Here is a 265,572-nt window from a genome sequence, read left to right as displayed (position 1 = left end):
TCAACCTGACCACCATTGTCCATGTTCCCAAGAGCGCCAAGGTAACCAACCTAAATGACTATCACCCTGTAGCACTCACATCTGTAATTATGAAGTGCTGGTCATGACACACATTACATTTTAGTCATTTAGCAGACGCTCTTATCCAGAGCGACTTACAGTAGTGAGTCAACACCAGCATCCCAGACACCCTAGAGTAGACCCTTTCCAATTCGCATACCAATTGCATTTCACACTGCCCTCTCCCACCTGGACAATAGTTATTTCCCCTATGTAAGAATGCTGTTAATAGACTACATTTCAGCCTTCAACACCATAGTCCCCTCCAAGATAATCACCAAGCTAGGGACCCTGGGACTTAACCCCTCCCTCTGCAACTGGATCTTGGACATCCTAATGGGTTGGCCCCAGATGGTGCGGGTAGGCAACAACACATCTGCCATGCTGGCACTAAACACCTCCCCCTTGCACTGAATCCTGGACTTCCTCACGGGCCGTCCCCAGGTGGTAAGAGTAGGCAACAACACGTCTGCCACGTTGATCCTTAACACTGGGGCCCCTCAGTGGTGTGTACTTAGTCCCCTCCTGTATTCCCTGTTCACCCACAACTGCGTGGCCAAACACGACTCCAACACCATGACACAACAGTGGTAGGCCTGATCATCGACAACGATGAGACGGCCTATAGGGGGAGGTCAGAACTGGCAGTGTGGTGCCAGGACAACAACCTCTCCCTAAATGTGAGCAAGACAAAGGAGCTGATCGTGGACTACAGGAAAAGGCGGGCAGTACAGGCCCCCATTAACATCGACGGGGCTGTAGTGGAGCGGGTCGAGAGTTTCAAGTTCCTTGGTGTCCACATCACCAACAAACTATCATGGTCCAAACATACCAAGACAGTCGTGGAGAGGGCACGACAAAACCTTTTCCCCCTCAGGAGGCTGAAAAGTTTTGCCATGGGCCCTCAGGTCCTCAAAAAGTTCTACAGCTCCACCATCGAGAGCATCTTGGCTGGCTGCATCACCGCTTGGTATGGGAATTGCACCACCCTTGACTGCAAAGCACAACAAAGGGTGGTGCGGACGGCCCCTGCCATCCAGGACCTCTATAGCAGGCGGTGTCAAAGGAAGGCCCGAAAAATTGCCAGACTCCAACCACCCAAGCCATAGACTGTTCACTCTGCTACCGTCCGGCAAATGGTACCGGAGCATCGGCTCAAGGACCAACAGGCTCTGAGACAGCTTCTACCCCCAAGCCATAACTGTTAAATAGCCAAACTGCTAAATAGTCAATTAATGGTACCCGAACTATCTGCACTGACTCTATCTTGCACTGACCCTAAGCTCACTCACTAGACTTTATATACACACCATATACACACTCACTCACACACACTACACAAATCCCTCACATATTCAAATACTACATATGTGCACATACACACACACACACACACACATCCTGACACAACACAAACAAACACACACACACACACACACTTTTACACTCATCATTTGCTGCTGCTACTGTTCTTTATTTTACTCTTATTATTAACTATCTGGATGCCTTGTTACTTTACCCTGCTTTCATGTACATAAGAACCTCGTACCCCTGCACATTGATCTGGTACTGGTACTCCCTGTATATAGCTCCACATTGATCTGGTACTGGTACTCCCTGTATATATCTCCACATTGATCTGGTACTGGTACTCCCTGTATATAGCTCCATTCTTGTGTATTTTATTTTATTCCTCTCGTGTTAGTTACTATTTTATTTTGTATATATCTTTTAAAACTTTGCATTGTTTGTAAGGTTTGTAAGCAAGCATTTCACTGTAAAGTCTACACCAGTTGTATTTGACGCTTGTGGTAAATACAATTAGATATGATCTGTTCAGTGTCCTCAGATGACTTGAAAGTTCCTAAAAAATGTATATATATGTATACTATTCAAAAATGCCATGTTTTTTTACATGCAACTCTGCCTCGTCACTCACAGAGCTATGGCATGGAGACAGCCCTCCACGGAAGACAAATTGGCATTATAAATCATGAGAGCATCAGTGCAAAGAGATGCTCTCATTGATAATGTCTTGCTCAACTGCTAACTGCTATGGAACATGATGCAATGCATCATCACGTGTACCAGTGTCAGCTTCTAGTCAGAGAACATAAGAGAGGCAGGCCTTTCTTAGTACAAACTACTTTGTACAGCTGTACTGTATGCACATTTCAGTATGATTATTACGTCAGATGGACCACATTGCCTACATATTTTGCGGAACAGCATAGAGAAGTAAGAGCTGGTGAGGGATGGAACCATAAGGAGATATAGGGCAGGGCAGGCACAAATAGGAATGAGCTGATCGGAGCGCTCAAAAGTTGTGTTGCATGGGGATGAGGTTATCGAAGGCCAGGGGACTTAGTCATGATTAAAATTCTGAAAGAGTTCATAGGGTGATTCACAAGTTGGTCGCATTCACACTATATCACATGGTGATAATCTTGTAGTGTGAACATTTTATTTTCATTTAAGATTCAACTATATAGGCTCAACAACATTAGCCAACTCACAGACAATATTGTAGTCAATGTTCTACAGAGTTTCTATTTTGAAAGGACCAAAGAGCAACAAGACCAAACTCTGTTAAGTGCTACAGCTAGTGCTGTTCCCTGTGACATAGGGGATGATATCAGATGATCTGATGGTTAAAAATAAGTGGCAAGAGTTGTGTAACAGGGTGTGTAAGGGAAGACACCTGTATAAGATCCAGGAAAAGGTGGGGGCAGAGAGGTCCTCAGGCCGAGAGAGAAGTGAGGAAAGTGTAGTCACAAGGCTGAGACTGGGACGTACAAGGCTAAATAGTACATTGAAAGTGGTGGGGAAACATCTGACTGGGAGGTGTGATCATTGTCAGGAGAAGATGAACACAGTGGAACATGTTCCATTTCAGTGCCAGAAATATGTGAGAAAGGGAGCACATTTTATTAGATTTGTGGAGTAATGGGGTTGAAGAGCCAGGATTAAGTGAACTGCTGGGGAAATCTTCAGGGGATGTAGTATTTAATTATGTATTTTGTTTCCTTAGGGAGATTAGATTATTGGGTAGGATTTAGACCTTCACTGTCTCTGGTTCACACTCCAGTCCAGTTGGTGGCGGTAATGCACCTTAAGTTGGTTGCCAACAGCCGTATAAAATCCACAGACGAAGAAGAAAAAAAAAGAATAAGAAGAGTTTTTCAAATAATCTCAAAGCGGTTCAAGAGCAAAAAACAAACAAGCAATGTACAGTATTATGACAGGTCAACCAAGAGAGGCCATGTCTTTTAATGCTGCATCCTCTGAAGATGGAGAGGGTCAGTTCATGGCTTGAGTGAAGGGAGCTGGTCAGAGGATGGTAGATGATATTGATGGAGTCTGCTGATGATCTTGTAGATATGGGCAAGTCTGGGAACCAGCCTGAGACTTATAACCACTGGGCTTCCACTCTGTGTTGCCTCCACTTGGTTGATGCAGCTCTGGGCACCAAAAAGCTCACCACACAGAGTTCAGAATAGTATCCAGTCGTCCTCACTACAAGCCCTCTGCCTCAGCACTGCTGTATTCATTAAGTTCTCAAAGGATCACGAACTGGCAACAAGGTGAAACAAAAAAAGCTGTTAATGTGTCCCTCTAGGTGCATTTTTTAAAACTAAGACATTTGCTAGCTAGCCAGCCAAAAATATGTATCCTGTCAGTCAACCACAAATCCGTGGCTCAAAACCACCAGATATATGCAATAAAAACTAATTGTTATCAAAATAAATGTTAAAAAGTTGAAAAAACACATTTGTACAATAATTACAGAGCTCTCTGCCTAGGCTTCCTATAGTAGTTAACCATCTGCGTTGAGGGACCAAGCGGTCAGCACTATTGCAGAAAATAAAGTGCATGTGAATAAAGTCCTTCGTGTTATGTAGTGTAATAATTCACAACATCAAAAGGTGATGTGGTGTATGTGATATAGAAACACCACCTACAGCAATTGATTGAAAATCGAGCCACTTTACCTTTAAGGTAAGCGGATGTCTGTTCCCTGTGGTAGAAGAAAGACAGAACAGGAAATATTGTACCTTTTCAAGTACATTGTGACGCATTATATATTTTTTCTTCCGCAGACCAAGGTGTGATTTATTTATAATCTACAGTCTTTCAAATAAACATCACACGAGTAGAAAAATATACCCCCATAACAAATATACTTATAATCAAGATTTGTTCTATCTGTGCCCATAATGTCTTATTTTCGCATCATTTCTACAAATTCATAAGGAACAGTTTAACTCTTTATGTGATTGGGTAGTTGTTTCTGTAACAAGAACCACGTGGTTTCGGTGTAGACTTCTGTCATGGCGGGATACATGAAATGGAAAAATGGACCCCTCTCCAAAATAGTTTTGCTAATTGTGCTTTTGTGTATATTAGGTACACACCAAACCGCAGGTATAGTATATAGCAAGCTAGGAAATTTGAGGCGGGATGGGGAATTGATAGCCAATTTGAAATGAGTGATGCTAACTTTTTGTTTGAGATGAGGCAAGCTATCGAGCTAACGTGCAAATTTAGCAAACGTTTTAACTGGTCCAGCCAGGTGACCTAACGTTATAGCTAGCGAACTAACGTTAGCTATCCTGTCAGTATCCAGATGAGATTAGACCCTTATTATATACAGTCATTGGATTTTATATATCTCATTCTAGCTAGCTAAGTGATTAAAATGGAAAGTTAAACTAGTACCAGAAACTAACGTTAGCTAGCCAGCTGCTGCAACCCTCCGAGTCCACATTCCACAACCTTTACTTGCTTAGCTAATGTTAGCTATAACATACATTTTCGGCTATAACCAAGTCAGCTAACGTTGGCCAAATACTTAAATCGTGGTCTGTTTCTGGTGTCTCACTTACGTTACATAAGCTAGTAGATATGTAGCTACTAGCTAAACCCTGTCATGGAAGCCAATGTCCAGCTTGACTTTAGTTGGCTTGCTAGCAGATTGTGCAAAGCATACAGAAGTTTGCTGGTGAATACAGTCCGTGCCCTCACAACTTGCAATTTTCACAGGAAGTAATATCAACATAATCAATATCAAAGATGGCCAGGAGTCTGAAAGAACAGGGTCGAGTCACTTCTGCTATCTCAACCCAATTGTCCCAGGTTGGAAGGAAACATGGACAAGAATCCAGGTAAGAGAAAAGTAGGCTAGTCCCAAATCTGTTTGGGCTCTTGCCAACTTCATTGTTGTCATGCCAATGAGTGGTAAGGAGTTGGCATGATAGCACAAACAGGCTGGTTCTCAGATTTTACCAGTTAAATGTAGACACATACATTTTTTTTTATATTTAACTTTTCTGAAATATTTTATTAAAGGGATATTTCAAGATTTTGGCAATGAGGCCCTTTATCTACATCCCCAGAGTCAGATGAACTTGAGGATACCATTTATGTCTCTGCTTGCTGTTTGAAGGAAGTTGCTAACTAGCGTCAGCACAATGACGAAGTAGATACCCATAGACTTCCAGTCATTGTACTAACACTAGTTAGTATTGGCTTGTGAAACTGCCTCGAGCTTCCTACGTACTGCAGACAGACATAAATATGGCATCCACGAGTTCATCTGACCCTAGGGAAGTAAATTAAGGGCCTCGCTGTCAAAATTCTGAAGTATCCCTTTAAAATATGCAAATATGGTGATATCTCATTAAATATGTGAATATTTGCATATCGCGCAATTCCATTTTTATGGACACTGGTTGATATTTTGGTTTAATTTTGATTAGACATTCTAGGACCGGACGTGTCCAGAGCACATAGAAAGATGAAAACAAGTATTTATCCACAATCTGTAAAATACTAAAGACAAAAAAAAAAGTTTCCTAAGAAAATGTTATGTAGAATCAAAAATGGACAACATCAATTTTCTCTGGGCGATTCTGGAGAATATACAGTTGAAGTCGGAAGTTTACATACACCTTAGCCAAATACATTTAAACACAGTTTTTGACATTTAGTCCTAGTAAAAATTCCCTGTCTTAGGTCAGGATCACCACTTTATTTTAAGAATGTGAAATGTCAGAATAATAGTAGAGTGATTTATTTCAGGTTTTATTTCTTTCATCACATTCCCAGTGGGTCAGAAGTTTACATACACTCAATTAGTATTTGGTAGCTTTGCCTTTAAATTGTTTAACTTGGGTCAAACGTTTCGGTAGCCTTCCACAAGCTTCCCACAATAAGTTGGGTGAATTTTGTCCCATTCCTCCTGACAGAGCTGGTGTAGCTTAGTCAGGTTTGTAGGCCTCCTTGCTCGCACAAGCTTTTATAGTTCTGCCCACAGATTTTCTATAGGATTGAGGTCAGGGCTTTGTGATGGCCACTCCCAATACCTTGACTTTGTTGTCCTTAAGCCGTTTTGCCACAACTTTGGATGTATGCTTGGGGTCATTGTCCATTTGGAAAACCCATTTGCGACTAAGCTTTAACTTCCTGACTGATGTTGCTTGAGATGTTGCTAAAATATATCCACATCATTTTCCTGCCTCATGATGCCATCTATTTTGTCAAGTGCACCAGTCCCTCCTGCAGCAAAGCACCCCCACAACATGATGCTCCCACCCCCGTGCTTCAAGGTTGGGATGGTGTTTTTCGGCTTGCAAGCCTCCCCCTTTTTCATTATGGCCAAACAGTTTTATTTTTGTTTCATCTGACTAAAGGACATTTCTCCAAAAAGTATGATCTTTGTCCCCATGTGCAGTTGCAAACCATAGTCTGGCTTTTTTATGGCGGTTTTGGAGCAGTGGCTTCTTCCTTGTTGAGCGGTCTTTCAGGTTATGTCGATTATAGGACTAGTTTTACTGTGGATATAGATACTTTTGTACCTGTTTCCTCCAGCATCTTCACAAGGTCCTTTGCTGTTGTTCTGGGATTGATTTGCACTTTTCGCACCAAAGTACGTTCATCTCTAGGAGACAGAACGCGTCTCCTTCCTGAGCGGTATGACGTCTGCGTGGTCCCATAGTGTTTATACTTGCGTACTTTTGTTTGTACAGATGAACGTGGTACCTTCACGCGTTTGTAAATTGCTCCCAAGGATGAACCAGACTTGTGGAGGTCTACAATTTGTTTTCTGAGGTCTTGGCTGATTTCTTTTGATTTTCCTATGATGTCAAGCAAAGAAGCACTGAGTTTGAAGGTAGGCCTTGAAATACATCCACAGGTACACCTCCAATTGACTCAAATTATGTTAATTAGCCTATCAGAAGCTTCTAAAGCCATGACATAATTCTCTGGAATTTTCCAAGCTGTTTAAAGGCACAGTCAATTTAGTGTATGTAAACTTCTGACCCACTGGAATTGTGATACAGTGAATTATAAGTGAAGTAATCTGTCTGTAAACAATTGTTGGAAAAGTGAATTGTGTCATGCACAAAGTAGATGTCCTAACTGACTTGCCAAAACTATAGTTTGTTAACAAGAAATTTGTGGAGTGGTTGAAAAACGAGTTTTAATGACTCCAACCTAAGTGTATGTAAATTTCCGACTTAAACTGTATCTAAGGATAACCACACAAAATGTGGTGAATGCAGATGCTTCTGAAGCTGAGAAAATGAGTTGGCGTGTGGTTAGTCTCACTTTTGGGAAATTTAGTCTGCCAAACCCCTATTTATACCCAATCACCATATCTTCAAATTAAGTTACTAAATATACTCCAGTTTGTAACACTATGAAATGGGCTTTGAAATTGGGTGTAATTTAATGTACTGAGCTTCGAAATTATTGATGTATGTCCATTTTAAAGATATTAAAATTTAATACAAATGTTGACGGTTATGATAAACCAAGGAAAATAAACATTTTCATAAAGTTTACATTTTTGTTTACTTTTTGAAAATACTAATATTAGTGGAAATTTCATTTCAGCCTGTGGTGCCTTGCTTTAACAGAAAATGCCTTTGGGAAGTATTCAGACCCCTTGACTTTTTCCAGATTTTATTACGTTACAGCTGTATTCTAAAATGTATTAAATCTTTATTTTTCCCGTCATCAATCTATTCACAATACCCCATAATGAAGAGCAAAAAACAGGTTCTTAGAAATTTGTGGTAATTTATAAAAAAATGTATAAATGTAATATTACATTTACGTAAGTATTCAGACCCTTTACTCAGCAATTACAGCCTCGCGTCTTCTTGGGTATGACGCTACAAGCTTGGCATACCAGCATTTGAGGAGTTTCTCCTATTCTTCTCTGCAGATCCTTTCAAGCTCTGTCAGGTTGGCTGGACAGCGTTACTGCACAGCTATACTGAGCAAAACAAAAAGGTCATTTTGAAAGACAGGGTCCTGAAAAGATAATTCGTAAAAATGCAAATAACTTCACAGATCTTAATTGTGAAGGGTTTAAACACTGTTTCCCATGCTTTTTTAATGAACCATGAACAACTAATGAACATGTACCTGTGGAACGGTCGTTAAGACACTAACAGCTTACAGACGGTAGGCAATTAAGGTCACAGTTATGAAAACTTAGGACACTAAAGAGGCTTTTCTACTGACTCTGAAAAACACCAAAGGAAAGATGCCCAGGGTCCCTGCTCATCTGCGTGAATGTGCCTTAGGCATGCTGCAAGGAGGCATGAGGACTGCAGATGTGGCCAGGGCAATAAATTGCAATGTCCGTACAGTGAGACAGCACTACAGGGAGACAGGACGGACAGCTGATCGTCCTCGCAGTGGCAGACCGTGTAACAACACCTGCACAGGATCGGTACATCCGAACATCACACCTGCGGGACAGGTACAGGATGGCAACAAAAACTGCCTGAGTTACACCAGGAAAGCATAATCCCTCCATCAGTGCTCAGACTGTCCGCAATAGGCTGAGAGAGGCTGGACTGAGGGCTTGTAGGCCTATTGTAAAGCAGGTCCTCACCAGACATCACCGGTAACAACGTCGCCTATGGGCACAACCCACCATCGCTGGACCAGACAGGACTGGCAAAAAGTGCTCTTCACTGACGAGTCGCGGTTTTGTCTCAGCAGGGGTGATGGTTGGATTTGCGTTTATCGTCGAAGGAATGAGCATTACACCGAGGCCTGTACTCTGGAGCAGGATCGATTTGGAGGTGGAGGGTCCGTCATGGTCTGGGGCGGTGTGTCACAGCATCATCGGACTGAGCTTGTTGTCATTGCAGGCAATCTCAATGCTGTGCGTTACAGGGAAGACATCCTCCTCCCTCATGTGGTACCCTTCCTGCAGGCTCATCCAGACATCCATCCAGCATGACAATGCCGTCAGCCATACTGCTCGTTCTGTGCGTGATTTCCTGCAAGACAGGAATGTCAGTGTTCTGCCATGGCCAGCGAAGAGCCCGGATCGCAATCCCATTGAGCACGTCTGGAACCTGTTGGATCGGAGGGTGAGGGCTAGGACCATTCCCCCCCAGAAATGTCCGGGAACTTGCAGGTGCCTTGGTGGAAGAGTGGGGTAACATCTCACAGCAAGAACTGGCAAATCTGGTGCAGTCCATGAGGAGGAGATGCACTGCAGTACTTAGTATCTGGTGTGGCCACCAGCAGCATTGACTGTCACTTTTGATTTTAACCCCCCCCCCCCTCCTTTGTTCAGGGACACATTATTCCATTTCTGTTAGTCACATGTCTGTGGAACTTGTTCATTTTATGTCTCAGTTGTTGAATCTTGTTATGTTCATACAAATATTTACACATGTTAAGTTAAGTTAACTGAAAGTAAACGCAGTTGACAGTGAGAGCACGGTTCTTTTTTTGCTGAGTTTATTTTCAGGTCTCCAGAGATGTTCGATCAGGTTTATGTCCGGGCTCTGGGAGGGCCACTCCAGGACATTCAGAGACTTGTACCGAAGCCACTCCTGTGTTGTCTTGGCTGTGTGGTTAGGGTAGTTGTCCTGTTGGAAGGTGAACCTTCGCCCCAGTCCGAGGTCCTGAGTGCTCTGGCTCAGGTTTTCATCAAGGATCTCTCTGTACTTTGCTCCGTTCATTTATCACTCGATCCTGACTAGTCTCTCAGTCCTTACTGCTGAAAAACATCCCAACAGCATGATTCTTCCACCGCCATGCTTCACCATAGGGATGGTTCCAGGTTTCCTCCAGACGTGACACTTGGCATTCAGTGTTCCATCTTGGTTTCATCAGACCAGAGAATCTTGTTTCTCATGGTCTGAGAGTCCTTTAGGTGCGTTTTGGCAAACTCCAAGCGGGCTGTCATGTGCCTTTTACTGAGGAGTGGCTTCCGTCTGGCCACTCTACCATAAAGGCCCGATTTGTGGAGTGCTGCAGAGATGGATGTCCTACTGGAAGGTTCTCCCATCTCCACTGAAGAACTCTAGAGCTCTGTCAGTGACCATCGGGTTCTTGTTCATCTCCCTGACTAAGGCCCTTCTCCTTCGATTGCTCAGTTTGGCCGGGTGGCCAGCTCTAGGAAGAGTCTTGGTGGTTCCAAACTTCTTCTATTTAAGAATTATGGAGGCCACTGTCTTCTTGGGGACTTTCAATGCTGAAGACATTTTTGGTACCCTTCCCCAGATCTGTGCATCAACATAATCCTGTCTCAGTACTCTACGGACAATTCCTTCGACCTCATGGCTTGGTTTTTGCTCTGACATGCACTGTCAACTGTGGGACCTTATATAGTCAGGTGTGTGCCTTTCCAAATCATATCCAATCAATTGAATTTACCACAGGTGGACTCCAAACAAGTTGTAGAAACATCTCAAGGATGATCAATGGAAACAGGATGGACCTGAGCTCAATTTCGAGTCTCATAGCAAAGGGTCTAAATACTTACAGTACCAGTCAGAAGTTTGGACACACCTACTCATTCAAGGGTTTTACTATTTTCTACTTTCTCCAATTTTCTACTGAAATAAGACATATGGAATAATTTAGTAACCAAAAAAGTGTTAAACACAGATTTAGATTCTTCAAAGTAGCCACCCTTTGCCTTGATGACAGCTTTGCACACTCTTGGCATTCTCTCAACTAGTTTCACCTGGAATGCTTTCCTAACAGTCTTGAAGGAGTTTCCACATATGCTGAGCACTTGTTGGCTGCTTTTCCTTCACTCTGCGGTCCAACTCATCCCAAACCATCGCAATCGGGTTGAGGTCGGGTGATTGTGGAGGCCAGGTCATCTGATGCAGAACTCCATCACTCTCCTTTTTGGTCAAATAGCCCTTACACAGCCTGGAAGTGTGTTGGGTCATTGTCCTGTATAAAAACAAATGATAGTCCCACTAAGAGCAAACCAGATGGGATGGCGTGTCACTGCAGAATGCTGTGGTAGCCATGGTGGTTAAGTGTGCCTTGAAGTCTAAAGAAATCACTGACAGTGTCACCAGATAAGCACCCCCACCACATCACACCTCCTCCGTGCTTCACGGTGGGAACCACACATGCGGAGGTCATCTGTTCACCTACTCTACGTCTCACAAAGACACTTCGGTTGGAATCAAAAATCTCAAATTTGGACTCAGACCAAATGACAGATTTCCACTGGTCTAATTTCCATTGCTTGTGTTTCTTTGCCCAAGCAAGGCATTTCTTATTATTGGTGTCCTTTAGTAGTGGTTTCTTTGCAACAATTCGACCATGAAGGCCTGATTCACACAGTCTCCTATTTTTTTAGTATTTTCTTTTTACCTTTATTTAACTAATGTTGAGATGTGTCTATTACTTGAACTCTGTGAAACATTTATTTGGGATGCAATTTCTGAGGCTGGTAACTCTAATGAACTTATCCTCTGCAGCAGAGGTAACTCTGGGTCTTCCTTTCCTGTGGCGGTCCTCATCAGTGCCAGTTCCATCATAGTGCTTGATGGCTTTTGCGACTGCGCTTGAAGAAACTTTAAAAGTTCTTGAAATTGTCCAGATTGACTGACCTTCATGTCTTAAAGTAATGGACTGTCGTTTCTCTTTGCTTATTTGAGCTATTCTTGCCATAATATGATTTGGTCTTTTACTGACTTGGTCTTTTACCAAGTAGGGCTATCTTCTGTATACCACCCCTATCTTGTCACAAGACAACTGATTTGCTCAAACACATTAAGAAGGAAGGGAATACCACAACTTTTAACAAGACACACCTTTTAAGTGAAATGCATTCCAGGTTTTTACCTCATGAAGCTGGTTGAGAGAATGCCAAGAGTGTGCAAAACTGGTCATCAAGGCAAAGGGTGGCTACTTTAAAGAATCTGAAATAGAAAATATATTTTGATTTGTTTAACACTTCTTTTGGTTACTACATGATTCCGTATGTGTTATTTCATAGTGTTAATGTCTTCACTATTATTCCACAATGTCGAAAATAGTAAAACATAAGAAATACCCTGGAATGAGTAGGTGTGTCCAAACTTTTGACTGGTACTGTATGTAAATAAGGTATTTCTATTTAAGTTTTAATACATTTAAAAATTATTGAAACCTTTTTTTGCTTTGTCATTTATGGGGTTTTTGTGTGTAGATTGCTGAGGATTTGTTTTAATTTAATCCATTTTAGAATGAGGCTGTAACATGTGGAAAAGGTCAAGGGGTCTGAATACTTTCCAAAATGCACTCTATGTTTTATATTTGTGTGGAGCTAATACTTGTCTTATTGCCGACAGATTCGAGTATGGAGCTCGAAACAGCTGAAGGTGACTGTTGTGGAGGATGAGGAGAAGCTGCAGGAACTAGAACACTTCAGTGTTTGGGGTCTTGTGCAGTACCTAATGCTTGAGCAGACCAATGAAACCACCATCAGCATCAGCCTGTTCAGCCCAAAGACCTGCTTCAAGATCGACCCCATCAACCTTGGAGCACAATACACTGTAATGCCCATACGAAGTAAGTTAAAAGAAAGGTGGGGTATCTTCATAAGTTACATGCCTATTACATATTGATTTCATGTGGAATCTTTGCTGTCTCTGCTTTACTCCTGCAGAATTTGACATTTACATGTTTGTGACATTCCTGGCTGGAGTGCTGTTATTCAACTTTGCAGACTCACTCAGCAGGTAACTAAATGAATTGTGTTCACATTTTACCCTCTATTTTAATGACATGATCCTGATAATCTCGCTATGATTGACATGGCTGCGGGAAGATGTTTAGGGGTGGGGCTGTAGAGAATTTATTCTCCCCGCGTTGCTGAGGACAATTTTTGTCCGCTCATACAGGAGTAATAAAGGCCCAGTGAACACCTTTTTTTTTTTCTTCATAAAATGTGTATTATTATTTATTTCTGATTTATCAGGTGATGCACAACACCCCTACTTCCCGCAGCTAGGATGATTGATGTGTTTTTGTGTTGCTATCTAACAGGAGTCAGGTATTCTATTACTCTGCTGGCATGAGCACAGGTATGATTGCCTCCCTTATCATCCTCATCTTCATCATGGCACGCTTTCTGCCCAAGGTAAGAAGTCAAGTCTTCTATATCAAGGCCTCACCCACTACTAACACATTTTGATTTGAACAAAGCAAAAAGTCGGGGTGTACCCTGATAGTTCATATTTGGGAGACATTTCTGATTTGTATCATGTACGAGAGTCATAAAAATATATGTTTAGATTTCATACCCCATATCTTCATTTTCTTTTCTCAGAAAAGCCCATTTTACATGGTAATAGTTGGTGGCTGGTCCTTTTCCGTTTACATCATCCAGCTTGTGTTCAGGAACCTGCAGATGATTTTGAGAGAGCACTGGCACATGGCTTTCGGTAAGTATCGATTGTAATAAACACAATCGCAACAAACTGTGGGAAGTACCTTGTTTATCGCTCAAACTCTTTGTATCTGGTATAAGTTCACAACCATTGCTCCATGTTTGTAGTAGGAACAGTTGAATTAATTGTTTCTGTGTACTTTAGGCTATGCTGCAGTGGTTGGGTTTATCAGTTTTGCTGTGTGCTATCATCATGGCCCTCTTGTGGAGGAAAGGAGTATAAATATCCTGTCCTGGACACTGCAGTTGTTTGGCCTGCTACTGATCTACAGTGGGATCCAGGTTCAGCAAGTGGCGTTGGCCATCATCGTGGCTGCCTTCTGCTCTAAGAACCTGGAGTATTCCATTTCATTGATCCTTCTTGCTTGGCGGTAGTTGTTTATAACTCTAAAGATTCCTTTATTCGTGTTTATTGGCATTTTTAATAATGTTAGAATTCTCATTGTGCAGCAAAGTCAAGCCAACTCTGTGCTGGAAGCCAGAGCCTCGTCGGCTGCTGACTGAAGAGGAGTTCCAGAAACAGGGGGAGGTGGAGACGCAGCATGCCCTGGAGGAGCTGAGGAAGTACTGCAGTAGTCCAGACTTCAGCAAATGGAAGACCGTCTCTCGACTTGCGTCCCCAAAAAGGTGACAGTCAGTAGCATTGAAATACCTACTGAAATGTATGTACTGCTATCCTGAAAAGCTAGATTTCGGTCCCAGGGTGACTGTTGTCTTTTTAGGTCTACTACTAGTCATGTAACTGTCTCTCCCATTTCTGGTTAAAACTAAACATATGATCAGTATTGTTCAAAAGCTTGATGTTAAAGGCAATGATGTTGTGATCCACAGGTTTGCCGATTTTGTGGAGGGCTCACCTCACCTGATATCGAATGAGGTTTCTGTGCACGCGCAGGAATATGGATCATTCTTTGAGGATGATTTCTTTGACACGGATGAGGAAGATGAGGAGAATATGATGAATGCTTTGAAAAAAGAAGACCTTGGATGGAATGACAGAGACTTGTGAAGGTGAATAGATGTGGTTATTTTCCTGTAGCAAGGTTAATGGAGCATAGTGCTGACTGGTTTTCAGCCCCTACAGCTCTCCTCCAACCATAAGACAGGTGCTCATGAATCGTCATGGAGTTGGTAGGATCTGGCCATTGCTAGGCCTGTGTGATCATGTCTGGCATTCAGGTTGCGGCATACATTATACTGTACACTGAGTGTACAAAACATTAGTAACGCCTTCCTAATATTGAGTTGCTCCCCCTTTTGCCCACAGAACAGCCTCAATTTGTCGGCGCATGGACTCTACTAGGTGTCGAAAGCGTTCCACAATGGTGCTGGCCCATGTTGACTCCAATGCTTCCCACAGTTGGGCTGGATGTCCTTTGGGTGGTGGACCATTCTTGATACACACGAAAACTGTTGAGCTTAAAAAACCCAGCAGCGTTTCAGTTCTTGACACACTCAAACCGGTGCGCCTGGCACCTACTACTACCATACCCCATTCAAAGGAACTTACATTTTTATCTTGCCCATTCACCCTCTGAATGGCATACATACACAATCCATGTTTCAATTGTCTCAAGGCTTAAAAACAAAAAAAGTGACCTGTTTTCTCCCCTTCATCTACACTGACTGAAGTGGATTTAACAAGTGACATCAAGAAGGGACCATAGCTTCACCTGATCAGTCTGTCATGGAAAGAGCAGGTGTTCCCAATGTTTGTATACTCAGTGTAGATTGCTTATGGCAACCTGTTTTGGTTATCGACACAAAGCCAGATTCTGACTAGAGAAATGAGAATGTAGTATTTCTCAAATTAGGACTGAGTCCTGTGTTTGAATTCAGCTAAGAAACCTATTGGTCAGTAAGTGAAGGTTTATGACCACTAAGAATGGGGTATTTTATTTTATTGGAGGAATGTCACAACTTTATCTTGGTCTTAACTGCAAGGTCATTTTTGGACATTTGTTTTCTTTGGTACTATTGTTGATTTTACGTAAAAATTTTTTTTTTGCGTCATCAAACACGTGCCGATGTAAACGGGGAGCAATTCATAGCTGACAAGTTTAAAAATAAATAAAGGTGAACTGACATCTGTTTGGGAAGAAATTCATATTTCGGTATTTAAAGCACGATGTTTACAGCCATTGAGCCTGAATTTATATCATTTAAAAAAATTTAGTGGAATAAAAACAGTAATGTGTAAGTGTACCATTGCAAGTATTAGAACCTTTCTTTGACGGTGTGTGACATGTCTACATTATGTTAGTTCTTAGTTAGTTACTTTCATGTTTTGTTTGGACTGAGATTTATGTATTTATAAATCCCTTTTCACATCAGCAGTTGTCACAAAGTGCTTCTACAGAAACCCAGCCTAAAACCCCAAACAGCAAGCAATACAGATGTAGAAGCACAATGGCTAGGAAAAACTCCCTAGAAAGGCTGGAACCTTGGAAGAAACCTATAGAGGAACTAGGCTCTGCGGCGTGGCCAGTTCTCTTCTGGCTGCACCAGATGCAGGTTATTTAGAGTACATGGCCATTAAAGCCAGATTGTTCTTCAAGATGTTCAAAAGTTCATAGATAACCAGCAGTCAAATAATCACAGTGATTATAGTGCACGTGTCAGATTCATTCCACGGAGGGCCGAGTGTCTGCAGGTCTTTCCTGCTCCCTTGTAACTGATTAGTAAGGAACTCCCCTCACCTGGTTGTCTAGGTCTTAATTGAAAGGAAAAAAACAAAAACCAGCAGACACTTGGCCCTCCATGGAATGATTGTGACACCCATGTTACTTCTGAGGTGCTGACCTTTTGCACCCACTGTAAATGTCAGTTGGCTTTTCAAATCTGAGCATTCAGAGGTCGAGACAGCAGGTGCAGTAGAGAGAGGGTCGAAACAGCAGGTCCTGGACAAGGTAGCATGTCCAGTGAACAGGTCCGGGTTCCATAACCGCAGACAGAATAGCAGAAACTGGATGAGCAGCACGACCAGGTGGACTGGGGGCGGGGACTGCCAGGGGTCATCAGGCCAGTTAGTCCTGAGGCATTGTCCTAGGACTCAGGTCCTCCGGGAGGGGGGAGAGAGAAGAATTAGAGAGAGAGCATACTTAAGATCACACACACAACACCAGATAAGACTGGAGAATTACACCAGATAGGACAGACTATCCTGCTGGCATAAATACTGGGGACGGGGTTCGAGGACACAGGCCCGTCCAAAGTTACCCTCGGACAGCATTTCACAAGCATTGCCTTAAAAATTGATAATACTTTTATACTGTGAGATATTGTACTTTTGTATTCTGGCCTCTATTCTGTGTTGTGGAATTGGCTATGCATAAGCCTTTACAGATTTGGTGGCCAGGTAGTTGTGTACTGTTCATTGTAAATAATCATGTGGATGTCAATAAATTAATGATATTGTAAAATCCCACTTCATATTGAGACATAATTTCCACCAGTGGAAAGCCCACTCACCTGTTACTGTAGAAGGGGAATACTCAGAGGAGCATAAAGCCCTAGAAAGATGGTGGTACTGAATGATGCATTGTCTGTATGAGTTGTACTGAAACTGCTATACATGAACAACAGGGGGTGCAATACACCTTTTATGTGGATATACAGTATTTCACAGTAAGCATACAGGTAACCCAATTTTGCAGTTACAGTAGTCTCTGGTGAGGTGGGTTTCCTCCAACAATAACCTGCCATCAGAGAAGACTTATCTTTTTCCACCCATTTTTATGAGGTTCTCAAGCTACTCGGGGACAGTTACCTAGAATCCCCAAAGTTTTCCTGATGAGCAAGAGCAGAGAATGTTCACAAAATTATTTCCAAACTGAATAATGTATATATATATTTTTTTTTTTTCACATTTTGGAGAAATATCTAGTTTCATGAGTTGTGGTTTCTTAAAACACTGATAGCTGCATATTCCTAGATGATTCTATGTGAAACTTCAAGGGTACTTCTGATATGCTTCAGATAACAACCTCTACTCTGAAATTCAGTTAATAAATGACACAGTCCCCCTGTATTTAACAGAATGCTGTTGATGGGCATAGTTATAAATACTGGCGTTGTAATTTTTGCATGTTGTAATTCAAAGGCATGCATCATAAAATCAGTGGTTGTGGGAAAAAAAAGTGGAAGCAGAACCACTGATGACCTATTTGACCTGATGACCTGTTTTTTGGGTAAACCTGGATATTCATCATCAAGTAATGTGGTTGTAAATGGGGGTATCAACATGTATCCAGGAGGTATGGCTAATTGGTATTATGCTGTATATTTATTTTAACTAGGCAAGACAGTTAAGAACAAATTCTTATTTACAATGACGGCCTACCCTTGCCAAAACCGGACGACGCTGGGCCAATTGTGTGCCGCCCTATGGGACTCCCAATACTCCAAATACAGCCTGGATTCGAACCAGGGACTGTAGTGACTCCTCTTGCACTGAGATGCAGTGCCTTAGACCGCTGCGCCACTCTGGTATTTTCTGGTATTTAGGGACAAACACCCAATGCTTTGACTAACTAAAATGTTCACCTTGACAACCTTCAATAATACCACATTTCAGAATAGATTGTGATCCTGTTAGCTGCAATTCACAAGCCAGGTGGTGCAACACTTTTGCTTTTCACTTCTACCTCTGAAAAGGTCACACAAATGTTGTTTGCATTCCAGACAGTAGGTGCGAGTCAGGCACCCCCATATTCGTTTCTGCAGTCTGACAGCTGATGATGGAGCTACTATATCATTTGCATGTGCTTCCCAGGTAAACAGATTGGCATATTCTACAGCGTAGTCAAATTATTACCCAGGGCACCATTTCCACTACTTCCCCCAGGAGAGCAAACACACCACCTCAGTAGGGAGACACCTCATAACTGAAATGCAAACATGGTCATAGCTCAGGCGGAAATCCCTCTGTTTTATCAGCACATCGCAGGAAATGTAATAGGCCTCATGTAAAGTGTGTGGAGTTCCCCAGATTCCCCACACAGGCAATCTGAGAATTTACATGATGGTCCGACCCCTCACTCCTGCACAATGTTACTATACTCCTGTGTTGCTGTTCCTCACTGCTGAACATTCCCCTTAGGTTTCCCTCATGTCATTCAAAACCCACACCATCCAAGGAATTACAAAAGGAACATTGTGGGATTAGATGAGAACAATCAATGCAATAATTAAACTTGGTCTTGTGTAATTAATCTGCTGCACAGTGCACTTGTGTGTGTGTACAAAATGGTAAGGATTTACCCCAAATTTCCAAACAAACACAGGAAGTATTTAGATGTAGGCTGAAGAATCAAACATGACATTGGAACATTTATTTTTAGGCACTATCACATATTGAGAATGCTCACATGGCAATGTATATCCAAGAGTCTTCACATGGATTGGTCACCAAACTAAATGAAAAGAATGTGGCAGCCAACTGAAAACTTTAAGGCACCACAAACATACTGGTGCCCACCATTCCATTTGTATGGCTGCCACCTTTCTAATCTCTCTAATCACACATTCCAATGTGTAGACAAATGCAAGTAATTATGAAGACTTAGTTTTCAAGGTGACGAAGTTCACATTAAAACTCTTTCTAGAAAAAAATGGCAAATACATGTTATCCAACCAAAGAAAGAAGAATGGTTTGAGGATACATGCACATTGAATGTCAAATAATGAAAATGAATAGTGAAATAAAGCAGAGGCCACTCAGTAACTCTTAATCATATTGCTTGGTGTTCAGTGCATTTTGCATCCTTTGTTTTTGGTCAGAGAGGTAACATGAACTGTGCAATAAAAACAACAATTTCCTTCAAAACAGCTCAAAGTTACCTAACATGTCTTCTTCACTTCCGCCTCTGGACCTTAGAAGTGAACTACACATAAATAAAACATACATCTGATACTATCTCGTTGTGTCAGTACTTATTGATCCCAAAAATGCGTACTCCATGGAACAGGGGCAGCTTTGGAAGGAGGACACTGAGGAGAGAGCCTGTATTGACCAGGAAATGCGTGGCATCGTACTTGGTGTAGAAACTGGCAAGAATATACCTGAATAATTAACAGATGGTTTAGGGTTATTATTCAATGCTGATAACAAGAATGCAATAATTCAATACTTACTCGTCTACGTTAATTTATCATTGCAAGCCATAAGAAAAACTTTAAAAAACGAAATAAAGGTTTTGCTCCAAAGCGGATGGATAATACTAGTATGCACAAATATTCTGTCTTACAGTACAATGGGTGAGATGGTGAGGAATTTGCGTGAGGATGTGAACTGGATGCCGTTGTCCATCTGTTCCCAGTGTGTGAGTAAGCGAGCTTTGCCCTGGTCTGGTGTCTCAAAAGGAGTTCCTTTCACCGTGTGCAGAAACAAGTACATCACCTGTGGTGGACAGATCACACATACACTATATATACAAAAGGATGTGGACTAGAGGTCGACCGATTAATCGGCATGGCCGATTAATTATGGACAATTTCAAGTTTTCATAACAATCGGTAATCCTCTTTTTGGATGCCGATTATGGCCGATTACATTGCGATCCACGAGGAGTCTGTTTGACAGGCTGACCACCTGAGCAGCATCAAAAGGACCTTGTGGCTGCAAGGAGCCAAGGTAAGTTGTTAGCTAGCATTAAACTTATCTTATAAAAAAAACAATAAATCTTAACATAATCACTAATTAACTACACATGGTTGATGATATTACTAGGTTAACTAGCTTGTCCTGCGTTGCATATAATCAAATTGGTGCCTGTTAATTTATAATCGAATCACAGCATAATTCAACTTTGCCAAACAGGTGATGATTTATCAAAAGCGCATTCGCGAAAAAAGAAAAATCGTTACAAATGTACCTAACCATAAACATCAATGCCTTCCTTAAAATCAATACACAGAAGTATATATTTTTTTTTAGCTGCATATTTAGTTAAAAGAAATGCATGATAGCAGACAACATTACCTAGGGGAATTGTGTCACTTCTCTTGCGTTCAGTGTAAGCAGAGTCAGGGTACAGTTTAAGTCGGAAGTTTACATACACCTTAGCCAAATACATTTAAACTCAGTTTTTCACAATTCCTGACATTTAATCCCAGTAAAAATTCCCTGTCTTAGGTCAGTTAGGATCACCACTTCATTTCAAGAATGTGAAATGTCAGAATAGAAGTAGAGAGTGATTTATTTCAGCTTTTATTTCTTTCATCACATTCCCAATGGGTCAGAAGTTAACATACACTCAATTGGTATTTGGTAGCATTGACTTTAAATGGTTTAACTTGGGTCAAACGTTTTGGGTAGCCTTCCACAAGCTTCCCACAATGAGTTGGGTGAATTTTGTCCCATTCCTCCTGACAGAGCTGGTGTAACTGAGTCAGGTTTGTAGGCCTCCTTGCTCACACACGCTTTTTCAGTTCTGCCCACAAATTTTCTATAGGATTGAGGTCAGGGCTTTGGGATGGCCACTCCAATACCTTGACTTTGTTGTCCTTAAGCCATTTTGCAATAACTTTGGAAGTATGCTTGAAGTCATTGTCCATTTGGAAGACCCATTTGCGACCAAGCTTTAACTTCCTGACTGATGTCTTGAGGTGTTGCTTCAATATATCCACATAATTTTCCATCCTCATGATGCCATCTATTTTGTGAAGTGCATCAGTCCCTCCTGCAGCAAAGCACCCCCACAACATGATGCTGCCACCCCTGTGCTTCACGGTTGTGATGGTGTTTTTAGGCTTGCAAGCCTCCCCCTTTTTCCTCCAAACATAAAGATGGTCATTATGGCCAAACAGTTCTATTTTTGTTTCATTAGACCAGAGGACATTTCTCCAAAAAGTACGATCTTTGTCCCCATGTGCAGTTGCAAACTGTAGTCTGGCTTTTTTATGGCGGTTTTGGAGCAGTGGCTTCTTCCTTGCTGAGCGGCCTTTCAGGTTATGTCGATATAGGACTCGTTTTACTGTGGATATAGATACTTTTGTACCTGTTTCCTCCAGCATCTTCACAAGGTCCTTTGCTGTTGTTCTGGGATTGATTTGCACTTTTCGCACCAAAGCATGTTCATCTCTAGGAGACACAACGCGCCTCCTTCCTGAGCAGTATGATGGCTGCGTGGTCCCATGGTGTTTATACTTGCGTACTATTGTTTGTACAGATGAACGTGGTACCTTCAGGCATTTGGAAATTGCTCACAAGGATGAACCAGACTTGTGGAGGTCTACAATTAGTTTTCTGAGGTCTTGGCTGATTTCTTTTGATTTTCCCATAATGTCAAGCAAAGAGGCACTGAGTTTGAAGGTAAGCCTTGAAATACATCCACAAGTACACCTCCAATTGACTCAAATTATGTCAATTAGCCTATCAGAAGCTTCTAAAGCCATGACATTTTCTAGAATTTTCCAAGCTGTTTAAAGGCACAGTCAACTTAGTGTATGTAAACTTCTGACCCACTGGAATTGTGATACAGTGAATTATAAGTGAAATAATCTGTCTGTAAACAATTGTTGGAAAAATTACTTGTGTCATGCACAAAGTAGATGTCCTAACCGACTTGCAAAAACTATAGTTTGTTAACAAGAAATTTATGGAGTGGTTGAAAAATGAGTTTTAATGACTCCAACCTAAGTGTATGTAAACTTCCGACTTCAAATGTATATGTAACAGTTTGGGCTGCCTGGCTCGTTGCTAACTGTGTTTCTTCCTAACAAAGACCGTAATTAATTTGCCAGAATTTTACATAATTATGACACAACATTGAAGGTTGTGCTATGTAACGGAAATATTTAGACTTAGGGTTGCCACCCGTTCGACAAAATACGGAATGGTTACGTATTTCACTGAAAGAATAAACGTTTTGTTTTCAAAATGATTCCGGATTTGACCATATTAATGACCAAAGGCTCGTATTTCTGTGTGTTTATTATAATTAAGTCTATGATTTGATAGAGCAGTCTGACTGAGCCTGTGGTAGGCAGCAGCAGGCTCGTAAGCATTCATTCAAACAGCACTTTACTGCGTTTGCGAGCAGCTCTTAGCAATGCTTGACGCACAGCACTGTTTATGACTTCAAGCCTATCAACTTCCGAGATTAGGCTGGCAATACTAAAGTGCCTATAAGAACATCCAATTGTCAAAGGTATATGAAATACAAATGTTATAGAAAGAAATAGTCGACGCGTCATAATTCCTATAATAATTACAAGCTAAAACTTCTTAACTGAGAATATTGAAGAACTGGGAATATTGAACCACCAGCTTTCATATGTTCTCATGTTCTGAGCAAGGAACTTAAATGTAGCTTTTTTACATGGCACATATTGCACTTTTACTTTCTTCTCCAACACTGTGTTTTTGCATTATTTAAACCAAATTGAACATGTTTCATTATTTATTTGAGACTAAATAGATTTTATTTATGTATTATATTAAGTTAAAATAAAAAGAGTTCATGTTCATTCAGTATTGTTGTAATTGTCATTTTTACAAATATATATAAAAACCGGCCGATTAATCGGTATCGGTGTTGAAAAATCATAATCCGTCGACCTCTACTACAGACACACTTATTAGTCATTACAATGTCATAACACAAGTCCGCATTACTCTACTGTTCCAAATTATGGGGATCCAATAACTTCAATTGCTATATCTATCAAAAAGAGGGGCTAAAATATATTTAAATGAGGCCTACATTTGATTGGAAAAACAAAAAACAAACTATAAATACTTGTTCTGACCAGATTATGGATGACATTTGTGAGGGTCCAGACAAGGGGCACTGTGAGGACGGGGATGCTCAACAGGAAGACGTGCAGCACGGTGACCAGCAGTAGGTATGCCAGCCAGATCCCTCTGCTGTTCATTACCTGCGTGTTGGGGTTCACCTCACTGTGAGCCACACCCACATTCATCCTGAGAGAACAGAGGATGATTACAAATGATGGTCATTGGACATTGAAGCTTGATACAGGAAACATGGAAGCTTAATGCAGGAAAGGAATCTACGGGATCTAGGCCTATGGCTTGGGAAATTCCTATTCATTTCTAGAATTGAAGTTTGACATTAAATGGAAAATTTGAAAGAGCAGATTTTTTTATTGGTATATGAATAACATAAGATCTAGAATTCAATTCTGTGAAAATTGTACTAAACAAAAAGAGAATGAGTACATAATTTGCATATTTCACAGTTCCCTCAATTACTCATTTCACAGATCAATGTGAGAAGATGAGGTAGGCTATGTCAGATATAGAACATTGCTGTCAAGTGGGAAGTAGAAATCTAGTGGCCTAGTTCTTTCCAGTATACCACTAGGTCAGGTAAAGTGACCATCTGTTACTGCATCCTATTATCGTGGGTACCTACCCACGATATCAATATACTGTACATATTTCATGGCTTGTATAAAAAATATATATATTCCAATCCAAGTGTATTTGAGAAATTGAGAATTCTGCCACTGATCCCCACAGCCATGATCCCTCCCTCAGACTGGCTAACTACTACGAAAACTAGCTAATATCTTGTTGTGGATATAGCAAGTGGGTCTAACGTCAACTCATCTGACTGAGTAGCTCATGCCACTTTAGTCCTGATTTGGTGACTACAGTCGGTCATTTAGAAGTCAGCGAGCTCTTTGAGTTAAATGGGCAATCTGCAGTTCCTACATCCATTTTCATACTTACATGTACCCATTGATTTTTGAAAAATATTACTTACAAATACCTTAGTTCAACTGTCGTACCCCATCAGAACCCAAAATATACGCTTGTTTTACTCCAATGTTTGTAAACAAAGTAAACGTAAACAAACACTGTATTGCATAATAAACATGGTTAAAACTACCCTTGCAAAAAAAGTGCAGTAAATGCAGTCAACTGTGGTATTGCAGATACTGTACTGCAGTTATACTGCACTGTACCTACAGTTACACGGCAAAATTACTGCAGTAAAAAAAATACTGTAAATACGTACTTCAGTTATACTGCAAACTTTTTCGTAAGGGTATACTTTTGATATCATGGATGGTCAGTCCTGTCTTTGAATTTGCGAGTGTTTACAATTCTCAAGCCCCATACACCTGCTTTATACCGAAACAGTGGTGGCGAGTTCGCTTTGTTATTGTTTCCACCGCTGATTGCTGCTTTAACTAGCTAGCTAGCTAAACATCTATCTAGCTAGCAAGCTAACTCCACCAGTAAACTGGCTAGCTACTGTAGCTAAATAACAACAAACAGCTGTTTGTGCTGTGAAAACTAAAATTAATCTGCAAAATCTATTTAGATTATGTGAATAGGTGCTAACCCATGACATTTAGCATTTTAGATGAAACTTTCCTTACAATCTAGCTAGAAACTCACCTTTTGTTGTAACCAGGAAATCCCTAAACATGCTCATTCCATTGTTCGTTCAGGATTGGCTGTAATGGTGCATGTCAGTTATTTTCAGAATCGGATCTTACCGCACAACAGCTTCCCAATAATAAAGTTATAACGAGTGAGCGGCAGTGGTGTAAAGTACTCAATAAAAAATAATAAAACATAATACTTAAGTAGTTTTTTGGGGTATCTGTACTTTACTTTACTATATATATTTTTGCCTACTTTTACTTCACTACATTCCCAAAGAAAATAATGTCCTTTTTACTCCATACCTTTTCCCTGACACCCAAAAGTACTCGTTGCAGTTTGACAGGAAAATGGTCCAATTCACATACTTATCAAGAGAACATCAATGGTCATCCCTACTGCCTCTGATATGGTGGACTCACTAAACACAAATGCTTCGTTTGTAAATTATATCTGAGTGTTGGAGTGTGCCCCTGGCTATCCGTCAATTTAAAAAAAACTAGAAAATTGTCCCGTCTGGTTTGCGTAATATAAGGAATTTGAAATGCTTTATACTTTTACTTTGTCTTTTGATACTTAAGTACATTTGAGAAATTCCATTGACTTTTAATACTTACGTTTATTTAAAACCAAATACTTTTAGACTTTTACTCAAGTAGTATTTTACTGGGTGACTTTTACTTGTACTTGAGTCCTTTTCTCTAAAGGTATCTTTACTTTTACTCAAGTATGACAATTCAGTACTTTTTCCACAACTGGTGAGCGGGCAGAAAAAAACAAATATGCATAATGTTTGGGGGGAGAAATAAAATACAAAATAATGCTTTTGCTTATGTATTACCAGTACGTCAGTGTGCTTTTTAATTACATGTCTTCAAAAGAGTTCTGCCCATTCAGTGAAGGAATGAGTCATAAACCAAACTTCCTTGTATACATTAGCTTATGTGCACCGAGTGCAAGTTCCTTTTTTTGGGGAAAGTGAGTACAACATTATTTTTTGACAGTTTGAATTACTGTCAACATTACGTAATCATTATTTGAAGGAATTGTAGTCAGCATTACACGTCTACCCACAATAATAGACATATTGAAGTATGGGGCAACAATAGGAAGCTGTGCACCTCCATAAAGAATAACAGGAATGTTTTAGGAAAGCACAGCTTCCTTCTTAAGTAGCGTAGTGCTTGACTGCAGTTTGAGAAATCCTGTAACAGCCATTAGAGATTCCTTGATGACCTCCCTAGCATAGATTATTAGCTGTTGAATAATATTTATTATTATAGTAGATCAGGGGCAGACTGGGAAAATAATTTGACCCTGGCATTTTATCACCACCAGCCCACGTCACTGCGCTTCCAGTGGGGGTTCAATAGAGATTAACTACATACATCTGTATGTGCACTAACTAATATCATAGGCTAATTAAATTGGGGTTCAACACCTGAGGTGGAAACACAAAACACAGTTGTAGGCTACTACCCATGAGACCTATAGGCCTATTCCCTCACAATGGCCGGTTCACAATTTGCGTGCATGCCGCTCCATATCTCAAAGCCATATAAAATATCATGATTGTAAAATAATTGCAATTGAGCTGAATATCGAAAGTTGATAAATACAAATTATACCTACAGAAAGATTAAACCCTCCACTCTTCGACAGGGCCAAGGGTACGAAGCTTCCTAAGCTGTATTTTTCCCACAATTGCATTTTTAAATGTTATATGATCAGAACAATTTTCTCTCAAGCACATGGGAGGAGAGGAGAGTGCCTCGTTCATCACAGCAGCAGGTCCCAGCAAGGGCACAGGCACAGGGGCAGGGCAGACACTTTCATTACATGAATCCATGAGGATAATAGTTTTTGACCAATTTATAGTTTTAGCCGCCCCAAAAATAAGACATTTTGAGTGAGGTGACAATGTAGAATGTGCTCTTTCTAGGTTTGTAGGCACCCTTTCCGTTTTTTACGATCCATGATCTTGGCTGTCTAACTGATGACAGAGTCTGAGCAGGTCTCTTTGCTAATGCTGCATTTGACTGAATGAGTTTGTATGACCTCAGCTCAGCCTATCAGAAAACCGGCCCGGCCCATCTTGGTAGGGGGGCCGGCCTTTGCCCATTGATCAGCTAAATGCTCATTATATACTGAACAAAAATATAAACGAAACATGTAACAATTTCAAAGACGATCCCACAGGTGAAGAAGACCGATGTGGAGGTCCTGGGCTGGCATATTTACGCGTGGTCTGGGGTTGTGAGGCCGGTTTTACGTATTGCCAAATGCTCTAAAACGACATTGGAGGCAGCTTATTGAAGACAAATGAACATTTAATTATCTGGCAACAGCTCTGGCGGACATTCCTGCAGTCAGCGTGTCAATTGCATGTTCCCTCAAACTTGAGACATCTGTGGCATTGTGACGTGTGACAAAACTTCACATTTTAAAGTGGCCTTTTATTGTCTCCAGCACAAGGTGCACCTGTGTAATGATCATGCCGTTTAATCAGATTATTGATATGCCACACCTGTCAGGTGGATGGATTATCATGGCAAATGATAAATGCTCACTAACAGGGATATGAATAAATGTGTGCACAAAATTTGAGAGAAATACGCTTTTAATGCTTATGGAAAATGTCTGGTATTTTTTCAGCTCTAGAAACATGGTACCAACACTTTACATGTTGCATTTATATTTTTGTTTAGTGTAGATTAGAGCAACAGAGAAATTGCTCAAAAAAACTAACCAAAAACATATTTTTCATTGTTTTATTTTTATCAGCAACAAAAAAATTGGGAGTGTGTGTCAATTTTGACCAGCCCAGCCAACTATAAAAATGGTCCAGCCTATCTGGCATTTTCCAGAATTGAAAGGTGGTCAATCCACCCCTACAGTAGACGTAAGGGCAAAAATAGACACGTTATTGACACAACAAGATATCATAACAAGAGTTAAAAGTTAAAAGTTGTTTATTTTTTTAAGCAATTTAACACGTGGAAAATGATATCCAATAATAAATACATTTTGTTTAAAAAAAATATTACATAACAGATAAATAGGTGTTAACATAAATTAAATAAGTAAAATAAATAAATATGTAAAAAATATGTTAAGTTACTTCACAAATTCATACATTTGATAAATATACTAATATGGATAGATACATATATAAATACATTCCTAAATATAAACAACTGTTCCAAAGTGGAACACAGGCAGATATATAAGTGTGTTAATGAAATGTTTATGAAACATTGTAATAACATACAACACCACAAAAGTTACTTGTCATTTCAGACTATTTTGACCAAATTGATCGTACAATGAATGTAGATGTCCATCTACTACTAAGTTGTCTAATACTGAAACAGATCACAGATGATGAATCAATTGTGGCCTGCTTCAGAGCTATAGATACAATATTTAGGCGAATCCACTATGTGTTTTGCAGGATCACCAGGGGCAAAGACCCGAGCCATGAGGATGGAGAAGGAGAACAGCTTCTCAATATTGTCACGGCACAGTCCTGGCTCTTCCCAGCTCTTCACTTCCTGCCACTTCTCTTCTGAATGAGGATGGGGCTCCTACAAGACAATTAAGAGTAAGGATATGCAGTCCCTCAATTAATAAGTTATTGAAATATGATTCTGTAGATTGAGACATCAGTAGGTTCAGACATCAAATACACTGGACTTACCTTTAATTCTAAAAGGAGTTCTTTCACTACTGTGTTCACCTTCTTTCCAGTTTTTGCACAGTTATTCTTGAACTGACTAATTATCCCAAATACTGTACGGTAGTTCTTCAGAGCAAAAACCATCTTCTTAAGACAAGGCTTAGGTGGATCATGGTAAAAAAGACAAAAGGTGATTAATCATCTCAGTTTTGTACACTTGGTGTTGTGTATTTGTTTCTCAACCAATTAACATTTGTGTCTGACCGGATGATAGAATTGGTTAGTTCTTTAAACATTTTGAAAAAAAATTGCATTTGTATAACCATTGACCACATACGTGTCTTATTGAAGTTGTTGGTCCAAGTTAACTCACTATCAGAATGGAAGTTGTGACTTACCATTGAATCTGCTCTTAGGTTTTTTGGATCACATTTGTCTGTGGCTTCCACCAGCACTCTTGGCCCTTTGACAACTCTTTCCACATTTTTCAAATGACTGAGCTCCTGCAGGACATGATTCAATGTTTCAGAGGCAGATTCAATACAAGTTGCCTACCTGTAGCAGGCACCTATTCATTTCCACTTCTAACGGTCTGACTACCCACTGGGCACAGATATCAGTTCAATGTCTAGTTTTGATTTACATTTGATTGAGCTGTCAACTAAAGTGAATTTAACTTTTTTTTAAATACACAATGTCATTGGATTTCGGTAAAAAAAAAGTTGGGCGGAAAAATGACGAAATGCTCTTAAATGTATTACTTTTGTCAATCCAATAAATTTCCCACGTTGATTCAACGTCATCATACTGATTTTTGGGGTTGAAATAAAGTGGAAACAACGTTATTTGAACCAGTTTTTAACCAATAGGTACCAAATATCCCACAAAAGCATCAAGAATCAGGGTAGTTTAGGCCTACTTTAATTCAGTTTTATCATCACCCTACCATTAGCAATACTGAATACTGATGATAATCCACTTACCTCAGTTAAGAGTCTTTTAGCAAGTTCATTTAGTTTTAAAGAGGCCTCTGTGACTTTATTCCAACTGATTCCAACTGTTTGGTTAACTGGAGCGCCTAATGCAACTGTAAATACCGCAAGAAGGCTAACAACGGTTATGAACGGCAGGTACATGACTCTGATTTCTTCTACGATTGATTACAGTTCTGCAGGTCCGTATTGCATGTGTTTATAAATCGCAGTGTCGGTGACATTGCAGCCGAGTCCCTGCCCATTTATATGCTTACTACAGGCCGGTGAGTCACGCGAGGACTTTCCGGGGGCATCCTTCAGGTGAGTTTTAGCCTATAGTCAATAGAGTTCAAATGTGTAGTTTCGTTTTCGTTTATGTTGACCACGCCATATTGTAAAGAATGTGTTTGCAAAGTATTTGACTATTTTCCAATGACAAATGAACAAATGTTGTCTATTTATTATTACATTTATTGTAGCGTATGTGTTCGCCTGACAGTATGAGTGCAGACAATAAATGCACTTATACCCTATTCAATTTGTAGAGCTTGGGACTTTTATAGAAAATAAGTATGCAAGCTAAAAGTCCTAATTAGCCTAATCGACCAAACGCACGCCTATTCATCAAATGGTTCATAGTGAATACAATTGTTTTGAAGCCTAATTGCTGTTTTATTTATTTAAAAAGGTATTAAACTTGTTATTTAATAGGCCTAGCCCTAGATATTTAAGTTTAAAGTACTCTTGCCTGATGAATATTCCCCCAAAATAAAAGCCCTTTTTTAATAAAAGTATGTTTTATATTTCATAAAATACATTAAGCCAACGACTCTGCATAATGATTCAAACTCTTTCAAACATTTGGACTCAAAATTATACAAGAAGAATGTCAATTGATGACATTTCATTGATGACATTTCATCAATGACTCCTGTTGCCTAGCTCTGTCATCATCATTTCCAGATGGATTTCCTCTTTTGTAATGTATTTTGCAGTTTAGCATCTGTAGAACTACAGCTTCCAAGTGAAATTAGCCAACATTTGTTACATAAAGAACCACTGTGAAATGTACATTAATGGCTTCTAATGTGTGGGGCTGTGAGTAGTGTAAACTTTCCGCTTACTTCTTGAGCCCCTGACAAATTCTCTTCATGAGAAAAATATTTTGTTGACCACTAAAATGGAGGTTAGGCGTACACTGAAAAGTACACAGGCAAATACCGCAATGAATAATGTCATTGTTATGAATAAGTATGAGAACACATCTATTGTTCTTTGTTTAAATTAGAGAACACGTTTTTATTTCACAAGGAAAGATAAAGGGAAGGAAATGTAGAACAGAAATGTATTCAAATTCACTGGTCTGGTGGAGCCAATGCGTGAATATGCATGATCAACACAAAAATGTCTTCAGTTGAGAACAGGCAACTCCCAAAACACAAACACTTGCCATCAGGCCTGTATTAGAATAGTCTATGTTCTGATTCCCACCCAGGTTCAAAACATACATGTCATCAGATCTAGATTAGGCCTAAGCATAGGCTTGACAAAAAAAACTAAAAAACATTCAATTGTGTAGGCCTACTGCACAGGCAAAGAGGTGAGAGTTCATGGATTTACTTTTCACTGTAAAACATTAGACTACCAACACTTTACCTACAACCGATTGCAACATTTTTAACATTGAGAGTTTGGAATAACATCAAGACAAAGCAGCTGGATTATAAGTGGGATGCGCGCTACATCCCGAGGGGTTCGTGCTGATTGGACGGAGATTGTGACAGCCAGTTAAATGGCGTCCCTTGAGAAGGCAAGAACAAGATGTATGTCAGGAGAAGTGCAGTGGACAAGATGTATGTCAGGAGAAGTGCAGTGGACAAGATGTATGTCAGGAGAAGTGCAGTGGACAAGATGTATGTCAGGAGAAGTGCAGTGGACAAGATGTATGTCAGGAGAAGTGCAGTGGACAAGATGTATGTCAGGAGAAGTGCAGTGGACAAGATGTATGTCAGGAGAAGTGCAGTGGACAAGATGTATGTCAGGAGAAGTGCAGTGGACAAGATGTATGTCAGGAGAAGTGCAGTGGAGGGAAAAAGAGAGGCAGAGGAGGTCTAAGAGAGAGAGGGACGAAGACGGTGAGCTTGAGTCAGTTGAAAATGGCGGAAAAAGGGAGATGGTTTGTTAAAGAAGAATGGTAGAAAGTGTAAGCAGAGTGAGCTGAAGACAGGAGGAGAAATAGAAATGAATGAGGGCAAAGTATCGGCGGTGGTAGGTGTGGTGAAGTTCTCGGAGCCCGAGGCTTGCACCAAGGGTTGGGATAAAGATGAGTCTGTGACAGTAGGAGTGAAGTTTTTGGAAAAAGTGTCCCCTTGCCTTTTGGCTGATCCATTTGTGGTTTCAGGGTGGGTGAAAACAGAGTTGGGTACTGTGGAATTGGTGAAGGTAGAAGGCGCTCGGCGTTATACGAATGGGTGAAAGAAATGTGAATTGTTTCACTCTCAAGAAAAGGGCACCATTGAAAGCGTGATTACTGGGGTAGCAGTAAATGTTAAAGTTGACCAACTGAAGGGGAAGATTCCCGGTGTTTGTGATGCTCGTCATTTGGTGCGACGCAGACAGGGTGGCGCGACACAGACAGGGTGGCGAGATGCAGACAGGGTGGCGAGACGCAGACAGGGTGGCGAGACGCAGACAGGGTGGCGAGACGCAGACAGGGTGGCGAGAGTGGTGAAACAGAAGAGTCATTGTCTGTTCTTTTGAGTTTTGATGTTGAGTCTTTGCCCGACAAAGTGATGTTAGGATATATAAGTTATCCTTTACAAACTTTTGTACCGAATTGTTACAGGTGTCAAGCTTATGGGCATGTGGCAGCAGTGTGTAGGATGGAGGTTCCTAGGTGTGAGAAGTGTGCAGAAGGGCATGAGACAAAGGAATGTGTAGCATTGGGGAAAGTAGTGGTATGTGTTAATTGTAGGAGTGCTCATGGGGCTGGTGGTCAGAAATGTTCCGTGTGAGAGAGGCAGGTGGAGGTTTCCAGGGTTAGAGTAGTGCAGAAGTTGTCATGTGCTGAGGCAGTGAAGCAAGTAGAGGAAGATGGGTCAAGGGGCAGGGATCCTGAGAGGAGTAGATCTGTACCAGTACAGAAGGATAGGCCAACAAGTGATCTATGTTTCAGTAAGATTGCATTTTTAGTGTTTATAGCAATGGTTATCAACTGTACTGCAGGGATGGAGTGTAAGTTGCAGAAAATGTAGGCTGTGGTGGCAGCTGCAGAGAAGTATTTGGGTGTGCGAGACTTGAGATCAGAAGAGTTACAGGGTGTTTTAAGTGGTAATGTCCCATCCTTTCAGGTTGTTGGCATGAGGTAGGACTAAATAGATTTAAATAGTGGAGTAGGGTGATATTTATATATTTTTATTTTTTGAATTTTTGTTGATGGTGTAGTGTTAGATGGTAGGGTATTTGTTTATCTATTTTTCAAGCAAAGTATAAAGGAGTTGTACTCCAGTCTAGTAGGTGGCGGTAATGCAACATATTGGACGAAGAATAAGAACATTGAGGGTTGGTTCTGAACTTTGTCGTTTCGTGAATGTAGCGACACTATTTGCTCCGGAAATACTTGGTTGCTCGTTGGTTTTATTGTTACTCTGAATGAAGCAATCATGGACGCAAAGAAATCTACATAACAAAATTAGCAACTGAGAAGCTATTATTTGGGGCACGGTGTACAGTTATACATTTAGTAAATGATTAATGTCTTTGTTTCCATTGATTTTGAACATGGGATTCGTATTAGGAGTTGTGTTATCCAAACTAGCTCATGCTTACTAACGTCGCTAACGTTAGTTAGCTAGCAAACAGTTGCATGAAATCCGCACGTTGGGCCGATACAGCTAACTAGTTTGTCCTCTTTTAATTGCCTTAAAAACAATGAACACTGTACTATTGTAATCCAGTATAGCAATATTGTAATTCTTACCTAGTTTACGAATACAGCAGACCAACAACTATAGCCCTGATGGTTACCTATTATGCTTAGCATGCTGACAGGGCTAGATTAGCTGGGTTGTAATCATTAGTCCAAACAGTTGCAAAACGTGTAACTAAAATAAGTGTTTCTATTGAACAAATTCAGGTAAGTCCCATATACCTAAGCGGTAAATCCTTCCACATTTCATTATGTTTGCTTCCGTTTAAAAAAAGTTTTGCAACAGAATCTGCGGAATGAATACGCCCAGAGGTCACTGGTGTTTATTTATTTTTTATTTAACCTTTATTTAACTCTGCTAGTCAGTTAAGAACAAATTGTTATTTACATTGATGGCCTAATGAGAATGCTACCTAAATATAATTCATAATCTGTAGCTAACTGGCTACTACAGTCAGTCTATAATCCAATTTGCAAGCCTATTTGAACAACATGCACCCATTTTATTTCCAGGACAGATGTCCTCATGATGAACTTTGATAGTCTGGACCCAGGAATGGGTGAATACGCACCCGCCCTCCATGGGAATCTAGAGCCGGGTAGGGAGCCCTCCATGGACCCACGGCTCAATCCGGGTTTGTTGCAAGGTGTGGAGCTTGATCCAGATGGTCTTCCCGTGGCCATACCTGAGTCTGTGCACATGATGGAGGGGATGTTCTCTGAGCTCCACAGCGTGCATGCAGAGGTGGGCGTTCCTGTCACAGCAACTCACTTTGACCTGCAAGAGGAGCTACTCTGGATGGGGAACCACAGGGTAAGAGACAAATTATTATGTGCGAAAATAGGGTCATTCCATGTAATTTCAGCAAGCCATGACACCCACTATCTTAGATGATCTTAGATGGTACCTATGTTAGCATTTTCATGCTTCATATTCAAGTAATCTATAAGTAACAGTAAAAAAAAAATTATACTTGAGAATGATTTGGACATGATGTGTGAAATGCTGATATAGGTACCATTAACTTGTATTGGATGCAAAACAGTTAGCATTTGAAACAGATGACAACAAAACCAAAGCATGGATTGCTGTCAGACCTTGTCTATAGACTGCTTACAGGGTAAGAAAATCTATAATTTTGTAATTTGGGTGAACAATCCCTTTAACATTGAGGGGGGTCCTTAAAAAAACATCAGCTAATAGCAGGAAAAGCACCGTCTGGTGGTCAGAACCTGATAATATCAGTATGTAGGATGGGACATAAACCTAAAAACTTCAATGACATATTTCTCTGAACAGGGGGAAAAAAAACAATCACCAAATTCACTGAGAGTACATTACACAGGATGAAGAAAAATACTCTGAGCTGCAGCTCCGTACTACTTGTCAGACATAGAGACCTGACACTATATACTCTGTTGGGGTGGGATTTCCAGGGGATGTGGGGTGGCCTTTGACCGTTTCTTTGGATTCCTCATGTCTAACTCATTTGGTCCAAATCGGATGTTTGTTACTATATTTACTGAATATTATATGAATCCTATAAATTAAAATGGCCAGTTTGAATGCAATCAATTAGCTTAATTGATCATAGATCAAAATAATATTTCAACAATATAATGTTGCGGGAATACTAATCTTATCTGTTCCACCTTTTTGAGGTGGAATGACCCAATAGGGTATTACTAGTACTTGGATCATGTGTGTCCACAAATGTTTTGTTCACTTAAGTTTCAGTTGGAACTTTTTTTGTAATTTTGCAATATGAGCTATTCGCCACCTTTTTTCCCCAGTGATATTAACTTGTTTCCCCTCTCTCTTTTCCATAGGGACATGCGATGTCCTTCTTTGGTTCGACAATGGGCCGCTACTCATCTTTCCAGGCGCACTCGACTGATGACATTCGTCAGATTCAGAGCATGGAGACAGGGGTTCTGTTTCTCTCTAAGAGTAATCTCAAGTGCCAAACTCGTGGAGGCCTCGTAATGTTCGACTACCCGTGAGTGGCATGCAAATGCTTTTGCACATTGTAGTTTTCTTACTGATTTTAGTTCTTACTGATAACCCATTAATGTTATTATGCGAGCCATGCAGCCATGTTTGCTTAGGTTCAAAGGTGGGTGCTGAAATGACGCTTGCAAAAATGTATCTCTAGAATCAACATTCAGCTGAAGCAAAGTTACAGCTTCAGTTTGGATGTGCATCTTGAATACTGTACAGTATAGTGTAATTGTCTTAATTAATGAATGTGTACATTGCAGAATGGAGGAGGGAGCTGACATGCATAGTCTGCTTATGACAGAAAACAATGCAATGCTCATGGGTGGACTACAGAATTATGTGCTTGAATTTGACCTTAATACTGTGCAGCAGACCCAAAAGGTATTGCATGACATCAGCATGTGAAAATATAACTAGTTGCAATAAATCATTTTGCCTGTATTTTTTGGCCTATAGGCTCTTAAAAATAATTGATGAATAATTGTAAATATTGTGATCTTTCCTTCCAATGCCTAGTTCACAGTCGAGGCTCCAGGGGTAGCTATTATGCGGCAGTCCAATCGTTTCTTATTCTGTGGGAACACATCTGGGAAGGTAAGGACAGCAAGAGAGGCCCAAGGCCACCCATGTTTCTCAGTGTTTGGAAGATGCTACTAGGGCTTTTTACATACTTAACCATTCATATTGCTCATCATCTTGCCTTCCACAAAACCAGGTGTCCCTTTGTGACCTGCGCACTTTCAAGCTAGAACATGAGTTTGATGCCTTCTCCGGTAGCCTGTCAGACTTCGATGTCCATGGCAACCTCCTGGCTGCATGTGGGTTCTCCAGTCGAGGGCTGAACAGACTGGCGTGTGACCGCTTCCTCATGGTGTTTGACCTGCGCATGATGCGCACTGTGACACCACTCCAGGTGCACGTGGACCCCCTCTTCTTGCGCTTCATCCCTACGTACACGTCACGCCTGGCCATCATCTCACAGACAGGTATTGATCAAATGGGGAATGTGTTTGTTATGCAGCCTGCTAGCTGTATTTATCAGACTGCAGAAAATAATTGACCGTCTTTTCCCTCTATCCCCAGGAGAGTGTCAGTTCTGTGAGCCCACTGGACTAGCTAACCTGGCTGACGTTTTCCATGTCAACACCGTGGGCCAGTTGCTCATGAGCTTCGACGTGTCCTCCAGCAAGCAGGCTTTGGCCTTTGGGGACTCTGGGGGAGGTGTGCACCTTTGGTCAGACGCCCCAGAGGTCTCCTACAACAGCTACTCGCGGGAGACAGAGTTTGCTCTGCCCTGTCTGGTGGACTCCTTGCCTCAGCTAGACTGGAGCCATGACCTGTTGCCCTTGTCCCTCATCCCCATGCCTTTGAACAGCTCAGAACCACTACTGTCAGACTGGGTCACCACACAGGCCACTCCCAGCCCTAGGTAGGTAACACATTGTTTTAAGACAAGTCTTCTGTCCTTTTGGGACTTTGATCTGCTGAAGTAGGCTATGGGGTGAATTCACTGCACCTTAAGCTGGGGTAATGCCAGTCTCTTCCCAAAAGTTACTGTAGATGTTTTCTCTTGTGCCAGAAGGATCAATTGTCTTCTCCCCTCCCCCCAAAAGTGTATTTTCTTGCTACCACTGATTGCTGATAACTTCTTTGAGGTAACATTTTCTTGCGACTGTGGTATGTGGTTGTCCCACCAGCTGTCTTTAGATGAATGCACGAACTGTAAGTCACTCTGGATAAGAGCGTCTGCTAAAGGACTAAAATGTAAATGACTAAGTTAAAGTATAAAAATATTTCTCACCTTTTTATCCTCCAGACGAGCACCCCCAGTGGACCCAGAGATCCTGCGCACTATGAACTCTGTAGGGTTCATTGGTTACGCCCCCAATCCTCGCACACGTCCCCGGAACCAGGTACATCAATCATCCACAAATTGTGTACTTTTTTATTTTTTTACATCAGAAGCAATGCGTTTTCATCCATTTTTTTTGTCCAGACAGTGTTATTCAGGAAGAGTTGGATACTGAACTATGCTTGGCTTGTATAGAAATCCTCTCTTGGTGACCCAATGACCTGTGTTTCAGGTTCCTTACAAGATCAAGGAGGTGGAGCTGGACTATGATAACTACAACCAGGGTGTTCCTGAGTCTCTTATTGGTCGAGATGAAGAACCACACCTGTACATGGTGCCCAAGAAATACAGGAAGGTGTGTCTCTTTACTAATTACATTGTTATCTACCTGTAATGGTGGAATGTGTGGTTTAATAGTATGAATATGTGTTATGAGCACAGTTCAATGTGAGTGATGAGGTTAGCTTGTTGTGTTAACGATAAGACCGTACATCTTGGATTGTTTTGTGCCCATCAGGTCACCATCAAATACTCCAAACTTGGCCTCGAGGACTTTGACTTCAAACATTACAACAGGACCCTGTTTGCTGGTCTTGAACCTCACATTCCCAATGCTTACTGCAACTGCATGATTCAGGTGAGAATTGGAAATGAGTGGCGTTAAGTTATATACTGTAAATATACCAAGGTTGATTTATATTTGTTTAAGTTATCGAGCTCATGATTATTTGTACATTATTTGTTCCCATTTACAAATAAAAATTGTTGTAAGATTATTTCAGTGTGTGTTTTCCCTGTGTTTGTTTGATTGGTTAGGTGTTGTATTTCCTGGAGCCAATCCGCTGCCTGGTCCAGAACCACCTGTGTCAGAAGGAGTTCTGTCTGGCGTGTGAGCTGGGCTTCCTCTTCCACATGCTGGACCTGTCACGAGGAGACCCCTGTCAGGTAGCCACCGGTCATAGGAATAGAATGAATAGAAAGGCCTTCTCCATTCAAGTCAATGATGGCATAATGGGTGGACTGGCAGCCATTTTGAGTGTACAGGAAGTAAAAGCAGGAAGTATTCCCTTCAATCTGTGCTGTGATTTGTTAAGTCAACTCAACTGACATAGATGCGGTAAATAAATCAATGGAACGCAGACTGCGGGGGATAGAAGGATGCCGGATTGGGGCACATTCAACAAATCTAATCTAACGAAGTGGTTATTCGTCAAATCCGTCTGATGTGTCTGATGTGCATACATTTAGCTATTTTTGCTGCATTTAGAAGTTGTCCCTTTTTTAGGTTTAGAAGAAGTGACTGCTAAATGCTAACTCCCATTCGTATAAACTGGTAGCATAGCTAGCATACAGAAATCAGTGGTGGTAGTGAAAGTCGTTTTTAACTAATGCAGTTGACTGGTGATGATGACATGAACATGTATTGGGGTTCACATCCATACAGCATTATACTCAGATTTCTTACTCAACAGTGTGAAGTACACATATACACTTATCAAAAATATAAACGCAACATACAACAATTTCAAAGATTTTACTGGGTTACAGTTAAGGATCTGGGTAGGAAAAACTTATCCAAAACTGTACCTTAAAGGAACCTTCTAGATACATTGTTGACCTAGCACTCTGACTTATACACCAAATCTAGCAATCACACTTCTGCCAGACTGACCTGGTTGAGGGTGACAAACTCAGCGTCCAGTCCCACGAGATCTCTGGCCTGGGGCATCTCACTGACCATGAGGGGGATGAACGTGGCGTGGCTCTTCCTCTGCTTCCTCGCCAGTGATGCCTCTGTCAGCAGCACACTGGCCTCGATGGGGTTTTTAACTGGGAAAGACAGACAGAAATCAAGTGTTGGGGTGTTATCAAACATGTAATAACTGCAGTCATACACAGTACCACAAACAACACCCATCTTCACAGAGGAGGTCAAGGTTATGTTGCGTACTGGTTTGGACTGACACCAAGGCAAATATCCTGTACGTATAATGTATACTGAACAAAATTATAAACGCAACTTGCAACAATTTCAAAGATTTTTACCGAGTTACAGTTCATATAAGGAAATCACATACCTTAAAAAAAAAGTAGGGGCGTGGATCAGAAAACCAGTTAGTATCTGGTGTGACCACCATTTGCCTGATGCAGCATGTTACATCTCCTTCGCATAGTGTTGATCAGGCTGTTGAGTGTGGTCTGTGGAATGTTGTCCCGCTCCTCTTCAATGGCTGTGCGATGTTGCTGTACAGTACCAGTCAAAAGTTTGGACACACCTACTCATTCAAGGGTTTTTCTTTATTTTTACTGTTTTCTACATTGTAGAATAATAGTGAAGACATCAAAACTATGAAATAACACACATGGAATCATGTAGTAACCAAAAAGGTGTTTTTTTTCTTTCCTTCATAATGCGTTTGAGCCAATCAGTTGTGTTATGACATGGTGGAGGTGGTATACAGAAGATAGCCCTATTTGGTAAAAGACCAAGTCCGTATTATGGCAAGAACAGCTCAAATAAGCAAAGAGAAACGACAGTCCATCATTACTTTAAGACATCAGTCAATCCAGAAAATGTCAAGAACTTTGAATGTTACTTCAAGTGCAGTCGCAAAAACCATTAAGCGCTATGATGAAACTGGCTCTCATGAGGACCGCCACAGGAATGGAAGACCCAGAGTTACCTCTGCTGCAGAGGATAAGTTCATTAGAATTACCAGCCTCGGAAATTGCATAAATCCAAATAAATGCTTTACAGAGTTCAAGTAACAGACACATCTCAACATCAACTGTTTAGAGGAGACTGCGAGAATAAGGCCTTCATGGTCGAATTGCTGCACAGAAAACGCTACTAAAGGACACCAATAAGAATAAGAGACTTGCTTGGGCCAAGAAACACGAGCAATGGACATTAGACTGGTGGAAATCTGTCCTTTGGTCTGATGAGTCCAAATATTTGATTTTTGGTTCCAACCGCCGTGTCTTTGTGAGACGCAGAGTAGGTGAATGGATGATCTCCGCATGTGTGTTCTGACCGTGAAGCATGGAGGAGGAGGCGTGGGGGTGCTTTTCTGGTGTCACTGTCAGTGATTTATTTATAATTCAAGGCACATTTAACCAGCATGGCTACCACAGCATTCTGCAGCGATATGCCATCCCATCTGGTTTGCGCTTAGTGGGACTATCATTTGTTTTTCTACAGGACAATGACCCGTCACACTTCCAGGCTGTGTAAGGGCTATTTGACCAAGAAGGAGAGTGATGGAGTGCTGCATCATATGACCTGGCCTCCACAATCACCCGACCTCAACCCAATTGAGATGGTTTGGGATGAGTTGGACCGCAGAGTGAAGGAAAAGCAGCCAACAAGTGCTCAGCATATGTGGGAATTCCTTCAAGACTTGGAATAGCATTCCAGGTGAAGCTGGTTGAGAGAATGCCAAGAGTGTGCAAAGCTGTCATCAAGGCAAAGGGTGGCTACACAAAAATCAGACATACCTTATTTACATAAATATTCAGACCCTTTGCTATGAGACTCGAAAATTGAGCTCAGGTTTATCCTGTTTCCATTGCTCATCCTTGAGATGTTTCTACAACTTGATTGGAGTCCCATCTGTGGTAAATTCAATTGATTGGACATGATTTGGAAAGGCACACACCTGTCTATATAACGTCCCACAGTTGACAGGGCGTGTCAGAGAAAAAAAAACCTCACAAGGTCTAAGGAATTGTCCGTAGAGCTCCGAGATCTGGGGAAGGGTACCAAAAATTTTTGTAGCATTGAAGCTACCCAAGAACACAGTGGCCTCCATCATTCTTAATGGAACCACCAAGACTCTTCCTAGAGCTGGCTGCCCGGCCAAACTGAGCAATCGGGGGAGAAGGGCCTTGGTCAGGGAGGTGACCAAGAACCTGATGGTCACTCTGACAGAGCTCTAGAGTTCTTCTGTGGAGATGGGAGAACCTTCCAGTAGGACAACCATCTCTGCAGCACTCCTCCAATCAGGCATTTATGGTAGAATGGCCAGACAGAAATCACTCCTCAGTAAAAGGCACATAAAAGCCCACTTGGAGTTTGCTAAAAGGCACATAAAGACTCTCAGACCATGAGAAACAAGATTCTCTGGTCTGATGAAACCAAGATTGAATTCTTTGGCCTGAATGCCAAGCGTCACGTCTGGAGGAAACCTGGCACCATCCCTACGGTGAAGCATGGTGGTGGCAGCATCATGCTGTGGGGATGTTTTTCAGCGGCAGGGACTGGGAGACTAGTCAGGATCGAGGGAAAGATGAATGGAGCAAAGTACAGAGAGATCCTTGATGAAAACCTGTTCCAGAGCGCTGAGGACCTCAGACTGGGGCGAAGGTTCACCTTTCAACAGGACAACAACTCTAAGCACACAACCAAGACAATGCAGGAGTGGCTTCGGGACAAGTCTCTGAATGTCTTTGAATGGCCCAGCCCGAGCCCGGACTTGAACCTGATTGAACATCTCTGGAGAGACCTGAAAATAGCTGTGCAGCGACGCTCCCCATCCAACCTGACAGAGCTTGAGAGGATCTGCAGAGAAGAATGGGAGAAACTCCCCTAATACAGGTGTGCCAAGCTTGTAGCATCATACCCAAGAAGACTCGAGGCTGTAATCACAGTCAAAGGTGCTTCAACAAAGTACTGAATAAAGGGTCTAAATACTTATGTAAATGTAATATTTAAATTTTTAATACCTGTTTTTTCTTTGTCGTTATGGGCTATTGTGTGTGTATATTTATGACGAAAAAAAACAATTTAATCAATTTTAGAATAAGGCAGTAACGTAACAAAATGTGGAAAAAGTCAAGGGGTCTGAATACTTTCCGAATCCACTGTATAGACACACCATATGTGTTTTAATAAATCAAATCTATGTAGGTTACTGAGCTTGTCAGATGCTTTAAGCAAACTGTAATTCAATAATTAAGACAAATGACTCGAGGGAGCCAGAGATAAAGATAACCTGTTCCCGAACAACCTCCTGCCCCTGGCCTTTACAGATTCTGCCATTCAGCAACCTTTTCAATTTGGTGTGTCAGTTAGGATTTTCATATGCACATTTTCGTGGAACAGTTTCATTTATTTTATAATAAAGTCATCATATCTCAAAATCATTATCATAGAATTTGTATTAATTATATCTAGATGAAAATGATACAAATCTAAAAGTAACTTCTATTGCCATTGCCAACTATGTAAAAATAGCATACATAAAGACAACAACTAATAACATTGCAAGCTGCAGGTAGAAACGGTCCTGATTTTAAAAAGTATTACATTGGCTACACATGGCCTGTCTGACGGAACTTGAAAAATTTGATCAACTATCAACTGGACCCAACCCAAAGCTTGCCCTAACTAAAATATTCTGGACCCTCGAGTTTCCAGTACCAGTGAGCTCCAGACAGACACAGCGGTGGGCTATTTGCGCAAGGGATAAAAAGTAATCAGGTAGGCCTGTTTTTATGATGTTTCCACTGGATCAGAACATGACATTTTTTCCCTTTCAAGTAGAGTGTTTATCGAAAGGGAGAGAGCTGGAAAGATTTTTCAAATGGGCTACATTGGGGAACTATTGTCATTCTCAATGGATTTAAAAACAGACTTTGTTTACTTGCTGTTTGTAAAGAAACAAAAAATGTATTTGAGAAGCTCCACAGCTCATTAGTGGTGATAAGTTAAGATCAGAAATACCATCAGATCTCCAAATGGGCACATTTCTAAGCCTACATTTGCATGCTGGCCAGGTAGCCTAGGCCTACTTCTATGCATAATCAGGTGCACGTCCTTACTCAACATTGACAAGAGTGCTCAAAACAAAACAACTCGTAAATGGAAGGAAATGAACCAAAACGTGTTTCTCACAAGTGTATCCTAGTTTGTACACTATAAATAACGTGTTCACTTCAACAATGAGAACTGTAAAATACTAATAATAATATATTGAATGCATTAACAGAAAATATGGTAACCAAACAAACATTGTAGATTAGTAATTATGTGAATTAACGCTAAATGTACTACCGGTGATACCGGTGTGCTCCTCTAAAAAATTATTGATCAACCAAAAAAATCGACCAGTCAACTAAATGGGGTCAGCCCTAGTGTGATCGGGGGTGTATTCATTACGCCAATTCTGTTAAAACATTTCTTAAACGGAAGCAAATGTAACGAAACAGGGATAAACATACCTGAATTTGTCCAATAGAAACTCTCGTTTGCAACTGTTGGACTACTGACTACGCCCTAGATCAGCTAGATCAGAGAGTGTGCAAAGCGGTGTTGAATGTCTGTCACCTTGATTTACTCTCATTAACTCTCGGCCTGTGTGCACCTTCGTAAACTTTCATTCATTGGCTAGGTTGTAGCAACCTCATGATAGGAATAGGGAAAACTCAAGTATCATGTAGTAGCCTAAACCTATCGATGTTACATTGAGCTGGGTGAATGGAATATGAATGACACTCATCCAATATGCTGTAATAGAAATAAGGCCAAGCTCATAAAAAAATGATCGTCCTCCCTCATCTTAAACTTCACCGACCACCACTGATGTAAAGTGTATGAGTAATATGTATGTAACAAACTATCTGTAAAAAATATATATATAAATGAAAGTGACTTTTGTCCTCTAAAAAAGCGGGTGGGTGGGCCAGTACAACAAATACAAATGTAGTTTCCCCTTACTCTAAAGAGCTTTGGGTGTCTTCTTTAGCTTAAAGACCATGCCTTTGTGCAGAGACGAAAACGGAAACCCCCTTCCCACACACACACACTTTTGCCCTCAGAACAGCCTCAATTCGTCGGGGCATGGACTCTACAAGGTGTCGAAAGTGTTCAACAGGGATGCTGGCCCATGTTGACTCCAATGCTTCTCACAGTTGTGTCAAGTTGGCTTAAAAATCCTTCTTTAACCTGTCTCCTCCCTTTCATCTACATTGATTGAAGTGGATTTTACAAGTGACATCAATAAGGGACCATAGCTTTCACATGGATTCACCTAGCCAGTCTATCATGGAAAGAGCACGTGTCCTTAATGTTTTGTATATTCAGTGTAATTTACCTGTGTAAGTGCCTAAGTGTCAAATACAGTAACAGGGTTGTTTTCATCTTAAATCAGCCATCTAAAAAAAAAAAAAATGGAAATGTCTGAAACTGTACTTTTTACTTGTGGATATTAAACATAAAAATCTAAACTCAAGATGGGCGGCAGGTAGCCTAGCGGTTAAGAGTGTTGGGACTGTATGTGAAAGGTCGCTGGTTTGAATCCCCGAGCCGACTAGGTGAAAAATCAGTCGATATGCCCTTGAGGAAGGCACTAACCCTAATCGCTCCTGTAAGTTGCTCTGGATAAGAGCATCTGCTAATATGTCAATGTAATGTGTAAATCTATTTGTCTACATGCCATTTTAAAAACAATGCAGCTATTGGAGTAAACCTATTCTGGATTAAGACGAGTAACCATGAGGAAGAATAAGACATCTGATTAACACTTCATTTATAACGGTTGGTTTTATTATAGCTAATAAATAACCAAATCATTGACGGATCAATAGATAAAAGAAATCCATGTCTCTTATCTGCCCCTGCAAGCCGGTCAGCATACGCGTCATCACACTCCCTCATCTGATTGGTCGAGTCGGTGGGCCTTCTGACTTTGGCTGTGGTAACAAGTGACGACCTGTAGGGTCAGAGGTTCCAAGCCATTCTATTCATTCTAGCTCTATGCCACCAACAGCCATGACACATGTCACACTCTGTCATATGGTCCATCTGTCAATACAAAATAATAGACCCCTGTAGGAATGTTCTTATGTAGATGTAGTAGAGTTGTAATAAAGAGTTTGATGTAGTTGTATTAGAGGTAATAGAGCACTGTAATGTGTTTTATGTATGCACTGTACTGACGGACCATAATTGAACCATCCTGCTGCCTACTCCCATTGCCATTCACTCATTGCAACCACTGTACCCTCTAACCCCTCTCAAAGGCCAGTAATTTCCTCCGAGCATTCCGAACAATCCCAGAGGCATCTGCCCTGGGCCTTATCCTGGCTGACTCTGATGAGCAGACGGGGAAGGCCAGGCTGGGCCGTCTCATCCAGAGCTGGAACCGCTTCATTCTAACCCAGCTCCACCAGGAGACCCAGGAGCAGGAGGGGCCACAGGCCTACCGAGGAGCCAGCAGCAGGTGACACCTTTTTCCTTTTGTTTTACATTTTTAACAGCCCCCCCCCCCCAAAAAAAGATACTAGTTAAAATGATCTGCATTTCTTAAACTCTCAATGTTAGGAAGTAAATCAGCTTTTAATATTTCTTTAGTGTATAATAGAGCATCTTCTATTTGTGTTTAGTGATGACTTTGGCTTGATAATTTTTTTATGCTTTGTTGGTGACAGTGCTCTGGGCTCCTCAGGCGAGTCTGTAATCGGAAGGCAGTTTGGATGTGAGGTTGAGAACAGCAGCCTGTGTCGCTGTGGAAAGGAGACCGTACGCTCCTCTCTCACCTTGCTCTTCACCATGCACTACCCTGAGCAGAACTCACTTGGTTAGGTTTCCCCTAATTGTCTTTACTCTGCAAGTATTTGACTAGTATCACTGTTATTTGGGTAGTACAATGGATTTCTTGATCATATATTGGTGTTTTACTGTAAATCCTATTCTGTTAGATAAGACGATAAAGGAGTATGACTTTGCTGAGATCCTGAAGAAGAGTATATGTCTGGAGCAGAGTACACAGGCGTGGTGTGAGAACTGTGAAAAGTACCAGCCCACAGTAAGTGACACTTTTTATAAACCTTTTTTAGTTTTAAAATTGGTTTATGGTTTGAGTCGATTCTTTAATGTGTTTTTCCTGTATCCATTTACCTCTAGGTGCAGACACGGAACATCCGCTGCCTTCCTGATGTACTGGTCATTAACTGTGAGGTGAACAGTGTCAAAGAGGCTGAGTTCTGGAAGGCTCAGGCAGAGGTGAGCTCTTAAATCCAAACCATGATCGACCGCTTGAGTATTTCCTCCTACAATGGCAAATGCTGAATACAGACTGCTATTGATATTTACAATGACATGATGGCCATATATTTACAGGAGCACATTAGAGATTTAGTACTTCTCATATCCCGATGATGTTGTTTGTGTTTCCAGTGTCAGTAATATTTTGCCACAAAATTATTACAGTGAATCAAGCTGTTCCTCTCTCTCCACAGTACGCTTTCATCAAGGCCAAGAAGAAAGAGGAAATGGAACCCCATAAGCCCAAAGAACCTCCACCACAACAACCAACTGAGTGGTGCTTAGAGTACGAATGATGAACCTTTCCACATATTTGGCTAGTGAGAGTTCATACTCTCATGGAAATATTGATGGGAAAGCTTGTCAAAACAATGATCATCTGACATTTTGTTTTTGAAATGTTACCCTGCATCGGGGCCAATTCAGGGAGTAAACTGAAATTCAAATTTTCCTCAATGCACTTTTGATAACCTCCATGTTGTTTAGGGAGGGGCTGGTCAATACGGAGGGCCTGACCTTTGACACCAGAGTGGAGGACCTGCGTCACGTCTGGATCCCTCTCACTCTGAAGATGTCCATCAGCAAAAGCCAGGGCCTGGAGATAAGCAGTTGGCCAGAGGAAGAGGAGGTGAGAGAAGGGTTGCAAAATTCTGGGAAATTTTTATAAATTCCCTGTTTTTCAAGAAGTCCAGGGAACTGATTGAAAGTTCATGGAATTGTGCAACCCTAGGTGAGAGACACAGAACAGCCAACAACTACTTTTACTTCACATTCATAGGTTCACTCACCAAATAATTTTTCAAGATGGTTTTTCCATTTGGCTCCTCATAGGTTGTTTTTGTTTTTCCGTACTGGTTTCAGTTTAATAGAATGATCTGTATTAGTGCTGTATGTATGAAAATGCTTTTTCTTTAACCAATCGTTTAGCTGAACTCCACTGAGGAGGCTGAAGGAGCGTCTCTCTATGACTTGGTGGTTACTGTGCCTCATGTACTGGACGCTCGCACCGGGGGAAACCTGGTAGCACACATCAAAGTGGGAGAGACCTATCACGTCAGAAAAGAGGTGAGTGGATGGATAGATCTGTTAGAGCCAAAGTAAGAACATCAACAAACATCAGGAGAATTGAAAGCTACACTGACTGTACAAAATATTGAGAACACCTGCTCTTTCCATGACAGACTGACCAGGTGAATCCAGGTGGAAGCTATAATCCCTTATTGATGTCACTTGTTAAATCCACTTCAATCAGTGTAGATGATGGGGAGGATATTAGGAAGGTGTTCTTAAAGTTTGTACACTCAGTGTGTATATATGCTAATAATAATATTGTGAAAACCATATTTAACTAATTTATTTTTGTTCATTTTGTGGTTTAAGGGGGTAACACACCAGCAGTGGTATCTATTCAATGACTTCCTGATTGAGCCAATTGACAAGGTCATCTTTGATTACTCACTGAATCAACATATCAAATATCTTGTTAATTCCTCAAATATAACAAGAGTCTAAAATAAGTGTTTGTATTTTTGTTTTTGTTTGTGCGTTTCAGGCAGAAGCAGCACAGTTTGATGTGAACTGGAAGGTGCCTGCCATCTTATATTACGCCAAGAGAAACTACCACTCCAAATACGACCTACGCAGTAAGCAATCCACTCATTGGCAGTATGTCCAACTGGCCTCACAACCGCAGACTACATGTATGGCGTCGTGTGGGCGAGCAGTTGGCCGATGTCAACATTTTGAACAGAGTGCCCCATGGTGGCGGTGGGGTTATGGTATGGGCAGGCATAAACACAATTGCATTTTATCAATGGCAATTTCAATGAACAGAAATACCGTGACGAGGTCCTGAGCGAGACCCATTGTGAGGCCCACTTTTCTTAAGGTATCTGTGACCAACAGATGCATATCTGTATTCCCAGTCATGTGAAATCCATAGATTAGGGCCTAATGAATGTGTTTCAATTGACTGATTTCCTTATATGTACTGTAACTCACTAAAATCTTTGAAATTGTTGCAAGTTGCGTTTATAATTTTGTTCAGTGGCTCAGTTGGTAGAGCATGGTGTTTGCAATGGTGTTTGCAACGCCAGGGTTGTGGGTTCGATTCCCACGGGGGGGCCAGTACAGGGGGGGAGAAATTTTTTTTGAAATGTATGCGCTCTCTGGATTTAGCAGACGCTCTGGATAAGAGACTTAAATGTAAATGTAATTATACGTACAGGACATTTGTCTTGGTGTCAGTCCAAACCAGTACGCAACATAACCTTGACCTCCTCTGTGAAGATGGGTGTTGTTTGTGGTACTGTGTATGACTGCACTTATTACCTGTTTGATAACACCCCAACACTTGATTTCTGTCTGTCTTTCCCAGTTAAAAACCCCATCGAGGCCAGTGTGCTGCTGACAGAGGCATCACTGGCGAGGAAGCAGAGGAAGAGCCACGCCACGTTCATCCCCCTCATGGTCAGTGAGATGCCCCAGGCCGGAGACCTCGTGGGACTGGACGCTGAGTTTGTCACCCTCAACCAGGTCAGTCTGGCAGAAGTGTGATTTCTAGGTTTGGTGTATAAGTCAGAGTGCTAGGTCAACAATGAATCTAGAAGATTCCTTTTCAGGTACAGTTTTGGAATAGTTTTTCCTACCCGGTTCCTAACCGTAATCATTAAATAGGTGTATAGGAGGGGCAGCTTCACCCTAGCAGCATTATCCACTGTTTAAATTCCCCCCTATTGATCGAATCAATGTCTTTGGGTATGTAGGAGGAGGCAGAGCTACGCAGTGACGGCACCAAATCCACCATTAAGCCCAGTCAGATGTCTGTGGCACGGATCACCTGTGTGCGCGGTCAGGGTCCCAACGATGGAGTACCATTCATCGATGACTACATCTCCACTCAGGAGCAGGTAATGCAGCCCCTCTCGACCTGGCGATAATATCAGTACTTTAACAGGATGGATGGATGTTCAGATAATTATTGCTTTGCAGTAAAATCGGATGTTAAATAACCACAAACAATACAGGTTCTTAACAAAAATACCTAAATTCAACTCATCTTAGTTCTTGAAGTTGAATCTACTTCACTCTTTTGCTGGTGCAGGTGGTGGACTATCTGACCCAGTACTCAGGCATCAAACCAGGGGACCTAGATGCTAAGATTTCCTCCAAGCACTTGACCACTCTGAAGTCAACTTACCTGAAGCTGCGCTTCCTCATTGACACCGGAGTGCGCTTTGTTGGCCATGGTTTACAAAAGGACTTCCGCGTTATAAATTTGCTGGTAAATTTGTGTACTTAATTTATCTGATTGTGAAATTGAACCAAATGTACCTGTTTCTATACCCCTGGCCGCAGTTTTAGTAAAGATTATGGGCTGGTTTCCCAGACACAGATTAAGCCTTGGACTAAAAAGAATGCTCAATGGAAAATGTCCTTTTTAAAATGGCTTTTTAGTCCAGAACCAATCTTAATCTGTGTCTAGTAATCCAGCCCTATTGGTTAGCTAGAAACAGTAGACGGGGTCATTTCAGTGGAGGGAGTTTGGGAGCTCATCTGTGTTTTTGTTTCCTTGCTCAGGTGCTGAAGGATCAGGTAGTTGACACAGTCTACCTGTTCCATATGCCTCGTAAGAGGATGATCTCTCTGCGCTTTCTCGCCTGGTACTTCCTGGGTAAGAGTTTAAACTCCTCAACCACTGTTTTGTTCATATAGAAATTACTTCTTAGTCTGCCATTTTCCAAATGTCTCTATGTAACACAAAATTGTGTGTGATGGCAAAACTGCTACTTGCTTTTCCAGACCTGAACATCCAGGGTGAGACACATGACAGTATCGAGGATGCACGCACCGCACTTTCTCTGTACAATAAGTACCTGGAACTGAGTCGTGGAGGAGGAAACAATGAAGTCCGCAAAGTTCTGAAGGGACTCTACGAGAAAGGCCGCAAGATGGACTGGAAAGTCCCGGACTGTGACACAGGAGATGGTTAAGGTAGCTGAAAAAGTGTGAAACTGGCATTGCATTAGAGAGTGTAATGTTGGTGGGGTTTAGGAATTATTGAGGCTGACTAAACTTTACTTACTATTATTAGCAGTTTACAGTGTCAATCAATCCACACTGATTGAATGTGGTCCCCTCCTACATGCACAGCTTCTTTCCCTCAATGATGGGACTGTGAAGAGTACCGGAAGACAAACTGATTCACTCTCTATTTCAATCAGCCTTTTCTTTTGTATTGTTCCAACTAGGGCTAGCACAATTACCGTACAACCATATAACCAACAGTGATGGATAAAGACTGTCATGAAAATAAAATAACCGTTGTAACTGTTTTTTAATTGTTTTGCTATTTGAAAGGTTATAATGTTGATCGCGGTAATTTGGCTGACCAATAACCGTCATCAAAAGCTCCATGACGTCGCAGCCCTAGTTACAATAAGTTCAATAAGGACCCCATACATGAAACTGGACAAGCCATTGACAAGAGCAGAATCCTGACAGAGGTTGTGTCAGTGTCCCAACTTTCCACATAGTCTTGCTTGCCTGTACAGTATTTGAATAAGGACTGAACAGCTTTCATCTTCTCCAAAGCATAAACCAAAACTATTTCTGATTTAATTTTTCCTTTTCTATTTTTCATTAGATTTGTAAAGAATGTTTGTCATTATGCTGTACATTATGCTGCTTACATGGGTAAAGAATAGTATTTTGAAAGTGTGGTGAAGTTTTTGTAGTGATGTTTCTATTGGCCTGTAATTAAAACAGAATATAAACTCAGCAAAAAAGAACCGTCCCTTTTTCAGGACCCTGTCTTTCAAAGATAATTTGTAAAAATACAAATAACTTCACAGATCTTCATTGTAAAGGGGTAAACACTGTTTCCCATGCTTGTTCAATGAACCATAAACAATTAATGAACATGCACCTGTGGAACAGTCGTTAAGACACTAACAGCTTACAGACAGCAGGCAATTAAAGGTCACAGTTCTGAAAACTTAGGACATTAAAGATGCCTTTCTACTGACTGAAAAATACCAAAAGAAAGATGCTCAGGGTCCCTGCTCATCTGCGTGAACGTGCCTTTTGGCATGCTGTAAGGAGGCATGAGGACTGCAGACGTGGCCAGGGCAATAAATTGCAATGTCCGTACTGTGAGACACCTAAGACAGCACTACAGGGAGACAGGACGGACAGCTGATCATCCTCACAGAGGCAGACCACGTGTAACAACACCGGCACAGGATCTGTACATCCGAACATCACACCTGCGGCAGGGGCGGAAATCCCGGGGGGGACGGGGGGGACACGACCCCCCCCATCCTGGGAAAAATATGATTTGTCCGCCCCAATATATCACTGAAACATAACTATGTAATTGAAATAATATTAATAATATGCAATGAAAGCAATTGTGCTGATTATAGACACTTAATAGCGCGTTTTTAAGTTTCAAAAGAATGCGACCCCCCCCGCCCTTTGCCTCACAATGGTTTGATCCACTGCCAGTTCCTTAGCTTGCTACGTAACTGCCGTGAGGTTCATCCAGTCAATCGCGCACACACACACTAGCTGAATATGCAGAGCTAGCGCGCAAATATTAACTATTAAGCTAGCAAGTACCTATTCCATTTATGTGGCGTCGTCAAAGATGGAATCAGCATGCAGATGATGTAAGTTAGTGCTTCAAAGTCCCTGTGATAAGGTTAGCGATAAACTGAAGTCCAAACTGAACAGAACTACTCTCATCTACCATTGTCTTAAATATATTTAATGGTCTCGTTGCAAAAGCTAAAATGTCGCAAGGGAACTTTTATTTCTTTATTTTATTTCACCTTTATTTAACCCGGGTAGCAAAGATTATAGCAAACACCACTGAAACTGAATTGGTGCTCGCTAGCTTTGCAAATTCAGCTATTGTTGGAAGCCAGCCAATATGAAATAAACTATTACAATTACAAAAGGTTGCAGCATATGTTGTGTAAATGGTGAACTCATACAGCTGTCAACTCTTGTCATTTTAATCCGTTTCACATTTGATAGCTACCTTTTAGATCGAAGCCCATATAGAATGATTGAAGATGATAGAAGCCCATCTCCTACTGTAAATAACCTGTGTGTAGCCAGCCAGGTAGAAAAATGGCAGAAAAATAAAAGACGGACATCAGAGTATTTTTCAATACACCAAAACGCATAGTAAGAACCCTAGTAGCCCAATATCTCAAAGACTAGTTGATAAAATGTTCATAAGAAAGAAATGAAATTCTAATGGAAATGTTTCACAATGATGTCATTAGGCAGAGCAGGCAACAGATGGCACACAGACAGATATGCAGGGACAGACTGGCAGAGACAGGGAGTCTCAGGTAAGTTTGTTGAGTCTTTGTTTGGCAACATTATGAAAGGTTCTCAATTTTTTTTACTTGTAAAATAGGAACATAATTGGAAAATGCCATGGATACCCCCACTCTCAACTTAAACTGGTGACTGAACTAAGATTTGTTGAAGGCAATGGTATTGCTGTTGTGATTAGTTGTGTAGTTTTGGGTACCGGTAGTTAGGAGTACGGCAAACACCTTATTTCTTTGGTTCCTCAATATACATTTACCATATTACAATGTAGGCTATGTGTTACAGCACTACTTTTGGTGTCCCCCTCAGGAATTGCTCTTGAGAAAATTTCATGTAATTGTCCCCTCCAAAGTGGATATCAGATTTTCGCCCCTGACCTGCGGGACAGGTACAGGATGGCAACAACAACCCCCCGAGTTACACCAGGAACGCACAATCCCTCCATCAGTGCTCAGACTGTCCGCAATAGGCTGAGAGAGGCTGGACTGAGGGCCTGCAGGCCTGTTGTAAGGCAGGTCCTTACCAGACATCACCGGCAACAACATCGCCTATGGGCACAAACCCACCGTCGCTGGACCAGACAGGACTGGCAAAAAGTGCCCTTCACTGATGAGTTGCGGTTTTGTCTCACAAGGGGTGATGGTTGGAGTAGCGTTTATCGTCGAAGGAATGAGCGTTACTGTACTCTGGAGTGGGATCGATTTGGAGGTGGAGAGTCCGTCATGGTCTGGGGCGGTGTGTCACAGCATCATCGGACTGAGCTTGTTGTCATTGTAGGCAATCTCAACACTGTGGGTTACAAGGAGACATCCTCCTCCCTCATGTGGTACCCTTCCTGCAGGCTCATCCTGACATGACCCTCCAGCATGACAATGCCGTCAGCCATACTGCTCGTTCTGTGCGTGATTTCCTGCAAGACAGGAATGTCAGTGTTCTGCCATGGCCAGCGAAGAGCCCGGATCTCAATCCCATTGAGCACGTCTGGGAGGGCTAGGGCCATTCCCCCCAGAAATGTCCGGGAACTTGCAGCTGCCTTGGTGGAAGAGTGGGGTAACCTCTCACAGCAAGAACTGGCAAATGTGGTGTAGTTCATGAGGAGGAGATGCACTGCAGTACTTAATGCAGCTGGTGGCCACACCAGATACTGACTGTTACTTTTGATTTTGTTCAGGGACACATTATTCCATTTCTGTTAGTCACATGTCTGTGGAACTTGTTCAGTTTATGTCTCAGTTGTTGAATCTTGTTATGTTCATACAAATATTTACACATGTTAAGTTTGCTGAAAATAAACGCAGTTGAGTGAGAGGACATTTCGTACACTGAACTGTCTATTTATATTGTACTCCAAATTCATATTTTATGTGATAAAGATGTGGGCTATATGTTTAAGAAATGTTTTACTTTGCGGATTATTTATGCCATATATTCTACTGTAGTGTGAAATTAATGTGACATTAAGATGTTGTCAAGGCCTCAACGGCTCAGGGTTATAGCACCCTCTGCCGACCATACTTGTGAAGGTTTTCTTCTGTAATTCCAGGTGACCTTGACCGGTGTAAACATCTGGTAAGTCAACCCGGGCTACTTCCAGCCGGTCTGACCACAAATCTTAAAAAATGCAACAAACTCTTTCTTTGCCACATTGTGCAATTTTCAATCCGTTTTTTGTTAGGTAAATGTGTGCTGAGCTTTCTGGAGTAAAAAAAAAAAAGGTTTTATTGGTGAACACTGCACTGCACAGAGTTGCCATTATCAGGAGTTGACACTGGATGAGTGTATTTGTGAATGTTATGGATTTGATTTAGGTTTAAAACGTGGTACCCGACGTTTCATCAGCCGGGAGCGCCAAAGCGAGTTTTTACGACATCCTCTGTTGTGACGTATTCGATGGAGTGGTTTTCAGAGGTCAGACAAGTAATCATACGGTAATTATTGTAACGAAGATAAGAAGGTAGTCAATGAGCAGAGATCTTTAGCCAGTCATCCTACTCAGTAGACCTAGAATAGATCATTGTACCTGTAATCAATTATAGCATGGCCGGCTATAGCAGGGCCGGCGCCAGAACGAGTCAGTTGGAGGGGACTTTGATTTCTACCTTCTATGTGTGCACGTAGGAGGTCCATTCATCTTTTGAATGGGTGTAATGGTAAATAACAAGATGGCCCGCACACTGTTAAAGTTCCCAATACACTGCTTTATTGACAACGATTCGATCAGGTCAAACAAACTGAGTGCTCACGTCCCAAAATATACACATTTCACCTCACATGACCATTACGCAAAATGACGCATGGTGGGTCCAAAACCAATTTGTTTATCTCTAATTATTTGATATCAATTAGATGGGCACGTAGCGTACTAGGGTGTAACTAGCCCCCCCAAGAACAATGTCTAATTGTTGACACAAAAAAATATATTTTTAGGGGGAACAAAATGATATGTGGATGAAGGTCTTACTTAGGCGAATAAATTATGAAGGGAAATAAATGGTTGACGTTTACACTTTTTTTGTTATTTGATAAAATGTTGTCCCCCCCACACAAGTGTGTTAAAATCAATCGGTTTTATTTAGAAATACTTTATTAAGTAATACTTCAAATCTAAGTCTAGTTGGCTTATTTTAGTTATCTAAATAAAATATGGGGGCGGGAATGGTGTCGCACATGTCACCATTAATTTCCGCACTATGAGGAAATGTTATGTAAAGTCCCGCTCCCCCCCCAATATACTCATCTAACATTTCTACTATACAAAAAAATCTTTAATCTCAATATATCTAAAAAATTTCATCCTGGGTCATGTAGCAGTTCCTCTGTGTAACCCCGCTGTCTGAAACGCTCATCCAGACAGTCGGCTTGTTTGTCATAGTCACACTGTACGACAAATCCTGCGTATGCAAATGTATTGGTTTATGGGGAGGCTCGTTTTTTTGGTGTACGGTGGAAGCTGTCTCCACGTTACAGGGAATTCCTGTCCGTCGGCTTCCTGTATAGGTCCGTGCTAAAGCCACCCACTCCTTTCCGCTAGCAGTGAACATTTGGCACAAACATAACGCTATGTTGCATATCGCACTGCTTTCTCCCATGCCGATTTGGTCCTGCTGTACATACCTACACGTACACTACGGTCACAAGACGCAGGCCTCAAACAGCTGGAGGCAGGGCTTTCTCCTATAGAGCTACATTTTTATGGAATGGTCTGCCTACCCATGTGAGAGATGCAGACTCGGTCTCAACCTTTAAGTCTTTATTGAAGACTCATCTCTTTGGTAGGTCCTATGATTGAGTGTAGTCTGGCCCAGGAGTGTGAAGGTGAACGGAAAGGCACTGGAGCAACGAACCGCCCTTGTTGTCTCTGCCTGGCCGGTTCCCCTCTTTCCACTGGGATTCTCTGTCTCTAACTCTATTACAGGGGGTGAGCCGTCCCTAGGAGGGGTGCGTCACTTGAGTGGGTTGAGTCACTAACGTGATCTTCCTGTCCGGGTTGGCGCCCCCCCCTTGGGTTGTGCCGTGGCAGAGATCTTTGTGGGCTATACTCGGCCTTGTCTCAGGATGGTAAGTTGGTGGTTGAATATATCCCTCTAGTGGTGTGGGGGCTGTGCTTTGGCAAAGTGGATGGGGTTATATCCTGCCTGTGGCCCTGTCCGGGGGTATCGTCGGATGGGGCCACAGTGTCTCCCAAACCCTCCTGTCTCAGCCTCCAGTATTTATGCTGCAGTAGTTTGTGTCAGGGGGCTAGGGTCACTCTGTTAAATCTGGAGTATTTCTCCTGTCTTATCAGGTGTCCTGTGTGAGTGAATTTAGTATGCTCTCTCTAATTCTCTTTCTATCTTTTTCTCTCTCTCTTTCTTTCTCTCTCTCGGAGGACCTGAGCCCTAGGACCATGCCTCAGGACTACCTGGCCTGATGACTCCTTGCTGTCCCCAGTCCACCTGGCCGTGCTGCTGCTCCAGTTTCAACTGTTCTGCCTGCGGCTATGGAACCCTGACCTGTTCACCGGACGTGCTACCTGTCCCAGAACTGCTGTTTTCAACTCTCTAGAGACAGCAGGAGCGGTAAAGATACTCTGAATGATCAGCTATGAAAAGCCAACTGACATTTACTCCTGAGGTGCTGACCTGTTGCACCCTCGACAACCACTGTGATTATTATTGTTTGGCCCTGCTGGTCATCTATGAACATTTGAACATCTTGGCCATGTTCTGTTATAATCTCCACCCGTGACAGACAGAAGAGGACTGGCCACCCCTCATAGCCTGGTTCCTCTCTAGGTTTCTTCCTAGGTTCCGGCCTTTCTAGGGAGTTTTTCCTAGCCACCGTGCTTCTACACCTGTATTGCTAGCTGTTTGGGGTTTTAGGTTGGGTTTCTGTACAGCACTTTGTGACATCAGCTGATGTAAGAAGGGCTTTATAAATACATTTGATTGATTGATGCGCTGTGATCTCCTGACACCTAATAATTAACACTTAATATTAATTCAATGGATTGTGATCAGTGGAATATGGTGTTAATAATATAATTTTTTTAATCTATTAGCAAGTACAAATTACAAGTACATAGCTATATTGTAATTTTCCATGAAGAGCATTTGTTTCTAAAAGTATTTATCATTTTGTTGCAATGTTTTCATAAACCATGTCTAATGTTTGGTTGGCAACAAAAAAAAAAAGCCTCTTGTTGACTTTAGTCACATTGCTGCTGACTAATGTGAGCTAGTCATGCTGCGCATTCTATGCAGCTCCAAAATAATCCAAATGGTGGCAGCATAAACCACAAATGAATGTTTTGAATTAAAAACATGTCCAGTTACGTGCAATGTATAAGGATTGGGATTTTAGGATGCTATCCTTCAGATTATGTTGGAACTGCAAAAACTCACATTAGGGAAAGGGGGATACCTAGTCAGTTGTACAACTGAATGCATTCAACTGAAATGTGTCTTCCGCATTTAACCCAACTCCTCTGAATCAGAGAGGTGCGGGGTACTGCCATAATCGACATCCACGTCTTCGGCGCCCAGTGGGTTAACTGCCTTGTTCAGGGGTGCTTGTATTATAACGGTACAGTGGAGGACACACAACTTTTGCAGATAATATGTACAAACGCAGGCACCAAACACGCTGGAAAATCATGATGTTATAATATTTGTGGTAATAAATCACAGATTCCAAGGTCAATTGGCTACAGGACAATATTTCTTTCTAATTAATTACACAAAAATAGATTCACGGCCTCCCGAGTGGTGCAGTGGTTTAAGGCTGTTGCATTAGAGATTCTGGGTTCGGGTCCAGGCTCTGTCGCAGCCGGCCGCGACCGGGAGACCCATGGGGCGGCGCACAATTGGCCCAGCGTCGTCCGGGTTAGGGGAGGGTTTGGCCGGCAGGGATGTCCTTGTCCAATTGCGCACTAGCGACTCCTGTGGCGGGCCGGGCGCAGTGCACGCCTACACGGTTGCCAGGTGTACGGTGTTTCGTCCGACACATTGGTGCGGCTGGCTTCCGGGTTACGTGAGCATTGAAGCAAGAAGCAGTGCGTCTTGGTTGTGTTTCGGAGGACGCACGGCTCTCGACCTTCGCCTCTCCCGAGTCCGTACGGGAATCCCAGCGATGAGACAAGACTGTAACCACCAATTGGATACCACGAAATTGGTGAGAAAAAGGGGGTATATATAGATCTCCTATATTATTACAGAGACGGTATATATATATATATATATATATATATATATATATATACAGGATCAGTCAAAAGTTTGGACACCTAGTCATTCAAGGGTTTTTCTTTATTTTTACTATTTTCTACATTGTAGAGTAATAGTGAAGACATCAAAACTATGAAATAACACATGGAATCATGTACTAACCAAAAAATTGTTAAACAAATCAAAATATATTTTCAGGTCATCTGATGCAGCACTCTATCACGCTCCTTCTTGGTTAAATAGCCCTTACACACCCTGGAGGTGTGTTGGGTCATTGTCCTGTTGAAAAACAAATGATAGTCCCACTAAGCGCAAACCAGATGGGATGGCAAATCGCTGCAGAATGCTGTGGTAGCCTTGCTGGATAAGTGTGCCTTGAATTCTAAATAAATCACTGAGAGTGTCAACAGAAAAACACCCCCACACTCTCCTCCTCCATGGATGATCTCTGAGTGGCCCTGAGTGGGGTCAGGAGACAGAAAACAAACACCTTTTGCAAATCAGCAGACCGTCTTATGATCTGCAGGGAAGAGAAGTCAGAAACTTTTACTCTTTGTAACAAAGGAAAATTGCGCCAATACAGCCCAGTGACAATTAAACACATTTTCGGAACAATGTTGGTATAACTTGAAGCATAATGTGGCAATTTTCTCCTGATTTTCCTGTCATAAAAAGGGGTATAATGAGGATTTTCTGTAATATAGAGTGGATGTTTAGATCCTACAGGCTACGTATTTCATCCTAGGAACTGTTCAACTGTTTTCTGTACAGTAGAAACATTCTGTGAACACTTATGAGGAAATCTCAGGTGTAATGTGCGGGGTTCTCCGAATCAATGGGGCTGTCCGGTGATTCCTTGTCCGGTCTATCGGGGCCCGCCCTCTGTGAGTATCCGTATAAACTACAGGACTTGCTAACAGATGTGGGATCAAGTTTCTTCGCGGTGCGGCCAGGTCATGAGGAACGAATGACCTAAATTCTCCCCGGAAACCAAACTCCTATCGACAAAACCTTCTAGCAACAAAACACCGATCAAGACCTATCCTACTCAGACCAAAGCAAGCATCCCGGAGGTGGTCCTTCAGGAACTCACTGTTTGCATTCGAGACTGAGTGAGTTTGCAATCCATCCCGGGTGGGAGCAGAGGAATAATTCACTGCACGGAAGAGCTCTCATAGACTTTACTTTCCTGGACTGAGAACTGAGAGGGAGATGGAGAGAGAGAGAGAGAGTCTTGGACAGCATGCCTTTTTCGTCTCCATGGCTGCTTCATCGACATACAAGTAAATTACCCCATTGTATTATTCATTTCTGGGGAAAGTGGCGCTTTTTGTGTGTAAAGTGGTTGAAGTCATTGAGTGTTAGACGGCAGGTCTAATTTACAACCCATGGTCTATACTGTCCCGGCACTGTCCACATCAGATGCCAATCGGTAGCCTAGTTCATGTCTATTCCTGGTTGGGGAGCTCTAGGGTTTCACGGTTGTGAAAGCCTATGTCGACTTGGTCCTCTCACATTTTCGCTTTCAATTAATGAGGTTGTCATTCTCAAAAGTCCTATGAATGTTCTGTTGTATTTGCCTGAGTTGAGTACCAAAGCCTATTTTATATTGACCTGTGGAGCTTCTCACCTCAATAACTGTGTTGAGCCCCATTGTACCCTGTCTTATATTGTGTCTTTAATTACCTCATTTTTTGACTTATTTAGTCTTGTAAATAAATCCTTGAATTAATTATGTGTGGCTTTGAGTTCATTTGTGAACGACTGGGTTCTTGCAGTTCCAGAGCTGACGACTGTTCAGAATGAGAATATTGTACAATTTACTGTGATTATATTGTTGATAGTATGGTATAACAGTTAATGATACCTGCTGATATAATGAATTCAAGGGGTTCTCTATATCCAACCCTTAATGGTGACCCTCTTAGATTAATTTGTATACGATAACCAAATTAATCAAATATATTTGTAATTAATCAGTAAATTATCTTGAATATGAATTAGCCAAAAGTCACGAAAAACAGTTTTGCAAGCGGTGCAGTAGAAAACGTAGCCTGTGTGGTGATACGTCAACACGTATGTCAAGCAGCAGGGCCAGCTAACTTGTACTGTCCACTTCTATGAATACAAGTTTGAGGCAGTTTATGGAAAGGTTTGATATTATAGATATTTGGAGAGTAAAGTTTCCTAATGACAAGTCTTTCACATGGAGTAATAAGGCACGCTCCAGACAATCACGCATAGATTTTTGGCTGGTGTCTAAATGTTTTAATAAACAGGGTATTTCTGTTAACTTCCTTGCCGCTCCCCTTGCTGATCATGGAGCTATTTATATTGACATTAAACTTTTTATCTCTGACAATGGCATTGGCAGAGCATCCTACTGGAATCTGAATAGCTCTATATCAAAACATGAGTTGGTCAAGATGGAGATAAACAATTGAATTACACACTTTTGGAACAAAGCTATAAGTGACAACTCATACAGTAATAACTGGGAGCTTTTTAAATATGAGGTTGGAAAATATTTAAGAAAATATGGGAGTTTTCTTGCCAAGACAAGGAGAGCTGAAGAAGAAAGTGTAGTTACAAAGATCACCTCTCTTGTTCAAAAGCCTGTTGAAAGTCTCTCAGAGGAGGACAAATCTGTTCTGTTTGAGCTACAAAACAAGTTGGATGGTATGTATAAACTGAAAGCAGAGGGAGCCTTTGTCAGATCTAGGAAGAAGTGGCTAGAGGAGGGTGAACAGAATTCATCTTATCTTTTCAGGTTAGAAAAATACCACTAAAAATAATACAATTCAACAATTAAATATTAATGGTCTCATCACAGATGATCCCAAATTAATCTCTAACTTTAGTTGCAACTTCTACAGGAATTTATATAGTTCTAAGTATTGTGAGGTTTCCTCAACTCTTTTTTTACTCTCTGGGGGATGTGAAATCAATTGGGGAGGCTGAGAGGGAACAGTGTGATGACCCTATTATAGTTGAAGAGATCTTTTATTCTTTTGAACACCTTCAAAATAATAAGTCTCCTGGGACTGATGGTATATCTGCTGAGTTTTACAAAACTTTTTCTCAACAGTTGGCCCCATTTCTGTTGGAGGTATTTTCTGAAAGCATTACAAATAATGCTCTCCCTCCCAGTTTGACTCAAGGTCTGATTACATTAATACCTAAGCCCAAGAAAGACTTGCTTCTACTCGATAATTGGCATCCAATCTGTCTGCTCAATAATGACAACACAATATTAGCCTCTATATCTGCAAAAAGAATGAAGGCAGTATTGGACTCAATTATAGAAGAGACCCAATCTGGCTTCATGAGGAATAGACATATATCTAATAATATCCGACTGGTGTTAGACCTTATTGACTATTCTGATTTAATCTTCGAAGATAGTTTTATTGTCTTCTTAGACTTTTATAAAGCCTTCGATACAGTGGAACATGAGTTTCTATTTCTCTCCCTTGAGAAATTTGGTTTTGGGAAATTATTTTGTAGTACTATTAAAACCCTTTATATGAATGGGAACAGTTCAATTAAATTAAAGCATGGCACTTCTCCTAGATTTGATTTGAAAAGAGGGATTAGGCAAGGTTGCCCAATTTCGCCTTACCTCTTCCTGCTTGCAACCCTTCTTACAAGTTCTGTTAAATCCAGCAATATAAAAGGGATCTCTATTGCTGACAGAGATATTATCTTGCAGATCATAAGTCTAACTTGCAGATGACACAACCCTCTTTTTGAAAGGATGCTGACCAGATTCGTAGAGCAGTCGATGTGATAAATATATTTTCCAAAGCATCTGGTCTTTTCCTAAACCTTAATCAGTGTGAATTGTTTGCTGTTAAAGACTGTGTGATACCCTCTATATGCAATATTCCAGTCAAGGAAAAAGTAACATACCTTGGGATTACCATATCTAAGGATCAACAGGAAAGATGCTCATTACATTTTATACCTATTATTGAAGAAGAAAAAAAATAAGTTGTAGCATTGGTTGCAGAGGGATTTATCCTTGAAAGGTAGAGAATTGCTTTCTAAAGCTGAAGGTATCTCCAGACTTACTTATGCAGCCCAGTCCCTATATCTTGATAACAAAATAGGTAAAGCGGTTGACCAGGTGCTTTTCAACTTCATCTGGAAAAATCGAACACATTATATTTGGAAATCTGTTGTTATGAACTCATATGAATATGGTGGTCTCAATTTTTTGGATTTTCCTACTTTGAATAATACTTTTAAGATAAATTGGGCAATTTCTTTTTTTAAGAATCCAACTTCAATTTGGAATTTCATCCCTCATATCTTCTCCCATTTTGGTGGCCTCAATTTTATGTTACTATGTAACTATAACATTGATAAGATTCCTGCAAAATTATCTTCGTTTCATAGACAAGTATTCATAGCGTGGTCGTTAATATATAAACATAATTTCCCCCCGCATAGGTATTTCATTTGGAACAATAAGGACATTTTGTATAGAAACAAGTCTTTCTTTTTTAAGAACTGGTTCAATAATCATATCCTGCTGGTGACTCAACTTTTTAATGCAGAAGGACTGTTACTCAATTATGAGGAATTTTTATCTCGTTACAATATCCCTGTAACACCTAGAGAATTCGCCATAGTCTTTGATGCTATTCCATCTGGAACTCTCAAGATATTTAGAGGTGTAGCCAGACCTCACCTTCTTGACCTACCCTCGCTTAATCCAGTTGACTCTCCAATAGGGAAAATATGTTTCTCCTTGCTCCCTCAGAACAACAGATCTATACGTGCTTTATTTCAAAGGGATATTTTATCCATTCCTTATGTCACAAGTTACTGGAATACATTGGTCACTAATATCTGTTGGAAAAAAAGTCTCTTTCAGAATGATCCATAAGTATTACCCTGCGAATCATTACCTGAAGAAATTCAAACAAGACGTTAACATTGATAGTACTTTTTGTGTTGAGCATCCAGAAACAGTTTCACATTTATTTTGGCATTGTCTACATGTAAAACAATTATGGAAATATTTTCACAGTTATATAATTGTTAATATTCTTGATGACTTTTGTTTGTAATGGGAGAATGTGCTGCTCGGTTTCCTTAACCATAATAAAGATAAAGAAAAACAATTTGACCTCATAAATCTTATTGTGCTAATGGCAAAATTTCATATTCATAAATGTAAATTCACTAATAAAAAACACTCTTTCGTGTTTTCTATAAGGAATTTGAGCAGTACATTAAGACCATTCTACATTCTTCTAATAAGAAAGCTGTTAAAACAATCAATATGTGTGTTTCTTTTAAGGTCTTTGTATAATCTGTCATTTGTTCTACCCCCTAGCATATGTTATCATTGTCTATTTATGTACTTATTGTATGTATACAGACTTTTCTACATTGGTAATATATATATATTTTTAAATCATCAGTTATTCTGGATTTTTTTTTAATAATAAAAAAAAAGTACAATCTAGCTAGCTGGCTAACTAACAGTTCACAGAGTCACGTTTAAAGGGCCAGTGCAGTCAAAAACGTGATTAATCTGTGTTTTATATTTTCACATGATGAGGTTGGAATAATAATGTGAAATTGTAAAAATGATGATAATACCTTTTAGTGTAAAAGCTGTATGAAAAGACAGACTGAAATGTCAGCCTGTTTTGGTGGGATGGAGTTTTGGCTTGCCTGGTGATATCAGTGTTTCAACATAATTTCTCAACGTATTATGACGTGGAATCAACGTGGAAAATAAATTGGATTTGAAAAAAGTCATCAACCAGTACTGTTTTCATTTCAACCAGCGTGGTAAGTTTTGAAATTAGGGTGAAACTTCAACTTAAATACATTGACTTAACCTGATTAACAGGTTGTTACATCAATCTAATATGAACATAATCATCAGAACTATGTATACGTTGAAATTGCGCTAGGAACATAACAAATATTTTTCATCCTATATTTAATATACAGGTAAGTACTAAAATAATAGAAACACTTGAGTAAATGAAGGAAACAAAGTATATGGAAAGCAAGGTATATGGAAAGCAGGTGCTTCCAAACAAGTGTACTTTCTGGGTTAATTAAGCAACTAACATCCCATCATGCTTAGGAAGTTAAAGCATAGCACTGGAGCCCTCCATAAAGCTCCCACACAGCACAGGTGAGGCATCATTGGGTGTGCTAGATATCCTCTTGGAAGGCTTGCGGACTTTAATTGATTGTGACAATTTTTTCAATACTTTCACAGAGCCTACAGTCTTTTGGGAGCAAGTCCAATTGGTTTCCCACATTATCCTTATAATGGTCCAAGCTAAATTGAAGAAAATGTTCACTGTACAACTACTCCTCAAGGCCAAGGAATCCTTTTATACTGAAAGCGACATCGGATTTAATCAACATGGTATTGTAACCAGTGCAAAAGAGATCCTGAGCCGGATCTTGATGAGCATCTAGGAGGGACTGCCAACATGTGAGTTGAAAGGGTCCAGGAAGGTACTCGCACGGAAGTTTTTGGACTCCCTAATCCATAACCTCGAGCTGCTGATCACCAGGGATGTGGAGCAACAGCCAGAACAAGGTGCTTCCAGCTGCTTTGGCTAACAAAGAGTGGCTGACATTAGTGCCGCAATTATTCCAGAGGCCAGATGCAGCACTCCACTGGAGCTGGAATGTATGGTTGCTGATAGGCCTATAACAACAAATGTGTATCATGCCATTGTGGAGACAGCAAATGTCCTCTCTAAGGATTTGATTCACTTGTCCTCCGCTGTGCTCATTGCAAAGGCCCAGCAGGTAACGCTAGATTTCAGCAGCACCAATATACTATGCTTAGCAGTCAGTAATTCACCGATGGCTGTCCAGAAATCATGCCCTTTGAAGGAGGACCTTCAGAAACAACTTTGTTTTGTTTTTGTATTTATTACGGATCCCCATTAGCTGCTGCCTTCCTGGGGTGTTAACAAGATTAAGGCAATTACATACAAAATAAAACAGTACATCACACAACACATTACTACACATTACTCTACCACAACATACAGTGCCTTCAGAAAGTATTCATACCCTATGGCTTATTCCACATTTTGTGTTACAGCTTGAATTCAAAATTGATTTAAAATGTTTTTTTCTCACCCATCTGCACACAATACCCCATATTGACAAAGTGAAAACATGTTTTTAGAAATATTTGCAAATGTATTTAAAATTAAATACAGAAATATTTAATTTACATAAGTATTCACACCCCTGAGTCAATACTTTGTAGAAGCACCTTTGGCAGCGATTACAGCTGTGAGTCTTTCTTGGATTGTGCAACATTTGGTCATTATTCTTTAAAAAATTCTCTAAGCTCTGTCAAATTGGTTGTTGATCATTGCTAAACAACCATTTTTAGGTCTTGCCATAGATTTTCAAGTAGATTTAAGTCAAAACTGTAACTCGGTCACTCAGGAAGATTCACGGTCTTCTTGGTAAGCAACTCCAGTGCAGATTCAGCCATGTGTGTTAGTTTATTGTCCTGCTGAAATGTGAATTAATCTCCCTGTGTCTGGTGGAAAGCAGACTAAACCAGGTTTTCTTCTAGGATTTTGCCTGTGCTTAGCTCCATTCCATTTCCTTTTTATCCTGAAAAACTCCCCAGTCATTAACGATTACAAGCATACCCATAACATGATGCAGCCACCACTATGCTTGAAAATATGGAGAGTGGTACTCAGTAATATGTGGTATTGGATTTGACCCAAACAAAACACTTTGTATTCAGGACAAAAAGTGAATTGCTTTGCAACATATTTTTCAGTATTGTGTTGTTTCAAACAGGATGCATGTTTTGGAATATTTGTTATTCTGTACAGGCTTTCTTCTTTTCACTCTGTCAATTAGGCTATTATTGTGGAGTAACTACAAAATTGTTGATCCATCCTCTGTTTTCTCCTATCACAGCCAATACATTCTATAACTGTTTAAAAGTCAACATTGGCCTCGTGAGTTAGGAAGGACACCTGAATATTTGTAGTGACTGGATGAATTGATACACCATCCAAAGTGTAATTTATAACTTCCCTGTGTTCAAAGGGATATTTGTCCCTATCTTCCAATAGGTGCCCTTTCTTTGAGTAGCATTTGAAAACCTCTCTGGTCTTTGTGGTTGAATCTGTGTTTGAAATTCACTGCTCGACTGAGGGACCTTACAGATAATTGTATGTGTGGGGTACAATCATTAAAACATAATGTTAAACACTATTATTGCACTATTAGTCCATGCAACTTATGTGACTTGTTAAGGACATTTTTACTCCTTTACTTATTTAGCCTTGCCATAACAAAGGGGTTGAATATTTCAGCTTTTCATTTTTTATTAATTTGTAAAAATGTTTTTGCAAAAAACAATTCCCCTTTGAAATGATGGGTTATTGTGTGTAGGCAAGTGACCAAAAAAATCTCAATTTAATACATTTTACATTCAGGCTGTAACACAAGGGGTGTGAATACTTTCTGAAGGCATTTTAACTACAATCCAACATCCATAATACAGTAATATAACACTACTACAATGTACATGTGTTAGTATGTGTGTGCGTATGCGTGGGTTTTTTCAAATTTGATTTTACTACTTGCATGAGTTACTTGATGTGGAATAGAGTTTCATGTAGTACTGTGCGTTTCCCATAGTCTGTTCTGGATTTGGGAACTGTGAACAGACCTCTGGTGGCATGTCTTGTGGGGTATGCATGGGTGTCTAAGCTGTGTGCTTGTCTTAGACAGCTTGGTGCTTTATACATGTCAATACCTCTCACAAAAACAAGCAGTGATGCAGTCAATCTCTCCTCTACTTTGAGCCAGGAGAGATATACATGTTATTGATGTTAGCTCTCCGTGTATATTTAATGGAAAGCTGTGCTGCTCTGTTCTGTGCCAACTGTAATTTGCCTATGTCCCTCTTTGTGGCACTTGGCCATTTGACTGGGCAGTAGTCCAGGGAGGCAGGTGTGACAAAACTAGGGGCTGTAGGACTTGTTTTAATTGATAATGATGTCAAGAAAGCAGAGCAGTGCTTTATTATGGACAGACCTCTCCCCATTTTAGCTACTGTTGCATCAATATATTTTGACCATGACAATTTACAATCCAGGATTACACCAAGCAGTTTAGTCTCCTCAACTTGCTCAATATCCACATTATTCATTACAAGATTTTGTTGAGGTTTAGGGTTTAGTGAATGATTTGTCCCACATACAATGCTTTTATAGTTTTTAAATATTTAAGACTAGCTTATTTCTTGCCACCTATTCTTAAACTGACTGCAGCTTTTTGGGTAGTGTTGCTGTGGTAGCTGATGTGTATAGTGTTGAGTCATTAGCATACATAGACCGTAGACACACAGGCTTTATTCAATGCTAGTGGCAGGTCATTGGTAAAGATTGAAAAAAGTAAGGGGCCTAGACAGCTGCCCTGGGGAATGCCTGACTCTTCCTGGATAATGTTCGAGGCATCCATTAAAGAACACCCTCTGTGTTCTTTTAGACAGTTAACTCTCAATCCACAATATAGCAGGGGATGTAAAGCCATAACACATGTTTTTCCAGCAGCAAATTATGAGCGATAATGTCAAAATCTGCACTGAAGTCTAACAAAACAGCTCCCACAATCTTATCAATTTCTTTCAGCCAATCATAAGTCAATTGTGTAAGTGTCATAAATGTTGAGTTCCCTTCCTTATAAGCGTGCTGGAAGTCTATTATTAATTTGTTAACTGTGAAATAGCATTGTATCTGGTCAAATACAATTTTTCCAAAAGTTTATTAAGGATGGGTAACAGGCTGATTGGTTGGCTGTTTGAGCCAGTAAAGGGTGTTTTGCTACCCTTGGGTAGAGGAATGACTTTTGCTTCCCTCCAGGCCTGAGAGCGCACACTTTCTTGTAAACTTAGATTGAAGAGATGACAATATAATCCGCTATCTTTCTCAGTAATTTTCAATCCAAGTTCAGACCCAGATGGCTTGCCATTGTTGCTCAATTAAAATTTGTTCACCTCTTCCACACTCACTTTACAGAATTCAAAATTACAATCCTTGTCTTTCATAATTTGGTCAGTTATGCCTGGATGTGTAGGTTCAGAATTTGTTGTTGGCATGTCATGCCTAAAGGAGCTAATCTTGCCAATCAAAAAATCTTGAAAGTAATTGGCTAATTAAGTGGGTTTTGTGATGAATGAGCCTTCTGATTCAAGTGAAGGATTTTTTCCCAAAAATGTAAGGTGCTCCAAAGCTTTTTACTATTATATCATTTCTTTGTTTCATAGCACAGTTTGTTATTTTTGTTAAGTTTAGTTACATGATCTCAATTTACAATATGTCTGCCAATCGGCTGTGCATTCAGACTTATTTGCCATTTCTTTTGACTCTTCCCAACCATAACAATTTTCAATTCCTCATCAATCCCCAGGGATTTCATTGTTTTTAGTAATTTTCTTAATGGTTGCATGTTTATTACATTTATACACTACAGTATATTAGGCCCAGCCTTAGAAACCATATCTAGGAAAACCAAAGTTCTAATATTATGATCACTACAGCAGATGGTTGTGGATACTGCTTTAGAGCAGATTTCTGCAACATTACTAAGTTGTAAATAACACATGTGGATAATTTCCTTCCTGAGATGTTCCTAAATACCCTGCTAGGTTGACTGAACCTGAACCAGGTTGCAGGCACCGGTTAGTTTTAAGCTTTTTATTGAGTAGACAGCTTGATGACCTGTCACAATACGAAGACAAATTACATTAAAACGTTGATTCAATACATTTGTGCCAAGTGGGAATGGCTGAGCCATCTCGTAACACTAACACTCAGGGAAAGCAAACCAATAACAGGCGAGAGAGATCCAAACTTTTGTCTCCAGAAGAAAAAGCTGAACAGAGTTTCACTTCTACTTTGTCTGACAAATTATTTCCTCTAGATCCCAAGAAGTGCTACCCCAAGTCTATGCAATACAACAGAAATCCAATCAACAGCTACAGGAACTCTGTTTTTCCACAGTTCAGGCATATATTATGACAAAAATGGTGACTTGTTTTGCATCGTCTGACTGGTAAACAATAGACGGAATTCTTCAATTAAGTGTTTGCCGTCATTCAACAAGATGGCCTAGCTGCTGCTGTGCTGTACTGTCTGCAGTGCACTATTAGTTTTCATGCAAATGTTTTCACTTGAGAAGTACTGCACCAAACAGCCTAGCTAGATGTAAAATTGCACGGCTAAGACCGACAAGAACGTCAAATTCGATTAATTCGGACCATTGTGAGGAAGTGTTATGGCTATGTTGTTGCTACAGTGGCTCAAGAGGGACAAACAGTAATACTGCTGCTTATTTCTCATTTTTGAAGCGATGGTCTTTAGGAAGGATGTGAGCACAGACATTCACTTCGCCTAGCCAAGTTCTGCTAGGAGCAACCCGAACCTGAGGACGCCTTAAGACACCTACAATGCTGAAGATGCTAAGGCAGGGGTTCAGAAACTTTTTCCCCAATCGGGGCCCCCCTTCCAGCATTGGGGAACATCGCGCACCCCCCGCGCCACATCCCTCCCCGTTCCACATCTTAAACAACCTTACTTCCTCCAGTATGGCAAATTAAATTACAATTCTTACAAACCAAATCCAAAATGCTGGAATGTAGAGCCAAATGTATAACTTTAAGCTTCATTGTCCATATAAATTGTGGGGAGAGCAGTTATTTATAAAATGAGAAGTGATAGTCGAGCTTATCACCATTTTTTTTGCTTACAGTTAACCTACGGATCTATAAAATAAAGTCACATTGAAATGGACTGTGCAGATTAAGACAAAGGACACTAATGTATTGCAAACAATCGTTTAATAGTAAAGGAAAAGTGTGCCTTTCTGTGTATTAGGGGGGGGGGGGTGCTTCTATTGGAATGGATGGGGAGGGCAGATGTCTTTGGTCCATACTGGGTGGTAGTGGTAGGGAAGGGGGGTAGTGAATGGAGGGAGACAAGAGAAGGCACTTAAGTTTACAGTTGTCATAGGTAAACCATATGCTCAATATGTATATAACATACAAAATGCACCATGTGAGCACAACTAAATTATAGCTACATATATACAGTAAAGATCCAGGAAAGAAAAAAATAATGTAAAAGAAACAATGTTACTCAACCTAGAACAGATTATCCCATTGTAAAACAATCATATTTTTTTTAAATTTATAAGCAGAGTAAGAAAAAAAGGCAGCAACTCGAACAAGACAACATGATCTCTTTGGCGATAACCTATCCAGATAGTTTGGAATGCTGTGAATGTGACTTTACATACATTTGGAAAAAGAGCGATTGAGACAGGCATCATTCATTCCCTATGCAGAATCAGTTCAGCTATTAAAATCAAACCTCAACATGCCCAGCACCAAAAGGTAACAACTAGCAGTGTTGTGGAGATAGAATTCTCTGTACTGTAATGCATGCAATCTCCACTACTGTGCATTATGATTACTGAGACTATATTTACAGTGCAGATCTGAGATGAGGAAAGATTTGCTGAAGGCTGGAAGATCTTGGTGTTGGCTACCAAGCCTTACCTGCTCAAGCACAGTTGCTGATACATGCCAAGTGATCTGCCCTACTGTATACTCTGCACTTCCACAGAATACTTTGTAAACCACTGAACAAACAAACCAGAACCACATAATCTTTACGTTGATGTGCAATATAACAAAACCCCAAATTAAGTTATTTTTCTCATGACCAAACTACACTCCTATAAAAAGAAGACTTAAGTACCTGGGGGGGGGGGGGGGGCAGTTAGTCTAAGTTTCTCTCAATTATTCTACTCATCAGTATGACCCTTTGGTACACAGAGGAAACAGCTTGTTTGTATGATCTTATACACATGCCTTGCAGTTTGACATGAGACCACACTGCTTTCGCTAAATGGTAAGCCATACCAAGCCCTATTTCAAAAGAGCATTCAGGCCTCTGTAAAGCAGTCCCAAAAGCAACATTATGCTACCAGGCAGTGTACAAGGGGCAACAATGAGGTATTTCTCCAGATTTTGTTCAGTTATTGTAGACATTACAAAGAATCTTATATCCTGGTATTACCATCTCAATTTGTCCAAACTCAGCAGCCATAAAACATGTTCAAAATAAGACCGAAACAGCATAGACAAATTTGATCCAATTTCTCTTCTCTAGGATATAATTAAGAGGAACGTGAACGTATCAAAAAGGACAAAGTTCCTACAGCTCACTTTTCAGTAATGGAAAAGATCAGAAGACTGTGCGCTTAACAGTGTTCATGATGCAGAAAGGCAAAGGAAGTTGCAATGTGATACGAGCATGTCAAGTGTACGCTGTTTATGGTCCTGTCTGACACACACTAAAACATAAGGAAAGAATGAGAAGACCAAATAACAGCAAAATAGATGTACTAACAAAAGGAAGTCCTAATTCAGACCATACGTGAAGGGGAGTGTAGGTTCCTTTCTCATACCTGAGATTTGAGAAGTGGAGTCCCACATAATAAAGGATGAATGTAATAAAGAAAAAGGAGCCCTCTCCTTGGATTATACAATAACAGTAAGGAGGACAGAAAAACTATCCACAAAAAAATTATCTGAATTTACATGTGAGGGAGGAAAATAAACTGCTATCAGGCAACAACAGATGTGATTACCTCTCTGGTTGACCTGCTAGTTCTGATTAACATATTCATCATACATTTCAATGAGTACATATTATTTACAGGAGCAACCAGTATATATGGAAAGCTCTAAAATAATAAGATACAATTATGTAGTGTTGATTCTATGCCATTGATGACAATCTCCCATACATACTTGTGAAACCATAGTAAGGGTGTCATGTATCGTCTAAAATAAGGAACTGAAATGGTTTGATAGACTGCAAAAAACTTGCAACCTAAAGCAAAATAAAATTAATTTGATGCGAGAACAAAAACTAAAATAAATCATAAAATAAAATAATGCTACAAAATGCATATAAACGCATCACCAGATAACACTGGCCTCTGAAATAGCAAAGATTAAATCAGACTCACATGAGGGGACCTGGGTAGCTGCTATATCAACAGGCATGAGAAAATAGGTCTTAATAGCTAATTCTAAAGGATGGAGAAAGTGGCAGAACATGGGTAGCTAATTTTCAAGTTAGGAGGATGAATGGTTGCCTATGGGTGGCACTACAGCTCAATTGACAAAAATAATGTAAACTTGTATTCTATTCTTCATTGAGAGGAGTTAGTGGGGTGGAAGGGGCGGGGAATTGAGGGTGGAATGCCAGGGTTAGTAGGGGGTTTGACAAATGGGCCAGGTAGTTCTGGTGTCAGGGGCAGTGTGTCCGCGGAGGCCTTTGGGGCAGACCATTATGAGAAGGGTGGTCTTGACGGTAAGAAGAGGATGGAGCGGAGTTGGAAGGGGCTCTTGTGGAGTTGGAGGATTGTGTGGGAGTAGGATGGCTGGGGCCATCGCCTTGGCCCTGGTAGCCCTGGGAACGGTAGCCTCCACGATTGGGGTTCCTGTCACGATAGGAGCTGCCATTATACCGCTGCCCACCGGGGTGGTACCCCGGACCCGCCGTGTAACGCCTGTTGCCTAGGAAAGTCTGAAAGTTCAAGTTTAAAATCAAAGTTAAATCAAATAAATCATATATTGATAATTATTACTCCTAAGGAAACAACATCAATGAGAACTTAGTTGCATGTTTATGATTGCTTTGTGAGCTAACCGTTTTGTTTGGCTGCGTAGGGCGTCCTTCGTAGCTGGAGGGAGGTGGGGCTTCTAGGGACCCTGGGCCTGTGATGGAGGAGGAGGTGGAGCTACAGCGGGAGCGGCTGGAGTAACCCGTCTGAGGGTGGTACACTGAACGGGGAGGGTGACACGAGGGCAGGCGTTACCATAGAGATACACACTCAGCAAAAAAAACATTCATTTTTTCAGGACCCTGTCTTTCAAAGATAATTTGTAAAAATCCAAATAACTTCACAGATCTTCATTGTAAAGGGTTTAAACACTGTTTACCATGATTGTTCAATGAACCATAAGCAATTAATGAACATGTACCTGTGGAACAATCGTTAAGACACTAACAGCTTACAGACGGTAGGCAATAAAGGTCACAGTTCTGAAAACTGAGGACACTAAAGAGGCCTTTCTACAGACTCTGAAAAACACCAAAAGAAAGATGCCCAGCATCCCTGCTCATCTGCATGAACGTGCCTTAGGCATTCTGCAAGGAGGCATGAGGACTGCAGATGTGGCCAGGGCAATAAATTGCAATGTCCGTACTGTGAGACAGCACTACAGGGAGACAGGACGGACAGCTGATCATCCTCGCAGTGGCAGACCGTGTGTAACAACACCTGCACAGGATCGGTACATCCGAACATCACACCTGCGGGACAGGTACAGGATGGCAACAACAACTGCCCGAGTTACACCAGGAACGCACAATCCCTCCATCAGTGTTCAGACTGTCCGCAATAGGCTGAGAGAGGCTGGACTGAGGGCTTGTAGGCCTGCTGTAAGGCAGGTCCTCACCAGACATCACCGGCAACAACATCGCCTATGGGCACAAACCCACCATTGCTGGACCAGACAGGACTGGCAAGAAGTGCTCTTCACTGACGAGTCACGGTTTTGTCTCAGAGGTGATGGTCGTATTCGCGTTTATCGTTGAAGGAATGAGCATTACACCGAGGCCTGTACTCTGGAGCGGGATCGATTTGGAGGTGGAGGGTCCGTCATGGTCTGGGGCGGTGTGTCACAGCATCATCGGACTGAGCTTGTTGTCATTGCAGGCAATCTCAACGCTGTGCGTTACAGGGAAGACATCCTCTTCCCTCATGTGGTACCCTTCCTGCAGGCTCATCCTGACATGACCCTCCAGCATGACAATGCCGTCAGCCATACTGCTCATTCTGTGCGTGATTTCCTGCAAGACAGGAATGTCAGTGCTCTGCCATGGCCAGCGAAGAGCCCGGATCTCAATCCCATTGAGCACATCTGGGACCTGTTGGATTGGACGGTGAGGGCTAGGGCCATTCCCTCCAGAAATGTCCCGGGAACTTGCAGGTGCCTTGGTGGAAGAGTGGGATAACATCTCACAGCAAGAACTGGCAAATCTGGTGCAGTCCATGAGGAGGAGATGCACTGCAGTACTTAATGCAGTTGGTGGCCACACCAGAACCTGACTGTTACCTTTGATTTTGACACCCCCTTTGTTCAGGGACACATTATTCAATTTCTGTTAGTTAAATGTCTGTGGAACTTGTTTGGTTTATGTCTCAGTTGTTGAATCTTGTTTTGTTCATACAAATATTTACACATGTTAAGTTTGCTGAAAATAAACGCAGTTGACAGTGAGAGGACGTTTCTTTTTTTGCTGAGTTTATTATTATACAAATATGTGTTCTATTTAATTCTGTGTTACTATCAAGGATATGGATATACTGCCCTATAAATAGCAATGGCATACTCTACCAGAATGAGTTTCTGTGAGAGGAAAGACATCAAGAGAAAAACAAAAGGACTGTACCTGATCCAAATCCTGTGATGCTTGTCTTCAGTGGTTCTAGCTCGAAAGTGAACTTCACAGCTTTTCCCAGGTCTTCATCAAATTTACGCTCACTCACAAAGTGCTGCAATAAAAGGAGCGAAAACATATCATTGCTCACCAGGGGTTACGGACTTGTCTTAAGTCAGATCATGGCTCAATTCCCACACAACACAGTCCCTGAGACGTTTGCACAATTGACTTGATTATATAATGAAAGTGTTATTACGGTAGTCAACTTACCTTTATGTCAGCACGCAGCTCACTCAGTTGGTCCTCAGACATGGATGCCGATTGGTCAGTCAGCCTGCGGAGCTCCTCTGCTCTCTTTTGACGGCCATCCAAAATGGCCACTGAAACAGATACACATTATTAGTTGACCACTCACCCCATATTCAGAGGCCTTCAGTTGTACAGAGACAAATCCACACAGAGGCAATACCATACTGAAACTTGGGACTAGGTATGTCCTCAATATTATAAGGTAAAGGGTAGGCCTATTAGCTGACTGGTTTCTACAAAATAGATCAGATACAACACTGCATCCATAAATAACTCCACAGGCTTTTCCTGGTGCTGACCATTATCAGGACAGAGGGGGGGAAATAAACACATGCAAAACATGACCAGAGGACGAGCACTTTGTGTATCAGCTGCCAAGGAGATTCAAATGACAGGAAATACTTTTTTCATGAGGGGGGAAAAAAAAGGAAGGGAAGAAAGCAAGTCTCATCCATTAACAGTAACACATCTAAACGAGGGGAAGAGATTAGGGCAGAAACTGGTACATTTCAAGGAATGTTGGGTTTTTGTAATGGCAAAGAACTGCTCTAGTGTTCCCTCTTCTTCCCTCAATTCCCCACACACACCTGGACACAAAGACAGCATTTAGTCTGCCATGACACCTGACACTCTTCCCTTTTTCCAGGCTCAGAACACACAACACTGTGCATTGGGAAGAAGGAAAGAATGAGGAAAGAAAGAATGGCCCACTTGTGGAAATATGCAGTCTTGCTCTGTCATGTTTCACTACATAGAAGATTCTGGTATGTCTAACGTCTAAAATAACCCTGAGGAAATACATTTAAGACAGTTAGTCTATTTGGAATACCTTAAAACTGTAGAGCTGACCCCATTTAGTCGTTTGTTTGGTCGATAGGTTGCTGGTCGACAGATTCCTTTAGTCAAGCAGTCACAATTTTGTTTTTTATGGTTCACAAGACACCTGTCTAATTCGCGCCTATTTCAGTGGACTAATCCATTGCGGAGGCCACAGGGATGGCACAGTCCCTCACTAAGACGTGATACTGAAATTGTATATGTTTAAAGTACGCTTAAAAAAAAGTGCAACATTAACAAATCAAATATTATTTTATAACAAATGTGCTTTCTCCCGCCTTGGATATGGTCGCTGTCCACGGTTCTGAAGCAATCTTCAGTGCGCCGTAGAATCGGTGCATTTCCCTATGTTGCTATGTGCATAATAGCCAAGTTAATGAGCATATTGGGATTGAGAACAATGCGCAGAGGCAGCAGCAGCGATGAGGAAACAGCAAATGCCTTAGCCTAATTGTCTAAGAAAATTGAGGACAGGAGAAACCCCAATTTAATTAGGTCTATAATTTAATTAGGTCTATAACTCAATAGCCTAACTTAAATGTGCCTGGCTTTATAAATGATCCATATACATCTACAGAAATAAGACAGATCCTGCTTCTGTTGCCTGTTTGGGTGTTTAACCTCTCTTGGGTAAGGGGCAGTATTTTCACGGCCGGATGAAAAACGTACCCAAATTAAACTGCCTAATACTCGGGCCCAGAAACTAGAATATGCATATTATTAGTAGATTTGGATAGAAAACACTGAAGTTTCTAATACTGTTTGAATGATGTCTGAGTATAACAGAACTCATATGGCAGGCAAAAACCTGAGAAAAATCCAACCAGGAAGTGGGAAATCTGATGCGTGTAGTCTTCAAGTCATTGCCTATCTAACACAGTGACTTGGGGTTCATTTTGCACTTCCTAAGGCTTCCACTAGATGTCAACGGTCTTTAGAACCTAGTTTCAGGCTTTTGCAGTGAACAGAGAGCGAACAAGAAGGCCGGGAAGTTGGGGACTCAGAAAATGACATGAGTTTTGTGGCGCACGTTCACATGATGAGGTAGCTGTGTTCCATAACGTTTTTCAAGACATTGGAATCATCCGGTTGGAATATTATTGAAGTTCTATGTTAAAAAGGCCCTAAAGATTGATGCTATACAATGTTTGACTTGTTTCAACGAACGTAAATATAACTTTTTTTGACTTTTCGTCGTGAAATTTTGGGCACGCTTCCTACATTTGGAGTAGCTTACTGAACGCACTAACAACAAGGAGGTATTTGGACATAAATGATGGACTTTATCGAACAAAACAACATTTATTGTGGACCTGGGATTCCTGGAAGTGCCTTCTGATGAAGATCAAAGGTAAGTGAATATTTATAATGCTACTTATGATTTTAGATGACTCCAAAATGGCGGGTATCTGTATTGCCTGGTGTATTTTTCTGAGCGCCGTACTCAGATTATTGCAAAGTGTGCTTTCCCGTGAAGCTTTTTTTAAATCTGTCACAGCGGTTGCATAAAGGAGATGGTTATCTATAATTCTTTGAATAACAGTTTAATATTTTATCAACGTTTATGATGAGTATTTTTGTAAATTGTTGTGCTGATTCACCGGCAGTATTGGAGGCTAAATATTTTCTGAACATCATGCGCCAATGTGAAACGCTTTTTTTGGATATAAATATGAACTTTATCGAACAAAACATACATGTATTGTCTAACATTGAGTCCTAGGAGTGTCATCTGATGAAGATCGTCAAAGGTTAGTGCTTAATTTTAGCTGAATTTCTGGTTTTTGTGACCCCTCTCCTGCTTGGAAAATGGCTGTGTGGTTTTTCTTGAGTTGTCCCTGTCCTAACATAATCTAACATTATGCTTTCGCCGTAAAGTCTTTTTGAAATCGGACAATGTGGTTACATTAAGGAGAAGTGCATCTTTAAAATGGTGTAAAATAATCGTATGTTTGAGAACTTTGAATTATGACATTTTGTTGTTTTGAATTTGGCGCTCTGGTTTTTCACTGGCTGTTGAATAGTGTGATCCGTGGGTGGGACGGTAGCGTCCCACCTGTCCAAGAGAGGTTAATAGCCTACTGATTCCGTGAGCGCCATGCCTCCTGTAACAGCAAAATGCCAGATTAAGCAATTTCACAGATTTGGCTGTTATAAAGGTTTTACACAAATGTTTTCGTTGTAAGTAATACCAGTGTTTTCACATTTATTTAGTGTCGTTTACACTGTTCCAAACAGGCAGAAAAATGATATTGTAATCTAACAGCATCGGTTTCGCAGATATGCATGCAGCTCTCACTCCTATATCCTCTTAATCTCCTTACTGTTATTACAATTATGATCATCGTAATAATAAGTAATGTCGTTATCATTAGTAAGCTTAGTATAGTATCCTTGTATAACCACCATCGAGTTGAAGGCCCAAGAGCGCATCCTGTTAAGTCTTAATACCGTAACTTAGGCCTACATTTCAATTTATAGGCTACTGTATCAATCAATCCTTCATTTGTTCATGCTATCAAAAAGCATGAGACATTTATGCTTTGAAATGCAATCAAGCATTTTAGTCTTCCCTGTTGCTCAGTTGGTAGAGCATGGTGTTTGCAACGCCAGGGTTGTGGGTTCGATTCCCACATGGGACCAGCACAGAAAGAAAAAAAAATTATGAAATGTATGCATTCACTACTGTAAGTCGCTCTGGATAAGAGCGTCTGCTAAATGACCAAAATGTAAATGTAAAAATGTTAAAATTAAGTAACACAAGGGGCTTTGAATAATTAGCCTAAACAATGAATAAACCGCAATTAACGAAGTCATGCAACTGTTTAGTCTACTGTAATAAAGGCTTTACATACATCTTATGTTTGTTGTTAGAACAAACTTACACTTATTTAGTGTTGTTTACACTGTTCCAAAGGGTCAAGAAAAAATTATAATATTGTAATCTAAAAGCAACTGTTTGGCACACAATGCTCACCAACGCTTGGTCCTACACCCCCCCCCCCCCTTTCTTGATATCCCTCTTGATCTTCAGTAGCTTCCACAACTAAGTCAAATGTCTTTCCCTCCTGAACAACCTGTAAACATTCTTCCGTTTTCAGTTTCATTTTCACATTCTCCGCTTTTATTTTGCGGTCGACATTGGAGTTTGTTATAACCAATTTATTGATGTGATTATGATAGGCTATAGGTCAGGACTATTGGTCATATGCATGCGATGTTTACATGTTGCAAATAAAGAGAGCTATGGGAGAATAGGAAATGTTTTTTGTAAACTTAGGAATTTTGGTAACAGAACTTTCCAGTCAGAAACAAGAAACTAAATGGCTGTAATGTGGCAGCTTCAGCACAATAAACACTTGCTGTGCTGTGGTTCCTTTTCGCTGCAGTAGGGAGGAGAGCGAGACACTGCCCACCACTCACAGAGGCACTCGCTGTCATTACATTTTAACAGTGATTGAGTCATTTGTGTGTCTTAATTATTTAATCAAACAGTGTGCTTAAAGCATCAGACAAGCTCAGTGCATACGCATTTTAACACAGGGTGTGTGTGTGTGTCTATATATGGAAAAATACGTTTCAACATTTCGACCAATCGATTGGTCGAAAGAGCAGGACGATTCTGGGACAAAGGCTTTCAGAAAAAAATGTAAACATAGTAAGAATAGAAATAAAGTATAATATACATTGAAGTCCAAACGCTAATTAAAAAGGTGTTGTACTCACTGGCCTCTGCTTTGACTTTGTCCATCTCAGTCAACAGAGTAACCTCTCTGTCCATCAGGCTGAGAGAGGGGGGAGGGGAAGAGATATGAAATGACATTCTTTACTACGATAAAGGGATCATGATTCAATAGATTTCTAAGATAGTCTCTGTACTTTGATTTTGGCTACACTCACCATTTCTATACTACAATAACACTGGTTAGACTACAGCAATAGACTACATGTTACGCTGAAATAGATATTGGTGGTGGTTGTTGTAGAGCAGAGTTGAGAGCAATGCACTTGGAGCTTTAGCCTGCCTGGTGACATCAGGTGATAAATTAGTGAATAGGCCAATAAAAATAATTCCAAACATCTCTTTCATCAACAGCTAGTTTAAAGTATTCCCCTCCCTCCCAGACAGTCCTAGCAAAATTATTGCTTATGAAATTGCTCTTGGCTAAAAAGCTATTTGTTTCTTTTTTACTATTTTAACTGAAAACAAAAGCACAGTAAAGTACTTAGTTGTTACCCAAAAATTATTTACTATTGGGTTAAGAAAGGCTGCATTGGACCTTAAAAATCGAGGCTCCTAAATTGCTTAGGTAAACATTCTGCTTAATTAACATAAGGGAATTTGTGCTGTTATATCCCACCATAAGTTTATATTCCAAATATAAACTACAACTTTACAAACTAATGTAGTGGAGGTAATGATGGTAGATGTACCAGCTCTGGAGCTCAGCAAATGTCTGCTTCATGGTCTTGATAGAGGAGTCCATCTCATCCTTGACCACCACTCTGTAGCGAGTGAGCGACACTGTGCATCTCTGCAGGTCCTTCACAGAGCGGTCAATGTTGGGCGCTGAGAGTCAAAGAACAGGGTTAGACTAGACATCACCTATTGTCTTAGAAAAACAAAAGCATTACCATTTTTGTTTTAAAGAAATTTGTCACTAACCAATCTTCTTGGCTCCAGACGATCCCTGTTGGTTCTCGTCAGTGGTGAGCACACAGGAAGTGGATGGCTGGGAGCTGGTTCTAGAACGGAACTTGTTGCCACGGGGAGGCTGGTGATTCCTTCCTCCTTGAGCATGGTGAGGGGTGGGGCTTGGGCCACTACAAAGAGAGTCTGCTTCCGCACCTGTTAGGAAAAAGAAGTATTCTGATCTGTAGGGGTTGGTTTCAACTACATGGAGGATTATGAAAAATCTTATATTGTCGCAACAATCCAAAGGTTGTCTGATGGATAAAATAAAGCCACTGAGAACACTCCATTACAATACCTGTAATGTCCGACGTGGCAGGTTCAGAATCCAACTCAGCTGCGTCCAAGGAAGCCGTATCCAACTGCTCACTCAGAGAGTCTAGTGAGTCTCCGTCCAACACGGAGCCATTGGCATGGAACCCATTCACAGCTTCCTTACTCTCAGTCTCAGAGGGCTGCATGGTCTCGGCTGGAGCAGGCTCCTCTGCCAGAGGCTCTGGCTGGGGCTTGGGCTTCTTTTTCTTCTTGGGCTGAATGTTGAATAATCAAAGTTGGATTTTAACCACTAGAATATAAACTTAAACAGCTTTTGAAGTTCATACATAATTCATATATAGCAACGGTTGAGCAGGTTGTAGGTCCTCATGACACAGATGCCATATTTTCAGCTAGAGCTTCTGACGTCAAAGAAAAATAGATGAAAGAACAAAACATTTCCTTTGACTAGCATTTACAGTTTAAAGTGAATTGCTTTTAAAGTTAACATTTTTCCCTCAAAATCTGGATGGGCTGTCACTGGAAGAATATCTTTGGAACTTGTTTTAAAAAGTGCCGTCTCAATCATGTGAGGGATAGGCCGTACTTAAAAACGCCATGACGCATGATAGGAAATTTCATTCATACTCATGTTTCCCTTGCATATAGAATGCAATACCCTGCAGAGTATAGGGCAACAAACAAGTTTACCTTCTTTTTACCAGTTACATTCCACTCCTTCAAGATTTCCACAGCACTACCTGAGAGGAAAACAAAGTCATTATGAGGAATGCTTTCTCCTTAACAGCCTTGACACTGTTCATGACATACAGACAACCTTTCACATTATCTAGGCCTAAATAGATCATTAAAAAAAGCCTTTTAAAAAGAGTAGGTCTACAGTGACCAAAAAGCCACCTGTAACAGTAGGCCTACATGAGATGTGGAAGAACCCTCATTGTTCTATAATTGGATTCATGACTCATTCTTGAAATGCATTCCATTACACCTAGAAGTTATGAATGACACGAGCTATGTACAAAATAAACCTCTAAATCCACACAATACATGTGCCCGCATCCTACATCAGGTAATAAGAGGGTGACAAGTTGTACTTAATGTACGCAGTTTGAACCAGTGTATTCTTAAATTAGAAATCAAAAAGGTATTTTCCATTCATTTGACTACGGTGTCTGTTCTATATCACAACAAGAATGATCACAATGGCATTTCCATACCTTCTAGGAAAGCCTGGACGGCCTTATCGACGCAGTTCTCAAAGTGCTGCAAGACCAGAACTATCTCATTGTTGCTTTTGTTGGGAACAACGGCCCTGACAGCACTAATCTGTGAAGAGAATGAATAAGAGAAAGATCTGGCAAATTAAGAAAGGATATGTATCACTATGCTAAAACTATGCTAAATAAAACTAGCTAAAGAGGAATAGCACTTAATGTATTCAAATCAATTGGAATGTTATGCCTAGAGAGAAATCATTTGCAGTCCTTACCTTCTCCTTCATCCTCTCAAAAGTCCCTCCCTGGGACATAACCATTTTCAAGTTTGTGTCGAACACCATACCAGAGGTATCTGGAGGAAAAAGGGAGAAAGGGTTGATTTGGAATTTCTCATTGTTTTCTGCTAGACCCAGGTCTATTTGCAAAACAATTGTAAGTGCATAGGCACATCATTTGCTAAACAAAACTCTCCCCATACCTAATCATTCCTGGACATTCAAAGTTAGGCCTATTTGTGTTGAAAGTAAACCATGGCAGAGAACACAGGGATTATCATAAATCATGTGGAACAGACAGAGGTGATTTGCATGAAAAACCTATTAGGACCCAGATATTTCCTTTATGGGCAAATGTGACAAGATGCTTGATGACCTCTCAAGTAAAATATGTACACGTTTAACAACTGTTTCAAGTTTCTTGAGGCCTAAAGATTTTACAGCACTTCTAATGGCTTTATATATGCTAGGACCAAAAAGAACTGGCCCTAGAGCCATGAGATTAAACTCAAGAAATATTGGCATCTGGACTGGCCGTAAAGGACCCGAGATCTGCATTGAATTTGAACCGGTTATAACTGATGTACAGTTGTAGAAACAGAATGAGTCAGCAAAGCAGGAGTTTATGCATCAGATGGATAAGAATACAGCCACAAACAAAGTAAGCTCAATGAGATGAGAAACAGCTGGGTTGCTGTGACCCAAATACATGTGGCATGACCAGAGAATGCCAGAGGACAGTTTAACAATGACAAACTCAACAGAAAATGTTGTGCTCTGTAAGTCAAAGACAGTCTTAATGGAGAGCTTCATTTCAGAAATAGCTTAACTTTATTCCGGAGAAAAGCTGGGACCCTTCTTAACCTGTTGGGTCTAGGGGGCAGCATTTAATCTGGTTACTAATCCTACCCAGTAACTAGAATATGCATATACTTATTATATATGGATAGAAAACACTCTAAAGTTTCTAAAACTGTTTGAATGGTGTCTGTGAGTATAACAGAACTCATTTGGCAGGCAAAACCCTGAGACATTTTCTGACAGGAAGTGGATACCTGATGTGTTGTATTGACTTTAAACCTATCCCATTGAAAAACACAGGGGCTTAGGAATATTTTGGCACTTCCTATTGCTTCCACTAGATGTCACCAGCCTTTACAAAGTGTTTTGAGTCTTCTGGAGGGAGATCTGACCGAACAAGAGCCATGGAACGATGATGTCCCATTAGACACCTGGCGCGCGAGTTCATGTTGGGTACCCTCGTTCCAATACGTTATAAAAGAGTATGCATTCGTCCACCTTGAATATTATTCATGTTCTGGTTAAAAAAGGCCCTAATGATTTATGCTATACAACGTTTGACATGTTTGAACGAACGGAAATATATTTTTTCCCCTCGTTCATGACGAGAAGTCCGGCTGGCTTACATCATGTGCTAACGAGACGGAGATTTTTGGACATAAATGATGAGCTTTTTTGAACAAAACTACATTCGTTATGGACCTGTGATACCTGGAAGTGACATCTGATGAAGAGAATCAAAGGTAATGGATTATTTACATAGTATTTTCGATTTTAGATCTCCCCAACATGACGTCTAGTCTGTATCGCAACGCGTATTTTTCTGGGCGCAGTGCTCAGATTATTGCAAAGTGTGATTTCCCAGTAAGGTTATTTTTAAATCTGGCAAGTTGATTGAGTTCAAGAGATGTAAATCTATAATTCTTTAAATGACAATATAATATTTTACCAATGTTTTCTAATTTTAATTATTTAATTTGTGACGCTGACTTGACTGCCGGTTATTGGAGGGAAACGATTTCCTCAACATCAATGCCATAGTAAAACGCTGTTTTTGGATATAAATATGAACTTGATAGAACTAAAAATGCATGCATTGTCTAACATAATGTCCTAGGAGTGTCATCTGATGGAGATTGTAAAAGGTTAGTGCATCATTTTAGCTGGTTTTATGGTTTTGGTGACCCTGTCTTTGAATTGACAAAACATTACACACAACTCTTGTAAATGTACTGTCCTAACATACTCTAAATTTATGCTTTCGCCGTAAAACCTTTTTGAAATCGTAAAACGTGGTTAGATTAAGGAGATGTTTATCTTTCAAATGGTGTAAAATAGTTGTATTTTTGAAAAATTTGAATTTTGACATTTATTTGGATTCAAATTTGCCGCTCTTGAAATGCACCTGCTGTTGATGGAGTGCACCACGGGTGGCACGCTAGCGTCCCACCTAGCCCCAAGAGGTTAACCTGTTAGGGCTAGGGGGCAGTATTGACACGGCTGGATAAAAAACATACCCGATTTAATCTGGTTACCACTCCTACCCAGTAACTAGAATATGCATATACTTATTACATATGGATAGAAAACACCCTAAAGTTTCTAAAACTGTTTGAATGGTGTCTGTGAGTATAACAGAACTCAAATGGCAGGTCAAAACCTGAGAGATTCCTTTACAGGAAGTGGCCTGTCTGACCATTTCTTGAACTTCTTTTCCATCTCTATCTTTTACTAAGGATCTCTGCTCTAACGTGACACTTCCTACGTCGTCCATAGGCGCTCAGAGCCCGGGAAAAACCTGAATGTCGTCATCCCAGCCCCAGGCTGAAACACATTATCGCCTTTCTCAAGTGGCCGATCAAGGGACTCTGGGCTTAGGCGCGTGACCCGACCGCCCCCGCCGTTGTGATTTTTTTTCCTCTGTTTGCCGAAAAGGAGATTCCCTGTCGGAATATTATCGCTTTTCTACGAGAAAAATGGCGTAAAAATTGATTTTAAACAGCGGTTGACATGCTTCGAAGTACGGTAATGGAATATTTAGAATTTTTTTGTCACGAATTGCGCCATGCGCGCGACCCTTCTTTACCATTTCGGATAGTGTCTGGAACGCACAAACAAAACGCCGCTATTCGGATATAACGATGGATTATTTTGGACCAAACCAACATTTGTTATTGAAGTAGCAGTCCTGGGAGTGCATTCTGACGAAGACAACAAAAGGTAATCAAACTTTTATAATAGTAAATATGATTATGGTGAGTGCTAAACTTGCCGGGTGTCTAAATAGCTAGCCCGTGATGCCTGGGCTATGTACTTAGAATATTGCAAAATGTGCTTTCACCAAAAAGCTATTTTAAAAATCGGACATAGAGTGCATAGAGGAGGTCTGTATCTATAATTCTTAAAATAATTGTTATGCTTTTTGTGAACGTTTATCGTGAGTAATTTAGTAAAATGTTAGCGAATTCCCCGGAAGTTTGCGGGGGGTATGCTAGTTCTGAACGTCACATGCTAATGTAAAAAGCTGGTTTTTGATATAAATATGAACTTGATTGAACAAAACATGCATGTATTGTATAACATAATGTCCTAGGGTTGTCATCTGATGAAGATCATCAAAGGTGAGTGCTGCATTTAGCTGTCTTCTGGGTTTTTGTGACATTATATGCTAGCTTGAAAAATGGGTGTCTGATTATTTCTGGCTTGGTACTCTGCTGACATAATCTAATGTTTTGCTTTCGTTGTAAAGCCTTTTTGAAATCGGACAGTGTGGTTAGATTAACGAGAGTCTTGTCTTTAAATAGCTGTAAAATAGTCATATGTTTGAGAAATTGAAGTAATAGGATTTTTAAGGTTTTGAAAATCGCGCCACAGGCTTCAAGTGGCTGTTAAGCCCAGTAAGGTATCCCATCTAAAGTGGACTGCACAGACGCGAGTTCATATTGCTGTCAATCTCTCTCAGCTATTGTGTTTGAAAGGATCCATTCTAACTCAAGAGGTCTGGAAGACACTTGATGAAGTTGCATGTCAAGTGTTGCTCCTTCAGCCTAGTGCCAGCTATGTTTTGAGAATCAACTCTAAACATTTAAAATGCATTCTCAATACTAGTTCATCTGCTTTTAAAAACATGGCAGAGACAAATGGTAGCACACATACCCTTCTGGCTGTTTTTCTTCGCCATGTTGTAACACCACTAGTCCAAAAGGTACAGTAAGTAGGTCCCAACTGATCCCAGTATACAGCGTCCCAGTTTATAGCCCAAGTAAAAAACAAATCAATAAAATAATGCACTTTTCCAGATATTAAGTTTGAACTTGTTTCCTAAGTGAAGACTTCAGCTCTTCATTTGTAGAAATGTTCCTCCTTGATTTTTCCCCTCAGACAGGAAACCAACAAAGGCTCACAAATCTGGCAGTAGGAGGGGTTGGAGTAGGCAGGGTCAGATCAGGCCTCCACCACTTAGGCTTGGATTCAACTTTTCTTCTCCGTTCTCCACAAAGTTGATCCAACTCTGAAAAAAGGAGACAGTGAAATAAGGTTACTGTCTAGGGTGGATGTAATAAGCACACAGGATTAAAAACAGAGTTTCATGAGACGATCCAATGGAACAAACTAGTAGTTCGTAATGAATCTTGACCCATCAAATGCACAAAAAAGAATCATAACATTTAGCATATTCAGATAGAACTATTACATTGGTGCCGGAATTACACTTCGAGTCAGATTTTATACTTAAAAAGACCCCCCCCCAAAAAAAAAAGTATGCCAGAAAATACATTATACAACTCTATGCACAAGGACTACTATGTTCACTGGAAGAAGTGTGCAGATGCTAAATTTGGTTACAGAATTATGGTCAAATCTCCCTCATTTATGCAACCAAAAACATACATATCTGCTCCGAATTAACATTCAAAGATGTCTGCAGAAAGAATGCGGTGTCAGCTATGACAGGACACCTTGAGTTTAAAAATATATACTGTATATATTTTAGTTGTTGAACTACAGTAGGTGAAGTGAATTTGCATCATGGTTTCCTGATCTGCACAATACAGAAATGTATAGGCTAATTATGGATCTGAATATCACTCGTCAAGGTGATGCATCCTGAATAGGTACAGAAAGGCGGAAAAATGCAGTAGCTCTCTTTAGCATATTTGGGCATTATTCTACACACTGGCTATTATTGTAATAAGCTCCGCCTCCAAACAAGACCAGAACAAATATGTACCAATCATAGACGTCTATGCTTCACAAGTTTGGACATCAGAGTACTATACAGTAGATATGTTCAGTATAGTACAATACTAGGGCTGGGAATTGCCATTGACTTCACAATAGTTTGGTGCCGATACAATATGTATTGAGATACGAGATGTATTGAGATTCGATACTGTGATTTTATTGTGATTCGACGTTCCAAACATATTGCTCACCATGTGTCTGCTGCAGAGGGACAACAGAAGCCATGAGAAAAGTTTTGATCAGTCATGGAAATAAAAAGTGCTGAAAACAATATTGGGCTCCAATTTAAAGACAGAGCAAGCTATGAAGGAAAAATACTGGAGTTTTTGTGCAGGACCTGCAGGTATAGGAAATTTGCGCAAAAATAAAATTGACATATTGTCAAAATGATATATCAAAAAGAATATCCCGATATGTAACTGTATTGACCCCCCCATCACTACATTATACTGTACTATAGTGTGTCCTACTGTACCGGATTTTCCAAACTTGTGAAATGTCTGATTGGTTTAGATTTGGTCCGGCCAGGCCAGAATGACCAAATTTAAACTACTTTTCAACGTTCATGGACGTCCGGTCTTGGTCGGTGCTCAGTGGATGAGGATGCTCATTTCAGTAAATGGAAAGAGGGAATGCGGTATGCGACAGTAGGTGTAAGTAAGAGCAGGCAGAGGTGGCATTAACTGGAGACCAAGCAGCAGAGCGAGAGGTTGTCCAAACTGTTTTCACAGTATTACTTTGAACAAAAATTTGAAAAAATATACTGTCCTCCTTTCCACTGGTATACTGTTATACAAGTGGAGGACAGTAGCAGGTGACCCAACTGTTGTTTGTGACTACTATGATTTCCCATTGACTTAAATGCTTAATAATACATAAACAAACTTGATATCAGTAAAAACACTAACTAATTGGTAGGTCTACCTTTACTTGTTACTTCTGTGAACATTCATTAGCCTCTCACACGAGGGAGAAATTAAAAAATATCTTAAAGGTGTGGGTTTTTGGTAACAGAATTACAGACAAGGCAATGTTTCTTAAACCCTTTGTGCAAAGCTGTCAAGGCACTCTTGGCATTCTCTCAACCAGCTTCACCTGGAATGCCAGCAGTCTTGAAGGAGTTCCCACATATGCTGAGCACATTTTGGCTGCTTTTCCTTCACTCCACAGTCCGACTCATCCCAAACCATCTCAATTTGGTTGAGATAGGGGATTGTGGAGGCCAGGTCATCTGATGCAGCACTCCATCACTTTCCTTCTTGGTCAAAAATCCCTTACACAGCCTGGAGGTGTGTTGGGTCACTAAGCCCAAACAATATGGGATGGCGTATAGCTGCAGAATGCTGTGGTAGCCATGCTGGTTAAGTGTGCCTAGAAATCAAAATAAATCACTGAGTGTCACCAGCAAAGCACCCCCACACCATAACACCTCCATGCTTTACGGTGGGAAATACACATGCGGAGATCATCCGTTCACCCACATGGCGGTTGGAAACAAAAATCTCAAATTTGGACTCCAGACAAAAAGGACAAATTTTCACCCATCTAATGTCCATTGCTTGTGTTTCTTGCCCCAAGCAACTCTCTTCTTATTGGTGTCCTTTAGTACTGGTTTCTTTGCAGCAATTCGACCATGAAGGCCTGATTGACGCAGTCTCCTCTGAACAATTGATGTTGAGATGTATCTGCTACTTGAACTCTGAAGCATTTATTTGGGCTGCAATTTCTGAGGCTGGTAACTAATGAACTCATCTTCTGCAGCAGAGGTAACTCTGGGTCTTCATTCTTGTGGCTGTCCTCGTGAGAGCCTGTTTCATCATAGCGCTTGATGGTTTGAGACTTTTTTGATTACTACATGATTCCATATGTTATTTCATAGTTTTGATGTCGTCACTATTATTCTACAATGTAGAAAATAGTACAAATAAAGAAAAAAACGTGGAATGAGTAGGTGTTCTAAAACTTTTGACTGGTAGGGTATATGCCTTCATTTCTCAAATAGACTCTTGGCTTTCATCTGATATGCTCCTATAAACATCACTTTAGTGCTCCTGGATCTGTATAGATGGAAATGCCCTGACGTCAAGCCTATAACTAGGCAATTCTAGGGAAAACTTCTAGAAATGTATACTACTATGAATGTACATTGTCCTGATTTTAAAAAAAATTGTAAAGCACATCCCATCCACCCCCAAAAAATGTAATATATATAATTGTTGTTTTTTTTTAGCTGGCACTAGGCTGAAGGAGCAGCACTTGACATGCAACTTCATCAAGTGTCTTCCAAGAGGGCTGGTGCTTGAATACGTTCTGCTCCTGAACAAGGCAGTGTTCCTTTAATCTACACACAGGTAGCCTAGTGGTTAGAGCGTCGGACTAGCAACCGGAAGGTTGCAAGATCGAATCTGTTGTTCTGCCCATGTTGTTCTGCCTCCTAGGCCGTCATAGAAAATAAGAATTTGTTCTTAACTGAATAAAGGTCAAATAAAATAAAACAGTTTTACTGTTTCTCTTTTCTTCTTTTGCATTGTTGGGAAGGGCCTGTAAGTAGGCATTTAACTGTTAGTCTACACCTGTATACAAAGCATGAGACATAAAATTGTATTTGATCCTTGAGAACCTTGAACACCACCCTCAGTAAACTGTGGAGTCATTTATAGGCCAGCTGTTTCCCACTTAGGTTTCTCTTTCTGACCCAGCAATCATGGAAAGGGAAACTTACTGTGTAAACCCACACCCTTTTCATTATCCTTTTACGTCACACTTACTGCATGGCATGCCACCACCACACCTTTGAACACATCAAACATGCACTGTCAACAACTGACGCCAGCATGTGCACAACAATGTTTCAAGTCAGTCAAGACATTGATGCAGTGTGTTTATCAAGAGGGATGGTGCTTGAGTCCCCAAGTAGGTTACACATAATGTGTTGACTTAAGCAAAACACTGAAGAGGATCATGCAATATAAAATATATAAATTGGCCTACATTCTAAAAACTGAATTTGAGATTAGCAAATTGGAGGAAACTAAAATAAGAGGTCCGTTTGAAGCGTGAAACGAATTGACACGGGTCATCATAACTCAAGATATTGGTAACCCACTGTCTTGTGAGGTGAACAGCACAGTTAGTTCAATCAGTCATGATCTTACAGGCAATGTATCCTGCAGGGCCTAGATTCAGAAAACTCAGATGACCTCAGATAAAAAGTGTAGCCGTGTTGATCAAAGTTGTTAGGACTTCAGAGACAGATTATACCACCTGAAAGACTCAACACCAGGCTGTGTGTTCCATAATGGATAAATACATTGGAAAATTATTTTGCTTAGAATCTGGACCACTTTGTAGTTTGTGTAATCAAAGGACATGACACACTGATCCAACCAACCAAACTACATTGCAGTGCTTCCAACTCACACATTAGGCATGAGACACACATTTAACCCTCTTCACACAAGCCACACCTTTCATTTCTCACGCATTGAAAAACATATTGCTTTTATTTTTTAATTAATCGTGTGTGTGTGTGTGTGTGTGTGTATATATATATATATTCAGTGTTATTTAACTTCTTTTCAACTGTGCCTTCTAATAGTTTTGACATTGGAGCATAATCGCCTGCAATTCTACATCACGAGCATTGCAACTGCAACATTATCAGTTTCCCCACTTGTAATTGTGAGAATGCTATTCATTGACTACAGCTCAGCGTTCAACCCCATAGTGCCCTCAAAGCTCATCACTAAGCTAAGGACCGTGGGACTAAACACCTCCCTCTGCAACTGGATCCTGGACTTCCTGATGGGCACCAACAGGTGGTAAGGGTAGGCAACAACACATCCGCCATACTCATCCTCAGGGGTGCGTGCTTAGTCCCCTCCTGTACTCCCTGTTCACGCATGAATGCACAGCCAGGCACGTCTCCAACATCATCATTAAGTTCGCTGATGACACAACAGTGATCACCGACAATGAGAGCCTATAGACCGTGTGGTCCAAGGACAACAACCTCTCCCTCAACGTGATCAAGACAAAGGAGATGATTGTGGACTACAGGAAAAGGAGGACCGAGCACGCCCCCATTCTCATTGACGGGGCTGTAGTGGAACAGGTTGAGAGCTTCAAGTTCCTTGGCGTCCACATCACCAACAAACTAACATGGTCCAAGCACACCAAGACAGTCGTGAAGAGGGCACGACAAAGCCTATAACTCCTCTGGAGACTAAAAAAAAAAAAGTGTCATGGGTCCTCAAAAGGTTTTACAGCTGCACCAGAGAGCATCCTGACGTGTTGCATCACTGCCTGGTATGGCAAATGCTCGGCCTCCGACCGCAAGGCACTAAAGAGGGTAATGCGTATGGCCCAGTACATCACTGGGGCCAATCTTCCTGCCATCCAAGACCTCTATACCAGGCGGTGTCAGAGGAAGGCCCTAAAAATTGTCAAAGACTCCAGCCACCCTAGTCATAGACTGTTCTCTCTGCTACCGCACAGCAAATAGTACCGGAGCGCCAAGCCTAGTTCCAAGAGTTTTCTAAACAGCTTCTACCCCCAAGCCATGTTATTTACTATTGCTCTTTAACTATTTGTTATTCTTATCTCTTACGTTTTTTCATGTATTTTCTTAAAACTGGATTGTTGGTTTAGGGCTTGTAAGTAAGCATTTCACTGTAAAGTCTACACCCGTTGTATTCGGCGCATGTGACAAAATTTGATTTGTTATACGCACCAATTGAATTTCCCCAGATCCATAGGCTACATTACATTGACTCGTTTGGTCATTGGCAATTTAGTTCTAGGTTCATTAGGCTTTAACAACAAAAAGGCAGCATCCAGAGTGAATTTCGGTAGAGTGACCTGATTTGTCCAAACAGATTGTGAACCCAAATGTGTAACTTATTCTACTGGGGGGACAATACATTGAAAGAATTTGGGTTGGGTGTAGGGGCAGATTTAGGCTATATCATGAGGTCTTCAGGATATGTTATTATCAGTTAAATGTATTTTGTCTTTCACAATAGCTTATGTAGCCTAAGTCAATAGAAGAATTCCCTCTACAATGGGCTAAAATATAGACGAATTAGTGTGCTTCTCTCAGCAAGAACACTACCATTATTCCCACTACTTTGATTATTTAACTTCTTGGCAATTTTGATGGTTATTTGAAATCTGATATGCCAATGTGTCTCCAAAAATAAATGTACTTTTTTTAAATAAAAAAAAGTTAAATTAGAGGCTATGCATTTTTGTAAGCATTTATGGACAGAATATAGGCTAAGTCATAAAATGAGAATAGGCTATATTGAAATGCCCCTTGCCTCCAATATCTGGTTTTGACGTTTTAGCTGATAGACAGAAACCATAGGCATAAACGCAAAAGATCTTGCCTATGTAGACGGCAAAGTTTTGCAAATCAGCCTCAACCACCTGAAATCTAAATAATAGCAGTATTTTCTTGGTGGTGTAATTCTGTAGAAATCAATATGTCACATACTCAAACCTTCAGTATTTAGGAAACATAGACCAGGAGCAGGTGGCCAACCATCTTGGAGAGCAACAGGTAACTGCCAAAATAAAAGGAAACACTTGAGTAAATGAGGGATACAAAGAATATTGGAAGGTGCTTCCACACAGGTGTGGTTCCTGAGCTAATTAAGCAATTAACATCCCACCATGCTTAGAGTCCATTATAAAAATTCTCAGTTTCCCATTATTTTGGCTACCATGGCTAGAAGAGATCTCACTGACTTTGAAAGAGGGGTCTCAAAGGAGCATAGGGGGTTTAAAGGGGGTGTGTGTGTCTCAGTAACCAGATTTCAACCCAATTGAACACTTATTGGAGATTCTGGAGCAGCGCCCGAGAGAGCGTTTTCCACCACCAGCAACAAAACACAGATTATTTATCTTGCTCCTTTGCACCCCAGTATCTCTACTTGCACATTCATCTTCTGCATATCTACCATTCCAATGTATAATTGCTATATTGTAATTACTTCGCCACCATGGCCTATTTATTACCTTAACTTACCTCTTTGCACTCACTGTATATAGACTTTTTGTTTTCTTTTGTTCTACTGTATTATTGACTATATGTTGTTTTTTTTCACCTCCATGTGTAACTGTGTTGTTGTATGTGCCGAATTGCTACGCTTTATCTTGGCCAGGTCGCAGTTGCAAATGAGAACTTGTTCTCAACTAGCCTACCTGGTTAAATAAATAAAATAAAAAAATTGATGGAATTTCTTGTAGAAGAATGGTGTCGCATCCCTCCAATAGAGTTCCAGACACTTGTAGAATCTATGCCAAGGCGCATTGAAGCTGTTCTGGCGGCTCATGGTGGCCAAACGACCTATTAAGACACTATATTGCCGTTTTCTTTATTTTGGCAGTTACCTGTACCTCTAAGCTGGATATTCTACAGTCCTATTTTAAAAAGTGATAGTTCACCTAAATGAAGTACATACTGTTTTTTTATGGACAAGGAGAGACTGCAATCCATCCTATGGTTAGCCACCAACCGTTAACATATAATATTAAGTCCCCCATATGGGGGGCTTTGAGCAGTTCTGGACAAGTTCCGACTGACATCTGTCTGCTCTCCCCTTTCACGCTCTTATCGGAGCTGACTTTAAATGTCTGGTTTCACACCCCACAATTCATGAAAAAATACCACGTTTTATTGGTCACAGAAGGAAGAAATCCCTGTGCTTAAAGCTGAAGTTGTAACAAGTCTGCATATATTTGAATGGCATGTGTGCTCCGCTCAGTGGACATCGAGGAGAAAATTGTCGGCAATTATATGAAATAGTGCCAATATTGTATTGTCACCAAGTATGGTCATATTTATTTCACAGTTAGAAGAAATGTTAAATCTTATACTAAGTAGTTTATAATTTGACTGACGAGCTTGGAAGTTCAGGTGTTGGTGATTGGCATGCCATATGTACGAGTCATCGGGTGGGGATGACAGGGGGAGTGCATTCCATGCGTCATCACATTTGCAGAGTTATGTAAGATAGCTGACTATTCCTAATGTGATTAGTATATTGGATAGTCATAATTTAGTCATCATTTAAGCTAATAATATAACTCAATCACTGTTCGCAAAAAATAACTTAAACGCAGCATGTGGTGGAGTACGCTAGGCTAGAGCAGATATTCCTTTTTCTTTCCTTGCACAGGAAAAAGTAGGCCTTTTTATCATGCAATTCTTTCACACTTGACTGGAGAGATTAACAGAATAATTTTTTTAAATATATGAGTTTCAAGGTGGCACTGATCCAATGCTTAAACTGAATAGGCACGCTCACCGGGGATATGGCTGATGCTCCGCTAGTGCCAACAATACTGTAAGCACAATTAAGTTGAGAATTTTGATATGTCTTTTAGTTTAGTCTTTTCATTGTCTTCTTTGACGCAATAGCAATTCCCACGATTGCATTTTGAAATATTGCTATATGCCTGGCTGGGCCTCTCACTGATATTCGCAACTTAATCATCTATTTGGTAGCCTATTTGCTGCACCTGTTGCCTTCCGACAGGCTAGGACCGATTTAAAGTTTTCAAAACAATCGGTAATCTGCATTTTTGGACGCCGATTACATTGCACTCCACGAGGAGACTGCGAGGCAGGCTGACCACCTGTTACGCGAGTGAAGCAAGGAGCCAAGGTAAGTTGCTAGCTAGCATTAATAAAAACAATCAATCTTGACATAATCACTAGTTAACTACACACGGTTGATGATATTACTAGTTTAACTAGCTTGTCCTGCTTTGCAAATAATCAATGCGGTGCCTGTTAATTTATCATCGAATGACAGCCTACTTCGCCAAACGGGTGATGATCATTCAAGCCCATTCGTTGCACCAATGCACCTAACCATAAACATCAATGCCTTTCTTAAAATCAATACACAAGTATATTTTTTTTAAAGCAGGAAATATTAACTAGGGAAATTGTGTCACTTCTCATGTGTTCTGTGCAAGCAGAGACAGGGTATATGCAGCAGTTTGGGCAGCCTGGCTCGTTGCGAACTGTGTGAAGACCATTTCTTCCTAACGAAGACTAATTAATTTGCCATAACTTTACATAGTTATGACATAACATTGAAGGTTGTGCAATGTAACAGCAATATTTAGACTTATGGATGCCTCCCATTCGATAAAATACAGAACGGTTCCGTATTTCACAGAAAAAAATTAACATTTTGATTTCGAAATGATAGTTTCCAGATATTACCGTATTAATGACCTAAGGCTCGTATTTCTGTGTGTTTATTATATTATAATTAAATCTATGATTTGATAGAGCAGTCTGAGCGGTGGTAGGCAGCAGCAGGCTCGTAAGCATTCATTCAAACAGCACTTTACTGCGTTTGCGAGCAGCTCTTAGCAACGCTTGAAGCACAGCGCTGTTTATGACTTCAAGCCTATCAACTCCCGAGATTAGGCTGGCAATACTATAGTGCCTATAAGAACATCCAATAGTCAAAGGTAAATTAAATACAAATGGTAGAGAGAGAAATAATAACTACAACCTAAAACTTCTTAACTGGGAATACTGAAGACTTATGTTACAAGGAACCACCAGCTTTCATATGTTCTCATGTTCTGAGCAAGGAACTTAAACGTTAGCTTTTTTACATGGCACATATTGCACTTTTACTTTCTCCAACACTGTTTTTGCATTATTTAAACCAAATTGAACATGATTCATTATTTATTTGAGACTAAATTGATTTATTATATTAAGTTAAAGTGTTCATTCAGTATTGTTGTAATTGTCATTATTACAAATATATATATTAAAAAGAAATGTAAAAAACTGCCGATTAATTGGTATCGGCTTTTTTGGTCCTCCAATAGTCAGTATCGGTGTTGAAAAATCATAAATCGGTCAACCTCTAGTTGAGACTGGTGTTTTGCGGGTACTATTTAATGAAGCTGCCAGTTGAGGACTAGTGAGGCCTCTGTTTCTTAAACTAGACACTAATGTACTCTGTTGTGCACCGGGGCCTCCCACTCCTCTTTCTATTCTGGTTACAGACAGTTTGTGCTGTTCCGTGAAGGGAGTAGTACACAGTGTTGTACGAGATCTTCAGTTTCTCGCATGGAATAGCCTTCATTTGTCAGAACAAGAATAGACTGACAAGTTTCAGAAGAAACGTATTTGTTTCTGACCATTTTGAGCCTGTAATCAAACCCACAAATGCTGATGCTCCAGATACTCAACTAGTCTAAAGGACAGTTTTATTGCTTCTTTAAATCAGAACAGTTTTCAGCTGTGCTAACATAATTCCAAAAGGGTTTTCTAATGATCAATTAGCATTTTAAAATGATAAACTTGGATTAGCCAACACAACATGCCATTGAAACAGGAGTGATGGTTGCTGATAATGGGCCTCTGTACGTCTACGTAGATATTCCATAAACAAATCTGCCGTTTCCAGCTACAATAGTCATTTACAACATTAACAATGTCTACACTGTATTTCTGATCAATTATATGTTATTTTAATAGACAGAAAATGTGATTTTATTTCAAAAACAAGGAAATGTCTAACTGGCCCCAAACTTTTGAACGGTAGTGTATATACACACACACATACGTGTTCGCTGATATTTTGAATTTTTAACTTTTGGAATTGTGTGTATTGTTTTGTATTGCTAGGCATTTTGTATAACTGCATTGTTGGAGCTAGAAACAAGCATTTCGCGGCACCTGCGATAACAATTGCACATTTGTGTACGAGACCAATTCACTTTGGGTGTGCTCATAGTGCGCTCTGGGCGTTCGTAAATTCAGAGCATTGTCATGTCAGATTGTCCGTAAAGTCCAAGCGTTTCGGCGGTTGGAGCGTTCAGAGCGCACACTATGCCCAGACACAAATGAGAGAACACCTCACTGACCATTTTACTCACCCCAGAAGAGGCAGCTTTCATGTTATCCATATAGTTGGTGACTAATTGTGCTGCTGGCAACAATTTAATTACACTTTTTTTGCCGACGTTTACTGACATACAGCCAGAGCGAATTTATGTGTAATGACAATAAACCATTGGATTTTCTTTTTAGTCCCTTCTCAAACAATTGCTACATTCATCTGTGTGCTTCCACAGCATGGCAACTAATTTCACTAGTAAACTAATCTGATATATTAGTAGTCTGTCTCTTGTGGGCAATAGAATGTCACCACTCAGTAAAGATAAGGCAACATTATTTGGGTAAACTACACCTTTAAAATACTTCGCAACCTAATACGTTCGTCTGTGCGAGCTTCTGAAAAATACCACCAGTAGCTAACGTTAGCTCGCTACCTGCTTCTAGTTATTAATAAAAAAACACAATTCTGGCCAATTAGCTAGGTAGCGAAGTCTCAAACTAGAACTCATTTTGTGCAATGTGTTGGTGACTGTATCTTAGCAACGCCAGTCCTGGCTAGCCAAACTTTCCCCATTTTATACTTAGCTAGTTATATAGATTGGCCTAAGTGCATTAATTTATTTAACTAACTAACGTTAACTGGCCGGGTACCATCATAATAATCTACGGAATGTAGCAAACTAGTGCTGGAGACCACCCAACGCGTTAGCAAGCTAACCTAGCTAGTTAACGTTAACTCTTCTCGCTTTGTTAAAATAACGTGCCAAATCCACAATGAACTGTTCGCAAGGAAGGTAGCTAGCAAGCTATTGATGTTATTAACGTTACCTAACTAACGTTCATATTTTCACAATCCCCTGAGACTGCAGTGAAGTGTATCACTGTATTATTCGTCAACTACGCTAGTTAAATTAATAACGTTAGCTAATTAGCTGCTAGTTCAATTGAAAATGCTAGCTAACGCTCTTGTCTCTCCAGTTTGTGACACACAGCAAGCTAGCTAACTGGGTCTGTTTACTAACTTACTAAGATTGCTAACCATGTAGTTCGCTAGCAATATAAAACGTGTATTTTTGAGTGATTCAGCGCTTACCTGGGTGTCTTTCTCCGCAACGTTACCAGTCGTCTATGGTCTCCAATATTTTTGCCCTCAGGCTTAGTCACAAATCTATCCACGTCGTCACTTCCGAACAGACTGAAATCGGTCATGCACGCCACGCATGCCAAAATAACCTTTGGACAACGCGAATGACTTCATAGAGGCGTGCATTTATGTAAATTGGAATTATTAACACATACTCTTGATCATTTCAAGGGGTAGTCTTGACTGTATTATAACTTTTCTGAGCCATTGATATTCTGAACAGGGACCACGGAGCGCTGTGCAAATTATAGGATTGTAAAAAAAGATGTAGGCAGAGGGAGAGCTAGTTATGTGGGCTCAATCCTGGCTGCAGCGCTATGTCATGTCTATTTGCACGGTGGGTGCCTAATTACCTTTGACCTGGACCACAAAAGTCTAACACTAAAATACACAGTGTTACAGGATCTTGACATTGATGTGGTGCCTGATATTCTCCAGGCATTGTATTGATCTGATAATCTGCACAGAGTCTATCTGGAACATAGACTCTGAACAACACGTTTTCCTATATATACAGTACCATTCAAAAGTTTGGACACACCTACTCATTCAAGGGTTTTTCTTTATTTTTACTATTTTCTACATTGTAGAATAATAGTGAAGATATCAAAAATATGAAATAACCAACAAAAAGTGTTAAACAAATCAAAATGTATTTTCTATTGTAGATTCTTCAAAGAAGCCACCCTTTGCCTTGACAGCTTTGCACACTCTTGGCATTCCCTCAACTAGCATCATGAGGTAGTCACCTGGAATGCATATCAATTAAAAGGTGTGCCTTGTTAAAACTTAATTTGTGGAATTTCTTTCCTTCCTAATGCATTTTTTTTTTTTTTAACCTTTATATTTAACTAGGCAAGTCAGTTAAGAACAAATTCTTACTTACAATGACGGCCTACACCGGCAAACGCTGGACCAATTATGTGCCACGCTATGGGACTCCCAAACACGGCCGGTTGTGATACAGCCTGGATTCAAACCAGGGTGTCTGTAGTGACACCTCAAACACTGAGATGCAGTGCCTTAGACCGCTGCGCCACTAAGTAGCCCTTAGGTAGGGGTTGTATACAGAAGATAGCCCTATTTGGTAAAAAACAAAGTCCATATTATGGCAAGAACAGCTAAAATAAGCAAAGAGAAACAACAGTCCATCATTGCTTTAAGACATGAAGGTCAGTCAATCTGGAAAATTTAAAATCACAAAAACCATCAAGAGCTATGATGAAACTGGCTCTCATAAGGACCGCCACAGGAAAGGAAGACTCAGAGTTCCCTCTGCTGCAGAGGATAAATTCATTAGAGTTACCAGCCTCAGAAATTGTAGCCCAAATAAATGCTTCACAGAGTTCAAGTAACAGACACATCTTAACATCAACTGTTCAGAGGAGACTGCTTCAATCAGGCTTTCATGGTCAAAATGCTGCAAAGAAACCACTACTAAAGTCATACCAACAAGAAGAAGAGACTTGCTTGGGCCAAGAAACACAAGCAATGGACATTAGACCAGTGGAAATCTGTCCTTTGGTCTGATGAGTCCAAATTTGAGATTTGTGAGAGTAGGTGAGCGGATGATCTCTGCATGTGTAGTTCCCACTGTGAAGCATGGAGGAGGAGGTGTGATGGTGCTTTGCTGGTGACACTGCCAGTGATTTATTTAGAATTTAAGGCACACTTAACCAGCATGGCTACCACAGCATTCTGCAACGATACGACATTCCATCAGGCTTGCGCTTAGTGGGATTATCATTTGTTTTCAACAGGACAATGACCCAACACACCTCCAGGCTGTGTAAGGGCTATTTGACCAAGAAGGAGAGTGATGGAGTGCTGCATCAGATGACCTGGCCTCCATAATCACCCAAACTCAACCCAGATGGCGCCGAAGAACATGGCCGATGTTTTACAGTTGAAGTCGGAAGTTTACATACACTTAGGTTGGAGTCATTAAAACTCGTTTTTAAACCACTCCACAAATTTCTTGTTAACAAACTATAGTTTTGGCAAGTCAGTTAGGACATCTACTTTGTGCATGACACAAGTCATTTTTCATTAACACCATGGGACCATGCAGCCATCATACCGCTCAGGAAGGAGATGTGTTCTGTCTCCTAGAGATGAATATACTTTGGTGCGAAAAGTGCAAATCAATCCCAGAACAACAACAAAGGACCTTGTGAAGATGCTGGAGGAAACAGGTACAAAAGTATCTATATCGACAGTAAAACAAGTCCTATATTGACATAACCTGAAAGGCCGCTCAGCAAGGAAGAAGCCACTGCTTCAAAACCGCCATAAAAAAGCCAGACTACAGTTTGCAACTGTACATGGGGACAAAGATCGTACTTTTTGGAGAAATGTCCTCTGGTCTGATGAAACAAAAATAGAACTGTTACGCCATAATGACCATCGTTATGTTTGGAGGAAAAAGGGGGAGGCTTGCAAGCCGAAAAACACCATCCCAACTGTGAAGCACGGGGGTGGCAGCATGATGTTGTGGGGGTGCTTTGCTACAGGAGGGACTGGTGCACTTCACAAAATAGACGGCATCATGAGGATGGAAAATTATGTGGAAATATAGAAGCAAAATCTCAAGACATCAGTCAGGAAGTTAAAGCTTGGTTGCAAATGGGTCTTCCAAATGGACAATGACCCCAAGCATACTTCCAAAGTTGTTGCAAAGTTGCTTAAAGACAACAAAGTCAAGGTATTGCAGTGGCTATCACAAAGCCCTGACCTCCTCCTATAGAAAATGTGTGGGCAGAACTGAAAAAGCGTGTGCGAGCAAGGAGGCCTACAAACCTGACTCAGTTACACCAGCTCTGTTAGGAGGAATGGGCCAAAATTCACCCAACTTATTGTGGGGAGCTTGTGAAAGGCTACCCAAAACGTTTGACCCAAGTTAAACAATTTAAAGGCAATGCTACCAAATACTAATTGAGTGTATGTAAACTTCTGACCCACTGGGAATGTGATGAAAGAAATAAAAGCTGAAATAAATCATTCTCTCTACTATTATTCTGACATTTCACATTCTTGAAATAAAGTGGTGAACCTAACTGACCTAAGACAGGGCATTTTTACTAGGATTAAATGTCAGGAATTGTGAAAAACAGAGTTTAAATGTATTTGGCTAAGGTGTATGTAAACTTCCGACTTCAACTGTACATTCTCCCAACCAATTGTGCAATTTTGTTTGTTCTTTTAGCTTTTTGTGTAACTTATTTTTTTACTTATTTGGTACATAATGTTGCTGCTACCATCTCTTATGACCGAAAATAACTTGCTCAATACGGAAGTGGTCAGATGACATGGATGCTACACTACAAGACTGTTTTGCTAGCACAGACTGGAATATGTCCAGGGATTCATCCAATGGCATTGAGGAGTACACCACCTCAGTCATCGGCTTCATCAATAAGTGCATCGACAACGTCGTCCCCACAGTGAATGTACATACATATCCCAACCAGAAGCCATGGATTACAGGCAACACGTCTGCCACGCTGATCCTTAACACAGAGGCCCCTCAGGGGTGTGTACTTAGTCCCCTCCTATATTCCCTGTTCACCCACGACTGCGTGGCCAAACACGACTCCAACACCATCATTAAGTTTGCTGACGACACAACAGTGGTAGGCCTGATCACCGACAACGATGAGACGGCCTATAGGGAGGAGGTCAGAGAACTGGCAGTGTGGTGCCAGGACAACAACCTCTCCCTCAATGTGAGCAAGACAAAGGAGCTGATCGTGGACTACAGGAAAAGGCGGGCCGAACAGGCCCCCATTAACATCGACAGGGCTGTAGTGGAGCAGATCGAGAGTTTCAAGTTCCTTGGTGTCCACATCACCAACGTACTATCATGGTCCAAACATACCAAGACAGTCGTGAAGACGGCATGACAAAACCTTTTCCCCTTTCAGGAGACTGAAAAGATTTGGCATGGGTCCCCAGATCCTCAAAAGGTTCTACAGCTGCACCATTGAGAGCATCCTGACCGGTTGCATCACCGCCTGGTATGGCAACTGCTCGGCATCTGACAGTAAGAAGGTGCTACAGAGGGTAGTGCAAACGGCCCAGTACATCACTGGGGCCAAGCTTCATGCCATCCAGGACCTATATAATAGGCGGTGTCAGAGGAAAGCCCATAAAATTGTCAGAGACTCCAGTCACCCAAGTTATAGACTGTTTTCTCTGCTACCGCACGGCAAGCGGTACTGGAGCGACAAGTCTAGGACCAAAAGGCTCCTCAACAGCTTCTACCCCCAAGCCATAAGACTGCCGAACAATTAATAGAATCGCCACCGGACAATTTACATTTACCCCCCCTACCATTTATACACTGCTGCTACTCACTGTTTATTATCTATGCATAGTCACTTCACCCCCACCTACATGTACAAATTACCTCAACTAACCTGTACCCCCGTACACTGACCCTGTATATAGCCTCGTTATTGTTATTCTTATTGTGTTACTTTTTATTATTACTTTTTAGTTTAGTCTACTTGGTAAATATTTTCTTGAACTGCACTGTTAGTTAAGGGCTTGTAAGTAAGCATTTCACGGTAAAGTCTACACTTGTTGTGCATGTGACAAATAAAGTTTGATTTGATTGGAATTGAGATGGTTTGGGTTGGACCGCAGAGTGAAGAAAAAGCTCAGCATATGTGGAAACTCCTTCAAGACTGTTGGAAAAGCATTCCAGGTGAAGCTGGTTGAGAGAATGGGAGAAGCTCCCTCACGACGCCAGGACAGCGGAGTCAATCACCACCTTCCGGAGACACCTGAAACCCCACCTCTTCAAGGAATACCTGGGATAGGATAAAGTAATCCTTCTAACCCCCCCCTTAAAAGATTTAGATGCACTATTGTAAAGTGGTTGTTCCACTGGATATTATAGGTGAATGCACCAATTTGTAAGTCGCTCTGGATAAGAGCGTCTGCTAAATGTCTAAAATGTAAATGTAAAATGTAGAATGCCAAGAGTGTGGAAAGCTGTCATCAAGGCAAAGTGCGGCTACTTTGAAGAATCTAAAATATATTTAGATTTGTTTAACACTTTTTTGGTTACTACATGATTAAATATGTGATTTCATAGTTTTGATGTCTTCACTATCATTCTAAAATGTGGAATTTTTTAAAAATAAAGAAAAACCCTTGAATGAGTAGGTGTGTCCAAACCTTTGACTGGTACTGTAAATTCTTTTATTAACAACAATAAAAGGGCACACTCATTATGCATCGCCCGATGCCCTGGGTGAGTTTCCCTTTAGGACCAATGGAATGTTCTCAAATGTGCAAGCTCTGCTCACCCCGGGCACGGGCGAACACACCCACAGACTACACACTCTCCCTCCATCATCTGAACCCCATCATCTGTTGCACTCCTGTAGAGAAATTCCATCTCAACCCTCCCTGTGTCCAAGCGGCCACTGCCACATTCAGAAAGATGTCCCTCATCCCCTTCGGGATACTCTCACCGCATCAAATCTCAGCCCTCCCTGCGACCTCCTTGCTGGCCCCCATTGCCCCCAAACCGGGTCATCCAGCTCCCGGATCCAACCTCTTCAACTTGAGGTGCGTTGAGTTCACTTGAACGTTGCGGAACGGTTTGCACTGAACGACACATTTCCCCAAAATGTTCTTGAACAGACTTTGAGGTACATTTGCTCCCGTTCGGTGGGTGTGGTGTGGTGTGGCTTGAAGCAATCAGTGACATATTTAAAGGGCAGTGCCTTTGCTGACAGCATTCCCCAACCCAAAACCCAAACCCCCAGTACCGTTTACATTCAATTGAACGTTCCAGAACGTAAAAACATACTGTACGCAGCCCCGGCCTCCCTTGTGGGGTGGTTTTGCTGTGCCAGGACTACCCACAGTTTAGTTCAACTCAAAGCTGATTGACTAATTATTTTATAAAAAACAAGGGAGGCCATCAATCAATCAAATGCTACGGCAACAACATGCCATACTCTTTTTGTCCAGACAGCATCAGATACATGGGCTACACATACTGAGACAGGGGGGCAGTGTTTAATTTGCTCTGATGATTTCTCGGGTGAGATTCACACACAAATCCCAAAAATTTTAAGAAAGGAATTAAGAAATATCAGAATGAGCAATGTCAGAGTTCAGAATATTAATATATATGTATATAATGGTGTGTATAGACATTATGGACAGTATATGAATAGAAAAGGTGTGTACAGCACTAGTTAAATAGGATGAGCCTTTATTAGAATACAGTATATACATATGAAGTGGGTAAAACAGTATGTAAACACTATTAAAGTGACCAGTGTTCAATGAATATGTACATACTGTAGGTCAGCAGTCTCTAAGGTGCAGGGTAGTGTACCGGGTCGTAGCCGGTTAGTAACAGTGACTAAGTTCAGGGCAGGGTACTGGGCAGAGGCGGGATAGTGGTGACTATTTAACAGTCTGATGGCCTGGAGATAGAAGCTGTTTTTCAGTCTCTGTGACCCGGCTTTGGCGCGCCTTCCAGATGGTAGTGGGTTGAACAGGCCATGACTCTGAGGTCCTTGATACGCTTTTTGGCCTTCCTGTGACACCGGGTGCTGTAGATGACCTGGAAGGCAGGCAGTATGCTCCTGGTAAAGCGTTGGGCTGACCGTACCACCCTCTGGAGAGCCCTGCAGTTGTGGATGGTGCAATTGCCATACCATGCGGTGATACATCCAGACAGGATGCTCTCAATGGTGCATCTGTAGAAGTTCATGAGGGTCTTAGGGGCCCAAGACAAATTTCTTCAGCCTCCTGAGGTTGAAAAGGCACTGTTGCGCCTTCTTCACCACACTGTGTGGATGGACCATTTCAGATAGTCAGTGATGTGCATGCCAAGGAGCTTGAAGCTTTTCATCCTTTCCGCTTCGGCCCCATTGATGTGTTCTCTCTGCTGTCTCCTGAAGTCCACGATCAGCTCTTTCATTTTGTTGACGTTGAAGGAGAGGTTATTTACCTGGCACCACTCCGACCAGGGCCCTCACCTCCTCCCTGTAGGCTGTCTCGTCATTGTTGGTAATCAGGCCTACCACTGTGTGTCGTCTGCAAACTTGAGGATTGAGTTGGAGACGTGCATGACCACGCAGTCATGGGTGAACAGGGAGTACAGGAGGGGGCTGAGCATGCACCCTTGTGGGGCCCTCATGTTGAGTATCAGCGGAGGTGTTGTTGCCTACTTTCACCACCTGGGGCCCGTCAGGAAGTCCAGGACCCAGTTGCACAGGGCTGGGTTCAGACCCAGGGCCCAGAGCTTAGTGATGAGCTTGGAGGGCACTATGGCGTTGAAGGCTGAGCAGTAGTTCATTCATTCTTACATATGTATTCTTCTTGTCCAGATGGGATAGGGCAGTGTGCAGTGCTCTGACGACACAGCTTGGGATGTCGTCTGGGCTGGCAGCCTTGTGAATTCTCTGTATTACCAATGATTATAAAGGCGATTCGGATCCAACCTTTAAGTCATACATTATGCTCCTGGCCAGAGAGGATTGAAGTTCAATATGTAGAAGGCTTATGTTAACTAGCTGGCGTTGCCCATGACAGAACGTTAGTCTAGAGAGCAAGCATTTTAGCCAGGTAGCATAGGACAACAAAAAATAAAAACGTGTTTTGTATGACAGAGTGATAGACCGTTTCATCAACATGAAAGAGAGGAGGATGACATTGCCGTGTCTCTAAGTAGGGTGAATTCACATGCTTTTTCTACTTGCACGCACACACACACACACACACACACACACACACACACACACACACACACACACACACACACACACACACACACACACACACACACACACACACGCACACACACACACACACACACACACACAATATTGAGTTTACGTCGATTGGACAAAATTCTGGTATCTTTTTGGGGCAGCTAGGAAGACATCACTTCCTGTCATTTCTACCAGCCAACGGAAATAGATCACTGAGCAAAATGGCTCAAATGGCAACCCCCTATGTTGAAGATGAATCTGGTAAGGCTAATTTAAATTAGAACTCTAATAAAAGTATTGGTGGAGTGTGAGAATAAATACAGTTTAGAATTACTAACCCGTTTGTCTTTAGGTCGCTTCCCCAGAACAGTAACCCAGCAACGCTCGCGTTATGGCGCGAACAAATTGTCCAAGCGTGCTGCTGCTGGCTAACCAGTTAGCGTAGTTAGCTAGCTAACAAACACAGTAGTTAAAACTGCATTGTTGATTAACGTAGTTAGCTAGCTACCAGATAACTAGCGTAGCCAACGTTACTACTAGATAATGTCTAGTTAATAGCTATGTCTTAACTATATTACGTTAGCTATATGGGACACTGTATTCTGTTGGCTAGCCTAGCCAAGCTAGGGCGCAAAAGTACCTAACTAGTAGTAGTAGCCCTAAATCAGGCTTTAATACACAATTGGCATATACAGCCGGAAACGTGTGCAAAATCGTGTAAATGTTCCTTACAAGTCAGAATGTTGAATACAATTCTGAATCGGGCAGGATGGCGAACAATCCACACATTTTTGTGTGTACATTTTATTTTTTCGGATTTCAGTCTTTAAAAAGGTGTGGATTGTTTTCCATCTTCCCCTTATTCAAAATATGCAATTTTTATTGTCACCATGGCATGCTCGGTGCAATAGCTATTAACGAAGAACCGAATATTCAAAATAAAACTAACTTTACCTTGGTGCCGAACCGAACCATATAACGTTACCCACTGGCTCTCTAAAAAGTCTGGTAAATAATACTTTCCTGTGGATATTTTCTCAAATTTCGAGCAGCTGAAAGACAAACCGCACAAACAACCGGTAGAGTACGTTCAAATGTAATTTTATTCAACGTTCTCTTGTAAGTAACATTTACACGATTTTGCACGTTTCAGGCGTTCCGCAACTTAGAAAATTAATTGTGTACTACAGCCTGATTAATCAGACTACAGTAGCTCAATAATTTACTGTTAAGGAGTGTAGTCCAGCGGTTTTCAAACCTCTCCTCGAGGACCTCTAGACGTTTCACAATTCATAGCCAAGGGATTTAAAAAATATATGTATTTTTGTCACAAAAAAAAGTTCATTTTAAACACAATATACTTGCAGTGAAGCCGCTCAACAGCTACATCACATTAGTCAGCTAACAGCCTCCCATCCAGAGCACACACAGAAGCAACCAGGGCCAACACCCAGCTTAAGGGCAAGTTGACAGATCTCCCACCAGCCCTCCAAGATTCCCCCCACAGTTCCCCAAGAGCTGACCCCCCCCCCCCACAGTCCCCCCCATGCACCAACAACCAACAAAATGAACAAAAGAAAACGGAAAACAACAATGCAAAAAACAAAAGACATCAAGGACAACAAAAAGCATACCAGCAAGAACAACTGATAATATGTATGACTGCATGTATGGCACTATTTACATGTGTGTATGTGCCCATGTGTGCTTTTGAATGAAAGTGTGTGTATATTGCATGTGTACAAACACCTGTACTGCATCAGCCTCAGGCAAACCAGCATTAACTGTAAAAACACTGCCCCTCAGTGTCATTCAAACATACTTTTTGTTATGTTTTATTTTGACTTAATTTTTTTTGACTTATCTTTTTAGTCAAGGGATTGATTATTAGTTGAGAAGTTTTAATCGGGTATGCTAGCTGTGGAATAGTTCAAATTCATGGAATGGCTAGGGGTTCCAGAAGAAAAGTTTGAAAACCCCTGGCCTAGTCAAACAGCATGCTGTGCGTAGCTTTGCACGCTGACCAACGAGAAGTAGGACTATTCCTGATCTGGCACATCTGCGTGTCACGTTTTTTGATATGCAGGGTGAAGTTGACAATTTTGTAATGAAGAGAGCGATCACTTTTACTACTAGCACTGCATGGTTGAAGCAGGAGAAGAGTGTCAACTTCCAAATGGTCTAAACCACATGTATTCAACTCTTACCCTACGAGGTCCGGAGCCTGCTGGTTTTCTGTTCGACCTGATAATGCTTTTTCGTCGATGAGGTTTAACGGCGGTTGGCATCCAATATGTTGCGTTATTGCAACCTACTAGACTGGAGTACAACTCCCTTAGACTTTGCTTGAAAAAATACATAAATAAGCATACCCTACCATCTATTACTACACTCACAACAAAATAAATAAAAATAACACCACCCTACTCCACTATTTCAATCAATTTAGTCTTACCTCAGGCCAACAACCTGAAAGGATGGGACATCACCACTTAACACACCCTGTAACTCTTCTGATGTCATGTCTCACACACCCAAATACCAATCTGCAGCTGTCACCACAACCTCTATTTTCTGTGACTTACATTCCAACCCTGCAGTACAGTTGATAACCATTGCTATAAACGCTAAAAATGCAATCTTACTGAAACATAGATCACTTGTTGGCCTATCCTTCTGTACTGGTACAGATCTACTGCTCACACCACTCCTCTCAGGATACCTCCCCCTTGACCCATCTTCCTCTACTTTCTTCACTGCCTCAGCATATGACAACTTCTGCACTACTCTACCCCTGGAAACCTCAAACTGCCTCTCTCACACGGAACATTTCTGATCCCCAGCCCCATGAGCACCCCTAAAATTAACACATACCCCTAGTTTCCCCAATGGTACACATTCCTTTGTCTCATGCCCTTCTGCACACTTCTCACATTTAGGAACCTCCCTCCTATACACTGCTGCCACATGCCCATAAGCTTGACACCTGTAACAACGTAATGTATTCGGCAATAAAGCTCGTACAGGATAACTTATATATTTCCGCCATTTTTAACCGACTCAAGCTCACCGTCTTCGTCCCTCTCTCTCTTAGACCTCCTCTGCCTCTCTTTTTCCCTCCACTGCACTTCTCCTGACATACATCTTGTCCACTGCACTTCTCCTGACATACATCTTGTCCACTGCACTTCTCCTGACATACATCTTGTTCTTGCCTTCTCAAGGGACGCCATTTAACCGGCTGTCACAATCTCCGTCCAATCAGCACGAACCCCTCGGGATGTAGCGCGCATCCCACTTATAATCCAGCTGCTTTGTCTTGATGTTATTCTTTATCAAAAACTACCGCTACGCTTTTCAATTTCAAACAAGCGCGCTCTTCCAACCACCATCCCTGTGTCGATAGCTCACTGTGTGATTCCTACCTGATAATTAACGGCACACATCTGGTGTCCCAGGTCTAAATGAGTTCCTGATTAGAGGGGAACAATTAAAAAGGCAGTGGAACTGGCTTTGAGGTCCAGAGTTGAGTTTAAGAGGTCTAAACCATTATATTATGAGACGGGTGAAATCCAAAGTTGTGCTATATCTATTTTTTTATCCTTAAAATTGACACCATAGACATATACATCATTCGCACACACACACACACACACACACACACACACACACACAGAGTCAGCTCAGACACACGGTCAGCTCAGACAGATCCAGCTCAGAGGCCCAGCTCATGAGCTCCATCGGCAGCAGATTTGAATTTGGAATGGAAAATAATTGTTTAAATCAAATTTTATTTGTCACATGTGCCGAATACAACAGGTGTAGACTTTACCGTGAAATGCTTTCCTACGAGCCTTTAACCAACAATGCAGTTCAAGAAATAGAGTTAAGAAAATATATACTAAATAAACTAAAGTATTTTTTTTTAAGTAACACAAGAAAATTACATTAGTCAAGGTAATTTGTAAAGTGACTATCCATGCGTAACAGCAGTGTAAAAACAAAGGGGGGAGTCAGTCAGTCATTGTACTTAGTCCGGGTGGCCATTTCATTAATTGTTCAGCAGTGTTATGGCTTGAGGGTAGAAGCTGTTAAGGAGCCTTTTGTACCTAGACATGGTGCTCTGGTACCGCTTGCCGTGTGGTAGCAAAGAGAACAGTATGACTTGGGTGACTGGAGTCTTTTTTTTGGGGCCTTCCTCTGACACCGCCTAGTAAACTCAGCAAAAAAAGAAACGTCCTCTCACTGTCAACAGCATAACAAGATTCAACAACTGAGACATAAACTGAACACGTTCCGCAGACTAACAGAAATTGAATAATGTGTCCCTGAACAAAGGGTGGGGTCAAAATCAAAAGTAACAGTCAGTATCTGGCGTGGCCACCAGCTGCATTAAGTACTGCAGTGCATCTCCTCCTCATGGACTGCACCAGATTTGCCAGTTCTTGCTGTGAGATGTTACCCCACTCTTCCACCAAGGCACCTGCAAGTTCCCGGACACCAATCTGGGGGGAATGGCCCTAGCCCTCACCCTCCGATCCAACCGGTCCCAGACGTGCTCAATGGGATTGAGATCCGGGCTCTTCGCTGGCCATGGCAGAACACCAACATTCCTGTCTTGCAGGAAATCACTCACAGAACGAGCAGTATGGCTGGTGGCATTGTCATGCTGGAGGGTCATGTCAGGATGAGCCTGCAGGAAGGGTACCACATGAGGGAGGAGGATGTCTTGCCTGTAACGCACAGCGTTGAGATTGCCTGCAATGACAACAAGCTCAGTCCGATGATGCTGTGACACACCGCCCCAGACCATGATGGACCCTCCACCTCCAAATCGATCCTGCTCCAGAGTACAGGCCTCGGTGTAATGCTCATTCCTTTGACAATAAACGCGAATCCAACCATCACCCCTGGTGAGACAAAACCACGACTTGTCAGTGAAGAGCACTTTTTGCCAGTCCTGTCTGGTCCAGCGACGGTGGATTTGTGCCAATAGGCGACGTTGTTGCCGGTGATGTCTGGTGAGGACCTGCCTTACAACAGGCTTACAAGCCCTCAGTCCAGTCTCTCTCAGCCTATTGCGGACAGTCTGAGCACTGATGGAGGGATTGTGCGTTCCTGGTGTAACTCGGGCAGTTGTTGTTGCCATCCTGTACCTGTCCCGCAGGTGTGATGTTCGGATGTACCAATCTTGTGCAGGTGTTTTGTTACACGTGGTCTGCCACTGCGAGGACGATCAGCTGTCCGTCCTGTCTCCCTGTAGCGCTGTCTTAGGCGTCTCACTGTACGGACATTGCAATTTATTGCCCTGGCCACATCTGCAGTCTTCATGCCTCCTTGCAGCATGCCTAAGGCATGTTCACGCAGATGATCAGGGACCCTGGGCATCTTTCTTTTGGTATTTTTTCAGAGTCCGTAGAAAGGCCTCTTTAGTGTCCTAAGTTTTCATAACTGTGACCTTAATTGCCTACTGTCTGTAAGCTGTTAGTGTCCTAACGACGATTCATATATGTCTTGGATGACCGGAAGTTTGGCAACAGTGATGTACTGGGCCGTTTGCACTACCCTCTGTAGCGCCTTACGGTCAGATGCCTTAGCAGTTGCCATACCGGGTGGTAATGCAACCGGTCAGGATGCTCTCGATGGTGCAGCTGTAGAACCTTTTGAGGATCTGGGGACCCATTCCAAATCTTTTCAGTCTCCTGAGGGGGAAAAGGTTTTGTCATGCCCTCTTCACAACTTTCTTGGTGTGTTTGGACCATGATAGTTTGTTGTTGATGTGGACACCAAGAAACTTGAAACTTTCGACCCGGTCCACTACAGCCCCATTGATGTTAATGGGGGCCTGTTCGGCCTTGCTTTTCCTATAGTCCACGATCAGCTCCTTTGTCTTGCTCACGTTGAAGGAGAGGTTGTTGTCCTGGCACCACACTGCCAGGTCTCTGACCTCCTCCCTATAGGCTTTCCCGTCGGTGATCAAGCCTACCACTGTTGTGTCGTCAGCAAACGTACTGATGGTGTTGGAGTCGTGCTTGGCCACACAGTCATGGGTGAACAGGGAGTACAGGAGGGGACAAAGCACGCACCCTGAGGGACCCCAGTGTTGAGGATTAGTGTGGCAGATTTGTTGTTGCCTATCCTTACCACTTGGGGGCGGCCCATCAGGAGGTGCAGGATCCAGTTGTAGAGGGAGGTGTTTAGTCCCAGGGTCCTTAGCTTTGTGATGAGCTTTGTGGGCATTATGTTGTTGAACGCTTCCTTTTTCCTTTTGTCCATTTGGGAAAGGGCAGTGTGGAGTGCGGTTAAGATTGCGTCATCTGTGGATCTGTTGGGGCGGTATGCGAATTGGAGTGGGTATAGGATTTCCGGAATGATGGTGTTGTGAGCCATGACCAGACTTTCAAAGCACTTCATAGCTACCGACGTGAGTGCTACGGGGCAGTAATCGTTTAGGCAAGTTACCTTTGCTTTCTGGGGCACTGGGACTATGGTGGTCTGTTTGAAACCATGTAGGTATTACAGACTCTCAGGGAGAGGTTGAAAATGTCAGTGAAGACACTTACAAGTTGGTCTTCGCATGCTTTTAGTACACGTCTGGCCCCGCGCCTTTGTGAATGTTGACCTGCTTGAAGGTCTTGTTCACATTGGCTACGGAGAGCGTGATCACACAGTCGTCTGGAACAGCTGGTGCATGCTTGCTTCAGTGTTGCTTGCCTCGAAGCGAGCATAAAAGGCATTTAGCTCGTCTGGTTTATTGATTATTGATGAAGCCAGTGACTGATGGGCTATTCGCCTCAATGCCATTGGATTTATCCCAGAACATATTCCAGTCTGTGCTAGCAAAACTGTCCTGTAGCGTAGCATCCGCGTCATCTGACTACTTCCGTATTGAGCGAGCCACTGGTACTTCCTGCTTTAGTTTTTGCTTGTAAGCAGGAATCAGGAGGATAGAATTATGGTCAGATTTGCCAAATGGAGGGCGTGGGAGAGCTTTGTGTGCATCTCTGTGTGTGGAGTAAAGGAGGTGTAGTGTTATAAAAACATTTTTAAAAAAAAGTTGTTTAACCTCTCTAGGGCCAGTGGGACGATTTCGTCCCACCTACATAACAGCCAGTGGAATCCCGTGGCGCGTTATTCAAATACCTTAGAAATGCTATTACTTCAATTTCTCAAACATATGACTATTTTACACCATTTTAAAGACAAGACTCTCGTTAATCTAACCACACTGTCCGATTTCAAAAAGGCTTTAAAACGAAAGCAAAACATTAGATTATGTCAGCCGAGTACCCAGCCAGAAATAATCAGACACCCATTTTTCAAGCTAGCATATAATGTCACATAAACCCAAACCACAGCTAAATGCAGCACTAACCTTTGATGATCTTCATCAGATGACAATCTTAGGACATTATGTTATACAATACATGCATGTTTTGTTCAATCAAGTTCATATTTATATCAAAAACCAGCTTTTTAAATTAGCATGTGACGTTCAGAACTAGCATACCCCCCGCAAACTTCCGGTGAATTTACTAAATTACTCACGATAAACGTTCACAAAAAACATAACAATTATTTTAAGAATTATAGATACAGAACTCCTCTATGCACTCGCTATGTCCGATTTTAAAATAGCTTTTCGGTGAAAGCACATTTTGCAATATTCTAAGTAGATAGCCCGGCATCACAGGGCTAGCTATTTAGACACCCACCAAGTTTAGCCCTCACCAAAGTCAGATTTACTATAAGAAAAATGTTATTACCTTTGCTGTTCTTCGTCAGAATGCACTCCCAGGACTTCTACTTCAATAACAAATGTTGGTTTGGTTCAAAATAATCCATAGTTATATCCAAATAGCGGCGTTTTGTTCGTGCGTTCAAGACACATCCGAAAGGGTAAAGAAGGATGACGCGCCCGACGCGTTTCGCAACAAAAAAATTCTAAATATTCCATTACCGTACTTCGAAGCATGTCAACCGCTGTTTAAAATAAATGTTTATGCCATTTTTCTCGTAAAAAAAGCGATAATATTCCGACCGGGAATCTGTGTTTTAGTACAAAGGGAGAGAAAATAAAAACATGGGGTCGCCTCGTGCACGCGCCTCAGTCTCATTGTCCTCTGATAGACCACTTACCAAAGGCGCTAATGTTTTTTCAGCCAGGGGCTGCCTCGACATCATTCAGCTTTTTCCCAGGTTCTGAGAGCCTATGGGAGCCGAAGGAAGTGTCACGTTACAGCAAAAATCCTAAGTTTTCAATAAAAAGAGTCAAGAAGCCCAAGGAATGGTCAGAGAGGGCACTTCCTGTACAGAATCTTCTCAGGTTTTTGCCTGCCATATGAGTTCTGTTGTACTCACAGACACCATTCAAACAGTTTTAGAAACTTTAGGGTGTTTTCTATCCAAAGCCAATAATTATATGCATATTCTAGTTTCTGGGCAGTAGTAATAACCAGATTAAATCGGGTACGTTTTTTATCCGGCCGTGTAAATATTGCCCCCTAGCCCTAACAGGTTAATTATTTAAAAAGATTTCCACTCTGGTTGCACATGTAAGATGCTGGTAGAAATTGGGTGAAACGGATTTGTATGTCTGCATTCAAGTCCCCGGCCACTAGGAGCGCCGCTTTTGGATGAGCATTTTCTTGTTTGCTTATGGCCTTAGACAGCTCGTTGAGTACGGTCTTAGTGCCAGCATCGGTTTGTGGTGGTGAATAGACTGCTACGAATAATATAGATGAGAACTGTCTTGGTAGATAGTGTGGTCTACAGCTTATCATGAGGTTTTCTACCTCAGGCGAGCAATACCTTGAGACTTCTTTAACCTCTATGGCCTAGGTGGGACGCTAGCGTGCCACCCGTGGTGCACTCCATCAACAGCAGGTGCATTTCAAGAGCGGCAAATTTGAATCCAAATAAATGTCAAAATTCAAATTTTTCAAACATACAACTATTTTACACCCTTTGAAAGATAAACATCTCCTTAATCTAACCACGTTTTACGATTTCAAAAAGGTTTTACAGCGAAAGCATAAATTTAGAGTATGTTAGGACAGTACATTTACAAGAGTTGTGTGTAATGTTTTGTCAATTCAAAGACAGGGTCACCAAAACCATAAAACCAGCTAAAATGATGCACTAACCTTTTACAATCTCCATCAGATGACACTCCTAGGACATTATGTTAGACAATGCATGCATTTTTAGTTCTATCAAGTTCATATTTATATCCAAAAACAGCGTTTTACTATGGCATTGATGTTGAGGAAATCGTTTCCCTCCAATAACCGGCAGTCAAGTCAGCGTCACAAATTAAATAATTAAAATTAGAAAACATTGGTAAAATATTATATTGTCATTTAAAGAATTATAGATTTACATCTCTTGAACGCAATCAACTTGCCAGATTTAAAAATAACCTTACTGGGAAATCACACTTTGCAATAATCTGAGCACTGCGCCCAGAAAAATACGCGTTGCGATACAGACTAGACGTCATGTTGGGGAGATCTAAAATCGAAAATACTATGTAAATAATCCATTACCTTTGATTCTCTTCATCAGATGTCACTTCCAGGTATCACAGGTCCATAACGAATGTAGTTTTGTTCAAAAAAGCTCATCATTTATGTCCAAAAATCTCCGTCTTGTTAGCACATGATCTAAGCCAGCCGGACTTCTCGTCATGAACGAGGGGAAAAAATATATTTACGTTCGTTCAAACATGTCAAACGTTGTATAGCATAAATCATTAGGGCCTTTTTTAACCAGAACATGAATAATATTCAAGGTGGACGAATGCATACTCTTTTATAACGTATTGGAACGAGGGTACCCAACATGAACTCGCGCCAGGTGTCTAATGGGCCATCATCGTTCCATGGCTCTTGTTCGGTCAGATCTCCCTCCAGAAGACTCAAAACACTTTGTAAAGGCTGGTGACATCTAGTGGAAGCAATAGGAAGTGCCAAAATATTCCTCAGCCCCTGTGTTTTTCAATGGGATAGGTTTAAAGGTAATACAACACATCAGGTATCCACTTCCTGTCAGAAAATGTCTCAGGGTTTTGCCTGCCAAATGAGTTCTGTTATACTCACAGACACCATTCAAACAGTTTTAGAAAATTTAGGGTGTTTTCTATCCATATGTAATAAGTATATGCATATTCTAGTTACTGGGTAGGAGTGGTAACCAGATTAAATCGGGTATGTTTTTTTATCCAGCCGTGTCAATACTGCCCCCTAGCCCTAACAGGTTAATATTAGACATCACGCACCAGCAGTTATTGACAAATAGACACACACCCCCGCCCCTCGTCTTACCAGACGTAGATGCTCTGTCCTGCCAATGCACGGGTAACCCAGCTAGCTCTATTTTATCTGTGTCGTTGTTCAGCCACGTCTCGGTGAAACATAAGATATTACAATTTGTAATGTCCCGTTGGTAGGATAGTCTTAATCGTAGATCGTCCAGTTTGGTTTCCAATTATTGCACTTTCGGCAATAATAAGGAGGGTAGTGGTGGTTTACCTACTTACCAGCGAATTCTTACAAGGCACCCCGCCCTCCTCTCCCTTTTCTCTTGTCTTTTCTTCACGCAGATGACAGGGATTTGGGCTGGGTCTCGACTAAGCAGTATATCCTTTGCTTCGGACTCATTAAACAACAACTTTATGCAACAACTGTTAGTGCATCACATCAATTCGTTCTTCTAATCAAACTGAAATGTATCGGAGCACAGGTATCTTGGTCATGTATTGAATCGTCTTGAAAGGGAAACATGTACATCCCTAGACAGTATATGTTTAGCATTACCGTCTATGAGTGGGCTATAGTAGTAGCAGCAGCAAGTGGCTCATTTGAAATGCATTAGCTAGCTAGCTAAATCTTTCTAAGTTACCTATAGTCTCTACAGTAATGTTAGCTAGCTAGCCAGTAATCCAGTGTCAATTTGGCTAGCTAGCGACTAGAAAACATTCAATTATGTTAGATTGTTCTCGGTCCTGTTCTTGCTAGTTCCGATGCAAATGTGGCTAGCTAATGCACTGTAGTAGAGCAGTGCTGGAGCTCTAAGTCTTGGACCAAAAGGCTTCTAAACAGCTTCTACACCCAAGCCATTAGACTGCTGATCAATTCATAAAAATCGCCACCGGATAATTTACATTGACCCCCCTCTTGTACACTGCTGCTACTCGCTGTTTGTTTGTTACCTATGCATAGTCACTTTGCCTCCACCTACATTTACAGATTACCTCAACTAGCCTGTACCCCTGCACACTGACTCGGTACTGGTGCCCCCTGTATATAGCCTCGTTATTGTTATTCTTATTGTGTTACTTTTTATTATTACTTTTTATTTGAGTCTACTTGGTAAATGTTTTCTTCTTGAACTGCACTGTTGTTTAAGGGCTTATAAGTAAGCATTTCACGGTAAAGTTTACACTTGTTGTATTTGGCGCATGTGGCAAATAAAGTTTGAATTTATTACATTTTTATTTGTATATTGTTGTAACACACACACATATCAATGTTTTATCAAGCCTGAGTCGACCAGCTGAGCGTAACACATTAATTGGTACAAATGTAAATGCATGGTTTTCCGTGAATTTGTAATATTTGCTCATGTTTGCTCCTCCTGTTATAGGGAAATACATTGCTGCTACACAGCGACCTGATGGAACCTGGAGAAAGCCTCGGAAAGTGAAGGATGGTTATACCCCTCAGGAAGAAGTCCCTGTGTAAGTAATTCTACCTGACAGTGACCTCTGTCAAGTCAACCTTTATACTAATTTTGTATTTATTTTGATAGAAGCCTCTGCTGTAAAATGGTTGTTTCCTATTTTCCTTTCTGCGAATCTGTCTTTGTTTTCAGCTACGAGAATAAATTTGTGAAGTTCTTCAAGGGCAAGCCCGACCTGCCACCAGGTATGAGCCCCGGAGATGAGGCCCAGGCAAGGCAGCAGCAGCAGGGGATTCCCGGCATCGCAGAGAGTGAGACAGCTGGGCTTTCCAAGACAGCCAAGCGAAACATGAAACGCAAGGAAAAGCGCAAGCTGCAAGGCCCGGATAGCAATGTGGAAGCACTTATCAATGCTGTTGAGAATGTGGCGATTGCAGAGGGCGGTGACAGTGAGATGCCTACATCTAACCCAGCTGAAGCTACTAATGACCCTTCAGGAGCAGCAGCAGAAAAGGCCAAGAAGATCAAGAACCTGAAAAAGAAGTTGAGGCAGGTTGAGGAACTGCAGCAGAAACTGGACTCTGGGGAGATCAAGCAAGCTACAAAAGAGCAGCTGGATAAGCTTGGGAGGGCCAAGGCCATACAGGACGGGTTGCTGCAGCTTGAAGAGGATTCATGAGATTTAAAAGTTTGTCAAAAGGGCAGCAGACGAGTTGTGGAAGTTAGACTGTTGGAAAATACAAACACCAAGTTCTTCAAGAAATTGACATTTACAGCTGCATTGATAAGCTTCCCTTGAACATTTTTCTGAGGTTTGGTGTTATCAGACAGCCAATCAACATTAACTTTGGCTTTGGAATACCAAGTGTACATAAACCTAACACCTCAAGTTATGTTGTTGACAAGAACTGATCATGCTTTCCCACACTTTCTCCAAAACCAATGAACAAACAACAATGAGACAGCCATGTTTTTTTCTCTTCATTTCAAATGTACTTTTAAAACAATTGAACTGATCCCGTATGCTTGTATTGGCTATTAACTTATTGGCCATTCATAGTTGTAATAGCATTTATTTTTGTGCTCAGTATTTTTACTCTGCATTTCTTATCTTTGTTTTTTTACCTTTATCTGTCAAGAGAATTGCATAGATTATTATTTATTGCATTAAAGATACACAAAGCCCCTATTCAAGAGAATGCCGTTTTGTTGACCCATCTGTGCACTGAAATGATACACATTTTCCCAATGATTGGATGATTTGAAATATAGTTTGAATTTGTGTACATAATGAAGCGATTCATGGTTTACAACATAAACATCACTCATATGAAAGGATATTTTAACGCTGCTGTGAGATTAAATAGATAGCTCCCTCTACAGGTGAAATCAGGCAAAACTGGGTTCAGTGGAAACAACTCACGCTATCTCCCCCTGATTACAGGGCATAGGGAGGATTGTTGTGGTGACATGGAGAAGCCGAAATGTAACATTGATGTGTTAATGGTTCTTTATATATAAACATACTAATTAATGGTTGTCTCGGAATGAAAATGTGGTTAGTTGTTTTTCTCTCATAGGACAGTTTTAAAAAAAGAAAATCATGATTTACATTACAGGAGGAAGAGGTTTTTGTCTCACAGACTAAATGGTATATATGGAGAGAATCTTGATCGAGCAACTTAAAAGATACATTTTGTAAATCTATCACACACGGTCTTTCCCTGGTAGTGAATCACTACAATGTTTCATTGTTCATTAACTTTGCAATATTAAATGTATTGAAGACACCATCTGTATTGTAACATTGTCTCAGTTGTCCTTAAAATGGACCAAAAATAGACCTTTAAAAGTTATTGTTAGTTATATTGACTTAATGATTTTGTGTTGCTCTTTAGCAAGAGTGTGTATTTAGAGACAATTTAATCAGTTGAAAGGGGATAGTTTTTGTGATAGTTGGAGTGTAAGTGGGCTGTGCACTTCAAGAGTTGCTGTCAGTGGAGTATTTATTTGCTATAAAGTAATCCCAGACTGCATTCCTCTAATGGTTTATTGTGTGGCTGGAAACGGGTCCCAGTGGGCAGACTATGGTATAAAAACGGTATATGAATCCATAAAGTACAGAGTTCCAGGGAACATTATAAAACAGGGACCAACAGAATGGAAATGATGGACTAGGTTTAGAATAATCATCTAAATGGATTAACTTTACCTCAAAATGTCATCTTATTTTCTTGGATAGAGACCTGAAATAGTAAATAAGTTCTTTACTATTTTCATCACACGAGCTTACTGAAGAAATAAGGGAAACCGAGATATAGTACTTGAAAACCAAATCTTAGAATGGATTTTCAAATGGAGTACATGCTGTTTCTTTTCTTGCTGACAACTGTGTCCTCCATCGCCTTAAACAGGGAGGAAATCATGGAAGCCATGGTAAGAATATACTGTATAGTAGATGACCAATGAGAACTGGTGCAATTCGTTATTTACTAAACAGCCTGGTTTGTGCTTCAGCCAACTCCTCTGTATTTGTTTTCATACCAAACATGTACATACTAATACTGTTAATGATATGTCTGCCACATCTTAGGTCTATTTAAGGAACTATGGCTACCTACACATCCCACTGGACCATAGTAAGAGCCAAATGTATCAGACTGAAGAAATCACAGAGGCACTGAGGTAACCACCAAACATCTCACTTTTGTCTTCTGCTTTAGGCTGCCCCTCAGCTAGCTTACTCCTACCCTATACCTTTGTATGACTACATATGTGTCTCATTAACATTTATCTTACCCATTATAACTTTAGAACCTTCCAGAAGGCAACTAACTTGGACATCTCAGGAACGTTCAATGAGGCCACATTGGAAATGATGAAACGACCTCGGTGTGGTATTGAGGACTCCAATGACAAAACCCTCAAATATCGAGTCATGGGTGGGTCATTTTATTTATTCTCCTCTGACTTCATTGTTATATGATCTTGACTTGATGAGGCAAACATGGCCACACAATCAACTAGGACTAAAAACAAAGCCTTGCGTTAAATGTTTCAGCTATACAACTATTTCCAACGAGTATATTTTACTAATGCCTATTTCCATAGGTTCTACTTGGCGTAAGAAGATTCTGACCTACCGCATCTATAACTACACCCCAGACTTGGGCCTGGCAAAAACACGTGCGGCCCTCAAGGCTGCGTTTAGGTACTGGAGAGAGGTGTCAACCCTGAGTTTCCAGGAGGTGCTGTTTCCAGGAAGAGCAGACATCAAGATCTCCTTTCATAAGAAGGATAGATCTTGTCCGGTGCCCTTCGATGGACCAGGTGAGACTCAGAGTACTCCATAGTCACACTGCAGTTTGAATGTGTGAAAGAAGGCATTTCAGATCTCAGTCTGATGTGGATTATCTACAGCACCAGTCAAAGGTTTGGACACACCTACTCATTCAAGGGTTAATCTTTATTTTTACTATTTTCTACATAGTAGAATAATAGTGAAGACATCAAAACTATAAAATAACACATATAGAATCATGTAGTAACTAAATTGTAAAAAAAATGTTTTATAATATATTTGATATTTGAGATTCTTCAGAGTAGCCACCCTTTGCCTTGATGACAGCTTTGCACGCTCTTGGCATTCTCTCAACCAGCTTCATGAGGTAGTCACCTGGAATGCATTTCAATGAACAGGTGTGCCTTGTTAAAAGTTAATTTGTGGAATTTCTTTCCTCCTTAATGCGTGTGAGCCAATCAGTTGTGTTGTGACGAGGTAGGGGGGTATACAGAAGATGGCCCTATTTGGGAGAAGACCAAGTCCTTATTATGGCAAGAACAGCTCAAATAAGCAAAGGGAAACAACAGTCCATCATTAATTTAAGACATGAAGTTCAGTCAATCAGGAAAATGTCAAGAACTTTGAAAGTTTCTTCAAGTGCAGTCGCAAAAACCATTAAGCGCTATGATGAAACTGGCTCTCATGAGGACAGCCACAGGAAAGGAAGTCCCAGAGTTACCTCTGCTGCAGAGGATAAGTTCATTAGAGTTACCAGCCTCAGAAATTGCAGCCCAAATAAATGCTTCACAGAGTTCAAGTAACAGACACATCTCAACATCGACTGTTCAGAGGAGACTGCGTCAATCAGGCCTTCATGGTTGAATTGCTGCAAAGAAACCAGTACTAAAGGACACCAATAAGAAGAAGAGACTTGCTTGGGCCAAGAAACACAAGCAATTGACAATAGACTAGTGGAAATCTGTCCTTTGGTCTGATGAATCCAAATTTGAGATTTTTGGTTCCAACTGCCGTGTCTTTGTGAGACGCAGAGTAGGTGAACGGATGATCTCCATATGCGTGGTTCTGACAGTGAAGCATGGAGGAAGAGGTGTGATGGTGTGGGGGTGCATTGCCGATGACACTGTCTGTGATTTATTTAGAATTCAAGGCACACTTGACCAGCATGGCTACCACAGCATTCTGCAGCGATATACCATCCCATATGATTTGCGCTTAGTGGGACTATCATTTGTTTTTCAACAGGACAATGACCCAACACCTCCAGGCTGTGTAAGGGCTATTTGACCAAGAAGGAGAGTGATGGAGTGCTGCATCAGATAACCTGGCCTCCAAAATCACCCGACCTCAACCCAATTGAGATGGTTTGGGATGAGTTGGACTGCAGAGGGAAGGAAAAGCAGTCAACAAGTGCTCAACATATGTGGGAACTCCTTCAAGACTGTTGGAAAAGCACTCCAGGTGAAACTAGTTGAGAGAATGCCAAGAGTGTTCAAAGCTGTCATCAAGGCAAAGGGTGGCTACTTTGAAGAATCTCATAAAATATATTTTGATTTGTTTAATAATTTTTTTGTTTACTACACGATTCCATATGTGTTATTTCATAGTTTTGATGTCTTCACTATTATTCTACAATGTATAAAATAGTAAAAATAAAGAAAAACCCATGAATGAGTAGGTGTGTCCAAACTTTTAACTGGTTCTGTATATGCCTCTGAATGTGATAAACTCAGCAAAAAAAGAAACGTCCTCTCACTGTCAACTGCGTTTATTTTCAGCAAACTTAAAATGTGTAAATATTTGTATGAACATAACAAGATTCAACAACTGAGACATAAACTGAACAAATTCCACAGACATGTGACTAACAGAAATGTAATAATGTGTCCCTGAACAAAGGGGGGGTCAAAATCAAAAGTAACAGTCAGTATCTGGTGTGGCCACCAGCTGCATAAAGTACTGCAGTGCATCTCCTCACAGACTGCACCACATTTGCCAGTTCTTGTTGTGAGATGTTACCCCACTCTTCCACCAAGGCACCTGCAAGTTCCCGGACATTTCTGCGGGGAAAGGCCCTAGCCCTCACCCTCCGATCCAACAGGTCCCAGACATGCTCAATGGGATTGAGATCCGGGCTCTTCGCTGGCCATGGCAGAACACTGACATTCCTGTCTTGCAGGAAATCACGCACAGAACGAGCAGTATGGCTGGTGGCATTGTCATGCTGGAGGGTCATGTCAGGATGAGCCTGCAGGAAGGGTACCACATGAGGGAGGAGGATGTCTTCCCTGTAACGCACAGCGTTGAGATTGCCTGCAATGACATCACACTCAGTCCGATGATGCTGTGACACACCGCCCTAGACCATGACGGACCCTCCACCCCCAAATCGATCCCGCTCCAGAGTACAGGCCTCAGTGTAACGATCATTCCTTAGACGATAAATGCGAATCCGACCATCACCCCTGGTGAGAAAAAAACGCAACTCGTCAGTGAAGACCACTTTTTGCCAGTCCTGTCAGTTCCAGCGACGGTGGGTTTGTGCCCATAGGTGACGTTGTTTCCGGTGATGTCTGGTGAGGACCTGCCTTACAACATGCCTACAAGCCCTCAGTCCAGCCTCTTTCAGCCTATTGTGGACAGTCTGAGCACTCATGGAGGGATTGTGCGTTCCTGTTGTAACTCGGGCAGTTGTTGTTGCCATCCTGTACCTGTCTCGCAGGTGTTTATGTTCGGGTGTACCGATCCTGTGCAGGTGTGTTGTTACACGTGGTCTGCCACTGCGAGGACGATCAGCTGCCCGTCCTGTCTCCCTGAAGCACTGTCTTAGGCGTCTCACAGTACGGACATTGCAATTTATTGCCCTGGCCACATCTGCAGTCCTCATGCCTCCTTGCAGCATGCCTAAGGCACGTTCATGCAGATGATCAGGGACCCTGGGCATCTTTCTTTTGGTGTTTTTCAGAGTCTGTAGAAAGGCCTCTTTAGTGTCCTAAGTTTTCATAACTGTGACCTTTATTGCCTACCGTCTGTAAGCTGTTAATGTCTTAACGACCGTTCCACAGGTGCATGTTCATTAATTGTTTATGGTTAATTTAACAAGCATGGTAAACAGTGTTTAAACCCTTAACAATGAAGATTTGTGAAGTTATTTGGATTTTTACGAATTATCTTTGAAAGACAGGGTCCTGAAAAAGGGATGTTTTTTGTTGTTGCTGAGTTTATATGTTTACCTTTCTGAAAATATCCTCTGTTATTAGGGGGAGTGCTTGCCCACGCAGATAACCCTGAATCAGGCATTGTGCATTTTGACGAAGACGAGCAGTGGACAGAGGGGACGACCTCTGGCTGTAACCTGAGGATTGTAGCAGCCCATGAGATTGGTCACGCCCTTGGCCTGGGTCACTCTCAGAACCACAAGGCTCTGATGGGACCTGTCTACTCTGGTTACCGTGCCAACTTCAAACTACATCCTGATGACATTCATGGAATCCAAGCTCTGTATGGTGGGGGATGGATTCTGATTTATTTTATTGAGTTAAGACAGACAGTGTATGTGATCAATATCTAATAAACCATAGAATTATTCCATAGTCAGACTTTGATTTCCTGTGGATGTTGTATGTAGAGGATAAAGACAGATTCAAAAAGTTATGTCTCGTAGAGATTGGTGCTTGCAATGCCAGGGTTGGGGGTTTGATTCCCATTGGGGACCAGTACGAAACTGTTTGCACTCACTAATGTAATTATCTCTGGATAATTTGTCTGCTAAATGACAAAAATGTTATGTGTTTGAAACATTTGTATTTTCTGTTCTCCTTTAGGGAAGCCAGGCAATCGTCCAACAGTATCCAGAAAGCCAAATGATTCATCCCAAGAGGAAGGTTCACCACATCTTTGCAAGAGTATCATAGATGCAATTATGTTAGGTAGGTATTGTAAAGATTTAGCCCCAATTTTTGCCGTACAAAAAACAATGTAAACTCTATATGAAACTGCAAATTAGCAAAGCGCTTTCATTCAGATATACAGTATCTACAAGTGTTTGTCTAATATTTATCGACCACCCAGGTCCTTTTCGCAAGACATATGTCTTCAGCGGTCAGTATGTTTGGACAGTGTCTGACACGACTGGGTACAACACACCCATCCTGATCTCTGTGCTGTGGAAGGATCTGCCAGGGAGCCTCAATGCAGCTGTGTACTCTCAGAGGACCAACAAGTCCTACTTCCTGAAAGGTAAAGCTTTCACCCTGCATAACTCTGTCCCTAGCCTGGTCCCATATAAGTTTGTGCTGTCTTGCCAACTTCGTTGTCATTATTTACCAAACCTACCATAGGAGTCGGCAAGACATCACATACAGATCTTGGACCAGGCTACACTGTCCGTGTTTCAGTTCTGTAATTTCTCTCATTATTGTAGTTTTCATGTGTCACTGTCATATTCTTAATTCAGGAGACAAAGTGTGGAGGTATACCAGATTCAAACTTGACGTTGGCTTTCCGAAACACTTGGCCAGCATTCCTTCTAATGTCGATTCAGCCTTTTACTTCAACCGGAACAACAAAGTGATCTTCTTCAAGGTAAGGAAGAAACAAACAATGGTTTTAGCTAATGTGTGAACATGTAACATACTCTCTAATCTAGACCATTTCAGAATGAGTGGGACGACCAGATAATAGTTACACTTCATTCTATCCCAAAGGGTTCTCAGTATTGGCAGTGGGATGAAGCTGGGGCAACGGACTCCAGGACATATCCCAAACCGATATCACATCTCTTCTCTGGGGTACCCTACAACCTGGATGCAGCCTTCACATGGACAAACGGCCATATATACATTTTCAAAGGGAACCAGTACTGGCGCATCAACAACAACCAAGTTGTGGATAAGGGCTACCCTCTCAGAACGAGTGAAAAATGGATGCAATGTGATAAATAGGCCTTTAGAGGTCAGTGGTGTTTTATTTCAGACTCACCTTTATTCACCAAGTACATTTACACACACCTATAATTATTTGCCTTAGTGAGAAGGTGCTGCCAGTGATAGACAATATACAAACAGAATACAGACACTATTCCACATAGACATCATACAGAATATACAATATCGGAACAGTAAACATAAAACTCTGGTGCATAGGCTGATTACAGTGGAAATGTATCATTTACAGAGGGGATATATCTATATAAGCAGAGCGAGGGATGCTGCCGTGGCAAATCTATACAGTGTTGTACGGAGGTGTACATAGTGCAGATTAGTATTTGAGGTCATTGGTGACAAGGTGTAGTAATCGGTCCAATGCAAAGTCACTTAATCCCTATGAGCCCGATGGCCGGTTGATGAGGGCCACAGCATGGGGGAAGAAGCTGTTGAGATCGGACAATGCGCTGCAGTTTGCCCTGGCCCTTTCCTCTCCATTTCTAAAGTAAGACGTCAGCCTCCAGAACCAAATTGTCACTCCAATGACACTATACGGTATGAAAGTCCCGCCTACGTCCTGGATCATGTCCCACAGTTTTTGAATGGCATTCAAGATTATATCATCAAATTCATGAAAATGTGGTCATTTAAGATACAGTTGAAGTCGGAAGTTTACATACACCTTAGCCAAATACATTAAACTCAGTTTTTCACAATTCCTGACATTTAATCCTAGTAAAAATTCCCTGTTTTAGGTCAGTTAGGATTACCACTTTATTTTAAGAATGTGAAATGTCAGAATAATAGTAGAGAGAATGATTTATTTCAGCTTTTATTTCTTTCATCACATTCCAAGTGGGTCAGAAGTTTACATGCACTCAATTAGTATTTGGTAGCATTGTCTTTAAATTGTTTAAGTTGGGTCAAATGTTTTGGGAAGCCTTCCACAAGCTTCCCACAATAAGTTAGGTGAATTTTGGCCCATTCCTCCTGACAGAGCTGGTGTAACCAAGTCAGGTTTGTAGGCCTCCTTGCTCATACACGCTTTTTCAGTTCTGCCCACACATTCTCTATAGGATGAGGTCAGGGCTTTGTGATGGCCACTCCAATACCTTGACTTTGTTGTCCTTTGTTGTTCCACAACTTTGGAAGTATGCTTGGGGTCATTGTCCTTTTGGAAGACCCATTTGTGACCAAGCTTTAACTTCCTGACTGATGTCTTGAGATGTTGCTTCTATATATCCACATCATTTTCCTCCCTCATGATGCCATCTATTTTGTGAAGTGCACCAGTCCCTCCTGCAGCAAAGTACCCCCAAAATATAATGCTGCCACCCCTGTGCTTCACGGTTGGGATGATGTTCTTCGGCTTGCAAGCCTCCCCCTTTTTCCTCCAAACATAATGATGGTCATTATGGCCAAACAGTTCTATTTTTGTTTCATCAGACCAGAGGACATTTCTCCAAAAAGTACAATCTTTGTCCCCATTTGCAGTTGCAAATCGTAGTTTGGCTTTTTTATGGCAATTTTGGAGCAGTGGCTTCTTCCTTGCTGAGTGGCCTTTCAGGTTATGTCAATATAGGACTCGTTTTACTGTGGATATAGATACGTTTGTACCTGTTTCCTCCAGCATCTTCACAAGGTCCTTTGCTGTTGTTCTGGGATTGATTTGCACTTTTCTCACCAAAGTACGTTCATCTCTAGGAGACAGAATGCGTCTCCTTCCTGAGCAGTATGACAGTTGCGTGGCCCCATGGTGTTTATACTTGCGTACTATTGTTTGGACAGACATTCAGGCGTTTGGAAATTGCTCCCAAGAATGAACCAGACTTGTGGAGGTCTACCATTTTTTTTCTGAGGTCTTGGCTGATTTCTTTACATTTTCCCATGATGTCAAGCAAAGAGGCACTGAGTTTGAAGGTAGGCCTTGAAATACATCCACAGGTACACCTCCAATTGACTCAAAGTATGTTAATTAGCCCATCAGAAGCTTCTAAGTCCTGACATCATTTTCTGGAATTTTCCAAGCTGTTTAAAGGCACAGTCAGCTTAGTGTATGTAAACTTCTGACCCACTGGAATTGTGATCAGTGAATTATAAATTTAATAATTAGTCTGTAAACAATTGTTGGAAAAATGACTTGTGTCATGCACAAAGTAGATGTCCTAACCGACTTGCCAAAACTATAGTTTGTTAACAATTAACTTGTGGAGTGGTTGAAAAATGAGTTTTAATGACTCCAAGCTAAGTGTATGTAAACTTCCGACTTCAACTGTATATGTACAATTATATTCATGGATTAAATTTACCTCTAGAAGTAAATTAATCCACGAATACGAATATAATTTGACATTTATTTTAATTTACCGTTTTCATAAATTTTATGATATAATCTTGAAGGCCATTCAAAAACAGTGTGACACAATCCAGGAAGTAGGCAGGACTTTCATACCGTATAGCCTAGCCAATATATCACCTAACCCGCTGAGGTGAAATATAGTAACATTTAAGGATTTTATTTATTTTGATAACACAAGAGTTACAAAAATGTTTTATGTACTGTATCTCTTGTGTAAAGTATGTAAAATGTATGTAAATCCCTAAATGTGTAATTCCCCCCTTGTTCACTGCATAAAACAATGGATGTCTTCACAAAAATGTGTATTAGCAAACTGACTAAAATAAAGCAATTTCATTTATTGGAAGAAGGATCAAAGTGTTATATTACGATTGACTGTCTGATACCTTAAGACTGTCAATAATAAACAAAACAACAGATTGATTTAGTCTTTTGAATTTTGTCTCAAGAATCATTCTGTCGTCTCAAAAAACAGTCTGTGAATGGTCTGCTGGAGAGAGGTATTGGGCACCTCAGTGGAACTGGGAGGGGATGCCTAGTATTTGGTGGTCATCCCTCAGACCCTATAGACTAGGGAGGAGGCAGTCAGGGGCACCATGGAGCCTGTCTCAAAGTCAATCATGGTGTGGTTGACTGTGCTGTTGCTGATGATGCTGCTGGTAGAGGAGCCTGTACCCATCTGGCGGTCTCGAATGCTTTGGATGTAACTCTGGAAGGCAAAGTGGTAAGGGAAAAATTACATTGATTCTCGAGGTCTAGGATGATAAAAAATAATTGACATTGGTGACACAATGATGTATATTAGCTAAGTGCATAAACATTTTGAAATAAGTATTTTAATTAAGCTCATTCATTCCCATTAGGAGTGAAGAAACTCACTGGGGCCAGGACGTCTCCAGCATAGCGCTTTAGGATTGGAGGCTTGCGATGGCGGTAAGTGCCCTGCTGGGGTCGTCTCTGGGCATCTCTCTGTCTGATTCGCATCAGTTGGATCTGTCTTTGTCGGCCACTGACAGGTACTTGGGGGTGTTCAATGTAAATTAGCATAGGACAGAAAAAGAGAATTATGTTGTAGTCAGTTTACATGTTAAGTGTAACCTAAGTATCAAATGAAGTAGTGATGACCGAGGAAGAAAGCATTCCATATTTTTTATGAAACTGACACTCACTTTCTGTGTGGGACACTCCTTTGGCAGTGAGCATCCATTGCACCAGCACCAGCACCCCCATCAGACTGAATAGAGGACATGCGCCTGTTATAACCCAGCTGTACCAGCAGAGGGGACGAGGGGGAACCTGAGACAGGATATCGTACGCATGGCCAGCCAGCAGCGACGTCTCTACGAAGAAGTCCACACACGCCATCACCACAGTGGCACCGACTGCAGCCGTGGAGAGCACAGTGAATAGTTTCTGTCACTGCAGTGTGAGAATGGCACAAAAGGTGCTAGTGGCCAGGTGGGCACTGAGAGGCGCCCATAGGGGGTAAGGCTGTAAAACTGTCCGACAACCAGCAGGTTGGCAAGGGTGAGCAGACTCCCCAGATGTAGGCCAGTAATGATGAACCCCACAGTCTGTACCAGCATAGTCACCAGGCCACAGAGCACAGCCACTCCCAGGAGGATGCCTGCTTTGGTCTCCGTAGTCAACTGGGTATCCAGCACAGGCTCCTTATGGTACAACATGCAGACTAGTGCAGACCCAAACATGAAGCCTGACAGGAACATGACCATCTTAAAGCAGCGGTATCCTAAAGAAAGAGAGACAAGTGGAGGGATATTAAGTAAGAAAGATGGAGAAGGAAGCAAAGTGTACTTAAAGGGCAACTCCACCACTTTTTAACCTCATTTTCATTATCTCCAGCACAATACCATTGTCTACATATGTGAAATCAACGGATTTCTAAAAAAATAAGTAAAAAAGTGCTACACTATGACATCATCGAAAGTTAAAACATAAAAAAAACAGTGATTTTCAAACTCTGAGATTCGTGGTGATGTGGAGCAAGAAAATACCCTCCCTCTGGCCAGAAACTTGTTGCAGGTTTTGAAAATCACTGTTTTTTAAAACATTTAATCCTACCCTGTGATGTCACAAAGAAGCATTTTTTCGACCTTTTTGTCTTTTTAACCACAGATCATAGAAACGAGGCATTTTCACATATGTACACACAGGTATGGTGCTGGAGATGAAGAATATGAGGTTGAAAAGTGGCGGAAATGTCCTTTAAGTGTACTAGGTTTGACTGAGTTCGGATTTATTAATTAAAAGTCATTTGTAGACTAGATTTTGTCTTTGGTAAACTGTACAGTTTGCAGAATATTTGAGAGATATAGTTAGCTTCACATGAGGCATAGTCTGCTTAAGACAATCTAAACGTGTCTATTATTAGACAACATTCACAGCGAGTGCATCTGTTGGGTTTTATGGATTTGGACCAGAATTACCTGGACCAGGAACTGAATTATCCCAGGTGGCTGTTCTCGAACTCTCTCACAGAGGAATGCAGCAGAACCAGGTGGCCCATCTGCCTCTCTTTCCTAGCCTACCCTGGATGTTATCCACTTTATACCCCGGGCTGGCCCAGCCCAGACACCTGGCCCTCCTGTGTTTACTGTAAGGTTACAGTATAGGTAGGGTATATCATCAATAGACTCAAAGTGAGCTGACGAAATAGTTTCACTTAGTATGATGAGGTTTTAATGTCAACTGGGAATTAAATAATGATGTATCTACAGTGGAGCATTGGACTGTTTTGTGTTGATACTGTAGTTAAATTGCAGATATGCCTGTCATATCTTTAATGTGTATGTCTTGAGAGTGCACATGTGCAAGTTCCAACTGTCCTCTATTACAGGCCAGGAACTTACCAAAAAAGCAGTAGATGAGGCCGATAAGAAAGCTTACTGAGCAGACGATGGATGGGATGAGGTCATACTTCCTAGTGAACCCCAACTCACACGCATCCACTTCAGCCACGCCATAGAGGATATATTGATCCTTTTCAGCCTGCCTCCGCACTGTCCCATCAGTGACCAAGAGTGAGCTGGGGTTTGCCATCTTGGAGCAGTCGTTTAACAGGTTAGGATAAAGACTGTGCTTTTGTTTAGCAATTTAGGACATCTGTGTTGTTTTCCTGTCTTAATCTCACGTGGGAGCATATTTCAACAGCCAACACCAAGCCAGGATATTGTCAGTGTTCCATTGGGACAGGACTTTGCTTCATTCATTTAATTAAAGAATGTGACAAATGCTTCATTTTGGTAGAATGTAAGAGCTGAGGAAACAGGAAGTTCCTATGAGAAGTGTGTGAATCCGACCCTTTCCTGTCCTGCACCTGCAACAAGAGGAGAGGAGAGTCAAATACATCCAGAGAAAAGTATTACCTCTTTAACCTGTCAAGGTGTAGGGGGCAGTATTTTCACGGCCGGATGAAAAATGTACCCAAATTAAACTGGGTACTACTCTGGCCCAGAAACTAGAATATGCATATTATTAGTATATTTGGATAGACAACACTCTGAAGTTTCTAAAACTGTTTGAATGATGTCTGTGACTATAACAGAACTCATATGGCAGGCAAAAACCTGAGAAAAGTCCAACCAGGATGTGGGAGATCTGAGAATTGTAGTTCTTCTTTTGAATCCCTATCGAAACTACAGTGTCTATGGGGTCACGTTGCACTTCCTAAGGCTTCCATTGGCTGTCAAAAGCCTTCAGAAAGTTTTTTCATCATTCTCCTGTTACTGGGCAGAGAATAGGAGCTCAGTCAATGAGGGGACTGCCTATGGACAAAGGACTTGGTGATGCGCGAGCCCAACAGCGCGCCCCTCCTTCTTTTTCTTCTGTAATGAATACGCTATTGTCCGGTTGGAATATTATCGCATTTTTATGTTAAAAATACCATAAAGATTGATTGTAAACAACGTTTGACATGCTTCTACGAACGGTAATGGAACATTTTGACTTTTCATGTCTCGAATTACGCTCGCGCATTATTCCTTTGGATAGTGACCTGAATGCACGAACAAAACGGAGGTATTTGGACATAAATATGGATTATTTCAAACAAAAAGAACATTTCTTGTGGAAGTAGCAGTCCTGGGAGTGCATTCTGACGAAGATCAGCAAAGGTAAGAGAATATTTATAATACTAATTCTGAGTTTAGGTGACCCCAGAACTTGGCGGGTGTCTGTATAGCTTGCTGTGATGGTGAGCTATGTACTCAGAATATTGAAAAATGTGCTTTCGCTGAAAAGCTATTTTAAAATCTGACACAGCGGTTGCATCAAGGAGTACTGTATCTATAGTTCTTATGTATTTTGTCAATGTTTATGATGAGTATTTTTGTAAATTGATGTGCTCATTCACCGGAAGTTTTTGGTGGGAATACATTTTCTGAACATCACGCGCCAATGTAAAATGCTGTTTTTGGATATAAATATGAACTTTATCGAACAAAACATACATGTATTGTGTAACATGATGTCCTAGGAGTGTCATCTGATGAAGATCGTCAAAGGTTAGTGCTTCATTTAGCTGTGTTTTGGGTTTTATTGACACATCTCCTTGCTTGGAAAATGGCTGTGTGGTTATTTTTGTCTATGTACTCTCCTAACATAATCTAATGTTTTGCTTTCACTGTAAAGCCTTTTTGAAATCGAACAATGTGGTTACATTAAGGAGAAGTGTATCTTTAAAATGGTGTAGTCGTATGTTTGAGAAATTGAAATTATGATATTTTTGCTGTTTTGTATTTCGCGCCATGCTAATTCACTGGCTGTTGAATAGTGTGGGACGGTCACGTCCCACCTAGCCCAGAGAAGTTAATAGGCAGATTATAAATGATCTAACTGGACATTACTCTATATATCTAGTCTCCACATATACATCTAAGGTGTTGTCTAAATAATCTGCATAGAGGTGTTAACCTCTATACTACACAATCCTCTCCCCAGGAACCAGAAAAGGAAACTGAGATCCTCTCTGGGTCATGCATATTTTTCTTGACCCTTTGTTAAAATGCAGGATGCAGCTGAGGAAACGAGGGGTGGATTGATGCCGACTGAGTCATTGAGCCTCTTTGTTTTGAACATATTGTAAAGCGCCCCAATCACAAAACAATGCTAAGCAAACAAACACCCCAACAGTAGGACATATCGTTCCAAAACCTTAAAAAGGAATTGTAGGGGAAACTATGTAACACAATTTAGAATAATCTGGGAAAAGTTGAAAAAAGCTATATCCTCAGCATTCAAACCACGTGCACCTTGATGACCACATGCTTAACTATGCACCCAAGAGAAATTGTGTTGCCCTAGTCTGACTAGCAACAGAGTATGCTCTACGTTGAATGACCTTATAAGCTTTCCAGGCAGATCCCCAGATAATTGAATTAGAGGCCTATTAGCAGAGTCTAGCTAGCCTCAGTCCTGCTACCTGCTTGTAAGTCACAAAGAAAACACTATCACTTTCTATGGCACCAATCAAGGGACTTTTGCTATTATAATATAACTTCATGTCAGGATGATAAACGTTTCATTTTTGATAATGAATTAAAACTGAACACTGAGCCATCTGCCAAAAAGAGACTTCCTGTGAAAATATATATTTATACAGTCAGACACATGAGCACCTCATTATCGGTTATCGACAAAGTAGTCATATTCAACAGGCATTACATGAACCAAATTCCACTTGTTTGATCATTAAAAGATAGGATCACATATTTGGATCTGACATTAGCAGACATGCAGACCAGAGAGTATCTGAGGTCATGAGTTTACAAATACTGTTCTCATTAATCATTTTAAGAGTCTGAAAATAAGTAATCTTACCGGACATATCCTTGCCAGAATTACAAGCTGTGATGCGAAGGAAGAGGACTGCTACTCATTTGACCCTTGGAGGAGTTACATTAGTTTGTTCTGTCTATGCTGCGTTGAGGACAACCTACTTGTGTGTGCATCCCTCTCATCTGTGGCCACTGGACCGCTGACAGCGTCAGACATCAGCGCAAGAGAGTGACCATCTGTGCCAAGCTTGTTCTGTAGATCAGAGGTGAGGCAATATTGTTGTTGTCCACATGATGTCTCTCCAGTCATACAGATTTACAATTTACAACAGAGGAAAGATTGGTTAAATCCATTGCCAGACAGGTTCCATAATGAGTCAGGCATAATGGAACATGTCAGGGATGGAATATGGAAGTTTAAGTTCTAGAAAAAGTGAGTGTTCCAGGAAAGAGGTGATATTCTGGATGCTATGAGTAAACCGCTCACCCATACTACAGAATAATGAAATGCACTCATGTACTCTTGTATCTCAGTGTATATGCAAATGTTTAAAAAATGGTTTGTCAGAACAGAAAAATTCACTCACAAGCTTGATAAATGAAATGGTGCTTCATGATGACCTTATCAACCACTGATGTTTCTTTTTAGATTGTACACATACACATTTTATTCATAAGACTGACAGATTATTTATGAAACTAAACTCACAGAATGTACAGAGGTAGATTTACAGACACACAGTTTACAGTAGCCACTGGATTGAGATTGGAAAAGGATGAGAAAGTATGCCTCAGTCTATACCCAATTTGTCATTTACACATATATCCAGCAAAAGATCACAGTCAAGATTTCACAGTAACACTGCATGGGCACGAACACTATTAAGCCAAATATCATGTGAAAAAGAGCAGATTAAAAATGACAATGGGTTTACTCATACTGCCAGAGCACTGAGCTACAATGATGTTGAAATCAGCAGTAAAATAGAGCTGTCATGCAGCATTAAGCGCCTCTGGTGAGAGGCAAATAAAGATGCTATCCTTTTGCTACACAAAATGTCCATCAGTCATGTACTGAGTATGTGTGTTGCTGTGTTTGAAATAAATCAATGGGGACAATTGTCCCACACCTCAAACAAGATAGGATAGAAGTAAAAAATATATATATTTTGTTTTATAAAATGTCCCCAAAAATGTTGCATGATGAATCATGTTGCCGTTTTTATTTCAGAGAGTAATTTATGCAATATTTTGATGCACTGTTCACTGAACCGTTCTTCTTGGTGACCGGATTGAATAAACAGATCTAGCGAGATTTAATAAATAACTTACTACATAAAACATCTGACAAAGGAAGTTATACGTTCTAGGTTTGTAACAGAATAAGCATATACTAGAGCCAACCCTTCCCAATTGATAGTTAGAAAAAGCTAAAGTTATGACTCTAGACACATCTTTAAAAGACGGACTCTTGATGCTCCTTAAAGAGAACTGTGAAGGCTATCATGAAATGTATAAGACTCATATATTTCCCCCAAAAGGAATGCACAGCATAAGGATATTGAGTTTAAAAGTCTCCTCAGAGGGTTCATACTGACACTGTGGACGTTAATCTGGCTGAATAACTCTAACCTGCTGGCAAAGTGGGAATCACTGACTGTCCCTGTTGCACCACCTATATTTCACTACTCATCATAAATCACATGTAGTGAAACCCCATCATGGAGTTATATGAGGCTTATGGGGTATATAGAAAGCTGTCGTGATGTGACTATCATTAATCTGATTACTGTTATTTATTTTATCAACTGACTATGTTTAATTGTAACTCGATTAAATTAATCATATGAAAATTAACTCATTAGGAATTTGGGGCACCACGGAATAAGTTGTTTAACAAGTCACCATCTCCCAAATTAAACTCGAAGATACATCTATAAATTATACATCAATAACATTCACTTATTAATCATTACCTCATCAGTCTCATTCTGAACCCCAGCCTTTCTGAATATTCAGTACTACACAAATTGATTTAATCATTTATTTACCAACTAAGTAAATAATAACACCAAATATATACACAAACACAGCATAATAATAACACAGAATACAGAATACACATACACACCAGAACAGAGCGGCACGTTTTGCTCTTGATTGTAATCAGAGATCTAATATAAATACTATGCATGCCAGTCTCTCTTGGCTATGAGTTGAGGAGAGACTGACTGCATCAATTCTTATTTTTATAAGATACATTAATGTGTTGAAAATCACAAATTGTTTACGTAGTCAACTTACAACTCTGACACACACACTTATCCCACCAGACATGCCACCAAATCCAGAACAAATAAATTCAAGAAAGCGTACAGTATTATATAGAGCCCTTATTGCATGGAACTTCCTTCCATCTCATATTGCTCAAATAAACAGCAAACCTGGATTAACAAAAACAGATGAAGCAACAGCTCACGGCACATCGCCTCTCCCCTATTTGACCTAGATAGTTTGTGTGTATGCATTGATATGTAGGCTACGTGTGCCTTTACATTTGTTTTATGTAGTTCTGTCTTTGAGCTGTTCTTGTCTTGATGTTCTGTATTAATGTCATTTTGTGTTATGTTTCATGTTTTGTGTGGACCCCAGGAAGAGTAGCTGCTGCTTTTGCAACAGCTAATGGGAATCCTAATAAAATACCAAATACCAAATACATGAAATAAAAGAACCCTCGTGGACTGACAAGATATGATGGCTGGTTATACATATGGAGAGGGAGGGGTAGGTAAAGAGAGGGAGAGACAAAGAGGGAACACTTGGATACATTCAGAACCTACACTCAAAGGAATAGTAATACTTTGCACATGAACCTCTGCTCATTCGCATAAGAAATGCATATATTTACGCGTAGATGTCTTTCTCTGTCGTCTCTCTGTTGAAACCAATCGATCCGTCTATTGGGAGTGGCTTGATGTAAGGCTCTGGTTGTCCACCAGAGGTCACAATGTACTTCTTAGTTGTAGAGCTTCTCTGGTAGTGAAGTGTTTGTTAGAACAGGTCCTTCAGATGCACCAACGGTTGTCTGAGATGGGATGTCTTCCTTCCCCCTCGTGTCTTTAGTCAAATTCTAGGACCTCTTTTACATGCACAGCTCCAGAATGTGAATGTTCTGGTCTAGTCTTTATCTTTTTCACTCGTGTTGAGAGTTTCAGAGTTTCTAACCATTTCAACGTGTAGCCACCGCTCCACGCTTCCTGGTCTTTAACCATTCATAATGTCTGGCTCACACCATCCGTCTGCTTGGTCTCAATGGTTGATTATTCAGGGTTCAGCTCCTGACCACTTTACACGCCAGTAGTAACACGGCAATGTACTGGTCTCACCATTTCAGCCATGTAGCCACCGCTCCATGCTATCTGGTCTGGTAGTTTCAACCATTCGTAATGTCGCTGCCATTCTACTTGGTTTAATGTAAATTTAGTTACCAAGTCCTTTTATCCTCGGGTAAAAAGGGTGCGTTCCATCACGCCATCTGTGCTCACTTGGGCGTGGTTACTGACTGGGCACAAGTTTATATGAAAAACAATTATCTAATTTAGAAAGCTAAAATGACATTACTATCTTCACAAAAGTATTCTCATATTTAATCATATATTTTATACCACATTTAGATGTAAACTTGATACATAGAATGCGTACACTTTCAGAGTTACAGTTACTTTGTTATTCCATCCTTAATGACATCACAAAATAATAAACAATATGACATGATTATTCTTTAGATCCCCACGGACCATTCTTAACATTCCTATCTTATGAATATTGTTCCAAAGTTCATTCTCTTGGAGAAAAGGGTTTTGGCGGCAATAGTCTCTCTGTAACAAAAGGAGGCTTATTTCCCAATACTGCAGTGAAAGAAAGAGTCGTCAGTTGCAAACTATTTATGACCGGGTGCTAAGAGTCATAAAACTGGCCCAACTCACCCCTTTCCTCTCCTGTAAGGGAGGGGGGGGGGGTTTAGCTATCTGTCAGCCATTTGCAAAGCTGATCTGGCACCTTTGATCCTCACCAAAGAGAGAGAGTCATGACAAAGCTATGGTTTTGAGATTATGCCGACGCCACAATCTATGTGCTGACGAGATATTTTTTTGTATTGTATTAGGATCCCCATTAGCTGTTGCAAAAGCAGCAGCTACTCTTCCTGGGGTCCACACAAAACATGAAACATGACATAATACACAACATTAATAGACAAGAACAGCTCAAGGATAGAACTACACTTAAATATCAAAAGTAAAAGTAAAGTATAAACCATTTCAAATTCCTTATATTAAGCAAACCAGACGGCACAATTTAGATTTTATTTTTTAATGGGCGGATAGCCAGGGGCACACTCCAACACTCAGACATAATTTGCAAATGAAGCATTTGTGTTTAGTGAGTCCACCAGATCAAAGGCAGTAGGGATGACCAGGGATGTTCTCTTGATGTGTAAATTGTGTGTGAATTGGACCATTTTCCTGTCAAAATGTAACGAGTACTTTTGTGTGTCAGGGAAAATGTATTTTCTTTAGGAATGTAGTGAAGTAAAAGTTGGCAAAACTAGAAATAGTAAAGTAAACTACAGACACCCCAAAAAACTACTTAAGTAATACTTTAAAGTATTTTTACTTTACACCACTGATTTTGATATTTGTCCCTACTTGCTATTTCTGCCCCCTATCCATGTCAAATATGACCACATCACATGCAGGAAAATGTTTCTGAACACTTCTAAATTAATGTGGATGTTACCATGATTACGGATAATCATGAAGGAATTGTCCAATAATGATGAGTGAGAAAGTTACAGATGTACAAAGATCATGCCCCCAAAACATACAATTTTTGGGGGGTATGTTATTTATGCCTCTAACTTTCTTACTCATCATTATTCACGATTCATTCATGATTATCTGTAATCATGGTAGCATCCACATTAATCAAGAAATGTTCAGAAACATATTATTTTCTTATTTACTATAAAAGTTACTCCAAAATGACACAATACATTATTTACCACTCATTTCTATTGTGCAAAACAATCCAAAATACAACCAAAACAAAGAGCAAATGCGTCCAAGCTTGTAGAGTCCCAAGCTCGATGTAGTCATTGCGTGCTATGGGACCAAATACTGTATTTTGAACTTCTTTAAAACACATATAAGTGAATTTGTCCAAATACTTATGACACCTTCAAATGGGGGACAAGATACATAAAGTGCTTTCATTTCTAAATGGTAAAAAAGATATGTATGAAAATACTCTCAAATAAACGGTGACATTCTGAACTGTCGCTTCATATTACACATTTGATCTCAAATCCAAAATGCTGGAGTATAGAGCCAAATGAAACGTTTTAGCTTCACTGTCCAAATAAATACATATATTTTATACCTACAGGCATTGTTGCTCACAGACATATCAAACCAAAAGGTTTAATCATTTCTCAAGACCATTCTACGTGGGGTTCTTTATGGCACTGCTGATTGGAATTCTGAAAGTGTATTGATTATGACTGACCATTTACCCTCCATAAATGAAAGGCGTTTTTCACTTCAGTGGTCCAGCCAGTAGCTGTGGTATTTGACTCCATTCATTTGAAATGGTTGTGCCATGGGCATAGTCAACAGAGAATACATTCAGTCGGATGTTTTAGATGTCTCATCTAGCCAATGTTTGTGAAATAGATATAGCATATTAGTTGTACACACTGTATGCGCAGAATCTGCACCTTTTGTTGTTGTTGACAGAACCTGCACCTTTTGTTGTTGTTGACAGAATCTGCACCCTTTGTTGTTGTTGACAGAATCTGCACCTTTTGTTGTTGCTGACAGAATCTGCACCTTTTGTTGTTGGTGACAGAATCTGCACCCTTTGTTATTGTTGACAGAATCTGCACCCTTTGTTGTTGTTGACAGAATCTGCACCTTTTGTTGTTGTTGACAGAATCTGCACCTTTTGTTGTTGTTGACAGAACCTGCACCTTTTGTTGTTGTTGACAGAATCTGAACCTTTTGTTGTTGTTGACAGAATCTGCACATTTTGTTGTTGCTGTCAGAATCTGCACCTTTTGTTGTTGCTGACAGAATCTGCACCCTTTGTTGTTGTTGACAGAATCTGCACCTTTTGTTGTTGTTGACAGAATCTGCACCTTTTGTTGTTGTTGACAGAACCTGCACCTTTTGTTGTTGTTGACAGAATCTGCGCCTTTTGTTGTTGTTGACAGAATCTGCACCTTTTGTTGTTGTTGACAGAACCTGCACCTTTTGTTGTTGTTGACAGAATCTACACCTTTTGTTGTTGTTGACAGAACCTGCGGAGAGTGAAATCCCCAGAGGTACGAGGAAGATCTGAGATGATCATTTTTATGGAGTGAACAGTGTCCGTATGATACAGTATGTAATTAACATTTTTATGGAGTGAACAGTGTCCGTATGATACCATATGTAATTAAGAGTTTTATGGAGTGAACAGTGTCCGTATGATACAGTATGTAATTAAAATGTTTATGGAGTGAACAGTGTCCGTATGATACAGTATGTAATTAAACATTTTATGGAGTGAACAGTGTCCGTATGATACCGTATGTAATTAAGATTTTTTGTGTGTGTTTTCTTGTGATTATACTGTATGTCAAAGAGAATATTGTAACTTGTTGGGTATTTATTTAATTTGTAATTTATTCCCATTAATTCCAATATTGAGCACTGGAGAAACCACGTCTTTATTCTACCCTTGGGAAATCCACAAGAAAATCCATTGAGTTCCACTTGTTGCATCACTTGGAGAATATACAAGACGCACATGTTTAACTGCAGTTTCTATAATGGCAAAATAAACAATAGGTGCTTTTCAATCATAGCATTGTGTTTTTCATGAGAATGAATTGTAGAGGGTGGTAGAAAGTTAAATTCATAGGCCCAATTCATAGGCCCATGTATAACAAATTGTTTTCCATAACATACCCTATACTAGGCCTACACCATACTACTGCCATAAGATTCCTGCATGTCAACCAAAAAATTTAGTATATCGCTGAACAGTTTAGAGAAGTTTGAGGTGTCTATTGTTTGTCATGCAGCAGCAACCCAACCTAACAATACTCTTGGGTTCTCTGTAAGCTCAATTTTTTTATCGACCTTTGACTTTGTATGAAAAATAACAATACGCTATATTAATAAGCTGTTAAGACATGTGGGCATTTCTGTCTCTAGGCAAGGCTTAGTTATAGAGAATAGATGTTTTCTTTTCCCTCTCAGGGGAAGACCTAACAAAGGTTTGTGTCGAGAAAATGGCCACAGAAATTACTAGTAAAATGGACGTGTTTTGGTGTATTTCTTATCTGTACAGCCTTTGCGGCCTCAGATTTACAGTGTCCATTTCAGGATATCCTCTCTCTTCCTTTGAAAGTCTCTTTCAAAGTCTAAAATGAATTTGATGGATTGCAATTTCACAAAGTCTACAAAGTCTGCACTTGCAATTATACTTTGGTGACCGGACACCCTGTTGATCCTTGTGGTGAATGACATTTCTATTCCATTTGTCTTTTGGACAGTGTTAATATGGCTGAGTTTACACAGGCAGCTCAATAATTTTTTTCCACTAATTGGTGTTTGCACATCAGATCTTTTTCAATTAGTGAATAAAATAATATTTGATTTAATATTTTGTAGTCATAAGCCATTCAATCTCTCTGCTAAGTATCCAGGAAAGATGAATATATTTGTATTCATGAGATCTCAAAGTGTTTACCCATACACGCAGAGCATTAATTTGATAAGACTGGAATGTGGATAGAATCACAACATGTAAATCACCAGGCAGATGATCTTTCCCCCAGGTAAAGATGTCTGTAATCGTGTAGCAGCTATGGCTGGTCAGGTTTCTAATCAGGAAGGGCAAAAGAGTGCATGACTGATTTAGCTGTCTTAAAAACGACTTTGATATATCCACTAACACATTCCTTTGCCTGGAATCTCTTCTGTGCCCGAAATAAGTCTAAGTAATTTGTATCTTTTTCTGTCCACATGCAGACAGTAGTCAGTATGGCCCTCAGGAAGCCACAACAATAGATTTGACCACATAATGTAGCCTTGTATTTAGGAACTTTTGTCATAACAGATTCATAATTACTCTTATATCACTGTGGTTGATCACTAACAAATCAGTTTCATTGTTTACTGGGAGTTTTGGCTGAGACAAGACAATGGGACAATGTTCAAACCAGAGATTCAGTCACCTCAGATGTCTTAGAATGATATCACAGACTGCATTTTCTTGTATCCCCGGGGATTTCAAGTTCTCCCGGGTTTTGTCAAAAAGAAGTGCAGATTCCAGGCATACAGTACAACTTCTAAGCTATTTTGTAAGCCTTGGGTGACAAGGCTTCAGAACCTCAGAGTAGTGTTCGATTCTCAGAGACGTTCAGTCTGGAAATTGCTTCAAATCCACAGAACTGATGGACATGACAAGTTTAGTTTGTGAAAGAGGCATAAAATGCTAGATTATTTTAGGAAATGAATCACAGAAATAGATAGAACATCTACATCTATTTGAAAAAACCCTGATGTTCACTAACAACAAAACCAAACATATAACCCTATATAACCCTATATGGAAAGGTCAGGGTAGAGTGTGATGGCCACACATTTAATCTGAAATGTTTGCTATAGCTTTATGACTTTGACTTGAAAGCATCAGACAGCTATTATGGCATTTGCTCTTCTGCGAATGGATGGACATATGAAAAGATTCATGTTTTTATCCCATCTCCTCATGGTGACTGACGGTGTCTATAATTGTCCTAACTTGGGTTTACATAGTATGAATGCTAACCGGGAAAAACATAGTTATCCACCTAACATTCAGAAAGATCAGCTGATTGTTTAACAAAGCAATACTTGTGTTATCCCCAGATGATATGTTTTTATTGTTTTCGCTTCCTCTGACATATGTCTTATCATTCTTATCTTGATGCCTCATGCTCTCTGGGGCAAAAAGCAGCTGAACACACCATCCCCTCAGTCAAAAAGAAAGGAAATAAAGCATATGCTAGACTGAGCAGAGAGGACATAGGACACTTTATATATTCCAATATGGCTGAGACATCTGCTTAAAACAATTACTGTGCAGCAAAAGGCAATTTCACAAAGTCTAGTATGTGCACTGTAGCATAGAAGGCGGTCATAGAACAATAGAAGTCCACGGGAAATAGGGTTTTTACAGGAGACTTTCTTTCAGGCTCCACTCCCAGGATGATATTGCTGCTCACAGATGCGCTATGATACATAGTTCAGCAGCACTTTACTGCAATGCAATATTCCTGAGGTGCTGCTGGTCTTTAAGACACTTGAAGTTGAATCCATAATGGATGTGCATTGCTCTTTTACCACAGAACATCGCAAGGGATATTTTTTTGTGGAGAGGAATTGATACAGATTTAAATACTATAAGGACAGCATTGCCCTGTTCACAGTGAAATGTTCTTCCTACTGGCATTGAATGAAAGTATGTGTCCTGCTGTTCACTGTAGCCTACTACTTGAATTGTGTTACGGTTTTGAAATCCTTTCATCTCCCAAGTGGCTGAGCACAGCCTGAAGCATGTGGTCCAGATTAATATGGTCAAACTACCATCTACCTACCACTGACAGAATGTGACTGGTGCTCAGTAAATCTGGGTGACAATGACATGGCCGAAATATTAATAAGATGGATGACACGTAGTTTCCTCCAGGACTGGTGTGTGATTTGCTCTATGATTGATAGAAAGAGGCAACCTGTGAGCCACATATTTAGGGAGAAAGTGTAGACAGATCACCCAAGCCACACGCACCATTACTTTACTGAATAGGTCACCTGTACCAGTCTGTTGGCCAGCCTTGTCTGAAAACCCTTTCTGTTATTCAATATGGAACGGAAGGAATTATTTGGCCAACTTAGTCAATATCTATCGACTTAGGCAAGTCCCTGTTTGTTTCTGCAGGAAACACATATACGCTTCAGTTCTCTCTGAGCCAATGACGTTTGTGCCTCGGACGGCTGCAGTTAAACTGCTGCTTGACTGGTTATAGTTCTGGAACTGGCAGTAAACAATCCTGAATATGCCTTCTGAACTTTCATCCAATGAACTCAAATATTATGTTATAAAACGGTTCGGTAGACTGTTATTGTTCAAATGTTTTTATCTTGTTGTACCCTGAAAACCATTTCAATAGAACTTAGAAGCATAGATTAAAGCTAACAAAATGATCTGCTACCTCCCCATCCTTACCTCTGTTTATATAAACCTCTATATTCAAATAAATAAATCAACTAATACTTTGCAATTATCCTATACTGTCTGCTTCTCCTCATCCTCCTCACCTTTCTTCCTCTCAGCCTTCTTCTAGCTCATCTTCATCCTTGTATGCTTCTCAGGAAAATACAACCTATAGTATACTGTACATACTGTCCATACAGCGATTAATTCAAAGAAACTGTAGACAACACTGAAAACTATGCTCTGTTAGAAACAGGGTGATAAAATACATAAGGTTTAACTGTCGGACGTGAGCAGGAACAGATATAGACACCTGAATGATGGCTTGTTTCTCAGTGTTACCTCAGTACATGATATTCCAAGCAATGCATAATTCATTTTCAGACAGGGGAGAGGATTAATAACCATGAAATGAAAAAATAAAAAGAGTCCATTTGAGTGGACTCTTCAGTGCTGCATAATAGACATCCTGAAAACCAAAACAGATATGATTCACCTCTCCATACAGAATGGCTATTGTCTGTCTCTGCTGAGCCTTTGATTGTGCTGGTTTGAATCCTAATAGTGAGGAGGCAGACACCCTTGAGGGGCAAGAGGTGGATGAATTACTTCCATCCCTATCATAATGAGACTTAGTAGGCTACATGTGGAAAGCATGGCGCAGAAGAGTGCTTTGTTGTCAGAGCGGCTTTGTATAACTGCATTAGTAGTCTTACAACACACATACCATCTTAATGGTGTGGTGCACAGGTTATGCATGGCCATGGCTGGGTATGAGTGTCTACTCTGCCATCAATATTAAAATAATATAATTCCTCCGGAATAGACAGCATCCATCAAAATAACATGTTCTTATCAGTTTGGATCTATGATGCATTACCCACATTATATTGCACTATGTGAAAAAACAGTCTACATTAAAGTCTAAAAGTTTGAGACTCAAACCTCTTGCAGTCAGAATGCCCTCCTTTTCATTCCATTCTTTCTATTTTAGTCGCTGCAGGCAATTTAGAGTAAAATTCATAAATGTGAACTGTGTAGCTAATCTTATCTGATGCAAATGTTTCGAAAAAAATCTATGTCCCTAGAAACCTCTTAAAATTCAGCTACCCCCCCCCCCACCCCACCCCCCCACCAAGTGTGAAGCATACTAAATTTGATTGTGCAAACCTTGTCTGAGAGAAAGGCTGCTAAAACCTTGAAGCAGTTATCTTGGGTTCCGAGAAAGAAGCTCATAGCACAGGGGGGGGGGTTAAAAGAGATAATGAACAGTAAGAATTACCCCTCTCTGGCTTTAAATGTAGAGCTTGATGAGAAAGGAATGGCTCTTATAATGTCTGAAAGACTGGAAGAAATCTCTTCACCCCTTAACCAGAATCCTGAGAAAGAATATCAAAGGCAGATTTGTATTTTATTTTTATAAACAGGATGGGGTGGACATAACCATAAACACTAATTAGGTTCAGCGGAACGGAATGTAAATGGATGTTTGTTGTAGTATTGATACCCCTCCATTGTTTATGACTGTCTATGATCATCACTGAGGCTGTGTGAGAAGACAACGTTGCTGTAACCTGGCAAGCATCTGAAGCAGAGCAGAGCTGCGTAAAAATCTGGGACCTGGCAGGTCCCAGTATAGAACCACCATTTACCAAGCACAGCATTACTGTCAAACTAACTGACACTGTTGAAGGGAAGGGGGGGTCATCACCATGCAAACTGAAAGGGAATGTTTAGCTGATAAATGTATGCTTTCAAGGAAAATGTTAGAGGGAAATTAATAAACTGGAATTTGAAAAAGTCTTGAATAGAATGTTTGTCTAAGCCTCTAAATATATTTTTCTTCCAAATGGGCCAATTTGAATGCAGATCTATAAAAGACGTTTTAACATCTTGGTGGGAAATCAAACATGCACAAATTATAGAGGGAAGTAACTAAAAGACAGTAGAGAAAAACAACAACAATATAATACATTTTAATAGGCCTGAAATAGCCTAAATTCCAGTGATTGCAGCCAAAGATTTGAGCTGTGAGTTGTTGTCGCTGTTCACTGGGGTGGTGCTGAAATTGATGGATGTCAAATTTGACTTGTGTTAATTTCCTACAGGATCTCAAACTGACAGGCAGTGTATGGAACTAGTAATCAAATGGGATGTTTTGAAAACAATTTGATGTACATGACAATGTAAAGCTTGATATTTCTCATGCACTCCATACAGTTTTTGAATTTTTGAGTTTCAGATTGTATAAACAATCAGGCCAGTTGCCTCCCAGTTTCCATTACTTAACTTTATAGCAAATAAGTTGCCTACTCGCTTTTCTACGAATATTGGACAAAAGCATGATGGTTGGTCACCTTTAATTCAATGAATTGCTCAAATTAATCACATAAATCAAGTCCCCAAAAAGCCATGACTGTTATGGACATTGTTACAACCGGTATGAGAAAGTGCTGCATTTGAAAATGTAAAAAAGCAATATGCAATATATTAACAAAACATTCCATCTTCCACACGTTCACATTTTACAACAGGATTTACATGCTTCAACGTACATAGACCAAAACAGATACTGTACAGTGTGATGAGCACAATCGTTTCAGAGGTTTCAAGAGGCCAACAAGAAAATATTTAACAAACCAACGAACCCACAATCTGCATAAAGGTGTTTTGATGATATTAGTCATGTGACATTCAAGCTGACATTCAAGTCTTTACTTCTTGTAAATGATAGGAGTCCACAACTCAGAGGCTGCAGTCCTGTTGTTTCTGTTTCTACCTGGATCTTAATTGATTCATTATTGTTATTGATTGACTAACTAGTCCATCCACCTGCTGCTCTAAGTTGGAATGAGTTTCTGATTAAAATGCAAAGATTAATACCAGGATGGTCTCCAACCCTCATGAGTTCTACAGCCAATATATTAGATTGTTTGGTTGACTGAATGTCTTTTAACAAGCAGACAATGGGTTTTTAACTAGAAACTCTCTACCTAAATATCAGGTGATATACTGTAGGTTTGGGCTGTGCTATAAGAATGTAGAATATAACAGATGGTCAATACATTTCAACAGTAAATGACAAAGTGTATGTACAAGAAAAAAGTACATTAGTACTGACCTTTGACACATATGGCAAAATTACTGTACATCACATTAATGGTGACCTGACGCACATGGCCTTTATAAAACCTAATTTCACACAAAGAACTGCTCTCAATTTTGTCCTTCTGTCAGGCAATGCTGAACATAGTGCCGGTGTCCCCACACTCATCTGTGAAGTTGACCCTCTTAACACTAGTGTTACCAAAGCTGCTGACATCCTCCTGCTCTGTCTGCTCAGGGCTCTCACGGGAAGAGTCTTTCATGACACTGTAATACATCGGCACACTGTACTTGGTAACTTTCTCTGGGTCTTGGCCCTTGCACTTGCAAAGCTTTTTGAAGGCGGCCCGGAACTTCTGAGACATGAGGTTGTAGATGATTGGGTTGATGGCGCTGTTGATGTAGATGCACATGCGGCAGAAGAGCAAGAACCACGTGTTGAGGTAGGGTGGGTCCATGAAAGAGTTGACCACCACCAGTGTCCGGTATGGCATCCAGAGCAAGGCGAAAAGAATCACCACCACTGCTAGCATCTTTGTAACCTAAATTACAGGGGGGGGGGGAGGCAATTATAGAAAAAATGGTGTTAAAATATTCTGGTTCTTCATAATACTGTAAATGTTACTACAGTGTCATAATAATTGACTCAAATGTTTCTGGTTGTTTGTTTGACTGATGAAAGGGCCTTTAGGACTACATTTCAAATTGCAAAGACAAAACTTTTTTTTCTGGTGTAAGTAGAACAGTCTAATGATGACAGCAGGAGCAGTAGAGATACTCTGAATGATCGGTTATGGAAAGCCAACTGACATTTACTTCTGAGGTGCTGACCTGTTGCACCCTCGACATCCAATGTGATTATTATTATTTGACCCTGCTGGTCACCTATGAACATTTGAACATCTTGGCCATGTTCTGTTATAATCTCCACGGCACAGCCAGAAGAGGACTGGCCACCCCTCATAGCCTGGTTCCTCTCTAGGTTTCTTCCTAGGTTCTGGCCTTTCTAGGGAGTTTTTCCTAGCCACCGTGCATCTACACCTGCATTGCTTGCTGTTTGTGGTTTTAGCCTGGGTTTCTGTACAGCACTTTGAGATATCAGCTGATGTAAGAAGGGCTTTATAAATATATTTGATTTGATTTAAACAAAGCTATAATTAATGTAAGGTGATAATAACAGGATGTCATGAACTTTGAAACCATTACTATGAGCCTGCTGCTTTATCCTTCACACTACATTGATGAACTATGCACTAGCCTGCATTGTGTAGATAAACTACACACTACATTGATGAACTATGCGCTAGCCTGCATTGTGTAGATAAATTACACACTACATTGATGAACTATGCACTAGCCTGCATTGTGTAGATAAACTACACACTACATTGATGAACTATGCACTAGCCTGCATTGTGTAGATAAATTACACGCTACATTGATGAACTATGCACTAGCCTGCATTGTGTAGATAAATTACACACTACATTGATGAACTATGCACTAGCCTGCATTGTGTAGATAAACTACACACTACATTGATACACTTTCAAAGTGGAATTATTTTGTATATTGTAGCCTAAATTATTATTTGAACACATTTCGCAGAGTATTTTGTCAATTTAAAAGTCTTTGATTACTATTTTCCACAATAATTTACAAAATGTAGCTTACCTGTTTTCTTGACGTCACTGCACCCTTGTTCGATTTGCCCGACACCTTCACGTTGCTGGAAAATCGCCCCTGGTGTATAGAACCTTCACATCTGTCGTTGAGATTGGTTGGCAAGGGGCTCATAAATAAAATCTTTGCGATAAGACCGTACAGTACAGTAGCCACAATGAGAGGGACGACGTAAAACAAAGTAAAGTCTAGGAAGTAAATTGGCATGTAGAGGTTTCTGGAGACACGGTAACCACAGCTGACCACCACCCCATCGGCGTAGAAGGTTTCGTTCGTGTCCACTAAAAAGAACCACATTATGCAGTACAGCGAGGTGAAAATCCACACACAGGCAATTATCCTCTTCGCCCGAGACACGGTGCAAATAAATTGCGCCTTGATGGAGTGGCAGATAGCAATGTAACGCTCAATGGTGAAGGCTGTGATGGAGCAGGATGATACATTGATACCCAGATATTGCAGGTATGTGATACAAAGGCACCCAGCGTAACCGTATATCCAAGAGTCGACTACTTCGGAAATATTAGGTAAACCTGCCGCTAAAAGGACGACAAGGTCCGCAATAGCCAGACTGACAAGATAACAGTTAGTAGGGGTCATCATGTGCTTGGTACGCAGCACAACCAACACCACCATAATATTCCCCGCAATCCCAACTCCACATATTATAAGTGCGAGAACAATTGTTATAACTTGCACTTCAATGGAGTTCTGTGGCATATTGGTCAGAACTTCACTCTGTGTGAAATTTAAGACATCTTGAGAGGTGTCAGTAGTATTCTCCATGGTGTTTTTCTGTTGGCACCTTTCTTCTGCTTTAATTTGCCTTGAGGTGGAACAGTTGACAAAAATCCTGAAAAAATATAGATACAAATGATTCTAAGATTTCCCAGAATATATAACAGTACATTTTTTCCCCTTCAAAATGAGATACAAATATAAGTCAATGACTATGTCATTTATCATGTGAGATGACAAAGATATATAACAATTACAATGATTGCAAAAAAAAGGAGCTTACCATGGTTAGGAAAGGTCTGAGCTTCATAACTCAAGTCCATCTAATATCCACAGAGATAGTAAAATGACTAGTTGCCCTCTCAGTGGTGCTGTACACCACTCTGAACACCCCCCCTCTCTCTCTCTCTCTCTCTCTCTATATATATATATATGTTTTTTTTCTCTCTCTCTCTCTCTCTCTCTCTCTCTCTCTCTCTCTCTCTCTCTATATATATATATATATTTCTCTCTTTCTCTATATATATATTTTTCTCTCTTTTTTTTCTCTCTCTCTCTCTCTCTCTCTCTCTTTCACTGTAAGGTCTACATCTGTTGTATTCGGCGCATGTGACTAATAATATGTCATTTGATTTGATTTGAATTTACCACATAGTGCAAATTGCAGCAAAAATAGACTACAACTCAGCCTTGTCTAGTACCAGCAATGGCCATAGATTTAATGACCCAGTATGTTGACATAATGGGTCCGAAAATGCTGGAATGCATGTCACTTGTTTTTACAATGTAAGGCAAAGTAAAAAGTGATTTTTACGTTTGCTACTTTGGTGGATACAAATCACAGCCACTTAACCCCCTCGCCCCCGTCCCGTCCCGTCCCCCACCCGTCCCCCACCCCTCGCTCACACTCTCTCTTCCATCTACATGTTCAGCCACACTTCACATCTCAGACTGTGCAGTGTCCTTACCACTGCTTGAGGCCATCTGATTAGGTTTGGTCCTATGGGACGTTATCAACATCTATGACTTTGACTGTGCGACATGATGATAAACCCTTCAATTAACTACCACAACAAAATTAGAGACTTCAGCTCAGCCCTGCCTATTACTAACATTGACAATATGGACTTAATTACCCAACTATGAAGTGTGTACACAATGGTTGTGGAAATGCTGGAAACATGTCACTTGTTTTTATTGTGACAATAAGCAGTGTTGTTGTCACGCCCTGACCTTAGAGAGCCTTTTTATTTCTCTATTTGGTTAGGTCAGGGTGTGATTTGGGTGGGCATTCTAGTTTTTCTATTTCTTTGTTTGTCTCTGATTGGGGATCATACTTAGGCAGCCTTTTTCCCACCTTAGTTTGTGGGATCTTGTTTTTGCATAGTTGCTGTGTAGCCTGCAGAACTTGACGGTCGTGTTGTATTTTGTTGTTTTGTCGGTGTTCATTTTAAATAGAAGTAAAATGTTCGGCTACCACGCTGCACCTTGGTCCAATGTTTATGACGAGCGTAACAATTGCTTTTATCATGACAATAAGCAGTGCTGTTTTTATCATGACAATAAGCAGTGTTGTTTTTATCATGACAATAAGCAGTGTTTTTATGTCTACTTTTTGACAATTGACACCAGTTATCATTGATGTTGTGTATTGCCCCCCACCCCACTCATTCTCTTTCTCTCTCTCTTTCTCTCTCGCTCTCTCTCCTAATCTTCTTATCCCCCTCATATTCAGCCACACTTCACATCTCAAACGGTGCATTGTCTGTACTACTGCGTTGGGCTGGCTAATTAGGTTTGGTCCTATGGGAAGACTGCTTTAATTAACCACTGCTTTAATACTGTTGGATGCAGTGGATTCTGAGGATCGTGTTAATGAAGCCCCTCAGCTCTCAGCCAACCTAATCTGGCGTTCTCTCAAACCATTTGGATAAGCCACTTGGAGCGTATCAGAATAGGCTACTCCAGCCCTACTACATATGTCACGGGGTGGATAGAGCTGTCCATGCTATAGCTAATTCTGATTTGCTTTCCTTCAGTCAAAGATCTCTTCTCTATACTCCAAGTCACTCGGCTCCGTCATATCCTCTCAATGGTCTCTCCTATCATGGCTATTTGGATGACTCTCAACTACTTTTCTACTTTCCCCTTCTGACACCCACGTGGTGACACGCAGATATCTCAGTTTGGATGTCGGCCCAACACCTTAAGCTCAACCTCCACAAGACGGAGCTGCTCTTCCTCCAGGAGAGCCCGCTGTAGGTCCTTTCTACCTCTGATTTTGCTGATCGCTACTTTATTGAGGAGAAATGTACTTACAATGACTGTGATATGTGGTTGTCCCACCTAGTTATCTTAAGATGAATGCACTAACTGTAAGTCTGCTAAATTACTAAAATGTAAATATCATTGCGTCCCTGTATTGATAAATTATATAATGTACAAATACAGTGCTCAAGCAGATCACTTTTTACCTTTTAGTCCAGCGGAAAACAAACAAATATACCTGAGATCGTTTCACTTTATGATACAAGTATCAAACATGGTACAGTAATACTAGATACCTTAAGGACATTTCTAAAGATTGGAGGCAGTCTGGGAAGCAAAAAACAGTCAACCAGGGCAGCAATTTTAATAAAATGTGATAGTGATAAAGCCACCAAATTTCACACAGCTGGGGCGTGTCTAAAGAGGTATTTTTGCCTATAGTGCCATCACAGATTTTGTCCATTACTCCCCTGATGGCCATTTCCAATATGGCCACCAACCAGCAGTGTGGGGCCATATTGGATGAGATTAACTTAACAAATAATTGGTAAATACAGCCCAATGATGGCTTAACATTTTTGAGGGAGTCTGGAAAACCCAATAAAATGGCATAAAAATGTAATGGATCCTTTAAACTTTTAGTATAAATGTGGTGAAAACACGTGCCAAATTACTTTTTTGTGTATATGTTTTCATGGCTAGTTCCAGTAGTTTACATGTAAATACTAAAACGTCATATAGGTGTTCCCTGAAGTTTACTGATTTCAATTATATGATATTTTGTTTTGAGAAAATTTTAAGAAAAATTACAGGAAACCTTCCCTGTACACATTACTTAAGGTAAAATCCCACAGGAATGTATTACAGTTTGTCCAGCAGAGCAACTGTTTAACCCATTTTAACAAAATACTTGTATGATGAGACCTTTCAGACTTTACACAAAGTAAGTAAAAGTCGAAACAAAGATGTCTAGCAATAGTGTCATTGCAGGTTTATCCTGTTATATTCAGTGGTAAAGTGCTATTTTCTTAGGTGCCGGAGCGTAAAAAAATATGAAAATGACGTAATTTCTCAATCAACGTTTGCACCGTAGCCTGTTGAATAATAACATTTTATATGCATAAAACACTTAATCCAAATGCAACGTCTCCCTATGCCTACACACATTGACTTTAATCAATGTTTGTATTTTTAATACCCTTAATCAAGAAATGATTCCTATCTAATTTCAAAAAGAGGCCATCATCACTGTTAATCATGAATGATAAATTCATCTTGTTTTACAGGTGAAACGTCCAAGCTGCATCTGAATGTCAACCATAACCATGTGATCACACTCAGTGTCATGAGAATATGTATTTAGATCTTCTTGAGTGATGTGAGTAAATACTATTTGAGCAGATTTCAGAGCAGGTGATATTAACGAGCTACAGACTATCCTACCTGTATTGTTTCCATCAGAGCACATTTATCCTATGTCTCGCGCTGTCTTGGCATTAGTGAAAAGTGTGTGGCAGTGAGAGAGAGTCAACAGGTGAAATCAACTTGGTTGATCAAGTTCATCGCAGTAGGATGTTGCTCCACTCTGAGGGCTTTTGTACAGCCGCCAACCAGCTGCATGGGGCTGTATTGGACATGAACAAACAAGACGAACTGGCACAGAGAGATAGAAAACACAGGTATAAATACCCAGGGGATAAGTGGAGAAGATGGGCGACACCTGGAGGGGGGTGGAGACAAGCACAAGGACAGGTGAAACAGACCAGGGCGTGACATATGGACATGTGAATCATGTCAACCAGCGTTTTCTCAGCTCCTGTTTTTCCCCAGTCTCTCTTTTTCTCGTCCTCCTGGTTTTGACCCTTGCCTGTCCTGACTCTGAGCCCGCCTGCCTGACCACTCTGCCTGCCCCTGACCCTGAGCCTGCCTGCTGTCCTGTACTTTTGCCACTACTCTGGATTATCGACCCCTGCCTGTCCTGACCTGTCTTTTGCCTGCCCCTGTTGCCTGCCCCTACTTCAACACGGTCTGCATTTGGGTCTTACCTGAAACCTGATAGTATGAACTGGCCATGACTGACCCAGTAGACTTGGACCAGCTCCGCAATGCCATCTCCTCCCAAGGAGCCATCATTAGTAGACACGAGGAGTTGCTTTGCGGTTTGATGAAAGGGTTCCAGGATGTGGCCGAATGTCACGAGCTAGTATTGGACGCGTTGCCGGAGCAATTCCGTAGTTTGCCTTCCAGGCAGCCTACCACGACGGTAACCTCCCAGCCCCTCAGTAACCTGGCTGGTAGGAGCACCATCACCCCGGTTTCCCGGGAACCCCGCTTACCTCCCCCGGAGCGCTACGATGGAGATTCCAGAACCTGCTGGGGCTTTCTCTCCCAGTGATCCCTCGTTTTTGAGCTACAGCCTTCTTCATTCACCTCGGACAGCTTGAAGATAGCGTACATTATTACGCTGATGTCCGGGAGGGCACTCGCCTGGGCCACTGTGGTGTGGGAGCAACAATCCTCCATCTACCTCAGTCAGAAGGTATTCTTGGCGGCGATAAGAAAGGTTTTTGAGGCTCCAGTGTCTGGGAGAGAGGCTGCCCGGAAGTTACTCCAGCTTCGGCAGGACACCCTCAGTGTGGCAGACAATGCGGTGGAGTTCTGCACGCTAGCAGCAGAGAGTACCTGGAACCCGGAAGCGCTGTTCGACACGTTCCTGTGCTGATTTCAGAGGAGGTAAAGGATAACCTGGCAGCCAGAGATCTACCAACGGATCTCGACTCACTCATTGCTTTAACCATCCGGATCGATGGTTGGCTACGGGAACGTAGGAGGTAGAACAGATCCGATTGCGGTCCCAATCGCTCACTCAGAGATCCCACCTTGCATCTGATGAACTCCGGAAGTCCCCGGCGTCTACGTCCCCGAGAGGATCCGAGCTTACCCGAGTCCCTCCAAGATCCTCCGGAGACTGCCGATTCACCTCTTCCCGAGCCGATGCAGCTCGGCAGGGCTAGGCTGTCTCCAGCAGAACGAGGTACGCAGACTTGAGACCCAGAGCTGTTTGTATTGCGGTACTGCCGGTCATTATGTGTCTACCTGTCCCTTCAAGAGACCTAGCTCATTCGTTGGAGTGAGTACTCTGGTCTCGTCTCCCCTTGCTCGCCCCCCTCTTCATGCCATCATGCGGTGGGGCGACCAGTCCAAGTCTCTCCAGGTACTCATCGACTCGGGGGCCGATGTGAGTCTCATGTACGTTACCCTGGCATCCGAGCTGGGCAACCCCACTCAACCCCTCTCCATTCCCATGGGTGGTAGAGCGCTGGACAGGCGCTCTATAGGCCATGTCACCCACCAGACCACCCCCGTCAACCTACGAGTGTCGGGGAACCACAGCGAGACGATCCAATTCCTGCTGGTTGAGTCTCAGCAGTTTCCTGTGGAATTGGGATTCTCTTCGCTCCAGCAACACAATCCCTCTATTGACTGGGCTTCTGGTGCCATCGTGGGCTGGAGCCTGTCCTGCCACACTCATTGCCTAAAGTCAGTTCTGCCTGCCACGTGACATCCTGGGGGCTTGGAAATTGCTCCGGGCCTCTCTGCCAGCTTCGCAGAGTACCAGGACCTCTGGAAGGGGTTCAGTAAGACCTGGGACACTTTGCATCCAAAAAGGTCAAGCCTGATGCACTGGCACGCCGCTATATTGCCGTGGCTACTACCCTGGAAGCCGAGACCTTTCCCCCCCTCTCCAAGATCATTAATCCCTCTGCTGTTCGCACTCTGTTGCCCCGTACCCTCTGTATTTTTCCTACCTTTTCTTTGTCTAAAGTTAAAACTATGTCGGACTGCCCCTTGTCTCCTGTTTTCAGGCCCACTCCTCTCCCCCGTCTCATTGACGGCTGACCGGCGTGAGACGCCTCCTGAAGGTTCGACCTCGGGGCAGGGATTTCCAGTACCTGGTTGACTGGGAAGGTTATGGCCTGGATGTGCTGTGTCTCCGCTATGGACATCCTGGACCCAGGCCTCATCGAGGTCCCATGCCAGCACCCCGCTCAACCAGGTATGCGCCCAGGTAGGATGCCAAGTGGCGTCCCTGGGGGGGGGGTACTGTCACACCCTGATCTGTTACACCTGTCCTTGTGCTTGTCTCCACCGCCCTCCATGTGTCCCCCATCTTCCCCACTTATCCTCTGGGTATTTATACCTGTGTTTTCTGTCTGTCTGTGCCAGTTCGTCTTGTTTGTTCAAGTCAACCAGCGTTTTCTCAGGTCCTGTTTTTCCCCAGTCTCTCTTTTTCTCGTTCTCCTGGATTTGACCCTTGCTTGTCTTGACTCTGAGCCCGCCTGCCTGACCACTCTGAGCCCGCCTGCCTGACCAAATTTGATCGTCTCAATTCAGGGATCAAAATATCAACAACAATCTGTAATTTTGACAGCATTTTAGGATATTTTTTTTTGTATTTTCAAAAACATTAACAACAAAAAATACATGATCCATTTGATTGTATTTTCCATGCTACCTAGAACATTTTAAGCCGTCATTAATATACCACTTTTAAATGAATTTATGCCCAATTCAAATTACAGAACAATAATTTTAGGGAACATTTCCACTACATTTCTGCATAAAATTTAAAGGACACATACATAAGGCATACTTGGGTCATTTTATTGTATTCTCCACACCGCCTCAAACATTTTAAGCCATCATATAAGTGATAATGCCCGAGAAGCCGGTGTTTGGAGGATATATTGGCACGGGTGTTGTTCGGCCTGAGATGAAGTCGAGGGCCGGCAAACCGTGCCAATATATTCTCCAAACACCGGCTTCATGGGCATTATCACTTTTATACAACGGGTTACCAACATATTCAAATAATGATTGATATATTTTCATAAAAAATGTTATTTTGGTGAATTTATTCATACTCTTTCATCCTTCCACAGATATAGTCCCGACACAAATCTAGGGTTGCTAGCCAAGCTGGCTGGTTGTTCGTTCTATCAGTTCGGTTGCCAGAGACGCGACCCAGTCATTCAGTATTTTTGTTCTGTATCTATGACCCAGTCATTTGTTCTAAATGTTCTATTGCCATGCTGGCTGGCAACGTTCTTATCCCTTGCTTGCTAGCTAGCCAACTACAGCTAACTTACAGTCACGTCAAACAGTGCAGACAGAAACAGCAAAGTAGCTGCTTTTGTTTAAGCTGTTTTCTACTGACATTTATTTGGATACATCCATAACAATGAGCTAATGAGGCGCTATTTCACCTGGCATAGAAAGTGGGCTCTCTCGTCAGGACACTGTTCTTCAGAGGAGCTAGCCAGCAACACAGCTAACACAATCACTTCAAACTGAAGCTGGAAAGACTGCAAACTAGCTGCACTTCGTTTAGTTTTACTTGCTTTCTATTGACATTTCTTTGTATATATCCATAGAAATTATGCCAGCTGATGCATGATTTCGACTGGCTGAGAAACGCTGCCTGCCTGTCTGTCTCGTCCTGACTCCCGACACATTCATTACTATGGGACAGCTGGAGATCGAATTTGAATATAGAAACAATGTTGCAAATGTTGGAGCGATAGACATTAAGGTTTATACAAATATCCGTTGTTGAAAACTAAATGTTAGTCTAAAAGAAATGTGAGATAATGTCTAGAAGCTTTTTATAGTGGAGATCAAGTTTAGAAATTGCCTGGCTGGGTTGATGGGACAGTGGGTTGCGCAGCCAGATGGAACAGAGTAAATAGGCATTTTAATGTCATCGATTTAGCCGGTGGTAACTTGTGGAATAGCCACCAGATGGAATGTGGTTTTAACCTATCAGCATTCAGGATTAGAACCACCCATTGTATAATGGGCTGTATGTACAAATTATTTCTGGACATATGGCCATGTGAATCCTGTTCAATTAGAACCTATGTAGCTTGTTGGTGTTAATTTTAGGTTATTAAATCTGAAATGGCACTATAGCTAGACATCTTTATGGAGTAGTTTATTCACTTTGTGTAAAGACTGAAAGGCCTCCTCATAATGCATTCCTATGGGATTTTACCTAAAGTGACATGTAAAGGGCAGGTTTCTTGTCACATTTCTTAAAATTGACACGAAACAGAATAGCATATTATACTGTATATCACTGCAATCAGTAGACTTCAGGGAACATCCATATATATTTTTGGAGTGTTTACATGTAAACTATTGGAACTAGCCACCAAAAATATTTACAAAAAACAGTAAATTGGCACACGTTTTCACCCCTTCTGTACAGAAATTTTAAAGGATACATATAAAGTTGAAGTCAGAAGTTTACATACACTTAGGTTGGAGTCATTAAACTCGTTTTTCAACCATTCCACACATTTCTTATTAACAAATTATAGTTTGGCAAGTCAGTTAGGACATCTACTTTGTGCATGACACAAGTAATTTTTCCAACAATTGTTTACAGACAGATTATTTCACTTATAATTCACTGTATCACAATTCCAGTGGGTCAGAAGTTTACATACACTAAGTTGACTGTGTCTTTAAACAGCTTGGAAAATTCCAGAAAATTATGTCATGGCCTTAGAAGCTTCTGATAGGCCAATTGACATAATTTGAGTCAATTGGAGGTGCACCTGCGGATGTATTTCAAGGCCTACCTTCATACTCAGTGCCTCTTTGCTTGACATCATGGAAAAATCTAAAGAAATCAGCCAAGACCTCAGAAAAAAAATTGTAGACCTCCACAAGTCTGGTTCATCCTTGGGAGCAATTTCCAAACACCTGAAGGTACCACGTTCATCTATACAAACAATAGTATGCAAGTATAAACACCATGGGACCACGCAGCCGTCATACCACTCAGGAAGGAGACGCATTCTGTCTCCTAGAGATGAACGTACTTTGGTGCGAAAGTGCAAATCAATCCCAGAATAACAGCAAAGGACCTTGTGAAGATGCCGGAGGAAACAGGTACAAAAGTATCTATATCCACAGTAAAACGAGTCCAATATCAACATAACCTGAAAGGCCGCTCAGCAAGGAAGAAGCCACTGCTCCAAAATTGCCATAAAAAAGCCAGACTACGGTTTGCAACTGCACATGGGGACAAAGATTGTACTTTTTGGAGAAATGTCCTCTGGTCTGATGAAACAAAAATAGAACTGTTTGGCCATAATGATCATCGTTATGTTTGGAGGAAAAAGGGGGACGCTTGCAAGCCGAAGAACACCATCCCAACCATGAAGCATTGCTGCAGGAGGGACTGGTGAAGTTAACGAAATAGATGGCATCATGAGGATGGAAAATTATGTGGATATATTGAAGCAACATCTCAAGACATCAGTCAGGAAATTAAAGCTTGGTCGCAAATGGGTCTTCTATATGGACAATGACCCCAAGCATACTTCCGAAGTTGTGGCAAAATGGCTTAAGGACAACAAAGTCAAGGTATTGGAGTGGCCATCATAAAGCCCTGACCTCAATCCTATAGAAAATTTGTGGGCAGAACTGAAAAAGCATGTGAGAGCAAGGAGGTCTACACACCTGATTCAGTTACACGAGCTCTGTCAGGAGGAATGGGACAAAATTCACCCAACTTATTGTGGGAAGCTTGTGGAAGGCTACCCGAAACATTTGACCCAAGTTAAACAATTTAAAGGCAATGCTACCAAATACTAATTGAGTGTATGGAAACTTCTGACCCACTGGGAATGTGATGAATGAAATAAAAGCTGAAATAAATTATTCTCTCTTCTATTATTCTGACGTTTCACATTCTTAAAATAAAGTGGTGATCCTAACTGACCTAAGACAGGGAATTTTTACTAGGTTTAAATGTCAGGAATTTTGAAAAACTGAGTTTAAATGTATTTGTAATGGCTTCGGTAGTCGGGTAGGAGGAATGAGGCGCAGGAAGCAGCGAACACAGGGAGTGGTGTTTTTAATAACACTGGATAAACAAAAGTTCCCAACCATAGGGAAATAAATACAAATAGACGACCAGGTCAAGCTGACGAACAACACGTTGTCAATGCACAAAATTAATCCCGCACAAACAACGGATGGGCCAGCTAAACTAAATACCCCCTCTAATAGCTAATTGGCCACAGGTGCCCAAAACCAAAAAAAGGGAAAACCAAAAAGGGGATCGGTAGTAGCTAATAGGCCGGTGACGACAACCGCCGAGCGCCACCCGAGCAGGAGGGGGCGCCACCGTCGGTGGGAATCGTGACAGTATTTGGCTAAGTGTATGTAAACTTCCAACTTCAATAGTATATGGCATCTTTGGGACATTTTATTGTTTTACAGACCTCCTCAAACATTTTAAGCCATCATTGGGCTGTATGTACCAAGTATTTATGGAGATATGGCCATGTGAATCGTGTCCAAAACAGCTCCATGCAGCAGGTTGGCGGCTGTACAAAAACCCTCAGAGTGGATAGAGCTTCATACTCCTGCGATGAACTTGATTAACCAAGTTGATTTCACCTGTTGACTCTCTCTCAATCTTAACATTAAGCCTTAACATTAAGATGTCATGTAATTTCCTTATTTTTGTTATTAGGGATATATTGGTTTAATAAATGCATCCTTATCACCTTTACCTTTTATGTTATGCAACATGCTTATGATCTCTCTCCTTTGTATGTGAACTTTGGCACTATCTCTGTCATCTGTTTTCTCTCTGACCGGAGCAGTGCAACCCTGGTGACATCTATCCAACCAGTTACCTATCTTTGGTTCTTCGCCTACGTTTCAGCGGCCATTTTGGAAATGACCGCCAAGGGGTAATGGACTAAATCTGATATAGCACTATAACCAGAAATACTTCTTTAGACATGACCTAGCTGTGTCTGAAATTTGGTGGCTCTATCACAAAGTCCACAATTTTTTAATTTAGCCACTGGACTATGGTCAAAAGGACCTCAATATGACCCCTATTGTCTTAAGAGTACTTTTTTGTCTTTATTATCTGTGGGGTTTATTTAGTGGGTAAATACATTTTCATATTGTTTGGAATGATTTTACCCTATTTTCTTCTAACAGGAAATCTGGAGTGGCAGCCAATTATATTAAGGCCAGGCCAGGCTTCCTAGACTGCCTCCAATCTTTAAAAAGTTCTTTAAAGGTATCTAGTATTAATGTACCAAGTTTGATATTTGTATCATAAAATGGAACAATTATTTAACCTTTCCGCTGGACTATTTGACCTTGTGTCTCTCATAATCACCCCATTTGACAAAGCTGGCCTTACTTTTACATGATGCTTCATTAATGACATTCAATTTCTATGCTAGCTTGGATTACAATCAAGAGATCAAGTTACAGGCAAGATATTATACAATTTATTAACCTTTTATTTTGGTACAGAACCAAAGATTTATGTGAAGAGAAATTATATGAATTATACATTTTGTTCCAGGCCTCACAGCAACAAAGCATAGAATATTAGACACATAGTCTTGAATTATGGGAGAAGAAAAAAGAAGATGGACAAAATGGCTGGATAAAAAATATATGAACAGGCGTTCTAATAATACTCTAGCTAAAAGTGCCTTCTGATGCCTTCTGGGAGTTGAAAGCAGTGTGCTGCTAAAAACGCTGAAGCATTTTTATGGTATGACAAAAAAAAAAAATATCACAAAGGTTCAGAAACTGTTTTTGCTCTCAGATTTTTACATTTAGCAGACACTCTTATCCAGAGTGACTTACAGTAGTGAATACATACATTTCATGTATTTTTTTGGTTTGTACTGACCCCCCGTGGGAATTGAACCCACAACTCTGGCGTTGCACACACCATGCTGGCATTGCAAACACCATGCTCTACCAACTGAGCCACAGGGAAGGCCAGATAGAGTTTAAGTTTTAGGTGTCATATGAAAATGAGTTTTACACGATCTAATCCATCATTGACCAGAAAGAATAAACAGTATAATACAAAAACACTAAAATAATAATTGTGATTGTTATGCACATTTTAAAGCATGATTATATTCATTAATTTGTAATTACATACGGAAGGCCCACACATGACACGACTATGTGTCACAATATTTGCCCTCTGAACATTCATCTGAGTCTAATTAATTGAATTGGACAAATAGTTTGTTGACACAGATTTTCAATGAGTTTGTTTTATGCTCCTTGTTATGAGTATTTTCATATCCTATTTGTGCCATAAAAACTCCTCAAATGCACTTAGTGTTAGTGACACCTAGTGGGGCTAGGTGTCAGCTAGTCGTCTGTTGATTGTGGAGTTCTCCCTCGCAGTCAGAAACAAAGTAATAAACGGTCCTGTTCCTTACATGGAGTAAAAAGTAGTTTTACTTTAAAAGGGAACTCAAAGCCATTTTTATCAAATTCTTTAAAGCATCAACCGTTCACAATATAAAACATTGAGTGAAAACGCTTATGATTGTCTGTTATATGGTATTATTTCTTCATTAAGCCTACAAACATGGTTTCATGAGTGTTGTTGAGATGGGGCAGTGTGGGCGTAAAAGGGGTGCTCCACGACCAGGAGAAAGGTCATATGACTGTGACTCAGTAACAGGATGCCCTGTCCTGTTCTCAACAGGCCCTTTGGCTCATGGAGAGCAGGATGTTGGCACTGAATTCATCAATTGTATTTTAACACAGGGATAAGCATGCTTGTATCACTTTGAAGTTACATTTTTTATTCCATGTTTTTCGTTTGTATATTGCAGAATCAGTTCAATCTGAAAATATGGACAAATTGAATCAACAAATTCTCTCAGCTGACAGCTGGGGAGACTGAGGAGGGTTTTCTCCAATTCTAAAATACATCTATTATAACAGCAATAGCTCAAGAGGAGCAGTGAACGTATTAAAAGCAGAGGTCTCCCTTAACTACATATAATGACAGCAAGTCAAGCTTCAAATTACGTTTTGGTTTGTGTGAACGCTGGTCTCATTCACAGCTTCAATGAAAAAGATCTTGTTTTCTTTTGTGTCCTGTTTCGCCTGTATCTTCTTCAATAAGAAATTAATTCTTTTTTCCTCCTGCTTTTTGAAGAAGGATGCAGACACTTTTCTGCGGATGCGCCTGGCGTAGACCTCCAGTAACACCATGATGTAGCTCACCAGACAGAGTAGTCCCAGGAAGACCCTAACTCTCAGGTCTGGTGCAGAGGGCTCAATATCACAGCGTAAAGCCTCTGGGCTAAATGTCCAGTCATACTGCTTGTGGAAGTTTGCCAGTTCTGTATCACTACAGACAGCTGGGATAATATATAGGCCTGGAATGCGCAGGTGAATCTGTCAGAGAAAAGAGAATCCAGTCCCCATTTGTCCACTGTGTTATTCAATTTCTATATCATCATTGATCTCAAGGCTACACATTATATAATGTCACATTATGTTCTGTGATGTGCCCGACCTCATATAGAAAAGTACTGTATCAATATTGACCTACCTTATATTTCACAGCTATGCTGACAGATGTAGCTGGAACATCCAGCAGCCAAGGCCCACTCACTGTAGCTAGATGGTACACAATGTGATCCAAAACCATTATGAAGATAATAACAATGAAATACAAAGTCACCACTACCATGGGAGCAAGACATCTGGTAAATTCCTGTTTTGTTATTTTACAACTTGTGGAATTAACCATATTTTTCAAGTTAGTTGGCTCTATCTGGATTCCATCATCAGATGCTTTTTGCAGCAACTGTCTTGTGATGTAAACGTTGTCAAACTTAACTGAAATTACATATGACTTCAGGTAGAAGGCTGATTCAACTATCAGGTAGATTAGAAAGATGGCCGCCAGAATCCTGTTTGACAGAAGTTTATAATCCTCCAGCAGTTTATTGGCACGTGAAAAGTCACTCTCAATCTGCTTGCTTACAGTAACAAACGTATTTTTGACCTTTGACACATCAATGTGTGTAAAATGATCAAATTTCCTCAATCTGTTAACAATATTCAGTTCTTCCTGTTTCACTTTGATAGCCTCTCTAACAAGATCTCTCTTTGCTTCTTGAAACAGCTCAGATGAGTTTAAAAGAGAGTGGACAAAACCTTCAGAGGTGCACTTTAAAACGTGCATCACCACTCCCATGTTAACGGTTATGTTAAGGATGATGCTCAACACTAACACAATCACAGAGGTGGAAATGATCAGCTTGCGCCCCTGTTTGGTGCCCAGACTGGGCAGGATCATAGTTAGTACACAACGAAGAGGATGACAGAGGAACGAGAGGAAAAAGATGGCCACGCTATAGATGCAGGCAGCAGTGCTGGAAGTACCACTGTCATATCTCAGGATCTCTGTCATCCAATGGTAGAGGAGACCACCAGTCACCATGGCGATAATGAAACACATAGAAAGTAACGTCAGGACCTCCTTGGCAGCCTGGGTCGGCTTTGAGTAAACATCCCACAGATACTGTAGAGTGGTCTTTATGGCACCCCAAGGTTCTTGCCTGAAAACCAATGATGGTGTGAATTCAAGTTTTATTAGTTGTATGTACAGTATACACATGGTATACACCGTCAAATGAAGTGCTTACTTGCAGGCTCCTCGACAATGCAACAACAATAAGAAATAATAAAAGGTAAGAATACGAACATAAAGTAAATGGCTTATTAGAATAGACTAAACATGAAACACATTTTAGAATTGCACTGTATTCTAACTAGGCTGTGAATTTGATCAAACTGCAATATCCACCATTCTGACTATCATCATGTATTGTTTTAATATCAACATTATACAAGAGCAGAATAGCTTATTATTGTGTAATTAACACTAATAAGCCAGCTTTCTTAAATTCACAAGAAGGGCCTAGCACAATTCACTGTGAAAATAATATACATTTTACTATAACATTAATTCCTTAAATCATCTCATAAATAGCTGTCCAGTAACCTAATGTCTATTTCACTCAAAAGACTGACAAATGAACACCTACCTCAATGAAAAGCCAAAGCCCATGCACTCAGTAATGCTCTTCATTTTCCTTGGTAACAGTGCATGTGAAGTTACACAGTTGTCTGATGGGGGTAACTGTGAAGTTTGATACAGAAACTTATCATGCACAGTCACTGCCACATAGATGTGTAAGACGGTTCCCTAGGGGAGAGAAGGGCTCTTGCTCATGCTCACATGCTGACACACACTCACTGACATTGGCAGGCATAACAAGTCAACACATGATGGAACATGCAATGCTTGGTGACTAATCATTTAGAGAAGTACTGGTGAGTTAAAAGGTTCTATATGAGCGTTGTGGTATCCTATTTAGAGGTTGAAACATAACCCTGTGGGAGGTCATACTACTGCTGACTAATAGGAGGGGGGATTGCTATGATCTGGGAAACTATGAGCATGTGAGCAATTGTACGAATTTTCCAAAATAAAATGTTTAGCTGGGGCTTTTTTAATTTCCCTTTGTATTACAGTCAATTAATACGTATATTTGATTGGTTGAGCATCAAGGTTGAGCAGTTTCATGTTGTGGTATGACTTGTCAAACTTCCTTTTCCAAAATGTCGTGTTCCTTTTCCAACAAGTTCTCCTATTTAACTTTTTTAACAAAGTGTCATTGTGTTTTGTTGTAGTTTGTCTCATTTAATGGCATCTCCACCAATAACCCTTCCTCTCTTACACTGAGTAACTACTTCAGAGTTCGGCTGAGTTAACCATGTGCCAGACCTTGAGACTTTACAACACCAAATAGACACTATAAGGAATGTACAGCCCTTCACCATTCTTTAGAGAAACAGGGGCCAAAATATCACTCCTTGGTTCCAGACACATGTAGAAATTGTGTTCCAACCTAATTTCAATGCAACCTTCTTTCAAATGTGTTCACTTGTTTGTTCGCCTCATTTGGCTTATTGGGTATCTTGTTTGGTGCTGTCAGGCATTGGCGTTTGAATGAGACTTGATTCCAGGACATATTATGCTGTGTCACCTGGGTCAATAATTAAAACCCATCTGAATATTATCCCATGGTTTGAGTTGCTCTGTAGTGTATATTACTGTGTGGCATGTCTGTTGGTACCTGCTCACTGACATCAGCTAAATATACCAATTCCATGGATTGGCGAAAAATGAAAAGAACACATTTGCTGTTGAGTTTTATTTTGGTAACAACAGTAGTATTAAGAAAATAACAAAGCGACAAAATGTGCATTGATAAACCTAAACGTACTACACAAAATACAAACTATGGTAGAAAATTGTTAATTAGATTTCCACGTACCACATTTCTAATGATTACTTCAAATGAAATAAGATCAGAAAATCAGGATTTCTGGATTTTAAAGACATGATGAAAAGCAAAAATGACCTTCTGTGTGTAACTTAGAATGTGTTAAAACATGTGCAGCCAGTGACCCCATGGGCTAGGTAAGTATTTTTCATGAATAATTCACAAACTCTTGTTGTGTGTCAACTAAAGTCCAATGGAGGATCGAGTTCAAGTGTGATTTACCAGTAGGTGGCGGACTTGGAGGATGAGCGTTCAGTGTGATTTACTAGTAGGTGGAGGACTTGGAGGATGAGCGTTCAGTGTGATTTACCAGTAGGTGGCGGACTTGGAGGATGAGTGTTCAGTGTGATTTACCAGTAGGTGGCAGACTTGGAGGATGAGCGTTCAGTGTGATTTACCAGTAGGTGGCGGACTTGGAGGATGAGCGTTCAGTGTGATTTACCAGTAGGTGGCGGACTTGGAGGATGAGCGTTCAGTGTGATTTACTAGTAGGTGGCGAACTTGGAGGATGAGCGTTCAGTGTGATTTACCAGTAGGTGGCGGACTTGGAGGATGAGCGTTCAGTGTGATTTACCAGTAGGTGGCGGACTTGGAGGATGAGCGTTCAGTGTGATTTACCAGTAGGTGGCGGACTTGGAGGATGAGCGTTCAGTGTGATTTACTAGTAGGTGGCGGACTTGGAGGATGAGCATTCAGTGTGATTTACTAGTAGGTGGCGGACTTGGAGGATGAGCGTTCAGTGTGATGAAATGGATTGGATCTATTATCATCAAGCAGACTGCTAACACCCTAATCAATAAGGATTATCCTCACAAACACTATCTAGGGAATGTTACAGAGACGAATGAGACGGACACTCGCAAAGTGGCACACTGACCAGCAGAGGTCCCTAAGATGCAAGTCATTTCAGCAAGCATAGTGACAGAATGATGACACAGACATCACCGGTGTCTGGACAAAAATGGTGTCCGACATGACTTGTTGTATAACTGTGGAAGAGAATGTAACAACAGACAGACCAACCACTGTCTATTCTGTCACCCCCTGCCCTGCCCAAACAAATTCACTTCAAATGGAAACTTGGCATGGGGACCTAAAACAAACCAGGACAAAACATTGGACACATCTGGGAGACCAGGGGTTCGTGGCATGTGACAAGCAAGAAAATTAGCTGATAGAACTTAGTATAATCTACACGACAGAAGAAGTAGAGCACAAGGAGAGCCTGAACAAAAAAAATCTAAACTCATATAGTATACAGTAGGCAAATGGCAAAATCTAAAAGTGTACAGGACATTAGCAACATGGTATAGCCATCACACCATAGGCTAAATAACTTAAAGTAACAGCTCCCCAAATCTATAGTTGACTTTTGTACATATTCAGAAATGCTGCTCAAGTATTTACTATATAATACCGTGTAACACTTTGCATTGGATAAGCTTCAGATCTACGGTATGCAGTGTATCACAAACTAGTAAGGTTGAAAGGTGGGACGGAGGGGAACTGTATATCTGTGACAGTACTGGACATGTTGACTGGACGAGCCCAGTCTGGATAAGTCTCCAAACTGAACATGGCACGACCCCAAGTGTTCATGGCCAGAGAAACTGATAAAATGCCCAAAATGTTCATCACAAAGCCTGTTTTCACCTGGGAATAGAGAAACCAAACAGATGTAAATCATCTGTCTACTAGGATAGAGTATGTTTAAGTTTAAGAACAGTCTGAAATATGGTCACACGGTATATTGGCGTGAGGATCTTACCATGTCCTTCACCAAAAGATGGCCAGATGCAAAGGCAATGGAGTTGGGAGGGGTGGAGACTGGCAACATGAAGGCAAATGAACATCCTGTTGTCGCAGGTATCATGAAGTAAAGAGGATTCACCTTGACAAACATAGCCTGTAGAGAGGAGACAAACACAGTCATTGATATTGTGCAGAAATAATGTGTTAACGGAGAATAATAATACTTTGAAACAGTTTTTTTGCAGATAAACACAAGGAACACAAATGAACAAAGAGTGTGTGAATCCACATCGCATTCAATAAGTGGCAATGATATTCCAAATTCTTAGTAACGTATTTGGCTTAGAAATGAGGCTGAAGATAAGTAACTAGGTTGCCCTTGTCAGGGTGATACTGGATGATACTGGGTGGGTACTATTGCTTAGATTTAACAATACAGTAAGACATTGGCACAGACAGACGAAGACAACTGGTTACTGATAACTGTAGTTAATGTCCAACAGACCAAACAGCTATGATGCTACACTGACAGATCTGTTAACCCCATGACAAACAGTAAAAAAAGTCAATTGCTGTGGGAGATTAGAGTAGAGAGCATCAACTTGCCCATGGATTAGTAATACAGTGGAGTTCAAGGCTTTATGGTAGTTCACAAGGGTATTCAAAAATACTACACACAAAATACACCTTTCTTCAAAATGAGTGTTTTCTAGTCGTCCTCTTCATACCCACAGGGTACTTCATTCTTAATAATGGAAACATCTAACTAAATGTTGAGTGCAGTGGTCATGTCATACAGTAGATGACAGCTCACCAGTTCAGCGATGACGGGCAGGAATATGATAATGGTGGCGGTGTTGCTGGCGAACTCTGTGAAGCAGGCCAGGAAAGCTGTGATAAACATGACTGCCACAGCAGGAGGGATCTGAGCAATAGGCTGGAGGTAGGCTCCTATCCACGCTGCCAGTCCTGACTCCTACACCACAGGGACAGATCATCAAGACCGTCCTTGACTCAGTAGTAGCAGAAATAGGTCAAAAAGTATAGAAATCACCACACAACAGCTATTTGAATGTACACAAATGAGAATGTGAGTTAAAGGGATTTCATATCTATGGTGTGCACCATGAAACATGAAAGGGGCTTACCCATAGAGATCATAAGACTTAATGGTGCTATATGTAAATTATATGGTTTTACCTCACATCCCTTGGCCATGGCAAAGCCTCCACCCAGCAACAGAATGATATTCCATGGGACACATTCCTGTGCTTTCTTCCATGATAGTAGAGGAACATATGGAGTATTTGGGGCTGTGGAAAACATGACAGGGTATGAAATCGACCTCTGCCCAACAGACAAATCCAGGTCAACCACCAAAATATCAGAATATCTAACCTGCAAGGGGCTTTGAAAAGAGGCAATAAAGAAAAGGCTGCAGCTAGGGGTTAGGGGTCAAAGTAACGGTTATCAAATCAAATCAAATTTGATTTGTAACATGCGCCGAATACAACAGGTGTAGATTTATAATCCGTTAACCAACAATGCAGATTAAAGAAAAAAATTAAGAAATAAAAGTAACAAATAATTAAAGAGCAGCAGTAAAATAACAGCAGCGAGGCTATATACAGGGGGTACCGGTACAGAGTCAATGTGCGGGGGCACCGGTTAGTTGAGGTAATTGAGGTAATATGTACATGTAGGTAGAGTTATTAAAGTGACTATGTGTAACCGATGTGAAATGGCTAGTTAGTTAGCGGTGGTGCCCGCTAATAGCATTTCAATCAGTGACGTCACTCGCTCTGAGACTTGAAGTAGGGTTTCCCTTTGCGTTGCAAGGGCCGCGGCGTTTGTGGCGCGTTGGGTAACGATGCTTCGTGGGGTGTCAGTTGTTGATGTGTGCAAGGGTCCCTGGTTTGAGCCCAGGTTTGGGCGAAGAGAGGGACGGAACCTACACAGTTACATATGCATAGATAATAACAGAGAGTAGCAGCAGCCTAAAAGAGGGAATGAGGGCAATGCAAATAGTCTGGGTAGCCATTTGATTAGATGTTCAGGAGTCTTATGGCTTGGGGGTAGAAGCTGTTTAGAAGCCTCTTGGACCTAGACTTGGCGCTCCGGTACCGCTTGCCGTGCGGTAGCAGAGAGAACACTCTATGACTAGAGTGGCTGGAGTCTTTGACAATTTTTAGGGCCTTCCTCTGACACAGCCTGGTATAGAGGTCCTGGATGACAGGAAGCTTTGCCCCAGTGATGTGCTGGGCCATACGCACTACCCTTTGCAGTGCCGTGCGGTCAGAGGCCGAGCAGTTGCCATACCAGGCAGTAAAGCAAACCATCAGGATGCTCTTGATGGTGCAGCTGTAGAACCTTTTGAGGATCTGAGGACTCATTTTGGTTACAAAAGAAGGCTGATTGGGGTTTTGTTTCTGTCTCGGGTACCGCTCTGCCGGACATTTTTCATTTGTCAATAAGTTAAATGTTTTGCCCGGCAGAACATAAAGTTATGAATATAACTACTGTTCCCTGAAGGGAGGGAACGAGGTACAACATCACTATGGGGAGTTGCGCTTTTGTTGTACAGAGTGAACTGACTGAAAGGGAACTATTATTTCACAGGCTAATTCTTAACATACCTACTCAAAATAGTTTTTAATAAAGAACATTAAAGAGCTCAATGCCAAACATATACATATTCTAATCTCGCTGGAAAAATATGAGGGTAGAAAATGAAAACACTGGTATTTCTGTTGCATATGAAGTTGTGTGCTATGTTAAAGCAGTGGGTGAACACAGAGCAAAGTACACAGAGCAAACCAACGTGGGGCAACACATTTTTGAGGGATTAATAATAAGGGGCGAAAGTCTTACCTCACAACGGGACTCTGCTCAGACTCACTAATCTACGTCATTAACATTCCTCAGGTTATTTACAGTACGTTACAACAGAGCCAATACAAGTTCTGCTTCAGAAATGGATTAATGAAATTACAAAAAAGGAGGAGTCAATGTTACTGTAATTTATGTCTGGTGAGGCATAACTGAATAATAATGTGACTTTAAAAACCCAGATCTACAGTGCATCTACAGTGCATTCGGAAAGTATTCAGACCCCTTCCCTTTTTCCACATTTTGTTACGTTACGGCCTTATTCTAAAATGGATTAATTAAAATACTCCTCAATCTACACACAATACCCCATAATGACAAAGAGAAAACAGGTTAGTATTAAAAATTAAAAACAGAAATACCTTATTTACATAAGTACTCAGAACCCTTTTGCTATAAGACTTGAAATTGAGCTCAGGTGCATCCTGTTTCCATTGATCATCCTTGAGATGTTTCTACAACTTGATTGGAGTCCACCTGTGGTAAATTGAATTGATTGGACATGATTTGGAAAGGCACACACCTGTTTATATAAGGTCCCACAGTTGACAGTGCATGTCAGAGCAAAAAACAAGCCATGAGGTCTAAGAAATTGTCCAAAGAGCTCCGAGACAGGATTGTGTCAAGGCACAGATCTGGGGAAGGGTACCAAAACATTTCTGCAGCATTGAAGGTCCCCAAGAACCCAGTGGACTCCATCATTCTTAAATGGTAGAAGTTTGGGACCACCAAGAACCAGATGGTCACTCTGACAGAGTTCCAGAGATCCTCTGCGGAGATGGGAGAACCTTCCAGAAGGACATCCATCTCTGCAGCACTCCACCAATCAAGCCATTTGTTCTACTTAATAGTAGAGTGGCCGGACGGAACCAACTCCTCAGTAAAAGGCACATGACAGCTGGGTTGGAGTTTGCCAAAAGGCACCTAAAGGAACTTCATACCATGAGAAACAAGATTCTCTGGTGTAATGAAACTAAGACTGAACTCTTTGGCATGAATGCCAAGCGTCACGTCTGGAGGAAACCTGGCACCATCCCTACGGTGAAGCATGGTGGTGGCAGCATCATGCTGAGAGGATGTTTTTCAGCGGCAGGGACTGGGTGACTAGTCAAGATCAAGGGAAAGATAAACGGAGAAAGGTACAGTGAGATCCTTGATGAAAACCTGCTCCAGAGCTCTCAGTACCTCAGGTTCACCATCCAACTTGACAACAACCCTAAGTACACAGACAAGACAACGTAGGAGTGGCTTCGGGGACAAGTCTCTGAAAGTCCTTGAGTGGCCCAGCCAGAGCCCGGACTTGAACCCGATTGAACATCTCTGGAAAGACCTGAAAATAGCTGTGCAGCGACGCTCCCCATCCAAACTGACAGAGCTTGAGAGGAAACAGAGAAGAATGGGAGAAACTCACCAAATACAGGTGTGCCAAGCTTGTAGCGTCATACCCAAGAAGGCTCAAGGCTGCAATCGCTGCCAAAGGTACTTCAACAAAGTACTGAGTAAAGGGTCTGAATACTTATGTAAATGTAAATATTTCCTTTTTTTATATATACATTTGCAAAAATGGCTAAAAACCTGTTTCTGTTTTGACATGATGGGATATTGTGTGTAGATTAATGAGGGGGAAAAACGATTTAATCAATTTTGGAATAAGACTGTAACCTAACAAAATGTGGAAAAAGGTCAAGGGGTCTGAATAATTTCCGAATGCAATGTATACAGCTGCTTCACTCCATCTAATCTTTTGATTTGAAAATATACAGTTTTCTCTATATCAGTACAGAAAGGCTATATGATTTGAGACGGTGGTATTTTCAATCTACATATTCTAAAAACGTATTTCTCATTATTTGGGACATATCCTTTCTGGTACTGACCTCTAGAATCAAACCACCAGCTAAGAGAGGGCTTTTGGGAAGGGAAGAAGAATAGGATTGACACAATGATCACTCCAGTGGTCGCATCTGACACATACCTGCAGGAGGAAGAGAATCAAAGAAGAGGAAGTCATGAAGCAGCTGGTTTCCTCAAGCCTCCAGTGAATTATACAGACATTTCCTAGTTAACGGGCAGTGGATTGTCAGCTTGTCTCTCTTACCCGTTGTTGAAAAACGTGGACCATCCAGTTACAAATTTAGGATCTCTTGTAAACAGGAGAACGGCAAACAAAATGAAAAAGAATGCGATGGCTCCTTCTGCAAAACTAAAACGGAAGATAGGAAATGATTGTCTAAGGAATTCTACATTACCACCGACATATAGTCCAGAGGGTCTAGAACAGGGGTAGGGTCTAGAACAAGGGTAGTCATCTTTAGTCCTGGAGGGCTGCAGCAGGTTTTTGTTCCATCCCAGCATTAACACACTGATTCAAATAAACAATCTAAAACATGTGAACAATGTGGCCCTCCTGAACTTGAATTAGTCACCCCTGGTGTAGGACATGATTTAAGAATGGAGCATGTTGCCTGTGATTTAGTCTAGAGATATGTCCTTACTTTATGGGGCCTAGTTTTCTGTAGTCTTCATCAATCACAGCCTCAGCCTTCGCCTCTGCTTGTGCTCTTTCGTCCTGTTTCTTCACACACAACCTGAACACAACAAATAGTATGAAAATAATGTGGAAATATCTGACAGGTAGGTGAATGTATTACTCCATACTGCTTCAAAAAGTGTGCAGTAAATAATCCTAGAACTCTACCACAGACTGCCACATGTCGTCATCTATGGTCACATTTTTATATTACACTGATGAGGTGCTGTGCTTAGATCTGATTTCACCATCATACCGTGTATTCAAGCCCCCGTAGAGGAAAGAAATCCATAGCCATCCCAAGATGAGGAAGAACACCATGAGAGGAAATGCGAATGCAAACCAAGAGCCAAAATTGATCAAGTCGCACTCTGGGAAGTAACTAGAACACAAAGAAGCATCTGTCAAAAACGGTACAGCAAACATGAAAAAAGTAGTATTTTATGGTCTAAATGTAACATGTTATTCGTACACAGCTATTTGCCAGTTAAATCCTAACAGGCCTTTAAGAGGGACGTCTGAAGTTCTACAATGTCTGAAACATTCCAGTACCTGTGTCACTTGTCTCATCTTTTTTCATAATGGTTAAAAGTTTGTACGTTGTACAAAACCCTGTACTAGACCTCCTCAGAGAGACATTCTCACCTTACAGATCATTATTGCTCTATCTGATGGGCCTGTGAGGTCTATGAGAGGGTATGTTCAGATGCAGTAGGAGAAAGTGAGATCAGCCAAGTCTTCAACTTGGGTACCTCTTAAGTTGTCCAATGAGGATGAGGTTTGGTGCAGTGCCTGTCAGGGTGGCAGTCCCTCCGATACTGGCAGCGTACGGGATACATATCAGGAAGCCTTTCCACACCTTCATCTGGTACTCTGACTCTATCCTGATCTCCTCTGCAGTACTCCCATCTGAACGCTCCATCCGATCAGGTCTTAAGATATAATTATACCAACATTAGTAAATAGCTACACGATAACCATGAATCCTATTCTAACAACATGAGAGCTTCAATTGTTCAGTTTGTTTATGTTTGCTTTCTTACCCGTCTATAGACAATATCTGTTTTTCAGAGGGCAGTGCATGCAGCTTTACTCGCGCTTGACCTGATGGATGTTGAAGTGAACAGGTTGTGTTAGAGTTATTCTCTCCATTGTTTATTCTGCAGTGACAAATTACTAAATATATATGTTTTTAAGGACGGGCTTAGACGTCATAACAATTCCATATTGAAGACCAATTTGAACGCGATTTAGGGGGTCATCTAAGTGTAAATAAAGGCTAAATAAAAAAATAAAAAAAGGCCTCTACTGAGAATCAACACGTTTCCCATGAACCAATTACTGTGATGCTACAGTATCCATAGCAATAGAATGAATGAGATAAGCTATAACAGATATTTAAACATTTCTTTCTCATCAAAGACTGTGAGTTCCAGTTTTCTTTAGGCCTTTGTCATATTTAATATATGACTTGAAAGGCGGCTAATATGTTTAATCAATTATCATTTGAATATTGACATGTCATGCACCGAAGGCAATGTGATGGAACAGGTAGTTGTAAAAGAGTTCACACCTTCAGTTACCTATTACAGTTTTAGTGTGGAAATATCACTCTTAGCTTTAGAAAGTTGAAGTATAATATGTTTGTTTTTGTAAGCACTACAAACAATTTGCATTATAGTGTCAACAGACCAAATTTGTCCTGGCTTGGCCACTTAATATTTTTGATCTTTTCACTCGATGTACACTACCGGTCAAAAGTTTTAGAACACCTACTCATTCAAGGGTTTTTCTTTATTTTACTATTTTCTACATTGTAGAATAATAGTGAAGACATCAAAACTATGAAATAACACATATGGAATCATGTAGTAACCAAAAAAGTGTTAACCTGTTATGGCTAGGGGGCAGTATTTTCACGGCTGGATAAAAAACGTACCTGATTTAATCTGGTTACCACTCCTACCCAGTAACTAGAATATGCATATACTTATTACATATGGATAGAAAACACCCTAAAGTTTCTAAAACTGTTTGAATGGTGTCTGTGAGTATAACAGAACTCATTTGGCAGGCAAAAACCTGACAAGGTTTCAGGCAGGAAGTGGCCTGTCTGACAAGGTGTCGTTCTTCTTGTCTCTGTTTATTGAAGAGTGAGGATCTTAGCTGTCCCGTGACACTTCCTACGGCTGCCATAGGGTCTCAGAAGGCGGTAAAAAGCTGAATCGTGGCTTTGCAGGCTCTGGCTGAAAAAAAGTAGCGCGTTTGGGTAGTGGCTGGTTACAGTACTGTGAGACTCAGGCTCGTGCCCGCGTCGACCGAAAGCTTTGTTTACTTTCCTCTGTTTAGCTAAAAGGAGATTCCCGGTCGGAATATTATCGCTTTTTTACGAGAAAAATTGTATAAAAATGGATTTTAAACAGCGGTTGACATGCTTCGAAGTACGGTAATGGAATATTTAGATTTTTTTTGTCACGAATTGCGCCATGCGCACGACCCTGATTTACCATTTCAGATAGTGTCTGGGACGCACGAACAAAACGCAGCTATTCGGATATAACGATGGATTATTTTGGACCAAACCAACATTTGTTATTGAAGTAGCAGTCCTGGGAGTGCATTCTGACGAAGACAACAAAAGGTAATCAAACTTTTATAATAGTAAACCTGATATTGGTGAGTGCTAAACTTGCCGGGTGTCTAAATAGCTAGCCCGTGATGCCTGGGCTATGTACTTAGAATATTGCAAAATGTGCTTTCACCAAAAAGCTATTTTAAAATCGGACATATCGAGTGCATAGAGGAGTTCTGTATCTATAATTCTTAAAATAATTGTTATGCTTTTTGTGAACGTTTATCGTGAGTAATTTAGTAAATTCTTAGTGAATTCGCAGGAAGTTTGCGGGGGGTATGCTAGTTCTGAACGTCACATGCTAATGTAAAAAGCTGGTTTTTGATATAAATATGAACTTGATTGAACAAAACATGCATGTATTGTATAACATAATGTCCTAGGGTTGTCATCTGATGAAGATCATCAAAGGTTAGTGCTGCATTTAGCTGTCTTCTGGGTTTTTGTGACATTATATGCTAGCTTGAAAAATGGGTGTCTGATTATTTCTGGCTTGGTACTCTGCTGACATAATGTGGTTAGATAAAGGAGAGATAATAGTGTGGTTAGATAAAGGAGAGTCTTGTCTTTAAAATGCTGTGAAATAGTCATATGTTTGAAAAATTGAAGTTTTTGTATTTTTGAGGAATTTGTAATTCGCGCCACGCCTATCATTGGATATTGGAGCAGGTGTTCCGCTAGCGGAACGTCTAGATGTAAGAGGTTAAACAAATCAAAATATGTTTTATATCTGAGATTCTTCAAAGTAGCCACCCTTTGCCTTGATGACAGCTTTGCAAACTCTTGGCATTCTCTCAACCAGCTTCACCTGGAATGCTTTTCCAACAGTCTTGAATGAGTTCCCACATATGCTGAGCACTTGTTGGCTGCTTTTGCTTCACTCTGCGGTTTGACTCAACCCAAACCATCTCAATTTGTTTGAGGTCGGGTGATTGTGGAGGCCAGGACATCTGATGCAGCACTCCATCACTTTCCTTCTTGGTCAAATAGCCCTTACACAGCCTGGAGGTGTGTTTGATCATTGTCCTGTTGAAAAACAAATGATAGTCCCACTAAGCCCAAACCAGATGGGATGGCGTATCGCTGCAGAATGCTGTGGTAGCCATGCTGGTTAAGTCTGCCTTGAATTCTAAATAAATCACAGACAGTGTCACCAGAAAAAAAAAAACACACCATAACACCTCCTCCTCCATGCTTTATGGTGGGAAATACACATGCTGAGATCATCCGTTCACCCACACCGTGTCTCACAAAGACACGGCGGTTGGAACCAAAAATCTTCAATTTGGACTTCAGAACAAAGGACAAATTTCCACTGGTCTAATGTCCATTGCTCATGTTTCTTGGCCCAAGGGAGTCTCTTCTTCTTAATGGTGTTCTTTAGTACTGGTTTCTTTGTAGCAATTTGACCATGAAGGCCTGATTCACCCAGTCTCCTCTGAACAGTTGATGTTGAGATGTGTCTGTTACTTGAACTCTGTGAAGCATTTCTTCGGGATGCAATTTCTGAGGCTGGTAACTCCAATGAACATATTCTCTGCAGCAGAGGTAACATTGGGTCTTCCATTCCTATGGCAATCCTAATGAGAGCCAGTTTCATCAAAGTGCTTGATGGGTTTTGCGACTGCACTTGAAGAAACTTTCTTGAAATTTTCCGTATTGACTGACCTTTATGTCTTAAAGTAATGATGTACTGTCGTTTCTCTTTGCTTATTTTAGCTGTTCTTGCCATAATATGGACTTGGTCTTTTACCAAATTGGGCTATCTGTGTCACAACACAACTGATTGGCTCAAACACATTAAGAAGGAAAGAAATTCCACAAATTAACTTTTAACAATGCACACCTGTTAATTGAAATACATTCCAGGTGACTACCTCATGAAGCTGGTTGAGAAAATGCCAAGAGTGTTTAAAGTTGTCATTAAGGCAAAGGGTGTCTATTTGAAGAATCTCAAATATAAAATATATTTTGATTTGTTTAACACTTTTTTGGTTAATAGATAATTCCATATGTGTTATTTCATAGTTTTGATATCTTCACTGTTATTCTACAATGTAGAATAATAGTAAACATAAAGAAAAAACATTAAATGAGTAGGTGTTCTAAAACTTTTGACCGGTAATGTATATGGGACAGTTGGAGAAACCCTACACAGCAACTCACCCTCTGTCTCGTCTTTCACCTTACAGTTTTCCTTCAGAGTGGCCAGGTCTCCAAAGAGACTCTCTAGGATGGCGTTAGCAATGGGAAGCATCATGGCCGTTGTTGCTGTGTTACTGAGCCACATGGACAGGAAGGCGGAGGTGATCATCATTCCCAAAATCAACCTGCACAGAGAGATGTACACATGGGTCAGGAGTAAGTGGAGTGACACATCAATACATTTAATATTTCTGATAATATGATTATGTAGGCTATATTTTGCCATATGCAGGGCATTCATATTAGATAATGGAAAATAATCCCAAAATATAAATTGTGATTAATTTATTACTGTTGTATATGGCGATATAGTCTTCTCACCAGGCTGGTTTGACTCCAACAATCTTAAGAACTTTCAGAGCTATTCTGCGATGCAGACCCCATTCCTCAATAGCTGATGCCATAACAAGACCACTGAGAAAGAGAAAATTGGTATCGAGGAAGTACTGAGGGCAGACTTTTTTGGATGGAAGAATTCCCATGGTTGGAAAGAGGCAAACAGGTAGCATGGCAGTGACAGCTAAGGGAAGAGCCTCTGTGCACCAGAACACAGCCATTAGCAGCACCACGTACAGACATTTCCCCTCCTGCAAAACAGAACAGAAACATGTTGGTGAACACTCAAGAGGAAAAGCCAACTGTACCATTTACAAAGATGATCTATTTAATTCATGTTTGTATCATGCTGTGGAAAGACAAATGTACAAGGAACATACTTTTTTATGTGACTGGATTTGCAGAATTAGGGGAGAATTGTAAATAAAGAAGTCTTTGAAGTTATTAGTAATTGGGTTAGGGCTCAGATTGGGCTATGGTTATGATTAAGAGGGGGGAATGAAGTTAAGTCAAGTTATGGATGTAAGGATTGTGTTTTTAGATATATGATGGAGCAGGGCCATGTCCTATACACTGGAATAACATGATCAACCTAAAACAGATCAAAAGTATAGAATTGTAGGTTTTAATCTAATGGGACACTTCTTAGCATCCTGATTCCAATTTCAGTGAAGTCCAACGTTAAAGGGTGTTCGGGTTTAAAGGCAGGTGTGGATATTAATGATAATATCAATTTTAGGCTTGATATGGTTTAGCAATTTGGTTAAGGTATAACCTAAAAGTTGAATCTACTTATTCTTGTAAATTAGAGGAATAAATGGTTACAGTAAGAATATCTGTGCATCTTCCAATAACCACGTACCTTTTCCGGTAGCCCAAAAAGTAACGGGAGAAGAATAAGTGGAGTGAGGAAAAGAATAAGTTGTTTCTTGACACACCAAAGTTTCTTAGCGAATGTGGATATGGTTTCCATTTCCATGTCGAATATGAGCGTCAAAGCTCGTTATGTGACGCTTTAGTGCAGAACTTGACGCCTCTATCTCTTTTATTACCTTGACTTTGTTGTTTTTGCACTCTTGGAGAAGCTTAACTATTGGCTTACAGTTTAACTCCTAACGCGTTGTTCAAGTTATTATTGCTGTCAGCAAATTGATCCTGTTCTGTGGTTGTCCCATCGGGCAGATGATTTATTTTGTTTTACTGATAACAACCAAAATGCAAAGCATTCCAGCAGTCTGGTTGTCTGGTTCCTCCCTGCAAAACAGATGCCATGTCAACGTTAATCAAAAACTGTCAATCATCATGTGATCTTATAGCCTATAACCCATCCATGGAGGATCCCACAAGTAAAGGGGCCAAACAGGTAAGACATGTGAAACGGTATTTAAGGGGGTAGGGACTTGAACCAGTGACCTTGCTTGAAGTTAAAGGATAAGAGCAACATGCATCTGTGCCATAAATGTCAGTCCCTTTAAGCAGAATTCATACGTTTGGAAAAAAATGAAGACCGACTACATGGAAACTACTATTGTAATCAGTAACACTTGACCAAACACAGTTTACGTAGCCTAGTTGTTTTTTTGTAGATAATTGAAAGATAGGCCTATGTCCTATTGCATTTGCGGGTTAAAGAGGTGACTTCAGTTCATTTGTGATTTCGTTGGCGGCTCCCACAATTGCGCGCACAACAACGTAATATATAAGATGTTATTTTATTAGTCCATGGAGATGGACATTTGTCTTCTGCTTTTTTTTAATCCAAACCCTCCGACACACACACACATAGGCCTACACACTAGTGATGCGCGTTTGACTCATAACCCGCAGTCCTCGGGGTTATACCCGCACGGTGGGTGGTTTATGGTCATGCAACATTATGTGGATGAAGGGTGGGTGGTGTATAGGTTGGTGGGTGGCGTGTAGGTTAAATAAAGATAAGACACTACTTTTAAAAAATCTATGAATGTATAATTATTGTGCAATTTATATATTTAGGCTACAAAGCGGTTTTTATGTTAGGCTATATGGCATTAGTGCGTAAGCCTAAACTTTAGGGCCTAACTGTAGGCGCGCCAAATAGCCCACATGCCAATAGCCAAATACTTTTGTGAACGGGCTGAAAAAGTTAACGTAGATCCACTGAGGCAAAAAGGACAATGTCGGCGTTTAATTCAATAAGAGTAAAGCTGTGAAATGGAGAGTTGAAAATAAAGAGAAGGGAGTGACAGAAAATATATTTTTGGGAAAAGTAAAAGAGGATGATAGCATCGCCAGCTATGTCATGTGTGATGATTGTGAGGCACTATACAAATTCGACAGTCACAAGACGGGGACTTCAAATAGGCATGGTATGTCAAGGGAACTTTTAAGACTCCCGTTCAGATGGGTTAAATGGAAACTGAAATCTGGACACTGACTGTAGATCTATAACCTCTCACATAGCCTTAATATCAACTCCTGCAGAATTAAGCATTTCTTGCAGTAAAATTATATAGGCCTACTAAACGTCGGCAACATTTCGCAACAGGAGAGGAGAAATATGATTGAATTCGTTCAGCATCTTGAGAGAATGCAAATGGCATTTAAATACTGTCTGTAGAGGTGCTGTCTTTATCAGCATCATAAAAGCTGATCGTTTTTCAACCACATAAAATATGCATCCAAGCCGAACTGAAATCTTATCCGAAACATGTTGGGTCATTTACACATCTTTATATTTCTTTACAACCCGGCAAACTAATGACATTTGGACATTCTGCACAGAAATTCGTTCTTGTTTTTTGTTGTTGTTGTTAGTCCAATTGCATGTTCTCCCCGGTCCCTAAACGTTTGTTCTGCAAATGAAGCAGAGATGACAGAGAAAACTTGACCGATGTCAACTAGATTGACGCATTCATTCTATCGATTTATGACATTATTCTGCTGTGCAAGGGTTTATTTAGTCTTCTAGAGAAACTGCTATGTATCTAATTATAGACAATTTGACTAAGAAATAGCCTACCAAAATGTCAGAAATTATGAGCAGAAACATATCTAAATCATGCAAAATAAAATATTGTACCCCCTGTCAAAAAAATTCGTTCCTCCCCTGACTGTAGCCTACAGTGCATTTCTAATATTAGAGGTTAGGGTCGGGTACAGGCCTCAGATGTTGACTTTATCACATTGTAGGGCAAGTACAAATTGGTTATTAGCAATTGGGGGCGGATGCAGATGGGTTATTAGCAATTGCTGGCAGATGCAGATGGGGTGTTAGCAATTGCGGGTGGATGCAGATGGGTTATTAGCAATTGTGGGTACTGTGCCACTACTACACACAAGGTTTAAGAGGCTGCAGCAGAGGTCTCCAAATGTTCCTATAGGCCTAACCATAAATGATATATCTGCAGGGACAATGTGGTTTGATGTGGAGTGGGCCTACTTTTGTTACATCTGCTCCTGCCACGACCTCTACCGCTCATCCTGTGTCTCCTTGACTTGCCGCCACTCCCCCAGTGCTCTCTCCCTCTCTCTGTGTGTGATTGTATGGGCGGAGACAGGTGTGCTGGAGTCAGAGAAGATCCCCACCAGCTGCAACCTGTTCCATAATCAAGACCTCTACAAATACTCAGTCCTGTCACTTCCACACTGCCAGATCGTAATCTCTGCTCAGTCAGTCTACGGCTCTAGCCGTTTGTTACGATTTAGATCCTGTTGTGCCTGTTTTCCTTGCCTCACTCTGACTGTGTCTCCAGTCCCACGTCTCCTCATCCTGCTACTCTGCCCTGGATTCCCCGCTCTACTGCTCCTTTGGATTCCCCTCCGGACCTGCTTACCCTGTCCCACACCTCTCACTCCAGCCTCAGCCTCCGCACCTGGTTTCCTGCAACCCACCCGAGCTTCCCCTGACCTGCACTCCATCTTCCCGCTGTGTTTCAATAAATACCTTGGTTACTTCATTCCAGTCTACTCGTCTGAGTCTGCTCTTGGGTTTCGCTGTTCCACTCCGCATAAAGAATTTAAGCTACTAGCTCTCACAGTCGCATGTCAGAATTAGACATTCCTCCATGTTTCTCAAACATAAAATTGCGAAGTTGTTTCTAACTTCAAATTTCTAAGTGTTTAAGTTTACATTTAGGCATTATCTTTTAAGGTTAGGGTTAAATTCAGGCGTTAACTCCATAATCTTAAGGTTGAGCATTAACTCCTAATGGTTAAGGTTTGGATAGGCTTAAAACAAAAATGTCATTTTTTTTCTATTGCAGGATTTGAACTTGCAACCTTTGGAATCAGATGCTTACTGTTGCCCCTAGTAGCCAGTTTCCATGTCATCTCCTGACATCTTCACACATGGATGGACCTTGAATACTGACTTGTATCACGGGTGAGCTGGCTTGTTTTAAAAACAAAGTCATAATTATGACTAAACCCTGCCTACTTCTAAAATGTATATTCTTAAAATCTGATTTTAAACCTAACACTAACCTTAACCACACTGCTAACCTTATGCCTAACCCTTGCTAAAGCCCATTTTTACGATATAGTCCATTTTTACATTGTAGCTGTGGTAACTTGTTACAACTGACTGCCTGCTTTGGCACTTCTCAAAAGAAGGTAATGGCAGGCTCGCTTCTCTCCCACAGGAATAGCTCCCTCTCTCTTTGACTTTCTAAAGCCATTCATAACTACCCTGGCCTGGCAAGAAACGGTTTCTGCTGGCACCAGTCTGATGGCCTCATAGAGGTCAGAGCCAACCCTCTATTGCTCTTGATCACAGGAATAAGTAGCGCTTTCCACTGTTGAACTATTCTCTGCGATGCAGAGGTGCCATCTAGTGTCAACATGTGTCATACATAAAAACTGAAGAGAAAAAAAAACGGTTTGGTGGGTACACTCTTTTCCATATGTATTTGGATAGTGAAGCTAAATAGTTTTGTTTGGTTCAATAATCCAGCATTTTGGATTTGAGATCAAATGTTTCATATGAGATTACAGTAGTCTACAGAATGTCACATTTTACTTAAAGCAGCAATCAGCAGTAGAAACAATAACAAAGTGGCCTCCCCACCGCTGGTTGGGTGAAAAGCTGAGGGATGGGGCGGGAGAAATTGAATCACTCTCAAATTCATAGACAGAGTTATGATGCAAGGGTTGAACATCCGTGATATCAAAATGATAGTTTTAACCATGTTTTGTTTACATTTTCTTTGTTTACAAACATTGGAGTAAAATACGCTTATATTTTGGGTTCTGATGGGGTATGACAGTTGAACTCAGCTCATGATGCATTTCTAAGTTATATTCATCAAGAATGAAGAATCATGAATTTATAGTTAAAAAAATGGATGTACTGAAGTAACAGCTGATTGTACCTTTAAGGGTATTTTCATACCCGATTTACCGTTTATAAATGAAAGCACTTTATCTATTTAATCCCCCATGTGAAGAAGTCATAAGTATTTTTGAAAATGTACTTATAGTGTAGGAAAATAGTCAAAAGTTTAGTATTTGGTCCCATATTCCTTCCACACAATGACTACATCAAGCTTGGGATCTCTAAAAACTAGTTGGATGCATTTGTGGTCTGTTTTGGTTGTGTTTTGGGTTATGTTTTGCCCAATAGTAATAGCTATAGAACAGATTCTTCCAGCTATAGAACATAATCAGAATGACAAGGTGCATGCAGGTTATTGTAAGTGAGGAGATAGTTAGAGACTCAGTCAGCCATAGGCACTGGCAGTGGACTAACCATAACCTCGTCCCCAGGCTGATTGTGTCTGATGAATCAGATTAGACCATGACATAGTCATAGTGGTTAACCCTTAGCAGATAGTGCAACTAAGCAACTCTACTCTAAGATTGAAAAAAGGTACAGTGTCATTACATATTTTACTTTAGATCATATTTTATCACAGATCAATTTGTTCCATTCAGTTATTCCAAATTAAATAGTGAGTATGAAGTACTCATATCAAAAACCTGGGTAGACTTTGGCGATTCCCAAAGGACAGGTTTCCCCCCTCTTTTTTGCTTTTTACCTGCCATCAAATCAAATCAATTAAAATTGTATTAGTCACATGTGCCGAATACAACAGGTGTGCCGAATACAACCTTACAGTGAAATGCTTACTTACGAGCCCCTAACCAACAATGCAGTAAAATAAAAAATAAAGAAAAAATACGAATAAGAAAAACAAATAAAAGTAACAAGTAATTAAAGAGCAGCAGTAAAATAACAATATCGAGACTATATACAGGTGGGTACTGGTACAGAGTCAATGTGCCGGGGCACCGGTTAGTCGAGGTAATTAAGGCGGTGTGTACATGTAGGTAGAGTTATTAAAGTAACTATGTATAGATAATTGTCACGTTGTGTGAAGGATTGGGAGACAGGCGCAGGAATGTGTAATAGGGTTTTTTATTGACCCAAATTACAGCGTGCATGTAAAGGTACAGGGACGAAGACCAAACAAACACGTATACAAAACACAGGGTTGAACCCAAACAAAAGAGCGAGGAGAACCTCAAATAAATACATGGGGCGAGACCCGTAATACATATGCGGGACAGGTAGATGTTCAGGAGTCTTATGGCTTGGGGGTAAAAGCTGTTTAGAAGCCTCTTGGACCTAGACTTGGTAGCTCCGGTACCGCTTGCCGTGCGGTAGCATAGAGAACAGTCTATGACTAGAGTGGCTGGAGTCTTTAACAATTTTTAGGGCCTTCCTCTGACACAGCCTGGTATAGAGGTCCTGGATGGCAGGAAGCTTTGCCCCAGTGATGCACTTGGTTGTACGCACTACCCTTTGTAGTGCCTTGCAGTTCGGAGACCAAGCATTTGCCATGCCAGGCAGTGATGCAACCAGTCAGGATGCTCTCGATGGTGCAGCTGTAGAACCTTTTGAGGATCTGAGGACCCATGCCAAATCTTTTCAGTCTCCTGGGGGGAATAGGTTTTGTCGTGCCCTCTTAACGACTGTCTTGGTGTGCTTGGACCATGTTAGTTTGTTGGTGATGTGGACACCAAGGAACTTGAAGCTCTCAACCTTCTCCACTACAGCCTCGTCGATGAGAATGGGGCGTGCTCGGTCCTCTTTTTCCTGTAGTCCACAATCATCTCCTATGTCTTGATGAAGTTGAGGGAGAGATTGTTGTCCTGGCACCACACGGCCAGGTCTCTGACCTCCTCCCTATAGGCTGTCTCGTCGTTGTCGGTGATCAGGCCTACCACTGTTGTGTCATCGGCAAACTTTATGATGGTGTTGGAGTCGTGCCTGGCCGTGCAGTCATGAGTGAACAGGGAGTACAGGAGGGGACTGAGCACGCAACCCTGAGGGGCCCCTGTGTTGAGGATCAGCGTGGCGGATGTGTTGTTACCTGCAGTTGAAGTTGGAAGTTTACATACACCTTAGCCATACTCCTTCCTGAGCGGTATGACAGCTGCGTGGTCCCATGGTGTTTATCCTCTTGGGGCTAGGGGGCAGTATTTTCACGGCCGGATGAAAAACGTACCCAATTTGAACAGGTTACTACTCTGACCCAGAAACTAGAATATGCATATAATTAGTAGATTTGGATAGAAAACACTCTGAAGTTTCTAAAACTGTTTGAATGGTGTCTGTGAGTATAACAGAACTCATATGGCAGGCAGAAACCTGAGAAAAAGTCAAGCAGGAAGTTGAAAATCTGAGGTTGTAGTTTTTTCAAGTGATTGCCTTGACTGTATACAGTGACTTAGGATTCATTTTGCATTCCTAAAGCTTCCACTAGATGTCAGCAGTCTTTAGAACGGTGTTTGAAGATTCTATGTTGAATTTGATGGGAATTACAGCACAAGGAAGTAGGTGTCCCATTTTAAGGCATGAGTTCAGTCACGCGCAATGACTTGGGAGCGAGCTGAGTTCATATTCACTCCTAAAGAGAACGTATAGGTCCGGTTGGAATTTTATTCAAGATATATGATAAAAGCAACCTAAAGATTGATTCTATACATCGTTTGACATGTTTCTACAAACTGTAGTTTAACTTTTTTGACTTTTGTCTGGACTAAGTAAGCATGCGCGTTGTGGATATGGATAGTGAACCTAACACGCGAACAAAATGGATTATTTGGACATATATATGAACTTTATCGAACATTTATTGTGGAGCTGTTGTTCCTGGGAGTGCCTTCTGATGAAGATAATCAAAGGTAAGTGAATATTTATAATGTCATTTCTTAGTTTTATTGACTCCAAGATGGCGGGTTTCTGTTTGCTTGTTATTGGTGTCTTCTGGGCTGTACTCAGATCATTGCAAATTGTACTTTCGCCGTGAACCTTTTTTGAAATCTGACAAAGCGATTACATTTAGGAGAAGTGTATCTATAATTCTGTGCATAACACTTCTATATTGATCAAACATTTTGATGAGTATTTCTGTAATATGTGTGCTCATTGTGCTGATTCACCGGGGGGTTTGGAGGGAAAACATTTCTCAACATTACGCGCCAATGTAAAATGCTGTTTTTGGATATAAATATGAACTTTATTGAGCAAAACATACATGTATTGTGTAACATAATGTCCTAGGAGTGTCATCTGATGAAGATCGTCAAAGGTTAGTGCATCATTTAGCTGTGTTTTGGGTTTTTGTGATGCATCTAGTGCTTGGAAAATGGCTGTGTGATTATTTTTGTCAATGTACTCTCCTAACATAATCTAATTTTATGCTTTCGCCGTAAAGCCTTTTTGAAATCGGACAATGTGGTTGGATTTATGAGAAGTTTATCTTTAAAATGGTGTAAAATAGTTGATTGTTTGAGAAAATTGAATTATGAGGTTTTAGCTGTTTTGAATTTGGCGCTCTGATTTTCCACTGGCTGTTGTCAAAATCAATCCCGTTAACGGGATAAGAACGGGAAGGGGTCCCCTAGAGGTTAAACTTGCGTACTATTGTTTGTACTATTGAACGTGGTACCTTCAGGCGTTTGGAAATTGCTCCCAAGGATGAACCAGACTTGTGGAGGTCTACAATTTTTTTTCTGAGGTCTTGGCTGATTTCTTTTCATTTCCCCATGATGTCAAGCAAAGAGGCCCTGAGTTTCAAGGTAGGCCTTGAAATATATCCACAGGTAAACCTCCAGTTGACTCAAATTATGTTAATTAGCCTATCAGAAGCTTCTAAAGCCATGACGTAATTTTTGGGAATTTTCCAAGCTGTTTAAAGGCACAGTCAACTTAGTGTATGTAAACTTCTGACCCACTGGAATTGTGATAAAGTAAATTATAAGTGAAATAATCTGTCTGTAAACAATTGTTGGAACAATTACTTGTGTCATGAACAAAGTAGATGTCCTGACTTGCTAAAACTATAGTTTGTTAACAAGAAATGTGTGGAGTGGTTGAAAAACGAGTTTTATGACTCCAGCCTAAGTGTATGTAAACTTCCGACTTCAACTGTACCCTTACCACCTGGGGGCGGCCTGTTAGGAAGTCCAGGATCCAGTTGCAGAAGCAGGTGTTTAGTCCCAGGGTCCTTAGCATATTGATGAGCTTTGAGGGCACTATGGTGTTGAACGCTGAGCTGTAGTCAATGAATAGCATTTTCACATAGGTGTTCCTTTTGTCCAGGTGGGAAAGGGCAGTGTGGAGTGCAATAGAGATTGCATCATCTGTGCATCTGTTAGGGCAGTATGCAAATTGGAGTGGGTCTATGGTTTCTGGAATAATGGTGTTGATGTGAACCATGTCCAGCCTTTCAAAGCACTTCATGGCTACAGACGTGAATGCTACGGGTCTATATTCATGTCACTGAATATTGGCATCTTCAGCTTGCCTACACGTCAACTGTCTTCCCATCTAATTTTTTAAAGATCAGAAAAAAGGAAAATCCAGTTGTGTAATGCTGTGTTGGATGAAATGCAAACAGACGGTTCCTGAGCCAAGAAAAGGTTAGACTCGTTGTTATGCCTATATGTTCGAAATGCAAAAAATGTCTTGAAACACCCTTTTTGCTTTGTGTGTGTGTGTGTGTGTGTGTGTGTGTGTGTGTGTGTGTGTGTGTGTGTGTGTGTGTGTGTGTGTGTGTGTGTGTGTGTGTGTGTGTGTGTGTGTGTGTGTGTGTGTGTGTGTGTGTGTTTGTGTGTGTGCACTTGAGTGAATGTGTGTGTCTATGTATGTCTGCATGAGCACCCAGGTTCAGGCTGTGTTCATTGAATTGGACCGGGGCGGCTGAAAGGGCTCTCAGGGCTCAGGAGAAACCAGACAACCACAGTTCTCTCTAGCTGTGATCTAAAAGGAGGAGCATCCAGCAGCAGGGCTCCAGAAGAGGTTCTTAGGGGGCAGGTGGCTCTCGCATTACCTTGTATTCCTGCATCACGGCATCTCCCTCTGTGAACTGTTGTCTAAATTACCAGACATCTGCTGCTGCCGGACCTTCGACTCAATGATAATAGGGAGTCTCTGGCCAGGGAAGACCAGCAGGGGAACCGGCACCGGCATTGAGCCTGGTCTGGGTGAGCTGGTCCACATCCAGGCTGAGGTGTTCCTGACACTAGGGATCGTCAGCCTTCTAGAGAACATCTTGGTGATATCGGCGATGGTGAAGAACAAGAACCTCCAGTCACCCATGTACGTCTTCTTGTGTAGTCTTGCTGCTGCTGACATGCTGGTGAGTGTCTCCAACTCACTAGAGACGGTGGTTATCGCTGCACTGAACGGTCGGTTAATAGTGGCGGACGACCACTTTATTCAACTCATGGACAACTTCTTTGACTCCACAATCTGTATCTCCCTGGTGGCCTCCATTTGTAACCTTGCCATTGACTGTTACGTGACCATCTTCTATGCCCTGCGCTACCACAGTATCGTGACAATGTGGCGGGCTCTCCTGGCCATCGGGGGGGGGATCTGGCTGACGTGTGGTCTGTGGGATAGTCTTCATCGTCTACTCAGAGAGCAAGACAGTCATCGTGTGTCTGATCATCATGTTCTTCACCATGCTGGTGCTCATGGTCACTCTGTACGTTCACATGTTTCTGCTGGCGAGGCTGCACATCAAGCACATCGCTGCTCTGCCTGCGGAGGGCGTGGTGCCCCAGAGGACCTGCATGAAGGGAGCGGTCACCATCACCATTCTTCTGGGTGTGTTCATCTGCTGCTAGACACCTTTCTTCCTCCACCTCATCCTCCTTATCGCCTGTCCCAAGAACCCACTCTGTGTCTGCTACATGTCCCACTTTACTACCTACCTGGTGCTCATCATGTGTAACTCTGTCATAGACCCTGTCATCTACGCCTTCCGCAGCCTCGAGATGCGCAAACATTTCAAGGAGATCCTGTGTTGTTTCAGTGCAACTTGCAGTATTTTCCACTGTAAATACTGAAATGTTGTAGTTTTTCCTCATTTTAAAAATGGCACAGAAATGTGCTGTGTATTTGGACATTGTTTATGGACACTGTGTATTTGGGCATTGTTGTGACATGCAGGTTTGGCTTAGTGGCTTTGTTATTGGGCTGATGTTTTTACTTGTATATAGTGTTTGTGAAAATGTGAGAAGCAAACAGTAAAAAGTGAAGGATTTAACTCCAGTGTTATTTATTTATTTAAATATTGTAGTGACACTGTGTTTATAACCGCTGAGATCGACTCTGCCACACAAACTTTATTTTGTGGCACAGTTGATGCCACGCTGGGGTACGACCCAGAACGTTGGGGGTTTGAATACCACCGCGGACAAGCTCACTCTTCCTGCCTGTTTTATTACGATATACACTACCGGTCCAAAGTTTTAGAACACCTACTCATTCAGTAGTTTTTCTTTATTTGTACTATTTTCTACATTGTAGAATAACTATGAAAACTATGAAATAACACATATGGAATAATGTAGTAACCAAAAAAGTGTTAACCTGTTAGGGCTAGGGGGCAGTATTGACACGGCTGGATAAAAAACGTACCCGATTTAATCTGGTTACTACTCCTGCCCAGTAACTAGAATATGCATATAATTATTGGCTTTGGATAGAAAACACCCTAAAGTTTCTAAAACTGTTTGAATGGTGTCTGTGAGTATAACAGAACTCATATGGCAGGCAAAAACCTGAGAAGATTTCATGCAGGAAGTGGCCTGTCTGACAAGGTGTCGTTCTTCTTGCCTCTGTTTATTGAAGACTGAGGATCTCTGCTATAACATGACACTTCTTACGGCTCCCATAGGCTCTCAGAAGGCGGCAAAAAGCTGAATCGTGGCTTTGCAGGCTCTGGCTGAAAAAAAGTAGCGCGTTTGGGTAGTGGCTGGTTACAGTACTGTGAGACTCAGGCGCGTGCCCGCGTCGACCGAATGCTTTGTTCTTTCCTCTGTTTACCTAAACGCAGATTCCCGGTTGGAATATTAACGCTTTTTTACAAGAAAAATGGCATAAAAATGGATTTTAAACAGTGGTTGACATGCTTCGAAGTACGGTAATGGAATATTTAGAATTTTTTTATCACGAATTGCGCCATGCTCATGACCCTTATTTACACTTCGGATAGTGTCTAGAACGCACAAACAAAACGCCGCTGTTGGAACATAACTATGGATTATTTTGGACCAAACCAACATTTGTTATTGAAGTAGCAGTCCTGGGAGTGCATTCTGACGAAGAACATCAAAGGTAATCAAACCTTTGTAATAGTAAATCTGACTTTGGTCAGGGCTAAACTTGGTGGGTGTCTAAATAGCTAGCCGTGATGGCTGGGCTATCTACTGAGAATATTGCAAAATGTGCTTTCACCGAAAAGCTATTTTAAAATCAGACACCTCGATTGCACAAAGGAGTTCTGTATCTATAATTCTTAAAATAATTGTTATGTTTTTTGTGAAGGTTTATCGGGAGTAATTTAGTAAATTCACCGGAGGTTTGCGGGGGGGTATGCTGGTTCTGAACGTCACATGCTAATGTAAAAAGCTGGTTTTTGATATAAATATGAACTTGATTGAACAAAACATGCATGTATTGTATAACATAATGTCCTAGGGTTGTCATCTGATGAAGATCATCAAAGGTTAGTGTTGCATTTAGCTGTCTTCTGGGTTTTTGTGACATTATATACTAGCTTGAAAAATGGGTGTCTGATTATTTCTGGCTTGGTACTCTGCTGACATAATCTAATGTTTTGCTTTCGTTGTAAAGCCTTTTTTGAAATCGGACAGTGTGGTTAGATTAACCTCTATGGGCTAGGCGGGACGAATTCGTCCCACCTACGTAACAGCCACTTGAAGCCTGTGGCGCGATTTTCAAAACCTTAAAAATCCTATTACTTCAATTTCTCAAACATATGACTATTTTACAGCTATTTAAAGACAAGACTCTCGTTAATCTAACCACACTGTCCGATTTCAAAAAGGCTTTACAACGAAAGCAAAACATTAGATTATGTCAGCAGAGTACCAAGCCAGAAATAATCAGACACCCATTTTTCAAGCTAGTATATAATGTCACAAAAACCCAGAAGACAGCTAAATGCAACACTAACCTTTGATGATCTTCATCAGATGACAACCCTAGGACATTATGTTATACAATACATGCATGTTTTGTTCAATCAAGTTCATATTTATATCAAAAACCAGCTTTTTACATTAGCATGTGACGTTCAGAACTAGCATACCCCCCGCAAACTTCCGGGGAATTCGCTAACATTTTACTAAATTACTCACGATAAACGTTCACAAAAAGCATAACAATTATTTTAAGAATTATAGATACAGACCTCCTCTATGCACTCGATATGTCCGATTTTAAAATAGCTTTTTGGTGAAAGCACATTTTGCAATATTCTAAGTACATAGCCCAGGCATCACGGGCTAGCTATTTAGACACCCGGCAAGTTTAGCACTCACCATAATCATATTTACTATTATAAAAGTTTGATTACCTTTTGTTGTCTTCGTCAGAATGCACTCCCAGGACTGCTACTTCAATAACAAATGTTGGTTTGGTCCAAAATAATCCATCGTTATATCCGAATAGCGGCGTTTTGTTCGTGCGTTCCAGACACTATCCGAAATGGTAAAGAAGGGTCCGCGCGCATGGCGCAATTCATGACAAAAAAATTCTAAATATTCCATTACCGTACTTCGAAGCATGTCAACCGCTGTTTAAAATCAATTTTTATGCCATTTTTCTCGTAGAAAAGCGATAATATTCCGACCGGGAATCTCCTTTTAGCTAAACAGAGGAAAGAAACAAAGCTTTCGGTCGACGCGGGCACGAGCCTGAGTCTCACAGTACTGTAACCAGCCACTACCCAAACACGCTACTTTTTTTCAGCCAGAGCCTGCAAAGCCACGATTCAGCTTTTTGCCGCCTTCTGAGAACCTATGGCAGCCGTAGGAAGTGTCACGGGACAGCTAAGATCCTCACTCTTCAATAAACAGAGACAAGAAGAACGACACCTTGTCAGACAGGCCACTTCCTGCATGAAATCTTCTCAGGTTTTTGCCTGCCATATGAGTTCTGTTATACTCACAGACACCATTCAAACAGTTTTAGAAACTTTAGGGTGTTTTCTATCCAAAGCCAATAATTATATGCATATTCTAGTTACTGGGCAGGAGTAGTAACCAGATTAAATCGGGTACGTTTTTTATCCAGCCGTGAAAATACTGCCCCCTAGCCATAACAGGTTAAACAAATCAAAATATATTTTATACGTTAGATTCTTCAAAGTAACCACCCTTTGCCTTGATGACAGCTTTGCACACTCTTGGCATTCTCTCAAACAGCTTCATCTGGAATGCTTTTCCAACAGTCTTGAAGAAGTTCCCACATATGCTGAGCACTTGTTGGCTGCTTTTCCTTCACTCTGCGGTGTATCTCATCCCAAACCCTCTCAATTGGGTTGAGGTCGGGTGATTGTGGAGGCCAGGTCATCTGAGGCAGCACTCCATTACTCTCCTTCTTGGTCAAGACACGGCGGTTGAAACCAAAAATCTAAAATTTGGACTCATCAGACCAAAGGACAGATTTCCACCGGTCTAATGTCCATTGCTCGTGTTTCTTGGCCCAAGCAAGTCTCTTATTCTTTGCAGCAATTCGACCATGAAGACCGGATTCACGCAGTCTCCTCTGAACAGTTGATGTTGAAATGTGTCTGTTACTTGAACTCTGTGAAGCATTTATTTGGGCTGCAATTTTTAAGGCTGGTAACTCTACTGAACTTGTCCTCTGCAGCAGAGGTAACTCTGGGTCTTCCATTCCTTTGGCGGTCCTCATGAGAGCCAGTTTCATCATAGCACTTGATGGGTTTTGCGACTGCACTTGAAGAAACTTTCAAAGTTCTTGAAAATGTGCAGATTGACTGACCTTCTTGTCTTAAAGTAAGGATGGACTGTCGTTTCTCTTTGCTTGTTTGAGCTGTTCTTGCCATAATATGGACTTGGTCTTTTACCAAATAGGGCTATCTTATGTATGCCACCCCTACCTTGTCACAACACAACTGATTGGCTCAAACGCATTAAGGAGGAAAGACATTCTACAAATTCCCTTTTAACAAGGCACACATGCTAATTGAAATACATTCCAGATGACTACCTCATGAAGCTGGTTGAGAGAATGCCAAGAGTGTGCAAAGCTGTCATCAAGGCAAAGGGTGGCTACTTTGAAGTATCTCAAATATAAAATATATTTTTATTTGTTTAACACTTTTTTGGTTACTACATTATTCCACATGTGTTATTTCATAGTTTTGATGTCTTCACTATTATTCTACAATGTAGAAAATAGTACAAATAAAGAAAAACCCTTGAATGAGTAGGTGTGTCCAAACTTTTGACTGGTACTGTATATAAAAAATGTTTTAACTATAGGGTGACTTAAATTATCTTTAGATAACTTCAACGGCGTGAGAGGCAGAGAGAAGTACAGTGAGAGGATTTTTCGAAATAGCAGAGGCACGTAAAGATGAAGACAACTAGCTACTTGGACAATTACGATGTGTGGTGGACTTTCTGGTAGCAGCGGCTGCTGGGGCATCACCCAAGTGGGTGCTACACATTGCTAGTGTAGAGGAGTAGCTAGCCAGCTACCTATGGATTCCATAAGGAAAGGCTGAGGACGTCGGGGACAGCGAGGTGTGCTGATGGCTGCGAACCTGTCTCTGACTCTGATATGACTACCGAGCTCCCTGGCTGTGACTGTGACCAAGATGCTCCCTCCTCCCTCCACTGCTCAGTCCCTTCTACCTCCAAAATTGTTTTGATTTTGTTCAATTTGTTGCATCTCATCTTATTTAAAAAATGTAATTGTTTATTGTATGTGTTACTGTAATTCAGCTTTTAGCTGCCATAATACACATGAAATCAAATGAAATAAACCTAGTTAAGCTGCAGCTGGCCCAGATCAGAGTGTTCTTCATTGTTATCAGCGATCTGATATTAATACTATGCATGCCAGTCTCTCTTGGCTAACTGTTGAGGAGAGACTGACTGCATCAATTCTTATTTTTATAAGAAACAATGTGTTGAAAATTCAAAATTGTTTGCATAGTCAACTTACACACAGCTCTGACACACACACTTACCCCACCAGACATGCCACCTGAGGTCTTTTCACAGTCCACAAATCCAGAACAAATTCAAGAAAGCGTACAGTATTATATAGAGCCCTTATTGCATGGAACTCGCTTCCATCTCATATTGCTCAAATAAACAGCAAACCTGGTTTCAAGAAACAGATAAAGCAGCACCTCACGGCCCAACGCCACTCCCCTATTTGACCTAGATAGTTTGTGTGTATGTAATGATATGTTGGCTACATGAGCCATTTTTTTTATTGATGTAGTTTTGTCCTTGAGCTGTTCTTGTCTATTAATGTTCTGTTTTATGTCATGTTTCATGTTTTATGTGGATCCCAGGAAGAGTAGCTGCTGCTTCTGGTCCCCTGTCAGGCTGTATCAAACAGGAGTAATGAGTATGATTGCAATTATTTAAGAAGAAAAAAAAAGGAACCATAAAAGCTCAATGTGTACATGGTACGATTTGCCATGTATGCATGAGTAGTACTATGAACCTGAATTAATGTCCACATGATAAACTACAGTACAACATTTCAAATATATTTTTGTACAGTATTTTTATTTGACAAAAACAACTTTTACACTTTTTTATCCATGTGATATTATTTAAGTTGTTGTGTCACAATTCTGGTTGTATTTTCAAGAATCACCAACAGGTGGAGTTCTGTACTCATGTTTTCAAATTGTCTATTTCAATCGACCCTGAATGAGAAGACACATCTCTGTAAATTTCAAACCGATGCTTACGGGATCCATAAAACATGTTCCTTTGTTCTGATGCTACCAGCGTAATCCTCTGCAGTACATAGGTCAAGTCATTGGGGCGTCTGTGTTAGCCCCTCTGTGATCAGTAGATTCTGTCAAGCCAATGCACCCAGAACAACAGTATCCAAACCAGCTGGATTTCCCCCGCAGGATAAGGCCAATACAGGCTGGAGAACAGTAAGGGAAGAATGACATAGCTCTTTCACTTTCCCTAGTTAAGAAATCCAGAACAGGAACTGAAACAACATTGCATGGGCAGGAGGAGGATTATCGGTGATGAAACAAAGAATCATTTTCAACTTGTATTACTTGCTGTTTTAACAGACATGGTTTCCGTTTAAAAAAAAAGGAAAACATATCGCAGGCAGACATATACGACAGAGGTTTAAATGCAAGGTGTAAGTGTGTTGTGACATAGTGACAAAGTACCCTCATAGAAGCAGAGGAGGTGAGAGATTCTTATGGAGAAATGTCAGAGTCACCTCCCTCACTGTAACTTCTCCATGTTAGGGAGAAAGTGCAATACACTGAACAGGTTAATAGGCCATGGTGTTTCGTGTGCAAACAAAATTGCAAAATGCTAACCCCCCTCCCCCCCTCCATACACACTTCCTGGCAGAAGCATAGATACTTTTATGTGAAAAACCACAGACAGGTCTTTGGAAAGTGTTTTTTTTTCTGTAAGATACAGGGCACAATACAGTTGAATACAGAAAACAACACACCTGAGCCTTATAACATTTGTATATTCTGGCCTACATAGTTAATAACAACACAGTATCATAGGCAGAGAAACCCCCAAAGCCTGACGCTATGTCATCACAGCACCCTGCTGTTTGAACAGCGTGAGTTTACTCGATAGGGCACGACCAGCAGGGGCTAGCGGCAATCCTGGACATGATTCATACCTCATCAGCATCAAACATTTCACAAAGTGGATCTTGGATCTTCACCCATCAACTCCAGTATTGGCAGAATGAAATCAGTACAGTAGTCTATGATAAGTAGGGTGAACAATCAATATAGAATTGCATTTAGTGGATAACTGCTAGGGGTATCATTGCAAGATTTTTGCAACACAAAACAGAACTTGTAATATACTGTATATTTGAAGCAGATTTTTACGTTTCATTGTATTGTCAGGTTTTACTTGACATTATTGTGTCTGTCATACATTTGAAGTTCGTCCAGGTGACCTACAAGCAACTGCCAAAATAAAGGAAACACCAACATAAAAGTGTCTTGATTTTATAGACGGGTTGGATGTTTAGCAACAAAACCGATATGTGCCCAACTATAGGGCAAAACAGACACGGTTACTTAGATTGTTTACAACATTTGAACTATATTTAGTCTCCAAATGTGTATAAATTGATGTGCACAATGAGCACTTGTTGTCTCTCAAATACATTGTTAGCTAGCTAGAGAATTTTGGCCTTTTTCAAATTTGAGCCACCTATGATACCCACATGGTAGTTTCTTGTCATTGTTGCTAGCTATCTGACCATTCAGAATCATAACACCACACTGACTTCTGCCTCATTGATGTGCGTGCATCATTCTCGTGACGTTGTCAGCCAACCCGTCTATAGGGCATTGGTTCGCCACGAGCCGCCAGAACAGCTTCAATGCGCCTTGGCATGGATTCTACATCTGTCTGGAACTCTATTGGAGGGATGCGGCACCATTCTTCCACCAGAAATTTCATAATTAGATGTTTTGTTGATGGTGGTGGAAAACGCTGTCTCAGGCGCCACTCCAGAATCTCCCATAAGTGTTCCATTGGGTTGAGACCTGGTGACTGAGATGGACACACACACACACACACAAACACACACACACCCTTTCAACCCCCTATGCTCCTTTGAGACCCCTCTTTCAAAGTCACAGAGATCTCTTCTTCTAGCCATGGTAGCCAAAATAATGGGCAACTGGGCATTTTTATACGTGATCCTGATTGGATGTTATTTGCTTAATTAACTCAGGAACCACACTTGTGTGGAAGCACCTGCTTCTAATATACTTTGAATCCCTCATTTACTCAAGTGTTTCCTTTATTTTGACATCTACTTGTAGCTAACTCAGATGTTTTCATAGGCCTAACTTGTTTTTGAAATCACTGCACTCAGAACTGTTGACCAAGAAGCAACCATTTTCATTACCACTGCTGTTGTTTTCTCCTGCTATGTCTCCTCTTGATTTTTCGAACAACCTGATGAGAAAAATAAACATTAATATAATGTAAGTGTCTTTGAGGGGAAAATTATGCCCGCATCCAGTATATTTTCCACATTTGGAGAAGAGAAAAGAGGATGCGGGGGCAGCTGTTTAGTGATGGCTCCCGCTTTGAGAGGAAGTGTTACCTCGCAGAGTGAATAATCTTCCATCTATTAAACTTTTACTGCAGTGGGCGAAATCAAGGTCACAAAGAGCATTTTCTTGGTAGTCAAACAAATCTACTTTGAAACAAAAGTATTCACCTTACAGACATGGTTATGGGCTTAAAGAAAGAAGACATCTGGACCATGTCAGATATAGAGTTGAAATGTATTACATTTTGAGTTTACATCCCAATATTACACTTTATGTACATCACAGAAGACTGAAAAATAACAAAACTGTTTGATATAGAAACACCGGATTTCCTGCGTATTGTTTTATTTCTATGTTTATTCACTTTGAAATTGTGAGAAATATGAATAACATTCTAGCCATGAGGCCACTAGGTCATTTGACTGCAGGAAAGGGCAACGTCACCTCACATAGATTGTCAAAACCGCTGCAGTTATGGAGTTTGGATAGTTAAATGTCATGAAAAGAACTCATGAAAACAACATGATTACGGTAAGTACCCTCCACACTCACTAGTTTGTGTCATTGTACCTATGGTAAATCTGAGGAGGTGAAATTTGAGAAAATCCAGTAATGTAGCCTATCAATTACATATTCTGCTACCATGACACCACATAGGGTTAAAGGCTATATAAAATATATTGATTTACCTCCATAGAGATGTGACACAGAGCGATTTTGACAAGGCCAAGAATCAAGAATCCACATAAAGTCCATATGACAGAGACCTCCACCACATGCATGGTACGCTGTAGGGTACTGTGAGTCACGTTCTGCCATGCTGTCACTGCCACTGTAGTCTGGATAACACAATCTGTGGACATATGATAAAAGTTAATGAGATCAGGAAAGTTACAGAATGCTCACTTTCATGAGTTATTCTCTGGACCTGTACTGTACTATGAAACCTGGATTGTTGCCTGGCCCAGTGGCTTTTATGGTGGTTAAAGCAATGTATCCAAACAATCAATCAATCCATCATCCCTCGTCATACCTAGGTTATAATACTATTAATTTCCATAGCCTACTCTAAGTCAACCCACTATAGTGAGTAATAGTTTACCTGTAGATACATTGAGGGTGACAATTGACTCTCTGTTGGTCTGTCCTATGTTGGCCCTGATGAGACACAGGTAGGTCCCTGCATCCTCAGGTCTGACTCTGGGAAGGACCAGACTGTCCATCACTCCAAACCTGGCAAGTCGGGGATATTCATAGAACTGCGGCTTCTCGTCGTCACTTCTTCTGATAATACCAGTCCGGTTGTTCAGCTAAACACAGAGAAAAGAAGATTGTATTTATTGTATATTGATCTATTCTGTTATTTATCAGAGGTATTTTACCAGAAGAAGGTATTCAAATTAGATGTAATGTCTCTTACAGGAGGGAGTTATTGAAGCTTTCTCTCAGTTGAAAATGCTCTCATGTAATAATATTATAGAATATGTACACTGAACAAAAATATGAATGCAACATATAAAGTGTTGGTCCCATGTTTCATGAGCGGAAATAAAAAATCCCAGAAATGTTCCATACCCACAAAAAGCTTATTTCTCTCAAATTTTGTGAGGGGAAAAAAAAATGTTTTAGAGAATTTGGCAGTACGTCCATCCAGCCTCACAAACGCAGATGTTTTGTTGGTGAACGGTTTTCTGATGTCAGCGTTGTGAACAGAGGGCCACATGGTGGTGGTGTGGTTATGGTATGGGCAGGCATAAACTACAGACAACGAACACAATATAAATGTATCGATGGCAATTTGAATGCACAAAATGCACATTGTTAGGCCCATTTTATTTAAGGTATTTGTGACCAACAGATACATATCTGTATTCACAGTAATGTGAAATCCATAGATTAGAGTGTAATGGAAAACTAACTTGTACGTATGTGACTAACCTTGTGAAACTGTCTCATTATAATCTCCTGTTCTGCTAATCCTATTGTGCAACATTGTTGCTGAGCGAAATGAGCATAACAACAGGAACATCCCGCCCAAGGACAGGGACTATAACGACGTGCTTATTACCCATTGTTTTAGAATTCAGACTGTCTACACTGCGCTGTAAAACTCTGTTATTCTCTCTGAGCTCAGAAATAAAGAATCTTAGTTTGACTTGGACTCCAGCACATCCTCCTATTATATATCCACGACAAGGGCCTAAATAATTGATTTAAATTGATTGCTTTCCTCATATGAACTCTAACTCAGTAAAATCTTTGAAATTGTTGCATGTTGCGTTCATTTTTTTGTTCGGTGTAATATGTGACACTAGTTACATCAGATCAGAAAACAAAAATAATATTTGCCATTACAATACAATTATATAGTTTGATTTGAAAGATTACCTTGTCACCTACTCACATCATCAACAAATACCCAAATGTATTTGAAATAGACATTCACTGATGAAATAGGTTAAATACAGGACCAATGATGGCCTACTGTAGCCTACCTTATACCATGTAATGGATCGATAGCTCTTATCTTGGATAGCGTCACACTTCATAGAGATATCTTCATTGCAGTCTACTTGGATTATTAGACCCTCGGAAAGGACTAAACTGGCCATCATAAACACTACTGTAACAAACAAATACAAAATAAACACAAAGAAGACAACTTTTCAATTCTAATGTGTGCCTGATGAAGAAAGATGGTTTGGTTCAAATTGTAACATTTTTATTTCACAAATATGATTTATTAGGTACATTCTGACACACGTAACATTCTAACCTTCTAGGCCTGCATTTAAAGAGAGCGTTGTGAAAACCATCTTTATGATAATAATGTTACAAATGTATTAATTTGACAATAACTTTATGTTTATAATTGATTAAACAAATTCACACTTACCCCAACCCAAATCAACATGGAGGCATCTCTTATGCATCTTTTGCAGCAGTAATGACTAGAAGACCTGCTTTATAGTAGCAGATAACTGCACAGTTATCAACAGGATGTGTTAAAATGGGTAGGCTAGGGCTAGGTTGTAGCCTATTCTCAGTTCTTATTCCACAGAAGAGTTGTTGAAATCGGAAAAATAATATGCACGCATACACACACACACACACACACACACACACACACACACACACACACACACACACACACACACACACACACACACACACACACACACACACACACACACACACACACCTCTTCCTATACACAGACTATGTGCAGCTGCTAGGGGGCCCCCAACCAAAAAAAGGTTGCAAGGGTTTTAGAAACTCAGTCAAGGTCTCAACTTACTGTTGAGAGTTAGAATAGTAGAATACACAAGGTGACATTTCGAATTTGGTTGTGCATCAACAGTTTTTCTCTTGTTATGTCACATACAGTCACTCACTCAAAATCCCCTGCCAATAGGGGAGGCACTAAAACGTTTTGCCCACACACACACACACACAGAGGACAGAGAGAGGTAAAAGTGACTATATCACGCCCTCATGTGGCAGTTATCTGTAAACGATTCAATGCTGTTTGACTGCCTGTGATTCAATGTTATTTCCAATACTTCAAAATACAGACTATGGCTTTATCATTTGCTTTGATATACCAGGAAGAAAGCAAGCTAAGCAACCCAACTCCCTCCACTCAGGAGTCATCATGATACAGAGCAGGCAATCATTTCACTTCAAGCACATACAGTAAGAGGCTGTCTCATCCTGTTGTTTTCATCGAGAGGACTTCCCCATTGTCTCTCCTGAACCATATTATTTGTATGTGTCGCTCTTGTTGACAAAAGAGGTAGTCAGAGATATGAGTTATTATTAGGAGACTGACTTTATGGAGTGAAGCCTCTGGATTCCTACCATCTGGATAAACAAGGCCTCCTCTTTCAGGAGATACTGACACAATGAGCGACAGGGAGGGAGGAATAGCAAGCTGCTGCTGAGGACCAAATAAGATCAATGGAAACTTGGCCACTTCCTATTAAATGTTGGTCGTTGCAGCTATGAGTGTATACACATTAGCAAGAGGTGGTGATCTTGGAGATGATGCTATAATGCTGGATAAGTTGATTCCATTTTTTTCCAGCATGATTCCATGAACCTTAGTAATTAAAGCAATTTCAGAACCCAGTCCCAAATCTCACGTGTGCTGGACTTTTATGTTATGTATGTGTAACAAGTGCGCTGAGAGTTGGGAAGCAAGTGTTTTAATAAATAAACACAACATAATACAAAAAAAGAAACACGAACAACGCACAGACATGAAACTGAAACAGAAACAATGACGCCTGGGGAAGGAACCAAAGGGACTGACATATATGGGGAAGGTAATCTGGGAGGTGATGGAGTCCAGGTGAGTCTGATGACGCGCAGGTGCGCGTAACGATGGTGACAGGTGTGCTCCATAACGAGCAGCCTGGTGACCTAGAGGCCGGAGAGGGAGCACACGTGACAGTACGTCACAAGAGACTAGAATTTAAGTAATGTAAAGGCCATAAAATTGTGTTAAAATTGCTTTCGTCTTGTTCTACAATGAACATAGAAAACTTACTGCAATAAAGTGGAATGGGATATTCCACACCACTTGATCTAACAAATATGTTCCCAATTATTTTGGTGGTGAGGCTTGCAACACTAATATTTTCCTCGTTAGACCATGCGAACGTCCAGGTGTTCCGATGTTAGGCTCAGTAAAACATCTTATTCAAATGCTGTGGAATGGGCTTCAACTGATACAACATGTCACGTTGTGCAAAACAGAGGACCAAAGACTACAGATATCAACAGAAATTGCATCCGCATATAGTCTAAAAACAGTCACTGCAATATCTCCCAACGGAGTAGGTGTGTCTGTGTTTTTGTAAGGTGGAGAGTATTCTGTTTTTTACTACGTCACACTACAGTAAATCCCTGAGGTTGTTAGCGTGCCCAGCTGCAAGTGTAGGGCTCCATTTTTCTGTCAACAAGGTTGTTCATTGCACACTCTCTGGCCCCTGATTAAGGATATCCTCTGAGTTTTTGCTCTCGTGCGAAATGTAATAAGCCAATGGTTCCGCTCTAGGTCTCCAGCAGGCCTAGCGTCTAACACAGCTGGGAGAATTTCCCATGTGACACACACACACACACACACACACACACACACACACACACACACACACACACACACACACACACACACACACACACACACACACACACACACACACACACACACACACACATCCCATCTTGATCTCACCAGACATGTAGATATTGTCTGACACACACTTCTTGCAACTCATCCCCCCCAAAAAATCTTAATTTTCACATTAGAAGATAGAAATTGCTTTATGAAATACTCCAGCCATGTTACTTGTGTTGCAGAAAGAATACTGTCCTCATCTTGGTCTAAGCCAAGGTCTAATTACAACTCACCCATGCATCCTTTCGCTGACATGGACAATAAACAGTCCCTATCGTAATAGTTCATAGATTGATTACGATTAAATTGCCTCATCTTTGGAATAGGATAGTGTGAGCACACACAGGCCTGTCTCACATTGCTCAATTGTTTTCCACAAGGAAGCATTTTCTTAGAGTGGCTGTTGCAGACTTCTCACCTCTGCCTCTGTACATGGACATAGATTCTGAAGGTGGGTCACAGCAGCCTGTGCCAGAGTAAAGCAATAGTAGGATAGCCTGCATAGTTCCGAGCAGACCTTCTCTGGGAATTCCTCTGCTTCCTGACTGACCATCCCCTCCAAACACACATAAACACGCTTTCAATCCCCCTGCCAAACTCAGCAGCACATAAAAGCAGTCATTCTCGTGTACATGTGCTCATGGGAGGGTACTGCTACAGTCATGACCTATTCAGGCGCACAACCTCATCTGCTTGGTCAGACGTCCTCCTCCTCGTGCCACCTACAACCCTTTAGCGAGGCCCTCTGGGCTACAAACGTCTGGAAGTAACCATACTGTACGCTAGAGAATTGAGACAGTGCTCCCTTATGGTCTTGACAACATTCTTTCCCTTTTCTTTTCTAGAACTGTTTCAGTTTTTCTTGTAGGGGAGAGTGGGGGAAGGAGATATTAGAGTGGTCCATGACAGATTAAATCAATAAATCAAATGTATTTAATAAAGCCCTTTTACGTCAGTAGTATACATAAATCCAGCCTAAAACCCCAAAGAGAAAGCAATGCAGATGCGCAGCGGCTAGTAAAAATTCCCTAGAGGGCAGGAACCTAGTAAAAACCTAGAGAGGAACCAGGCTCAGAGGGGAGGCCAGTTTTCTTCTGGCTGTGCCAGGTGGCAATTATAAGAGTACATGGCCATTAAAGCCAGATCATTCTTCAAAATGTTCAAACGTTCATGGATGACCAGCATAGATGACCAAATAATAATCACAGAGGTTTTAGAGGATGCAACAGGTCAGCACCTCAGGAGTAAATGTCAGTTGGCTTTTCATAGCCGAGCATTCAGAGATCGAGACAGCAGGTCTGGTATAGAGAGAAGAGAAGGAGCGAGCGAGAGAGAGAGAGAAAGAAAGAAAGAGAGAGAGACGGGGTAGCAGGTCCGAGGTAGCAGGTAGCAGGTAGCAGGTCCGGTGAACAGGTCTGGATCAGCAGCATGACAAGGTGGACTGGGGACAGGGACAGCCAGGAGTCGTCATGGTCCTAGGGCTCAGGTCCTCCAGGAGGGGAGACAGAGAGAGAGAGAGAGAGAGAGAGAGAGAGAGAGAGAGAGAGAGAGAGAGATGATATACTACTTGGTTCTGTCTTGTAGTCCTAGTTCACGTTAAATGCTGAGCAACCAAAAACTGTTCTTGAGTAGGCTATTATGTGAAAGCTCTCCTTTCTTGAGGTCCATGAGGTGTCCCACTGGGCAAAATCTGGTTCAATCAACTTTGTTTCCAAGTCATTTCAACAACAAACATTCTATGTGATGACGTTGAATCATCGCGGAAAACCATGACAGAGATACAAACATTTGAACCCATGCTCCAACTATGAGTTGACATTAACTCCAACCCAAATAAACTGCAAAATAATCACTCTACAGTTAGGGTCACTGAAAAAATGTTGCTCAAATGAAGAAAAATAAGTTGAAAAGTGACTCAGTATGATTTTCCTATTTTTGGTTGTTTCTTCCCTCCTCGTTCACTGACAATAGAACACACACAGTATGCAGGCTGTTTTTTTATCTCAGTGAGAGGGGGTGGAAGTGCTGTCTAGCTCCATTTCACCCCTGCTGAAAGTCTTCCTGTAGGATATATTCTGGGGGCAGTGGGGAAATACAAGCAGAAATGTAACTCCATCCATTGTGACCTTCCTTATTCTGCTACCTTTGCTTTTCTCCTTTTTTCCTCTTATGGGTTATCATCAATTTCTCTCTGTCATCCTTGGAAAAGCTTCCTGAATTTGTTTGTCTAAAAACACACTTTTTCGTTCACTCAGGTGAACCACAGGGAGCCGTACATCTGGGTCTCACCGCCGGATGATGTCAAGACTGGCGCTGACCCAAAGCCTGCCGCACAGAGAGTACCTCCGAGAGGTCGGCTCTGCGTGTTTTTCCTTCCTGTGTCTCTGTGACATCTTCATGCCGGAGGGAGCCTCGGGGAGCCATTTGGGGAGGCCTGGGCCCGGAGCATGAGGGCCTGAGCACAGAAAATTCTAATTAGGCTGAGTCTCTGACAGGGCAGGTGGGGAGAGGAGAGGAGGAGAATAGGAGAGGGGATGGACTTGGACCCGGACCCCAAGCCTGCGTGAACTGTTTACTGTCTGGAAATTGACTTTCCATATATCACAATCAACACCAGGGAGCCTTCCTCAGCCATACAGGGCTCTGCACTCTGATCCATCTGCAATCTCATTCAAAGTGATCCCAGACAGAAGCGAATGTGAGCCCTGAGCTTGTGTGTCTGTGTGTCTACTCTCTGCCTGCTGAAACCGTCAGCATGTTGAACAGGCTCAAACTTAGCCAAACTTTCCATGGCAACAAGATTAGGGCACAGTATCCTCCTGATATCATGCGAGGACCTGTATTACAATGTATATATTTGAATAACATTTTCCTGGACTGTGACCTCATGTCAACAGGGTCTTATTGCACTTCTTTAGCCCTGTCCCCTCTTGTTCCACAAAGACATCCAACTTCTTAAGCTCCCTCCTCCTCCATTGAGCCACTGCAGTGATTTATACCTCTGACATCCTAACAGCTGTGTCAGGGTCTCGGAGCAGAGTGCGGGTTACTATTTACCGTGACTAATCGATACCAGGCTTCAAATAAGGCAACCGTGAGACTTGCAAAAAATACACCAGTCAATGAATAACACAAGAAACTATGATCCTTAGCTATGCATCTACAAACTTCACCAAAAATGTATTGGCACAGCTATTGGAAACAATGGAATGGGAATTACATGTGTGTAAGAGATCACCAGCCACACCCCAACCAGTTAAGACCACCCCAAGCAAACCCTGGCCACACCCTATATAGGATCCCCCCATATCAAACCTATGCCCCTTCTGCCCACCCCATGCCCCCCACCCCTGCGGCAAGGACCTCAACATGACAGCAGGATATATGCCCAGGTCGTGAGCAGAGCAACAGGCCCAACCCCAACTATTACACCCGCCCAAGCCCCATCCTGTGACCTAAGAGGTATGTATCAGATGCTCAACATGCTCTGCTCACACCTACTGTGATGGTCCAGGCCTAAACCACACAAAAACAACACTAGACGCTATGGAACACAAAGCTTTTACTATCTCATCCTGGAATATACAATGCCTGAGGTCATCTGCCTTTGGTCTAAAGAGCAGGAACCCAGACTTCATCAAATAAATTGGAAATACAGACATTGTCATCCAACAAGGAACATGGTATAAAGGAGTAGGACCCACTGGTTGCCCTCTAGGTTACAAAGAGCTGGTAGTGCCATCCACCAAACTACCAGGTGTGAAACAGGGAAGAGACTCAGGGGGTATGCTAATTTGATATAGAGCAGACCTAACACCCTCTATTAAATTAGTCAAAACATTAACATTTTAAATCTGTCTAGAAATGAAGAAGGAAATTATCTCAACAGACAAAAATGTGTGCTACCTATATCCCCCCAATAGTGTCCCCATAGTTTAACGATGACAGCTTCTCCATCCTAGAGGGGGTGATCAACTATTTCCAGGCTCAGGGACATGTACTGGTCTGTGGCGACCTAAATGCCAGAACTGGACAAGAACCCGACACCTTTAGCACACAGGGGGACAAACACCTACCTGGAGGTGACAGCATTCCCTCCCCCATATGCCCCCCCTAGACACAACTATGACAACATAACCAACAAAAGCAGGTCACAACTCCTGCAGCTCTGTCGGAGGGTGGGTATGTACGTAGTCAATGGTAGCCTTCGAGGGGACTCCTATGGTAGGTATACATGTACATACTACCTCAATTGGGCCGACCAACCAGTGCTCCCGCACATTGGCTAACCGGGCTATCTGCATTGTGTCCCACCCACCACCTGCCAACCCCTCTTTTACACTACTGCTACTCTCTGTTCATCATATATGCATAGTCACTTTAACCATATCTACATGTACATACTACCTCAATCAGCCTGACTAACCGGTGTCTGTATGTAGCCTCGCTACTGTATATAGCCTGTCTTTTTTACTGTTGTTTTTATTTCTTTACTTACCTATTGTTCACCAAATCCCTTTATTGCAGTATTGGTTAGAGCCTGTAAGTAAGCATTTCACTGTAAGGTCTACTACACCTGTTGTATTCGGCACACGTGACAAATAAACTTTGATTTTGATTTGATTTGATTGCACACAGGTGGACTTTATTCAACTAATTATGTGACTTCTGACGGTAATTGGGGGGGTGAATACATATGCAGGCACAACTTTTCAATTTAAATTTTTTAGAATTTTTTGTTATTTTAAGTTATTTTTTAAATTTCACTTCACCAATTTGGACTATGTTGTGTATGTCCATTACATGAAATCCAAATAAAAATCCATTTAAAGTACAGGTTGTAATGCAACAAAATAGGAAAAATGACAAGGGGGCTGAATATTTTTGCAAGGCACTATATACATACCTCGGCCTAAACATCAGCGCCACAGGTAACTTCCACAAATCTGTGAACGATCTGAGAGACAAGGCAAGAAGGGCCTGCTATGCCATCAAAAGGAACTTAACATTTGACGTACCAATTAGGATCTGGCAAAAAAATAAATCAGTTATAGAACCAATTGCCTTTTATGCATGCAGAGCAGAATTATGCCGATACCCACTAATTATCAAAATCCAGAAAAGAGCTATTAAATTCTACAACCACCTAAAAGGAAGTGATTCCCAAACCTTCCATAACAAAGCCATTAGCTACAGAGAAATGAACCTGGAGAAGAGCCCCCTAAGCAAGCTGGTCCTGGGGCTCTGTTCACAAACACAAACAGACCCCACAGAGCCCAAGGACAGCAACACAATTAGACCCAACCAAATCATGAGAAAACAAAAAGATAATTGCTTGACATATTGGATAGAATTTACCAAAAAAAACAGAGCAAACTAGAATACTATTTGGCCCTAAACAGAGAGTACACAGTAGCAGAATACCTGACCACTGTGACTAACCCAAAATTAAAGAAATCTTTGGCTATGTACAGACTCAGTGAGCATAGCCTTGCTATTGAGAAAGACAGCCGAAGGCAGACCTGGCTCTCAAGAGAAGACAGGCTATGTGCACACTGCCCACAAAACGAGGTGGAAACTGAGCTGCACTTCCTAACCTCCTGCCAAATGTACGACAATAGCAGAGACACATATTTTCCTCAGATTACACAGACCCACAAAGAATTCTAAAACAATCACATTTTTATAAACTTTCATATATATTGGGTAAAAAAACACAGTGTGCAATTGCAGCAGCAAGATTTGTGACCTGTTGCCACAAGAAAAGGGCAACCAGTGAAGAACAAACACCATTGTAAATACAATCTATATGTATTTGTATTTATTTTCCCTTTTGTACTTTAACTATTTGCACACCATTACAACACTGAATATAGACATAATATGACATTTGAAATGTCTTTATTTTTTAGGAACTTTTGTGAGTGTAATGTTTACTGTTAATTTGTTATTGTTTATTTTACTTTTGTTTATTATCTATTTCACTTGCTTCGGCAATGTAAACATATGTTTCCCATGCCAATAAAGCCCCTTAAATTGAAATTGAATAGAGAGAGAGAGCGAGAGAGAGAGAAAAACGTTAAATTTAGCTCCTGATTGTTTGACTGAAACTGAAATAGATTTGAGTCTTATCAATGATATCTAGATAAGTGCTTAATGTAGAGGGCTCCTTTCTCCTTATCTTCCCTGTGTCACTGTTAAGACTAAATAAACCCGCCATTTGAGGTATTCATTGGCAAGCCTCTTGGACATACCACCCAGCAGATGATGGCGCTCAGCTTAATTCTCTTGAGGATGTTAACCTTATTTTCTACTCTTAAACTGTTGGACTCCTTTTCCCAGGGTTTTGTTTTGAATGCAGTAAGTGTCATGTTCTTGGACTATACAGCACACACACGGAAATGCATGTCATTTCAGAATATGGTTACTTGTACCACCTCCAAAGCTTTTATAGTTTTACAATGCATTAAAAAAAACATTTACAATCAATACCCGACCCTACATGCTTTAATTGTAAATGCTGTTTTAATCAATGTAACATTTCTCATGACATTATAAGATTGTGTCCTAACTGACCGCCTGCCATCTGCTCTGGCACAGGGTTGCCATCAGGAAATCCTTAGCAACATAAAGAATAAACAAGGAAAAGTCCTCAAATCTCAGTCTCAACGTTTTCCTGTTTTTCTGTGCCCTGGCATGAACTAGACAAGGAATCAAGTGAATAGGTCTGTCATATGTGTCTTTAAATTCATATTTTCTGCAACAATAGAGGAGGAATATACAGACGGGTTCAAAGGAAAGAAAACTACTAGGAAAAATTTCATTTAGATAAAACAATTATTTTATTTCAAAATGTAATACATGTACAACACAAATATCACACAAATGTACACATCTATAATTTCTCTATCTATAAATGCACTGCATTTGTTAAAGGCTTCACATTGGACATTGGTTTGTTCCTTAAGTATAAATAGTCTCTTGTTATATAATGTTCTCCAGCATGATGAGAATTGTTCTGTTATGGCCTGCTTTTAGTGTTCCCTGAGTTTGTGGATGAGGAGTTCTGGTTCTCGTTCTTGCTGTTGTGTTTCACGGTCTTCTATCTGCGGTTCACCCTCAGAGAATCAACACCTCGAGTCTTCAGACAGTCTTTGCCATCCTTTATCTGGAAAAAAGGAAGCACATTTTGGGGGACAATTAATAAGTGAACAATTTCCAAATGGCACTGCATATCACCACAACCAGCAAAAACAAAACATAAACAACAGTATACAGTATATGATAATGATGATGACTGACAATGATAATAATGATGGCGATGATGATATAGTATTAGCGCCACTGATTTCAGGTTACTTAAAGTGTATTACATAAATGTAATACTATTCTGTTATAAATGTGTATTGAAAATTGCATTAGGCATAAATTCAAATCAATTAAAAAACTTATGCAAACAATGTATGCTTTTTTAAACAAAATAATAGGCTATCCTATATACTTTAAATAATTTGTTCTTCAAAATGCTAATACATGTAACACTGGCAGTGGAAGAAAGAGGCGTCATCTTGAGGGCACACCGATGAACAAATTCAATATCTTTGAATTAATTAAGTCACGTTGTAAAAGAAAAGTTAAAGAAATAGTCAAATAAACGTAAAATGAATTGTAAAAGAAACTATACTTTGTATATTATTATTCATCACATTTATCAAATTTAGGGGTCACATTGTCCCCTCAGTATGCGGATAATGGCGCCTCGTGCGAAGATGCGGAAAATATTGTTTTACGCGCGAAGTTTTCGATACAGAATAGGACAAAAAAATATTTCCTTCCTTTGATTTGGAAATGTCAATCAGTGTAAAATGTAAGTCTTCCAAAAACAAATAATTCCAACGTAAGACCATATTACTTCACAACAAAGTGATAGGCAGGGCCTGTCTATAATTGAATTGCTATTTGACGTTCAGCCATGTTTTCAAGCTATTGTTTTCTTCACTGATCTAAAGCTTTTCCACTTGAATTGTGGCCAATAATATTTAATAGAACGCATTTAATTACCCCTTTTCTTTGGTTGCTCAAACAGAAGGTACAGATGGTGCGAGGCTGCTTTCCTCCGCTCTCTCCTTGCGCGTAAACCGCGCCAAGACAAGGTTGTCCATCTCCATTCCCGTCACGGAACAGCAGGGTGTTGGCGAGGTGGGAGATGTAGCTTGATGCTAGACGAAGCGTCTCAATCTTGGAGAGCTTTCTGTCCACTGGCTCAGTGGGTATTAGAGTCCGAAGTGCAGTAAATGCAGTGTTGACACTTTGGGTTCGGTCGCGCTCCCTGGCATTTGCTGCGTTCCGCTGTTTCACAATGACAACACTGCTGCCTCCCGACTTTAGAGAAATCCTCCGCCGTTTGTCAGAGGATGCGCAGCATCCATAGCTCTGATCCGAGCTGCCGTCGCTCTCGCTGCGGTTCTCCTCGTCCTCGGACATCATACTCAGGTCCGGGTAGCTGATCAGATGAGTCGCAATTGGCCGCAGCATGGCAAAGGTCATCATTGAAATGTTTTGGGTCTGGGTCTCTAAAACGATGCCCCAAGAAAAAATAAGAGGAGCAAACAAATCCCTAAACGAATGAATATTCTATGCATGCATCTTGGTGACCTAATGTAGACTTGGCCTATGTCTAAAATAGGCCAAATGGTAGTTCCAAAAAGAGTTTGAAATGTCTAGTTTTCCTCAGCCACGTGTTTTTTCAAAGTCTTGAGCATCTCATAGTCAGTGTACCGGCCCATATAGCTCTTATAGTTGGATGGGAGGAGTTGTTCAAGGCATGGAATGTTCAGCCTCCAATCGAGATGTAGGCCCTATAACCAGCCTATTGCACACTACTACAGTAAATACGATCTATTTTTCATAATCTATTTTTCAGTTGCTTGTATTGTCTATTTAATTCGATTTAATTGGATTTTAAAGTGTTTAATAATAATATAATTAATAGGCCTGTAATGATAATAATACGATTGATTTTTGTCTATAATAAGTAGCCTGGCAATTAATATTTTAATACAATAAGGCTGTTATAGTGATGCATGTTAAATTTATTATTATTATGCATATCACAGTTTAAAAGTTACATTTCTAAAACTTTTGGTAACACTTTACATTAAGGTACAATTTAAAGGTGGCTATAACAGTTTATATGTTGTTCACAGTAAAAAAAATATATGTATTTGATAGATCAGTAATGAACCCTTATAGGCCTAATTAATTGTTTCAAATAAGGACAATAAAGATGGCGCCGACCGAGAAGGTCGACATCTTATGAGTTCCAACCCAACTTTGCCATATAGTGACTTTTATCATGTGTATCTTTACTTTTTTTGTACAGAAAGTTCATACGATTATAATATATGACCGCCAAGCACTTCTGGACATCAGATCGCCAGTTTAACCTCAATTTCGAATTCAAATACGACTTCAACTCCAACTCAGCTGTTCCACTGTTCATTCTGGATCCTATTATTTTGTTCCGTGGGCTACCAAAACGCTGCAGGTGTAGACGCGGGAGATGAGGTGGAGTCCTAGTGAAATTTAGGCAAAGAGAAAACTGAACGGCGCTCCTCTCTGTTCTATTGGCAAATGTTCAGTCACTCGAGAATAAGATGGATGAGCTTTGTTCGAGTCTCCTATCAGAGAGACTTGAAAAGCAGCAATATTATATGTCTTACTGAAACGTGGCTGAATGATGACGCTATGCATGTAGTACTCAGTGGATTCTCCATGCAGCGGCAGGATCAGACGCCGGCTTCGGGGTAGTCAGAAAGAGGTGGAGTGTGTTTGTTCATAAATAACAACTGGTGTTCTGCTTCAAGTGTGAAGGAAATCTCTAGCTTTTGCTCACCTGATGTAGAATACCTCATGGTAAGCTGCAGAGCGTTTTATCTACCAAGAGAGTTCGCATTCGTAATTATCACGTCTGTCTACATCCCTCCACAAGTCAACAGCACTCTGACACTCAACAAACTGTATGGGACCATAAAAAACAAGAAACCGTTCACCGAGAGGCAGCGTTTCTGGTGGGTTAAGACTTTAACACGGGGAGACTTAAAACCGTCCTACCTCACTTTTACCAACACGTCTCCTGCGCCACTAGGACCGCTAAAACTTTAGACCACTTTAATTCTACCCACAGAAACGCAAACAAGGCCCTCCCTCATCCTCCCTTTGGCAAATCTGACCTTGACTCCATTCTTCTGCTTCCTGTTTACAAACAAAAGTTCAAACATTAAGTACCTGTGATGTGCTCAATACAGAAGTGGTCGGAAGAAGCAGAAGCAAGGCTACAAGACTGCTTTGCTAGTTCAGACTGTGATATGTTCTGGGATTCATCCGATAGCATTGAGGAGTTTACCATAACAGTCACAAGCTTCATCAATACGTGCATAGACAATGTTGTTCCCACACTGACTATAAGAGCGTATCCAAATCAAAACCATGGATTACAGGCAATATCCGCACTGGGCTAAAGGCTAGAGTTACCGCTTACAATGAACGAGAGACAGACATGGATACATACAAGAAAGCCCGCTACGACCTCTGACGAGACATCAAACATGCAAAAGGACAATATAGGAGGAAGGTGGAATCCTATTACACCGGCTCCGACGCTCATCGTATGTGGCAGGGCTTGTAGACGATAACGGATTACAAAGGGAAACCCAGCCGTGAGTGGTCCAGCGATGCAGAACTCCCAAACGAGCTAAATGCCTTTTATGCTCTCTTCAGGGAATATAACACTGTGCCTTGCATGAAAGCCCATGTTTTTATGGATGACTGTGTGATCTCGCTCTCCCTGGCCGATGTGAGCAAAACGTTTAAACAGGTTAACAATCACAAGGCCACCGGGTTCAGATGGAATACCAGGGCACGTTCTCAAAGCAGACCAGCTGGCAGGTGTCTTCACAGACATTATCAATCTGTCCTTGTCCCAGTCTGTAATCCCAACATGTTTCAACGTGACCACCATTGTCCATGTTCCCAAGAGCGCCAAGGTAACCTGCTTAAATTACTATCGCCCTGTAGCACTCGCATCTAAAATACTATGAAGTGGGCATAGAAAAGGCTGGTCATAACACACATAAACACCATCATCCCAGACACCCTAGACCCACACCAATTTGCAGACCGCCCCAACAGATCCACAGATGACGCAATCTGAATTGCACCTCACACTGCCCTTTCTCAACTGGATAAGAGGGGTAATAACTATGTAACGATGCTCGTAGACAACAGCTCAGTGTTCAACACCATAGTCCCCTCCAAGCTCATCACCAAGCTAGGGACCCTGGGACTGAACCCCTCTCTCTGGAACTGGATCTTGGACTTCCTAACAGGCCGGTCCAAGGTGGCAAGGGTAGGCAACAACACCTCCAAAACGCTGACACTCAATAAGGGGGCCCCTCAGGGGTGTGTGCTTAGTCCCCTCCTGTACTCCCTGTTCACCCATGACTGTGTGGCCACGCACGACTCCAACACCATCATCAAGTTTGCTGACGACATGACAGTGGTATGCCTGATCACCGACGGCGATGAGTCAGTCTACAGGGAGGAGGTCAGAGACTTAGCAATGTGTTGCCAGGACAACAACCTCTCCCTCAACTTCAGAAAGACTACAGAGTAGATGATGGATTATAGGAGAAAGAGGGGAGAGCATGTCCCCATTCACATTGACGGGGCTGTTGTGGAGTGGGTCGAGAGCTTCAAGTTCCTTGGCGTGCACATCACTAAAGACTTAACATGGTCCACACACACCCGCACAGTCATGAAGAGGGCACGGCAGGACCTTTTCCCCCTCAGGAGGCTGAAAATATTTGGTTTTGGCCCTCGGATCCTCAAAAAGTTCTACAGTTTTGGATGGTGTATCAATACAGCCAGTCACTACAAAGATACAGGCATTCTTCCTAAGTCAGTTGCCAGAGAGAAAGGAAACCGCTCAGGGATTTCACCATGAGGCCAATGGTAACTTTAAAACAGTTACAGAGTTTAATGGCTGTGCTAGAAGAAAACTGAGGATGGATCAACAACATTGTAGTTACTCCACAATACTAACCTAAATGCCAGAGTGAAAAGAAGGAAGCCTGTATAGAATAAAAATAATCCAAAACATGCTTCCTGTTTGCAATAAGACACTAAAGTAAAACTGCAAAAAATGTATCAAAGAAATTAACTTAATGCCCTGAATACAAAGTGTTATGTTTGGGGAAAATCGAACACAACACCGAGTACCACTCTTCATATTTTCAAGCATGGTGGAGGCTGCATTATGTTATAGGTATGCAGCTAAGCACAGCTAAGCATAAGAAAAATCCTAGAGGAAAACCTGGTTCTGTCTGCTTTCCAACAGATACTGGGAGATAAATTATCCTTCAGCAGGACAACCTAAAACACAAGGACAAATATACACTGGAGTTGGTTACCGAGCGAACATTGAATGTTCTTGAGTGGCCTAGTTACAGTTTTTGACTTAAATCGTCTCGAATATCTATGGCAATACTTGAAAATGGCTGTCTAGCAATGATCAACAACCAAATTGACAGAGCTTGAAGAATTTAAAAAATAATAAATTACAAATATTGTAGACTCCTGGTGTGCAAAGCTCTTAGAGACATACCCAGAAAGACTCACAGCTGTACTCGATGCCAAAGGTGATTCTAACACTCAGGGTTGTGAATACTTAGGTAAATGAGACATTTTGGTATTTCATATTGAATACATTTGCTAACATTTCTAAAAACATGATTTCACTTTATGGGGTATTGTGTGTAGATGGTTAAGAGAAAAACAATACATTTAATCTATTTTGATTTCAGGCTGTAACACAACAAAGCAGAATAGCCTAAGTCAAGGGGTAATACTTTCTGACGGCACTGTACCTCCATTCTTGTGTACTTTATTTTATTCCTCGTGTTACTATTTTATTTGAATTTGTATTAATATTTTTAAACTGCCTGGTTGGGAAAGGCTTGTAAGCAAGCATTTCACGGTAAAGTCTACACCAGTTGTATTCAGCGCATGTGACAAATTAAACTTGATTTGATTTATTGTGTGACCTTTCACTTCGGTGCTTCCCAAAATGTGCAGCACTAAACCCATTATTTAGCTATCATCTAAATGATAATCACACAATTTAATCTAGGCTATTTATATTTATTGAATACTTCATTTTCTCCATCGATTATTTTGAGCTGAGATAGTTTAGAGAGGTTTACACATTTTTGAAGAGAGAAGAGAGAGGGAACGTGGTCCTGCGTGACTGGCATGTTTGTCTGAAGTTTATGGCCCTGTCATCCGCTGAGGTTCGTTTTCTCACTGTCACAAACAGCTCCTGTAGGCCCAGTGGAAGGAGCTGTAGTCAGTGAGGTAGAGAGGTCTGTCTTATGTCGAAGAGAACCCCCGCCCAAACCCTTCAAATTTGAGCCTCAAAATGTGCTAACATTGCTGACATAATATAAATAATCTGTCATGAACAAACAATTAATACAAAAAAACATGTAAACAGTTAATTAAAAAATGATTCATACAAATAGGTATAGTCTGTATCAAGGACAAAATTCTATTCTTTCTTGGTGAACTTAAAAAAAGTGATTTCTTTCCTAAAGCCCATCTCCCTCAGTAGCTAACCTACCCTCACCCCATGCTGAGAGGGTTTTCTTGGGCGATGGGAGAAAGTGAAGTGTTGAGTAAATAAACGTTGAGCAGATGTCCGACTGACTGACCAGGGGTGAACCAGGGACACCCGTCCACTTTCTGGGGCCAGCTTTGACAAAACAAAGTGAGGACTGAGGCAAATGGGTGCTAGCCTAGAAACCCTGCCTTTAAAACAGCCACCAGTCACCAGGGCAGCTTTCACAAACATGTCCCCACCACCTCCTGCCTGCCAACCAACACATCAAACCACTGCTATGTGCCTCAGCTGCATCAACAATGCTAACCCACCAGACATCCAAGCCCACTATAAAGAAGCACTGACTGAGACCATTTTAAGCGTTATTATAAGGACAGGGCATGACAAGTACAATGACCGGAAATACATTCTTACTTTACTATGGCCTCATCACGCCAACTGGCACGTAATGCCTCTACAAAGTCCCTCCATTGACCCAAAATAAGTTTGTAAAAAAATTAGAATATGCTGTATACCATTCTGTAAATACATTCTTCTTCCTAAAGAGAATTGCAGCAGGGAATTGTACAGGGAGCACTAATTAATAGAGTAATTTATTATGCATGGAAATAATCTGGGGTAATAGACAAAAATAGGTGTTTGAAATATGCCTTAATTGTCAGCATGTGGGTTGGTTAAGAGATGCTTATGAACAACACTCATTTTTCATAGGATTTCTCAAGGCTCTTAATGTCCATCCGGAGGAAGTGTTCCCGTTTATCCATGGTGGTGAGGTGACAGCTCATTGGTTTCACCACCTGCAGATGCCCCTGTTATTCAGCCGGGGAATAACATGGGAACTGAGAAGCAGCATAGAGTCAGAGAGGAGGAAACCTCAAACTGTCAAAAATATATATTTCAGAGAGCATCCCTCACTAAGTCTCACTGAACCCTATAAAAAGGGTCAGGCGTAGGAACCAACTAAAGATGGACAAAAAGCCCATTCATGTGTAGTGTAGGATCTCAACATTGTTGTTGTTTTTGGAGATAAAGCAATACTATGGAGTGGGCATATAAATGTAAGTATTGATTACAGAAGAGACCAACTACTTACTATATGTTTTAAGATAGAGATGTGACTTATCTTAAACTGTAAATACCCTACAACCACAGTTCAAAATCAGTTGACATTTGTAGAGTTTAAAATCAGTCTAAGGTTCTAGCCAAGGCAGAATTATACATGAGTTTGCAATGCGGTCAAGAAGGCATTGGAAACACTGGTCTGGCATGAATTACACGCCTGTGGTGGCCAGCAGTCGGAAGGAATTCCTGATAGGGAGCCCTGGAGAGGCATAACCCCTCAGCCGAACAAACAGGGCTATGTCCAAACGGCACCCTATTCCCTATATAGTGCACTCCTTTTGACCACAACCTTATGGGCCCTGGTCAAAAGGAGTGCACTGTAGGCCTATAGGAAATAGGGTGCCATTTAGGACACAGCTCAGGCCTCAAAAGGACTTGGACGTAATCCCTCCCTAAGTGGAACAAATGGGTGAGCTGGTTTACCGTCCGGAGGTCACTGCTCACCTGTTTTATTGAGACTCACTCTGCAAGGCAATAAGGATCAAGAAGAGCAATTAAAGACTCCTGTTTGGAGTTGGTACAGGGAGGAAAGGAGAAATTACACGGTTCTTAGAGGAACTTTTTTTATTTCACAACTGGAATGGATCATGTTGCAGACCCACCAGTGATCAAGAAGTTAACATAGAACACATGAACCACTGCATTACTAGAGGTTACTAATTCAAAATGTATTGTTGGCTATTTAGAAGAAACAACAGAAAGAGCAAGAATGAGAAAGAATGGGAGCACATTGTGTCTAAATAAACACTTCCTTCAACTTTCCACCTGATCCCCATATGGTTTATAAAACCTCAAAGATAAAGCATCTATCACCCATGGAATGAACCCCCTAAAGTAACAGGTGCAATCTCTAAAGGCCATGGACGTTAAGAAAAAAAAATCTGAACAAGGGTTTTGCGTGTCAAGAACCCTGTGAGGATATGGTTACTTCCAGACAGTGAGGGAGCAACAGGAAATCGTCTCACACGCGACGATTCTTTGGAGAAATTTACAGTCCTTTAGGTCTATTCAGCAAAAGCTGCCCCCAGTCTCCCTTCACTTCCTCCACGGCTGCAGAGGGAGTGAAGAGGCAAGTCTGAGTTTGCAAAAACTAGAGATATGGATGGATGGAGACCCTTATCTTGGTGTAGTGATCTGCAATGGACTGAACTTTAATCACCTTCTCCTTTTCTGTTTGGCTACCTTTATATCAAAGGCTTTACATGAGAACCTACTGTATAGACGAGAGCCATAATAATCAGAGCCTTTTGTCTGTGTGACCCTGAGTGCTCTAATGACACAACTTATCAAGCAAGGGCACATTCAAAGCAAGGTCTTTCTTTATGACCACATTTATGAATACCTGTGAACTTACAGTTGAAGTCAGAAGTTTACATACACTTAGGTTGGAGTCATTAAAACTCGTTTTTCAACCACTTCACAAATGTCTTGTGAACAAACTATAGTTTTAGCAAGTGGGTTAGGACAACTACTTTGTGCATGACACAATACATTTTTCCAACAATTGTTTACAGACAGATTATTTAACTTATAATTCACTGTATCACAATTCCAGTGGGTCAGAAGTTTACATACACTAAGTTGACTGTACCTTTAAACAGCTTGGAAAATTCCAGAAAATTATGTCATGGCTTTAGAAGCTTCTGATAGGCTAATTGGCATCATTTGAGTCAATTGGAAGTGTACCTGTGGATGTATTTCAAAGCCTACCTTCAAACTCAGTGCCTCTTTGCTTAACATCATGGGAAAATCTAAAGAAATCAGCCAAGACCTCAGAAAAAAAATGGTAAACCTTCACAAGTCTGGTTCATAATTGTGAGCAATTTCCAAACACCTGAAGGTACCATGTTTATCTGTACAAACAATAGTACGCAAGAATAAACACCATGGGACCACGAAGCCGTCATACCGCTCAGGAAGGAGACGCTTTCTGTCTCTTAGAGATGAACGTACTTTGGTGGGAAAAGTGCAAATCAATCCCAGAACAACAGCAAAGGACCTTGTGAAGATGCTGGAGGAAACAGGTACAAAAATATCTATCCACAGTAAAACGAGTCCTATATCGACATAACCTGAAAGGCCGCTCAGCAAGGAAGAAGCCACTGCTCCAAAACCGCCATAAAAAAGACAGACTACGGTTTGCAACTGCACATGGGGACAAAGATCGTACTTTTTGGAGAAATGTTCTCTGGTCTGATGAAACAAAAATAGAACTGTTTGGCCATAATGACCATCGTTATGTTTGGAGGAAAAAGGGGGAGGCTTGCAAGCCGAAGAACACCATCCCAACCGTGAAGCACGGGGGTGGCAGCATCATGTTGTGGGGGTGCTTTGCTGCAGGAGGGACTGGTGCACTTCACAAAATAGATGGCATCATGAGGATGGAAAGTTTGGTGGATATATTGAAGCAACATCTCAAGACATCAGTCAGGAAGATAAAGCTTGGTTGCAAATGGGTCTTCCAAATGGCCCTTGACCCCAAGCATACTTCCAAAGTTGTGGCAAAATGGCTTAAGGACAACAAAGTCAAGGTATTGGAGTGGCCATCACAAAGCCCTGACTTCAATTCTATAGAAAATTTGTGGGCACAACTGAAAAAGCGTGTGCGAGCAAGGAGGCCTAAAAAACTGACTCAGTTACACCAGCTCTCTCAGGAGGAATGGGCCAAAATTCATCCAACTTATTGTGGGAAGCTTGTGGAAGGCTACCCGAAACGTTTGACCCAAGTTAAACAATTTAAAGGCAATGCTACCAAATACTAATTGAGTGTATGTAAACTTCTGACCCACTGGGAATGTGATGAAAGAAATAAAAGGTGAAATAAATCATTCTCTCTACTATTATTCTGACATTTCACATTCTTAAAATAAAGTGGTGATCCTAACTGACCTAAAACAGGGAATGTTTACTGGGATTAAATGTCAGGAATTGTGAAAACTGAGTTTAAATGTATTTGTCTAAGGTAAACTTCCGACTTCAACTGTACATAAACGATGCACTCTTTGTCCTTGAAGAGACTATACAGAACTATTGCCCCTAAATGGACATAAATAACATCCAGAAATGACCCCATTAGACAGAAATATGTCAAGACATATTTAGAAATCAAAGAGCAAAAGGAAAATGGGGCCTTGTTGTGAAGGTTTTCTTCCTTATGAATTCACCTTCGGCCACGCATCCCCTGAGAAAGCTAAAAAAAATCCTAATCCCTCGCCCACTATGGCAAACACAACCTAGAGGAGGTTACGAGATTAACAAAAGGTGTCCTTTTTACAGACTTTGGTTGGCTGGGTAAGACCAATGGCCAGCCACAGAGAGGAAGGGGGCACACATGCCTCAAAATAGCGTCCTGTTGTGTGGAGCGAGTTAACCCTGTTTAAAAAAAAATATATATACACTATTTTTCCAGTAAGTCTGGTCTGGAGCTTGGAGGCACTCTGTTCTTATGGAATCTGACCCTTGACCTCTTCCCGTCATCCTGCCCATATCACAGAGTAATGGAGATGCAGGGCCATATTCTGACTTTGGTTAACTCAAGTTTTCGTTCAAATCTTCCATTGACTTCAATAAATTATTTAGGTCTTGTTGTTGTTGACTTTCACACTGTCTTTAATTGCATCATAATCATTTAACTTACACATTTACATTGCAGATAGAATACAAGCAAGTTTACAACTTCAAATTAAGTTAATCTCTTAATTCATTTTTTAAAATTCTATATATTATATATATATATATAATTGGGGCTATAGGTATATGGAAATATAATGTTCCAGCTTCCGGGTCAAAGGTGATACATGAGGGAAATTCATATAATGGCATGATATAAAACAGTCACATCTCCACCTGCTGGCCAGTACTTACACTGCACTACATACAATTATGACTGAAACCCCTGATTAGCATACACAGTGTACAAAACATTAGGAACACCTCCCTAATATTGACTCCCCTTTTCCACTCAGAACAGCCTTAATTCGTCTGGACATGGACTCTACAAGGTGTCAAAAACATTCCACAGGGATGTTGGCCCATATTAACTCCAATGCTTCCCACAGTTGTGTTAAGTTAGCTGGATGTCTTTTGGGAGGTGGACCATTCTTGATACACACAGGAAACTGTCGAGCATGAAAAAAACAGAAGCGTTGCAGTTCTTGACACACTCAAGTTGGTGCACCAGGCATCTATTACCACTTAAATATTTTGTCTTGCCCATTCACGCTCTAAATGGCACACATACACAACCCATGTCTCAATTGTCTCAAGGCTTAAAAATACTTCTTTAATCTGTCTCCTCCTCATCTGCACTGATTGAAGTGGATTTAACAGGTGACATCAATAAGGGATCATAGACTGACCAGGTGAAAGCTATGTCATGGAAAGAGCAGGTGTTCCTAATGTTTTGTACACTCAGTGTAGAGTATACCCACATCTACAGTCCTCATACTGACTGTGACTCAAAAACAGGCCTCAGTTAATTCAACTTCACTGTAGGTCTGGGGTTGAAGAGCCCAAGTAAGTGCGTAGGTCTGCAACATTTGATTTGAAGATCTTTGCTGGAATGGTGTTCATTTTCAACCGTTTGTATGCCTCAAACCGGTGACAGCCTCCAAAGGAGTAGTAGTAATTCCCTCCTTCCCTGCCCTTGATCCAGAGTATATCAATAGGAGGAACAATGCTGATGTCTGTAGATTCCTAAGGAAAAATATATTTGTTTTTCTATTCCATTTCAGAGGTTCTTTATCACACAGAACAGCGTTTGATACGCAGGTTGACGTTTGTCATGAGTCTTGTAATAATGGTCTATATTGTAAAAATTTATGAAAATAAAAATTGAGGTTAGGGTTAAGGTTAGGTTTTAAATATGATTTTAAGACTGTGGCCATACCAGAGTGCCCACTCTGCAGACCTAATGTTGAATTGCATTGAATTCTGTATTGAATTCTGTGTCGGGCAGAAATTAGCATTTGGCTCAGGAAAGTACCAGCGCTTTGAAAAGTTGCTGGAATTATACTTTCCTGTGGATATATTGTCTCACATTCCTACCTGCAATAAGACCAACCACACAGGCAACCAGTAAAGTAAGTTAAAATACCATTTTATTCTGGTGAAAATTTCCAAACAAATGAATGGCATTAAACTCAGACTGTGAACCAGAGGTATCAGTCTGATTGTCAGGCAATCTGCAGAGCTGCCTCCAGAACAAGATTCATGACGAAAAACGCTAACCTGCTTTTGATACATTAAACATGGAAAAAATGTCATTCCCCTAGAGGGATTTAGGTCTAATACAGTACTAGTCTGTCAGATGTTTCCCAAACAACAAGAGAATCTTGGCAGAACTAGGAAACATGTTTACCTGTATTGTACCCATAAGGCTCTGAACTTTGCACTCATCTAGTAGAGGAGGGATTGGTCGTATGATAACTTCCATTGGCACGTTATGAACTTCCTCGACGTTGTCCGAGTGAATAGACCTATTTTCAATGTTCTTCTTACTGTCCATTCTATTACGAGAGATGTTCAACTGTCTGATAGGTAAACATGTGTGGTTTCCACTGCACCCACAATTTAACAATCGAAATGTGTAATTTGGTTGGAGTCGTACGGCTTTGTAAACGAGGAAGTAGTGTAAACTCATGCGTAATGGCGCATGCAGCTTTCCATTCGCCAACGGCATTGTCGTAACCCAGGATATATCACTGCCTGTCGTTTCCAATGGGAACAGATTAGTCATAGTGAACATAACAAACGTGGAGGGGCAGAGTCAAGCACGAGCTAGCGATATTCTATTGGCGCGTTGTAGCATATTTTCATGTTTCCGTTAGGTAACGCCTACTCTGAAGTGCTCGTGCTCAATAACTAAATTCGCCCTGGCAAAGAGTAAAATCTACACAATTTAGTCCACTCTGTTCGTAACAGATTGTAATTTTGGGACAGAAAACTGTATTGAGATTTAACGTTTCATCGATGAGAAAATTAGTATTAATGTCTGCCACTGGGCTTCCTCTCATCACCATATTTGGTAGTGAGTGGAAACGCCAACCGGATGCTTCACACTTATACATCTGGTGAAATATCTGGATCATTGTTCTATCTATGTCGCCAGTTCGTAGCACAATGAGCCAGATATTTTACAGGCTGTGTAAATGTGAATCATCCAGTTGGCGTTTCCACTCATTACCAAATATGGCGAATGGAAAGCTGCATGCGCCATTACGAATGAGTTTACACCACTTCCTCGTTTACAAAGCCGTACGACTCCAACTAAATTCCAAATGTCGATTGTTAAGGAGTGGGTGCAGTGGAAACCACACATGTCTACCTATCAGACAGTTGAACATCTCTCGTAATAGAAGCCCAGTGTCCGGCATGCGAGAATATGGATTTTGCACTTTTGTCATTGAAGAAACATTTGATCTCCATACAATTTTGTTTCCAAAATTACAATTTGTAGTAAACAGAGTGGACTGCGTTTTGTAGACTTTACACTTTTCCAAAGTTGAAAAAAAGTTGCGTTTAGGAGTGTGAGGGAGAATTGAGTTTTTGCACACGCGCAAATAAATGCTAGATCACACCAATAGGATCTCACTAGCTCGTGCTTGACTCTTCCAACCTCCTTGCTTGTTCCGGCCACTATGATTCATTTGCTGCCATTAAGACCAGGGCCTGTCGTTTATCTTGTGTTAGTTCTAAAAAATATTTGCCTGTAGTCCTAAAACCCGGAAATTAGTTACTTCTGGTTCGTTCATCCATCCCTATAGGAAAAAATGAATGGGAAAGAATAGGGTTTCGGAATAAATGCCGAAAATATGAGATTGCATACGTTGTTCTATGAGGCAACAGCAGTCAGTTAACATAACCATTATGAAGCCTATATGGGATTTATGTTTTTTTATTATTACATAAATTCTTCAAAATTCACAAAAAGTGATGTTAGCTGATGAAGATTGTCTCATAGAACAAAACATATAAGATCTCCTAAACCTGTGTTTAACACATACCTTATTTTCAGCGTTTATCTAAAAACCCTACCAAAAAGCCATTCATTTCCCTCGTAGGCTTTGTCCAACGAACCATGGCGGAGTTAGTGCCTACAAAAAGACACCATTTTAGCATGCTGATCGTGCCAGTAGGCACAGGTTTCTATTAACCCGGGTTTATTCAACAAAAGCAATGTCGCAAAATTTTTTTTATTGCAACATGTGTAATAGAAACGGCAGATATAGGAGACATTTTCCAAAGATCAACATATTTATTTGTTCAACAGGGTAGGATTTTTCTTTCTAACTTTTTTTATTATGAGAAATTATGGTAGAAATTGTGTTTTTCAAATAAATTATGATTGCTGAATACTTTTGAAGGTATGTGGGGAATGTAATCAATCAAATGTATTTTTAAAGCCCTTTTTACAGCAGCCGATTTCACAAAGTGCTATACAGAAACTCATACTAAAACCCCAAACAGCAAGCAATGCAGATGTAGAAGCACGGTGGCTTGTTAAAACTCCCTAGAAAGGCAGGAACCTAGGAAGAAACCTAGAGAGGAACCAGGCTCTGAGGGGTGGCTAGTCCTCTTCTGGCTGTGCCGGGTTGAGATTATAACAGTATATGGCCAAGATGTTCAAACGTTCATAGATGACAAGCAGGGTCAAATAATAATAATCACAGTGGTTGTAGAGGGTGCAACAGGTCAGCACCTCAGGAGTAAATGTCAGCCGAGCATTCAGTGAGAGTCAAAACAGCAGGTCCGGGACAAGGTAGCACGTCCGGTGAAAAGGTAATGGTTCCATAGCCGCAGGCAGAACAATTGAAACTGGAGCAACAGCATGACCAGGTGGACTGAGGACAGCAAGGAGACATTAGGCCAGGTATTCCTGATGCAATGTCCCAGGGGTCAGGTCCTCCAAGAGGGAGAGAGAGAGAATTAGAGCGAGCGTACTTAAATTCACACAGGACACCGGAAAAGACAGGAGAAATACTCCAAATATAACAGACTGATCTTAGCCCCGCGACAGATAAACTATTGCAGCATAAATATTGGAGGCTGAGACAGGAGGGGTCGGGAGACACTGTGGCCCCGTCTGACAATACCCCCGGACAAGGCCAACCAGGCAGGCTCTAACCTACCCACTTTGCCAAAGCACAGCCCCCACACCACTAGAGGGATATCTTCAAACCACCAACTTACTGCCCTGAGACAAGGCTGAGTATAGCCCACAAAGATCTCCCCCACGGCACGAACCCGAGACGGGCCCCAGCCCGGACAGGAAGATCACGTCAGTGATTCAACCCACTCAAGAGACACACCCCTCCTAGGGATGTCATGGAAGAGCACCAGTAAACTAGTGACTCATCCCCCGTAATAGGGTTTGAGGCATCACGTAACTATAAACTCCACAATCATGTTTTTTTGCAGGACAAGGATTGTCCTGAATTGGTTGACCTTAAAATGAATTAATAATCACATTAAATAAATAATAATCTTCAGAAATGAATTTGTCAAAGCAACAAAATAACTAAGGCTTTACAATAATGGTGAAAACTTGGGGAAATGTTTGTCACGTTCTGACCTGTAAAGGTGTTATTTGTTAGTGTTTAGTTTGGTCAGGACGTGGCACGGGGTATTTGTTTTATGTGGTTCAGGGTGGTTGTGTGTATGTGTCCATGTAGAGAGGGGTATTTGATTTATTAGTCCAGGGTTTTGGTTATTGTTCTATGTTAGTTTATTTCTATGTTCTGTCTAGTCATTTATATTTCTATGTTTAGTTAATTGGTGTTGGGGCCTTCAGTTGGAGGCAGCTGTTTATCGTTGCCTCTGATTGAAGGTCCTATAATTAGGGGTGTGTTTGTATTGTGGATAGTTTTATTCTGTTTTGTGCTTGTCACATGACAGAACTGTTAGTGTCTGTTAATTGTAGCCGTGTTTATTTTGTTTCTCCTTATATATTATTAAGAGAAGATGAGTATACACTTCCCTGTTGCGTCTTGGTCTCTACCCTACAACACCCGTTACAATGTTGGGGTTATGTGGGTTAAAATCTTCCTGGAAGTTACAGAGGGGTGCATGGATGGACAAAATAGTTTATTGAATTCTCCATGTGGTCTATATTAAAACGCACTTCATTGAATATAACAGGCCATTCATTCAATATTGTTACACAATTTCTATTTAAAATATCAAAGGGACACAAAAGGTACTCATTTCGTGGAACGACCCTGATACCAAGCGGTCTCAGTTATCAGCCATAACATTATTTCTCTGATTTGTTAAGTGGCAAAGGAAAAACTACACTGCGTGCACAATTATTAGTCAAGTGAGTATTCTGATCTTATCATTGTTTCTATTCACATTTTCCAACTCCAAACCATATAAACTTGAATGCTTATTGGATTTAATCATTTTCAGGTGATATGTATTTGTGTAATGAGGGAGGGTGTGGTGAAAGTGAATAACACCTTATATCAAGGTGTGCATAATTATTAGGCAGCTTCATTACCTCAGGTAAAATGGGCCAAAAAACTAATTTAACTGACACTGAAAAGCCAAAAATGTAAAATGCCTTTCAGACGGGTGCAACACTCTTTAAATAGGTAAACTATTGAGGTGTGACCACCCGACATTCAAACGTTTTGTTGCGAATAGTCAACTGGGGCGCAAAAAACGCATGGGGAAGAAAAGGCGCAAATTAACTGCAAAAGACTTGAGAAGAATTAAACGTCAAACTACCAGCAACCCATTATCCTCCAGTGCCACCGTATTCCAGAACTGCAACCTACCTGGAGTGTTCAGAAGTACAAGGTGTCAAGTGCTCAGAGACATGGCCAAGGTCAAGAAGACTGAAACAAGACCACCACTGAATAAGATTCACAAGTTGAAGCGTCAAGATTGGGCAAAGAAATACCTGGAGACAGATTTTTCAAAGGATTTATGGACAGATGAAATGAAAGTGACTCTTGATGGACCAAATGGATGGGCCTGTAGCTGGATCAGTAATGGACACAGGGCACCACTTTGAGTCAGGTGCCAGCAAGGTGAAGGAGGGGTACTGGTATGGGCTGCTATCATTGAGGATGAGGTAGTTGGACCTTTTCGGGTTGAAGATGGACTGAAACTCAACTCCCAAACCTACTGCCAGTTTCTGGAAGATTCTTTCGTCAAACAGTGGTACAGGAAGAAGTCCTCAGCATTCTAGAAGGCCATGATCTTTATGCAGGACAATGCTCCATCACATGCATCCAAGTACTCCACTGCTTGGCTAGCCAGCAAGGGCCTCAAAGATGCCTGAATAATGACCTGGCCCCCTTCCTCACCTGACTTAAATCCTATTGAGAACTTGTGGGCCCTTCTCAAACGTGAGATTTACAGTGAGGGAAGACAATACACCTCTTTGAACAGCATTTGGGAGGCTGTGGTTGCTGCTTCAGCGAAAATTGATCGTGACCAGATCAAGAAACTGACAGACTCCATGGATGGAAGGCTCATGGCAGTTGTTGAAAATAAGGGTGGCTATATTCGTCACTGAATATTTTTGAAAGGCCAAAAATGTTATATAATTGTATTTTTGTGTTACTTATCTGTTACACTTACTCTAAAAATTGAGAATAAACAAGTGAGTTGAGAGAAATTATTTTTGTAATTTAGTTGCCTAATAATTCTGCACACTAATAGTTGCCTAATAATTGTGCACACTTATATATTTCCCTGAGAAAGACAAAACTCACTTTTCCTTTGTTAAACAATCAGGTTTGAGGTTCAATAACATTTTGGATTGACTGAGAGCATTGTGTTTGTTCAACAATAAAATGAATCCCGAGGAATAGAATTTGCCTAATAATTGTGCACGCCGTGTATGGAGTTGGATTATTATGCATTACTATACAAATCATAAAAAAATACATTTGCTGTGAATGAAAATAATAAGTTATTTCCCCAAAGTTAATTGTGTTGCTTCTCAACATGGAGAAAAATTTCAAAGGAAGATTTAAATGCACTGATATATCTACGTGTATTTTTGTAGGGATTTCATAGAGCCAGCTAGGTTGCTGTGGTAACTAAAAGGACGTCTGGGCTCAGTGCTTTACCTATGCAGGTATTACTGGGAAGCTTCAAAGTAGTGAAGAGGATAGAACAATTGTTGGTTTTTCCAACCCACAGTCAGGTTCTAACACAAATGAGACAATTAAAAATTATTTATTGGAAAGATGAGCATGTCACTGCATTAAATCATCATAAATACTTTGAACTATAATATGATAGTGCATTAAGTATGTTAGTTGTATGTTGGGGCGGCAGGTAGCCTAGTGGTTAGAGCGTTGGACTAGTAACCAAAAGGTTGCAAGTTTGAATCCCTGAGCTGACAAGGTAGAAATCTGTTGTTCTGCCCCTGAACAAGGCAGTTAACCCACTGTTCCCCGGTAGGCTGTCATTGAAAATAAGAATTTGTTCTTAACTGACATGCCTAGTAAAATAAATGAAATTCATTAATTGATCACAAGGGTGATCAGCTGCAATATATGGCCCACTTGTGTAGTATGTTGAAAAACCAAAAAGCTTATCAACAATGTAATAGAGCAAAGCAAATTACATATATAGTTTTAAGGATATGCTCAGTGCTCAAAGCATTGGCCTACTATTCTGTGGAATATAATGACACAGATGTACAGGTAACTGCCAAAATAGAGGAAACATCAACATAAGGTGTCTTAATAGGGCATTTTGGGCCGCCAGAACAGCTTCAATACGCCTTGGCATAGATTCTACAAGTGTCTGGAACTCTATTGGTCAACTCACTCTATTGGAGGGATGCAACACCATTCTTCCAAGAGAAAATTCATGTGGTGTTTTGTGGATTGATGGTGGTTAAAAAAACGCTGTCTCATGCACCGCTCCAGAATCTCCAGTAAGTGTTAAATTGGAATGAGATCTGATGACTGAGACACACACACACACACACACACACACACACACACACACACACACACACACACACACACACACACACACACACACACACACACACACACACACACCCTTTCAACCCCCTACGCCCCATTGAGACCTCTTTTAAACTCACTGAGATCTCTTCTTCTAGACATGGTAGCCAAAATAATGGGCAACTGGGCATTTTTATACATGAACCTAAGCATGATGGGATGTTAATTTCTTAATTAACTCAGGAACCACATCTGTGTGCAAGCACCTGCTTTCAATATACAAAACATTACCAAAAGTATGTGGACACCTCCTTATCGAACATCTCATTCTAAAATCATGGGCATTAATATGGAGTTCGTCCCCTCTTTGCTGCTCTTGGCATCCACCAAACCCATCCGCTAGATGGTGAAGTGTGATTCATCACTCCAAAGAAAGCGTTTCCACTGCTCCAGAGTTCAATGACGGCGAGCTTTACACCACTCCAGCCGACGCATGGCATTGTGCATGGTGATCTTAGGCTTGCTCGGCCATGGAAACTAATTTCATGAAGCTCCCAACGAACAGTTCTTGTGCTGACGTTGCTTCCAAAGGCAGTTTGGAACTCAGAAGTGAGTGTTGCAACCGAGGACAGATGATATTTACTCGCTATGTGCTTCAGCACTTGGCGGTCCCGTTCTGTGAGCTTGTGTGGCCTACCACTTCGCGGCTGGGCCGTTGTTGCTCTTAGACATTTCCACTTCACAATTGCAGCACTTACAGTTAACCGGGGCAGCTCTAGCAGGGCAGAAATTTGACGTACTGACTTATTGGAAAGGTGGCATCGTATGACAGTGCCAGGTTGAAAGTTACTGAGCTCTTCAATAAGGCCATTCTACTGCTGTTTGTCTATGGAGATTGCATGGTGGTGTGCTCAATTTTATACACCTGTCAGCAACACGTGTGGCTGAAATAGCCAAATCCACTAATTTAAAGGGGTGTCCACATACTTTTGTATATATAGTGTACTTTGTATCCCTCATTCCTTATTTTGGCAATTAACTGTATATGTTCTTGAATTAAAACAAAACTGTACTTTCCTTTTCATAGGCAAAGCAATTATTTGATGTAAATATTTGCATGACGTGTGTAGGTTTTGAATATCTGAGCTGAAAATATGAATATTATTTGAGGTTACAAATCTAACCAACACATCTCTCCACTGTCAGCACATCAGCTTCTTTCTACATGAAACGCCACAATCAAGTCACTGCTTTGCTGTCAATCACACAAACCCTGACTTCACCATGGTGCCCCATTAGATCATCACAGGAGAGGAAGAAACCTTGTCACTCACATCCGGCAGACACGTAAATGACTCCTGCACTATGTATTTCCAGAAGTCCCAATGCACTCTCTATAACCCTTAACTGTCACAGCAGCACTCCATCCCAGTACAGTAGCGAACATATCTCTATTACCAAGATTGAGTTAGTCATACAGGTACAGCATCAGGTCACGGAAGAGCAGTTCTCACATAATGATTTGCTGTTAATATTAGATTTCAGCCCCCATGGGACTGTCACGCTGGAGCTCTTCAAGAAAATTATCTGCCAACTCTCTGACAGCAGGGCTATGAGCTATTTTTATTTATAACACAATGGCATGCTTTTAAAGAGATAATTATTCTGACGGTGATGTTCAGTCTTTTAAATGAACTCTTTGAGAGATGAAGTCTCTTTTAATTGTGACTGGCTTTATTATCGTCATTGCTGCATGTAGCTCTTTTTACAGAGAAGCTAGACTGATCTGTTGTGTTCATACACTGTGTTGAACATGCATGAATGCAAAAACGAACACATACTCTATGTGGACTGTTCAGCCAAAACAGGAAAATAAAGTTGCTCTCCTCAAAAAGAATGGGAAAAAATAAAACAATTGTTTGGCGAGATGTTGGGCTTGTACCTTATTCAAGCAGTGCCCTTTTTAACTTTTGCCTGAATGTTGATTTTTTTTTTTAAAGTGACGCTCAGATGCTTTAAATGCATGAAAATCTGATTTTGACATGACTTCAAAAGAGAAGCAGAAGGAAGAGGTGGCCCCTCTGCCAAGAGCGAGAGGAGCTAACAGATGGGTTTTACATAAACAGCACAAACATCAAGAACACTGAGCTAAAGAGCTTGGCAGTCTCAGCTGATGAAACAGACCAGGGAGGAATCGAGATGCTTTAATGAGCTTCTCTGTCATGTGACGCACATATGGAATGTGCAAAGACAAATGGTTAGCTCTTAAAGAGGTAGTTACAGTTATGGTTAGGGTGGCCTTGATTGCCTAAGAACCAACGGGTGAGGAAAACACCTTTCCCTCTGGGCACAGACGTCAATTCAACGTATATTCCACGTTGGTTCAAAGTAATTTCATTGAAATGACATGGAAACAATGTTGATTCAACCAGTGTTTTGTTGACAGTAAAGACCCATGAATACGATTTTGAGCAGAGGGATAAGGTAATATTCTACAAGATCTTTACATTTGGATGAAGAAGTTAATTAGTCATTTGGACAAATTAAACATTTTTGTGTTTGTTACATTTAAAGGATCGTATTGATTTCCAGCGTATTTACTTGTCAAGAGACGGGGACCTTTACATGTGAGTCAATCATCCAACAGATGGCGCCAGTTGCATATGGATGCTAAGAAACCGCACATGAGACCAACACTAAACCCCAGTGGTTAGAGTAATACTCTCTGTAAGATACACACTGTTCTGTGAGGGTCTAATATAATAATGAATTACAAGCTCATCACATCCTAATCACAACAACATGGAGGTAATGCAATGTCTTCTCTGACAACCCTGAACATGTAACACAGCTCTTCCGCTGTCCATGGTGCTGAATTACAGGATCCATGTTGAAGTTGTTTTCTCTGCGTAGCTCCTCTTCTCTCTATAGGGGATTGAGACAGATTTTCTCTCTGACAGTTACTTAAAAGACATAGACTATCTGAGGTCAATCTCTTTGAAGAGTAAGTGTAGCTAGCATGCTCAATATTGCAGGTACTATTCAATAATTCAGTTTATGTGCTCCTAATGAAGGGTCGGTTGGTAGAGGAAGGAGATGGCAGCAGCCTGTTAGGCACCAGAGAGACATGATTGTGTGTCCCAAATGGCACCCTATTCCCTATAGTGCGCTACTTTTGACAAGGGCCCATAGTGAACTATATAAGGAATAGGGTGCCATTTTGATAGAGCCATGACAGTCATTTCTCTCAGGGTTCACAGTCTGATCATTTACAGCTCATCCTATTACACCCAGCCAGTACTACCGAGGGACGTTATGGTGATGTAATTGGATTCCATGTGTAACAGTATTGCTTCATTCCCTCTCCTTGCTCCAACCAGGGACCCTCTGAACACATCGACAACAGTCACCCATGAAGCATCGTTACCTATCGCTCCACAGAAGCTGTGGTCCTTGCAGAACTACTTCAAGGTCTCAGAGCGAATGACGCCACCGATTGAAAAGCTACTAGCACGCACCGCTAACTAGCTAGCTATTTCACACTGGTTACACTCACCCCCCTTTGACCTCCTCCTTCTCCGCAGCAACCGGGCAGAGCCCAACTGAGTGGTCCGGGTCCACAGCAGCAATGCAACGTTATTGCTTCTATCCCTCTCCTTGCCCCAATTTGGGCTCGAACCAGGGACCTTCTAAACACATCAACAACTGCCTCCTACAAAGCATTGCTCATATTGTAGGTAACGATGCTTCATGGTAGGCAGTTGTTGATGTGATCAGAGTTTCGAGCACAGGTTTGGGAAAGGTGACGGACGGAAGCAATACTCTTACACATAAGTCCCCACTTAATGTAATTACCTATTTATTGTTATCGTTAAATATGACCAGGGACAATATCTGCTTCGAGAAACTTTAATTACTTTAGAAATCATGGCTTGTATCTGTTTTTTTTTTATGTATCGATGTTTTCTTTGAAATATAATATATAAGAATACGTCACTGGGGAATGAATTGAGCTATAATATATACTAGGTAAATAGAGGTTGAATTTAGAAACACTTGTTGTAAAGCTTGGTTTTGGTAAACGCACATAAATATTACATATTTACATGTTTTATTTTCTGGAATATCACTAATGAGGGGCTAGTTTACTGCTGTCGCAGCATACACTTTTACATATGATCCGTTGTCCCGGTTGTCCCTTGAGTGTAAAAAGCTTCCCGTTTCGTAGCCCACTGTTCTGTCTGTCTCATTATACTGTTTCACTGCTGCTGTAGGACACTGAAGGACACCACCACCGCCACCATTTCAATTCAAGTCTTGTATATTCCCTGGAAACCAATCAAGAAAAGACCAGAATAATAATCCCCATCCGCTGCCATGATTCATTTTAATTTTGTTCCACATTTTTCTCTCTGGCTTTTGAGTCACTGGTGAAAGAGGAGCTCCGGCATAAAATCAATGTTCCATTAAAATGTAATGATCAAGAATGGCTTAATAGCGCTCGAACAGATGGCTCTGCTTTTAATATGACTCTATGTTTCAGTAACTCTTACACAGAATATATCGCCATCACCTATATCGGGCCTATTTTATCTGTCAGTTGATATGGGGACTAGGAAGAATAATGCTCATATTTCTGAGAATTTGATAGATATAGTTGTAGCATTTCAGGCCAGTTGGCCTCTAGATTAGTGGCATAGAAACTATGTCTAACAACAGTAATTTGATGTGGATGCCACTGGACAAAAACTGGTCGAATCAACGTTTTCATGTCATTTAAACAATTCGATTCAATGTGATGACGTTGAATCAACGTGGAAAACTGATTGAATTTGCAAATAGTAGTCAATGTATGAGAATATGGTATTTTTTTCCACCCATTTTAAATCCAATAACATGGTGACATTTGGCACACGTTGAATTCACTTTAGTTGACAACACAACCAAATGTAAATCAAAATTACACGTTGAACTGACGTCTGTGCTCAGTGGGATCAGTCTGAAGTAATTCATTGAAAGCAAGGAATCTGTTATATTGATAGTGTAGCATAATGCACATGATGACGTTCTTAATTCCGCTCCAGTTGAATCAGTGAGGCTGCAGCATCCAATATATTGTAACAACTTGTTATGTAGGAAGTGAATAGGTTGTCTGATTGCTCAGAGGCCTTATCAAGTGAAATAAAAACGGACCTGTAGTTTACTTGTGCTATTGTTTTTATTATAGTTATCACCATTATTAATTGTAGCAGAATCAAATAAACCAAAACACCCCACAGCAATCATGGCTTAAATTTAGTCACACTTGGTTGAAAATATTAAAGACAGAAAAAGAGATGGAAAGAAAGATAGAGAGAAAAGAAAGTGGAAAATCTGAATCTGTGTTTTGAGGACCATATGGAAGGTTCAAGGAGACCACCATATGTTGAAGGCTTTTGTTATGGTAATCATTTTTGGCACTTTTCATCATTGCGCAGCCAAGCTTGGCAAATAAATAAAAGGGAAAAAAGAAAAGAGAAAAAGAACATGGACCAATCTCCCAGTCAGAATACACAGAGTAGTGGAGTGTTGTTGGTAACCTATGATACAAGTCAGTATTCGACGTCAATCTATGTCTGAGGACATCAGGAGATTAAGTGGAAACCGGCCACTAGGGGTAACAGTGAGCACTGTTACCTTCAAGTAGGTTTCAGTTTTGCTAGGGTGTTGTGGATGGGGATGGTAGATGGGCGTTACCTTAGTGTCAAAGGTTGCGTCTTCGATTCCAGCGCTAAAAAATATATTTTTCAGATTTTGCTTTAAGCCTATCCCAGAGCTTAACCCCTACCTTAACCATTCGGAGTTATTGCCTAAAGGTAATAATTCGGAGTTCATGCCTAAGCTTAAACCTAACCTTAAAAATGTGGAGTTAATGCCTAACATAACCTTAAACACGTTGAAATTTGATGTTTGGAACAACTTCGAAATTTGACGTTTGAGAAACATCGTCTAATTCCGACATGAGATTGTGAGAGCTTGTTACAGCTATGATGGATTTTAATTAAGACTTTCCCAGATTCACATTCCCACCCACACTGCAGTTGATACCTGTATTTGTCTTCTTTACAAAAGACAACATAAACAAAGAGAGCAAACAAGTAAATGTACACATGCATTGTCATTATTATTGCTAGGATATATATACAGTACCAGTCAAAAGTTTGGACATATATATACACAGTACCAGTCAAAAGTTTAGACACACCTACTCATTCAAGGGTTTTTCATTATTTTTTAAACTATTTTCTACATTGTAGAACAATAGTGAAGACATCAAAACTAAGAAATAACACATATGGAATCATGTAGTAACCAAAAAAGTGTTGAATCCAAATTTGAGATTTTTGGTTCCAACCTCCATGTCTTTGTGAGACGCAGAGTAGGTGAAGGGATGATCTCTGCATGTGTGGTTCCCACCGTGAAGCATGGAGGAGGAGGTGTGGGGGTGCTTGGCTGGTGACACCGTCTGAGATTTATTTAGAATTCAAGACATACTTAACCAGCATGACTACCACAGCATTCTGCAGCAATATGCCATCTCATGTGGTTTGCACTTAGTCCCACTATTATTTATTTTTCAACAGGACAATGACCCAACATACCTCCAGGCTGTGTAAGGGCTATTTGACCAAGAAGTAGAGTGATGGAGTGCTGCATCAGATGACCTGTCCTCCACAATCAGGGAAAGGAAAAGCAGCCAACAAGTGCTCAGCATATGTGGGAACTCCTTAAAGACTGTTGGAAAAGCATTCCAGGTGAAGCTGGTTGAGAGAATGCCAAGAGTGTGCAAAGCTGTCATCAAGGCAAAGGGTGGCTACTTTGAAGAATCTGAAATATAAAATATATTTTGATTTGTTTAACACGTTTTTGGTTACTACATGATTCCATATGTGTTATTTCATAGTTTTGATGTCTTCACTATTATTCCTCAATGTAGAAAATAGTAAAATAAAGAAAACCCTTGAATGAGTAGGTGTGTCTGGTACTGTATATATATATATATATATATACAAATATATTTACAAAATCGTCAAAGAGGAGCAATGTTTTCCTTTCTCAAACTCTGAAAAAAACGTTTCAAAACAAATTATTGCTTACTTTTCTGCATTTAGGGTTTCTATTCATTTTTGGGACAATATAAATTAGATTTTACAACCTAAACAAGATCAGTATTGGAAATACAGTGCAGTTTGGTTGTGATATTGCTCAGAACAAACATGGATCCCTCCATCAAGTAGGAGAATGAGCTTCAAAATAATTTTGAGCTTCAGTAACCAGAAAAACAACAATTTCCTTTTTAACTCAAAATACTCTACAAATGAAGTACCTGTAAACAGAAATTCCACAAGTTGCTGTGGAAACAGGTGGTTTTTCCACAACATGTACAATATGGTCACCAAGCCTATCATGAGCCAAAACTACATCTTGAGGATGAAAATCAAAGGTTAATATAGAGGTCAGGGTCATTATATGAGTTGAGTGGTAGTGGTAAAATAGAGTGAAGGATGAAGCGATAGGAGAGAGACTCAGTTTATTCTCTGCAGGTTTTTAAAGGAGCACTCACCATTACTGTGACTGTGTCATCCATTTAGAATATGCAAATAGCTGACAGTGCATTTGCCTGCTGGTGCGCGACCTTCCCCTTGGAGGTCGCTCACCAACTCAATTACTCTCCCTATCTGCAGTCTGTCTGCAAACACCTGTTATCCTCCCACACGACATGGTCCTCTACCAATCCCAGACTAGCACATCTCACACACCACTAAACCACACGTCTCATGAAAACCAGTTAGAGGGGGAGAGGGGTTATGATGTGAGGTGGGAGGGATGGAGTGTATTATTATCTTATTACAATAACAGAGTCTTTGTCATTAAGAGATTTAGGTGGCTATCAGACATGAACAGACATGAAGAAAGGAATTTGTATAAAACCTTCATTGTCAATTGATGGATGAACATCCATTTTGTTGTTACATTAATCATAATGATACATTTTACATTTATATAATTATCTTGCTTCTAGTCACCGCTAATTCCAAAAAGAAACATATGGATTCAATATAGAGTGATCTGCCAAACAGCTTAATTTTGGAAGCGCCCGTGATTGTGAAAAATGCCTATCATAACAAATGTGTATCACCTTGATGCCTTACACCATTATTTTCAGCCTTCCAACCAAGTGACAATTTTGGGAAGTGCTGTTTTTATTTTCTTGTGTTGTAATTTAAATGTCTATTAAACTTCTAAGGCTTTTCAAGGCATATTCACGTTGCACTGCTAGACCAGGCTGATGATGAAGAAACCTACCCAGTCTTCATCATAAGGAGTGAAACAACTGTTTTACAGCCAATCTCTCGATTCCTGACTTTTCCCTTTTCCAGGGCATTAGTGGCGTGCAGCAATGCTCTGGCATGGTAATCTTGAGAGCAATTGGGGTCGACACTGTTTTATAATTACTGCATTGCTATTATTATCGCCTGGCTAATCCACCTGGGAAAAAAAGCCTTCCCATTGCCATTATCTCCTCTGGCATGATAATTGGGGCTCCTCAGTCCTCCTTCCAACTAACTCAACCTGTCAGGATTCTGGAATACAGCGATGTGAGCTGTGGAAGACAAGCCAGCTGGTAGTATAGAATGTGTCTCAGAATAACCTGATTCCCCCTATCCTATTCAGAGGGTTGAATAAGGAAGACTTTGATGTTATATATGTGGAAAATGTTAGATTTCATGGGATTTCTTATAAAACACAATAGTAATGTTTGCTACAGTTTTGCATGACATGATTAAGGGTCAATCTTCGGCCAATACACGGAGGGAGGCAGTTGAGTGGACTCTATTTCAGGTAACAACAAGATGGAGGATATCTTAACACTTCTTGTTCATCTGTTTCATTTTATTGCCCTAAATTGACTGCAAACAGGACAGCTTTGATTATTATTAATATACATGTAAATTGCCGTACCAGTGAAGTTATTATTGCCGTGAAACAAATATAATCTGCATTCATCATTTGTTTGAAGTTACCGCTGATACTAGACATTGTTCCTCTTTAAAAAACAAAGTCCAATGGACTCTCTACAGTTTCATGCATATAAACATTTTCTTTAAAGATCAGCAGCATCTTACAAGGTCAATGGAAAGTCAGGTTTCAACACGTGAATAGACTAATATTGTAATGGCATAAATAAATAGATGAATAAATTAACAATCATGTAAATGAATAAATAAAATACATAGATAAATTGACAAATAAATAAATAGTTACATAAATAGAGAAATACATTATGTACAAGGTAGTAGGATGATTTACATCTAATGGCAGAAAGAGCTTTCAGCAACATATAAATACAAAAAATGATTCCTTTGTAACTGAGGGTGCATGTCATGAGATCATACCTTTTCCTTTTTGAGGTAATAGAAAAAGAGGGGGGGCACGTCAGAGAGTGTATAATGAACATTGCTTATTACGTAAGACTGAGGGAAACACCACAGAGTGGCAAAGTTCATGCAAGCCACTGCGGTGGAGGAAGAACAGGGATGGTTTTCATTGCTATAAACAGGTCACTGCACAATGCACATGGCACTTATAACAACAGATCGGTAGATTTGGTTTGGCTCCCAGTGTTATTATTGTTCTAGTTACCAGTACGATGAAGAGCGTATACTTTGATTGCTGCCGGAATCTTGTGATAACACAACCTGTTCAACAGGTTTCCATAACAACTCAGAACAACTGCTCTGATGGAACTAACAATGACCCCTGGTTCATGATCCTAATTGTTCTCAGCTGATGTAGTTTGCCATTAGGTTTTGTTCAATAGGTTTGGCTGGAAGCTTTTGGAATACCCACAGTTACAAAGATGCTTTGCTTTTAAAAAATCAAGGAAGAATTGGCACAAAAAATAAACAACAAATTCAGTCGGACAATAGAAAAATAACACCTATTGAATTAAAAACATATGTGTGACAAAAAGGGTATGTTTTTAACTTTTAAATGATCTCCCATTTTTTGAAAATACTGTCATAATTCACATTTTCATAAAAAGTTCATGTTGGCAGTTGCAAAAGAATTCAATTCTTAGCAAATAAAAAGCAGCATAAAAATACAAGAGGTCATTTTTGTCTCTAAAAAACAAAAGAACACTGTTACTGTCCTTTTTTTATGTTTTTTTTTCCTGTACTATTTTCTATAAAATATCAGGAGTCTAAATATTATTACTATTGATATCAATATCATTATAGTCATTGATAAAAATTCACATGCCAGGCCTCATATATAATTGTGTGTGTGTGCGTATGTGGGTGTGTGTGTGTTTGTGTGTGCGTATGCTTGTGTTTGTGTGTGTGAGCTAAAAACAAGTCTTTATTTGGGGGATGGGTGTTTTGATTGTATGTATCTGTGGACGATTAGCTACTGTGCGGGGGGGGGATCCAGCATATTTTGAAATTGTCTTTGCCATAATCAGAACAGTTTTCTTCACGTAATTTCAGTGAAAATATTGCTTTCTATAAAAGGGAAGAAAAAAGGGATGTAGGGCAGAGTGAAGGGGGTTATTGGTTGTAGAACCTAGGGTTCCAAATTCTGCTTCCGTCCTTCTGGTTCCGTCAGCTAGTTCTCAGAGCAGGACTCGTCGTCATCTTCATCCCCAGATCCCTTGAAGCAGGCTGACTCATAGTGCTTGTTCAGGTAGGATTTCAGGGCGAAGGTCTTATTGCAGCGCTTGCATCGGTAGTGCTTGAAGGCAGAGTGTGTTTGCATGTGGGCGCGGAGGTTTGAGCGGTCAGCAAAGGCTTTGCCGCAGTGGGCGCAGGCGAACGGTTTCTCCCCGGTGTGCGAGCGCATGTGGCCCTGCAGGAGCCAGGGCCGGCTGAAGGCCTTGCTGCACACATCGCACTTGTGCTTGAGGTCATGGGTGAGGATGTGCATGGCCAGCGCCGGCATGGACACATACACTTTGTCGCAGGTGGGACACTTGCGCGCCATCTTGCTATCCAGGCTACGGTGCGTCTGCTTGTGCCTGCTGAGGTTGGATGAAGTGGCGTACGTCTTGCCGCACTCGTTGCAGGAGTGGCGGGCCGTGCCGGCGGCCCCTGCCTCCCTCTCCTCCGTGGCATCGGCATTGGACGTGGCAGAACTACCTCCCTTACGGCCGTCACCATCTCCCTTCCGCCGCGAGCGCCCGTCAGAGATGAAGAAGGCATCCATGGTGTAGCCCTCGGTCGGGGCCTCCGCCTCGCCACTGTAGAAGCCGCTGGCTGTCATGCCGGACTGGGGGCTGTCAGGGTGCTCCAGGTCAGGGTCACAGTACTCCTCGCCCCCGCTGCTCACCTGGGTGTAAAGGGGGTCAGAGACGGGCGAGGCCAGCTTGAGCTCCATCTTCTTCTCCCCCTGGTATACCGATGGCGTGATGTAATCCTGGATGTAGCCTGGAGAAAACACACACAGTAATAGTTAGGGTAAGGCAAAACACACACACACACAGTCTACAGTAGTCTACAATAGTCTACAGTAGACCTGGGGTTGTGGTGGTAGATAAGTCTATTGGGATGTGATTACACGATTATTATTGATGATTGCCAATTGTAAATTATGAAACAATAGCATAAAAACATACAAAACACATTGCAATTTCCCCAAATCACACAGAATTTACCACAGGCCTCGGACTGTTACGCTGCTGCAGAACATAATTCACCGCATTCAGCCTTATTACACAGTTACAGTGCAGATGAGTGGTGGCTGCTAAATACAGATAATAGCTAATTAAATAGACCTGCGAAAGAAGGCCCCTCTTACTACACAAAGTGGTCGCATTGATTAGCTACCCTTTCTTCCCATGATAAGACTTTCTCACTGTAAGGTATGTCAATCCTCTGTGACTATCTCTTTGCTGTGTTTGCCCAATTTAAGCATGAACACGCTGGGCCCATCAGACAGCACACACTGTCAAGGGTCTGAGGTGACTGTCTACCACACTATAAATTCATTTATCTAAACCAGGGGCGTCAAGCCCAACATAAATCTGACGGGGCACAAAGTATGTGAAGTTGGAGAATGTTTTTCAAACACCTGAAACCGCTTTTTCCTGCAATCTAGAGCCATAATCATTATGCTTAATTCTATGTCAAATATATATATATTTTTAGATATCTAGGCTTACCTCTTGAGCTGCCTGTATCTTCCTGACTGGTGGTTCTTTTTTTAAAGAAACTAAATATGCTTCTCTACATCTCTGCTAAAATTTGGGTAGAAGATTGAAAGGAATGTGTCTTATTCAGTACATTTACTAATTGCTTGCTTTTCTAAAGTCTGCCAGCCTTACCAGCAGGCATGCCAACTAAGACAGTTAGACAAGCTAGCTACTCTGACTGGATTGATAGTCTGACATGGCTTCTTGGTAGCTTTAGTTATGAGGTTTGGAGATTGGGAACCTATCTGGGCTAGCTAAAGCCAAATTCATAATATTGCTAGGTGGCTAGTAGTATTACAGAGAAATAGATTTGTATTTTATTTTACATGACAAATCTGATGGGGCATGTGCCCCCTATGGGCATGATGCCTCTGACCTCAACAGAGTAGCACTTCCAGGATATTTCCAACATTTCTCACTAGATTATTGACTGATGTTACATTACAGACGGGCAATCTTTTTGTCTAGACAATTTTTTGTCCCTCCTTTAATTGTGAGGCCGCCAAGTGAAGCTAAAAGGTTTCCTGGCAGCTGTAAAGAGCTAAACAACACTGAATATGAAGTAACATTAGCCGAGTTCATCTACACACTTGTATGCATTTATCTAAACATGTTCCACTTCAATAGCTTCCTAGAATATAAGACAAGCATACGTTTCCAATTGGAATGTGTGGTGCAAATCCTGCCCTGGGAAAAGTAGTGCATAACTGCAGAAAAAACCCCATTCCTAAGCACTGTGTGCAGCATGCGGTGGAAATTAACTATTGACTGTTTTTTAATGAAATTCTAAGTTTCTTGCTGATCAATATGCCATCATCTGTAAAATAGTACAGCTGTTGGAGCACACTGTGTGAGGGGAAATAAGATAGAAGTAGTGCAGGCTCGGGCACAGAATAAAGTAACTGGAGAGGACAACACAATGATAGCCTATTGCACATGGTTCAGTGATGGAAAGGTTAAGCTGAAACATGATAAACAGGATTACCAACAGAACAAAATGGCTATCGTGTTTGTGAAGAGGGTCACCTGTATGCAACAGTAAGCTCGCTGAAGTGCCTTTAAGAGTCAGGTCATTCGAAAATCCATTTAAGTGCTCTCTTAGAATGCTGTCTCCATTCCCAAGGGTTCCCTCTCAGAGCCCATTCCTTGTCAAAGGCATTACCATGATACTGTGGGACTGGGAGACTGGGATCTTACAGGAAGGCAGGGGTGGTATTTGCTCAAACGCACCATCTCTTGTTGAATAGTTAACAACTTGTGATATTTGGGAGATGTAGCCTATAGTAAAGAAATAATTTTAAAAAGACTTCTTAAGGTAATGGTAATTCTTACTTCATAGGCTATTTCAAGTATATAACACATTGTTATATTTTCTCCCAACATCTAAAATGAGACACTATCTCATCCAATATACAGTACCCTAAAGAGAGCACAGGAAAAGAGTCAAACATACTGTAAAAAGCAATAGATTGTTATTGGAACATAGAGTATATGGACATCTTGTTTTCGATTCCCCTGATTAATTGCACACATGTAACCGGTTTCAATTACTTAAGGTCAGACAGAGAGTTCATCATTTGTGGCTGAACTAATGCTGTATCAACCTTCGCAGTACAGCAACTCATTCCTCTAATGCAAAGCAAGCATGTAATTAATGGACTCCCTCTCCCACCTTCCTCCTTTGTTGTTCGACAGACACTTCAAGTCAAATGTCTCCACAAAGGAGGAAAATCCGGTGGCGCAGCCTAAGTGCTGATGCAAGGCATTTGAACAATGTTATGATTTCTCTGGGATTTCATTGAGCAGACAAGAAGGCTTCCTTCCTAATGCAATAGACTATAATGTTTTTTTTTCCTCCAGTCAAAATTCTTTCTTTCTCAAAGGAAGAGGAGTTGTGTTTATTATTGACACGACAACAGAGTGATAATAACATCTTTATAAAGGATTGTAATTTCAACCGCATAGTTTATGTAAACAAGTCATGTTTTTGCAATGAATCTGGTTCCATAACTTCATCATAACCTTGTGCATTTGTGTAAATAAAACACACGTTTATTTATCCTCATAATCTATCATTTCAAAATATATATTTAGTTAAATTGACCATTCACTACAGCCATCATTTGTGGATAACAACAACACAGTGCAAACGTGTGCTTTTGTTATTGGTTGCTGTTGCAAATTTAAAATCACTGAATCACAGTAGTATGTGACGTGATGGAATAACAAGTGGGCATCGTTCGTTCACAGATTGAGCTGAACTGTAAAGCTATCTGCTCATTGCCAGACTAAACAAACAAAGAGAGACAGACGTCTGGCATCCTAAATATGGCCACAAAATGGGAGCGAGCTAAAACCTGACTGACTGAAAGTGAAGGACGTCTCTCTCTGGCTCTGACTGGACTTATGCTGCCCACTGTGCAGCTATGTGCCCTTTCTTCTGTGTTTACTGTATACCCTTGGTCACGTGGCCCCTCGTCAATGCTGCCCGAAGCATTTCTGTATTTTTCTCCCTCCCTCTCTCTCCCCTCCTCGCCCCCACCCCAGCTACCCCCCCCGGCCGTACTGTACACGGCTGAAACTCTACCTCGGCTAGTTTTCAAACGCCCGGAAGGAGGAGAAAGATGTAGCGGATGGATGGGGGTGGGGAGACTGTGCATGCATGCTCTGGTTGGGTGGGAAGGGAGGGGGTTAGAGGGGGGTTCGGACTGTGATGGAAACTCAAGGACAATAACAGCTAAGGACAAATGTATCATCCGGCACTCATCTTTCATGTTCATACATTTTTCAGTATGTCATCCTATATGTTAATATCTCAATTTGTCATCCTGTATGTTTCAGGCACACAGTAATTTGTGCAAGTAATACAAATTCAGATACACACGTCTACAGATGTGCGGCACATTTTGCTCCCCAATTTGCATAAGCCGATCCTCTGCTGTGACCTGAATTGTGTCTGCCTATCATCAGAGTCAAAAAACAGAGTCTGGGAGCACGATGGGGGTGGCCTGGTGGTGCTGGAGAGGATTATTTGCGATACGGATGCAAAATCAGCCGGCTTCATGTAACATCTGTTATTAATTCCCAGACAACAGGCATGTCAAGGGGTGAAGAGGCACTATTTCACCTAACAACCACTAATACACAAACAAAAGAGAATTCCAGCTGTGTTTACTATGTTGATATCATGGGGCATTCTGATTCTGGAATCAACAACTAAACCTGTTTCTCCAAAGGGAGCAGTGATACAGTAGCACACCCTAGACAACGGCAGGCAGGACGTGTGTGTGCTGTACAGAGGCATGCAAACTCACCATTCTCACTGAGACGAACCCCCAAGTTGGTCACAGAGTCAGTGATGGGCGTGTGAAAGGAGTGAACGAGTCGTCCAGGTGGTGATGGTGATTGGAGGCAGCATTGGATGAAGAGAAATCATCAAGCTTGATTTTCTTCACCAAAAACGAACGGGGCATGTTTCAAAGAATAAAAAACACACAGGCCCGAGAATCACGCATGAGAAGAAAAGAGAAGACCCCCAAAGAAAGCAGCAAACAGGCAGAGCTGGAACCGGCTGACGGTAGTGGTAATCCTTGTGTTAAACGAAAAGACAACCTCTAAAAAACATAAGAGAAGGAAAGAAAATGGAAACCAGTGGAGAGCAAGGCTGATGGCAATGCTGTGTGTTACTCTATGGCTCCCCCAGCTTTCAAAAAGATAAAAAAATCTTCTGGTTCAGCACTGGATAGCTCCTGTGATGCAGCAGGCTTAAAGGACCATAGAGAAGAGAGAGAGAGAGAGCGTGGAGGAGGGAGGGGAGAGAGAGACTGTCGGACTAGCTGAGATCAGCGATCTCTCCAGCTTTTATATGGGGCACAGGCAGTGGAAGATCAGGTGGTGCTGCGAAATGGAGCTGCTTAGCTTTAATCCATCAAATGTCCCCGGGGACACACATCAAATTACTACTGAACCGTCTGTGCATTCATTCGCACACAGTCAGAGGAGAAAGAACACAGCCAGACCCCCCCCCCACACACACACACACACTGCCCCCACTACTACCACCCCCCTTTCACCCCCTCTTATGCTCCATGGCATGCTCAGAGGAGGAGTAAAAGAGGGGGCGGGCAGACAATGGAGACATGTGGATGAGAGCACATTCAGTGTCCTGTCTCCCATTGTTTTCAGATGAAGTGGCACAGTTTATGTTTGCCTTGTTACAGGCACCGCCTCGCTTCCTCCTCATCCTTTCCTCTCTGTCACCTCACTACCTCTCCCCATTCCAAACTATCCTTGGCTGAAACGAAAGAAGACATTTCCTACTGTAATTCCACAATTCCCCTTTTCCTCCATAATTCTCTATGAGAAAATGTTTGAATTGGAAACGGAATTGTAGTTACCTTCCTGATTGACTGAATTGGAATGAAATTGACTCAAACCCTGAGACATGCACTGTAGAGTTTCATGAAAGTGATTTCAGCGCTGTTTATCTGTTTATCCATGGATGTATTAGGAGATTTCCTGGCAAACTCTAGAATTTTCTTCCCTGACGGTGCGGCACAGATGTGTCTCCTGCTATGTATGAAAATGTATTATCTGTTTAATTACATCTTTTTGATTAGAGTGAAATGCAAAATTAGACCCACATCTGCTAATTAGTGAGGTCATTTCTCGATTGATTTGGGTTGATAATATTAAAGCATAGCTGGCAGCAAACACTTCGATAGCTACATATTCTGTAATAATTGTTATTTCGAAATATTGAACAGTTTTCCTTTTAGAATGCTGTCAGAAGGTGTCAATGTATCTGACAAATATACATTGGAGACTGTAGAAATCTTACATAACAAGACTTGATTTCTCATTTGTAGAACACTGAGAAGCCTTTTACTGTATGTCAGTCATGCATATGAACTCATCATTCTCAATAATCAATCAGGAAAACCATGCACAGCAATGCTGGATCATACAGAAAAACATTGTCATGCTGCAATGATACAGTAGCAAGGCTATGGGACAATTTCATGCTGAATTGACAGTCATAAATTGGAAGTGACAGTTTTATAACTATGCTGCTGCTTGTTTCAACAATTTGGACATACTCCAAGAAACTTGCTACAGCCAAGTTCAGTTATCTAGTCTACGGAGGAGCAGAAATGGAGAAATATGGAGAAAACACTGTGCATCATGCTATGAATGATTTCCCAAAGGTTTATGGTGTGGGACCAATTACTGAAAGTTGCTGTCCACAGTTTACTGTATAGGCACATGTCTTGTACACATCTGGTATTTCTGGGTCAACTCTCTCAGGGTTCTTGAGTCTATTTAATAGTAATGTTTTTTCCAAATTCAGCACAACTCTTGCTGGGTTTTAGACATTGTAATTTTGACATCGGAAAGCTACAAGTGTTTCTGACTTCAACAAAAAAAATCAGCCAGGGGGATAAATGAAAGTGAACTTTTTTAACTAATACCAAACTTCTCCAGCAGTTTTTAACCGGCCTCTAGTTTGACTCTGCGGTCTGAACTGAGGTTTATCTGTGGCAGAGGCCCTCCTCATTCTTCTGCTTTCTGTATGGTGCAGTGGAGCACAACCAGGGCACCCCTCTCTGCTTCAGACATGGCAAGCAGACATTAACGTTACACACATAAAGATGACGCTCTGAAGAAACATTGAGGCACTGATAGCAACTCAGCCTAATGGAGGAAGGAAACCTCCATTGAGAAAGAAGCATCCTCAGCACCTAAGTGTCAGTACTCCCAGTTCTATTGCCCTACATTTAAGTGGTTTTACAGTGTTACTTGTTTTATTCATATGGTTGTGTGGTTAACTTTTTTGTCTGAATATTTGCGTAACTGACTATATTTTGACAGGATACACAGTATTCAGCCATTCATCCATGAATGATCCTGATTTCATATTTGAGACCAACAACTGCTAGTTACAGGTGACAGGTTACAGGTTGCCTCTCACCCTATCACTCCTCTCCCCTTCCCTGAGTTCCAGTCCATTAGAACCCCCTCAGACTCACTCTGACATCTGATCACTGCCTCGGGACAAGTGTTGCCATGGTGACAGCCCCTCAGGGCTAGTGGGAGTGGGACGGCTCTACCCTCCCCAGTAGCCGGGGCAGGGGCTTGGGTTGTATCCACAGTCTGGTCAGAGGGGGAGGCAGTGACACTATCTCAACTGCATTAACATACTGTACAGCCTTAGAGGGCTGTGGAAAGCTGGCCAGCTGAATGTTAAATGTCTTGAGTTTCTTGTTGTTTGAGACAAATCCTCCGCTGGAGATGCTGTGAAGCCCAAAACAGAGGAGATAAAGCCATTGGAGAAGAAGTCCCAATGCTTCTATTTCTATTGTCTCAATTTCTAAACATGTAAAGCAATTCAATCCCTTAATTTACTTTCAGGCTAATTCATCTCAGTAAAATAAAGCCATTGAAACAGCTATTCATCTGAAAAGGTAGTGGTGCCTAAGGAGTCCAGGACATAGCCCATTGTGCCACTTATAATGTTACCATGAGTGTGAGTCAAGGTGCTCAGAGTCCATTAGGCACAACCACCATCTATAATTCACCTCACTCTGCCTTACTGGGTTAGTGCAGCAAGCCAATATTCCCTCATACTGTTTTATCATAGAGGCTCTGTCGCGTGCTGTATTAAATAGTGTTGTGCTGTTTTATGATAAACATCCTATACTGATGATATGTGACTCACCAGCATATGGGGATGATTTGGTCGTGATAACAGTTTATCCAGCAAAATCAAACTGAGAACGATGAATAATATTCTCTGCATTGGTATACAAATAAATAAATAAACCCGGATCACAGCAAACAAATGAATAATTGTTATATGTAGCGCTTTCCAATGTCATGCACACCCTTTCTTCTGTTGTAAATTACAAACTGATCAGCCCTAGAAAAGAGAAGAAGGTCGAGAAGACAATATTTCGTACTTTATTGAGGACTCCCGGCTCAACATAAAGGGAGTGAATGGGCTTTAACTGTTTCCACTGCCACACTATATCAAATGCAAGTTGGCATATATCACTCATGCCCTATTTGGCTTGTGTATGCCTGTTGTTCTGTGTGTGCGCTTTTGTTGTCCACAGGCAACTGTACAATAAGTGGGGCAATTAACTGTGAAAGGCAGAAAGAAGCTAACATGCTCCTATCTCTCTTTGGTGGGTGAGATAATTTATGCTAATAACATCTCCACCAGCTCCAGTCTGCCTAAAAATGATAGCAGACCCTTCATTCTCCCTCTGAAAAATCCTTTTCATCCTCTAGAAAAAGCTGTTTCTCAACACCTTGCAAGAAGACAGCTGCATGGAAATGAATGAATATCTCTCAGACAGAGCCCAGACAGAATTGGATTTTCAATGTTCCACAACTATCAATATATAATGGTAAATACACTCACTCACACTCACTTATACTGTGAGCCCCTTTGTGGTTAGGAAAGGAAGGAGTAGGCCTACCTAATTAGGATGTATAAACATGAATAACAACCCATTGCCCAGTGATATTTAGATACTTTGGTGTGTGTGATAAGATGAGAAAAATGTTGAACATAAATGATACAACAACAAATCTACCCAGCCCAAGGTGGGATCAATATAGAAATATACAATTGTTTTGCAGTGCGATAAAAAATTAAATCTCCTCCTCTGTCCTATTTTCTCATTGTGAGCACTTGTTCCCCATTTAGCCTCCTGCACACTTACAACCTAGTCTCCATCTCTCTGTCTCTCTGTCTCTCTCTCACCTTCTCTCTCATTCCCTATCGCTTTCTCTCTTTCTCTCCCTTCTTCTCTCCCCGAGCCCCCATTTTCTCTCCCACCCCCCCAATCTGTTGTTCTTTTCCTCTCAATAGCCACCATCACAGAGAAGCCAGGAATGTAGGAAATGTATTCAATATGATGTATGAATGATGTTTCTTAATATCATTTAATCTGCAGCTCAGTACGCTGTTCTAGTGGCATAAATTCCTTTATCATATTGTGGATGAGGAGGAAATCACTGGGCGTGCAGAGCGGGTGTTTAATGCCAGTTCAATAAATAACACTGGTGAAAGTGAGAGTAATAAAGCATATGCAATCTTCACCATATGGTAGGTAGCTAGCTGCCCACAACCATACACAGTAAGGTGCTCTGTTATTGTCAGCGTGATGAGAAAGTCATTTTCTAAAACCGTCATTTCAACAAGCAGTAAATGTGAATGGAGAGATGCTTGGATTGAACTTAAATGATACATCTGATTGTTCATCTCCACACCAAAAAAATACATTATTATTCATAAACATTTCCTCAAAAGGCAAACCTACAACCCAGTACCTTCCAAAGGAATGGCGTAGAAGCACCCTAGTGCCATTACATTTTTTTTAAAGATCTTGTTTTAAATGTAAAAGCCACTCTCCAAAAGATTTCCTATGTATTCATATCAACCGTTTCCCTTTCTATAGTGATAATTAAATATGAATTATAATTGTCATAACAGCACCTTGCTCTAAGTTATCTCTAAATGATTGTTCCAGTAATCTTATTCTAAGTTAATTGGGTTAATTAATCATGAACAGTCCCCCCTCTAACCCTCCTCCATCCCCCATCCCCCATCCTCCATCCCCAAAAAGGCATTGCAGGTTTTTTTCATAATATGTTACATGGAGAAGGTCATACCACTTGATAATAGACTGTCTCTTGCAATTTGTACCCCGACCCAAAAATAGGAGCAACTGCATTAGTGTGATGCTATCAGTCTGTTTGAAATTAGACAGCAAATTATAATATTTGCATGCAGCATGGATGAAGTGGAATGGCCCAATAGACTAAACACAGACCAAAGATGTTTATTGTGTAGCAAGTCCAAAAATACGTTCTCATTTCAGTTGCTCATTTGTCTGTGTGAGCAACACCTGTTTGCTTTAGGGGACAAACCAAGACACGGAGCCCTTGTTGCCAAAAACGAAGCCCTTTCATGAATAAAATGAAGGAATCTGCAACCCAGCAAATTTTCCATCAGGAAACATTGAAGCAGGCGTCTTTTTTCTCCTCTTATGTGTTTCCCTTCCCACCAATGCTGCTTGTCAGAGAGGTGAGGATCAATTTCCCCCGGATTAGGCTGCCTGTGGAAAATGATTGCTTTTTCTACTACTTAGCAACAATTTTTCAATTTCCTGTGGTCTTTGTTACTCTCAACATTTTTGCAAATGAGCAAAACAGAGGCGAGCAGAGCAGCATTGCTGCCTTTGCGAACTTCACCTTGGGACCAGTCGTCATTTGCATATATATTGAGAGCATACGTTTTTGGTTTATAATAGTCGCCATTCTGGGGTGGGGGTGGGGAGGTGGGAGCGGCTGGCAGGCATTCTGTCACCTGTTATGAGGCCCTTGTCCACGAACAACGCTGAGGCAGACAATAATCACGGTGCTAGGAGACTAGGTTCCTAATGCACTGGTGTGGTGGAGTTGCTCTTTTGCTACACACTCTCTTCTATCCCAACAGATAGACTACAGGCTACAACAAAACAAAGACCAATTACCCTGCAGGGGCAGATTTAGCCATAAAATATATTTATAGTTGCATTCATTAATCAGCATTGCATTAAAAGTCATATAATTGTATGATGTGTAGTCATAATAAATGGTTTCTTTGTGTACCTGTATACTGTAGCATTATACAGTGAGTATACAAACATTAGGAAGACCTGCTCTTTCCATGACAGACTGGCCAGTTGACTCCAGGTGAAAGCTATGATCCGTTACTGATGTCACCTGTTGAATGCACTTCAATCAGTGTAGGTGAAGGGGAGGAGACAGGTTAAAGAAGGATTTTTAAGCCTTGAGACAATTGAGACATGGATTATGTATGTGTGCCATTCAGAGGGTGAATGGGCAAGACAAAAGATGTAAGTGCCTTTGAACGAGGTATGGTAGTAGGTGCCAGGCACACCGGTTTGTGTCAAGAACTGCAATGCTGTTGTGTTTTTCACTCTCAACAGTTTCCCGTGTGTATCAAGAATGGTCCACCACCCAAAAGACAGCCAGCCAACTTGACACAACTATGGGAAGCATTGGAGTCAACATGGGCCAGCATCCCTGTGGATCGCTTTCGACACCTTGTAGTCCATGCCTGAGGAATTGAGGCTGTTCTGAGGGCAAAAGGGGGTACAACTCAATATTAGGAAGGTGTTCTTAATGTTTTGAACACTCAGTGTACATTACATATAGAATCCCATTCTTTATTTTGATATTTAACTGCGCAACCATGCATGTTTTGCGGTGCACATCGGTGCGTGTGTAAGTGTGTGTGTGCATTCATAGACCTACATTTGTGTGTTTGAGCACATTTCAAAGGGCATGCAGCTTTTGTGCAGGAGGCACACACACACAGACGATGCAGCTGGCAGTCAGAGGCAAGCTGTGTTCACTGTGTTGCTGCCTTGAAGCGTGCAAGTTGGCACACTTACAGAAGGCCGTGGCTCCTGGGTCACCCTTTATATAGGGTGTATAAAAGCTGCCTCCTTCCCCGTCTGCTGTCTGCTCCATCCAGAACGGCTGATGGTCATACCAAGGATAATTTAACTATTTGATTTTTTCATTTTAGGACCCCTTTAGGTATCTGCAAAAAAAATATGAAAAAAAATTATTTGATGAAACATTGAATTTGGCCTTACTGCTATTATCCCATAGAGACAAATTGAATAACAGATTCAAAAATTGAAAACAGATAGTCCCAGTCTGAGGTCCTGAGTGTTCAGGAGCAGGTTTTCATCAAGAATCTCTTTGCTCCGTTCATCTTTCCCTCGATCCTGACTTGTTTCCTAATCCCTGCCACTTAAAAACATCCCCACAGCATGATGCTGCTACCACCATGCTTCACCATAGGGATGGTGCCAGGTTTCCTCCAGACTTGACGCTTGGCATTCAGGCCAAAGATTTCAATCAATCAATCAATCAAATGTATTTATAAAGCCCTTCTTACATCAGCTGATGTCACAAAGTGCTGTACAGAAACCCAGCCTAAAACCCCAAACAGCAAGCAATGCAGGTGTAGAAGCACGGTGGCTAGGAAAAACTCCCTAGAAAGGCCAGAACCTAGGAAGAAACCTAGAGAGGAACCAGGCTATGAGTGGTGGCCAGTCCTCTTCTGGTTGTGCCGGGTGGAGATTATAACAGAACATGGCCAAGATGTTCAAATGTTCATAGATGACCAGCACAGTGGTTGTAGAGGGTGCAACAGGTCAGCACCTCAGGAGTAAATGTCAGTTGGCTTTTCATAGCCGATCATTCAAAGTATCTCTTCCGCTCCTGCTGTCTCTAGAGAGTTGAAAACAGCAGGTCTGGGACAGGTAGCATGTCCGGTGAACAGGTCAGGGTTCCATAGCTGCAGGCAGAACAGTTGAAACTGGAGCAGCAGCACGACCAAGTGGACTAGGGACAGCAAGGAGACATCAGGCCAGGTAGTCCTGAGGCATAGTCCTAGGGCTCAGGTCCTCCGGAAGGGGGTGAGAGAGAGAGAGAGAATTGGAGGGAGCATACTTAAATTCACACAGGACACCGGATAAGACAGGAGAAATCCTCCAGATATAACAGACTGACCCTAGCCCCCCGACACATAAACTATTGCAGCATAAATACTGGAGGCTGAGACTGGAGGGGTCGGGAGACACTGTGGCCTCGTCCGACGAAACCCCCAGACAGGGCCAAACAGGCAGGATATAACCCCACCCACTTTGCCAAACCCCACCCACTTTCCCCACACCACTAGAGGGATATCTCCAACCACCAACTTACCATCCTACGACAAGGCCGAGTATAGCCCACAAAGATCTCCCCCATGGTACAACCCAAGGGGGGCGCCAACCCGGACAGGAAGATCATGTCAGTGACTCAACGCACACAAGTGATGCACCTCTCCTTGGAATGGCATGGAAGAGCACCAGTAAGCCAGTGACTCAGCCACTGTAATAGGGTTAGAGGCAGAGAATCCCAGTGGAGAGAGGGGAACCGGCCAGGCAGAGACAGCAAGGGCGGTTCATTGCTCCAGAGCCTTTCCGTTCACCTTCACACTCCTGGGCCAGACGACACTCAATCAGAGGACCTACTGAAGAGATGAGTCTTCAATAAAGACTTAAAGGTTGAGACCGAGTCTGCATCTCTCACATGGATAGGCAGACCATTCCATAAAAATGGAGCTCAATAGGAGAAAGCCCTGCCTCCAGCGGTTTGCTTAGAAATTCTAGGGACAATAAGGAGGCCTGCGTCTTGTGACCGTAGCGTACGTGTAGGTATGTACGGCAGGAACAAATCGGAAAGATAGGTAGGAGCAAGCCCATGTAATGCTTTGTAGGTTAGCAGTAAAACCTTGAAATCAGCCCTTGCCTTAACAGGAAGCCAGTGTAGAGAGGCTAGCACTGGAGTAATATGATACAATTGTGGGGTTCTAGTCAAGATTCTAACAGCCGTGTTTAGCACTAACTGAAGTTTATTTATTGCTTTATCCAGGTAGCCGGAAAGTAGAGCATTACAGTAGTCTAATCTAGAAGTGACAAAAGCATGGATACATTTTTCTGCATCATTTCTGGACAGAAAGTTTCTGATTTTTGCAATGTTACGTAGATGGGAAAAAAGCTATCCTTGAAACAGCCTTGATATGTTCGTCAGAAGAGAGATCAGGGTCCAGAGTAATGCCGAGGTCTTTAACAGTTTTATTTGAGACGACTGTACAACCATCAAGATTAATTGTCAAATTAAACAGAAGATCTCTTTGTTTCTTGGGACCTAGAACTGGCATCTCTGTTTTGTCCGAGTTTCAAAGTAGAACATTTGCTGCCTTCCACTTCCTTATGTCTGAAACACAGGCTTCCGGGGAGGGCAATTTTGGGGCTTCACCATGGTTCATCGAAATGTACAGCTGTGTGTCATCCGCATAGCAGTGAAAGTTAAAATTATGTTTCCGAATGACATCGCCTAGAGGTAAAATATATAGTGGTCCTGAAACGGAGCCTTGAAGAACACCGAAATGTACAGTTGATTTGTCAGACGACAAACCATCCACAGAGACAAACTGATATCTTTCCGACAGATAACATCTAAACCAGGCCAGAACCTTTAGTGACTTTGGTACACATCCGGTGGATAGAGAGCCGTTTATTATGTTCAACATAGGAGGGCCAAGCACAGGAAGCAGCTCTTTCAGTAGTTTAGTTGGAATAGGGTCCAGTATGCAGCTTGAAGGTTTAGAGGCCATGATTATTTTCATCAATGTGTCAAGAGATATAGTATTAAAAAACTTGAGTGTCTCCCTTTATCCCAGGTCCTGGCAGAGTTGTGCAGACTCAGGACAACTGAGCTTTGGAGGAATACGCAGATTTAAAGAGGAGTCCGTAATTTGCTTCCTAATGATCATGATCTTTTCCTCAAAGAAGTTCATGAATTTATCCCTGCTGAAGTGAAAGCCATCCTCTCTTGGGGAATACTTCTTTTTAGTTAGCTTTGCGACAGTATAAAAAATACATTTTGGATTGTTCTTATTTTCCTCAGTTAAATTGGAAAAATAGGATGATCGAGCAGCAGTGAGGGCTCTTCGATACTGCACGGTACTGTCTTTCCAAGCTAGTCGGAAGACTTCCAGTTTGGTGTGGCGCCATTTCCTTTCCAATTTTCTGGAAGCTTGCTTCAGAGCTCTTTGTAATTTCTGTATACCAGGGAGCTAGTTTCTTATGACAAATGTTTTTTGTTTTTAGGGGTGCGACTGCATCTAGGGTATTGTGCAAGGTTAAATTGAGTTCCTCAGTTAGGTGGTTAACTGATTTTTGTACTCTGGCGTCCTTGGGTAGGTGTAGAGTGTTTGGAAGGGCATCTAGGAATCTTTGGCTTGTCTGAGAATTTCTAGCACGGTTTTGATGATCCTTGGTTGGGGTCTGAGCAGATTATTTGTTGCAATTGCAAACATAATAAAATGGTGGTCCGATAGTCCAGGATTATGAGGAAAAACATTAAGATCCACAACATTTATTCCACGGGACAAAACTAGGTCCAGAGTATGACTGTGGCAGTGAGTAGGTCCGAAGACATGTTGGACAAAACCCACTGAGTCGATAATGGCTCCGAAAGCCTTTTGGAGTGGGTCTGTGGACTTTCCATGTGAATATTAAAGTCACCAAAAATGTGAATATTATCTGCCATGACTACAAGGTCCGATAGGAATTCAGGGAACTCAGTGAGGAACGCTGTATATGGCCCAGGAGGCCTGTAAACAGTAGCTATAAAAACTGATTGAGTAGGCTGCATAGATTTCATGACTAGAAGCTCAAAAGACGAAAACGTCTGTTTTTTTTTGTAAATTGAAATTTGCTATCGTAAATGTTAGCAACACCTCTGCCTTTGCGGGATGCGCGGGGATATGGTCACTAGTGTAACCAGGAGGTGAGGCCTCATTTAACACAGTAAATTCATCAGGCTTAAGCCATGTTTCAGTCAGGTCAATCACATCAAGATTATGATCAGTGATTAGTTCATTGACTGTAACTGCCTTGGAAGTGAGGGATCTAACATTAAGAAGCCCTATTTTGAGATGTGAGCTGTCACAATCTCTTTCAATGATGGCAGGAATGGAGGAGGTCTTTATTCTAGTGAGATTGCTAAAGTGAACCCCGCCATGTTTAGTTTTGCCCAACCTAGATACAGGCACAGACACGGTCTCAATGGGAATAGCTGAGCTGACTACACTGACTGTGCAAGTGGCAGGCTCCACTAAGCTGGCAGGCTGGCTAACAGCCTGCTGCCTGGCCTGCACCCTATCTCATTGTGGGGCTAGGGGAGTTAAAGCCCTGTCTATGTTCGTAGATAAGATGAGAGCACCCCTCCAGCTAGGATGGAGTCCGTCAATCCTCAACAGGCCAGGCTTGGTCCTGTTTGTGGGTGAGTCCCAGAAAGAGGGCCAATTATCTAAAAATTATATCTTTTGGGAGGGGCAGAAAACAGTTTTCAACCAGCGATTGAGTTGTGAGACTCTGCTGTAGAGCTTATCACTCCCCCTAACTGGGAGGGGGCCAGAGACAATTACTCGATGCCGACACATCTTTCTAGCTGATTTACACGCTGAAGCTATGTTTCGCTTGGTGACCTCAGACTGTTTCATCCTAACATCGTTGGTGCCGATGTGGATAACAATATCCCTATACTCTCTACACTCGCCAGTTTTAGCTTTAGCCAACACCACCTTCAGATTGGCCTTGACGTCGGTAGCCCAGTCCCCTGGTAAACAGTGTATGATCGCTGGATGATTCGTTTTAAGTCCAGTACTGCGGGTGATGAAGTCGCCAATGACTAGGGTTTTTAATTTGTCAGAGCTAATGGTGGGAGGCTTTGGCATCTCAGACCCCGTAACGGGAGGAGTAGAGACCAGAGAAGGCTCGGCCTCTGACTCCGACCCGTTGCTTAATGGGGATAACCTGTTGAAGGTTTCTGTCGGTTGAATGAGCGACATTCAGCATTCCTACAGTATTTCCTTCCAGAAGCCATGAGAAAATTGTCTGGCTGCTTGGACTGTGCGAGGGGATTTAAACTACTATCTGTACTTACTGGTGGCACAGACGCTGTTTCATCCTTTCATACACTTAAATTACCCTTGCCTAACAATTGCGTCTGAAGCTGGGCTTGCAGCACAGCTATTCTCACCATAATATTATGAATACAGTGACTGCAATTAGAAGGCATCATGTTAACTCTCTAGGAAGAGTCTTGGTGGTTCCAAACTTCTTCCATTTAAGAATAATTGAGGCCACTGTGTTCTTGGGGACCTTCAATGCTGCAGAAATGTTTTGGTATCCTTCCACAGACCTGTGCCTTTACACAATCCAATCGTGGAGCTCTACGGACAATTCCTTCGACCTCATGGCTTGGTTTTTGCTCTGACATGCACTGTCAACTGTGGGACCTGATATAGACAGGTGTGTGCCTTTCCAAATCATGTCCAATCAATTGAATTTACTCCAGGTGGACTCCAATCAAGTTGTAGAAACATCTCAAGGATGATAAATGGAAACAGGATCCATCTGAGCTCAATTTCAAGTCTCATAGCAAAGGGTCTGAATACTTATGTAAATAAGGTATTTCTGTTTATATTTGTAATAAATTTGCGAACATTTATAAAAACCTGTTTTTGGTTTGTCATAGTGGGGTATTGTGAGTAGATTAATGAGGAACCAAAATGGATTCAAATGGATTAAAAGGAATCTTGTGAGGCTTGAAGGTGTCCTAGAGCAAAACAACCAACACGTACGTGTTTTTGAGACTCATCTTTCCATAAACGGGTACCCTCATACCCTCATAGATATTATCCTGACCAACCTGCCCTCTTAATACACCTCTTGTAACGGCCGTCGTCAAAATGAGACCAAGGTGCAGCAGAGGATGTGTTCATCGTGAATGATTTTAATAGACCGAATGAACACTATACAAAAATAAACCAAAAAACGACCATCAACAGTTCTGTCAGGTTAACAAAACTAAACAGGAAAATATTCACCCACAAAACCCAAAAAACCCAGGCTGCCTAAGTATGACTCCCAATCAGCAACAACAATGTACAGCTGTTCCTGATTGGGAGCCATACCCGGCCGAAACAAAGCAATCCCAAACATAGAAAAACAGACATAGAATGCCCACCCAAATCACACCCTGACCAAACCTAAATAGAGACATAAAAAGGATCTCTCAGGTCAGGGCGTGACACCTCTGCTGTCTTCAACCAGGATCTCAGCGATCACTGCCTCATTCCTGCATCCGTAATGGGTCCGCGGTCAAACGACCACCCCTCATCACTGTCAAACGCTCCCTAAAACACTTCAGCGAGCAGGCCTTTCCAATCGACCTGGCCCGGGTATCCTGGAAGGATATTGACCTCATTCCGTCAGTTGAGGATGCCTGGTTATTCTTTAAAAGTGCTTTCCTCCCCATCTTAAATAAGCATGCCCCTTTCAAAAAATGTAGAACCAGGAACAGATATAGCCCTTGGTTCACTCCAGAACTGACTGCCCTTGACCAGCACAAAAACATCCTGTGACATACTGCATTAGCATCGAATAGCCCCAGCGATATGCAACTTTTCAGGGAAGTTAGGAACCAATATACACAGGCAGTTAGGAAAGCAAAGGCTAGCTTTTTCAAACAGAAATGTGCATCCTGTTGCACAAACTCCAAAAAGTTCTGGGACACTGTAAAGTCCATGGAGAATAAGAGCACCTCGTCCCAGCTGCCCACTGTACTGAGGCTAGGAAACACTGTCACCACCAATAAATCCACAATAATTGAGAATTTCAATAAGCATTTTTCTACGTCTGGCCATGCTTTCCACCTGGCTACCCCTACCCAGGTCAATATCCCTGCACCCCCCACAGCAACTTGCCCAAACCTCCCTCATTTCTCCTTCACCCAAATCCAGATAGCTGATGTTCTGAAAGAGTTGCAAAATCTGGACCCCTAAAAATCAGCTGGGCTAGACAATCTGGACCCTCTCTTTCTAAAATGATCTGCCACAATTGTTGCAACCGCTATTACTAGCCTGTTCAACCTCTCTTTCGTATCGTCTGAAATACCCAAAGATTGGAAAGCTGCCGCGGTCATCCCCCTCTTCAAAGGGGGAGACACTCTAGACCCAAACTGTTACAGACCTATATCTATCCTACCCTGCCTTTCTAAGGTCTTCGAAAGCCAAGTTAACAAACAGATTACCGACCATTTCGAATCCCACCGTACCTTCTCCGCTATGCAATCTGGTTTCCGAGCTGGTCATGGGTGCACCTCGGCCACGCTCAAGGTCCTAAAAGATATCATACCCGCCATCGATAAAAGACAACACTGTGCAGCCGTATTCATCAACCTGGCCAAGGCTTTTGACTCTGTCAATCACCACATTCTTATCGGCAGACTCAACAGCCTTGGTTTCTCAAATGACTGCCTCGCCTGGTTCACCGACTACTTCTCAGACAGAGTTCAGTGTGTCAAATCGGAGGGCCTGTTGTCCGGACCTCTGGCAGTCTCTATGGGGGTGGCACAGGGTTAAATTCTCGGGCTGACTCTTTTCTCTGTATACATCTATGATGTCGCTCTTGCTGCTGGTGATTCTCTGATCCACCTCTAGGCAGAGGACACCATTCTGTATACTTCTGGCCCTTCTTTGGACACTGTGTTAACTAACTTCCAGACGAGCTTCAATGCCATACAACTCTCCTTCTGTGGCCTCCAACTGCTCTTAAATGCAAGTAAAACTAAATGCATGCTCTTCAACCGATTGCTGCCCGCACCTGCCCGCCCGTCCAGCATCACTACTCTGGATGGTTCTGACTTAGAATATGTGGACAATTACAAATACCGAGGTGTCTGGTTAGACTGTAACTCTCCTTCCAGACATTAAGGATTAATTAAGGATTAATTAATTAAATCTAGAATCGGCTTCCTATTTCGCAACAAAGCATCCTTCACTCATGCTGCCAAACATACCCTCGATAAAACTGACTATCCTACCGATCCTTGACTTCGGCAATGTCATTTATAAAATAGCCTCCAACACTCTACTCAGCAAATTGGATGCAGTCTATCACAGTGCCATCCGTTTTGTCACCAAAGCCCCATATACTACCCACCCCTGCGACCTGTATGCTCTCGTTGGCTGGCCCTCGCTTCATATTCGTCGCCAAACCCACTGGCTCCAGGTCATCTATAAGTCTTTGCTAGGTAAAGCCCCGCCTTATCTCAGCTCACTGGTCACCATAGCAGCACCCACCTGTAGCACGCCTTCCAGCAGGTATATTTCACGTCACCCCCAAAGCCTATTCCTCCTTTGGCCGCTTTCCAGTTCTCCTTCCGGTTCTCCGCTGCCAATGACTGGAACGAATTGCAAAAATCACTGAAGCTGGAGACTCATATCTCCCTCACTAACTTTAAGCATCAGCTGTCAGAGCAGCTCACAGATCACTGCACCTGTACATAGCCCATCTGTAAATAGCCCATTCAACTACCTCATCCCCATATTGTTATTGATTTATTTTTGCTCCTTTGCATCCCAGTATCTCTACTTGCACATTCATCTTCTGCACATCTATCACTCCAGTGTTTAATTGCTAAATTGTAATTACTTTGCCACTACGGCCTATTTATTGCCTTACCTCCCTAATCTTACCTCATTTGCACACACTGTATATAGATTTTTTTCTATTGTGTTATTGACTGTACGTTTGTTTATTCCATGTGTAACTCTGTGTTGTTGTTTGTGTTGCACTGCTTTGCTTTATCTTGGCCAGGTCACAGTTGTAAATAAGAACTTGTTCTCAACTGGCCTACCTGGTTAAATAAAGGTGAAATTAAAAAAAAAAAATAGTAGTGTGTAGCCCAAACTGTTTGGATGCTACAGACAGACGTTGGCACATCGGCGGTACCGACTTCAGACGAGTCCCGTGACGCTTGTGAGGCTCGTAGAGCAAAACCACCGACATGTGCGTGTTCATGAGAGTATCGTCTTTCTATAGAGTTGTCATATTAGTTTGCCAAAACGTTCGGACGCTACAGACGTTTTCTTGAGAAATGGTCTGAGAAACACTGCTGTAGCTCGACCACCTTCCACCTCAGATGCGGAAGGCTGCCAACGGATATCTCTAGTTTAAACAGACGGATTTAGATGGGGATTGCTGTATTATGCTAATTCGATTTCCGTGGGGTCACGGACATCGACTTTATTATTATTATTTTTTACAAATGAGCGATAAAGATATTCAGGATGCATTTTCATATTCCCTCAACACACTCCACTGTTAGATGTGTGATTCTAGAATCTACACATGACAAATCGACACCAATGGTTGCCCAAATGAAGAAGACAGTACAGTAGTTCTGTATAATTGCCTGATACATTAACCAGAAAAGACACCTGTCAAAACAGGCAACATTTTCTGTGGAACCACCTTCCTCCCATTGGGCTTGTTCTGAAGGACTGAGCTGGTAATGACAGTCTGTCCCCTCAGGGTGAGAGAGGAGAGCGAGCAACATACATCCAGTCCTCTCCTCCAATCCATCTCTATTAAGATATTACATCAAATAGACATTGTAATTTGAAGTAAAATGTATCCTCAAGGGTTTGTAAATGTCTGTGAGAGCTGAAACAGCTAACCTTAAATTTGCAACATTGACTGACTATTGGTATTATTTTTCCGTATTTGTTCATTCTGACGTACATGATTTCACTCAGGTATTGTTTATGCCTTTTCGATAGACACTTTAAAACCACATTTAAATACTGCAGCCAATAACTGTTCTCTCATTTAGGACTCATTGGTGATCCACAGCAATATATTGTCCAATGGTAACCCCAACATGAATTAGAACAGTAGCCAACCACTCAATCACAATCTCTTTGGACATAAGACTTTCTGTGAGGCTATAGCCAAGTTGTTTCAGGATTTCTATCTTATGTATGATTGCACAGAAGTGGCCATATGTCTAGTTAAACCAGATATTCTCCCCCAAAAAAACAATAATGATGATTTATTGATTTTTCCCAAACAAACCAATTTTCTAGAATAATGGAAACTCCCTCCTTGACTATAAAGAGACCTCATCACTCAGCAGTTATAGACTATGGTGCACTCGGCGACCTCTGTTACCAACACAGCTTGTGTGATGTTAACGTGCATGAAATGAATGCCGTGGCCTGCCAGTGGTGCCTTAGCACTCGCTGGGCTCAACACCTGCCTGTGCTCAGCTGCTACCACTACGGTCGACCGCACATACGTAATAAATAGACCCGTCCTTATCAATGGAACTCCATTAGAGGGGACTACAGTCACCTGAATCCAGGCTGCCTGGGACCAGGGACAGAGGAACGAATTGTAAAAGCAAATGGTAATGGTTTTTACTATATTAACCAACTGCACACCGAATTTCTGAATGACACAAAAGGCCTGATGTTATTACACGTCCCCTGGAGGCCCAAGAGCTTGGCACTGTGTGCTTTATGATGACTACAGTGGAAACCAGGTCAGTGCTCAAATCGTCATGCTCTTTGCCCTCGTCACTCTGATCCTATCTATCAGCTCCATTCAGACTGCATGGGGACAAAGGCCTGCAGCAGGTTGGTCCCAGCTAGCACATTTGGTTCCTTGGAAGTTGTGGGAATGTACGTTTTTGGTTTCCCATTGATTCAGGGAATGAAGCCATAAGTTTCGTGACTGGTAAAATTGAACGTTTTTTTAAACGTTCTAAGAACAAAACATTTTCCAAAAGGGAGCTAGCATTCCATGTTTGTTTTTTTTTACTCATACAAAGCTGTTCATTTTAAGTCTATTCAAACAGACCCCATTTCAAAGGAAACAAGCACTCATTAAGATCAGGTGTGGCCAATCAATCAGGTGTGGATAACAAGATAGAGGGTAGAGAGAGAATGCTGAGAACGGAATGTATGTTTTTAATGAAATAACATTCTTAGAACGTTACTCATGTTTTCTTGTGTTTTTTTTTTAATGGAAAGTTTTCTTAATGTTCTGAGAACATGACATTAAATAGATCCATGAGGAAACCTGTCGAAAACATAGGCTGAAGCACTGAAATTCCCAAAGAAGTTAGTTTCTTAACATTCTCTGAACGTTCTGAGAACATGACTTTAAATAGAACCATGAGGAGACCTGCAGAAAACGTTATGCTGAAGTACTGAAATTCCCACCTTGAAAGCGAAACGTTATGTGCTACTGTAGCTGGGTATCCTGCACCATTCCCAGAATGTTGTGGGAAGATTGTATGCAAAATATCCATAGGACAACCACGCTCTCACCAAACTCTAAGAAACACATGGTTCCCAGAACATTATGTGCTAGCTGGGGTACCTTGGTCAGTCATGTCTTGGACAGTGTTCAACACTGGAATTAAGATAATTAGTCTCATATACAGTAGACAAGAATGTCTTGCAATGCTAACCCATACTTTAACTGTATACTGTAGGGGTGGAAGGGAACATTTTAGAAAATTGTCCCATATGTCTTTCCCTATTGTGTTTAACACTCTGTTAAAGTTGGAATCCTTAATGGTGAATCAGCAACATCTGTTTGGGATAGTACAACAAAAAAGTTACTGCAAACAACGGACACTATCTTTTCCCCTCGGACATCATTGTACGCGCGATTAAACAGCAGAACATCAGTATTGTTTACCATGCTCCTCATCTCCGTTTGTCAACAAAACAAAAACAATAACAAAGGCGGTGGGGCAACCAGTGGCGCTGTTTCCTCTAATACAGATTCCATCTTTAAGCCCTACTACTGTAGTAGCCTGCAGCAACAATCATACTCTGCTAGTTTACAGCAGAAACAACAGACCGTGAAACAGATCGGCGACAGGGAGTAAGTAAGGGGG

At 41.2% G+C, this 265,572-nt stretch overlaps 15 protein-coding genes, 1 long non-coding RNA gene and 1 pseudogene across 24 annotated transcripts; 5 read left to right on the top strand and 12 right to left on the bottom strand.

The window, feature by feature from the left end:
• Nucleotides 1–2,471: 2,471 nt before the first annotated feature.
• On the bottom strand, nt 2,472–4,334 carry LOC106567186 (uncharacterized). Its single transcript, XR_001320012.2, has 2 exons — nt 4,053–4,334; nt 2,472–3,633 (listed from the first exon to the last, which is right to left on the bottom strand). It is a non-coding gene; the product is annotated as an uncharacterized lncRNA (long non-coding RNA).
• Nucleotides 4,335–4,364: 30 nt separating this feature from the next.
• On the top strand, nt 4,365–17,207 carry LOC106567184 (nuclear envelope integral membrane protein 1). 3 transcript variants are annotated; one of them, XM_014136197.2, is made up of 10 exons: nt 4,365–4,485; nt 5,104–5,225; nt 12,681–12,900; nt 12,998–13,070; nt 13,378–13,471; nt 13,661–13,775; nt 13,926–14,151; nt 14,231–14,407; nt 14,612–14,791; nt 15,048–15,147. In XM_014136197.2, exons 1-9 carry the CDS (start codon nt 4,392–4,394, stop codon nt 14,787–14,789), a joined length of 1,299 nt encoding a protein of 432 aa, XP_013991672.1. In that variant the 5' UTR covers nt 4,365–4,391; the 3' UTR covers nt 14,790–14,791; nt 15,048–15,147. The 3 variants fall into 3 exon arrangements, with proteins under 3 accessions (XP_013991672.1, XP_013991673.1, XP_013991671.1); XM_014136198.2 differs by having other exon boundaries at nt 13,926–14,118; nt 14,612–17,207; XM_014136196.2 differs by having other exon boundaries at nt 14,612–17,207.
• A 1,891-nt stretch (nt 17,208–19,098) lies between these two features.
• LOC106567187 (ORM1-like protein 2) lies at nt 19,099–25,469 on the bottom strand. 3 transcript variants are annotated; one of them, XM_014136199.2, is made up of 5 exons: nt 25,451–25,469; nt 25,158–25,216; nt 23,534–23,708; nt 20,029–20,180; nt 19,099–19,843 (listed from the first exon to the last, which is right to left on the bottom strand). In XM_014136199.2, the coding sequence occupies exons 3-5, from the start codon at nt 23,705–23,707 to the stop codon at nt 19,708–19,710; spliced, it is 462 nt and encodes a 153-aa protein (XP_013991674.1). In that variant the 5' UTR covers nt 23,708; nt 25,158–25,216; nt 25,451–25,469; the 3' UTR covers nt 19,099–19,707. The 3 variants fall into 3 exon arrangements, with proteins under 3 accessions (XP_013991674.1, XP_045549187.1, XP_045549188.1); XM_045693231.1 differs by lacking the exons at nt 25,158–25,216; nt 25,451–25,469 and adding an exon at nt 24,772–24,959; XM_045693232.1 differs by lacking the exon at nt 25,451–25,469 and having other exon boundaries at nt 19,702–20,180.
• Nucleotides 25,470–28,124: 2,655 nt separating this feature from the next.
• On the bottom strand, nt 28,125–30,160 carry LOC123726213 (uncharacterized). The gene is made up of 4 exons (XM_045693230.1): nt 29,808–30,160; nt 29,223–29,327; nt 28,846–28,983; nt 28,125–28,732 (listed from the first exon to the last, which is right to left on the bottom strand). Exons 1-4 carry the CDS (start codon nt 29,958–29,960, stop codon nt 28,535–28,537), a joined length of 594 nt encoding a protein of 197 aa, XP_045549186.1. The 5' UTR covers nt 29,961–30,160; the 3' UTR covers nt 28,125–28,534.
• A 3,247-nt stretch (nt 30,161–33,407) lies between these two features.
• LOC106567188 (poly(A) specific ribonuclease subunit PAN2) lies at nt 33,408–50,960 on the top strand. Of its 2 annotated transcripts, none has more exons than XM_014136201.2 (25): nt 33,408–33,933; nt 34,245–34,540; nt 35,557–35,726; nt 35,989–36,109; nt 36,245–36,322; nt 36,444–36,714; nt 36,812–37,157; nt 37,545–37,641; nt 37,813–37,935; nt 38,098–38,217; nt 38,397–38,525; nt 45,603–45,802; nt 46,011–46,159; nt 46,281–46,387; nt 46,486–46,584; nt 46,821–46,912; nt 47,113–47,254; nt 47,554–47,691; nt 48,007–48,066; nt 48,179–48,269; nt 49,004–49,161; nt 49,392–49,535; nt 49,730–49,909; nt 50,206–50,299; nt 50,428–50,960. In XM_014136201.2, the coding sequence occupies exons 2-25, from the start codon at nt 34,253–34,255 to the stop codon at nt 50,616–50,618; spliced, it is 3,588 nt and encodes a 1,195-aa protein (XP_013991676.1). In that variant the 5' UTR covers nt 33,408–33,933; nt 34,245–34,252; the 3' UTR covers nt 50,619–50,960. The 2 variants fall into 2 exon arrangements, with proteins under 2 accessions (XP_013991676.1, XP_013991675.1); XM_014136200.2 differs by having other exon boundaries at nt 34,240–34,540.
• A 19,583-nt stretch (nt 50,961–70,543) lies between these two features.
• Nucleotides 70,544–99,027, bottom strand: spats2 (spermatogenesis associated serine rich 2). 3 transcript variants are annotated; one of them, XM_014136203.2, is made up of 14 exons: nt 98,880–99,027; nt 93,398–93,467; nt 86,812–87,166; nt 82,852–82,931; nt 82,580–82,688; nt 82,053–82,102; nt 81,385–81,616; nt 81,060–81,242; nt 80,828–80,963; nt 80,120–80,178; nt 75,518–75,627; nt 75,257–75,359; nt 73,448–73,581; nt 70,544–73,324 (listed from the first exon to the last, which is right to left on the bottom strand). In XM_014136203.2, exons 3-14 carry the CDS (start codon nt 86,834–86,836, stop codon nt 73,046–73,048), a joined length of 1,500 nt encoding a protein of 499 aa, XP_013991678.2. In that variant the 5' UTR covers nt 86,837–87,166; nt 93,398–93,467; nt 98,880–99,027; the 3' UTR covers nt 70,544–73,045. The 3 variants fall into 3 exon arrangements, with proteins under 3 accessions (XP_013991678.2, XP_013991679.2, XP_013991677.2); XM_014136204.2 differs by having other exon boundaries at nt 93,404–93,467; XM_014136202.2 differs by lacking the exon at nt 93,398–93,467.
• A 7,745-nt stretch (nt 99,028–106,772) lies between these two features.
• pym1b (partner of Y14 and mago B-like) lies at nt 106,773–119,546 on the top strand. Its single transcript, XM_014136206.2, has 3 exons — nt 106,773–106,936; nt 118,322–118,415; nt 118,550–119,546. The coding sequence occupies exons 1-3, from the start codon at nt 106,897–106,899 to the stop codon at nt 119,034–119,036; spliced, it is 621 nt and encodes a 206-aa protein (XP_013991681.1). The 5' UTR covers nt 106,773–106,896; the 3' UTR covers nt 119,037–119,546.
• A 299-nt stretch (nt 119,547–119,845) lies between these two features.
• LOC106567192 (matrix metalloproteinase-19) lies at nt 119,846–127,458 on the top strand. Its single transcript, XM_014136205.2, has 9 exons — nt 119,846–120,793; nt 120,951–121,042; nt 121,172–121,299; nt 121,469–121,687; nt 124,919–125,164; nt 125,483–125,587; nt 125,730–125,897; nt 126,115–126,242; nt 126,365–127,458. The coding sequence occupies exons 1-9, from the start codon at nt 120,701–120,703 to the stop codon at nt 126,599–126,601; spliced, it is 1,416 nt and encodes a 471-aa protein (XP_013991680.1). The 5' UTR covers nt 119,846–120,700; the 3' UTR covers nt 126,602–127,458.
• A 1,692-nt stretch (nt 127,459–129,150) lies between these two features.
• LOC106567337 (transmembrane protein 198-like) lies at nt 129,151–134,963 on the bottom strand (annotated as a pseudogene).
• Nucleotides 134,964–147,385: 12,422 nt separating this feature from the next.
• LOC106567338 (thyrotropin-releasing hormone receptor) lies at nt 147,386–150,886 on the bottom strand. The gene is made up of 2 exons (XM_045692734.1): nt 149,822–150,886; nt 147,386–148,689 (listed from the first exon to the last, which is right to left on the bottom strand). Exons 1-2 carry the CDS (start codon nt 150,614–150,616, stop codon nt 148,276–148,278), a joined length of 1,209 nt encoding a protein of 402 aa, XP_045548690.1. The 5' UTR covers nt 150,617–150,886; the 3' UTR covers nt 147,386–148,275.
• Nucleotides 150,887–162,216: 11,330 nt separating this feature from the next.
• Nucleotides 162,217–166,009, bottom strand: ocstamp (osteoclast stimulatory transmembrane protein). The gene is made up of 3 exons (XM_014136474.2): nt 165,769–166,009; nt 164,265–165,279; nt 162,217–164,107 (listed from the first exon to the last, which is right to left on the bottom strand). The coding sequence occupies exons 1-3, from the start codon at nt 165,810–165,812 to the stop codon at nt 163,727–163,729; spliced, it is 1,440 nt and encodes a 479-aa protein (XP_013991949.1). The 5' UTR covers nt 165,813–166,009; the 3' UTR covers nt 162,217–163,726.
• Nucleotides 166,010–166,926: 917 nt separating this feature from the next.
• Nucleotides 166,927–180,569, bottom strand: slc13a3 (solute carrier family 13 member 3). Its single transcript, XM_014136207.2, has 13 exons — nt 180,280–180,569; nt 179,403–179,668; nt 179,043–179,206; nt 175,288–175,348; nt 174,997–175,176; nt 174,501–174,626; nt 174,210–174,302; nt 173,813–173,917; nt 173,592–173,689; nt 170,026–170,138; nt 169,640–169,801; nt 168,842–168,979; nt 166,927–168,726 (listed from the first exon to the last, which is right to left on the bottom strand). The coding sequence occupies exons 1-13, from the start codon at nt 180,394–180,396 to the stop codon at nt 168,541–168,543; spliced, it is 1,809 nt and encodes a 602-aa protein (XP_013991682.1). The 5' UTR covers nt 180,397–180,569; the 3' UTR covers nt 166,927–168,540.
• Nucleotides 180,570–189,504: 8,935 nt separating this feature from the next.
• mc3r (melanocortin 3 receptor) lies at nt 189,505–191,123 on the top strand. Its single transcript, XM_045693229.1, is given in 2 exon segments — nt 189,505–190,299; nt 190,301–191,123. Coding segments are annotated over 2 exon segments (939 nt in total). The 5' UTR covers nt 189,505–189,820; the 3' UTR covers nt 190,761–191,123.
• Nucleotides 191,124–196,477: 5,354 nt separating this feature from the next.
• LOC106567195 (uncharacterized) lies at nt 196,478–202,174 on the bottom strand. Of its 2 annotated transcripts, none has more exons than XM_014136208.2 (6): nt 201,912–202,174; nt 201,511–201,638; nt 200,118–200,325; nt 199,705–199,868; nt 198,865–198,914; nt 196,478–198,503 (listed from the first exon to the last, which is right to left on the bottom strand). In XM_014136208.2, the coding sequence occupies exons 1-6, from the start codon at nt 201,946–201,948 to the stop codon at nt 198,449–198,451; spliced, it is 642 nt and encodes a 213-aa protein (XP_013991683.1). In that variant the 5' UTR covers nt 201,949–202,174; the 3' UTR covers nt 196,478–198,448. The 2 variants fall into 2 exon arrangements, with proteins under 2 accessions (XP_013991683.1, XP_013991684.1); XM_014136209.2 differs by having other exon boundaries at nt 201,511–201,635; nt 201,912–202,139.
• Nucleotides 202,175–211,015: 8,841 nt separating this feature from the next.
• On the bottom strand, nt 211,016–212,983 carry tcf15 (transcription factor 15). Its single transcript, XM_014136211.2, has 2 exons — nt 212,259–212,983; nt 211,016–211,365 (listed from the first exon to the last, which is right to left on the bottom strand). The coding sequence occupies exons 1-2, from the start codon at nt 212,745–212,747 to the stop codon at nt 211,300–211,302; spliced, it is 555 nt and encodes a 184-aa protein (XP_013991686.1). The 5' UTR covers nt 212,748–212,983; the 3' UTR covers nt 211,016–211,299.
• A 9,605-nt stretch (nt 212,984–222,588) lies between these two features.
• On the bottom strand, nt 222,589–224,746 carry srxn1 (sulfiredoxin 1 homolog (S. cerevisiae)). The gene is made up of 2 exons (XM_014136210.2): nt 224,357–224,746; nt 222,589–223,692 (listed from the first exon to the last, which is right to left on the bottom strand). The coding sequence occupies exons 1-2, from the start codon at nt 224,741–224,743 to the stop codon at nt 223,483–223,485; spliced, it is 597 nt and encodes a 198-aa protein (XP_013991685.2). The 5' UTR covers nt 224,744–224,746; the 3' UTR covers nt 222,589–223,482.
• Nucleotides 224,747–241,396: 16,650 nt separating this feature from the next.
• Nucleotides 241,397–247,044, bottom strand: scrt2 (scratch family zinc finger 2). Its single transcript, XM_014136212.2, is given in 3 exon segments — nt 241,397–242,401; nt 246,480–246,540; nt 246,543–247,044. Coding segments are annotated over 3 exon segments (975 nt in total). The 5' UTR covers nt 246,639–247,044; the 3' UTR covers nt 241,397–241,583.
• Nucleotides 247,045–265,572: the final 18,528 nt, after the last annotated feature.

The sequence above is a fragment of the Salmo salar genome, chromosome ssa13 (assembly GCF_905237065.1).
Source record: "Salmo salar chromosome ssa13, Ssal_v3.1, whole genome shotgun sequence".
Classification (NCBI taxonomy): Eukaryota; Metazoa; Chordata; class Actinopteri; order Salmoniformes; family Salmonidae; genus Salmo; species Salmo salar.
Note: the sequence above shows the minus strand (reverse complement) of the source record. Positions and strands in the feature narration are given on the sequence as shown.

Bases quoted from the DNA above. Each gene is read 5' to 3' on its own strand.
- LOC106567184 (XM_014136196.2), top strand. From the start codon at position 4,392: ATGGCGGGATACATGAAATGGAAAAATGGACCCCTCTCCAAAATAGTT. The intron at 12,901-12,997 runs GTAAGTTAAAAG...TTACTCCTGCAG, and splicing joins CACTGTAATGCCCATACGAA to AATTTGACATTTACATGTTT. The intron at 14,408-14,611 runs GTGACAGTCAGT...TGTGATCCACAG, and splicing joins CGACTTGCGTCCCCAAAAAG to GTTTGCCGATTTTGTGGAGG.
- LOC106567187 (XM_014136199.2), bottom strand. From the start codon at position 23,707: ATGAATGTGGGTGTGGCTCACAGTGAGGTGAACCCCAACACGCAGGTA. The intron at 20,181-23,533 runs GTCAGAACAAGT...TGTCCACCACAG, and splicing joins CAAATGTCATCCATAATCTG to GTGATGTACTTGTTTCTGCA. The intron at 19,844-20,028 runs GTAAGACAGAAT...TTAATTATTCAG, and splicing joins ACCATCTCACCCATTGTACT to GTATATTCTTGCCAGTTTCT.
- LOC123726213 (XM_045693230.1), bottom strand. From the start codon at position 29,960: ATGTACCTGCCGTTCATAACCGTTGTTAGCCTTCTTGCGGTATTTACA. The intron at 29,328-29,807 runs GTAAGTGGATTA...CATGTCCTGCAG, and splicing joins CTAAAAGACTCTTAACTGAG to GAGCTCAGTCATTTGAAAAA. The intron at 28,984-29,222 runs GTAAGTCACAAC...GATCCACCTAAG, and splicing joins ACCTAAGAGCAGATTCAATG to CCTTGTCTTAAGAAGATGGT.
- LOC106567188 (XM_014136201.2), top strand. From the start codon at position 34,253: ATGATGAACTTTGATAGTCTGGACCCAGGAATGGGTGAATACGCACCC. The intron at 35,727-35,988 runs GTGAGTGGCATG...TGTACATTGCAG, and splicing joins CTCGTAATGTTCGACTACCC to AATGGAGGAGGGAGCTGACA. The intron at 49,910-50,205 runs GTAAATTTGTGT...TTCCTTGCTCAG, and splicing joins TCCGCGTTATAAATTTGCTG to GTGCTGAAGGATCAGGTAGT.
- spats2 (XM_014136203.2), bottom strand. From the start codon at position 86,836: ATGGCGAAGAAAAACAGCCAGAAGG. The intron at 82,932-86,811 runs GTATGTGTGCTA...TTTTTCCTCCAG, and splicing joins GAAGAAAAACAGCCAGAAGG to ATACCTCTGGTATGGTGTTC. The intron at 82,103-82,579 runs GTATGGAAATGC...TTTTCCTCTCAG, and splicing joins CGTCCAGGCTTTCCTAGAAG to GTAGTGCTGTGGAAATCTTG.
- pym1b (XM_014136206.2), top strand. From the start codon at position 106,897: ATGGCTCAAATGGCAACCCCCTATGTTGAAGATGAATCTG. The intron at 106,937-118,321 runs GTAAGGCTAATT...CTCCTGTTATAG, and splicing joins CTATGTTGAAGATGAATCTG to GGAAATACATTGCTGCTACA. The intron at 118,416-118,549 runs GTAAGTAATTCT...CTTTGTTTTCAG, and splicing joins CCTCAGGAAGAAGTCCCTGT to CTACGAGAATAAATTTGTGA.
- LOC106567192 (XM_014136205.2), top strand. From the start codon at position 120,701: ATGGATTTTCAAATGGAGTACATGCTGTTTCTTTTCTTGCTGACAACT. The intron at 125,588-125,729 runs GTAGGTATTGTA...TCGACCACCCAG, and splicing joins CATAGATGCAATTATGTTAG to GTCCTTTTCGCAAGACATAT. The intron at 126,243-126,364 runs GTAAGGAAGAAA...TCTATCCCAAAG, and splicing joins ACAAAGTGATCTTCTTCAAG to GGTTCTCAGTATTGGCAGTG.
- LOC106567338 (XM_045692734.1), bottom strand. From the start codon at position 150,616: ATGGAGAATACTACTGACACCTCTCAAGATGTCTTAAATTTCACACAG. The intron at 148,690-149,821 runs GTAAGCTACATT...CCTGTAATTTAG, and splicing joins CAGTGACGTCAAGAAAACAG to GTTACAAAGATGCTAGCAGT.
- ocstamp (XM_014136474.2), bottom strand. From the start codon at position 165,812: ATGAAGAGCATTACTGAGTGCATGGGCTTTGGCTTTTCATTGAG. The intron at 165,280-165,768 runs GTAGGTGTTCAT...ATTGGTTTTCAG, and splicing joins GGCTTTGGCTTTTCATTGAG to GCAAGAACCTTGGGGTGCCA. The intron at 164,108-164,264 runs GTAGGTCAATAT...TTTCTCTGACAG, and splicing joins GCATAGCTGTGAAATATAAG to ATTCACCTGCGCATTCCAGG.
- slc13a3 (XM_014136207.2), bottom strand. From the start codon at position 180,396: ATGGAAATGGAAACCATATCCACATTCGCTAAGAAACTTTGGTGTGTC. The intron at 173,918-174,209 runs GTAAGGACATAT...CTTCCGTTTTAG, and splicing joins AGAAAACTAGGCCCCATAAA to TTTTGCAGAAGGAGCCATCG. The intron at 173,690-173,812 runs GTAAGAGAGACA...TTCCTCCTGCAG, and splicing joins TCCACGTTTTTCAACAACGG to GTATGTGTCAGATGCGACCA.
- LOC106567195 (XM_014136208.2), bottom strand. From the start codon at position 201,948: ATGCATAAGAGATGCCTCCATGTTGATTTGGGTTGGG. The intron at 201,639-201,911 runs GTAAGTGTGAAT...TGTTTGTTACAG, and splicing joins CCATGTTGATTTGGGTTGGG to TAGTGTTTATGATGGCCAGT. The intron at 199,869-200,117 runs GTAAACTATTAC...ATATGTCCACAG, and splicing joins CACCCTCAATGTATCTACAG to ATTGTGTTATCCAGACTACA.
- tcf15 (XM_014136211.2), bottom strand. From the start codon at position 212,747: ATGATGACCTTTGCCATGCTGCGGCCAATTGCGACTCATCTGATCAGC. The intron at 211,366-212,258 runs GTAATTAAATGC...CCTTTTTTCCAG, and splicing joins TGAGCAACCAAAGAAAAGGG to ATAAAGGATGGCAAAGACTG.
- srxn1 (XM_014136210.2), bottom strand. From the start codon at position 224,743: ATGTTCACTATGACTAATCTGTTCCCATTGGAAACGACAGGCAGTGAT. The intron at 223,693-224,356 runs GTAAACATGTTT...ATTTTTCCTTAG, and splicing joins GCCTTATGGGTACAATACAG to GAATCTACAGACATCAGCAT.